At 32.5% G+C, this 288,358-nt stretch overlaps 5 protein-coding genes and 1 pseudogene across 19 annotated transcripts in view; 4 read left to right on the top strand and 2 right to left on the bottom strand.

Moving 5' to 3' along the window:
- Window positions 1–19,172: 19,172 nt before the first annotated feature.
- LOC143258555 (nuclear receptor subfamily 2 group E member 1-like) lies at window positions 19,173–75,441 on the top strand (annotated as a pseudogene). The gene is made up of 7 exons (XR_013032354.1): window positions 19,173–19,409; window positions 20,002–20,088; window positions 31,645–31,725; window positions 35,011–35,172; window positions 50,271–50,912; window positions 65,573–65,834; window positions 70,089–75,441. The product of XR_013032354.1 is annotated as a nuclear receptor subfamily 2 group E member 1-like (transcript).
- Window positions 75,442–86,579: 11,138 nt separating this feature from the next.
- On the bottom strand, window positions 86,580–154,587 carry LOC143258556 (beta-1,4-N-acetylgalactosaminyltransferase bre-4-like). 5 transcript variants are annotated; one of them, XR_013032355.1, is made up of 7 exons: window positions 153,574–154,577; window positions 111,305–111,537; window positions 110,023–110,210; window positions 105,042–105,164; window positions 103,825–103,926; window positions 93,728–93,802; window positions 86,976–87,115 (listed from the first exon to the last, which is right to left on the bottom strand). XR_013032355.1 is itself a non-coding variant. In XM_076517687.1 (6 exons), exons 1-6 carry the CDS (start codon window positions 154,256–154,258, stop codon window positions 86,941–86,943), a joined length of 1,488 nt encoding a protein of 495 aa, XP_076373802.1. In that variant the 5' UTR covers window positions 154,259–154,587; the 3' UTR covers window positions 86,580–86,940. The 5 variants fall into 5 exon arrangements, 3 of the variants coding, with proteins under 3 accessions (XP_076373802.1, XP_076373800.1, XP_076373803.1); XR_013032356.1 differs by lacking the exon at window positions 86,976–87,115 and adding an exon at window positions 87,918–87,933; XM_076517687.1 differs by lacking the exon at window positions 93,728–93,802 and having other exon boundaries at window positions 86,580–87,115; window positions 153,592–154,587.
- A 13,064-nt stretch (window positions 154,588–167,651) lies between these two features.
- LOC143258557 (uncharacterized) lies at window positions 167,652–181,444 on the top strand. The gene is made up of 8 exons (XM_076517689.1): window positions 167,652–167,877; window positions 170,165–170,273; window positions 172,339–172,462; window positions 173,626–173,752; window positions 176,486–176,565; window positions 179,500–179,565; window positions 180,148–180,411; window positions 181,150–181,444. The coding sequence occupies exons 1-8, from the start codon at window positions 167,814–167,816 to the stop codon at window positions 181,285–181,287; spliced, it is 972 nt and encodes a 323-aa protein (XP_076373804.1). The 5' UTR covers window positions 167,652–167,813; the 3' UTR covers window positions 181,288–181,444.
- Window positions 181,445–192,378: 10,934 nt separating this feature from the next.
- Window positions 192,379–240,976, top strand: LOC143258558 (CTP synthase 1-like). Of its 9 annotated transcripts, none has more exons than XM_076517690.1 (15): window positions 192,410–192,497; window positions 194,490–194,538; window positions 203,665–203,851; window positions 204,883–205,052; window positions 206,120–206,221; window positions 220,862–220,978; window positions 221,901–221,984; window positions 223,034–223,114; window positions 226,050–226,337; window positions 226,889–226,977; window positions 228,167–228,261; window positions 228,769–228,875; window positions 232,501–232,597; window positions 235,319–235,471; window positions 239,938–240,976. In XM_076517690.1, exons 3-15 carry the CDS (start codon window positions 203,686–203,688, stop codon window positions 240,174–240,176), a joined length of 1,788 nt encoding a protein of 595 aa, XP_076373805.1. In that variant the 5' UTR covers window positions 192,410–192,497; window positions 194,490–194,538; window positions 203,665–203,685; the 3' UTR covers window positions 240,177–240,976. The 9 variants fall into 9 exon arrangements, with proteins under 9 accessions (XP_076373808.1, XP_076373812.1, XP_076373805.1 ...); XM_076517695.1 differs by having other exon boundaries at window positions 204,901–205,052; XM_076517692.1 differs by having other exon boundaries at window positions 192,444–192,478.
- Window positions 240,977–258,259: 17,283 nt separating this feature from the next.
- LOC143258560 (uncharacterized) lies at window positions 258,260–270,336 on the bottom strand. Of its 2 annotated transcripts, XM_076517701.1 has the most exons (6): window positions 270,163–270,336; window positions 268,125–268,210; window positions 263,721–263,882; window positions 263,283–263,443; window positions 262,292–262,448; window positions 258,260–258,679 (listed from the first exon to the last, which is right to left on the bottom strand). In XM_076517701.1, exons 1-6 carry the CDS (start codon window positions 270,270–270,272, stop codon window positions 258,615–258,617), a joined length of 741 nt encoding a protein of 246 aa, XP_076373816.1. In that variant the 5' UTR covers window positions 270,273–270,336; the 3' UTR covers window positions 258,260–258,614. The 2 variants fall into 2 exon arrangements, with proteins under 2 accessions (XP_076373816.1, XP_076373817.1); XM_076517702.1 differs by lacking the exon at window positions 262,292–262,448.
- Window positions 270,337–274,117: 3,781 nt separating this feature from the next.
- LOC143258561 (uncharacterized) overlaps window positions 274,118–288,358 on the top strand; it is a 278,942-nt gene continuing 264,701 nt past the window's right edge. The window contains exon 1 of the mRNA XM_076517703.1: window positions 274,118–274,564. Within this exon, the coding sequence (XP_076373818.1) occupies window positions 274,337–274,564 (228 nt within the window). The 5' untranslated portion in view covers window positions 274,118–274,336. The remainder of the gene's footprint in view (window positions 274,565–288,358) is intronic.

Below are 288,358 nucleotides of genomic sequence, written 5' to 3' on the forward strand. Positions count from 1 at the left end.
ATTGGCCCTGTTAGTCAAAATCACTTTTAACTCATTGGCTTTCTCATGTAAACGCTTAATAATATACCTCTCTTGATTCTTGAAACAAGAAATTGTGTTCCCCCAGAGATTAAAAGCGAAATATTTCATATAAACGATAAATAATTCCTCTAATTCAGTAACGTATCAAGTATGGGAGTGTGATAGGCTGAGCTGTTAAAACAGCTTTACTATCAATACCTAAAAAGTTAAAACTTTAGCTCAGTTGGAGAATTGCTATCCTGGTGTGTAGGAGAATTAATTTACCAGCATCACAAAATTGAATTACCACAGAAAACCGTCATTCCAATGGTCGACTTAAGACTCTAATGGGCTTTGTTTAGGTTATTAAAATCAGTTTCTTACAAGCAGTAACTAAATTATTAACTCAGTTGGTAGAACGTTTGCTCGATACGCATTCAATTCCATGATTGTTCTTACACCATACTCAAATATTACCTTACCACACAGAAACTAATGTTTCTACGTATAAAAGTGATATCCATTACTTTAACCTTATAATCCTATTCTTAAGAAGGACAACGGAAGAAGGGCTCATCATTAATTAATGAGAATATAACTCCTCATCTTCACCAGAACTACAATATGAAATGTCATACATATAGCTATTGAAGATTCAACACCTCAAATTTAATATAAATGTAGGCTCACTGTTTTTCTTTTACAAAATTTAGTAAAAACTGTTATTTAAGCAAAGATCTAGAAACAATTAACTATAAGACTAGAAATAACCAGAAACAAGCTACTGCAATAAAGTCTTACTTTTTTGTACAAAAAAATCTCTTATTTGATGAAATAAGTTTAATATTCACACTGACAGAATCTATCTTGTCATTAGATAATATTGTTCGTCCTTTCCTGTTTTTCTTTCTTTGCTGAAAGGTTTCAAGCATTTGCCACTATGATAGTCAATTATAAAATGTTTATCGTGTAACACCTATACAATAACAAACAGTTATGCCTCCTAAAGGGGGTATTGTTACCCATTATGTAATAATCCCTATGATGTAAAATGCTATTTCTTCTAAAGGGATAGTTAGATACAATTACCCCTGAAAAAGGAGTTTCGAGAGTAAAAATAAGTGACAATGGCTTTTATGTCACAACAGGAGGTTAATGAGGATCTATGTTCTTAATAATGTTTAGAAGTTATTGTTAGTGAAAGAAAGAAAAACATTAGTTTTATTATTATATAAAGTTTAAAATTCAGAAAAAATACATTATATTTTATAGGGTAAAAACAAACATTATTTTAAATTTTATGTAACAAAGTGCAATAAAAAAGCTCAGAAAATAAACTATATTATAAAGCTTTATACAGTGAAAACAAATCTAATCAAACTTTGAATAAAAAATATAACAAAACAAAATATATTCTTTAATCAAGTAAATGATAAAAATACTGAAAGTTTGTTTTACCAAAATCTTGGTTCAAAGTTAATAGAGTTTCTATACTTTTGACTCCGAAGAAAAGTTGACCAAATAAATTCATGTTTTGAATCCACAATGGAAACAAGCTGCCCCGTACAAAATTATGTTTAATACTATCTCCGTGAATGAATATTATTTCTAGTTAAATACTATGGAACAAAAAGTACATTTATTTTATAATAAAAGCATTGCTCTATGATACACTGTATATAAAATACATTCTCAGAAATATTTATTCCATTCTTAAAAGCATAATTTAAGAAGCCAGGATAACTTAAATAATTTAGTCCTTTGAATTGTAATTTCTATAAATAATTTTGTCACCTTTCGGCCTCTATGTCTTCTGCTTAAATAACGTTATTTTAAAAACGTCTTTTTTATATTTAGATGTGTTATCTGTAAAAGAAAAACATGCTTTACCTTTTCATAATTTTAATTAATAAATAATATGAGGAATTCCGTGTAAACTCCTCATTTTAAGCAAATTATATTCAACTTTGTAGATAATTTATTATTCGATATTTCTTAAAACCAGTTAATATATATTAGTATCAAATAAAGCACAATGATTTTTCAAAACTCGTCTACAAGTTTTAAATCAGAAAGAATAATTATGTGAAATGCAGTTATTTAATGTTATTACCCATGTTATGCTTTAAATGACCACTAAAACCCCTTGCTAATCAATCACCTAGCATAAAAAATATCTCTAATACATATCATCCAAATAATCTTAACAGCATAATCACAAAAACTGTAATAATCTCAGGGTATCGTTTGCATCAAAAATAAGCTTAACTATATGTCTGACAAACTTTAAGGAATTTTTAAAATGCCGTTTATACAGTACATTAACAATCAATAAAAATACAATTAGAAAAGTTTCATTGCAGAATTGCGATAAACAAGAGGATTGTCCTAAAAGTCTATTAAAAGTTTAGAGCATAACGAGCTTTTGAATACTAACGAAGTAATAATTACCATATCAATTATTTTTTATCACGAAAAGGAAAGCCTATAGCCTTTCGAGTTATCTCTCTCTCTCTTTGAAGATACATACGCGTGTATGTGTATATATCTATAATATTCTACTTATCCTTATATGCATTTGATGTCCAATGTTTTCATTAATCAAATATTTGAAATCGTTTACGCAGTTCTTCTCCATAATTTATATTTCATATTTTTAAAATCCTGCTATTAAATACTGGTATCAATACTATATATCACATTAACCAAAAAAGTGAAAGTGTTTCACATAAACATTTCAAAAACTTCGATAATTAATCTAATTGTGCACTCTTGTGCATATATTAGCAGAGGTAAACGTATATTCAAGCATGGTTCATCTTCTGATGAACTAAACTTGAAAACAATTACTTCTATTTTATACATTCTAATTGCTTATATTTAATTATGAGTTATGCTTTGAAGGCCTGACCATTTCTCCACATTACCCTCCTTTCTCTTAAAGCAATAATAAATTAGTAACGATATATATACATATATAAGGGATCATAACCTCCTTACAAACTATGATAAACATCTGTAAAAATTGATCGAGCTTTGTAGTTGTCCAACATTACAATATTTATAAGGAATCATAACTTCGTTACAAATGCAAACCATGGTAAATTTCTGTAACTCTTGATCGAGATATGTAGATATCCAACAGTATAATGTTTATAAGGGATCATAACCTCGTTACAATTACAAACTATAGTAAATTTCTGTAACTCTTAATTGAAATCTGGCACTGAGAGATTCAAAATTAATTATGAATTTCCTATAAAAAGTTTACTTTCATACAGATATAAATGCTTGTTTTAAATTCTGTCCAATTAATAAAAAGAAAATAATATATTCAACAGTTATTTTTCATGCTGGTAAAAATATATGTCTCTAGAAGAAATGGCGTATTATTTTTTTAATGATTTTTTTACTACCGTAAAACTTTTCTGAAAAGCCGAATGGTTCAATTGCTAGTTTCGCTTGGTGGAGGTGGTTCAAAAGATATCGTTTCAACAGTTTCGTTCTGTGTACACAATATTGGTTAGTACTTAGAGTCCCCGATAAAGTACGAGCGAAAGCTTTTTTGTTGAATCACAGGAACTTCGATAAATCATTGTGTCTCCCATTGTTTTACCTTTCTTTTGTATTACATATAGACTTTGTTCTGTTTCTTTCCTTTTTATTATATAGACTCATTCTCTAGTTTGAGGTTTATATACATATAGGCGTGTGTAAGTGTTTTGGCCCTCAAGTATTTTGTCTGACCTGAGTATTTTTGATTGACATTTCCGGGACCATCTGCCACGTCGTCCGGAGCCATAGATGAGCGGTTTCCGTGCGGCTAGCTGCCTTAGGAAGGATGCTCTCACCTCCGTGGTCAGTAAAACTTCGGTTTGCGTGCATTGGAAAGTTAGGCTTTAATGGTTGGAGCCGAACGAACAGATAACTTTTGGTCTGGCTCAGTTTACTTCATATTTTCCACCAAACTGCCTATCTACCACAGGAAAATAGTCTCCCCGCCCTTGCTTCGATTTGGCCACTAACTGTAAAACGGCGCTTGATCTATTGATGGGTGACGTACAAGCTGCTGTCTCGAGATCGTGAACCACAAGTACATCGTGTCTGTACCAGGTCCCGTTGTCATCCTTTTAGCAAGCATTGGCTGAGACGTTTCGGCCCCCTGTCATTTGCCCGACGTTTAATTTCGCGGTGGGAGGGACCGGGCGGCCACATACTAGATGGTTTCTACTGATGATCGATTTCGTTTCTAGAATCGTGACCGTTTTCCTAAAAGTTCAGCAGCTTTCGATAGAGTTCAAAAATTGGATTGCGATTAACTAGCACTTTGATTGGCAGGCTGTGCATGTCATGTTCTGTGCATGTCATGTTTATTGCGTTTAGAAAGGGATCTTGATTGTAGACAAAAGTTTCTGCTTTTTTTCTTCGAATAAAATAGTTTTGTTTAACTCTACCGTTTGACTCTTTCCAAGCTGCTGAAAATGACGATTTTAAAGTTGCATGAAAGCAAGATAATGTCATCATATCGGTTATATTAACGTCTCTTTCAACGTTATTTGAAACTGACTGGAACTGTGTTACCGATTAAATTATAACCCAGACCTTATCACTAGACCTCATCATTGCACGGAAAAGACAAGAAAGCGGCAAATGTAATGAGGTTACGTGACGAACAGCTATATACCTGTATATACGAGCAATTTAATATTTAAACTCCAAAGCTTGACGTCCATAACTGGCACAACGTGTCACTAGCAATCATGTGGCATAAAATAAAGAAATACCTTGCAAAAGTAGCTACTTTGAAATTTTTAATATTACTAATAGAAAGTGTAATGGAAATCGTGCAAGTTGGCATCGTTTTTTTTCCTTTTAAAGACTTAAATCATGTTATGTGTTGTATTTAGTTTACCCTATACAAATTGAAATTTTGTTGTGTTACAAACTTGATATAGCTAAAAATTTTTACTCTTTTCAATAAATAAAAAATTGAGTAAATTCACTAGTCTCATTACTAAAGCTAATGGTTTTACGCCAACTTATACTTTAAAGTTAACACGACATTAGCAACTGGGAGAACCTGCAACAAGAGCTATGATAATGAATACAAATACACTACTTGTTTCTAAAAAATAGTTGTTTGTATCTGGCATCCTTAATAACTCTTACTGTTTGTAAGGCTTTCTTAATACTTGGAAGGTCAATGTATTTTATTTAAAATAAAACTTTATTTCATAGAATGCAATATTTTTCACATATTTACTAAGAATCATTATATGATAGTAGTCAGATAACAGATGTTATTATAGTAGTCAGATAACAGATGTTATTATAGTAGTCACATAACAGATGTAAACTTGTTTATTTATTACTAGTTTGTATATTGATTATATTTTTAATTGTTTTTATGTTAATTTCTTTCTGTCAACTACTCATATAACTAGATATAGTTAGATAAAGTGAAGTAATGGAGTAAAGAAGCACTCTTTAAGTGAAACAAGTGTATAAAGGGTTTAATACTATTAGCATGGGGTAGTATACCCCTTATGATAACATGTTTTTAAGTGTATATGTGTATGTAGTTGTTCGCTTGCGTATATGTGTCTTTGTAATACCTTTTCAATGCATGTTTTCTTTTTAAGAGCGATAAACTCTGCTGTGTTACAATGAGTTAATCTATAGTTTTAAAGTTGTCTTATTCAATTTAAGCTGTATGTTACTATTACAGTTTTGTTTTTAAAAAAAATCTCTTACGTATAAATATAGAATAACATATACGCATAATTCACGATTAACTTTATGAAAAGTGATGGGTTTAAAATTATATTTTACCAAGGTATTACGTTATTCACCGTATGAAATCAAATAACAAGTTTATTACCAAGGAATGACTACATATGATGTAACAGATGGTGAGGTCATATGTTAAACGAATAATGAAAAAGACTTATCGCACACGGTTAGCGATTAACATCAAAGTAGATGTTTGAACATTTTTCGCATATGTAACAGGAACTCACTGTAAAAAGTAACAAACTAAGGCCGAAAGTCTTGTGAGAATTTGCAATATAAAATCTCATTTGGCCATAGAAACCTTTTAGTAGTTGTATACTTGAACAAAGCTATTTACAGTTATCAAAAAAAAGAGCAAAAATATCCGCTCTACTCTAAAAGTTGTTACAGCAAGTGAGATTGGAAACAATAATATTACTTCTGATTAGAATAAGCCGTTTGATAATGGCATTGGTTCTTTGTTGTGTGTTGTTTTCAGAAAATCCAAGTTCTGTCTGTTTACTACGAACGATCTTTTCTCACACGAAAATATTCGTGTTAGCTTTTAATCGCTTGGAACCGTGAATGTATACGCTTATCAAAAAGTTGACCAAGTTATGAAGGAGAATTCTCTTATTTTGGGTCACTTATGAGAATGTAATCAAGGTTGCTGTTTTTTCTTTCAGATCATAAAACTATTAGTAAAACTATCTGTCTTATACTAATTATCAGAATATATATGTCCCTCACAAGCAGTGAAATCACTTTTTATTGGAGCCAGTTGTAAAATATTTGTACAGTCTCTCTTACTGCATATATGCAACATAAATTTTAGTTTCTTTTAACGGTACTGTATAACGAGAAATTTAAGAACAATAATTTAAATAAAAATTGTATTGACACATTCAGGTAAGATATTGGCGTAAACCGCTTTGATAGGTATACCTTTTCAAGACGTGTTGAATTCAGTTTTAATTCTTTTTAAAGGACCGCTGAGGGTAAGGGGTAATCATACTTTGTGACCGGGAGTCGGATGTACTTTCTGTCTTATATTTTACCAAACGTGACACGCATTCCCGACCATGTTTTAACTACGTATAGAGCTTCTGAATCGGCACTACAACAGAAATTATTGATAGTTTAGGTTTTGTCATGATCAACCCTGTGTACCTAGACGTGTTGTTAGGTTATTATACCTATGGAGAAGAAACACCTACATTTACACCCTATATTAGTTAGGAGCTTCTTGATCTAGAAATTCAACAGAGCTGTCTTTAGCAGTCTTCAATACCCACATTGCTACAACCTGTCGATCTACAAGTTTATTAACCAAACTGATAAATCTTCAACTGGAAGTCTCAAGTAAACCAACTCCTTTCGACCCACCAAGACCACATACGTTATTATACCTACATCATACAAACATAGTTAAACCCTTTCGCGTCAATAAGAATAATTATATTGCTAGAGTTCTTTAAGCTGTGTATCTGTTACTTCAAAACTAGGATCATGTCAAAGTCTGAAAAGTTTGCTGAGCGTGTTGTCATAAGATTCATTTAGGAACTCAATTTAAACATCAATAAGTACTGTAGTTAGAAGATGACTCTTGCTCTCATGTGTCTAAGCTACAAACACTTTTAGACGGTAGTGCTGCTATAAATGGGTTGCTTCACCGGCTCTACATCTAAAACGGAATAAAGCACAGCCTAAAATTGTTAGTTCTTATATAAAACAGGAAAGAGATAAAATGTATTGTGTTACAAATGGATCGAAAATCAAAATGTTTTATAAAGGCTGTAACACGCTCGTGTTTTCTTGATTTATGACAACAAAACTTCTTATATAATTTTATAACTCATGACAAGTCGAAGTAACTGGGAGGTTTTAATACTTATCGGGTCAGAACAAACGGTCATACAAGTTGATATTCGTATTTTCTTATCTAGCTTACTTTTGCGTTGTTCTTCTATTTGGAAAACAGAAACAAACCATCATAAGACACACAAAGTTTTCATTCTATTCAGTTCAATAAATGGTTTTCAGTTGCAGAATAAAATAAAATGAAACCACATACATGATTGTACTAACTATAATAGTTTTACATACAAATAAGTTAAGTGTTACCTGAAAAAATAATCACTGACGCTTTACAGCAAAGAGACATTACAAAAGTCACTGACACACAGCACTGTATTCACGCGTTTAAACCTGTCAAAAAGCTACGGTCAATCAAGGTTAATTATTGATTGAACTAAACCTATTTATAGTTTTGCTAATGTCTTTATTGATCTGGCAGGGCCTGGTAGTTAGTACACTCGGCTCGCAATCTGCGAGTCGCGGGTTCGAATCATCTTCGCCGAAAATACTTGCCGTATCAACAGTAAGAGGAGTTATAATGTTACAGTCAATCCTATTATTCATTGGGAAAAGAGTAGTTAAAGAGTTTGCAGTAGATTTTGACCAGGAAGTTGACTATAGGAAGTTTTTTGGCTTTCAGTGGTTGTTTGGATCACTTAATCAGTCAAAGTACCATTACTTTCTTATTTTGGACAATTTACAAATGTGTTTTCGATTTCATCACAATTTCTCAAGATATGCTGTACATGATGAAAGGTCGTAAATTTTAAGAGGTTGTTTTCCTGGGCGATTTTCTCTTGACTAGTAACTCTTACAAAACTGTCTTCATGGGCCAGAAACATTCATTACCCTTTTTGCTTCTTAGGGTTCACCGTGAACTGGTCGAAAACTATTTGTCCCATACAGAAAATAAAGTATTTGGATATCATTCTAGATTATCTTAATCGTAATCCGAGGGTCGCGGGTTCGCGCCCGCGTCGCGCTAAACATGCTTGCCCTCCCAGCCGTGGGGGCGTTATAATGTGACGGTCAATCCCACTATTCGTTGGTAAAAGAGTAGCCCAAGAGTTGACGGTGGGTGGTGATGACTAGCTGCCTTCCCTCTAGTCTTACACTGCTAAATTAGGGACGGCTAGCACAGATAGCCCTCAAGTAGCTTTGTGCGAAATTCCAAAACAAACAAACAAAAATTATCTTAACATACAAGCTTCTCTACCTAACAATAATAAAGTTCTTACTTAATCCAATTATATAGTTACTTCAGCTCAGCCACAAAGATAGAACTACAGTATATTGAAAGCATTTTCAAGAAAATAGTTAACAGTGGCAGAACTTTTATCAGAAGATTAATAGATACTATTAACACGCTCAAACGTTCGAAAGCACATATATCGGTCAAAACTATACTTTGAGTTGTTAGATGTGGCATGTGTCGCTAAATGGTGTGGTTCTTTGTTGACTAACCAGCAAGATATGGTAAAAAAAACAACATCATGCTCCAGCATGGTTTAACAAAAAGTCTTGTTGCTATTTCAGTATTATGTCCTAGCTGAAAAATTTATTTTGGCGGTTGAAAACATTTGTCTTTGATTTAATTGTGTCTTCGATGTCTTTTCCTACTGTATGAGAAATGCACTCTACAACGCTTATCAATAACCTATGATCATTCCTTGGTCGTCTTTAACCTAACAACTTTCCTAATCTTCCAAAGTTGCTGTTATTGTCAATGTTACACTAGACAATCCTGTTGACCCGACTTATTATTTTAGCTACTCGCATTGGAACCATACAAAGTCGTCACTTGCGATGTAGGGCCCGGCATGGCCAAGCGTGTTAAGGCGTGCGACTCGTAATCTGAGGGTCGCGAGTTCGCGTCCCCGTCGCGCCAAACATGCTCGACCTTTCAATCGTGGGGGCGTTATAATGTGCGGTCAATCCCACTATTCGTTGGTAAAAGAGTAGCCCAAATGTTGGCGGTGGGTGGTGATGACTAACTGCCTTCCCTCTAGTCTTACACTACTAAATTAGGGATGGCTAGCACAGATAGCCCTCGAGTAGCTTTGTGCAAAATTCAAAAACAAACAAACATTGCGATGTTTTAAATTTTAACCTTTTGTCTCTGGGGTAGAGTTTAACCTCTGTTTACCTCGTCATCTGTTCCGTGTCGAAACTTAGCATCCCTGAATAACTTGTGAATAACCTGTGTATTGAACAGATTTGATATAAATTTCTCGATGTTCCACCGATCGATTTTTTGGTCATCGTGATATAAAACATACACTTAAAGTTTTGAAAATACTTATCTTTCACTCAATCTTTGAAATTTTCATGTAGATTAACTATTTTATTCTCCATTCGACAAGTGTTACACGTTAACAACAATTCAGTTTGTGCAGGTTATATATAGGGCGTGTTTCTAGATAGCCTACTTCAGTTACCTACGTATGACAAAGTTCTGATTGTAGTTTATTACGGTATCTAGTTTACTCACTCAAGAATGAATTCGTTAATTAAACGAGCGTGGTTTATTCCTGTGCATTTCCCTATTCCACTTTCATTTATTTCTACCTCTCAAACTCTTATATAAAACTGTTTTTGATCGTTTCCTACTGAGCCGTCTTCTTCTTCCGCCTTTGCTATTCTTTTATCAGCTTCCAAAAACAGTGCTTAGAAAATGGTAATACGGAGTTTTTTTCATTTTATTCTGGATATTTTTTTCGTCCTTACAATGTTGCTCTCACTGCTGTTTCAGGTGTAGGAGAACATTTGTAATAATTCATGAAAACTGACATAATGAATTTTTCTGGTGTTACATTAACTGCCCTTTAATGCAACGCTATTAAGTGTGGTTGCAACGGCAAAATACTTTCTTTAGATGGATACACTTTTATTTGGCTTAGTGTTTATTTTCAAATGAGCCGTTGCAAAATTTAAATCTGATCGTCTTTGTATAGGATAAAGTTTTCTTTTGATTAGAATTTATATGCCTTATTCACGCCTTGTTTAGATGTAAATATTAGCGATTTCCGCCATATAAAGATAGAGTTTGTGAACTTTCCCCTCTCCATGTTTGTCTCTGAGTGACTTAGCAGTTAGTCCAGGAATAGAGGTGACCGCTGCTATTTGTAAACTGGGACACTACTGGCCACGGATCAGTATATCGCTTTGTCTAAATGTCAGAATGGTTTTGATAGTTATGTAAGGTATCATAGGTACAAGGCAGCTAAAGAAAATTAGTTACAACAAATACTAAAACAAACAGACAGAAGTGTCATGTATTAGAGACATCTAAATTTCCCATATTATTCTTTGACTATGTGATATTAAGACATGATTCTTATATGATAAATTCTAAAAAAATAATCTAAAAGATTCCTGAGTTTTAGTATTTTATTCGATTAAATATAAAAAAAATATTTTGCTGCCAAGAATCACAGATAGAAAAACAAACGTATGTCCTCATACATAGCTCAGCTACATTGCTAGAAAAATGATTTGACAATACAGCCCCAACATTTCTAATGCTCTATAAATAGAAATTTATAATATTTACTCTGAATAGCTACTGTAGTTTAAAGGAATATTTCCTATTTTATATTCGAATGTTCTCATCAAGCCAATATTTGCCCTTTAATGATGTTTACCCTGAATAACAGTACCAATTTCAGAAGCAATTTGTTCCAAAGATTAAAAACAAAAATCTCAGTAAATATAAATTTGAATGAAAAGTTTATTTATATCTTATCGACTAGAAGAAAAGTAACTACAAGGTAAATTATAAAATAACAGTGTATTTGTTCTGTTTATAATTAAGCACAAAATTACATAATGGGCTAGCTGTGCTCTGGCCACCACGGGTATCAAAACCCGGTTTCTAGTGTTGTAAGTCTGCAGACAAATACCAGTGTAAAAATTCGCCATAAATGACGGTAAACCACTGTTGAATGATCAACATTAATTATAGAATTTAACAAAAACAAATTTCTCTCTACCCTGAAAATAGATCTATTCCTCAAGACGGCCCCGGCAAGGGCAGATGCTTAAGGCACTCGATTCGTATTCTGAGGATCGCAGGTTCGAATCCCCGTCACATCAAACATGCTCGTCCTTTCAGCCGTGGAAACATTATAACGTCACGGTCAATCTATTCGTTGGTAAAATAGTGGCCCAAGAGTTGACGATGGGTGGTGATGACTAGCTGCTTTCCCTCTTGTCTTACACTGCTAAATTAGTGATGGCTAGCGCAGACAGCCATCGTGTAGCTTTGCGCAAAATTCAAAACAAACCAAAACAAATCCTCAAGACGGCTAGTACGGGTATTAGCACTTTAATTAAAATAAAGTACAGAACAACGTTTCGACCTTCTTAGGTCATCTTCAGGTTAACAAAGAGAAAGTTTGCAAACGCTGACCTGTCTTTATTTTAATTAAAGTTTTTAATACCCATCTCAGCTGTTTTAAGAATACATTTTTACTTCAAATGGGTTTCTCGTCATCATGAAGATCTGTTCTTCAGTTATTTCATCAGTTTCGAAATAATTCTTTACTCACCGCATTTTTAGTAAAAGTTACACAGAAAAATGAAATGTTATTGTGAACAAAAGTATGTGTGCACTCCAAAAGACACTTAAATAGCATTCGTTAACCTTTTCAGGAAGTAAAAAACACAGAGCGGATTTCAGACACAAATTTTAATTCCTTTGAGTGAAAAAAGAATAAAAGATAATTGTTAGCAACAAAAGATTATTTTCGTGTTTAGTGCCAAGCAAATGATATATTTGTTAGAATACCAAAATAATATTTATTAATTAACATTTATTTAACACTTAAAACTTTTTAAACTCTGACTTTATAACATCACTAGTAATAGGCCTATTTTTATTCTAATTTAAACATTATGCTCAGTACATAAATGTAACTTAAGGCTGAACTGAAATACTGCTTGGTAAATTTTATTTCTCTTTGGCTACATTTCAGTGTCATACACCTTCTGAATTAAACTATTTTGCTGGTATATCACAGAACTTACAAAAATAAAAAATTAAAACAAATCGGACAAATCAACATGAATATTGAATATTCAACATAAACACCAGAGTTGACCTAAAAACAGTAAGGTGATAGTTTTGTTGCTAAGCGATGATGTATATTTTTGAACATTATCAGAAAAGGAGCGTGAAAGCGTTCTCGACAGTATTGTTTATTTGTTTGTTTTTGAACTTCGCTAATCGTCCCTAATTTAGTAGTGTAAGACTAGGAATCATCACCCACCGCCAACTCTTGGACTACTCTTTTACTAATGAATAGTGGGATTGACCGTCACATTATGACGCTCCCACGGCTGAAAGGGTGAGCATGTTTGGTGTGACTGGGATTCGAACCCGTGACCCTCAGGTTACGAGTCGAACTGCCTTAACCCACTTGGCCATGCTGGGCCGTTCTCGACACAGTGACAAAGGTAATAATCTTTTATAATTATTGATATTTTTATAGATATTATATTAACGATAATATTATTTGTACACATTTTTAGTAAGACCTTAAACCTTATGTTTATGCATCTTAAAACAGTGTTGTCCAAACAGGGGATTGTAAACACCTTTGTGATCACAGCAAATGCACAAAATACATAATACTGTTAAGATACTTAGAGTCTATAGATTTATTGGGCTGGGGGAGGTGAGTCATTCAATATGATACAAATTATGTTGGCCTCGTCTTGGAAAAGTTTGGGACACTTATCTTAGGATAAAAAAAATTATTCACAGTAACTTTTATGTGGGTTCATAAAACATTAATATTACTTCATGAAATTTCCAGCTCAAATGTTTTAAATATTTTGACATTTTAATCAGCGCTCTCAAATTAGAACTAAATGCTATGTTATCTGAATAGCAGTTTCTTTTCTGCCAAAACACTCTCAGCCGAAACTAACTTTTGTTCTACCTCAGTATCAAAGCTTCTTGTTAGGGCATTCCTTTAGGCTAAGTTATTCTTTTACTAAAAGATAGTTTGAAAGAAAAAGGAAAAATATTTGATAATATCAAATAAAATGTAACATTTATTTACGGATTTATGTTTTATAATAAATGTCTAGCAGCTCAGCAACCAAAATGGGATAAAAGTTTTATTGTATTACAAATAAGAAGGTTCATATTAGACATTTGTGAGATTAGATCCAGAAAGGAAATATTCTTACCTAATATATTATACACACCACTTCGGTTTTATAAAAATGTCATAGAAAATTAAGAATGTGTTTCATATGTATAGAAAATTTTAGAAATATACATTTTCTCAATAATATTTAGTTTTGGTAGTTGGAACTTCAATACTGCTTGATACTATTAGCCACATAAAATGATTCTGTGTTTAGTTAGCGAAAACTTGTGATGATGTAGGTAACATATCCTACACAGAATCTTGAAAACCATCGTAAACTCATTATTCCGTATATTGTTCTTCCATTCCTACATATACGGACATTTCTTGTTAAAATAATTTTAACAAATGAACAAACTGATAATTTTTATGTTCTCTCATAATGATCAGCACCCGAATCTATTTTAGTTTTCTGCCCTATTAAGATGGCTTACGCTCTGTTTAGTTTCCTTTTGTTTGCCTGCTTCAAATACGAAGCTACACAATGGACTCTCTGCGTTCTGTCCACTGCTGGTATTGGAACCAGATATTTTAGTATTATAAACCCTTATGTTTATTATTGAGCTGTGTTTAGCTTGTAACTTATTGTTTGTTATATTGATTTTGGTGTGTTCCCTTGTCTTAGATTTTATTTCACTGGGTTTTCTACAGTTTCTTTACGTTTAAAATTGAATTTATAGTCAACACCAATGCGTGAGTTATCTTACTTCTAAGGTGACTAAGAAGGTCGTGATTCTCAAAAAGTAGTAATTTCGTAATATATTACAAGTGTACAGACATTATGTGGTCAAAAATAATAATGTCACATACACTTGCTTTAGAAATGTGTGACCACAATAATAGATACTCACTCTTGGAATTCACTTAGAATGCCACTTCTGCTCTCTTCGGAACACATCAGCACATTAACTTTTGTTACATCTAATGATAAAACTGACTTCTTCATCAAATTAAGCCTTTCCAACTTTCTACCCTGTAATGTAAAAATAAGTTAAAATTATACGTAAATGAAGCATCTACTTTCAAGTAAAATGCGCGTATAAAATGTGAAAAAGAACCAATGTAACACAAAAAAATATTTTATTTAAGTCTGCAACAAGAGTATTTTCATAAATATATTTACTTCTTGGAAACAGTATTGCTAAATGTAAGACTAACCAAAAAATGGTACTATTGGTTTATAATATATTTGTGGAGTTGTGGTTCTATTCATGATGGCATAAACATTTTGATTTACATATATATTTAATCAGTAGTGCTACCCAACAAAATAAATTATTATAAGAGTGCATATTATCTTTCATAAGAATTATAATAAAAAAGAGACACGTAGACAGGATTTAAACAAAATAATAAAAGTAGTTGTACAAAAGGTTGAGTAGGGTTTTGAATAACCACGAGCATCCAGGTTAGCACTACTTATCTTTGATACTGAAAAGGAAGGTATTGAAAGATTTCAAGAGAAATAGTTCATCATGTCATATCACTAAAAAGAATAATTACACATAAAGTACTGTCAATTTAATCCTTTAAGAATAACCAGTTCAATAAGATGAGGTAACCTTGAGTAGATGGGTAAAATCTTAATTTTCTAGGTCTCGGTCTATAACAACTCTTGCAGTTTAGATAATTATATCCTTATCTTGTAAGACATTATTACTATCGTCTTAGAGAAAACCTGACCTCCTAAAAGGCTCTTGCACTGACTGGTTGTTATTTCCTATATCTTTTCAATAACTAAATTAAGAAGGTATCAAGGTTGTGCACCCCATTATAAAACTGCCCGCACTGCTTAGAGTTGGAAACAAACCCTTTTAAAGTTCTTAAAAATCCTATTTGAAGAAGAAAAAATAAATGCTGAATCATTTGAGAAAATCTTCTTTCGTTGCATATCCCGAATTTAGGCATGTACAAACGTGCCCTTTCTCTTAAAGTATTTTTATCGTACATGCCATCTTAGTCCCAGTAAACCCGAATTAAGCACCCGCCATATGTGCCTTTCAGACACTATAGGGGTTTATTTTTTAAGATACTATCCCAAGTGATTGAGCTTTTTTTACACAATAGTTGTTGCTGGTGTCCATATAAATGTATTTTACTTTTGATAATCCTTTAAGATTACAGATTATCTTGTGTTCCAGATCCTTCATGAGATGTTCTTTTTTTACTCTGATGTTTTTTGCATTTTAAGTGTTACCAGCAACCTGTATAGGCTTGGTTAAAGATGTATTTGCCAACTATCATATTTATTTTAAAGTCGATAGATCCTAATTAATATCAATTATGTCAGAAGTATAGGAGATACGCCAACACACACAGAATTTGGGGAAAAAATCACAAAAACTGTTGTCCAAACAACTGTAAACTGATGTTGGAAAACCGTGAATTTTTGAATCATCAAATTAGAAAAAGATTACACATTTCGATAATGTTTTATGTGTAGACTTAACTCTTCACAATAAATGTTATTCCCTTTTTTTTTTCTGCCTAACATTGTATCTATTTATGTATAAATTGGTAACGAAAGAGAGATTTTAGTTGCTATAAATCACTATTAACTGGTTTTATTGAGGTTCGGAAAGTTAGTAAAAACAAATAAAGTTAATATGTTATCATTAATTTATTTATGATGGTTTGTTCATATAACAAAAAAGTGTATCAGATAAATATGTCAATAACACTGAACTTTTAAAACTCGAGCTTTCATCTTTCCCTTTACTCAGGTATAAAGGCTTCCACGTAGACTTGATGTTCCCCCAGTTATTCCAAAACCAACTATTTTGGTAGAAGTTTCTTTTTTATTTATATCTGAATTGCAATTCATTATAGAAATATTTTGCTCATGCTTTTTATAAGTGCACTACTAGCTCCACCCTCGTTATTGTCAGAGTCAATATCGTAATACTAGTCAAACATCCATAATTTATATAACTTGTTTTGAGAAAATCGTTGAGCTCTCTTGATTAGCATGGGAAAAGAACTTTAAATTTCGAGTTTCTATATCGTGAACACACGTTATATTTCTTTAGTGGTTAATAAATAATTTAAGAGTTAATTTACCTTAGCGATGCATTCATGTGTGTCTTGCGTTACGGGTCTCTCTCTCTCTCTCTCTCTCTATATATATATATATATATAGATACACACACACAAACACATTAACTGCCTTCACGACTAATAAGTTCATCTTCACTGTTTTAAATTGTCTGTAGTTAGACATATCCACAAATGAAATGGACAAATAGACTGAAATAGTGAAAACTACCTAAATGGCTGCAAATACACGAATCCTTTGGGTCTCTGAAAAAAAAGAAAAATATCGATTATGAAGGAAAAAAACCTACCAAATGTTAAATTTTTTATAAGTTATTCGTGCTTATTTGAAAATATTTAAATTAAACAAATAACAATAGTTTAAATTTCACATTAGAACTTTAAGTACTGAGTGAAACAGATGTAAAAATTAACGTGTTTATTATGAACTCACGAATTCAAAAATATCAAGTTTTTGTTTAAAATCAGCATTGTTAGATAACTGACCAAGTCGCATGTTAGGAAGTTTTAGTTTCTTATTTATAAATAATGTTACAAGTTACCCGCGTAATTGAAACTCTAAGTGACCGGAAGTTTCACAATTAAATAAATAATAATTATTTTTGCGATAAAAACCAAAACTACTGAGCCGAACATTTATCTTACACCCCAACATTTCTACACAATCTTCACAAGGGGTAAGAAGTGCATATTTTTTACATCAAGAGGAGTGAAAGAAATGTCACCTCTACATAGCTGTAACAAGGGATAAAATTAGTATTACTCTTATACTAAAGGGAGTAAAATAAACATCAATTCTGCATGGCTTTCACAAGGTGTAATGCGAGCCATCAAGATGAGATAAAATAAATATTACAAGCTATGTAATAAAGAAAAAATCTCTCTTAATTCACGATAACAAATATCTCCCTACTCTTCTTTCACAGTGTAACTATTTATTTCTTCTAATACACAAGGACAAAGATTTGTTTCGCGTTCACAAGAAATAAGAAAAAACGTATTATCAATGCCTTTAAAGAACACTGTGATTAAAGTAAATTACACTATTACACTTCAATTCTATAATGAACGACTGAAAAGAAACTTAGTCTTGCCGACTTTAAGCTAGGACTAAAAAACAATCGCGTTGTTTTCTGCATATAAAGCGTAAAATAATCATTCATTTTTCACGCACTCAAGGAATGATATAGAAATCATTGTATGGTAGATGCAAAAGAAATAATATAAATCAGTCAATATGTCATGACCACAGAAAGTAATACAAAATCATCTTTGTTTTATATACTCCAGGAAGAATACAAACACTCGTATTGGACATAGCAAGATGTAACCCAGAAACAAGTTTGCAGAACTTACTTAACAAAAAGTAAAAATACTTATCATCTTACGTAAACAACGATTGCAGTTAAAAGACTGTTTTATACAATAAGAAAATTACCTGCTGCCTCTATACACGCAGAAAAAAATATTTTTCAAGAAGTTTAACAACCCGATTCTATTTCATGCACATTAGGAGTACATTAAAATTACACTACTTACCGTACAGAAGAATTAAAGTAATCATTACTTCAAAGAATATAATAGAAGTACTTAAAGCGTGAGTAATGTCCATTATACAACGTTATTTGAATTTCTAAAGTAATTACATTTATAAAAATATTTACTTCAGCCATTTTAAAAAAACCGCGTAAAATACCAATAATTCTCGATGCTCAATATTTATGTTTTTTTTTCTCAATTAATAGGAGTTTATATTTTGCAACCAGTAGATAAAATACTGCAATTTTATTGCTAGCAGTGATAATGTCTTGGGCAATTGATTACCTTCTTTTAAATGTAAGAAGTTTTAATCCAGGATTATCAAAGAATATCGCTTCAAAATTTAATTTCCTCAATTTAGCTTAATTCTATGTTTCGTACACAAACTAAAGGAAGCCTATCATAACCTAGTATTGTATCTATTCATTTTCATGTAATTCACCCAACTAGCTCCATTGCTCGCAAATCTGTCGTTTAGACCTTGCAGTTCTTGCTATTTGCCATTTGTAAATAATACATTATATAAAAGATACTACCCGACACGAGCGCGTACGCCTGCCTGTTATGCCTTTCTCTCTACCCTCCCGCGTGCTGCGAGTTCCACGCACGGGCCACTCGCACTACCTCATCCTCTCGTGTCACGCGCGTAGCTTCCACGCGAGAAGAAAAATTGAACGTCTGATCTCTGTACCGCGCTGCGCATCCCCGAAGCAACACCTGGTAACTTTCCCAAAGTATTTAATTCGTCTGATGACATGCTGGCGCACATAAAAGCAGAGACTGGTTAGCCACCGTTTCCATTTGTATAAAATTTAACTTTTTGGTCAGTTGCGGAAGTCGTCGGTCTATACTGCGACTCGTCTCTTTGAAAAGGTTTCTCTTTTTAGAACTTTCTCCCGAACGGTTACAGTTTTACTTCTTTTTTCCTTCGCAGATCATAGAAACTGATACGATATAATCAGTTACACGCTGTCTGCCTATTTAAGTTATACCATCTTCAAACACCTATCGCCATCTTCCTAATGGGTAAGCCTCTCAATGTCTTATTCTTTGTAAAACCACTACTTTTAAGACCTCTAACATCGTATATTTTTCTATAGCTTTCATATTCTTATGAAACACGAAATAAGAAGTTGTTTATTAAACTATACTAGTTTATATTACACAATAACTCATAACCAACAATTTTGAATTGTTTTACTTATTTCATATCATCTTACAAAACGAATAAATATTTTTTTACCAGAAATATTTTATAGGAAATAAAAAAATGAAATAAATTAAGATCTATTAAAGTATGATAACGAATCGGGTTGAAGTTTTATTAGCATGTTTTTATATAAATTACACAATACAGTACAGGACACCCATACACACAAAAAGGTTTTGTTTTCAATCCTATTATCCACATCGAATATTATGTATTTTCAGAGCATTTCTTTTTTAAGACTCACATGTTTAGATGTATATAAATACAAGGTATTAGCATTGGTAAAATTTGTCATTAAAAAAACTGTTTTTACTGATTCAGTAATTTGCAAAGCCTTCAAAATATATTAACTTTTAATCTGTATGTTACTGCTTGCTGCAAAGTTAACTAATGTACCTTTTGTTACAGAGAATTAAGTCTGAGAGCTCTTGGCATCTCCTTCTTTAGTATCTGAGTTACAGCTGGTTTCAGTCAAACCGAAACATATGGAGAAACGTAAGTATACTTATGGAATACCTAGGATAGCGTATTAACACGACATAGATAACCCTACTGTGTGTAATTTTATGACTCTTTGGTTTGTAGCATTAAATATAATTATATGTATAATATTTTGTGTTGTGTTTTATTCACTACAGTGAACCTATGTTTCTATATTGTTTGGTATTGATACCGCTAACTTATTTTTCTGAATTATTTAGCAAACAAGCTATTTAAAATATCAAATATAAATATTCGTCAATTCCTATAAAAATATAAGTTGTATAAATATAAATATGTTGAGTAAAATATAATTCAAAACATCAAAACATACACATTCTACCACTATAAGAAGTTATGTCTTGTCTTTTTGATTTGCTTCTCTCCAAAGTTACCTAAAAAGGTTGAATTCACCGAAACTGGAATACCTGAGTCACAAGTGCTGAATCGAAATGATAGATTAGACTTCAAACGTACTTTTAGTTTAAACTAGTGTGTTTGTGTTTTCTCTGATATCTCATACCTAACATTGTGACTTTATCACTTATTCATAGTGAGTACTTTTAACGTAATCATACACATGTTATTTGCTTTAAATGTACTTCTAAATTCACACATTCTGTTCACACAAAGTATGTTGCATTGATAGATAGATTAACACTAAATAGCAGTATCTTCAGTTTTACAAGTACAATTGAAATTATTAAAACATAGCTATGTTTTCAAATAATTATTTTCTGTTTACAGTGCTCTTACGATGCTTATTAATAATAACAACTTCCGATCAGAGTAAATTATGTACTTAGAGCGAAAGCAAAAATCAAAGTTGCTATCTGTATAGCTAATTAAATATACTTTTCTCACGTTTATACGTATAAAGATTAAAATGCATCGTTTCCTCAATAAGGTACTTACGCTTTCGACGATACTTTCGGCCATAATCCCAATAGTATCTCACGAGATTCTCTTAGATATAGAGAGGCTAGTAGTTCGTAAAGAGAACGCGTGGATGCTGTCAGCGTAAACAATATAATACGTTTAACCGCCGGGTCTTTTTAATGTTTCCCATTGTTAAAAAAAAACAGCTATTCTATTCAGTTGTTGTTTGTGTGTGTATGTTTTTTCTTTGGAAGTGTGATTTTTTTCTGAGTGGAGTAATATTATTTCCTAAAATAAATTTCTTAGTGGATATACTTCGTTACCAACGTTTTACAGAAATGCATTTAAATATGTGATACTGAAAGGGAACTTTACGACTGTTTACCCAATTACAACAATGTAACGTAACAGTGACCCTCAGATAAAAATTTTTTTTATCTATTGATGTAAGACTATTGTTGTAGGTTAACGTGGGATAGATCACCTCCGTTCTTTCAAGTACGCTACCAGTAGAAGTGGTAAATCCCCGTGCAAATGTCTCTACCGTGTTTCTTAAACTTCAAATTACAACTATATGTTCCCATGCCTAAAAGGGTTTGGCTCAATAATTGTAAAATGGTATTGTTCTTACATTAAAAAATTACAAATATGTTGTGCTTCTCATTGAACCACTTTCAGCGGAAGCTGTAAGAGTTAGCGGACCTTTATTGACATTTAACTGTAAAGAAACTATCCATAGTAAACTATAAAACAAACTAGTTATTCGTTAACATTGTATTTTAGTGTTATTTTCTGAGACTTATTGCATGTATAATGTTAGAATGTCGTATAATTTAACAGTGCAAAGCGCGCACGTACAAAAGCATTAAGTTAGTTTCATTACTACTCACGGAAGGTAATGGAAATGTTATTTTATAAGCGTCCGATAAGAAATCCGAAATCGGTAGGCCAGCTATGTTGATTCGTTATATTATGCGACCATTGTTATATATTACCGCACGTTCGACGAAGATGTTTTTCGATGAGCGTTAAAGAACTTTACTTACTTTCAAACTTTAAATTTCCTGAAAGACCAAAAACAGAATAATGTATGAACGTCTTCTTTATTAGTTTCAGTTGGTTCAATGTTTGATTCCAAATCACTTGAAACTGCTTTAAGTGAAAATTTAAAACAAGCTATTTCATACACTTTAATATACTTTAGGCTTTAATAAAGAGAAATTTAGGTAACAGATACATTAGGTTTAGTATGTACGCCATATCAGTAAACAGAAAGGGGTTTTATCTTAAAAATTCTAAATTTATTTTTTTATTTACGCACACCTTCATATTTTAAAAGTATGTATACGATGTTTATCGTTTATATTATGCAATGTAAAATACATAGACACAAAAATGACAAAATTCCTTGTATAAAAGCATAACATATTTGTTATTTCAATTATTTCATTTTGGGTAATAAATGTACTGGTGGTAAACGGCTTTTTTGTTATATTTGTTCTGTTTTAACACGTATGTTATACAGTACTGTATATACTGAAGTGGAATCCATAGGCAGTACAAACCAAACAAAAATAAAAAAGCAGCTTAGCATTACCACACATCCTTTGTGAACGCTACTATCAAAGCAGTTATGTATTTACTGAAGTCTCATGGTTTTATAGCTAACATTCTGATTTCATTTATACCACATTAAACAAGAAAGTCGAATGCGTTGATTTGTTACACCATGCAGTCTTACTTACATTATAACATGGTGGGTAGAGTTTCTATAGGGGGTGTATTCAGTCAATTTCACTATTAGTCATAACAGTTAATTGAAATGTTAGCTGGACAATTTTCTGACAAATAGAAAAGTCGGTTGCGTTAATTCTTTACATCATATTCTGGTGTAAAAACATCACATACTATGAGGTGTGCGGTGTATAAAATAGCAGGGGAGAGAAGAAATTGTAAAATGACTTGAAATATGTCTATCATGTTTATTTTTTACTGAACACAAAGTTACACAATCTGTGTTCTCCTCACCGCAGATATCAAAACTTTCTTTTTAACATTATAGCTCCTTATACTTCCAGCTGAACCATTAGGTACCTTTTATTTAGTGTTTTTTATATAGTAAAACAAATTTACATAAATTATACGTATATGCTTTCCTTTATTAATAAACTATTATGATATATTTTTATAGTAACTATGAAGTAGTCCTTTTGCTCTTGAAACTAGATTTTGGTTGTGATAACGACTAAACAGATACTGAATAATAAACAAATAAATATTTTTAAACTATATAATTAACACGGGAATAGCGAAAGCTGCCTTATTTGTAACAGACCTGTAAACATTGTTAGGAAAACTCAAGATAAAAAAGAAAGTTTTAGGATGAAAAGTTTACTAACCAAGCAACTTTTATGTTTGATGCAGAAAAATTCATATATTCTAAAAAAAATTAGGAGCTGTATTGAAGGTTTTGGGGAGAAAGTTAGTTTAAAAAGAAATATATATGTATATATATATATATACACATAAATCTGTTGTAATTGTTAGTTTATAAATAAATATGTATTTAACATGGATGTAATACAAATCGCATTGTAAATGGAATTCTGAAATCTAACAGATATTACTGTACAAAGAATAAGAGAATATGATCGATGACCCCTTACTTATTTCTCAGTTAATATGAGCTGAGAATAAAATGTAATGAAGCGTTGTGAAGAACATAGTGTTGTGGTGGGTATGACGTATTTAGTAAAGGCTAATAAAAAGTTAACCTATGTAGCAAGAAAGCATACAATAGGCTGGGCAACGATGAAGAAGGACTAGAGACAGATATCAGCCCGAAATCCATGCTGTCTAACGGACACAGGGATGACGTGCGGGAATGGCGAGTCGTCTAATTAGTGGGAATGATTTTATAATGATTGCAAATTTCTGTCCATTTATGCTACTATTTCCTGATTTTTGTGCTTGAAATAAAACGCTTTCATACTTTCATAGAAAACCTCTGTAAACGCATTTATTTCATTTCACTACACCATCGTTAGGTTAAACGCTACTTATTGGTAGGTGTCCAGACATTTCACAACACCATCGTTAGGTTAAACGCTACTTATTGGTAGGTGTCCAGATTTTTAAAGTTTCATGAATATTCACTATATTAACTATTATGAAATCTGAAGTTATGGCATTCGTGCTGCTTTTCAGTCACATAAAAAGGAAATATGAATAATTATATGCTAATTTTTTTGGTATTCCTCGTCGAATAATGTGTAATGATAACGGTAAAAAAAGCTTAATGTAATTGCTCTTTTAAGAAACTGTTTTGTGAAAGTGGACCCACAGTATAGGCTATATGTAAATGTTTAAAACAGCTTCGTCCAACTAAAGTCGCTTGGTAAAAAAACTGATATAATTTTTTTTTTCACTCAACAACTACTCCTCTTCTTTTTTTTTGCCAAACGTTTATCTTTTAATTATAACAAAAGTTAAATTGAAGTGATTCGTAATAGGTTTTGAAGTACGGTCATTTAAAGAAGATTAAAACTTCTGTTTTCTATAATATTGAAGAGGAAATTAGGATTAATTTAGATTAAAAGAAGCCGCTATAAACTGTTTAAATAAAAATCAGAAGTTAAAAAACGAATAAAAGTTTTATAAGTGTAATTAATGAAATGGAACTGAAATTGTGTCTTAGTACAATCGCACATAAGTATAGTCTTTAACACTGTGAACCAATTTGTTAGTTAAGGTTTCTGTAAATATAATACAACGTTATCATACGTGAATGAACACAAGAAATGCATAGCCTAGTGAAATATAAATCAGCCCCAAATATATTCGGCTTTTCAGCCGTAGGGGCATTATTATGTTATGCTCAATTCCACTATTGGTTTATATAGAGTATACCTACAGTTAACGGTTGGTGCTACTAGTCGGACGTCTTCCTTATTGTCGTAGTTGAAAATTATGTACGGCAACAAGTAGACTTGGTAGTCTACCCAAATCAAATAAATGAATGCAAGAAAATGTTTAGGATTTACATTAAGATTCCAGGCTAAAAGTTAACCCTCAATTTCTTGTCTTTTTCGATCTTTAATGTTCCAGTTTACTAGTAATTTCCTAGAAAATAATTATGTTGAAAAAGTTGAACCTACTTATAGTTCACTTTAAAATATATCTTTGGAGTATTGCAAGCCTCTGAATAGTTACAATTTGTTTGAAATATTTATTTGGAGCATTTTTACCTTTTTTGTTCTATGTTTTTGAAGCCGTAATTTAGGAACTTGAAAATGAAATAGGTTTATTTTTTGTTAAAATGATTCGCCTTATAAGCTAAGTAAGCGCGAAAAGATAAAAACTGATAATGAAGTTTTAATTATTTTAACTAACATCATTCTAGAGTAGTATGTTAATCAAAAACGCCATCTTTCATAAATCAGTTGTTTTCTTCAGTGTTAAGAATGTGCCTTATATTCATTTTTTATCAATTTTAATCAATTTGATATCAATATAAAAATAATTAGAAACTCAAGATTAAAATCAAAAGAATGTTTAGCCCCAGACTGCAACAAAAAGTTTCCTAGCATTTACTCAATCCAACGATGGTTAATCTTACTTTGCTTATTTTCCAAATAACAGCTTAACTCTGCTTCATTCAAATTAGTCCAGTTATAGTCGTCCTACTATTAACCACAAGAGATGATCCCCTCCATTAGAATAAATCAAACTCATCCTTTGATTATACCCTTAACTAAACTAAGAAATATAGTTTTTCAATTAACACAACCGAAACCATTGAATTACATTTGCACTTTTCTATTTTCTTATGATTCCCTTTGTTTTCGATTTTAATCTTTACCTCTTTCCATTTACAGGAATATTCTGCATTTCCATCTCGTTAAGACATGCATGCAATATTACACTTAGTAATAAAAAAAGAGAGCACGTTAATATTGACCACACGTTTTTACACCGAAATCAATACAGAAATCACATGTACAGGTCTAGAGAGAGCAAAAAATAACAGAGATCGCCTGAAGGAAATAAAGATTGGGAAATAATGTACACTAGAAAATATTTGTAACTTGTGAAAGACACGGTTTTAAAGAAATTGGGATGGAGTTTTACATACATCTTTCTAAACTTTAATATTCGACGCTCTTCGTATTGGTGTCTGTAAGCTCAAATGTGTTATTAGATTTTCGTTTCTATTGATACTTTGTGACGTTGTCTTTTTATCCTTCATTCTGTATAATATATAGCAACTGTTTAAGCTCATTTAATTAGTACAATAAAGCTTTTAATAGCTTTTATATATAATACACAAAGTGAAAATTATCCAGGATTTTTGTAAAACTAGTTTTCTATTTTTATGCTGTAGTTCGAAACATAATGCAAAACATTTGTATTAAGCATTCATTGAAAGAAAAAATTGAATTTCTGGTTTTAGTTTAGGAATCTACTTTTATCATAGGAGCAAATATATTTAAGAAATATTTTTAATCAAGGATAGAATTTTTCCGCAAAAAGTAATTAAATGCATGTGATTATCATTTCTAAATAGTTTGATTCGCATGCTTTCTCTCTAAACATTTGTATTTTAGTTGCCAAAAATATTTGTTTTTATAGATTTTTATAGTGCTTTGGAATGTAAGCGGTTCTCAGTTATTGTTCTTTATTTTGCTTACATTATATTTTATTCAGTTGATTTTACTACTTAACCTCATATATTGCAAGGTTTAGTCTAATCTAATATTGAATAACAAAACACGCGCTGTTATCAGAACTGTAGAATTATCTATTATTACTCCAAGTAGGTAGGTAATAAATAATGTCACCGTTTTTTGAACAACAAAACCAAAAACCAGCACAAGAGTGAAATGTAATCTTAGTAAGAGAGAAATCTTGAAACTGGAACACAAAATACAATAAACAGATTAAGAGCACTTTACACCAACAACTTCTCAAATAGAAAACTACTACCATTCACCGTGCTCGTATAGTTGTGGGAAGATAGTTGTTCCTAACGAAATAGAGTAATATATATATATAAAAGTGAGAAAGAAATTCATATACTAACCTAACTAAGACAAAATGCACCTTAAGTTAGAGCTTTTTGTGAGAAAATTCCCAGAAAGACATGTTGTGAGAATAATTAAGAAAGTTGCTTATGTGTATCTTATAAACGTTAGTAAATATATTGACCATTAAATATATCTATTCGTGTAATGAATAAAATTCATACTTATATTATAAAAATATCAACATATCAATATGTAACAAAGTTTATAATTTACTATACGTTTTGCTACAACGAATCAATTTCACGTGTGTAGAAGACAACGCTAAAGGAGTTTATGTTTACGTATCAATACATTTACAGTATAGATAGATTTTATAAGTTTAACTATGTTGTTTGTGAGTTCATACATGCATAAATATAATGTATCAATAAATTCATTCGTTTAACACTATCTTTTTAATGTTACTTTTCCGACTTACAACCAGATTACGGGGAATTAAGATAACGGTTATTAGAAAGAATAATGAAAACTGTAAAGGAAAAAGTTACACACGCAAATACTGTGAGAATGCTAATATTTTATCGTGTATACATATCATGCAGTAAAGTACATTCACCTGTTGATAGCTTGCATTGAGATTGGTTGTCATCCAACCAATCAGAAAATATGAATCCAATAATTAATTAATTTGTGAAAACTTGCTGCCACAAGAATACTTATAACTTTCAGGGAAACAAATGTAATTGATTATTATTGTATGGTAGAAAAATATTATAAAACATCTTTAACTGTATGTTTGGTTTCCCCAACAGTAGATTTTATACACAAAATATCTGATTCTAGCAAATAAGCTAATCACTCACAATTTAATTGGAATCTCTAGCAGAATAAAAATTAATCATCATTTTAAAAGAATGCTAACAGATCCTTCTGCATTTTCTTTTTTGTCAAGAAATACGTTTTTTTTTCCTAATCATAAAAAATAAGCTACAAATAATACAAGAGTTTACCCTATCGCTTGGAACCAGATTCAACAAAACAAGACGAAAAGAAGCATTAAATTTATTTATTAACCATCTTTTTCATTGCCAGGTAAATGAATACAATCACTGAACTTACAGCATATACATACGTACTGTTAAAACAATACATTCGATACTCGGAATCTTTCAAAAAGCCTTTACTTACGTTGTTTTTTTTTAATATTCTAGCAAATATTCAAAAGTGTTGGCGTGGCTACAATGTTAAATCAGTCAATGATCTTACCGCTATGTTTTGTATCGTTGGTTAACGACTTTACTTCACAGTCTCTCTAACACAGTGACTAAGCATTGTGTGCTAAACATGCAAAGTGTAGCTCTGTAATTCTGGTATGTGTGTGCGTAAATGTACCACCTCGAACGGAAGAGTAGAGTACCCCTTCTGTTGTGAAAGTAAAATAATGTATGTGGTTCATACAAATTATATCCGTTTGCTATAATATTATTATTTATGTGATCTACATATATAAAACAAATCCCCATAAATGATAGTAAAAATTATAATAATACGTGCTTTATTCCTGTCTCTTCATGTATTTTTCTAGATTTTGAAAGAGATAGTTATTAATACATACCTATTTAAGTGCAAAACTTTTATACCTTAGTTCCGAGGCTCTAAAGCATTACATTCCTACGTACATAAATAGGCAGTTTTCAATCTATAACATGTCTCAATTTGTGTTTCAAGTAAAGTCTTATATTACGCAAGTTTTATCCATTTCGTTATAAATATGTACGTTTTTGTTTTGTTTTTCCATGATCAGATACAGAAGAAAATTATTCGTGATAAAATGAAGATTTTAGCCAAAGATATAAATACCCTGATATCTATATAAATAGAGTAGCACTGTTTATTGCTTGTTGTATATTCATGCATATTTCGGAGGATATGGATAAATTTTAATCAAAATTGGTATGTGTGTTTATTGTATCCATTGGAAGCTACGTACAAATTTCAGTTTTTCCATTTTGTGTTTTCGCGTTTTTGCCATTACTTCGTCCATTCTCAATGAATATTCATCAAATTTAGCAGTAAGGTTTGTTAGGTCCATAGAAAAATACATACACATTTTCAGATCTCCTTTTTGCGTTTCAAGGTTTTTATGGGCGTTTTTATCTTTTTTTACCAATAATTCGCCCCCTTTTGACGAATCTTCACCAAACTTGTCGTGAAAGTTTGTTAGGTTTCACATTTTGTGTTCTGCCGTTTTTATGGGCGTTTTTATGGATTTTCTGTATTTTGTTTTACAGTTACGTACAAAGGAAGCAAATTTTCATGTTCTAAGATAATTTTTCATTAATCTTTTATCTACATAACTTCCGTCCAGAAACGAGTACTCCAACAGTTTATGACAATATACAATTAATTACGTGACGATTAAAACATATAAGATCAAAAATCACATAAAGAAACTTAATGAAACCCTAACATTGCGGCTTGAAGCATTGATTTAATGTTACGTGATGATTACAATGTATATGAAGTTTAACGTTTTGTACGTTTTTCGCTCTAGTTACATTTTCTGATCCAGTTTCAAATCACTTAGTTCATCTTTGCTACATTAAAAAAGAACAAATGTTTGATGTGTAAGAGTCCACCCAGAGCAGTGAGTCTCCATTAACTACAAATTTGTTGTTTTCTTTGCAATTAATGAAGTAAATGCCCACATTCTCTCAGTTCAGCGATAATACTTTACAGGTAGATCACTCACTGAGATATTCGCCAATATTTAAACAATTCTGAAGTATTAAAAATATTTAAACAGTGGAAAATACTTCTGACGAAGATTCAAATGCCAAGCCAGCTATGTTAAACTAGACAGTCTGGTAGGCCTAACTAGATTAAATTAGGTTCAAGACACTAATAGCTCTACGGTGTCAAATTAGATTCAAAACAGTTTAATAGGCTGAACTATTAAAAATTGTAGATTGAAACCATATAGCATGAACCACGTCTGCAATTTGAATTTAAAATATTTCGTAACATATTTTTGTACTTACAGACAGTATAGAATATATCATAAAAATTTTCACTTACGTCACCTTACTAGAGTAAGTTTTATATTTTGAGTTTCATTAATTCACATTCTTAAATTATATAATTAACTAAGAGTATTTATAACATTTCTTAGAAAAATATTATCTTTATTATTATTATCTTCTTCTACTTATTCTTATTTTAGATCCAGTAAATGTATTTAACTCGAATTTAAACTCATATTGTTGTTTTTAATACAAATATAATATTTCTATTATTTTTATAAACAATAGTGCTTTTCACAATCGGATGGCGCTGAGTTACAAGCTTTAGCGTGAATACTTTTCTTTATAACACATTTTATCAGGTGTGATCATTATAAGAACGTCTGAATGAATGTAAATAATAATACATTAACCAAACCATATTCTGTAACCATTGTCGACGAGTCATTTCACCCAACACCAGAGTCGTCTGAAAAACAACAGATATAGTACTGATTCAAAAAATATATTATCAAGTTGCATGAAGAATACTTCTTTCGGTGTGAACTGGTGAAGTGTAGTTTTAACAACTTAGGTTTATACATATTATAACTGGGGTAAGAAATTAATTTATAACACTATAACATTTATTTATTGGTACAACAATTATAATTAATCTACTCATCAGTCAAAAGCTCTGGAAAGCCAGCAAATTGACCTTAATGGAGGTTTAATTCTGTCACTGTCTAAAATATCTTTGAAAATTTTACTCGCCTTGTGTAGTTTTATTCTAAGTTGCTCTGTTTATCCTTGCTGCACTCACATCATACAATTAGTTTACATAATTACAATTATAACAAAAACAAGAACAAGAACATATTTAGAGAAAGGATTGAGTAATTTGTGACCAAATTTTGTTGCAAATTGCAGTAGGAAATTTGAGAAGATTTAAATATTAAAGTCGCAGAGAGACCATAGGTAAAACCAATACATTAATAATTGACTATTATTAACAGTACTTTCAAAATAAGCCGCATCCTACTATTCATTCACTGAGTTTTCACTTTTTGCATCAATTATTTTCTTGTTATTATTTTCATTGTCTACTTGTTATTATTTTCCCGATTGCAAAATTCCTAATTCACTGAATTGAAATTATTTGTTTAATTTGTAAACTTTGTGAATATAGCAACAAGTTCATAATAAACGTTATGTTATTATTTTGCTTTTAATTTTTGAAATAATCTCAATTTATTTCTAAGAGGAAGAAGTTTAAGTAAAATACTTGATATGTTCATGAAAAACAAAACAAATATAGGTAGAGTCTCTTCTCTTAATATCTTGAACGTTTGAGTCAATAAGGTAAAGAGATAAGAAATGCCTCTTTGTTCTTAAATTTTGTAAAACTGAACTTTTCCAAAACCGTTAAAAAGGGATATCTTTAAAAATGGACATATAATCTAATGCACTAAATTAATATTTTTCTTGTAAGAGTTTTTTGACCTCTGTTACACGATAAGACATATTTTCCTGAAACTTTCATACAAGCCGAAGAGGTTTTCATTTCATTTTCTTTCTTTTTTTTTTACACATTGAATTATGTGTATGGTGATCTCTACCATGATTGGCTTTTATTCAGTCCCTACAATCCAATAACGTTTCAGGAGACCGCCTTCTGGACATCCCTTGCCGAGTGTGTGGGGACCGAAGCTCAGGAAAACATTATGGTATCTACAGTTGTGACGGTAAGTAAACACTTATCTGTGTAATATATACATATACTTACTATACAAGATAGATACGGTCTTTTAAAAAGTAAAATTTTCATGAAAACATTAATGTTAGTAAAGTTCTTGTTTGACGCTTAACTAAAAGGAAATACTATAATACCGTCTGCTTCTTCATAAGGTTTGTTTATACTCTTGTTTCTGACTTAACTATATTTTGTTTAATTTTAATTATATATAAATAATTTGTGTTTGTTCTTGCTACATAACTTGTTAAAACTAGGATTAACTATCATGGTTTTCAACAATACTCTGTAGTAGAGATAGAAAAAATGCATAAATAAATTATAAATATCTTAAAATACCAACTTAATATTCCGTCCATGATGAAGAAAGAACTACTTCCCCAAAGTCCTCGGATAAGCTTAAATCTTTTACTTTTTGTTTCTATTCTTGCACACTCTCCAAGTACCATGCGCTTTCTTATAATAATATTGAATACGTAATAATATTTATTTTTCAATAAAATTACATATAGTGATGGAAATGTAGTCAGATGTGCTTGTATAACAAAACCATCGTTACCAAAGATATATTGATTGTAATAACTGTGTCATCCTTTCAATTGTCACATTTAATTTGATGGATTAGCAGTGACTGTTGGAAGCTGGGCCTATGTGAAAAACCACACCTGGCTGTTTGTTTTTCTCTCATTCGATAGATGAGATTTATGATGAAATCAAAACGTTTGATTGTATAACACTGATTGTTTTATATTGTAAGAAACTAACATTCAAATCACTTTATCAAGAGAAGTAGCCTTTGATAAATTGTAAAACATACATATACAGAAACAAAATAAGAATTCTTTCTATACTTTCGGTCATATAATCGTAATATTAACACGTAATTGCTCAAAGCTACTTATTCAGTAGAACTCTTTAGGCTGAGTTAATTCATATATCTGCCCCAGAAGGAGAAAAAAAAAAACTATCTTTTTACAAAGGAATTATTTTTCTACCCGTAGGAGAAAAACTAATAACTTTCTTATAGTTAGCAATTTAGGAAATGTGTGGAGATATAAAGTAGTATTCTATCATGAATTACTTTCTCATTCTGTTTCGTTTTTTCTAAGTACCCAGAACAGTCTAAATTTTATTTATTTAAGACTCAGTATTAAAAATCATCAGGACATCAACGTCTTATTTTTAAAATATTTGGAATTTAAGTTTTCCTATAGTAATGAAGTTTATTAATGTACGTCAGTTAGCAATAATGTTCGCAGATTTGATTGTTGTCTATTTTCACATCTCATATTATCATAAACATATGTATAAAATCTGTTCAGCAGTTGCTTTACTTTTTCTTTAACACTTACTAGTCATTCTGTAACTTTATCTTGTTCTTTTATAGAACATGTAATTGCAGTCTTATAAAAAATAAAAAAACAAAACAATATATTAATGAAATTTGGGGTTCTGTTATAACGCATTATTTGAACAGCGTTATGCAAACGACATTACATATTTTAACGAACACAAGTATAATTTAAATGTTATGTTTTTGTAAATGATGTAGCCAGAGCTTTTCTATGTGAATTTCTACTATTTCAGATCAACAATTGGTTATTAAAAATAATATTGCGCCAATACGGTAATAAAACAGTAAAATACCAAAATAACTAAACAAACGTTGTATTTCAAAGCTTCAATATTATGTTTTCTACATGAATTCAGTAGGATGCAATGCTTCACTTACTGGTGAACGAAAATATGTTTTGGCAAAAGTATTTTAAAGAATAGGAAGCAAAACAAACTAAAATGTGACTTTTTAATAAGAATTTTTCTTCTGAGATGTAAAATTAATTACACTTAAACACGTATTAATTCTTTAGTTCACTATGGCTTCAAAGTCTTCTTGACTTGAATATTACACAAGTGACTATTCATCCACGTAAGTAGTTCGTGCCCTTGAACCACACGAGAACTAAATGTAATTCCCTTTCTCTTGTGTTAAAATGAAATGGGCGTGGTATGAGAAATTTGTGTTTTCCCTTATCTTATCGGTCGCTTTAAAAGCTTTAATTTAGTAAATAATTCTTTAAGAAACACTATCCACGTTAAAACCACTTTTTATAAATTATTAAGTAGTTAATTAGCAACTATATCTCATTCTTTAACATTCATAATCCCTAAATAACGTCAACGTCTTAGGAGTGTTGTAATTCTCCTTTAAGCTTATAGGTTTAATTTTTTCCCATTTTATTTGAAGGATGTTCACATCTTTAAGCCAAGAACATACAGATTAATAACTAGTTATACCACATAAGTATCTGGTGATTTTAAAGGAGCTTCAGCCATTCAAAGTTTAGATATTTTATTAAACATTTATTTTTACATTACACAGTGCTTTCTTTGTAGCAAATACTTTTCGAATAAATGGTGTACTTAATGTAAATCTAAATTCAATCTAAAGAAATTGAAACAGCAAGTGACTGATAATCAAAACAGCATTTCATTGCCCATTATTTTTAGTTTCACCTCTCAAGTTCTTAAGAATATGTGAATATTGTAAAAGCACATAGAACTCAGATACGTCTACAGATATGAATTCAGATGTATCAATTTAAGTTTCATCTTTACTTTGATAAATATTATAACTGATTAGACAGTATAAAGTCTATATTACCTACATAGGAAAGTTGCATTTTCTATTCAAAGCCTAAGAAGATTATTTTCTATATATAAACATAATTGTTGTCCCAAACCTTGTTGTTTATTTGTTTGAAAAGTAAAATCAAAATCTAGTGCAATCATATTCTCAAGTTATCGTAACTATAAACAAACACGTTCAAAACTTTCAGACTCTAATAATCAGTAACAATAAATGTGATATGTTCAAAAAAGAAATGTAATAAAACTTACTCTTTACTTTCTATAATTATCAGTCAGTTTCTTGTAGTTACATTGTAGACATTATTAAAGACTGAAACAGCTACCAGTTATGGTAAAAGTTATACTTAAAATGCTATCTATTGTGTCTATCAATGACACAATGGTTTCTTCTTCAACCTCGAAAACGAGTGTGTGAATAAATACAACAACAGTATAAACAAACATTTTAATAAAATAATTTTAAAGCAAAACATCAAATACATAAAATAATTTACACTAGGTTTCACTACAAAACTAAATATTAGACGATTTCATGACATCCACAAATATCGCATCAGAAACTCAGTTACATCGAACTTAATATCTAATTTTGAATATCTTTTTGGTCCTTATTAATCACTATTTTTAGGGTGTTCGGGTTTTTTCAAGCGGAGTATCCATCGTAATCGAGTTTACACTTGTAAAGCTCAAGGAGATTTGAAAGGAAAATGCCCCATTGACAAGACTCACAGAAACCAATGCCGAGCTTGCAGGCTCAAGAAGTGTTTTGAGGCCTGTATGAATAAGGACGGTAAGTTTCCCAAATTTTACAGTGCATTATGGTGTGCGCTTGGTTTAGAAAACAAAACCGCGTAGAAGGACGAGAAAATGGATGGATGTTACAGGTTTTAGGTATTACTGTCATAACAAACGAAGACTATAAAAACAAAAACATAAAAAAATGAATACATTTATTTAATTCATATTATTATGCCTATTGAAAAGCCACATTAAAGCATCTTTGCATATGATTGACTTTGTGTTGTATTTTTCTTGGATGTATTTCTTGGTTGTATACATTTGTATACAATATAGTTGTAGAAACGAAATTTTTTGGCTCTGTAATAACCTCATCTACCTATTTATTTTTTACTTTTTCTCGACACAAATCAATTATAACTTGGTAACTTTCTTTAAGTGTACCTATTGATAATAAGTGGTATAATTTAGCCTACTTCAATTTGTTTACACATGCGTGTGGAAACTTTTGTTTGTCAATGTATTTATTTTGTGTCATTGTTCTTCTGTCTGGTGTTTCATGCATGTGTATGTAAATTTTCATAGGGATTTCTATCTGTTTATCAAACCAAAATATAGATAGATGGATGAGTAGTAACTATGGCAGACTACTATGATTCGGTTTTTATTTTTTTATGTGTTATTTGTAGACAAAACCTGAGGATTTCCCAGCAATTAAGTGTGCAGTGGATGAATGAATATATGAATAAAACTATGATGGACTGTTTTGGTTATAGGTGATGACAGGGGTACTGCAGGGGTACTGCAGGGGTACTTCCAAGACCAGATGTTCGAATAATGAGATTGTAAAGTTAATAGACCCAATATTTCGAAGTCTGTTTTCCGTGGGAACGAAAAAGCTCCCATTACAGAACATTTAACGTAGCATTGAGCTAAAATATTATGCCCTAAGTCAATCCATAAAAAATATTTCCTCTGCAAAGAAATCCCCAAAAGTTATTATGATGAACGTGACCGTATCTTGTGGTACTGTTAACGAAATAATAAATAAGAATTTGAGTCTTATGCAGACTCATAAGATGAAAGTTCACAAACTTCTAGTCACAATTCAAATTCAACAGCTACTTTCATGAGAAAACTGAACAAACATTACTTGGAGTCATGGTGACCTTATTCAACCATTTACCACTCAAGTGAGTCTGTACGAATATTTTTTTTTACTTTCGGTCTGCTCAAATATCATCGTAGAAGCTGAAGCTCACGTACAGTGGAGCGTCTAATTGGCTTGTTACCAAGGGAATTGGGGCCAAACGTTAACTATAAAAACTCGAAATGACAAGTTATTTTATTTGTTTTCAAGTGTTCATGCAAAACTACTCAAGAGTTGTATGATCTATAACTGATAAACAAGAGGAAAACTGATAGTCAACAGCATCCATCGCCAACTCTTTGGCTACTTTTGTGAAAAAAGAACTATAGAATTCATAGCCTGGGCCACTTTAACAACTAGACCATACCTAACAAAATATTTAGATAGCGGTAATGAAATATTTTAGCTCCTTTATGAGGAATTATTTAGATAGCGGTAATGAAATATTTCAGCTCCTTTATGAGGAATTATCTAGATAGCGGTAATGATATATTTTAGCTCCTTTATGAGGAGTGATATAGATAGTGATAGTGATAATGAGATATTTTCAGTCCGTTTATGAGGAAAATGTTTAGAAAATTTGAAAGAAGTAATTAAGGATTCAATCTAAAAAAAATGAAATCACTTTGAAGTATGCCTAAGATATCTCAGTCAAATATAATGTTACGAGAATTTTAATAAAAGGTGAAAACAAGTAAAATTAAATATATCATCTTTTGGAGAGGTTAAAGAAGCAATTTTCTGAAATTACATAAAAGTAATATGCGAATAAAGCTATAAAGTTTATTATTGCATTACAGCTGTTGTTTAAAAATAGTGATAGCCCATTTTTTCTTTATTGTTTTTTGATATTGTTCCACCAGTCTACAGTAAAAATAGCTGTGATTATTATAGTAAAGCCTGGGTATTATTACTAAACGCATCATTGTACATTGTGTAGGGTAGTATTTAATTTGTTTTTACTACCTAACAAGTAATAGCGGTGTATAAACATTGACACGCAGTCATTTTTAATGTAATCTGTGGTTTATAAAAGGCTCATAATCTAATACACATGCATAAATTTATAGCTACATACAGGCCGTGGATGAAATTTAATTTTTATATGGCAGGCGTGACACGTGTACTACAACGATTATTAACTTATTTTTGCAACCTCGTTGATGTCGAGTGTATTTGTTTATATATATAATGTTCCTGTTCTTTCTGACACTACGCTGCCGACAACATAACAGTTTGTCTTTTTTAACAACAGCATAATCGATTTCGGCCATGTTACACAAACGTCTATGCTGTCTCCCACAACAGAAATCTTTACACCGTAATTTAAAAGATAACACTAAACTCAGTTTTGAGCATAGGATCGGCAATCACATTGATGGCTGATAGAATTATAGTCAACAATGTGTGAATACAAATTTTGTAGATACTGCAGATAAAGTAGACATCCTTGAAGCTGACTATAAAGAGTGACAAGAATCATGCAAGTAGGAGATAGCGAAAATGATGGCAATTCTATATATTTTACTTAGAAAATATTTAGTTTCAGATAAAGCGTGTAGCAACGACAGCTCACCAGAATTTAAGGTTGTCATAGTGGAAGAGATTCTTAAAAGTGTCACGATCCAAACTCCATCAGAATTTGAAGTGGGAAAGGTATATTAATAAAATCAATTCATAATTGTTAATTAACACATTTTCGATTTTCTAGAGTGTGCAGAATGTCGCTCTAAAAGGAAATCTGGTCAGTTTCAGCAAAAGTGTAACCAGCCTTAATATAACAAGGGAAGAAAAGGAATGAGCAAAGGAAAATATTAAAAATGTTTATTAATGTGCAATTATATTATGACACATTGTCTTATATTTGCATTGAATATATATTTATCTATTAATTCAACTTTAAAAATTCATATGGCTATCTACATATATGCTTTAAAGAACTATAAAGTCTTTATGCACATAAATAGTTATAAATACAAGCCAACATTAATTGTATTTGCATGCATGTATAAAACACATGCAGTTACAAAATCCAACCCATGTACTATTCAAGTATAGTTCAGTTCGTTCTTCAAGCCAAAGTTTAACAGACTTCTCATATAGCTAAAAGATATAAATATAGTAGCTATATATATTTTACAAACATATACATAAAGTATGGGATGTTAATCACCATGGATCATAGTGATCATAATGCAGTACTTCTATTAATGATAACATTTTGGCAATTCTGTTAAGTTAATAGCCATCCAATATGCATGAAGCCAATCCAAAGGCTGTCATTGTTTCCTGAAAGAGAATCATACACCAACTACTTGTTTCCTCAAATCAACTGTTTCAAATAGGAAATTTTTGCTTTTATACAGACTTATGTCCATGTAGAACATAAAAAAGTAAAGAAATAGATTATTAAAAATTGTCAATTTAAAAAGTGGGAATAAGGATATTCAAAAATTACAGAAACGAAATATGTAGTTTAAAGTGAAAATGCAGTCGTCAAAAACGTAAACAAATAACTGCAATCTAGGCTCATCTGAAGTATATATCCCTGTTAAATCTATAATGATGAAAGGGCGTGCCTGTAAGTCTGGGTCTGTTTATGACCGCCCTAACTCTAAGAGACACGCCCTTTTATTATTATAGGCTAAACACGGATAAAAGAGAGATCTGGTTCAGATGAACCTAGATTGCAGTTGTTTGTTTACTTTTTTGACAGTTGCATTTTCACATTAAACTACATATTTTGTTTCTGTAATTTTTAAGATTTTTATTAAATGCACCCTGAGGGTATATACTTGGGCATTATTATTATTTATCCATGTGGGTGCGCGTGTGTGCATCATTTTCTAAGGTAAGTAACTGAAATATCACATAGAAAAGAATGTGACCGCCATAGATCCAAGAAAAAAATAACTTAAAACCTGACATTTTGCACCCACACTAAGTAAACCCTAAGTGTTTGCACCTGTGTGTTATTACTTATCTGCGTGCATGTATGTGCGTGCACATCTTTTTATGCAGAAAAAAACACATAGGAAAGAAACGTGACTGCCGTTGCTCCAAAAGGAAAGAACCTAGAAACATAAAATTTTGCACCCATACTAAGTGCATTCTGATTGTCTGCACCTGGGTATTATTACTTATCTTACCCACGCGCACGCATGCGCGCATGTAAGTGCGCAAGCTAGCGAAATACCACAAGGAAAATAAGTGTTTTCTTATATTACAAATTATAGATATAAATCACAGACAGACAGACACGCAAGTGCGAGAGTTTGCATCTTTTTTTGTTAGGCAATCTAGTGAAAAACACACAGAAAACTATATTTGAAAGTGTTACTTTTTAATTTAGAGGCTCTTTTAATTAAATAAACTTGTGTATTATTATTTGTTTCTATTAGTTAAGTTTAAAATTGAAGAAAAAGTGAGGGAGAAAGTTACTTTACAAACAGACCACATTCTGTAAAAGAGAAACAAAAGTATGCAGGTTATACTTTTGTATGCTAAAATGAGTTTATAATACACACATTGACATTATCATCCAAAATAAAACAAGTAAAACCGGATACTTTCGCCAGTGTAACATAAAAGTTTCTATAAAATATGCGCAAGATAAGTTTGCTCTTAAGAAAGATACTCATTAAGAAACTGTTTGGCATCACAGGCTAAAGTGCCAGTAAACGTAGAGTTGCTGACAAGTACTGTTATATTTAAGGTATGTCTTTGAAACTATAAAACATCTTGTAATAGAAGTGGTTTATGTTATCCAACCAAGATTATCTGAAACAATATATTATTTAATTACGAAACTAGGAACTGAAATGGCTTCTTGATTTAAATGGTAGATGCAATAATAAGCTACCAGAAGAAAATATATCTTATGTTATTCATTGTCACAGGCTTCAATACAAAATTATTAAAAATTGTTAACTTAAAAAGACGAGCGCATGCACATGGATAAGTAATAATACCCAAGTGCACACCTTGTATTTGTGCAAAGATTCAGGTTTCTAAGTTATTGAAAAACGGTCACACATAGACCCACAGCCACACCTTTTTATTATTATAGATTTAAATTGGATTAAAGATAGATCTATTTCAGATGAAACTAGATTGCAGTTAACTAATTTTTTTTTATGGAAATGCGGTGTATTTGATGTATTTACACATTTTTATCCTGACAATACATATATATAGTAAAAACGAAAGACGAATAGAAATACGGAACTTTTGAAACCTCATATTTTTTTAAGTATTATTATGTGCTAATTTATCAACCAGCCTGTTTTATTCAACGTTTGTAACTATAATTTAAAGGTTATGTCAAAGCTTCCAGTCAGTGAAATGAAATATACTTGAGGCTATCATTACTGACATTTTTATATAGCTTTTCCTTTCGTTTCTAAGTTTGTTAAGAAATGTTAATGAACACTTTAGTTTCCTTGTTTATTGAAAAGTTACCAAAGTTTCCCAACAGCCAAACTGCATCTATCTACATTGAGATGAATGTTATATTTGTTTATTTGTGTATATTCGTGCAAAGCAAGAATGAGTTAGTTGCACAAACCCTACTTAATTTAAAACTAACAGACTACAAGCTGATCGACACCACTTACATCTAACTCTTGGTTCACAAAATAGTGGGATTTTACCAACAACATTATAACCCATATATAGTCCTAAAGTGCAGAATGCAAGTTATTTTGGGGTAAATAGGTGCAAATATAGAATCTGCAGGTCCACATTCCGGTACGTTAGCCACTGGACTACTCTCTGCCCAGAAATAAAAATGTTAACAAGCTAAAAGACAAATTGTGTCACTTTCAAATTGGTTTTCGGAGCCTTAAGGGTTAGTTTGACAGTTTATATTTTAAAAATTAGGGGTTAAATCTTCACATTATGTACAGCCCTTTTTTGTTAATTTGCTCTTAACAGCAACACAATAAGATCCATTCCAAATTACAATCAATAATACACAATATGAACCCACTTTAAAAGGATTACAAAGAAACGGTGTTAAAAAAATGAAAAATAACTCATCTGGGACATATAGTCCTCAGCAGATAGCCCGATGTGGCTTTGCTATAAGAAAACACACACACACATATATAGTCCTACATTTCGTTTCTTTTGTTTAGATGAAAAATCAAGTGGTTAAAAACACACGCTAAATAGAGATATATTGCTTGTGTACAAACTAAAGTTAATAAAATATTTGTGGGGTTTTATGTCAAACTGGAATGAACTATTTCCGTAAGTTTTTATTTCGTAATTTATTAAATTTATCTATGATTCTAAAATTTCTACTTAGAAAAATAAATGTAGATGGATTTGTCCGTTTCCTGAATTTTGCACAAAGCTGCACAAGGATCATCTGGCTATCCGTTCATAATTCAGCAGTATAATAGTAGGGCGAACGCAGCTAGTCATCACATCCCCCCACCATCAACTCTTGAGCTACTGTTTTACCAATGACTTGTGGGATTATAATACCCTCACCACTAAAAGGGCTAGCATTTTTGGTGTGACGGGGATTCGGATCCGCGACACTCAGATTAGGAGTTGAGCACTCTAACTACCTGCCTATGCCGAGCCAATAGAAATGGAATAAACGAAGCTTTTAATCTTATAAAATAAATAGCAAAACATTATCTTTTGTTGAATTATCCATCCTTTTATTAGCTCCAAACTATTGAAAGTTTATTACTGATTGCATTTCTATTAAAATACCTACAAATATATAAAATATAACTTGTTGAATAAATACCAAATAGGGATTTAATTAAAATTTATAACTGAAAATCTAATTTCTTTGATTTTGTCAAGGGTTTAGTTGGCTGCATTTGAGAAGTAACTTGCATGATTGTTCCTGAAAACTAGACGTATGCTATGTCTGGTCAAAATGTATCTGACAACATTCATTGACTTGTATTTAATTGTATGTTGAATATAGAAACAACAAAAAATAAAGAAACATATCCGTTATGACATTACTTGTTTCAAGCTAAACACAAAATTATATGTGCTCTACCTACTACGGACGTGGAAACCCGCTTGGTTGTGTCGTAAGCCCCTCAGATATACCGCTGTACCACTAGAGGGCTATAAGTGTATACTTTGGAAAATCCTTTGATTGTAATCAATCACGATCATGTAAAAACGTGTTAAGGCTTCACATCAAAAATTGTGGAGTTTTTGTTTAAACCGAAACCTTGGACATTGTACGTGTCTCGTCTTTAACCTATAATATCACTTGTAAACGAGGAATAGAGCAAGGTCCACAATTAATAATTTTATTATCGTTGTTTCATTTTCCTTTCGCTAGGAACCTTTTTTTTTTCTTTGCCTTTGAAAACCAATATTATCTTTATGGCATCTTTTGCATTATTCTAAAGATTAACAACTACTACCTTTAGCAGGTGAAATAAATATATTTGTAAAGCATGAAAGTGAGCTGAATATAATTAATGCTGAAATAATTTCTTTATAGATGTTTCTGACTTTAAATCAAAATAAACCCAGTGGTTTATAGATAGGATGCATTCTTAATAAGGAACTTTTTGTCTTTGACTTTAAGCAGGATTAATTATGAATGTGAACTTCTGAGAACTGACCCTCGTGTATACACACACAAATTAGATGGAACTGAAACTAAAATTAAATAACAACAACTTACCATTTCATACTCATCTCTACATAGAACATCTGTTGCTGCCAATATGGTATAGTATATACTTGAAATTTAGAGTCAATCTCAAATTTTTCATCAGCGAGTCATGCATGACAGTTTGGTTCATTATGTTTATAATATTGTCGACTTGCAAAGATCAGATTTTCATTACTTCCTACCAGTGGGTTAAGCCTTGCATATTTGAAGAAGGAAATTTTCAGATTTAGTGTTCATTAAAATCAACTGCGAGTGATTTCAGATTTTTTGTCTAATCTTCTCGTAGTGAAGTTAATATTTTTAGATAAAGTAAGCCTGAGGGTTAAACGCTAAGAAATAAGGTTTTGATGTTCGTAGTGGGAACAACATAGATAGTTTACTGTATAGCTTCGTGCTTAATAGGAAATAAATAAATCCTTCTTAATGATTTGTTTGATATACTTTTATTAAATTCAACGGATTTTTTTATCTGGTCACGATATCTCGATTTTCTGCAAACACTGTAGTATATTTCAAGTTGACAGGGCCCGGCTTTGCCAGGTGGTTAAGGCACCCGACTCGTAATTTGAGGGTCGCGGGTTCGAATCCCCTCGCAACAAACACACTCGCTCTTTCAGCCGTGGGAGAGTAATAAAGTAACACTCAATCCCACTATTCGTTGGCGGTGAATGGTGATAACTAGTTGCCTTCTCTCTAATCTTACATTACTAAATTAAGATGACCCTCGTATATCTTTGCGCAAAATTAAAAAAAACAACAAAAAACGAATGAAGTTGATAATGCCTGATAATGCACCACTCGTTACGATGCGAATACTTTAATTTTCAAACTCAATATTGAAATGCTAATGCCTCCAGAAACCTTTTTTGCCTTCTAAGAATTTTGATAAAGTAAGATTGTTAATAATACCATCCCTTCATACGAAGAATCTTTCTTTATTGCAGTCTTCTATAACCACTTACACACTTAAAACGTTTGGGAAATCATTCCACACGTAGTGTATGCAACATTTTTGATCAATACAAATAGGGACGAAAATATCTATACAACAAGTTTGAGTAATGCGAATAGTTATGGAAGTATATAACATATTTAAACAATTTGGTAGTAATATACTTTGATTAATATAAACAGTTATAGTTATATCTACATAACATGTTTAATTAATACAGATAGTCTTGGTGAAATCTATGCAATATGTTTGACTAAAGATTTACAAGTTATTTTCTATCTTTAATAACCGAGATTAAGTTTAAATTACTTACCATTACGTGGTGGAGTTACAGAACATATTTGAATAGGATAAATAGTTATAATGTACCCATACAACACTTTTTTCTTAATCCAAGTAGCACTCATACATCTTTGTTAATACAAATAGTGATAGACATATCTATAGTGTTTTTATATTTGGGATATACCTTGTGTTTTTCTTATAAGTTCAATACTTTCAAAACATAACATAAAAACAACTTATGATGTTTTTCAAGTGAAACGTAATTGTAAGTAATTTAAACTTAATCTCGGTTGTTAAAGATAGAAAGTAACTTGTAAATCTTCAGTTAATGACCACGATGCTGACCTTCAATGGAGATTAATTAAAATTCTTGATTTTGGCTTAAAACAAACTACTTTTATAAATATTGAACAACTGTCGCTATCACAAATAGCCAATCTACTTTCGTGTTCAGTAAGTGAATTTTTAATTGATCAAATCTATACAGTTATTTCATCATGTCCTGTTACAGATAAACAATATTGATATCTTTTTAATGCGAAGTAAAACGATACTCAGACATGTTTATGTAACCTTTTTCTTATCATAAAGCTTCTATATAAATACTGGAGTGAATGGAAAGTTTTAGATATTCACAAGCATACTGCAGAAAGACAAAAACCTTATTCAGTGTTAATTTACTCCAATAATAATCACCGAACAAAATTAGTTCATAAATTACACCTCCGGAATAGTTTTCTTAATACAAGGAAACCTGAATATTCATCAAAAAATATTCATCAAAAGAGTTTCTTGTTTTCTAATAATCAGATCTATTCGTTAACTACTCATGTTTTTTTTGGAATGTAATTTTGGAAAGTTGTGTTATTGTCTGATTGTTTTAAATGTTTACCAAAAGGTTAAAGAAGTTATGTTTCAACCTATAGTATTGCTGAGACGTAATTTTGGGCCAAACTGTCTATTTAATTGATTATTAAAATGATTTTTTCAATTATACACTAAATGCTTTTAAAACCTTGTCCTTAAATATAAGGTGTTTCACAATTTTAATCTCATTCTCAGCTGTGTGTTTGCTTTATTAAACACAACTAAACACATCTCCCTTTATCTACTCATTTAGCCGGCTATCCGTAAATTCATTAAACAATCTGTCGTTGTTTACCTATCTATTTATATTAGTATGCTGTTTTCAATTGTATCTGTCTCTATATACATATTTGTTTCTTTATCATTTTGCTTGCCAATATATATTTCTATCTCGACTAATATGTATTAAAATGCTTAATGTATATTATCTTACTGTAATAAACGAAAAATCTAAATGCTACTACTATAGCTACAACTATTGAATTATAAATCAAAATATAGACAAAGCATTGCATATACATGAATAGAAATTCGAATTTATACCTTTTGATAGTAGATGAACTGTTGCAGTTTGCCAAATTAAAATCTAGCTTTCCTACCCCAAACACATGTTTCATTTTTTAGTTGTTACAATGGCTGATAATATGCAATAAACGTTATTAAAATGTTGTTACGATCCACTATTTCTTTTTTGATCATTACATAGACTTTGTACCATATTTTATGTACTGAACGGGTTTTTGTTTTCATACTCATACATTTTCAGTTACTACCACTGAACAGATATATATATATATCCAACACAATAACAATGTTTCATTGATACTTGCATTTTCATACCATTCTGTTTCATCGTGTAGTAGCTTTCACTTTATTTTCACAAGGAAATAAACAAGAACGTGACACGTTCATTTGTAATACTTCTCATCTCACTTAAATGTTACTCGGTGGGACAGATGTAAGTCTTTGGATTTACAATGATATAATTAGGGGTTCGTTGGGCACAGTCGATAGCCCTATGGGGCTTTGGTGTACGACAAAGTACACACTCACTTAAATTTCATTCAGCACTTATTGATAAACTCATATATTTATAGCATGAGTAAAAAAACAGTGTTTATATAAACTTCTACAATAATAAGTATTAAATCAGTTTTTGTCTTGTTATTTATATTAATATCTGTTGATACTTTGGAAGGTATCAACATATGATTTACACTGTTGTTTCCCAAGCATATGAATGATGAATTTATTCTTTTCTTATTATTTGCTCATAAAAGTAGCGTCATATTTTTTACCATGGTTTATATGTTTATCTTTTCATTCATTCAAGTTGTTTATCCAAGCACAGTTTGCTCGTGGTATCTTTCGTTTGAAGACTGAGTTAAATTGGAAATAAATATTAATTAACTTTCAGTTTATTCATTTATCTATACATCCAACGATTTTCAAATGTTTAACTTAATTTATTGCTCATTATATTTTGTGTTTATTTATTATGTAAATATTTGAATTATCTTAATTTAATTTGACTTTATAATTTCGATTACATCCAAAATTCTTGTATAATATTTGCATTTAATATACGGGTGTTTTGACTGATGTGAGTACCAGAATTTTTATATTGCACTTACTTGTTTGTAAATGATTGTTCACACGCGCTTATGTAGTTTTGTATTATTTCATGAACGAGCTACACTTTTTGCGAAATATCATTTTCAAGCAAGAGAACGAACTTATGTTTTTTACACCCGCTTGTTTACAGGATACTCGATAATATCTGTTATGCGATTTCGTTTGACAGATCGACGAGAAAGTAAAAAAGAAAGTCTTAAATGAAGAAAAAATTTTCGGTGCAACATTTATCTATCAAACCACCTGGTTTGTACTCTATTAAATAACAGTAATTGGTTTCTGGATTGAACGAACAACGTACTAACGTATGTGCTTTTTCGAAGCAGATTTCCTTTAGGGGAGAAGTTCAAATCGAATCTAAAATTAAGTTACATTGTAAGGTCAAGTTAGCATTTATCTGGAAGCCTGCCAAGTCTTTATCCCCCATGTAATCTCCTTAACTAACTAGGCTAACGAGACATTACGCTGTGCAGCCAACCTTCTGGGGCGTGTAACAACCACCGTTACACGGGCAGCTTACACGCTCTGACCCTCTGGAAGTGTTCCCACAGCCTGGAAGTTTCGTGAGCAAACGTAAAGATTTCCGATAACTCGCCTCTCCTTCTGACTATTGTTACCAGTTTAAGTAGCACTTGGGCTCTGTGTTTGTTTAAGTAAAAGCTTGCTCAGCCTGATCTTGCCGTCGCTAAGCCGCCAGAATTATTGCCACCCTTGTCAGCCTACGTGCTGACGTTAGCAAGTAATCCTTCCCCTTTCCTCTATTGACCATGCCAGCATCCCTGGTACAGCGCGCGGTGTCACGTCTCGTGCGTCTTGTGTTCACTGTGCAAATCATCACACGAAGTTCGACTTCTCTCAATACGTGACCATGCAGCTGTAACTCCATTATCCTCTATGACGTTTCAACTTAGTCGTCTTCTCCTCTTACTTTACTTCTCAATCCACGGGTTTTTCTTTTACTTAAGAAAGTAACGCATTATATGATCCTAGTCTCTGGTAATCTTGACCATCATCACAATAGCAGTGAGGGAAGCTGTTAGTAAACACCTGCATTAGACCAGGTATTGAAAATCCGATATGTTTGGATACGAAAAGAAACAGCAACCATTTTGCAACAGAGTAAACCTTTAAAATAACTAGCTTTATCATAGCATATTAATTCTAAGTCACATAAAAGTAAATTTAGCATATAACAAACAATGCTGAGTTTCCACATATTACAAGTCGCAAATCTTACATAATAAAGTAGACATAATAAATATCTAGATTGGGGGGGTCAAGTTATTCGTATTTATGTACTCTTTAAAAGAGTTAAATGTGGTAGGATTTAAAGTCTTTCTAGCCTTAATAATTTTGAGATAACAGTTTCTAAGTAACTTTTCGAAAATTTAATAAATAAAATAGTAATGGCACACGTTTAACAATATTCTAGAAATATCTATTATAGCGACCCCTAGGAAAGGATTCAACTGTATTAACTACACAATGGATCTGTCTGACATTAAGAGACATTATCTATCTACGCCCTACTAAACAATTAAATTAAAATTATGAATCATAAAATTTTATCATGAAAAGTCAAAATCACTGTTATAAAAGAATGTAAAGAACCACTCTTAGGTAAATTGCTGGTCTTAAATACAAATGGTTGTTTAGTTCAAGTCAGAAATGAATTTCTGGTGGAGGTGGTTTTACGTCTTTAGACATCTTGCATTTCACTTCAGTATGGAGGGTGGCTAACAAAAGCAACTTGATGAAAACTAGTGTCGATAAGGCCTGAGGTACTAGTCTTCTGACACGGCTTTTTCCCAGGATGTTCTTATTAAATAGATGCGAGGGGTATCTAAAACCAGCACTTGATATAAGCGGAAGTGTAGTCAGGGTGATTGTACGGTGATGTTCCTGTTATGTGTGACATTAATGGTGGCATTCCTCAACACATAGTTATCAGTAACTACGTGAATGTTTATTTCAGCGCACTCAAGATTTCCATCGCTATCTTATCTATTATCTGGCTGCGTAACGAACATGATTAATTTGTATATGAGCATTATTCCGTGTGTCTTTGATCCACTAAATGTATTTTTGACACCCTTTCTTGTGAGCTACAGATTTTTGCCTTGACGTGAGCACGATCCTGTGTAATATATCGCTTCCAACACGTTATTAAAATACGGCTACGAACAGTTTATTCAATCTCAAAGCAAACACCTCATTAATATCTTGAGCTACCAAGATAATTATATTCAATCTTGTCTACAAGTATAAATAACTTTAATTTTTGTTAGAATGCAGCTCCATATCATTCTAATGACACTTTGAGACACCATTAGCCACGCCATAATTATGATTCGCTGTCTCCCATTCTTCCAATGTCTCTTCATGGGTGAAATAGTTATATCTTTTCTGTCTAGTCTAATTGTGCACGGTTCATGAACAATGTGGAACACTTTATACTCTATTGCAATTGAAACAAGACTGTGTGACTATATTGACTGATTACCCTTGCATATCAAATCGCCAACTGATCATCAAGGCACTTGATTTATATAACAATGATGTAGTGATGAACATTACTTAGTGACCTTACCTTGCATGAGTTAACATGTTGAAAATTCTAATTATACATCAGTTATTCTTTGTTTGTTGTCTGATATATATATATGACTGCATATTTATTCGTAACAATAAACTTTTCCATCGGATTTACCTAATTTGATCTAGTAAATAGGTATTTTCAAAGGTAAATACACGGCCATTATGTAAAATATTCTGATATTTATTAATTGTTTTCTTGTTTCTGTATTGACTACTCCAGTGGATTTTCCACGTTGGCTGTATTATTGACATGACAGCATGTTAACTATTGTCGAGAATTTTACCAATATCAAACTAAGTATTGGGTTTTACGCATTTGTCCTTTGATAATATATACAGGTATTGATTATGGATATTATTACACCTGATAGTAATATTTTTATGTTAATAATTTTAGCTTACATTACCATATTACTAAACATTCCTGTATTGATCCTAATTATACATTTACAAATGTTTTCCTCATTAAGACATTCTAGAAGACTTATTAGAAATATGCTAAGTTTAGTCTAAAAAACCTAACTATTGTTACAACAATACCTAGTCAATAATGATGTTTCAAGACAGCTAGTGTGATGTAGCGAACAGATTTTCTTCTTTGTTTGTTTGTTTGTTTTGAATTTCGCACAAAGCTACCAAAGAGCTATCTGTGTTAGCCGTCCCTAATTTAGTAGTGTAAGACTAGAGGGAAGGCAGCTAGTCATCACCACCCACCGCCAACCCTTGGGCTACTTTTTTACCAACGAATAGTGGGATTGACCGTCACATTATAACACCCCCACGGCTGAAAAGGCGAGCATGTTTGGCGCGACGGGGATGCGAACCCGCAACCCTCAGATTACGAGTCGCACGCCTTAACACGCTTGGCCATGATTTTATTCTAGTAAAAACATTTTATTGCATTTTGTTTAATAGAGTGTATAACATGTATTTATGTAACCTTTTACCGCTTGGTTAAACAACTATCCTAGACTAATGTTTATTAGCACCTTTCAGCTGTTCAACACGAGAGAGGTCCCAGAAAACCTCGGTTTAAAGATCACCGACACCGACCTGATCCCACCAAAGGACTAACCAGTAGTGGAACTACGACCTTTGGATCAAAACTACGTCATCCTTTCGAAATGAGTAAGCTTCCGACTTCCCTAGCGGCCTCTGTAGGAGTTCCAAGCTCTCAACCTTCTATGATGTTTAGCTCAGGAGAAGATATCCCCGCGGCCCCGTCGTCAGCCTTTCTCGGGGCTGCTTCGCCAAGCTTACTGCAGATGTTGCTCAACGCCGAGAAGTCCCAGGAGTTCATGTGGAATACGGTCCGACTGAACTCGGCTCTTGCTTGTACTAACTCGAGTTTCAACCTGGGTTCCATACTAGCTACTACTCGAGCTGACGGCCTCCCATCGCTTCCAGCCCCACCTCCTTTTTTTCTACCCAACCTCATGTTCCGCCTCCTGCGCCAGCGGAGAAAACCACTTCCGCAGCACTCTTGGGGTCCTTCCTGCACTCCTGCCTGCCACCTCCACTGTCACGTCCGCCGGTCAAATAGAGTCTGTACAAGAAGTGACAGCTCGATTACTCTTCATGGTAATCCGCTGGGTCAAGTGTCTCCCTACTTTTCAGACGCTCAGCAAAAGCGACCAGGTAGGCTAATGATGTGGTAGAATATTTCAAACCAGGAAATAAACTGAATGAAAAAAAAAATGAAAGGAAATAACATTTCAAAATTATTGAAAATTATAAACAATATTGTCATAACTGGGCCATGTTTTAATATTTTTGAAATATCAAAACTTATAACCAAAATGATAAGAACTATAAACAATTTTCACGGTCTAAAGTTCAACGTAAAAAAGTGAAAACAAAATGCAAGTAACTCTTGCATGACGTGCTTTAATGGATCAGAGCTACGTTTATTGACTTGAATCAAAATATGAAGTTCGAATTCTCATGGTAAGCAAAGTTTTGCGCTAAAACTACGACAGTCCTAGCCTTTAGCGTATTGCAAGAAAGTAGCATTCTTTGAAGGGCAAAAGCACGGACACATAGATATATATCACACAGAATTACGATGTATGCTGTCATACAGATCAATTTTACATTATTTTATCTCAGGCTATAATACTGCTGTAGGCCTCGCATGGCCAAGCGCGTAAGGCGTGCGACTCGCAATTTGAGGGTCGCGGGTTCGCGCCCACGTCGCGCCAAACATGTTCGCCCTCCCAGCCGTGGTTACGTTATAATGTGACAATCAATGTAGGTGATTTCTAAGCATTTCTTTTAGACGTAAAATGGTCGTGAGATAATTAATAAAAGCTATTTATTGGTTTGCAAATAATTTTATATTTATGAAACTCTTAATAATTTTACTTTTTTATAATTTCATTAAATATAGTTCTACTATATACAGAAATTATAGACACAGCGACAAATAAAATTATTTGTTAATTTTTTTGTAAATATTATTATTCTCTAAACTGTACTTTATGTTAGGACATCATTCTTTGTTGCAATTATATTCTGATCCTTCGGTAAGAGAACGGTAAATCAACGCATTTCTAAAGCTAAAGGCTAGGGTTCAAATCTCCGGGCGGGAAGGGGCAGAGACAGCCTACCGGGGTTTTTCTATAAAACAAGTAAAGAAAACTATTTATGTAATTTTTCAGATAAAATATAATAATTCTTGTATTTGTGATAGATCAATGTAGTTATTAAAAATACTGGTTTTTAATTTTTAAGCTAGAAAATAAGTTAACAGTAAGGAAAGTATGAGAACTATGTATGAAGTAATAGTTATAAGTATTTATTTAAAAACATAACTACTGACAAGTTACCTGATCCGAAAGAAAATCTTTCTTGACAAAAAATTGATGTATTTCTTTTTTTTTAACTTTTTTAACTGTATAGCTGTACCTATAGATAATTAAATTATTATTTTCGTGCACCAAAATATATTCATTTTATAAGCTTTTTCTTTCCGTAAATAGGCTCGGTATGGGCAAGTGTGTTAAGTCGTTCGACTCGTAATCCGAGGGTCACGGGTTTGAAACCCGGTCGCACCAAACATGCTCACCCTTTCAGCCGTGGGGGCGTTATAATGTGAGGTCAATCCCACTATTCGTTGGTAAAAGAGTAGCCCAAGAGTTGACGGTGGGTGGTGATGACTAGCTGCCTTATCTCTTGTCTTACACTGCTAAATTAGGGACGGCTCGGTGCAGTGGGCTAACAACCTACTCACTTAAATGCTTGTTGAAGTATTCACAAGCGATTGCGGCCCTATGTTCTTAGATGGAATCTAATGGTGATAACTAACTAAACTAACTATGATGCTGTAAGGATACATATCTGCTGACAAAATTAAAATCCAACAATACTTCACATAACGAAACTGAAAATGATAGTATATCCGTAGCTATTACTATAATGATACGAATCGTTATTACCTTAGATATAACATATGACACGACAAATCACCATATTTAAATAACAAATAACTTTATATCCACATTTTCAACTCCTTCTGTTTATTGGACATTTTATACCAGTTCCGAAGCTCGTGAAAGTTGGTCTAATAATTCTAAGAGCATACGAATGAGGAAAAGAAGACTTTAACTTGATAATATTAATTAATTAATCCTTACAAAGTTTAGAAAGATATTTTCGTTCAGGTATGATCTTCGTGTCTTAAAGGATTTAGATATAAAATAAATGTTTAGTTATTAAAAATTAAAAGTCACAACACAACTGCTATAAAAACAAAGAATAATAAGTGCTAAATATCACCACTGTGGCTCAGTGGTATGCCTGCGGACTTACAACGCTAAAATCCGGGTTTCGATACCCGTGGTGGGCAGAGCACAGATAGCCCATTGTGTAGCTTTGTGCCTTATTCCAAACAACAATAAGTGCTAAATATCTTACACTCTTAGATTATACTATACATTTCCTATCCTTTAAAAAAATATAAACAAATTAAGGCTTCTTCAAAAGTTAATGGAAGCGGAAAAGTGGCTTAGAACGGAATTGAAAATTTCCTACCTTCTATTCTCTCAAAAGGTTATGAAATATGTAAATAAATTGTTTTATTTGATGCACTTCGTGATACAAGTCAAGTACATAAAAATAACTTAAATGTGTTCAATTAACACGAAGCCAACCATTATTTAAAATCTGAGTAACAAATTGTTGTATTATAATAAAATTCATAACGACTATTTAAAAATAGTTATTTTTATCATTACAATTGACGAAGAACGTATGCTCATAATTTCTTATAATAATTGCTCATAAGTTGTTTTTAACTCTAAACTTAATAAATTATTCTTAATAATGTTCTATTCATGTTCGTTATACACTTAAAACCAGCTCTTACAGGTTTCATATTTGATTTAGTTTTCTTGTCTTATAACTAATGAAAATTCTTTCAGGTTTTCTATTTCAATACTTAGAATTGCAACAAAAAACAACTTTTGTAAGTGTTCCGTTTGAGTTCTTTCTCTAAGTCAGCAATTAATAGACAAGTCTTACAATAATTCTGTTCGACTTTTTGTCGAATTACAATTAATAAACAATTTTTTTTCAGGATTTTTTTTTAAGTTCGTTTTTCTTAACATTACATTAAAAAACTACTGTAGATTTTTTTCCTTGACGTCTTTTTTTCTTATAGTTACAATTAAAAAATAATTATTTCCGGTTTATCAGCTATAATTCTATTCACTAACATTTTACTTCATAAAACTTTCTGTTCGGTTTATTTTTCACAGCATTGCTATCAAGAAACTGATCTTATTCGTCTGTCACAATTCATTTTTTAGCTATACCATTAATAAACAACTACTGCAGGTTTCCTGTTACAGTTATTTCTCTTAGGAATGTGATATATGAATATAACATGCGTTTCTGCTTTTTCACAGGCCCGGCATGGCCAGGTGGTTAAGACGCTCAACTTGTAATCCGAGGGTCGCGGACTCAAATACCCGTCACACCAAACATGCTCGCCCTATTGGTCTTGGGGGTGTTATAATGTTACGATCAATCCACTATTTGTTGGTAAAATAATAGCCCAAGAGTGGTGGGTGGCGATTAATAGGTGCCTTTTCTTTAGTCTTAAACTGCTAAATTAAAGATGGCTAACGCAGATAGTCCTCATGTAGCTTAGCACAAAAGTCACAAACAAAACTGTTTTCTTACAATATTATAGTAATTATTCTGATTTTTTCTTTGTTTTGAAAATGTGAAGGTTTCACATAGAGCGGGTAAAAAACGTTCACTTCAGTTCTTTCTAGCTACCTTTGATTTCAAGTGTTTAATACCTACTTTACTAAGGGGAGGAGGGTGATATTGTTGCAACATTGCGAGTTGTGTAAGGTCATCGACAAAAATCTCGTTCACGGTCATTCAAATAATTCTTGAAGTTACTGGTGTACTTATTTTTCAATGAAAATTACAGTACCACTAATCGCTCTGGGGAAAACATAAACTAAGGAACGTTAGAGTTGAAACAGTCTGAAAAGAGTTTTGCAGAAGAAGCAGTTGCAAAAATCCAAAAACAGTGCAAGGAAAAGAAACTGTACATACTGTGTTTCTGTTTAGGGTGATAATAAAGACTGGCCATTGTGTATTTCTTTTATTTTTTTTTTGGTAAATCTTATAATTTTACTTGAAATACTAAGTCAATTAGTAAGACAATTAGAATTACTTAATGGCTTATATCTTGATCAATTACCCAATTATTAAATGGTCCTATCCAGCAGCTCAAATATTAACTCAGTTTACCTGAATATACTAAACAGTGAATAGATAGGAGAATAATAACTGCAGTATATCATTATTGTGGCGTTTATTATATCTGTTAAGTTGTGTATTGTTCTATACTTTAGTTAAAAGAAATGCAGTTTTCCGCAACTAGAAGGAATTATGACCAAGAGGGAGAGTTGGTCATTTAAGAAAGATGGTTGATTGAATGAGTTATTTGGTCTAGGAAATGTGGGACTTTTGACAATACTACATCGTCCATGACGTCTAACTAACTACATCTGATAACTCAGAAAGAAGAATGTCTTGTCCACCCAGAATAGCAGCTTAAGGTATTCTCTGTGGTGTAGCATCCAGCAAACTTGAGACTAGATTGAGTGGCGCGTATAGAGCCTCCAGATTTACACCATCCACAGTATTATAACCTAGTTCTAGCTGAAACCACCAAGAATATTGCAGAGAAACGTAAGGTGTCATTGGAGAACGACATCTGCTAACCAGAGATATCTCACCAGTAGCTGAGATAGCTGGTACTCAATGGCGAAATGAGGGTTACATAGAGAAATGTTGAGTCCCCTAAGCTGGAAGAATATACTGCCAAGATAGCTGTGAACTATAGAGAAATTTGGGGTCGAGCTGCTTATCAAAGTGTTGGTGTCCTTCAGAATCCCTACCACACCGTACCGAAAACTTTGAGGACATTTTAATAAGACGACAGTCAGGTAGTTAGGAAAGAAAGTATATTGCCATGATCATTGTTCCTATGAGTGAGAGGTAACGAAACACTACAAACATTTAAAGAAACAGTAAAGGTGACTTTGAACAATTTTCCAAAGTATTGCAGGCAGATAATTGTCTCTAGAAGAGATATTAGAACTCTTGGTTTTTAGTTGAGGCTCTGTAGCTTTGAGAATTTAAGTGAGAAACAATTTTAAAACTGCAAGACGGTCATTTCTGAGTTCTACTGGAAGCTTAACCTAGAGAAATTTTGAACAATCAGTTAGATCAAATTCATTGCTAGAAAGAGGGGAACCATAGAAATTACACTCATACATTTGTGTTTCTTTCACACGGAGACTTGGTATAGCACAGATATTCCAGTACTCTCATGGTTTATATTCAGTAATGTATAATAGTGATTCTTTCATCGTGGATTTTCCAAGATAGGAAAAGTACATGTTTTACCTATGTAGCAGTGGGTTACTTTCAAGTGAGCTTCCACTTATATTGTCGAGCAGCGAGGTAGAAGAGGTTGTCGATTTGATCAATGATGATAAAGATATAGGAAACCAACAGCTGTCAGTAAATACTGCTATTACAGCTATAGGAAGCTAGAAGAGCCGAGGTCAATCCTAGCTACATAGAGGAGTGCAACAAACAAATTTCAGTGAAAAGTATGGTTGTCAACCCAACTTAATCAGGGCAGTATGGCTCTTGTTATGTGACTGTGCCAGTAGAAGGGCAAGAGGTCAATTTCCTGGATGATACTGAATGCTAGTATATCTCACAGTATATCAGCCACTCTGAGCAAAACAAGCACTCAGGTCAGTTGACAGAAACTTTTTTTCTAGCAAATGGAAATAAACTACAATATTATTCTCTGCATAAAAAATTGAAACAACCTGGAAAATTTGTGTTATTGTGCAAAACAGTAGAATTTCTCAGTCATATTCTGAGTAGTGAGGAAATCTCCACAGATTAAGCTAAAACAATAGTAATGCGAGTAATCAAGAAGTCAACAATTTTCATGATTTCTCTTCATATTACTTACAGCGCTTACTACTCACAGACAGATATCAGGCGGAATTAAAGATGCGAGCACTCACATCAATTTCTGAAGAGTGTTTTAGTAGAAACACTGGTTTTAACATATCCATAATGGAATTGTAAATTCTGCTAGACACTGGCACCCGTGTTAATGAAATCATGTCCCAGCCGTGGGGGCGTTATAATGTGACGGTCAATCCCACTTTTCTTTGGTAAAAGAGTAGCCCAAGAGTTGGCGGTGGGTGATGATGACTAGCTGCCTTCCCTCTAGTCTTACACTGCTAAATTAGAGACGGCTAGCACAGATAGCCCTCGAGTAGCTTTGTGCGAAATTCCAAAACAAACAAACAAACAAATGAAATCATGATAGTGTTGTTTCAACTGTAGGATGGAGTAGAACCTATAATTACATATGCTAGTCAGTTTCTCAGAGCTTTGAAATGCATATACTATCTGATGAAAAAATAACTGCTTGCAATTATTTTTTGGCGCTACCTTTATAGTAGAAAGTTCACCATTTGAATGTACTATGCATTATTTAAAGGGCTGACAAACTACAAACACACTGAAGGAATGATATACTAGATAAGACATTGCGTGGAAGTGATCTAATCATACATTATCACCTGGCCCCACAACAAGAAAACCAGGCAGTTTGTATTGCTCAATGTAGAGACCATACCCATTCTTTGAATACCCCGATTCTCGGCGCCTTATAGGAACGAATATATTTCTGCTATAAGCAAAAACAATCCATACAGTGGGGTTTTTACTAGTGGTGGACGAGACAGTTAACTCTGTGGGAATAAAAACTGAAATACTTTATTATTGGTACTCCTTTCCAAGTAACAAAAAAGTATGATAAGCTCAGACCGAGGAGCTTAGCATATATCATTTGTGTGGTCATTTGGGAGTAAGTTTTCTCGTCAACTGATGAAAGGAGTGAATGTCTTACGTATACTTGTACTAATATTCAACAGCAGCTCTTTTAGCCTCATGTGAATCAATGTTCACGTCATTGTGTTCATTGACATGAACATTGTAGTAGGTGTGTGTGTGTGCCTCTCAGAGGAAAAAACACGATTTTAGCAGATTTAAGTCCAACAAATAGTCTTGGTTATCACTGATCTACTCCCAGAAATGGTAAGAGGTCACCCACACGTACTCATGATCATTGATTGCTTCAGTGATTTGAGATTTATCAAAAAGTTAGCACTTTTCCACAATCGATGATTGATACACTGCAGAGCACCAAATAGCCTGGTTCACTACACCTGAAGTGATCCATCTGGATCAGAGAACTATCTTTAACAGTTAATTGTCCTCTGAGTTGGGTGAAGTGTTTGGTGTTGTGAAGACATGAAAATCATTTTACGAATCACAGTGTGATTGTTTAGTAAAATTAGAGATAGAGACTAAAAAACATATGATTAATAAGAATGTAACTTAAACCAAAATGACTTGGAGAAACACCTACACTTAGTTATTATGGCATACTATACACTTGAACAGAGATCAATAGGGTATTTGTCAATTATGCTGCTATTCAACTAAGAAATATTACTCTCTGTGGACATGATATATGGTACTCCACCTAGAGCAGACACCCCACATTGTCTACAACAATATGTTGCATGGTTAATATGCACAGCAACATATAGGAAAGGCTGCCATATAACAGAAAAGGTGATGTGAGAACATAATGAAGAATAAATATACAAAACTGAGGCTAAGTGTTGTTTTGTTATGTACCCACAGAATAGCAGTATTTTTACTGTGGTTGGAAAGTACTTCATCTTGTGTTCCAATGAGTTGGTCCCTTAACATGTAAGCTACTTCAGTTAAGGAAATGCACTAAAATACGTAATACACAATGATCAGCAACATCTTTACATGACCAATAAATCTCTGATGAACTGGTTTGCCTGAAAGGCGCAAGAAGACGCAGCCGAGACAGATAAGATTAAAGCTACTGTTTTACCTCGCCATGGCCCTAAAGATAAGAAGGGGAGAATTGAGAGAATCTGGCTGGTTGTCACTTGAAGAAGTACTGGATCAGTAAGTGAGGCTCAACTCTGATAGTTCAGAAACTACCAATGAGGACCACTAATTGATATGGTTGGGATTAAACCCAGTCATTGACAGCTAGGAGAGCAACTGACTGTAGGATCACTGTGTGACAGAAAATGGTCCTTGCTTACCAATGTATTAGGTGGTACTTGTCTTAAAGTGTATATGCTACATTGTATGATTTAAACTTGATTTGTATGATTTTTCTATTGCAAGATTACCAGACCAACAAGGCTTTGTGACCCTTACTTTCAGAGCTATTAAGTAAAGTTAAGCGATACATGTAGGATACCAGATGACAACTTCTTGATTAATTTTAGTATGGCTGATACCAGCAGATGTAATACCTTGTGCATCAATAGCTAGAAGATCGAAAAATCAGCTGAAAGGGCTTTGTGACTTTTGTGTTCTAAGTTATCAAGTGATTGCATTCCAAGGCAAAAGAGTTTCATGAAAATCATTCATCTCATTTAGCTGAGTGGCAAGTAGCACTCTATAGAATAATACATAGTTTTCAATAAATCTTTTCTGTCACATCTGAATGGCATATAACTTCTCCATATCCATTAAGAGGTTTTTATTTCATTAGTGTGTCTGATAATATAAACCATAGTAATAGCATGATTGTTAATCCTGTCTTAGCATACTTTTAGTTTACAAAATTTGACTTAGATAAATGTTCTCAGTTTATTTATCTTATAAAGCCTGAATAAAAACAGCACATACATGAATTTTATGAATTACAGGTAGTAGTACCTTTACTTGACTGTAGGCACCACACATTAACTATAGAAAATAACATTTCGAGAAGAAACTGATGACAGCCTATTGAAAGTTGTTAACAAATGTAATGATGTATAACGGAGATATGTGTGTATAATAATATATTTACCTTAATAAATACATATGCATGATCCCATATATATGCAAGAATATTACCTGAAGTCATTCATGAATGCTGTGTAGCATGAATAGGTCAACTACATAATGAGTTCAACTATTAAATAACATATGAATGGAAATAAAAAGTTTCATTTGTTTGTTAAGGCTGTAATATTAAGTTAACAGTGATTACTGATCTGTCAGATATTATTTGAAGATATATACATGTATTGTTTATTATTTGTGAAATAATATTTCAATTCTGATATTGAAATATTTGGCAGGAAGTGAATTTTCATGGAAGTATAAGAGCAACAACGAACATCACACTTTGTCTGAAATTTATCTTTTTTTCTCTGTAAAAGAGATATAAGACATTTTGATTACATCAAACTGAAATATTTCAGAAGGTGGCAAAGGTTAGTAGTGGTAACTTTTATGTCACAAATATAAGTTTTGTTTTATTTGTCTATGATATTATTTGTCTTATTTGGCTATAATATAATACTTCCAATCACTTAAACTAAATATGTATAAAATGTGCATAAAAGCGTGCAATTTTCTGAACGTTTTCTAAATTGTTTTATTACCATATGAAGTATAAAATGCACTAATGTGCAGGCTGTATAAGTAACACGAAAAGTATGAACCAACACCCTAACAAAGAAGATATCTAAGTAAATGCAATGCACGCGTTATTGAGTACTAAAGATAAAAAGGATGACTAGCTTTACTGTCTGTGCGTATGATCCAGTTTTTAAGGATTGTTTCCAGTTCTTTCCTATACGAATTTAATATCTTTATGTAACAACCAGATGGAAGGGAAGGCAATGGATCCTGATCAAAGAATCACGTAACCAAAATAATTAATTAATTACTCAGCCTATAAGTTTTAAGAGGATAAATAATGGTTGTAACTGGATGGTACTAACCTTTTATCATCCTGTCCTCCAAGATTACCTTTAGACAAGTTGAAATTCATCAACCTTGTATTTTCAGCTTCGACTATTTAAGTTCCACTCCTGGGGTAACTTGGAACTTGACTATTTTGTCTTCAGCTAGTCAGTGGTATTTAATACACAGTGTGCTAAAATCTCTATTAATCTAAACTACTATAAAAGGGCAAAATTATGATGACCAAACTTACACTCAGCACCTCCTGTTTGGCAAAAATCTCAACTTCTATGATTACCCAAAGATACTTGTGACCGGTCTTATCTTCCACCCAATAGAACTTGCATGAAAATACATTGCCGGCTGATGCATTAGACATTCAATATTGTGATGAGTTGGTTGTTTAACTGCCTCTGAGGTCTCCTGAATAGCCCACAGGACCCAATACTCACCAGATGAAAAAAAATTAGAATCTCCGAAAACCATGCCATGTGTCTTCAGCTCTATGCCCACTACCTAATACACCGTTCCCAGTTAAGAAAGATATATGTTGGATGTCACTAGAGTTTCTATTGAGGTGACTCATTGGAGGGTATCTGCTGATAGTAAAGCATAGGCATTATTTCTGCACTCACATTCAGCAGAACATTCTGAAACCCAAGAATACTTTTCCAAAGTTAAAGCCACCTGAACCATCGACCAAATGTCCATAAAGCAGAGCAAGGTGTCCTTTGAAGCTTGACAGGCATTATAGCTAATAGTGATGGTGATTTCAGTAACCAACACAGTAAATGCCGTGATTTTGATGCTTGCATCAGTTTTTCCATCACAAAGGAAGATGGTGACTTTGACAGTCAGCAATGAACATCACTGGAATCAAGTGACTACATTTACACTGAAGTTTGAGATACCAAACACCAAAGAGCTTTCACTGAAAAAGTCAAGAGAACTGCCTTAACTGCAACTAATGTTCGACCTGCTAATGACTCTGCCCATCAGCATAACTGTAATTATGACTGTGATACAAATCCATATCACGAAACAGCAGTGATTAAAGGTATAGAGATATGAGACTTGTATAACCAGAAAGTTGATAATTTCTGATGATGGTTAATACTACTTTCACAGTTATGGGAAGAATATTAGGAGCCGTGAATGAAGTTAGCAAGGATCAGTCAGACCTAACTCCAAACCAAAGCTATCATCAGAGATAAGATGACAGCCAGTCAGAAATAAAGAGCTACTTTATAAGACCTAAAACTGGAGATAAAATAATGATAACGAGAGTTAGGCTTATCCTGTTTAGTTTATTCTGTATGTTGAATTTCATGGTGTTATTTTTTCGAGGTAAGAGTAATGTTTCTAGCTCTTTTACTCTATTCTTTAGCCTCATTTTTTGTGTTTGCTATATTTTGTAAAATTATTTTATTTAGTATGATTATTTGCTTCTCTTATGAAAGGTTTCTGTGACATATATGATTGTATTTGTGATTGTGCAGCAGTATATTATGTTAATTATTGTTAATGTACCTGTACTGATTTGATCTTGTATCTTCATCATGAGTTATATTACCACATTCTCAATGTGAGGAGCTGATTAGTGTTAAAGGATTTGAACTGCAGATTTTTTATTTTTAAACTGAAAAATTTTATGTTTTTTAAAGGTTTATAACGCATTCATTATTTAGTAGTCGTTCTGAATTTGTTATTTATTTTGTATATATGCAAATTTTACATTGCACGTTACCGAAAAAGCTGTTTAGCTTATTTCATTCTGAATGCCTTTGTTTCTTTGTTCTTGAGTTAATAAACCTTTTCTGTCCAGTGTGTTTTTTTCTTGCAGTACTGCACCTTGTTCATAATTAATGGTTATGGTTTTGCCTTGGTCTTAATAAGTATCATCAGTCACGTGCGTAGTGCTAGTTGCACTATTTCCTTAAACTAAAGAAACATTGAATTTAGAGAATCTTGAAAAGGTCCCTAGTCAAGAAAAGAAAGCACACACGCACTGTTTTTATGTTTAGAGTGATTGTTCATTTTATATTTACATTTATATCACCTCAATATTCAATTTAAAATCACGATTTAGTTAGTACGAGAGATTTAACACTATTTCACGATTGAATTCTTGACCGAATTTCCAGTTATTAAACGTATCTATCCAACAGCTCGAAGGTTAAGCTAGTTTATCTAAATTATAAATATACTAGAGCATTACCATTAATAAATAATAACTGTAGGTCTTCTGTTTGAGCTCATTTTCACTGTCACACAATTCATATACAATTGTCAGACTTTTATATTCTTGTACATTTTCTGTTTGAATAATTTTCCTCAGCGTTATATGCAAATAACATTTCTTCTATGTTTTCTCTTAAGTTAATTGTTCTTATTATCGCAATTAATAAACAGCTCTTACAATTTCCTACTCCAATTCTCATACCAAAGTTTGTTTGAATTAAGAAACATCTCTTGCAGATTTTTAATGTTAGTTCTTTTCCTTAGCATTATAATTAATTAATTGTTATTAATAGTAATACACAAACCAAACATAAACATTTATAATGGATATTCTTTTACATTTATTGAACATCCTCCATCTTTTTTCCTGTTCTTTTTTTAATTAATAATTAACACAAACGACATACAAAGATGTTCTGTCTCTTTTTCTTTTCCCTTAGTTTTACAATTATTAGAGAACTGTTTCACATTTTCTCTTCCAATGTTTCTCTAAGCATTACAATTAATAAACAACTATTGTAGGTTTGGTGTTTGAATTCTTTGTCTAATCCTTACATATAACAAATTTCCCTTGGAGGATTTCTGTTCGAATTTTTTTTTAGCTTCACAATTAATTTTAAATTCTTTATGTAAGGTATTTTGTTATTACTCACTCTCTAAATTTCTATTTTTGTATGATAATACAAAACTACGCTTTAACAGCTTATGCATATTGTTGTTTTCTCCACAACATTTTTGTTTATTTGCCTTTCTAATTTGTGTAGTTGCCAATGATGTTGAGTTTTCTCCATCTAATAAGAATGGAAGAATAGTAGATCCAGCTGAAGCAATAAAAATGATTTCATTCTCCAACTTTTAAGTTGTTAAGTATAAACTGATGTGTTAAAAAGATTGTCATAGAAGTGGAAGATACTCAATGAAAAAAAGAATATATTATGATTAGCTTACTTTTTCAAAGTTTAAATAACGTTTGCTAATATTGACAATAGCTTAACATGTAACGTATAAAAGCATGCATATAAAAATTTTACTTTCACATTGCAGGGCTTAATCTATGCAGCTGGGTTCCACAACGCATAAAAACAACCAATTTAATACATCCTAATATATATCTTATCAAAACATTGTCTAGTAATTCCTTGGGGATATGTTATGTATGTATACACTACGTATTCGTAATTTTGGATGTTTCTTCTTCTTCATGAATGTATTTCAGAAAATATATTTGCATATGTCGACCCTAAAACAAAACAAAAACATAACATATATATATGTACATACATAAATTACCATGCCAAGTATAAACCAAGATTTCTCTTATAAGCGGACTAAAACATTTGAATCGGCTTTAAGGTAGATAGAAAATTCTATTAAACTCGTCATATTTAGGTAAGTAGTGAGTTTAAACGTTCTTTATATTAGCACATAGTAGCAAAACAGCGTCAAATTGTTTGTCATTGTTTTGTTCTTGTAACCATGTTTCTTTTCCAGTATCACATGATATCTCATGATTTGTGGACACTTGCAAGAGTGAAAAGAGCTGTGGTGTAGCAAACAAAACAAGTTCCAGCATTTTAAGTATGATTTCTCCTGCATAATTAAGATAAATAAAAATAAAATTAAGCTTTATTAGGCTATCTGTAGCTATAAACCCTTACTACCTAATTTTAGTTTATAGACTGAAAAGTGTGGAAAATAGTAATAAACCTGATTAGCCACTGCGTTATCTATCACTTTATCCTAATGTCTTATCACACAGAAGCTCCTCACATAGAATTGTGCTAATAGAGGTACAAACAATTTTAGTAGGGACGAGGGAGGAGCACTAGTTAATATAACGGACTATAAATCTGTGGGTCTTCAGCTCGTATCCCATTACTTCAAAATACAAGTCGCGATCCGCACTTTGTGGTTGTGGGTACAATATAAGAGAGGCAGTCAGGTTCTTCTATTTTGTAAAACAAGGGTAATCCATCAGTTTGCAGTGGGCGCTCTAAACTAATTCTCTCCTATTTAGTCTATTAATTTAAAATTAGAGAAGACTAAAATAGTTTTATGCGAATATCCGAAAACAAACAAATCATTGGCAGCTCAAACCAGTTTCTGATTCGAAACTCTCGACGATCTCCTGAAATAAATCCTTCATTGTACGACACAAACATATTACTTCCGATGACTTCTTGACATCAATCTCTCTCATTAGAAGAGAAAAAGCCAAAATCTGTGACACACATATTGCTGTTGATGAATTCCTGGCATCAGGTTTTCACCGAGAGAATAAGTTGTTTATTTATAATTCAGAAATCTTTTTTCTGTTTTAGAGGAAAGATAAAGGTGGCTTAAAGGTCAGCATATCGATAATTCATGGTTTGTATCCTGTTACTTCAAAATGGCACTCCTCGCCTTGAGAATGCGAGAGTGTTATAAGAGTTACAGTCAAATAAATCTACTTGATAACCATTGCACACGAAGTGAGTGCTGTTTATTAGTTGCATTCAGTCTAATTTATCAGCTCAAACTAAAGGGTGATTAATGCAGAAATCTTTTGTTGTTTGCGCAAGTATCGGAAATAAGCCAGACCTTTCTTTATCTTACTCCATTTTTTGGTAGTTCCACTCAATATCTTAAAAAATCAAATAGATCGACAGTTTAGAGTAAAGGGATGTCCTTTAATAAATATGTTTGTTGATCTTTAGGTTATATTACTGGAAGAGTCATGGAAGGATCTGTTTTTATTGAATATGGCGCAGTGGTCAGTTACATCGGATATTTTATCCACTTTGCCTGGCCCTAAATTGACCGCACTTCGGACAAGTTCTGATCCAAAACCTGGTGACCTTCAATCACAACATGCCTCTGACGTACACTACATCCAAGATGTCATGAGACGATACCGCCAGTTGTCGCCAGATTTTACTGAATGTAGCTGTTTGAAAGCAATTGTGTTGTTTAAACCAGGTATTAAGCTTTTATTTCAATTCTTAATATACATTAAATTTCGTATCTGAGCTAAACTTACAGATTGTTAGTACCACAGTAGTCCATGTCTGCTCGTTCACTAAAACAGAACAAAAGTTGTTAGGTTTTGTTTGCAACCAGTTTGTTTTTAATCCTGTTATTAACTTTTTATTTCTGTACTTGCTATAGATGAACGTATAATTCATAAAAACTAACCTGTTGTCACTATTGAAACCAAATATTCATTTTACTCTGACCAAATGCCAATTTAATAATGTTGCTTTCACCTTATGTTCACTTTTTCTAAATAAATCCAAGCTTGCTATTGTTATATTACCATTAGTGTGTTTACTCTTGGCAGTTACAAAGTTGTTATGAAAGTTATTACCAATCTATCTGTTCAATATCACTAGAACGTCAATTTGTTTTTAACAGATGTGCCCCCCAGTGGCACAGCGATATATCTGCGAACTCACACCTCTGAAAAACAGATTTCAATACCCGTGTTAAGCAGAGCACAGATAGCCCATTGCGTAGCTTTGTGCTTAATTCTAAAGAAACAAACAATTAACAGATGTAAAAATATTATGTTTTTTATAACATTATTCCAGTTTGTCCCTTATTTCTAAGATGTATGTGTGTTTTGTAGTAAAGGTAATGTGTTGTTATGTGTTGTTATGTGTTGTTGTGTGTATTTACTGCATATCAACTTATTTTTTGCAAATATTAAGTTGTTATGGTTCTTATACCGCATGCCAATTTAATATTAATGGATACTAGGTTCTCTATTTCTAAACTGTTGTTTTTTCTTTGTAGCACGTGTGTATATTTCTTACACAACATCAGAGACAGGTTATTCGCTGAGAGGAATCGAACCCCCTCTCATTTTAGCATCGTAACTCTGAATACTTACCGCTGTCCCGGAGGAAAACATCCCGCATTGAAAGCAAAGAATCTAAATTATTATTTGTCATTAAATTTGCACACATTTATTTATTCCTGATTATGTTAAACTGTTAAGTTTATTGGTACGTTATCTCAAAATAATGCTAACAGATACTAAGTTCGTTAATTCTTAACTATACGTATATTTTGTAGTATTTACCGTATGTCGACTTATTGTTAACAGCAACTATGTAATTATGATTATTTTTCAGAGTAAATAAATATTGTTAATAGATACCAGTTTGGTTATTGTTATAAATTATAAAGTTATAATACGTCCATACCATGGTTGAGACGGTAAAAGGCTTATTTTTATACATATCAAACGTATATTGTTTAGTCACACGTACACGAGAAAATTTACAGTACGTCCATTGTTTAATTAAAAACTGCTGGTTTTCTTACGTGGATTCGCTTGCCTTAAATGTTCTTAATGCAAATAGCTACAAGATGTTATGGTTTTTATCGTCGCAAATGTATTTATTGTTAAAAGGTATCTAGCCTTATGATTATTGTTTCTGTTAACTCTTTTTTATTCTTTATAAAGGTATTAGATATTGTTAGACGCTGTGGTCATTCTTGGCGTCAGTTTTATTGTTGAAATATTCTAGTTCAATATTAGTATTAGTTTCAACGTATTTACTGCAGTACATTGTAATATGTATCCTACGTTTATCTTATTACTCATGATTACTGAGCTGTAATACTTAAAATATGATAACAAATCCTAAGTTTTATTTCTATGTTTTCATGTATTCATTTGATATTAATATATTTTAAAGTTGATATATACATACTATCTTGTATGATCACCGTGTTAATAATATTAGTTATTCCTCTTATGCTTAACATATTACAGTTTTTAGGTCAATTGATTTAGGGTTTTTATTACCATAATTTAGTGTATGCTCTCTTGTTATTAAAATCTACTGTTTATTATTTTTTTATTTATCATACCCCAACTCTAGCAGTGACAGATTATTGGTTGCTCTTATTATATGTGACGAACATCGCTTTAATATAAATAAATGATAGTTGCTGATTGTGTCTGTATCTTGACGCCTTTACTTTCCATGTATTTTGCTGTTAACAGTTACTATTTTGATATTTTTATTGGTTTCACTATAGTGTCATTGACCGATTTTAAGATGTAATTTTTAATAACTATTGTCACTTACTTTGTAATAAATGTATATTGTATACTCCATTGTTTATTAATGTTAAACGTGTCATTCATTCTCTTTATCGTCACTTTAAATAATTATAGCTTTACTGTCATGCTACCGTACACTTATTTTGTTGCAAACACAGTGCATGCTGCTAGTGTTAAACATATTGTTCGTTTATTTTAATTCGTGATGACGAGAAAACCCACTTGTAGAGAAAATTATATATGTAAAAAACTGTTGGTATGTGTATAGAAAGCACTAACCCGAGGACCGAACAACGTTTCAACCTTCTTCGGTCATCGTCAGGTTCGCAAAGAAAGAAAGAGTTAACTGACCGATAGCTGACCTTTATACCTATATTAATAAATATATCCAACATTTAAGCACGCCCTCTACATTCCTACACTCAATTACACAACCGCTTTCAAACATGTGGTCAGCTATCGGTCAGTTACCTCCTTCTTTCTTTATGAACCCGACGAAGACCGAAGAAGGTCGAAAAGTTGTTCGCTCCTCCACATAGTGCATTCTATATTCATACCACCCGTTTTTACAAACATAATTTTTCGATTGTTTTGTTAACTTGTTCTAAATAGTTATTGTTATGCTTAATCTGCGATTTTCTGAAATTGGTAAAATGTGTTTAGGTCCTTATTTGTACATTTTCCTTACAAATAGTTTTGTTTTATGTTGATAGTTGTTGCCTGTTTTGTACGCTGAGTGGTAAGCTGTTTTCATTACATGTCCGCCTATTTAATTATGTTTTTGAAAAATAGTGTTCTTACAGTGTAGAATTTCCCTGGCGGTGGCGATGATCTATAATTTAGCCGTCACATAAAGAACTGCAGTAACAGACTCTTCTCAGAAATATCAATCTAGAAAAGCATTTATATTATTTGTGTTTAACATCGATGAAGTAAAAATCATTTAAGCTTCATACTTATTGTCTTTCCTTTAAAAAAAAAAGACGGTTTTTATTCTAGTTTAATCGGCTAGTACAGCGGTATGTCTACGGATTTACAACGCTAAAATCAGAGGTTCGATTCCCCGCGGTGGGCTCAGCAGGTAGCCCAATGTGGCTTTGCTATACGAAAACACACACACTCTAATTCAATTGTATGTCTTAATTTATTATTATATAAGCAGTGTTCCCTCTTCATGGCAGCAACAAAGAAAACAGTAAATTGAAACTCTTTCCCCCCTCCGTTTAACCGGTGACGAATAATCCATTAAACCATGGATTTTTTATAAAGGTTATGAAAGATAAATAACCATGAATGCTTTCAGATATCATTTGTAAGCTTAAACTCTTTTCGGTGACGCTGAGGCAAGTGCAAGGGCTAAAAATCGGGGTTTGATACAAACGGTGGATAGAGCGCAGTCAGCCTACTGTGTAGTTTTGGGCTTAACAACAGCCACGCTAGCTAAGTAAAAACTAATTTTGTTTTTCTTTTGCATATTAGAATTTTAACCTCAGTTCTTTTGAATGACCTGCGGAAGTCATAAAGTTATTTCTAAAATTCATTATATTCCATGCATTTTAAAGTGTCAAGAGCTACATATCGGTCGTTAACCAATTTTAAAAATCGTTTTTGTTATACTGGTTCCAGCTACAGACAAGCATAATTCGTCTAATGTTGAATAAAGAGGCAATGTCCTAAAACAGTGTTGCTGTCTTCAGTAGGGATATACACTAGATAACTCATTTTAGTTACTGTTTTAAGAATCTAGGTATTTGGAGATTTAATTAAATTAGTACCATTCTAATTACATGGTATCCGAAAAGTCTGGAACCTTAGGTGATTTGAAGCTTTTCTTAATTTCAGATACGTGACTGATCATGCTGCTGTCAAAACGTAGTATGGTATTCTTAACGCTGTTGTTATTCCAAACTTGTTTCGAATTTCAAGGATAGCATGTGCAAAACATTCTGTAACATTTGTCGAAGTGTGTTATAGTTCCAGACTTTTTGGATATTCTGTATATTGACATCACCGGATCAAGTTTATTCAGTTTATTCCTTCTACTAAATTTAATAGTCTGTAGTCAATTGTTTTTTGCTGTGTTGTTTTTTTTTATATTTCTTCCGAAATAGTTGACATTTTATACATTTCCATGTTATCTGATTTTATTTTTTTAGAAACTGTAGGCTTGTGTGATATTCATCCAGTTGAGATGTTACAAGACCAGGCCCAATGCATTTTGGGAGATTATGTCAGACACAAATACCCTCGGCAGCCAACAAGATTCGGACGGCTTCTTCTGTTGGTTCCTTGTCTTCGTGCTGTTAGCGCAGGGATGGTCGAACGGCTCTTCTTCAGAGACACAGTTGGAGATATTCCCATCGAGAGACTTCTAGGAGACATGTATCACATGGAAAAAACAGATTGACTTTAAGAGTACAATATAAGTGGTTTTTGAGTTGTTGTTTTTTTGTAGCTAAATTTCATTCGAAGAATTCTCGGTAAAAAAAACAACTATTAAAACAACATTAAAAGGTGGCTTTAACGGTAAAGAGAAGAGAACAAATTCTTGTTGGGAAGTGGTATAATAAAATATTTGTAAACAAAATCTTAAATGATAAATTTAAAAACGTTTCACTTGCGCATGTTAATTGTTACTGAATTAGATAACGCGCCAAGTCTCTACCTTTAATTACTTGACAGGATACAAAATGTTGAAGGGAAGAAAGTGATGAAATAATATTTTTTTATCCACTTAGAATCCTGACAAACATGTATATTAAAAGTAAAATTTTCATCTTTATCTGTAAAGGCAGGATATTTCTTCATTAGGACAAACAATTTACGTCTTCATGATAAAATAAATAATAAACCTTCACCGAGTATAAAAAAAGCTTACGACTTATGACTTGATCATGTTTCTAGGAATGTATATTCATAAAGATGGAACTTAAATCTTGGAAAAGTGAAATTTAGTGACTTTGTCAGAATTCGTGTTATATTAAGAAGTATAAACTATTTCTTTCTTCGAAGTCAAGGAAGTCAAGGTCTACATTTTCATTAAGAGTTGTGGTATATTTCTAGACCGCAATAAATGGCTTATACAAGTCTTTAGAGAGTCCTGTTTATAGGTAACATTGGAATGATGGAATGTGAGTCATTGAAACTTATGGTATTAGATTTACCCAAAGTCAGCTTTGTTTCCGAATAAAGCCAACTCTGTAAAAGAAAACTATAACTTAAAAAGTGTCCAGCATTATTATACGCTACTTTCAGATATCACAACGATTACGCTTATTAGAATAATAGTCCTTAGGCTTCTAGTGAGAAATCGAAACCAGCCTAATATCCTCTCACTTCGGACAAACATAAATAAAATACAATGGAAGATTAATTACTTTAAATTTCATATCTGTAAATAATTCTGTTTCATGTTAAAAACTTCTGTCTTTGTACATACGTATATTTTTGTCTCGAGCACTTTGAGTTTTAGATCTTTAAACTCTTTTTAAGACTTTGTTTCATTGTATAGTGAAATAATTCTACCAAACACACTTCTGCTGTATATAAACACAGAATAGTTTACGATGTAATATATATTGTCACTTTCACAGCTCCTAGATTCTTTAGCGAGTTAAATATGACTCATTTTAGTAAAGTGGTGAAGTTACATTCATTCAAGCTCACCAGTGTATCAACGGTAGTTCTAAGAACTTACAACGCTAAAAACCGGTTTTCGATAACCGTGGTGGGAAAAGCACAGATAGCCCATTGTGTAGCTTTGTGCTTTATTAACAACAACATTCATTCGATTGTTTTATTTTCGACCTTTCGATATTATAGTCACGGAAATTTACCCAAAGGATTACATATTTATCATAATAAAGGAAAGGGTTAATTTCAATCAAAACCGCTGAAGGTTCTGATTTTGGAAACAATTTTTTAAAATAATCTCACCACTTAGTTTTAAAGCATTGTTACTTTCTTGGTTGATCACCAATATTTTAAAAGTTTGTTATAATACAAAATTATCCCAAAGCTTAGATGATGAAGAACATTTTTCACTACATTAGACTTACGTAACAACGCAGTAATCACTTATTCTTTCTTTAGGAAATCTAATACCTTACATAGAACTTATGCTTAAAAATGGGCCTGGCATGGCCAAGCGTGTTAAGGCGTGCGACTCGTAATCTGAGGGTCGCGGGTTCGCATCCCCGTCGCGCCAAACATGCTCGCCATTTCAGCCGTGGAGGCGTTATAATATGACGGTCAATCCGACTATTCGTTGGTAAAAGAGTAGACCAAGAGTTGGCGGTGGGTGGTGATGACTAGCTGCCTTCCCTCTAGTCTTACACTGCTAAATTAGGGACGGCTAGCACAGATAGCCCTCGAGTAGCTTTGTGCGAAATTCAAAAACAAACAAACAAAAGCTTTAAAATGGAAGTTCTGTCAGGAAGAAATAGTGCATAATCAAATAATGCAGGGCGCAGAATAAATAATAAAATCTTATCCAGACATAATCATAAAACAAATTTAAAAGCTGCTATATCCGTAAATTAAACTAATGTTGAGAAAAAGTTTCTAGATAAAATATGAGTCTAGGCAAAAAAAGAACCATACAAAAAATTAAGAAAAATGGATTTATGATTTCTTAGGTAAAATGAGACTAGATAATGATAAGAAAATTAAAAGACTATGCACTCTCAATAATTTATATTTAATATTTTTCAATAAGATAAATGATTTTTTGTGTGATTACTTTTGTCAGGCAAGAATAGCGAAAACGATTACTTTAATTAGAATAAAAAATTCAATATTCACTTAAATATTTTATTGGCTATACGTTACGTTTCGAATAATGTATTTAGTAAGAAAAATGTCAATATCAAAGATTCTGTAAATATATAGTGTATTAGATTTCATTATAAAGCCTACTTGTGAAATGCTCATAAAGTAGTCCAATTATTTCAAAAATCGTGAAACAACCAAAAAACCTAATAGAAAATCTGTTTATATAATAATTTACACAGAGTTGAAATGTTTAAGTTAAAATTTCGGTTTATGTGCTGGACAAAGTACTAATATAACGTTAAACTAGAAAGGAATGAAGAAAATAAAATCATACAAATAAAAGAAAATATGTCAAATATATCTCAATAATCATACCTCAAGCTCTATATCTACCCTAACTAGCAATACGTTACTTAAGAACATGTTTTTGTACGTTTCACAAACTCTACTAATACTTTAACTTTAACTTAACATTACAGCGATTTACAATTATCTTAACACCTTCAAAAATTTAAAATAAGGGCGTAAGTCGAAGTAAAAATGTATGCGTTTTGAATTTATGTTCTTCGTAAAGTTACGTTGAGATGAATTATGGGAAAAAACGTGAATTAATGTTTTGTACTCAGTGTAACAAGTTCATTTGAATTGAGCTACATATCTCTGAAAGAAGGATAGATATTTATTTTCTGTTATACTGCTCAATAATCGGAAAGTTTTGCATCTTCCGTTTGTGAAAATTTTGAAAGTTTTTTCTAGTAATGGCGGCCAATGTGTATTTCTTGCAGAACGCCATCAAGGGGCTATTTTTCAGATTTATAACACGTTACTTCAACTTAGTGTTCTCATATCTGTTGCTTGTCAAACTACCTATAATCAACTTTTTAAGCAAACTATAAAAAAAATGTAATTGGTATATGGATTGATTAAATTATGTCAACAGGTACTATAACGAAGAGCCTGACCTCACATGACTAGTACTATTTAGTTGGTATGCTGGCCCTCATTCATCTGAGTGGAATAATCGTCTTCCTCTTTGTGCCAAGTTTAGGTTTTACAGAATGTACTGTCTTTTATGTCTTTAGAAAAGATATGTGGAACTAAGTGTGAACAGAGGGAGCCACGTAGTTGTTATATTCCTGGTGCATCTAATAATGGTACAGCTTTCCGATTATCCTGAAAATATCTAGATCGTATCTGTTAAACTAAAATATTTTCACTTAAAAGACATAATTTTAATAAATAATTTTTTCATTTTAGAATAGATTATGAAAATAAAAATATAAAAAGCTATTAAAATTTACAAAATAAGCAACACATCCTACAAAGCTTCTACTTATTACTAATACTAGCATTACTTAATGGTAATGGAAGTCGTAGATAGCACTATATGTGTGTGTGTACTTAGACAGAGAAATAAATAAATATGCTACAGTAAAAGGTAATTCCCATTTCAAGTGAAAAGATTCAGATGTTTCATTTCATCTGCACTCTTTAATCCAACTTTAATTATTTTAATTTGTGCAAATCTATATTTTATTTTGTCTTTAAAATATCTTGATTATGACACATTAACAAATCACAAAATTTTAACCAACTAAAATTATATTTGAAAAAACATTTCAATTACTAACAAATTTCAATGTTTCTGATGAGATTTATTTCTCAAGTATGGACTTTTTAGTTCCAACTAATTCAATGTTAGCTGTTTTAACTTCAGCTTTACAAAATGCACATCTTATAAAAGTTAGTTGATTAGTAATATATAAATATATATTGTAGGTATATCAAACAACTTCTTATTCTTCATGAGTTTACCACCGTTTTCAGGTTGTTCTCTATTGTTTTAAACAATTAAGTAAAATAGGCTTAGGTGAGAGGAAGAATGGTTTAAAACATACCAAAGAGGTACAGCATGTTTTATATCTATCAATGTTTATTTTTGGTAAATTCGGTGTTCGAATTGATTGGATTTGTTTACATGGAAAGGAAGTGTGAATGTGGTACAAAAGTATAGGAGAATGAATCATTTACAAATACATCGGTGAAAAAAATGTGCCAATCTGATTTTTCTTTCGTGACTCACTTATATTTCATGCAATTTTTCAGAGACTCGTATAATTCACGATTATATGTTATGTAATTAATTAAAACAAATACTATCAATAAATAAATAGAATAATTTTTTTTCTTGTTTATCAGTTGGTATTTTTAAATGTTTATTAAAAGTTGAAATTGGTTGAGTCTGAGTTTTAATTTATATATTTATTTTTTTCATATGATAATGACAGTTTTAAATATATTTATATAATTGGCAGTTTTGAACTAATAACTTTATGCGATGTTGAAATATAAAGTCAAATTATATTGTACTAAATAACAAACACACTAGCCATGCTGTTGTTGTCTATTTCAGTAATAATAGAGGTAATACTTTGTTTTATTTTGTTTATTTTTTAAGTAAATGAGCAACAACTCTTTCAAAAATTTGAACATAACGCTGTAGTTTCCATATGTAATCTATGCTGTAAATACAAAGCTTTCTATGTGTTCACCGAGAAAATGGATGATAATCCTCTCAAAAGCTTGAAAGTTGCTAATCGTCTAAGACATTTAACTTTTCTTATCTTGGCATTTTACTTCGACAATCACGGTCTGAGTAACTGTATCGTCTGGTGTAATAATAATTTTTTTGTTAGCCAAAGAATAAATTTTGTGCTGTTACGTTGTCGTCCTAGATCTGTGTTTTGTTATAACAATTTAAAACAGTGTACTAATAAAAGTAATTGCAAAAATATACAATATATAACGGAAAATATTAACACACAGGCGAACTAATGTAAGGTTGTTTAATAATTGAAATTACAAACTTGTTTTATTCTAGTTTATACATATATATTACTGTTTAATTTGAATAAAAATACATTAATTGTAAACCCACAGTTGAAATATACTTTCTAATAATTCTTTCTACTTGATGCCAGTTACTTTAGATCATATTTAAAGTAATACCTTTTATACCTTTTATAACTTATATTTAACGAGAACAATTCTCTGACAATTTCATGGAACTTTAACCTGTTGACTGTCAAGTATTTCAGCTGCTACAATACAACTCTAATGCTTCTCCATTTTGTAACTTTTTCGTGACGCCATTTTGGATCGAAAGTGAAACAATTTGTAAGTAGGTCAAATGCATGTATAGTGCAGACATCTAGCGTTGAAGTTAGGTATTATTGAGAACGAATTAACTCGTCCGTGGCACTGTGTTACCGATCGGCTTGGACGAGTTATCTCGTCTACGGTACTGAACAGGTTAAAGGAGGGTTGTTCTAATTTTTGAAGTTAAATTTTCAGTACTTCCAGACTGCAGTAGTAAAACTGTAAAACGAGAGCTCAACATTTTTGTGAATTAGGGACGTATTAAAGCATTCATACAAAATGTAATTGCAGCATTTTTAAGACTCAGTACTCGAAAATCAAATATAAACCTTCTCATCTCACTATTTCAATATCTTTCATTTCCGCATACATACCGCTATGTCACTTGAGGGGGGATTAAAGACGTTTTTCTTAATTTTACGGAACTAAACCTTGCATATAAACAATAAGTTAGTTGCAGTTGATCCTTCCTATGACTTCAATGTGAGAAACTTTAGCAATGTGTAACGTAACTGACCGCAACTATACAACGGTGCAGTATAACAATGTGATTTAAAAGTAATGACATTTAGGTTTCAAACGGAAGCGAGAAATTCACAAAAGTTGATTAATTTCTGACGGAATCTTTATAAGCATCATATATGTAACGCTTTCGTTTTATGGATAGAATGTTTTGTTCTTATTAACTTCGTAAAAAAAAGAAGAGTTACAATTTCATTTCACAATGTCGGAACAACGATTTTTACATCTAAACAAAGAATGAGATATTAACATGTGTGTGTTTTCTTATAGCAAAACCACATTGGGCTATCTGCTGAGCCCCCCAAAACAATCGAACCCCTTATTTTAGCGGGGCAAATCCGTAGACATACCGTTGTACTAGCAGGGGGATATTAACATGTGCTTTGACGTGACAAATAATTACTTTTGAGAAATTATACCCATCTTCCCAACGGATTTAGTAATAACAAGACAGCGTCAATGAGAATGTTAAACTTACAAACAATAAAACTGGACAGATTAAAATGCTTCTAGTCATTTTTGTTGTGTGAGCTTGCAAATATTGTTTTAAGTTCTTTATGTTCGAAATCCTTAATTACCATTTAATCATGTTCAAAGTTCTTTCTGTTCATTTTTATCTGTTTTCCCTGCGTATCTTTAGAGGTAGAGTCTATGAGTATTGAAATAATTTTGTTAACAGCGTAATTTTCTCCATGTCTTCTTCTTTAAACATTCATTACAGTAAAGTTTGCATGTTGAATCTCTTGAATCTTCTCTTTTGTGAGTCAAGCCACCTGTAAAATAATTATTTCAATAATTCGACATAACAAAATAAATAAGCTATAGACATATTTTCTTCTGGCAATTTGTTTCAAAAAGAAACCACACACAGAAAAGAGGTCCAAGTGTGAAACAGTTGATTTAAAGCAGCAAGCGAGGATATTTGGTTCCTTGAAAGTTAATAGAAATACAATGAGTTAAAAATTAAAGTTTTTAAAGTTTAAAGTTTTTGATACAACATACTCAGTAAATTTAAGTAAACTGGCAGGTAGAGTTGAGTGAGTGGCTTGTTATTGATAACACAGAATGGACTTACAGTGAGTTTTTAGGTTAAGGGGCCTTGATACTATCAGCAAGTTGAAACAGATTAATGTGTTGGATTCCAAGAAATTATATTCATAACATATATGCTAAAACGGCTCGTTTGGGTTGAGAAAATATTTTACATAGAAGAGCGAACAACGTTTCGACCTTTTTCGGTCATCGTCAGGCTCACTTTGTAAACTATATTGTTTATTATGTTACACAACCCCTTCCAAACATGTGGTCAGCTTCCGGTCAGTTATCTCTTTCTTTGTGAACCTGACGATGACCGAAGAAGGTCGAAACGTTGTTCGCTCTTCTATGTAAAATATTTTCTCAACCCAAACGAGCCGTTGTTGCATATATATTTCTCTACAAGTGGGTTTTCTCGACATCACTGATTATATTCATAACACTTGTTGTTAAAGACCAGATTTGCTGCTAAACAAATCTGAGACAAAGGTTCAGCTTTTCTGTGAACTGTACAATCCAGAGGTCCAAGTCTGATAACCTGGCTATCTATGGAGATGACTATCACTGTCTACATCAAAAGCTTATTTCAAGTGATAATAGCAGCCTACAAAAATATATTGATAGATAGGTTCGCGGAAGGTCTACTAATAAGCAGATAAGACATCATTTGGGAGTTCGAAACATAATAGCTCTGACTGAAGATGTTTCTAAAATAATTAGAGTTATGGTGAGATTCAGGAATAGTTGAGGTCCCTGAATGTTTACCCACAAAGCTTAAAACAAATTAATTTCTTTCAACCAGTAAAGCAACAAAATACTTTCAGTTCAGTGACAATGAATAAAACCTAGTGGTGAAAGCTATAGAGATGCTGTCTCACCAGTTGAGACAAGAATATGTGGCTGCTGGTACATTTGAGACAACTGACTTAATACTGGGGAATATCCGTGAAACATAGTGTATGTAACTCGGTATGCAGTTAACTAAACTTGTTAACGTATTTGTTAGAATAGCCATCTGGGAAGAAACAATCTGACTCATCTCTATAAAGTTTTATTTACCTTGATAATTTCATTAGGTCCTTAGAGATATAATCAGTGTAAAACTAACCAAACAGTTACGAGTGTTAGGTCTTTGTCATTTATATCTGAAACAAAAAAGAAATGGATTCTGAGGTTTTGCGTTAATTTCAGATAATAAGCATCGATACGTAACTGTTTCCTCACACATAAAAATGTTTTGGTGTTTTAAATGGGTCCTACTAGTTCGAGATATTACACATAGCTTACAACTACTAACAGTGATGAAAGCAAACCAGAAACTCTTTTCAACATTCACGCTGTATTTCACATGTTTCAAATCGTTATATTTGAATTTCTAATGTCCTTATCAGTTTCATATGGCTGATAGAACTAGTCTTATGCGTTCACACTGGGAATAATGCTAATCAATGGATGACATTTTGGTTCAAATATCTAATATCTGCTGATATTTCAGTGTATAATCACAGCAGACAGAACACTGAAGTCAGGAAATGTGCACTTATGCATATACAAATGTTATAAAATATAATGAATACACAGGAGTGGCCAAAGATGACAGCGAAAGACTAGTTCTAGCCCCTAGGTAAGGAGAAAATCTCCCCTTTCTCAGTTGTGGTGTATTATAACTGATATGTATTTGATCGAATTTCTGTCGTCAACATTAATTCACACTGTGTACAAGCTGAAGAATATGAGAGAGCTTTTTCAGTGTGCTCCAGCAACTAAAAATCTCTCTCACATTCTTCACTAAAATTAATACTGATGTATGAATTTATCTATAGCCAAGCTGTAGTTGTGTGATGGATCTAGTTATGGTAAAACACATTAAATTCACCATATCATCCACACCCACTTAATTCAGCTAAGAGAACTGCACAAAATATTAATAATTTACAAATTTATAAACTGACTTGCTTGAGTTATGATGATGTATGGGAAACTAAAAACTGTCAACTGGCTTTTAATTTAACTTAATTTCTGATGTTTGAGAGAGAGAGAAATTATAATGTCTATCAAAGTGATATTTAGTTCACATTCCAGCGAAAACACTTTACAGTGTTTATAGGGTTATATGTTGAATGACTGAGAAATATGATATATATGTATAAGAATGAGTTTGTTTCTTTGGAATTAAGCCCAAAGCTACATAATGGGCTATCTGTGCTCTGCTCAACACGGGTTTAGAAACTCGATTTCTAGCGTTGTCAAGCTGTAGACATGTCGCTGTGCCACTGGGTAGCGTATAAGAATGAAAAATGATAGGTAAAAATTGTCACATAACACAGAAATGAGATATGACCAAATACTAACACGTTTTAATACCTATAGTGTATCAGTTCCTTTGACTCAATTGAATGTCTTCTCATTATATACCTCAACAGCGGGAACCAAGCAAGTTCCAATAAGTGCGTGGCAAGCTCACCTGTATCAGATATATATAATGATAAACTAAACAACTGGAACACTGGTTAGTCTAGGAACCAGAAGTACATGAAATTGAAAGGACAGACAATAATGGAAACACAGTTATGAATTGTCTACATATATCAGATGAAGAGGATGGTAATGCTGGTAAGATAATGGTAAAATAGTGAAGACATAAGCAGTTAGAATGGTCATGAGATCCTCCTGAAATTAAATGGTCACTTGGTCTCATGAGAAAATAATAATCATTCACTTAGCACGGTGTAAGACCTATCGTACAGTATTTGAACAAGGAGTTGTTTCCCTTAGTTTCGAAAATCAGTGACCAACATAAACAACCAAAAGTGTAAAAACAACCGAAAATAGTTAGCAATAAAAGATCACATGTTTAAATTTACATAATGAATACACATGGTTAATTTAATAGCAATCTTCTTCACGTTATTTTATTATTCTGGAGTGACATAAGATACTTCCAGTTAATTTTATATATACGTAAATCAATTACACAAGGTACTAACCTTTCATGCACAAGTTTTACCAACTTATCTTTTAATTTTACGTTAAAAATAAACTGCTAATGTGTATTTTGTTTGTTTTTGAATTCCGCGCATTCCCCACGAGGGCTATTTGCGCTAGCTGTCCCTAATTTAACAGTGTAAGACAAGAGATAAGGCAGCTAGTCATCACCACCCACAGCCAACTCTTGGGCTACTCTTTAACCAACGAATAGGGGGATTGACCATCACATTATAACTCCCCCACGGCTGAAAGGGCAAGCATGTTTGGTGCGACGGGGATTCGAAAACGCGACCCTCAGATTAAGAGTCGAACGCCTTAACCCACTTGGCCATGCCGGGAACTGATGTGTATTAACTTAGATAAATGTGGCTGCAATGTTAGGTTTAACTGCTCATAATAGCAGTAATTTATTACAGTCGCTGTAGTTGTACTGATGGTGATTTGTTGTGAATTACTGTAATATTCTAACCGTATAAATATTTTCACTATTAATGGTACACTGAACTCAGTAGAGATAACATCAAATGTCGATGACTACAGCTGCTTGATTTGAAATAAATTCATGTTCAAAGCAGTTTTCTGAATTTTGAGTGAAAAGAAACCTCAATTACTGTCTAGTAGTTTATTTTAATAAGTTGGCTAGTTCTCTAACATAAATTGATCAAGTAACATGCATTGAATTGTTTAATGTTAGCATTTATTACTGGCGTTTTTTGATTTGTTTTATGTTTTTAATAATGATATTTTCGTTAATTATATAAATTTCTGTATACACCTTCTTCATTAAACCACTAAATTTTTAAATTCTTTTTTCTTGCGGAAAAACAATTATTCCAGTAATTCAGAGTGTCTTTAATTTAAAATTTGTAATAAAACATTAAACAGAAACCTTATATGATATAGAGCAGAAAATATATATTTTTTTTCAATTACTTATGAAATATATTTTGTTATTATACTAAGTAGTACTGATAATCCTGTGTATTGCTATACGAGTTTGTAATATTTTAATCTTTTTTAGAACTTTGTGGTAGTGTTTATATGTTCACCCAGATGGTGCCACTTTCAAAGCTTTTGAAAAGTTATACCAACCATCCATATCAATATCATTAGCTTGTATGTTAATCTTAATTAACTTGTTCAAAAGGATTGATTCGGAGGAAAGAAAGTATCTTCCTGAGTATAAATATATATAAAGCTTTAGTTTTTTTATTTATTCAATAAAAAAGTATTTGTTTCCATACTTTATCCACTTATATTCCTTGACTAAAACTAGTTCCTTATCTATAATGTGTGTGTGTTTTTCTTATAGCAAAGCCACAAAGGGCTATCTGCCCAGCCCACCGAGGGGAATCGAACCCCTGCTTTTAGCGTTGTAAATCCGGAGACATACCGCTCCTTATCTATAAGATAATCTAAACAATAACGAGTGAAATACACGAGATCTAAACTGGTTTTGGGATAGTTAACAGATTGATTCGGCCTCTATTTTACTGTAACAAAGCAATACTGCTTGTACAAATGGAAGCATAGCAAAAATCTACTTGTAATTTTATGTAAATCAAATACACTCATTTCTTCAGATTATATGAGACAATTTTGGAATTTCAGTTTTCTACTCCATAATTAAAAATTATTCTTGTGACTTATGAGAAAGGAAAAACCTCATGTTAACTGGTTAAGCGTTTTAATTATGTTTAGTTTCATTGTAAATGTTTCTGTTTTCGTTTTTACTATCGTTTGTAAAAGTAGAAATGATGATTGTTGACCTTGGATTTAGAATTATTCAATAAAAGAGAAATCGGCCATAAATCCATAAAATGACATTCTTTTTTCTTAATATTCGTTCATTTGAAGGTGGTATTAAACACAAACTCAACTGATTTTGTTAAACCTTGTGTAGTTAATTAACAAAAATACCACTTAAAACGTTTCATATTGTATATATTTAAAAATAATAATTATTGAAAGAATTTCCATAGAAAGCTCAAATTTTACGTAGCAGAAAGTAATCAATATGATAGGGATAGTTCAATCTTTGGTTGCCAGTTGGTAGCAGCACCTAAAATATACGTAGAAAACTCTGATTTTAGGTTATAAACTGGTGGCTTCACATAAACAAAAGGACAGTAAAAGTTCTATTATGTATCACAGCTTTTGTACTTAGTGGCGAATCTGTGTAGAAAGTGAACTCAAATTTATTAGGTTATTGTTTTAATATTCTTTTTAATATCAATTACACAGCAGAAGTCGACATAAGAGTACATCATCAAATACTAAAATAAGTTCTTTCGAATTCAAAAGAAATTTAGTCTGTAGAATACTGTTGATGTAGTAAGATTATAGCATTAATTCTTCATACATTTTAGTAATACCTCAGGTTCCTTTGTTACAGAACATGATACTCAATTTAAGCCTACATGTATAATACTATTTTCTGCGATTCCATAGAAGGTGTTTTTCTAATAACCCTCTATTTTCTTAATTTAACAAATTATTTCAACAACTTCATTTAAATCCTTGGAAAGAAAGATAATAAAAGTTTGTTGTTTTTATGGTACATTAAAATATTTGCTGTTCTTTTTACGCGCATTGTCAAAATAAAATACTTTTTTTTACAAATGTTGTAGTAAAATTATATTAAGCAATACGTTGCTATTACCAAGAAAACACAACAAATAAACTTAAAATTTACTATATGTTTACGAGCACGTAATCACCAGAGTTTATGTTAGTTTAATATTTCGGTGAGAATGCTTTTTCTGCTTGGTTGTTGTTAACCATAAAGCTACACAATGTGCTACTATCTGCCCAATATGGATATTAAAACCCAAATTTTAGCATTTTAATTCTTCATACTTGTCACTAAGCTACTGTGAGCGAGAATATAACAAAATTTAACATTTTCTTAAGAATTGTGAAAAACTAGGTATAAGAACTTTTCTTATGCACTGCTCAGAAAAATATGTAAAGTTGTGACAAATTCAAACTTGGCATATTTAACACACATTATTCTCAGCTATTAGTTCCCAGCTGAGACTGCTGTAAGTCTACGGATTTACAACGCAAAAACCAGGGTTCCGATTCCTTTCGGTGGACACACCAAATAGCCTGTTGTGGCTTTGCTTTAAGAAAAACACACATGCATTCTCAACTATTAATATCAAAACCATACATTTTATGTACCTGTTGAAATCATTAGATAATCATAAAATTTATTTTCGTTCAGCTCACGAGTTTATGTTTTTTGATAACTGTTTTATTCCAATTGCACAAAACTAAATACACTGAACATTCTATTATTTTCAAAATTGTAAAATATGTTGACAGCTGTTTTTAGTATTCTTGAAATCTCATCATCCATAATATTCATTGTTAAAGGACAAGTTGCTTATAATATAGTAATAGCAAAAACGAATACACTTTAAAAAATAAATTATGAGAGTCGCTAGTTTATTCTCGATTTACTATTTTTATACGTCAAGTGAAGTTCTTAAACAATGTAAAATAATCGTCGATTTTGATATCACCAGTTCTTACTTTTACAAATTCGTGTAAGTAGCTTTGTTAACAAAATCGTTCAAGCAGAACCTTTTGTACAACCAAATACAAAAAAACATATTTTATCAAATAATAACGACGTAGTATATCTCAAGTAAAATAGGATAATTCGAAATGTAGGAATAGTTTGTTATGTAAATCAGCTTCTAGATATAGAATTTCAATTTTAAAATTCTTATAAATATTTTGGATTTTTAGTAAGTTAATTAGGTGTTTAATAAATTGCTCGCTATATTAGTGTTCATATACGCATATGAACCTTGAATATTTCATACCTTTGTTTTCAAATAAGGCGCACTTCACTCTTTTTTGACAATGTCCTGTGAACATGATCTTTCTCTAGGCTTAATCGAATGTGATATAGTTATTCTCTCAACTTTCTGTGTAGGAGCTACGACTGACTTGGAAACAAAATTAAAATGGTAGAAACACAGATTTGTAGTTACAAAAGTTTATTCTCTATCAAAATAATCGTTAACGTTTATTTAACCAAGCTTTAGTATTTGGTGTTAAGCGAAATATCTTGGACGTTGCTATGACACGGAAAATAGTATTACAGATAGTATTAAAATATATTGAGATGTGTAATAATGTGAGGTAACCTATCTTGAAATTTGTCTTTACAAGTTTTTGAAAGAGTAAGTTGCCTAAAATAATACGCCACTGTATAATTCTTACATTTCAAAGCAATACACGGTGTTGTTCTGTTTAATTCGTTTTATCTTAATGCATTTGGTAGGCTTGATGCTTTATCTTGGGCTTGAGCTGTTTATTTCTTACTCTAAGACAGTGGTAACTAAATATGAAAACTTTTGCTAGAAGTTTTATAGTTATATACATAAAAACTTTAGTCAGATTCATCAGAATTACCATAATCTTCATTCTCAGCAGACGATAAGTTATATGGCTTCGAAAGGGTAACACATTCAGCAGTCTTGGACAAATCAAAGGCGTTTTTCTTTTCTTATTGACTAGTTTTGGTGTGACTTCATTGTCAAGAAGTCTAACAATATCATCACTACCGCTCCAAGATGCTGGATGAAGCGTGATGTCTCCTAGTTTATTCTGAACATTGATTTGTACAGAACCTCTTGCACACAGTCTTCATGCCCACCAGCTTTATCTAACCCATTCGTTGAAACTGTATTAGTAAAACAATCCAGAAGAAACTAAGATTTTCACGTTTGGCAGCTTCATGCAGAGATGTGAAACTTCTTCTGTATTATCTTCGACATCTTTAATTTTGCTAGATTTCAATATATCGATAACTCAGGCCATGAGAAAAAATATAAGCCTCCTTAATCTAAGATTTTACAGCAGTTTACAAGTCTAAAAGTACACCTACATAAACCCTTATTCTAACAACTGGTATAAGGAGAGAAATTGCTCTAACATAGCTCAATTCAATAGTAACTAGAGGATATAACACATACATATTAGTTTTGATCATTATGGAAAAAGAAAACATATATGAGAAAGAAAGATTATTATATCCTCTACTTCGAACTTCCAAGATCAGAGTTTTCAGCAGCAAAATTAATAAATGTAAATGTTTGGGTGTAATCGTGTATACAAAACAACAACAATTAGGTTTTATTTCCTTTCTTGCATAATGGAAAAAACATGTGAAATACCACTGAAAAAGTAAGACACACTTATTAAAGAGACTTTTATTCAAAATGTAAATTATAGACTAACATATTTTATGTTAACTTCTGCTTTTTTCTAGCGTTCCTTCTTGTAGATAGTATTGGTTTAGAAAACAACTAAAATACATATAAAGTGAAAAAAAAAAATTAGAAACCAAAGCAAGATACACCTCTGCAAATAGCTGAACTCGCAATTACGTTTTCTGTGCGATTTAAAGACCTAAATAAAACGAGTTCATTTCACATAGTTAGTTTCATGATTGCAAAGCAGAACAATTTATGACAAGAACTGTTGTTTAAGCGCACAGAATAAAGGTTAACCATTAAAAAAAAAGCGATCATGGGAGTACAAGTTTTTAAAAATAAAGAGCAGCGTATTTAGAATGTGAAACTATTACTTTGATTGTATATGACAATTAATCTTTCCTCGTGAAATAACTAGATTTTTTCTACACTAGATTCAGGTTGGTGACGTCATAAAAAATAATTGAAAATAAATGCACGAAACTTGAAGTTTTATTTGAAAAACTAACATATGTTCATGTTATTGGATTTTTTTTTACTTGATAATATAACATTATATAACGATGACGCACAAAGAATTTTAAATGTACAAAAATGAAATTTGACAGTCGCTAGCCACATGCTTTACGGGTAATGTAACTTAAATCTAAAGTTTTAGAAAAATCTTCTTTGAATATTTATTGCTTTTAAACAGTTTTAGCAAACAACGTTATATTTTGTGAACTTTGTGAATGTGGAAAGTAAACTACGGAATATTTTAATGTGTTTAATTCGTAGTTTTTTAAGGTTGAAAATACTGTTAATTGTTTTATGAAAATAATGATGTCACTAAAGATTTATCAAGTAATGATTAAATATGAGTTCACTAGATGTCACTAGTATAGTAGAAAGGTAAGTTGCAGAAGTTATTTTTGGAACAGAAAAAGCAACCACAGATTCGAGTTAATAAGAAATTATTTTTTATTCGACCTACGTGAGCTTTCTCAAAGTGAGCGTGTTCTGCAAAATTATGTCCCTTTCCAGTTCTTAGTTTATTTTAACATTATTATTCAAATGAATTTTTCTATAAGTCTTCAACTGAAAATATAATATGAATTTCGACTTCAGCAAAGAAGATGAACATTTTGATTTGTTCGACATTTATTTAGTGGCGTCCAAAACTAAGACGCAGTCCAAGTAAAAAGATTAAAGGTCAATAAATATACTGAAGACCAGCACCTGAGTTTGGAAATGGAAGTATAAAATAATAAAGCTATCATTTATTTTATAATCATCATGGATTCCACGGTTTCTTATCTTAGAATGATATTATAACACGTCTTCCTCCTTCAAAACGCCACTTATGATTTTGTCCAATGTCAACCATAATATGAGTGTAGAGAGGTAACTTATTTATATACACCACACTGTATTTAACACTGTTCAACCCATCTTTTGTCAGTCTTCTCTGGGCCATGCGCAAAAGCGCCCTCCTATAAAGTCAAAAAACAAATGAAATTAAACTGGATATTCCTACATCTAGCAGATGCTTGTACTTAGATGTACTAGAATTAATCATTCTAATTCTGCATTTAATGAGGTTAATGAAATGTAGAATACCAAACGGTTTTACAAACTTAAGTAACTTCATTTGAAACTCAGCTTCAAATAAATAATAATTTAGATATATTAAAGATTTTATAACAATTAATGTTTAGTTTTGTACCATAGCCTTTAAATACATCTTTTAACAACTAAACAGGTACAAGTGGAAATAAGACAGCTTTTTTTTATACAAGTCAACAATTTAAAAATAATTTAAAGTACAAAATCATATAATATTGATATAAACTCATTTTTTTTCTCAAAAATACACACTCTTTTCGAACGCGCAAACTACACAATGAATTAATGTGCTATACCCGCTGCGGTTATCGAAAACAGACTTTTAGCATTATAAATTCACTGTGTTACGAATGAGTAAGAAGATATGGCTTAAGATTACCATGGATCATAATTTCCTAGGTGTTCAACGTGCTGAAGTGTCAGCATTAAGACAGTTTACAATCTTTTATGTTTAAAGTGAGAAATCAAAGACACGATTAAAACCTTTTGTAATTTGAAACTCTTGAAAGAAGATTACCAATTACCAATGCAGTTTCTTCTCGTTTTTATTTCTTGTTTGTTTGCTTTATCGCAAAGCTACACAATAGGCTATTTGAACTCTATCCACCACAGTAACCGAACCACAGACCCCATATTTTAGCGTTGTAAATATGTAAGCACACCGTTGATCCACTTCTAATTTTTACTGAAATTACAACAGGATATGAATCAGAAATTGACTAGTTGCTTACGTTATTTCAAGTTGTTAGATGTTCTAAAAGAACTTTAAAAACCGTTATGATGTTCTTAGCTTAATCTTCACAATAGTACATAGATCGGTATTTCGTTTTAAGAGCGAGAAATAGACGATAATTTTCTGTAAAACAGTTTATAGAGGAACGGTCATTAAATTACGTATTTTTGGCAAATTCTCAGACAAAGATAAGACTATAAGTGAACAAAAAAGAGCTTAAGATATTATTGTGCTGAAATTTGTCTTAAACAACGTTTAAATTGAATATTACAGCAACGTTTAAGCACACACAAACTGAAGAAAGCAAATGAAACTAGGAAAATAAATGTTATAACCTGGAACATATTAACCAACAGACTTTCAAGGAAACAATTTGAGAGATGTATTTGAAAGAAAAAATTTAAAAATTCGAAATAAATTCAATTTAGGTTTTTTTTCAATGATTAAACAAAGTTTGATATATTACTCTTCTCGTAGTGATAGGTAATCTTTTGGTGAGTGATTTGATAAAGGGATTCATTTGAAATTGTAGTCAATGACTAGATTTAATAATATTCTAGACATTTGTTACGTATAAAATACTTCACTAATTCATTAGTCCTACATTTAATCGTATTTTTTTATACTTCCTGACGTTTTATGCGTAAATTACTTATCAACGTGAGAAAGATGCTTATTTGACATGCAAACTTACGACAATCTTATTGTTTCACTGGTTTATCTTTATCCATGTAATTACGCTATTAACAAAATATCGTATCTTGCAAGAAAATAAATAGTCAATTTTCATTTAACATACTGATTATAGTTTTAGTTTATATATATATAAGTACTTTATACAATTTTTGTCCTGAAAAGGACGCAGAAACATTTATTTGAACTAGCAACGCATGTAATGAGGTAGTTACTGTAATTGGTAAGTTACCTTACATACTTGTCCATCCTGAAATTGAAATTAAAAGGTTGTTTCAGTATATGTGTGTGCGCATAATACGTGTTATAATGTTCTATGAATAATTTCATTTTGCTACAACTAACAATAATAAATGAATAACTTACTGTTTGTTTTGCATCCATTTTCTATAGAGCATTCCTTTATGACTAAAAATTCGTAAAGCTTTGAGACTGTCTAATGTTAATACACTGTTTATTAGAATATATTAAACACAGCGTAGAACTGACGACAAGACAATTGTTTATTACAAGGTCGTCACGTGGTCATAATGTAGTGCTGCGAGATAATTCAACATACCAGTTGATGACAAGTTTTGACCGATTGTTCACTACTATCATTTATAAACTATATTAAATCTTAGATACTGAGTTGGAATGAGCATAATTTGCATGAAAGCTAATTCAATAAAATTATAAACTATGATCATTATAGTACTTAAGTTTTTGCTAAGTATGTACGATACTTGTTAATTTTACTTACATGATGGCAACTTATGATATTTCTATAAAGTGAAATAAACGAAGAGTTATAGTTAAAAGTTGTTATGGTCATTTGCGTATTTGGAAATCTACTCAGTTTAAATGTACATAAGGTTTTGAAAGATAGAGAAAAGAATATGTTGTGTTTTTTTTTTTTTTTAAAGCTATTCGAGGGCTACCTGCACTAGCTATCCCTAATTTAGTAGTGTAAGACTAGAGGGAAGGCAGTTAGTCATCACCACCCACCGCCCACCGCATTTTGGTGTGAAGGGGATTCGAACTGCGACCCTTGGATTACGAGTCTTCAAGTCAGTGTGTGTGTAGGTGCTGACGTTATATATCCTGGTGGATTGTGGAAAAGGTGTTGTGATTGGTTGGATTATCACTGTTTCTGATTGGAGGAGAGATTTCCCGTACATTCACCAATGGTAGCCACAGGTTACTCACCTCCAATCCGGAATCTCTGTTTAGTGAAGGTTTAATAGTGTTAATATAAAACGATTCTTTGATTTTTCTTGTCTTCCAGGTCTTTTTTTTTTTTTTTTTGCCAGAGCTAGTCACTGAGCAAGTCAGACGTGCTGATATCTCTGCCAACATGCTTTTTAAGACGAAACGTTCATCCACGCTAGTCAGGCCGTTAATACCGCCGGTAATCGTTGACGGTCTACCATCGAACCTCACGCCGCTTCAAGTCGCCACGTTGATCGCACAAGCCAAGCCAGGGGCAACCATTGAACCGTCCAGGACCCGAATCTTACACCGGGGCGGAATTCTCATCCAACCCGCCACTACAGCAGACCAAATTTATCTGTGCCAGCCATGGAACACCGAATTTAATGTAAGTTGTTCCCCTACTAATAGTCCAGTCAGTCTTTACTCAGTATTCCTCAGGGGCGTTGGCCCATCAATTCAACCAGAAGAAATCAAACAAGCCATATAATCTCAAATTCAGGCCAATGTATATGCTGTTCATCGAATTTTTTCTAAGAACACTAACCTTCCTACGTACTTCATGAAGATAGTGACAACGTCGAAGTACAGTGCTGACTGTATTTTACGTGACGGCAGCTATTATCACATATTTCACTTTAGAGCCGAACGCCCACATCGACGACCATTCAACACTTGGTCAAACAAAGCACCCAGACATCATAAACAACCAACGGACAACTTCCAACGAGAAACCACCGTTTTCCGCCGAGTCCAGATCTAACCAGAAGAAACACGAAGACAGATACAGATAACTCGACCTAGAAGACGTCAACTCCCTCTGTTAGCAACACGCCAAGACTCAGCAGTCCAAGAAAAAAAAGTGACAGATCATGCCAGATTTCAGTCCCAGTTCCACAGAATTCAACAACCAACCAGACTCAAACCATTACCAAGATAACCATCGACGCGACAGTTCAAACTGAAAAACAAACTACCTCCACGCAGAAAACTCAAACCAAAATCACAAGAAGAAACAAAGCATCACAGACCAGCGAAGAACAACTCACCGAAGAACAGCCAGTTGTTCCACCACCTAGACCACGTTTTTCACTTGCACCAATGGGCTTCAAGTGTGAAAACAAGTTCATGACGAGGCTACTACCTGATCTACAAGACCAGAGCTAGCAGTTTCCATGTATACCACCGTTACAGTTCATCAGTTTTTCTTTCTTTCTTTTTTCTTCCTATGTTTCTTCCCAGCTACTTCCGGGCACGGTCTGGGTAGATTTTTCGGCCCCAGCAAAATCTCTGACATCGGATCTGTAGGTCCCAGCCACATTCTGAAAAGGGCCGTTTATTCAGTGATAGGTTATCCAGCTACAGTAAATTTTAAATCAATTCGCCAGCCGCCAATGTACTCCGTCCTCGTGCCAAGGTCTGGCTCACTTCACTTATGCTGCTTTCGTCCAGTTCTCCTGTCTTTCCTCTCACTCACAAATACCCCACTCCACCTTAAAAATATCAAAATAAGAGTAAAGGAAAAAAACCCATGGAAATTTAAACAATTTCTCACGTGAGGGGACGAAGAGGAACTACAACGTTCCTGAACACCCCAGTTGGAGAGAGAATTCTTCTGATTTCTCTCTCTCTAAACTAAACCCTTACCACGTTAGTTTGCGTTTTGCGTTCTTGTCTTCCAGGTCGGTTCCACGCTAGTCACAGAGCAAACAAGACGTGCTGATATCTCTGCCATTATGCTGTTCAAGACGCAAGGATCAACTACGCCAGTTATTCCGCCGGTATCGCCGGTAATTGTTGACTGTCTACCGTCACACCTTACGCTGCTACAAGTTCATCGCCCAGACCAAGCCAGGGGCAACCATCGAACCTTCCAGGACCCGAATCCTACGCCGGGGCGGAATTTTCATCCAGCCCGCTACTCTCGCTGATCAACTTTATCTATGTCAACCATGGAACACTGAAATTAAAGTAAGTTGTTCCCCAACTAAAAGTCCTGTCAGCCTTTTCTCAGTATTCCTCAGGGGCGTTGACCCAACTATACAACCAGAAGAAATCAAACAAGCCATAAAATCTCAAATCCAGGCCAAGTTACACGCTGTACATCGAAGTGACGGGTGTTACTATCACATATTTCACTTTAGAGCCGAACGCTAGCATCGCCGACCCTTCAACTCGCTATCAAACAAAGTGCTCAAACAACATAGACAATCAACGGACAACTTTCAACGAAAAACTACAGAAATACCGCAGAGTCCAGAACCACCCAGAAGAACACGAATACAGATTCAGGCAACTCAACTCCGAAGACGACAACTCCCACTGTTAACAACACGCTAAGACTTAACAATCCAAAGAAGACAAGTGATAGTTCCTACCAGACCTCAGTTCCAGTTTCACGGAATACAACCACCAAACAGAGAAACAGACCACAATCACTCAGAAGACACAAACGAAAATTACAAGAAGAAACAAAGCATCCCAGACCGATGTTTTTCTCTATCACCACTGGGCATCAGGTGTGAACGCAAGTTCAACCTGAAGTTCCTACCTGTTTGTAGTTTTCCTAGTTACCAGACAACCAGCCACATTTATACCATTGCTACAATCTATCAGTTTTCTTTTTATTCCAAAATGTTTCAAAGCCATGATTTTCTTCCCAGTCTTCTACAGTCTGGATAGATTTTTCGGCGCCCAGGCTGTGAAAGAGGGTTTGTTCGGGGTACTCCCGTTTCCCCTCACAGCTAAATCTCTGACACTGGATTTGTAGATCCCAGCCAAGGCAACATTCTTGCCTAGTCCCGAAAAGAGCCGTTTAAGTCAATCTTAAACGAATTTTTAGTAATCGCCAGTTTCATAAGAAACGATAATTTGTCAAGAACGTAATTATTTGGGCAAAGATAAACTAGTGAAACAGTAAGATTTTCGTAAGTTTGTATGTTAAATAAGCATCTTTTCAAGACAATAAGTGATTTACATACAAAATGATCAGGAAGTGAAAAAAGAACTTTGTTTAAATGTAGATCTAATGAATTAGTGAAGTATTTTATGCATAAACCGACTGTAAAACATAATTAAATCTAACCATTGATTACATGTTGAGACGCGTATGCTGATTCCAGCATATGACGTGGCTACCTCTGGTGGCATCATCGTTTCTACTCCTTCCCTCCTGATTGCTTGAGGTCAACACGCGTGTTTCGCCCTCTAGCGGTATGTAGCCCTATCCATGTGGTAGTGATCGTGTTGTCTATCAACTCAGAAACAGTTATTTGTAGATATCCCTTTGTGTGGTATTACGCGAAAATTGACAAACAAATAATCTAACATGAATATTAAAACATTTTCGCATTCCTGCAAACCAAATTACTGATTTTAACGTTTAAAATAAGATAATTAATTAAGTCCCAAGGGCTAGAATAATCGACAGGAGTGGAAAACAAGGTAGCCCTTTCAGATGCTCGTGACTTGACGATTTACTTACGAGAATCACCAATGACAGTTGAAATCATGTTAAGTTATACATTTAAATTACGAATTATAATGTGATCAAAACAAAGTAAAATTAAATTATAGGTACTAGATACGTTAATTTATCAGTTCAATATTTTCATTGTTAACAGTGTTCTAGGCCAAATCTCAATTTATGGATTTTACTTGTTATAATTATTTAACTTATTTTTCATGATTTTTATAATAAAAGTTTTAGACATTTTTTTAAGCTATACATTTTTATGAAAAGGGCTGAAAACAAAAGTTTCCATGAATTCCTTCTTCGTAAAAAAGATTGATTAGTATATAATAGCCTTCTTTGGATTAGTGGTAAGACTTACAACTCTAATAATCTGATTCCAATACTCACTTCTCTAAGAACCTGATTTCAATACTCACGCTGGACACAGTACAGGTTGCCCCTTGTGTAGCTTCACTTTAATAACTAACAAACATTTAATAATTGTACATAATCTGTTTTATAAAATTTTACACACATTTTTAAAGTTATACCATCTGGAAAGTGTTTTTGTTAAGCTTATGGAAATATCCTTTAAAAATTATGCTATATGCTGGCTAGACCTCAGCACAGATTAAACAAAAACAAACAATCTAATCTATCAGGTCTTAGAGTTTGTTAATTTAGATTAGAAATTAGAAAAAATTTCTCCTGGTAATAATTTAATACATTAATAAATATATTAAAATATAATGCAAAAAACATATTGTCTGACTTTTAAATGTACCCTTTACCAACAACAAAGACACATATTATTATGGAACGTACAAAACACTCGGCACTATTTTGTGAGAAACTATAATTCAGCTTTTCTTTTAACTCGTAAATTATAACAGATTTTACTGGCTTACATATAATAAGAAAGGTTTCTGTGCCACACGTCTATTTATTTCATTAGCTTCACGATCATTGTTCCATGGAATGCTATGCAGGACTACTGAACATTAACATAAAAAATTCCCTTCTACTGGCCAGCTTCTTTCTACTAGGATAAATAATTTAATATATTATCTAAATGGTATTTCTAGGTGTCCTAGAGATCTGGACTATTTTCCCAAATCCCTAAAACTTTCATAGCAATTGGAGTTCTGGAAGTAAAGGCATTAAGGCTACGAGGATAATAGTAAAGGTTGTACAGGGGTTTTATAATTTATCTGTGGCATACCATAAAACTTCTAAAAGTTATTTGGTGATAAGAAGTCAGTAAATTGGGAAAGCATCGTCATGGGCATACAAACACAAGCCATTTACTAGTGGGTTGCCAACAGCATAGGAATAGATTGAGTAAGTGCCCAGAGGTCAAATATTCAAATAATCTACTGAAAACAAATGTAAGTTTTATTCTAAGATTAATATTCAGCAAAACAGTAAAGCGAACTTTGACAATGAAGTTTTGTATTCAGGTTCTGTATACTTTAGCTTGCATTCATCATCTCTCTTAGATCTATCTTCAGGTTAAATGAGAAGTAATACTCATAACACTTACTTTTAATTTTTGTATCGAATATATGTTGACAACAGTAGTGTACAATATCTTACCTATATGCATCTATTATATGCAGGCATATCGTTCATTTTCTACCTTCTCATTTTAACGTAGAAATACTCAATTTGTTTTCATTTATTCTAAGTCTTTTTAGCTTTCTCATTATGCATGACCCAGAAAACCTTAAAACTAATTTATTTCTAGCTACCGTTTTCCCTTTGGTCTTCTCTAAAGATATTACATACTAGAAACCGAGTTTCGATAGCTGTTGTGGACAGAACACAGATAGCCCATTGTATAATTTTGTGCTCAAATTCAAGCAAAGAAATTCTAAAGATAATATCTGCTCCACTCATGTATATGTTGTTGGAGCACTGTATGTTTAGTAAGAAGGTTAACAACAGCAGTGGTCTCAACTGGTAGAGCAAATGTCTGGAGTTTACAGCCTGTCTATGTTCAATGAGAATAACCAGCCATGTGGTTACTACTAACTGCTCTGTGTAAAGCCAACATTTCCCATTAAGTAAAGAATGTTAGATTTAAACAGCCTACATAGAATCTTAAGTAAGTTTATCGACGGAAAGATATCTAGAAGGTAGAATGTTACTGTACAATATTACTGTACAATGTTACTGTCTGTGTTTTGTGTCTTTCATATAAATAGGCATTACAGCATTTAGTTAGTTCGTTTGCTTGTATCCACCACAGGGAATCGAACCCTGGATTTTAAAGTTGTGGGTCTTTAAACTGGTTTTTGTCCCGCCAGCGAACATTTAACATTCAGTATTACATATTGTGCCCAGTGTATTTGTTTGTTAGTTCAAAGCTTAGTCAGTTTATTTAAACTTATACCAAATTTATGATTTATACCGATGATCATCTCATTATAAAGAGAACTTATTCTAACACTTTTTAAGGAAATTAGTTAAACTGTAAACACTATAGAGTAGGTAGGAATAAAATAGTGTGATGTTGTGACCAAATTTTATTGTGAAGTTTTTGTTTTGTTAATCTAAAAATTTCTGTTACTAACTCTTGAGTTAAAAGAAGTTAAAAGCCTGCATATTTCCAAAAGAATGATATTTCCTGTACGTAAAAGTACTCAGAAGAGAGAGGGAGAGTTTGCTGCTGCAGAATGGTAAATGTAAGTAAGAGTTGTTGAAACTAGAAGACCTATCTTGAACATGGGTCTTTTGTCAATGTTGTGAAGCATTGATCTCTCTTCAATCACAGTCAGGAAGATCACAAAATATCTGGTGAACCAAAGATGGCAGAATATGAATTGCGCCCTGAGGAACTATTTCAGTGCAAGAAAAGCGAAGATAACTAAGTGTCAACAGAGTAGAATGGAACCCGGTGAGTGTGATATTACAAGAGATGGTTTCTAGATGACTCTCAGGCTATAACCAGCCAAAATAGAATGGCGCCAGCTCTGTTCATAACCACCTCAGACTAATCAGGAAGGGTTGGGCATGCTTCTGATGAAGGGTCCATGTCAATAAAATAAGTCAATAGGAAATGACTGTAAACCATCTTTCAGTTGTGATTGTCTACAAGCTGGGAAATATCCGACCAGTACGGCCATGGGTCACGCAGAGCTTTAGGATGAGCTGCCAGAAGCAATTAGTCACTCTGCTGCCCTGGACCAAGGACCACAAATTTTCCAAAATCAGAAGCCCTGAGTACATCAATTTCCAATAGCATCATCTATAGCATGATGACATGTAAGCCAAGGACTTCCCAAAAACCCACATCTTTGTAACGCAATTTTCAGATTTCGCTGATGAAGGAATAAGTTATTCCAAAACGTTCACACTTGTAAATAAAATGTTCTATGTTCTGTCAATCGTTTTTACGTTTATTATTAAATTTCGGATTCCCCATCATGAATCCATCGCCAGTGTAGCAGACTGTTAGGATATATTCATGGATAAGATAATCGTGGGACTTCCTAGCAAAATCACGAGGCATCACCTAAGTGCAAGGTATATACTCGAAATTAATGAGGCACTTTATGTTATGAAAGGTATAAAGTTGTAACTTCGAGCTTGTCATTAGAGAAGAAGAAATTTACATTGGCAGCTGTTGCGACTACACCTCAGAGGGATCAACCTACTCAGACACTTCCACCACATTAAGCTGGAATCATGTTGTAGGTTAACCGATCAACCGCACATCCTAATGCCATAATGTGACTACAGATTTTTCTAGCAAATGGTCAGAGCTATTCAGGTCTACTCATGGTTTATATGTCTTAACCTCTGCCTCTGTGCCATTCAAGATGAAAGAAGCAAAGCAGCTGTTTTGTTTGTGTTCTGTTGGTGCACTTGTAAATGAACCGCTTCTACTTTTCTGAGCAGCAAAAGTTGGTAGGCTTTTGGTTTGAACTGATTGCTTAATAAACTCAGGTTAACCAACATAAAATGGTAACCACTGCTATAACAGTTCCTAAAAACTAAGAGAACCTAATTCATCCTTAAGGGAGCATAGCATAGTTTGTGGTGGTCAATACAACTCTTATAGGACTAAATGAAGTTTGATACATTCCTGTGAGTGCAAAAGGCTAAGAAATTGAATTTTTGGTTGACACAAACTCAGTCAGTGTTGTTAGATCTGAAAAACGTAGTTCCTCAGATAAGATTTTAACTCCAACAAAGAGATAGTGATTTGCTTTCTCATGAACAAAATTGAAGAGAGTTATTTCTGGCTGTGACTATAAAATGTCATACACAGAATACAGGTAATCTTCTCTGATGTTGATTCTGGCATTGACATCCTTGGGGATGAACATACTGTGAAAGTATTAATCAGTTTTGCCTGTGTAACACGTGAACTGAAGTCCTTGAGAACATTATAACATTTTCAGATGGACCAAGCCCAGTAACAGTGGACTTTGTAAGTGTATATGGTGAAAGATATAACAGTATCACCATATGCACGAGTAGCATACTATGGATTAAGCCTAGTGCAATAGTGTCAGATAAAATAGTTACAGAAACCAAAATGCATGAACTATTAGCTCATATAGTTATCTGTCCAAAGAGAGATGAAGTCCTGTAAGCTAGAATTATTATAGGTTCAGAAACTGAAAATTAAAGAAACAAAGCTAGTGGTAACAGTAGAGTTGCATCCATCACGCCACAGCCACAAGCAAATATATGGCTACCAGTAAATATTACATCAGTGTTTGAATATTGTACAAATAAACAAGATCCAGAGCAGTAAAAGCAACTCAGTGATTTAGTTGAACATGTTAGTGTATTTGTGGGAATAGATGACTGACTCTATTAGACAACAGTAATTTGCAATATACGGGTGCTGCATGTCCAATAAAGTAATCAATGTTGCATGGGCTTGCCTGGAGCATTACAGTTGTAGTCAGTAAGAAAATACAGTGAATGTTAAAAATGCATATATTGAATGGTGTTTGTTCAAGAATAATTTTTTACCGATTCATATGCATGAACGCAGTAACAAACGTTGATACATTTTCGTTATCTTGAACAGATTATTGTCTGAATTTGCTAGGATATTTACATTGATTCAACATTCTACATCTAATATTCTGATACTGACGAGTTTAGCTGGACAACAAGACCAGGTCTAAGAATGTTTATAGGAAGAGAGAAGGTTTGTATGAATTCCACGTCATGTTATGAGGTACTCACCCCTTTGTAGATACTAATGGAGCTACACTGAAGTAGGTGTAATGAGCGATGAGGTTTTGGTATTTGATCACATATTAAAATATTTGCATGAGAACCTAATATTGATATTCCAGAAGACAAATTGAGCATGGTTGAAACTGAAACCAAGAAATTGCAAACTTATAGATATATAAAAGGAGTTTTGTCACGTTATGGGTGGAGCTAGAGTCTTCAAATATTTTGCTTAAAAAACAGTGGTATGAAACTAGCCTCAAATGTCACCAGATGAAAAGTGTGCAGTTACCTTTCATAATGCTGACAGTTTGTGACTAGCTGTTCTAAGATAGCTGCATCATTGTATGCTCTCACTAAAATTGAGATGCACTTTGAATTAATCAAAGAAGTATGATTGAGCATTCCAGTACCTGAATTTCGCTTTAAATAATGTTCCAGTAATGATATATCCATGACAAGAGAGGATGTTCTTACTGGAAACAACTGTTAATGACAAAGAAATAAGGGTGGTATTATCACAGTAGCTGGATAGATTATAATGTGTAATCATAAGTTCATGGCTCTCGAACACAGATATATGATGAGAAATTAACTGCTTGCAAATGTGACCATCGAAATACACTATCACCACTAGTTGTATAGTAGGAGGTTTACTGGAGGACTAGGCTTCACTAAAATAATTAATAGACTTTACAGTCCGAAGGAAATAATATGTTGGAAACAATGATATAAAAATATATCTATGTCATAGTATACTGACTAAGGCTGCAACATAGAAATGTATAGTGACACCTTGCTAGTTTGGGTAATTTCCTGATTATGAACATCATATGGGAGTTAAAATTATTCCCCCCACGACAATATTAACCAAGCAGTAGAAGATTCTATTGGTAGATGGTTGTAATACGAGGGCTGTTCAAAGAATACGCGGACTGACGTCATAAAACAAAATGTACTTTATTTAGAAGTTACAGGTCTGGGACTCCTTCAAAGTACTCTCCTCCCCAACGCACACACTTATCCCAATGGTGTTTCCACTTGTTGAAACAGTCCTGGTACGCTTCTTTTGTAATGTCCTCCAGCTCCTTCATCGCATTTGCCTTAATCTCGGAAATCGTCTCAAATCTTCTTCCTTTCAAGGATCTATTGAGTTTGGGAAACAAGAAAAAATCGTCAGGAGCAAGGTCAAGTGAGTAGGGTAGATGGGGAAGAACAGTGATCGAGTGTTTGGCCAAAAACTCATGAGTTCTGAGGGCTGAATTTCGCAGCAACGCAGTGCATCTTCAATTTTTTCGGTCAAAATCTCGTAACAAGATCCAACTGATATCCCACACTCTTCAGCAAGCTCCCTGACAGTCAGACGTCGATTTGCCCGCACCAGGGTGTTGATTTTGTCGACTTGTGGGTCGTCAGTTGACGTGGAAGGACGTCCAGGACGCTCATCATCTTCAATGGACTGTCGACCATCCTTAAAACGTTCACGTTACTTGAAACATGCCGTACGCTTCAAAGCAACATCACCGTAAGCCGTGTTAAGCATAGCAAAAGTTTCAGTCGCAGATTTTCCAAGTTTAACACAAAATTTCACAGCAAGTCGTTGCTCCTTCAGGTCATTCATTCTGAAATCCGCCAAACGAAAAAATCGCACTTCACTTAAAACCGCGTAGCTAATACACAAATGAAGATATCTGCAATCGGGAAATGGCGTCGTAATCAGCTGATCTGTGCAAACCTAGCGACATTAAGCGGATTCCCCCTGGAACCAACTGGAGCCGCGCAATTCAAACAGTCCGCGTATTTTTTGAACAGCCCTCGTAATTAAAGCCTTAATAATTCAAAAAAGAGTATGTGAGATCTCCATGTCTAGCATTAGTGCTCTTTCTTATACAGTAAAGTAAAACCTAATAAGCACAAATAAAAACAATAGTAGCCTGCAACACTATTTAATAGCGATTCTTATAGTGCATCTGAGTCAAGAAGTTTCGAGTTGATTTCAAAAGTGTACCTTTTATGCCACCCAGGAAATAAATAGATGAGAAATGATAAACTTCAACACAGAACTTCTTGATCTCTGATGAAGTGTAATGTTGTGAATGTTGCTGATTCATTCCCAGAAAGAAAGAGGACTCATCATCAGTGCTTACTTATTACTAGTGATTACTTCATAAAGTGGGCCAAGGCTTATCCATTGATTGATACATTAGCACATTTCATATCAGAAATGTATAGTATTATATGGAATACCAAACGAGATCAAGGAGATAATTTAACATTCATTTATCCTCTATCTAAAATTGTGTAAAGTATTAGTTGTAGAGGAGACGCACATGTCACTTTATTACCTCAGGCATACCATTTAGTAAATGTATAAAACAAACTACTAAGTATATATTTGCTATGTATGTTAGTCCTAATCCAATTAGCTGTAATAAACATTTACATTATATTGTGATGGTGTACAGAGCAAGTGAACTGAAATCTACGCTGTTTATAAAATGTGATCATTTTGTTTGACTATTGTCCTAGTTATCGTGATTTATGTTTCTCCCCCACTAGCAGATGTCCTACAGTGTACATATGTAAAGTTTGTCTTAGTCAGTTGGTATGAATACATCATAAGTAAATTGTAATATTGTTGAATGATAAAGGAAATGCTATTACAAGATGGTAAAATATCTGATGTATTAAGATAAAGGATAAGTCCTGTTTGTGGTATGTGCCAGCAGAATAGAAAGAAACCTGGAACCGGCTTTACCACTTCAAATCTTGTACTTCACTATTTACTTGTGTGATTTTTGGCAGACAAGAAGCATGTAAAAGCTATAATAAGTTGTATCCATATATTAAACATGAACTTCTCATACTCATACAAGAGTCTAAGACTGAGACCACTGAGCCTGAGGAGGATGAGGATGATTTCTCAAGTCAATAGAACTCACTTATCAAGGAAGAAAGAACTGTCCATGGCAAGCCAGGAGAAAGAATGCTGCAGCTAGAGATAGAAGATACCAGGCCATTGACATCAACCTACTCATCAATATGTGTTCGGAAAGACAATTGCCAAAAGTGAAGACAACTGGAGGTAGTAGATTTAATGTCTAGTCTATCAACAATTTGCATAGCTGAAGATGTTGCAGTCCTAGCCCTCGGCACTATTGTGTAGTGTAGTAAAGTGAAATGTATCTATAGACTGTATGATTACTATTCGTTTATCCAGAGTTTGACAGTATCAACCATTCTTTCCACTTGATTATGGAACAGTTAGGATGGTTTGTTGATTAAACGATTAATGGGACTGAAAATACTTAACCACCTTTGCATCCTTGAGATATCAAGCAAAGTTTCAACAAAAGAGATATCCATAAAATATATAATAACACTAGCTTGATTTATTTTATACGACTGGACTGTCATTTGTTTAAAAAAATTATCAAACGAGGAGCATTTTAACTATTACTTTCAAGAACCCCAAGGTATTTTTCTGATATTCTGAGAGAATCACTTCCTTGTTCTATCTGAGTGACAAGAAATAAATGGCTCGGCATGGCCAGGTGGTTAAGGCACTCAACTCATAATGCGAGGGTCCTGTTACACCAAACATACTCGCCCTTTCAGCCGTAGGGGCGTTATAATGTTACGGTCAATCCCACTATTCGTTGGTAAAAGAGTAGCCCAAGAGTTGGCGGTGGGTGGTGATAACTAGCTGCCTTCCCTCTAGCCTTAAACGCTAAATTAGGGACGGCTGGTGCATATAACCCTTGTGTAGCTTTGCGCGAAATTCAAAACAAGCCAAAACCAAAAACCAAGAGATAAATGTAGCACACCACCTGGTGCTCATTAGATTCTCCCCATACACCTAGAATGTATGCCAACTCCACATGCAGTGAGGAAGTTGTTTCCTTTGAGAGTATGTTGAAATATAATTGTAACAGTATGAAAATTAATCATGAATTTTAGCTTAAAAAGTCTTATTTCAGGCGAATTCTGACAATTATTATTTATGCTGTGATACTTGAAGTGAAAAATCAGTTGAATGTTTGTGTTGGTTCCTAGAGGGCAACACCATTGCTATCAAGAAGTAGCTTTGTAATTTAGTCCAAGATTAACAAAATAATTGACACAAGAACCAAAAGCGGTGTCATAAGCTACTACAGTATGTAATAATATACATGATCTGCATAGATAACTATGCACATCTAGTCTTTCACATATATGTAAACATTACATAAGTTATTCATAAGTGTTGTACAACATAAATGAATCAATAACATAAAGAATACAAAAAAAGCACATGAACCCTAGTCGCACATACGCTCTGAAAACTACCTCTAAACCACCAGGAAACCAAAAATAATGAAATACAAGTATAATATATAATTCTAAACAGTGATAACAAGGACACACACAGGAATTCACTTTGGCCAAAATTTTGATTGGCATTGTCTGTACTTTAAAAACAATATTTTAGAACTAATTTGATATTCATATCGATATTTTAAACAAAGTTGTGTTGTTACACTCCTGCGTATGTCTGTGTTTGATAAATATTTATAATACTTCTTTCAAATTCTATTGTGCATTGAGAGAGGTAACGAGGTTTTGAAGAAAAAGAGCGGAAAGAGTGCTTATTAAATATCGAATTGAAGATAAAAGTCCAACTGAGTTGTTATTATTATTTACCCACGTTATGAATTAAAACTAGAAGGTTTAGTTATATTGTGATAGGGTTCTTAGATGATACTACATATGTACGAACTAAAAGAAATAATTATAATTCTCAACCAGTCAACCCTCGTTGGTCTTTGCTTCTGAGTGTCAAAATCTACATAGCGAGCACCTTGCACCCTAGTGCAGAAATTGTTTAGAAGTACTATTTCTAAATCAGTTAACATGTGTAACATTACTCAACATAGTTTTCATTACCTTTATTTCCGTAAGTTAAGGGCGTTAAATAATATAATTTGTCTTTGTTAATTGTAGTTAAGTACTGAATGTCTTAGCAGTCGAGTATGATTTCGTTGTGAATGTGTTTCTACAAGGATGTATTATTTTACGTTTAATGGTTGTTTGGAATTTCGCGCAAAGCTATCTGCACTAGCGGTCCCTAATTCAACAGTGTAAAACTAGAAGGAAGGCAGCTAGTCATCACTACCCACCGCCAACTCTTGGGCTACTCTTTTACTAACGAATAGTGGAATTGACCGTCACATATAACGTCCTCACAGCTGAAAGGGCGAGCATGTTTGGTGTGACGGGGAACGTTTAATGTACATCTTCCTACTAAGCTAAGAAGTTCTTACCTGATTACATTTGGTGATTCAGGCCTATGAGTGTGTTTTATCATGGTATATCTTCCTACTGATTCAGGAGGTCGAATAATTTCCAGTTTTTGTTTCTTTAAGCTAATACAAAATGAAATTCATCCAAGAGTAAAATGTATCCAATAAGCTGTTTTGCTTTAAATGCTATAAACGTTAGTTTAAGATTTTAATAACAAGGGAGGTTATTGCAATGTTAATATTACTGATAAAGAAAAGGCATTCAACCTGATCTTTAAGGATTATTTATTCTAATATAAACTCCTATAAATAAAGTATAGAAGTTATTCTTAAGTAAAAACATAACTAAAACACAACTGTTCTCTTAAGATTGTTACCAAACTTAGAAACAAATCTCTTGTAAATTCTAGAAAACTCAAACAGTTGGCAATAGAAGTTAAACACTAGAAACTAACTAAGAAATGAACCAAACATAGCTGATCTCTGTGATAAAAATCATGTTCTTCTACGGGTGCCATTCTTATCTTTAAATGTAAAAATATAATTCATCTGCCACATGTGTCTACAAAGGATTCGCCATCTACTTTGGACCACAATGACAGCCAAATGTTTATTTAAAATGTTATTTTATATGCAGTATGTAAACTGTATTGTTTCAATGATAAACACCTCAATACGGTGCTGCACACAGTTCCCTTGAAATCTCTGATAAAACAATTAAGATAACTAAATAAAATCATCAGTCTAGCTTAACTTTCTTCGGGAATGAGGACTTTTGAAAACGTACGGTTTATAGCGTTACTTTGTATCAAAGCTTATTCAACAAATTCTTCAACCATACAAGAACCCTTCAATTGATAATATAATAGAACAAAATTGTAAAAGCATTATCAAAAAGCTTTTGTATGTTATACATCATAACATTTTAATAATATAAAATAAGTTTGGAATTCATTCTATAAATAGATATGCTTTACGAAAGAAGACATTTTCGAAGTATTGTTTCAGTATCAACCGGTAGATGGTGCGACATATCGCAAAAAGTTAAAAGAACACCATTTATTAATTACTAGCTTTGACATTTTTAATGTGTCACAGATATACCTTCATTGAGAAAATTACGTTAAACATCGATGTTGTGGTTTAAACAACAACTTGCACTCAGTGTTGTATACATTTTTAAAATACTGAAACGATTCTCAAGATTTTCCCTTCTATTTCCTAATAAATCTACTTACCGATGTGCTATGTCGTCATCTTCACCACCCCATCCCCAGTAAAGGTTGGAATAACCGTTCACTTCTATAAAATGATTTGTTTTTATAGCAAACACTCCGCCAACAAGATAAGAATAAGGTAACCTGCAAAGCGTATTAAAGATGTAGTAATATAATATGGTGTGATTCAATATGATAACAAATAATTTGATAAAATATTTAAATGGGAAAAGTAATGTTTTGAAAGGTTCCCCTATCTATAAAGTTCTTTTTAAGACTTTACATACTTAAAATGATTTTTATTCATTTTTGTTACTAAAAACGTTTGCACGCAAGCTTCAACAGGGGAAAGGTGACATAAGCCGTACAATACTGTCAGTATCTATTTTCAAGAGTAGTGTTATTATATATTAAAAACACAATATATTATTGATTAAATTCAGCTATTAAATTTTAATAAAATTATGCATAAATTATAATTAAAGATGAGACATTTCATTAAATTAATTATGTTACTTTTTGTTCACTTCAAATACATTTCTCTATTACAAGCTCATCACAAGCTTTTTGCTGTTTTTACATAAGTTGTCTGTCACTTACAAGTTCTGTGAGAAATGTGCAAAAGCCAAGTGGATGCGAAATTATGTTGATCAGCATACAATGGTACAAGTACTAGCCACAAAATTAAAAATCTATAACTTCAGTTGAACGTCTACCTCTACAATCGCTCATGTTATGGAGATTTCTTTTTTGTAACTTACCTATTTTTTAACTAATATGACGTATTACTATTTTAAGAATATTATACGTCGATACGACTTATAAATAAATCTCATGATTTGGGTTTAAATACCAATCTCATATAGTACGGCTTAAAATTCTGACAGCTGTGATAGATACGGCACAGATAGCTTCTTGTATAGTAATGTGCTTGAAAAATATAAATAAAAAGAGGGAATCCTCAATACCCGTGCCATATAAAATTCTTGAAGGCAGGATTTGAGTAAATTAATCTATGAGAGCTTCGTTTCCCTTTCTATTAGTTACATTTTTGTGCACCAACAATACAAAGCTCGTAGCGTGCAAACACTATTTTCAGTTTTATTACTCATCAGTATCTCTACCAGCTTACTTCAAGTTCAAAGTACTTTAGGCAGAATTACAATAAATTAATTTATGAGACCTTGGACGTGGTAAAATATATCAATCAAAAAAATTTAACCTGATGGATCGAAAACTAATTGGATTTCAAACCCGTCAAGACATGACGGAGATATGGGGTAAAAGTTTTTACTTGAAAAAAACCAACAACAAATCGGAGCTGTTCTATAAACAGTTCACTCACGGATAAAAAAAAACAAAAAACAAGAAAGTAAAATAAGCTTATGTTAAATCTAATTATCATAGATATATGTAATTTCTTTCTTTTGCGCAACTGGGTAACAGCAAAGTACACCGTCATGATAAACTATTACATATTATTCGGTGAAAAATGAGACTTCTGTGTTCTACAACAATATATTTTACTTATAGGCTTCTGTACTTGGTACAATTTATAGAACTTTAGGAAAAAATACATGCATAGCGAATTTTAAAATATAACAATATTATTTGTTTGTTTTTGAATTTTGCGCAAAGTCACACGAGGGTTATCTGCACGACCCGTCCCTAATTTAGTAATGTAAGACTAGAGGGAAGGCAGCTAGTTATCACCACTCACCGCCAACTCGTGCTTGGGCTACTCGTTTATCAACGAATAGTGGGATTGACCGCACATTATAACGCCCCCACGGCTGAAAGGGCGAGCATGTTTGGTGCTACCGGGATTCGGACCCACGACCCTCGGATTGCGTGTCGAACGCTTTAACACACTATATATTTAATAGTAATGTTTTACTTTTGTTTGTTATTAAAAATGTAAAGCGCCTTAACCACCTGCCCATGCCGGACCTTTATATAATAATATAATATTCATCAATACAATAACAAATAAAATGGTGAAATACTCAGACAGAAAAAAAATTATAAGATTTTTTTTTTTTCTTAAATGAATTACTTTCAGAAAAGCACTTGGTTTTTATTTATTTCGATTATTCCTAATTCAAACATGTACCAACTGAAGAGGGTCTAAAACAACAAACTTTTTTTATTTTGTCCGATTATTAACAATTCTTTAAACATTTTGGGTGTAAACATATAGAATAGGAAAATGTGTAGAAATGGTAAGATGAGATTTGTGGAAGAATGGAGAAATATAGAACGAGATAATATACATATACATATATTAAATTGGGATTTTGCTTCCATATTTCCATATTAAAAAAAAAAAACATTATGCTGCTATTTCAAAATGCATGTTCATATTACTAACCAGTTACACACACGTGGTAAATTTGCCTATACGGATTTAGAAATGAGCTTCTTGCCTTAAAACTGATTTTGTTTTTAAACAACTACTTTATATGAAAGGTTTGCATGCGCTAAATAGTGACGTGTCACCACAGTTAAGAGTTATAAGCTATAAACACGAGTGACGTGTTTTGTAATTATGTAAACTGTTTACAGCAAATTTTCAACAGTGCAGTGCTATTACAGATAGCCTTATGACAAAAGAAATCATTACATACTTTGGAATCAGAGAAACTTGTACAGTGAAACTTTAAGATGATAATAAGCTCCAGAAGCACACCCTACCTCACTCAAAAAGCTGTAGTGCCATTTTCAAAGTAAAGGCCATCATTATGAAAGAGGATCATTTGAGCCAAAAAAGTCATTTGTAATAAAGTTTGACGTGTTTTCTGATATCGTTAAAATATAGTAAATAATGGTTTGAAGATGAAGAAAGCTCATAAGCATTTTAACCATATAATAAAATCAGCTTCTATTGCCTCTAAAAAGAAAACACGACTGAAGAAACTGGAATTATAGCAGTTTCATCGCCCCCAGCGGCACAGTGGTAAGTGTGCAGAATTATACTACTGAAACCTGGTTTCGATACTCGTGGTGGGCAGAGCACAGATAGCCCTTTGTGTAGTTTTGTACTTAATAACAACAAAACAGTTATAGCAGTCCCATCCATCGACATACTTGGTAAGTTCAGTATCGCATCTAGGTTGGACTTTTAGGCTTACGATGCATTTAGACATTATGTTGGAAACAGACGTCTACGTTTAGTGGAGGTATTCTGTGGCAAGTATATCGAGGTATGTGTTCTAAAAACTTAACCTTGTTGTCCTTTGCAGAAACATGTTAGAATGGAAATTATGACATCGAACAATAACGAACAATTATGGACAAAAGAATAAGTATAGCCTACGACTCAAAAAACGCTTCTAAAGACAGTACGAGAACTCGAGCTCTGTTCTTAATATAGTACAATTAACTCTTAATCAGTTGGCATCGGCATTTTCTAACCCTACAAATTCAGTGACAACATATAAGTGTATTCAGTTTATTTAAATAAAATGCAACTTTGGATTTATTTTAATTCTACACATTCACAGAAATAAAAAAATGGGTATTACTCATCATACTGAAGACACAGATTACAATGACAACGATTGGCTTTTCAGCTGGAAGTAAAATACTAATCCACTTAAAAATTGAAATATGTGATTGTTCTGTTAGATCAATCTTTCCCAACCTTTTTCGCTGCAGCGTTCCCTTTAGCAAACAATGAGCGACCGTGACTCTTCTAATAAATGTTTAGGCCATTATGTTATTTTACCAAAATGAAAATTAAAGGAATAATGATAATTTTTCTTGTTTAATTTTAACACATATAACTTTGAAAATTTGTGTTAACTTAGATGTTACAATTTCGTAAAAAGCAGTAATTAGTAAAAGATTGGAGGAGCTACTCATAGTCTTAAAACAGTAAGCTATAAGAACAGATTTTGCATAAGTGTTATAATTAGTCTTGTTGGTTCGAGTGATAAGTGAATACTCAGAAGCTTTGCCAATATATTTCCCTATCCTCTCCCCATTTTATAGAGTGGAAATAGGGAACCAACATAATATATAGCTTAAACCTTTTAACACCCCTTTTCTTAAAAAAAAAATTGAAGCATTTAAAACACATACTTAATTCTGAAGATTATCGGAAATTAAACTGGCAGTAGTTTTTTAACCCTGTTGAACCCATATTGTACAGTGTAACATCAAAAGGTGAGAAAATACTTTGAAAACATGATTTTCACAAACCTAAGACTATTTTATTTCATGTGTTTTATTACACTTTCACAGACATAATTAGCTTCTCTTCATTGTAATAATTCTAAGGAATTAAATAAAAAATGCACTATTTTGAAACTTGATTTTCCTCAATGTTTGTAACAATAACATGAATTGTTTTACTAGGTGGCGATCTGACGTTAGTATTTGCAAATATCACGTGATAAGTTTACAACTTTGTATTGACGTTTCGTTGGTTATTCTAACGTTAGTTTCAGAAAAAAAACGTTGTGGGAGAAGTCAATGTGCTTTAAAGATGTTTTAAATAAAATAAGTAAAAATTTTATAAAATTAAACCTTGTTATCAGTTCGTCAAAGTTTACTGTGTAATTTTTACTTTTTTATTTGTATATTTGATTAGTAATCAATACAGTTTTTAACAGATATGAAAATATCTACTATTCATTCAGCAATATCAAACCTATTTATCTATCTCTATAGTTTCTTAGTAGCTCAACGATAAAGTATGAGGGGCTTATAACTCTGAAAACCGGGTTTCAATACCTGCCGTGGGCTGAACATAAATACTTCATTGTATAGCTTTGTGCTCTAAAACAAATAAACTACACAAGTCAGTTTCCTGAAGACTTTTGACGTGAAACGTCATCTTCAGTCTAGCAATAGGGTGAACAAAACCATCTTATGTGCTCAAAACGAAACTATAATACTTCAATTCCATTAAAAGAACTACATTTAAGTATTAGACACTCAGGTATACGAACAGTTGCTGATGCGTTTGTTAATAAGTGATTACAAAATATGTACTTACGTATAATTAAATTTATCAACAGCAACAGACAAGTGCCGCGGAAACTGCGGACAAGAGTACATGTTCCGGTCGTCCTCTGGGATCATGTCTACGTCATGGAAGACATAACAGTGATAAGCGGCTTCCTTCAGTGATTCTCGAACTCCTGCGTTCATTAGGACGCCCTTATTAAAGGTTCCATTTCCGTACTAGAATTAAGTATTGATATATTTATATACGAGTTAATGAATAAGAAATTAATCTACACGAGAAAAAGATTTATACGAGACAAAAATAATCCGTAACTCACTCACACACACATATGTACGCATTTGATGCAAACTAATATAAGATGAGTATTGTATAAACTAATATAAGATGAGTATTGTATATACATGCATACACACATTAGATTACCTCGCAGAAACAAATTACTTGCAATTCAAATTTAGCTGTAGCACATAAAATCGATAAGGTACATTTGTAGCTGTAGAATTTACAAGGCCTTCTCCCTTATTTGATAATCACTGTCTTTTATATTAATAGCGTCATGATAACTATCCAAATAAGTTGTTTGTTTAGTTAACCGTATTTACAACTTCAGGAGACGACTATTGGTTAAACACTTTTACCGTGAAGAAGGACCAAAAAGGTCGATTCTAAGCGAAATGTAATTATTTAGAAAAACTATATTTAATTTGAAAACTACTGGATCTTGTGATGTTCTCCACGCTTTTTGTAGTCTATTTTAGCAATTAAACGGTACACATTCTCATGATAAAATCAATCAATTCATATTTCCATCAACTTCTGTTCTCTAAATTATAAACTACAGGAATTAAACAGCATCTGAAAGGATAATGACAAAGTTGTATATTATACAAGTTGGAAAATTTCATTGTTCTTCGTAGCCCTGAAGTTGTTTAAGAAATATAATTCTTATTTTTAAAATAAATTCTAAAAAATTTTTTTCTTTTCAAAATTCTCACCGAAACATAATTCAACATTAAAAACAACGAAACTAACACATAGATTAATATTTTCTTCGTTAGTTTGAGATAATGCTTACCAGTTATTATTGTTTGTTTTGTTTTTGGGGGGCAAGGGAGCAACGCTTGTCTTAAACATACAATAGCTTTCCAGTTAATTTTAACTACAATCCTAGAAGTATTCGCAAATATTAAAAAATTGTAGATAGATAAAATTGAGAACGGCTAAGGTCATACAACACTTGAAAACCAATATACATTTGTGTTTTAAAAGTCATTTTTTAGGAACTGGACAACATTTACAACATACTTACTTGTTCAACAACATAAATCTTATAATTTATTAGCTGCTGTTGAAGAAGAGGATGGAGATGGTAAAGCAGAATCATTAAATGCTCATGTCTGTCTCTGAAAGGAATGATGATGGCTACACGATGACGTGATTTGCAAGAATACGGAGACCAAGAACCACCTGGTTGAAGCTGAGAAACAGTTCTAAATATGTCTTCTTTTGTTGGAGCTGCAAGTGTTAAGTTCATTCTTCCAACTGTGAATATAAAAAAAAAGAGAAACTTTCAAGGTCTGTCCAATATAGTTCTTCAAAATTTGTCAACACTGCAAGATATACTTCGAAAATAATAACAGCGTAGTTTCTTTGTCTGTCTTGATGTTTATTTTTTAAATATTTCAGAGAAGTTAGCAAAACACCTTGATTGAAATAAAATGGCTTGAGTTTCTATTGTTATCAAAGGTGGTAAGTCAAAACAATTATTCCATTCAAAGCATATGTTTAAAAAAATTATGATACTCACCCTTCATAATAGATGCTTTTATCACATTTCTTGTAATTAGTATATTATACATCTGAAATGAGCGATGTGTAAAAAAATAAAATTTCAGACAAGCCCTTTTTTCCTGCCTCAAGTCAGTGCCCTCAAGACTTTTCACCATTTTGACTCAGTGGATAAAAGTGTCTCAAAAGTGATATTTGTATAAAGTACACGAAATTCAATGTTTTAGCGCACAAACCTGTTAATATATATATATATATATATGGCTCTTGAAGGGCGTTCTTAATAACAAATTGGACCTAACATCCCCTGTGCATTCCTCTCACACTAGAAAAGTACATCTTTTTGTATAAAATTCGGGCATCCCCTCATTTAGTAGTCTAATCCTAGAAATGCTTGAGATGTTTGTTGACAACTAGACACACTTGATTTTTTGGGGGAAGTTGGTTTTTTAGATTCGTAGTTTCTAGTCTTAATTTCTTTATAAACTTCTTTATTGTTTCTAAATTAGAGTGTGAGGAGATTATTGATATCACTTGATTTGTTCCTTCTCGCATTGGAAATACTTAACCAAACTTGAAGAAACTAAGAACAAGCTAACTAAATAGCTGTTATTTCAGGGATAAAATTTCGTTTACTTTAATGTAGTTTTCTAAACAAATTTGTATTGAAATACGCTGCTTAGAATTTTCTATTTTATATATCCAATAATTTTTGTCTTTATTGGTATGCAATAACATATGTACTTTAATACCTTATTTTTTCCATTGCAATTTTTAGCACATCAGACTACAAAAGTTGAAAAAAACACTACAAAAGCTAACAACGATTAATAGATGACCTAAGGCCTGACCTTTCAAAATGGCGAGAGATCAGACTGGATAACAATATTATTGCTAAAGATATTATTGATCAAAATCCATTTATATCCAACAAACATATTTTCGTTTCAATGAATTTTATTTTATTTTCTGCTTTTATGGGTATTGTTTGAAAGCTAACTATAATACTCGATAAATAAATATTTTAGCTAACAAAATATTTTGCTGTCCTCTACTGTACACTCTAAACGTATTAAAGCTTATTTAATGTTTTGTCATAGAAACAACTTTCAGTACCTGTCAAAAACGTATAATTTGACCCAAAATATTTTCCAGAACAAACGGAATCTTTAAAAAACTATAAAGCTCTCGTTCATAAGTTATATAAAGAACGTACTTGTTCTTATCCACGCGAGCAATATCTTCTCACTTTCCCACGAAACTACAAATTACTTTTCAAAGTATTTAATTCCCTCTACATTGAGTAAATACTTCATAACTTGTTCTATCTAAGAGTATTTGAGCTTTACCTGTAGCTGTTTTGAAAAATGAGTTTCATTAATATTGATTCAATCATCTGCTTTGTGTCCATAAAAAGATGGGAACATAAAGACCTTACTAGGAAAATTTAGAGAAAGAAAAAAGAATGACGTGAGAATCAATATACTACTAGTTATGCTCTCAAGGTATGATAATTTCTTACGTATTTTAAATTTATTGCTTTGCGATAAAAGAAGAATACTTAAAGTTTATAAATTTATTGTTTACAGAACAATACTCTCGGGCAGAAATGTAAGTTTAAATATTTGTCTCATTTTTAAATTAAATTAAATAAATGTTCAAATTATTTATTCTGAAACGTTTGAAGCAGTACTAAAATATACTTATAATTGTTAATGTTTCTTAAAATTTGAAGATTAATATGTAAGTGTGCACTTGACATCTGAAAGATGAAGATTAATATGTAAGTGTGTACTTGATATCTGAAAGATGAAGATTAATATGTAGGTGTGCAATTGACACCTTAAAGGTGCTTTTTAGCCCAGAAATGATTAAGGGTTAGCAAAATGCATTCTGCTTTTAAGATGAGATGGTTTTGCTGGGCATATATGGAACATCCCTTCATCAGAGAATGGACTTCTGTCTTCTTATACAGTAATCATTTCTCAATAGTGTGGTTTTATAAGTGTCAAGAATGTAGCAGCCTGAGGTTTTATAAGTGATAATGTGGTCATTGTGGTTGATAGTGAGGGCTTCGATGGACTCTTAGTGAAATCTGGTTTAAATTGCTGAAGGTCACTTCAGTTGTATCTATGAAATATTTTTCCAGAGACGTTGGAATTAATTCCGAGTCTTCATTGTATATTAGATAATCCTATATTATAATGCCACACATGAAAAGTAGACAAAACTGCCCTTCATAGTAACTGTCGATATTCATCAGTGGTCCAGAATTATGACAGTTATGAGTTTTTATAGCAAAATTACGATCAAAAATTCCAAATCAACTGAACTTTTATATAAAAGTTGAGTTGGGAGTGTAGGGTCAGATAATGCTTACAGTTAGTTTAACCTTTTCTAAGAAAAAAGTCACTAATTTGAATATAGTTTCCACACTTTTCCTAAAAACTAATATTCATAAGTACACTAACACAAGAATGTGTATCTCCAAGCACTTGCGAATATCCAATCCATCAAGCTTTTATTGGAATCTAACATGCAGATATTAATTGAATCTTTGACCACGCAGCGTTTTTAATAATGGTTTCACAGGTCAATGAGTATCGTCATTTTACATCTATTACTCTTTTCACCATTATCAGGTTGTTACGTAGCAGTTCCAGTTTCAGCGAGGAAGAAGCAAGTTAGAACTGTAAACTGCTTTACTCCATATTAATTCAAGAAATAAAGTGAACTATTTTACAACCGCTATTAGTGTTTCCAGCCTTGAATGTTTTGTAGCCTGTTTATCCTCAACATTAATTTACCTTCTGAGATAACTTAGATGTCATATGTTTAAAATATAAGATCCATCTTGTTCAGAAATAATATTGAGATATTACATTCAGCAATATCCTTATTTCTCAAAAGCTCAGTTCTATACGTTAAACGTTTTTCTAGTTCAAAACTTATAAAAACAATAAACAGATTGTTTTCTTTCTTTTTCAATGAAACAATAATTTTTGCTTTCTTTTAATAAGCGAAAATCATTCTATGAATATTCCAATTGCCACAACAGAAAAATATTCTTTCATCAACATTAATAAAAACGTATGTGTCCATAATGTTTCTCCTTTGCTGTACTGTAGACTAGCACGGAGATTTTTCTCTCTCTCTCTCTCTGCACATATATATATATATATCTTAGTAACTATATATCTTATTATGCAACCACATAATAATAAATATTTCAGTTTAGGATTAAGCTAAACACAGTTTTTTTATAATAGGTAAATATGAGTCATGTAAAGTTTCTTGCTCATGTAAGCTAATTGTTGTGGTCTTTATTAAACTTACATGTCTTAATATTAAGGATAATTTATTTATATGTCTCAGATATTATGCTTTGATACGCATTATTAAATATTATATTTGTTTATTATTAAGAACAGTGCTGCACAATGTGCTGTTTATCATGCCTATTCCAGGGTTTAAACTCCAACGTTTAGTATCATAAGCACTCTAGTTTACCGTTAAACCATTGTGTTGGGAGGGAAGTACATATACAACCCAGTTCCATATATAATGTTAAACACTTGTGTAGATTAACATACAAATATACTTATCTTAGTGTTACATCTAATAATATACAATTGAAATACATGATGTAACTTTCCAAAAGTAATTCTGATAACCCTATAAACAATGGCAGCATCAGTCCCTCTTATCATGAACTAGAATGTGTACATACATTGTAGGTGCAATCTATCGAGTCAGTGCAACGACAATCCAAAGGATATCATTGAAGTAAAAGTTATCATAAATATAAATCACCCGTGGTCCGTGTAATAGTTTATAACAGTTGTCCTCCACGGATATTTATCTTATCTTGAAAATATTACAGAACTAAACACAAAGCCTCTCTCATTGATGAGTTCAGATTATTAATACAGATGTTAGGTTTTCAGATTAAGTTCAACTGTAGCAATATGGTTAGTTAGCATCACTTCTATTGACTATTACCACTGCAACTGGAAGTTAAATTTTAAATTATCCATAGATACATAAAAGTATCTATGTTTCTTTCACCAGTTCTATCACCGCAACACACAAAGGCAACAAATTAGACTGCATCCGTAGCACACCATATGACACAACCTCTTTCTCAACATGCACGTTTACAGTTCACTGTTCTTGCACTATATTTTACTAGAACCAGATTATTTTTCTACACAGCTGAAACCCATTTATTACATAGGAAAATCGACTGTTCACAGTAAAACAATAAAATATGAAGCAGATACCATTTAATCAGGTACGGTGCTAAAACAAAGTTGGAAACATGCCTCTCTACCCGCATCAATTTTATCATCATTTACCCAATCAATATTTATGTTAAATGGCCACCATTGTGACTTCATTTAAAGTGTCTGACACATAGTAAGATCAAGTTATCTCTCTGAAACTATGGAAGACTATGTCAAGATGATTAGCAACGAATGAATTTATAGACCACCTAGAGCCCGGCCACTCAAATACAAAAGAAATATAGTTCGTAAAAATAGCAAAATTGAGTTATTATTATCATTATTTATCTTTATTCCTATTATTTTAAAATATTACCTGGGTCTCTAATGAACTGTAACCCCACCTGAAAATGATCCTTTATTGACTCTTTAACCCTCAACTTATCAACTTAAATTTATGTTTTTCACTAGTCGTGAGATTCCCATATTGCATCATATTGAATAATTTCATGTTTTTATTTGTTACAAAATTTACTTCAAAGGGTCAAACAAATAAAATGTGTGACATCAGTCATTTTCTTTGTGGGAAAAATAGCGGACCCTAGCAGTATAATCGGGTTATCGGGTTATATCTTTGGTTAATGTTTTCTACGGCTTGTTTGTCAGAATTCTGCAACTAATAAAGTGACGGTCACGGGCAACTTCGTGCACAGATAATTTGGAAAATATGCTTAAACAGTTTATGTAATCCAAGGGCAACATCACTAATGCTAAAATTAAACACTGTTTGGTTAGTCTTCTTTACGTCATAATTTTCTAAAAGAGCAGTGTACATGGGTACCTACTGCCAGTCTCTCTACTGCTGTGTGACAGAAACTTGATAGAGTTTAATAGAGGATCTTCTCTTCCACTTGTTTTAACAGATATGGTTTTCTTGGGTACGGTTAGAAGCAACCACACAAAAACGAATATGAACACATATTAAAGTTACATAATGTGGTTTCAGGAAGTTAGTAGTGTGTCTTGTTGATTTCAATAGCTTCTGACTGCAGAATCATAATGAAATGTTGACTGTTACAGCTAGTGGTGTTCTGGTCCTTTGTGAAATTCATCCATCATATTCTGCTTACTTTGTTGTCACAAGTGACCTTAGTCAGTGTTTGGTGGTGTCTGGGGTATTCAGTGAAAGTTTAATAAATCTGAAAATGAGTGTCACGCGTCCTTAGGACTCATGTGGTACCAATAAGTCACTCAGTAGCCCCTTATGAACTTGTTGTGGAGGATTTTCTTCTGATTCATGAGTTACATACTTAGTTAACTAAGATTGTTCACACAGTACAACTAACCCATGACTATAATCTAATTACCAAGTACATTGTACAAGATCTCTAATAATTCGAAAGCTAAGCCATAAAAATCAATATCATAGTTGCACTGAAACATATCATTTTTAGAATGTTGAAAAAAAGTAGTCCTCATACACTAGATTAAATATGGAAAGCTGCAGACAGAAGTGGCGAACTATTGGCATGACAATTTACGACTGAGTCTTATGTAATGGAAACTAAGCTGCAGGAATATTATAAGAATACACTGTCGTCATATAAAGCATTACATGACAGAGCAACACAGACTGCAACAGTGCAATGAATCTCCAAATATTTTTATAAAATATTTTTATAACTTATGGATCCCCCTATACAAGAAACATATAAACTATTAGGCTGTCAAAATTACAAAAAATTACCACGGACAAACAAATAAAATCAAATAATATGGAATTTGTTTGGCTGTAAAAATAATTTAGATTTCTACCACTTAAAAGTTATTAATAACGAATCACTTGAAGTGTTTGACAAGACGCTTACAAAAGAAAAATGAGTGAAATAAAAATATATCAAGAGTGTTTGATTATGAAAACAACAATACACTTACCATGGAGAAATGCATAAATTATTTTAAAATCATAAAATACTTACCACGAAAAAAGTGAGATAAAAACCGACATGTGAATTTTTAGATATCAAAATACGTAACACTTAACATTAATAAATTTACGTTGAAGTCTAGAAGGTATGGAATGAAAATCCTCAGAAATAGAACTTTATTAAAACGTTTTATCATGTTCATGATATTGGCAACAGTCTCTACAAAAGACGTGGGAAAAATTTTGCTCTTACCACAGAGTGGTAAAAATTTTATAAAGTATGCTAATGATGTTTGAGATAATTCACTATTAAGGATAATGATAAACACATTAAGACAATGGAAAGGAAAACACTATCCTACCGCTTCAATATAAGAAAATATCGTGATCAGTAAAAGAACCTGAGCTCAGCATAGCTTCTCCTGCTATAGTAATCGATAAAAGTAAAAGGAAGAGAAGTGTTAGGGAATCTTTAGATTAATCTTTTATCATGTTATACCGCATCCCTTGTAGCTCTTGATCACGCCGCAGTCTTCCTGTCGCCTCTAGTGATGAAGACATAAACTGATACTGTGGCGAGTAAGAACAAAGGTTTGCCAAAAATCTCTTAGGGTTCGTTTTTTAAGACCTTACTCAACCTATTTACGGTGAAGAAAAGAATAAAAACTCTTTTTACATCAGTCGCAAATTCTTAGCCAAGGCTTACCGCTGGGAAAGTAATAAACAATATGGGCGAAACTCTAATGCCTCCTATAAGCAAAGCGGTAAGTCTGCGAGCTTATAACACTAGAAACTAGGTTTCGATACCCATGTTAGGTACAGCTCATATATCTCTCTGTGCCTAAATACAAACAAACAAACGAAGTTTTGACGTCAAAAATATACAATGAATAAAAATTAAGCAAAAGCAGCCTTTACCTTCAATTTTTAAGTTGTTCGCTATAGCTTTAGAAATACATAGGAACACGAAATCAGTATGATGATAAATAAGAAAATACTAAACACTTTCTGAATATGGATTTTCGTTTTTCAGAAGTATTGGTCTTTGAATAAGAAAAGTGTATCTTCTGATAATTAATATTCATAACTACATTCTTTGTTTCTCTACAACTTACTTCTCTCCATCCTCTTACACCAACAAAGAACTCCTGCTCCTCCTCTCCAACTGAATGAAAAAGAGTTTCTCACTCAATCTAAAAATTCGATCATTGATTTAGGGTGTAAATTGGCATAATATTTCGTGTCCAGATGGATATTTCTACCCCTTGTGTTTTAACATGTTCACAGTCTTATGATAACATTAAAGACAGAAGAAAAAAGGTCAGCATATTATTTGACTCTACTCCATATAAATTATATACAAAGTCAAGAATTAAGCAGCAACATGGCAACTTCTCATGTACTTCTATGTTTCTGGAATTTGGAGAACCTGAAAACTATTTGTAATATTCATACATAACGGTAAACGTGGTTTTATTTTACTTTAATAAGTTTAAAAACTTTTAAAAGACACTGGTCTTTTTGTTTAATGAGTTTCTTTATTATTTCACAAAAGTATTTTAAAGATCCAAACAAACAATACCTCTTACTTTTAATTATTAGTTTTTATATATAACACTCAAGTAAATAGAACAAAATTCTAGTTAAAGCAACCACATTAGACACCTATATACAGCTAGTGTGTTATTTTTGTTGTGAATGACCAAGAGAAAAAATAACGCAATAAAAAACACTGTTCCAGATTTCATAGAAAATAGAACAAAAACAGGCTAAAGTTCATGTTCCTGCATAATGTAAAATATACAGGTACATTAACACATAAACGTACTTATCATAGTATTATATCTAACCAATTTAGATATAAACTAAAATAGGCTAAAATTCTAGGCTTCAGAATGTGAGTTAATCTCCTCTAAAAAAAGTAACCGTAAAAAGGTGTTACCTAAATACGTTATTTGTTTATTTTGTTGTGGTTAAGCGTAAAACTATTTGTGCTCTGCCTATCATAGATATCCAAACCAGATGTTTATAGTATTATAAGCCTTCAGACTTACCGCTGAGCCACCGCGGGAGTAGTGGCTTTTACTCTTAATTAAATATTAGAATTTGTATTGTAATTAACCTTCAAATATAATAGCTAAATTCGTACCAAATAAATGTAAAGTTCAGTAAATATGTTAAGAAATGCAAATACGGTGTGATTATATAATACAGTATTAAAATCAACTTTTTAAGAAGCGAACTGAGTCTACGTTAAATTTCACATTTAACTATGTTTATAAATACATGTATATGAATAAATTATGTTTCTGAATTAATATAACTTTATACAGCTGTCGTCAATAAATTGGACAGAGAAAATATGAAAGGTGCATGTACTCCTAATGTGAAAGAGTACAAAGTTGATCGAAAATGTTATTAGTTGTAGGGAACTTCTGAGGATATTCGTATTCAAGATTTCTCTGGAATTAATTGATTCTATGCGTGTGTTCATTGGATTTTTTAATTCCAGAGAAATCTTAGGCTAGAATGAAGAAAGGTTAATAAAACATACCACTGGATGGGTAGAAAGGAAATTAAGTTTAATTTAGTCAACAAGTAAAGTTAAGTAGTTGATCAGAAAGGTAAACTTCATCGATAATACTTTCTAAAATTATTTTGTGGAAAATAATCGTAAATATTTGTGTTAAGTTTGGTTTATTTTAATTTATAGCAACTGATCAAGGAGATATCCAGGCTTAATATCTTTAAATTCGCATTTAAAAAGAGTATGTAAGGTTTCCTTGATGCCGAGAGACCCATTTGAAACAAAAATGTATTCTAAAGACGGCTGGTATGAGTATTAAAATGTTAATTAAAATAAAGTATAGAACAACGTTTCGACCTTCTTAAGATTATTTTAGCTCTTTGTTCTGTACTTTATGCAATCATTCATTTAAATCATTTATGCGACATGTGGTTAGTTTTATGTCTTAGATCTGGAGCAGTTGAAGTAATATAATAGTTATTACATACAACCAAGATTTTTGTGTCGTACCGTCATTTCTCTTTAAGTGTTTGAAATATTTTGACAAAATAAGACATAATTGTTTATTTATTTTACAATGAACACATTCCTGTTTTCAGTATTTTTCAAGCTCGTACAAGTTCACAAAGAAACACAAAACCCAAATCTCAGTTAGTTGGTGAAGAAACCTTAATTTTAAATTTAGCTCGGAAAAATATAAAGGTTTATATATACACACACAAGCTAAACAGAAGTTGTTCTATGTTTATTTAGTTACAACTTTAACATATACTAATTATATAGGTACTTCAAACTTCCGTTCCGTATGAAATGTATTCACAAGAAGATTTTTTATATAAACGAAAATATTGTTTTGTATATATAATATTATTTTTGGTCTAAACGCTTACTCAGAGACATAAAAATTCTGGCTGGTATAGCCAGGTGGTTAAGGCACACGACTCGTAATCCGAGGGTTGTGGGTTTGAATCCTCATCACACTAAATATACTCGCCCTTTCAGCCCTGGGAGCGTTATAATGTGACGGTCAATCCCACTATTTGTTGGGAAAAGGGGGTAATCCAAGAGTTGGCGGTGATGAGTAACTGCTTTCCCTCTGGTCTTACACTGTCACATTAGGGACAGCTAGCACAGAGAGCCCGCGTATAGCTTTGTGCGAAATTCAAACAAACCATAAAAAGTTTAAATAAATTTGTTTTAAAGTCTTTATCGTGTTTTTCATGTATTTCTACTAAACATGATCCCAAGTAGGGAAAATGTAATTCATATATTGATCACTAGTCATTATGGGAGTTTTCAGAACTTCATTCGCATCCTAATTTTTTAAGACATTAAATCAATGCATTTAGCATAATTATATTAATGGCTCAAACTGTACGCTGTAATTTAGTATGCAAGCACACACTCTTAAACAACAAAATATCTTATACAATTACAGAAACTTTGTGTTATTTTAAAATAAACAAAAACTCTATTCAGCAAATACATATTTGTGAAAATTGTAACATAATTGGTTGTTGTAGCTATAAAAACGCACAAATTTGCCTGTTTTCTAACAAATCAAACTACCTGCGGTTTCCATTTAAAAAATTGCTTATTTAAGTACCTTATTGTGTTATGAAGTTACACTGTTATTACGTTTATGTAAATTGTAAAACATTCAATACAACAATTTCGCATGAGGCAATGCATTTGTGTTTGGTTTTGTTAACCTACAATCATTGAGTTTCTTTTAGCATTAACTTTTGTTGTTGACATTCAAATGTTAGATTCAGAACGCAATTCAATGTGCTCTTAAAAATTTTTTAGTAAACTAAAGGTATAAACCTGCATATCTTTCACATTTTACAATTATTTCTGTCTATGTAGAACTAGCTGAAAATTGATTGTGTAGTGTGTGAGCAGACATATATCGAAGAAGCAAAATTACTTTGATTTTTTTTCTTATTCTCTGACATATTCGTGAAGGAATAAAAGTAAATGTCATTTTATGATTATACAACGCCTATTATAACACTAGCATTGTATAATATGCAAAATAAAAATATTAACTCAAAAACAACCTAGATAATATTTTTTAAATCTTCAGAAATACTTATTTTAATGGAACAGCTCATAAAAAATATATGACAACCATAACGGAAGAAGATTATGTCAAAAAGTAAGTCTAAGTGCTTCAATTAAAGAATAAAAACTTATTATATGATGACGTTGTTCATGAGATTAAATCCTCAACGAACTACAGCTTGAAATTACATACCATATTTCATCATAGAAGTGAATAGCCGAAGAGATGCTTTTTCCACCTTGATTATTAAAAAAGGTGAATGAAAAACTTCACTAAAAATGAAAATGTTTCAATTAAACCAAAATTAATTGTTAAATAAATAAGTTTTTTCTTGGAAGGTTTACTTTGAATAAGTTCAATCCACCACATGCAATTCTACAATATTAATGACAAACATCTTTTAAGCCAGTAAAGAATCACTTACTGTTAAATCCCACATTAAAAACTCGCTGAAAAGAAAATGCTATTTCATTAATCAGCTGTGACATTATATCACAATGAGAATGATAACATTTTTTTACAGTTTTTTCTATAATCTTCTATACAATAGGTTTCCAATAAAAGGAATGCAATAATATCTTCTCTGCTCTTTATATAAGGCATTTGAAAATATTAATTATCATAACATACAACGCATTATGCCAATGACATGTTTCAATCGCATTACATTCCCTACCGACCTGATGAGCTTTAGGATTAAACAAAAGATCTCGTCGACAGATGTGTGCAGTGCTCGAGGTAAATGGTTGAGACGATACTGTGTTCTAATACTGAGAAACCGTACTTTAAGACGTAAAGAAATTTGTAAAGAAAAATTATTATCACCTTTATTGTAATATAATATCATACGAACTACAGATCAGTTGGTCTCGCTTCTTCTGCATACGGTATTAGATTACATAATAATTGATAAAATGTTATATCTCTTGATTAACTTATAAATCTAAAGTTACGAATGTAATAACAATCATTTTTGTAGAAAAAGACTATTTATTTTAAAATGAACTATGTAGTCGGTCCCGAAAATCGATTTTGCTACGAAGTTTCCTCTATATTTTTCCTCAAGTATTCACTTTGATGTGACATGAAAGTAGCTCTGACTAAAAAAAAAACTTTGGAGAATACAAAATGCGGGGAACAACATTAAAATAACTTACAAGTCATACAGTTTTTCAAATAAAAATAAATTTTAATAATAATTTTATTGATAATGAAAAATATATTTTCCAATTGCTTGAATGCCCATGGGTGGCTCAGCAGCAACTTTGAGGATTTATAACATAAAAGCTCGAGGTCCGATTCCTGCAATGGACATAGAACAGATAGAACATTTAAGAAAAAAACAATTTCTTGAAGATGATTATTAAAATGTTTTATAAACTCATGGTGATAAAAATCTTTTTCTATGTCCACACTGTTGCATATACTAAAGCATATAATTTCCTTGCATCGAATGCGTACGTGTATTTTATGTCGATGTTCAATTTTATAAACAGAAATAAGCATTTCATTTTTATATGGAACATATTTAATGGCATTACTTTTGTCAAATGTCATAAATATAAATACATAACACGATAGTTAAAGAAAACTAATATTGAAATTACATCCAGTTTTATTTTACATGTAAAAATATTTCACAAACACTTATTTGTATGTTGGTAACTACCAAGATACACAATGGATCTTTTGTGTTGTTCCCACCACGTGTGGGTAATTCAAGTTTTGGTGTTATAATCTTTCAGACTCGGCGCTGAGCAACTAACTGGAGATCTTCAAAAATAAAGAAATTTTTTTTTAAAAAAAAGCTCGTTATTTGGTTGAAAATAAATAAGTAAGTGTTTAAATAGTTCAAAATGTTATGTTGAAAATAGTTAAATATATTTAAATGATTCTTATTTTTAAAATTTTCTTTCCCCTAGAAGTAGGAAAGTATTAACTAAAACATCGTCGTAGCAACGGTTTCAGTCTTGTCTTCTTCCACATGAGAAAAACATTTAAAAGTGAGACCACTACATAAACATATGCAAAAAAGCCTGATGACACACCCTTTACACTCAGACTAACTGTATTAATTGTAATGCTTGTAATTCCATATTAATTAGACACCTTCATCACTCCTACATCCGGTTGTTAAGGCAACTAAATTCAACACCCATTCATTGTCAATTAAGAATTACATCAGAGTAAGTTACAAGTTGATTTACTAATTAAAATTTCATCTTTCTTCGCTCCCAATAACGTCATGTAGTCTTAGTATTCCTTTTATAATAAATTAAACTTTGTAAAATATACATTCTACTTTTCGTTTGTTTTCTAATGAAAAGTAAATAAATGCAATAAATAGGTTAAAACGTTTCCTTGTTATGATATAGCACTGTATACGAAAACGTTGTTTATTTTTGACATATTGTCATTTTCTCATCGCTAATATACTAATATAATTTAAATGTTTGTATACATTATATTTTTATCTTTTATGAAATACACGTTTTGCTGAGAAAGATAAATTCACAAATAAATACGAAAAACTTATCAGGTCAGAAATACATATTTTTCGGATTTTTGGACCGAATAAATATCAGTAATGTATGCCCTACACATATACAACATTCACAATGCTTACTAAGTCACTTGTTAGAAGTTATGATATTGATGAACGGTTTCTCATATGTTTTTTTACTCCAACTACTTTTTATGTCTTCTTTACTCTCTCTTTCATTTTAATATTTCTTAATTATTGTGATTATACTGTTTTGCTTTATTGGGTTAAATTTTAGAGCTATTTTTTATTTCATTTTCATAGTATATTTATCAATATTTCTTTTCAATATGACTAATTTATTAAGCACCAGGCCCGGCATAGCCAAGAGTGTTAAGGCGTGCGACTCGTAATCTGAGGGTCGCGGGTTCGCATACCGGTGGCGCCAAACATGCTCACCCTTTCAGCCGTGGGGGCGTTATAATGTGACGGTCAATCCCACTATTCGTTGGTAAAAGAGTAGCCCAAGAGTTGGCGGTGGGTGGTGATGACTAGCTGCCTTCCCTCTAGTCTTACACTGCTAAATTAGGGACGGCTAGCACAGATAACCCTCAAGTAGCTTTGTGCGAAATTCCAAAACAAACAAACAAAACAAATTAAGTACCATCATAATTTTTATGTTTTTCTTCAATTGCCCCTTTCTCTTATGCTATCACTCTTTGCTTCATTCTTTCTTCTTCGATATTTGTTCCTCTTATCTACTACGTCTGACCACTATTTTTCATTTCTCACATTTTTTCCTAAATTACTTCACGCTTCTTCTCATTTTATAACAGTTTATTCATTTACAATGTCTCTGTAGTTTATCACAAGATAATTTTTCTTTAAATAATTTTATTCAAGTTTTGTTTTTACCCTACAATAAATTGTAGCCCGTTTCTGATTTTCTTTTCTAAAATATTATCTTATCTTATAAATTTATATGCATGTATATCACTTCTACATGCTAATTACCTAAGCTGTCGGTAAACACATGACTGAAATGACTGATGTTACATAATTAATCACTTCGCACAACTAAAAATTCCGATGTCTGAAAGGAAGTTCGTTTTGTTATCTACCAGCAACCAAACACATGAACCAATAACAAATTAACGCCTAAATGTCCGCTCACTCGGTTTAGCGATAAGTCTGCGAGTTTATAAGAGTAAATAATCAGGTTTCGATACATAAGTTGGACAGAGCACAGAGAACCCATTGTGTAGCTTTGTCCTTAAAACACAAGAACAGACAAACCCCTAGTTTTACAACCTGGTTTAAGATATATAACGCAAAATTAATAAAAAAATTCTCTAATGTTATTTACTTAAATCAATTCTTCATATATAATGAAATTATAGTTAGGAAAAAATATTTTTCTTCCACAAGGTATACATCGATAGAATATTTCAGATAATTTTCTTGATATTTTATTCACGATAATATTTACTTCTGCTTTTATGTCGTTGCTCTTTTGTTTTGTTTTTAGAGCAGTTATTTCAGTTTATAATAAATCTTACGAACGTTTCAATAATTTAATAACGTTTCAAAAAATTTAGATATCTCTTGAATTTATTGATTAAATTACCACTGATCCTTAAAAAGCACCCCAATATTTCAAAAATATTAAGTTTCAAATTTAGTCTAAATCGAAGGTTTTAACCTCTACACAAATAACTAATTTTTATCTTAAAATATTTACTACTTAACCTGCAGTAAGTGATTAATAAAAATAAGTCTCGTTTATTTTTACTTCTTTGCTAGAGACATAAAAAGTTCAATCCTGGTATGGGAAAGTTCTTATATTTCTTATAAATAACAAAGGAGATATGCAGTGGACGAAAGATGGTATTTGGGCGATATACTGTGAAAAGATCTGTTCTAGTGTAACCCACAGCATCACCTTTGTACAAAGGGATTGGACAGTTGGTTGAATTATCCTAAAGCAGAAGCAAAGGGAGAACTTGAAAATTTCCATCATAAGCATACAGTAGCAACAGCTGTAAAGACCAGCATCAAACTTATATTTGACAGACTCTCTAAATCAACTTTGCTTCAAAAATACTTGGAATGCATTGCCTAAAATCCTAACGAGTCATTGAATCACATGATCTAGAAAAAATTCTCCAAGTCTTCGTTTGCTGGTAACAAAGCCGTTTTGTGGTTGCTGCTGATGCTGTGTGCATCTTTAATGAAGGTGATTCATCCAAAATAAGAGTCCTTCAAGCAACGAAAACGATTGCATGATCAAAAACAAAAAATGCTTGGAGAAACGTTATGTGGAAAGGATGAAAGGAGCAGAAGGGGTTTCATTGAAAGAAGAAAAGTAGGAACGTGTATTTTGCAAAAATATCAAGAATGGCTTTGAAAAAGCTGCTACCAAGAGAGAAGGAGATGTTTATGCTTCGGGGGGATATTAGATACGAAAATGAAGTTAGGATGGCTCTTGGCGCCTACAGTTCGATTGAAACATTTTAAAATGTGGCAAATGCTCACATTTTCTGAAAGCTTACTGACATTTAATTGTAAAAAAACTTTAACGGCTGTTTTCTCAAAACGTAGTTTTCACTGGGGTTACCAATTTATTAGCATGATAACCTTACCACTGAAGCCAACATAAGCATGAAATTTAGAACACTGGGCGATATTACACTCTTCCATAGCTTGAATGTTTTTTAAAAACTATAACAAAGACCTTTTGCATTGTTTTATTTTACGTAAAATCAACTGTATGATATTAGATCATAAACAGTGCGTATAATCTGATTGAAGCTTTGAAGTTTTAATGACTTAAATATGATTTTAATTTATTTAAACAGATCCAAAAATGATGTTATAGAAACTTCTAATGTATCTAACATTTTCACATAGAGAACAATGAGTATACACATTAACAAATATGTTTTTTTTCTTTTATAAAAATTAAATTGATCAAAAATTACCAAGTATGTAAAGAGTATTGGTGAAAATAATAACTTGTTCTGGTGTCTTCCAGACTGACTAGCCAATTATGCTGAAATTTAATTAAAATTACAATTAAAAATCGATTTATGTGTTTAAATTTTTCAGCACTATTCAGCAGTAAAACATAAACTGTGGTCACTTAAAACATTTTTAAATATAAATATTTGAAATGCTTTTTTCTCTTATTTCTCCCTGATATTACTAGAGGGCGCTAAGAAAGCTTTTAGGCATTTAACATGTAGATAAAATCACGCTGACAATGTTACAGTAGAAACTTAAATTTAATACAAAAACAACATATCTTTAGCATTAATAAAACTAAATATCTATAAAAGACATATTACTTTATGTCTATAACAAAGGATTAGTCTTGCGAGTTTTGCCCAAAATAAAATATTTTAAAGACTTATTTCCTATAAAATAGTCACTAACACTATTTATGTAAAAACACTTGAAGTTTTGTACGTAATTCCAGAAATTTGATTTATCCTTAAACTTTGTACTACATCATCATGCCGTCCTTACTGAATGAAACCAATGTCATAAATCAAGTTTTGGACTAGAGTCAATCATCACGGATCTTCTGCATCACTTGCTGAGTAAAGGGTTATTTTCGGAATACTTCAGTTCGTTGCTTGAGCTCTCTTTAGGCGTCACCATTGACGTCAACATAGCTAGTGCGTATAAAATATTCACACACAGTCTTAATTTGTTTTAATTCAATAATTTCATAAAGGATGCGAAACTCGTGATACTCGCTACCAATAAAAATGGTCAATGATCTAATAACTGTTAAGTATTAGGTCGTCCTTCATTCGTATTTTTCCTTATTGCTCATATGTTTTTCAGATCAACTGTTGCTCTTTAGTTTTTAGTTAACCTCCTCTTTTACGCAAGTTTATCTTCTGTTGTGATTCACAAAACATATCCACCACAAAAACAAAACACCCTTACCGCTCCACACAAGTAGAATAGAATGAACAATTAAACTATACACAACCCTAGAAATTGAACGTGACGTTCAATGATTAACATGAAAAGTCTTGTTTATGATGATACAAAACAAAGGGTAGTATCCTCTCCAAGTCCATTTAGTTAATGAAACCTCCATTGCCTCTGTTGTCACAGTTTACCACTCCCACTGTTCTGACATTACATAAAGTGTTCGTTATAAGTGAGCAGCTCTTTCGAACAGAACTGCTCAAAACAGAATTTGCTTATATTAGATACACAGTAGTTTTGATTTTATAAATTGAAACATTAGCACTGTTACTTTTCATCTCTGACTATGAACAACAAATTTCTAAAACTAATTCCAGAAACCTAGCCTAATAAATATTAACATAACGGAATAGTCGCATTACTTACTAGACAAACTAAGAAAATCGTGTTGTTATATTATTAAATTTTGGCAGATAAATGTATGTACGATTCTGTTCCAGTACAATTTTAGCTTATTAAACTGTAAAGTGAGACTATAATATAATGTATCCAAAATTCTGTTTTGCACGTGAATGCCATGAAAATTAAACCAACTTGAGTACCCTATTTAAACTATGAAATTGCATCAAGCTCTATATATAAAAAAACGCAATATTCTCTGTAAACAAATGCACTTGTAGAATTGTACCTAATAATATTTTTTTACAAATAGAATAAGTAATAAGACAATAGATTACTTGAAGCTTCCATTTTCCAGTTGAAACCGTTGTTATTATAATTTTAATTAGAGTGTGTTAAGAATTATTTCTTCTAAGTTAGTGAAAAGTATTATGAGCACAGTATTGGATTAGCTATAGGATTCCTTTTTTCTCCACTTCTGTGTGACCTTTATATGAATAGGTTTGAACGTATTACTCTTAATAAAGCTTCTTTTTTTTTTTTCAAAACCTGATTGTTGGATTAGATTTGTTGACATGTTCTTAGTTTGACGACATGGGTATATTGAGTTAAAAACATTTCCAAATTATCTAAACATGGTTGATCGTTCTAAATATATTCATTTTGGTATAAGATTGTACAACATAATTGTTTATTATTTTGAAACATGCTTATTAAAAACATAATAATGGAACTCTTTCCACAACTGTTTATCGGAAATCAGTCTTAATGCTGCCCCATCAAAGTTCATGTCACAAATTTTCTCAAAAACAAGCAGTTTTTCTTACTTATATAGAAAGTGCATTTAAGTTTTATTCTTATTCTAATAACTTGAAACAAATTGAATTATACAGAAAAGAACTGCTAACGATAGGCATTATAATGTGCATATATTTGAACGTATAACAGAAAAAAATAGTTAAATTTTCATTAAGCAATGTACAAGATTAAACAGTGTCTGTGATAATAGAATTATTAGTACAGTAATATTATCACATATACAAGGTATAACTAACCAAATCACCAGTTTATTCAGAAAACATAATGTTATTCCTATTTTTAAACAAGTTAACAAAATTAAAGGAGTTTATGTATGCTTTTTTTTATAGCAAAGTCACATCTGGCTATCTGCTAAGTCCACCGAGGTGAATCAAACCCCTAATTTTAGCGCTGTAAATCCGTAAACGCATGGCTGTGCTAATGGGGGACAAATTAAAGACAATAGCTTCCGGTCTACACTAATTCGTATGCATTGAGAATAGCTGCTTTGACCTTATAATTATTTATAGTCTTCTAGTGAGGAAGCGACATAAGCTTCTTATTCTTCATTGGTTAAAATACTTTATAATAATAATGACCATTTTTAAAGACCATTTTATGGTTCGGGCAAACTTTTCAGAATATTAGAAATATTTATCAACTTCATCTTCATTAAATGGTGGTATCTTAATACATCAATTGAGTTCAAAGTTATCATTTTATCTTGATCGATTGAAGTTGAGTTTGATTTCCATTTCTCTCAGCTTAATTTCTTTATCAGCTTCAATGAGAACGTTTTAGGTATTGAGACGATTATTATTTTTTTGAGCTTCGATACGAATTTGTTTACTTCTCTGCTTTGATACAAGCTTGTTCAAGCTCGATTTCTTCGAGTTTTATCTGGATTTCTGGCTAATCATTACCATTCAACCCCGATTGGCTAGTGGAAACACTGGAGTAATATGTTTTTAGTTCACTTTTTCCTCATTGATTTCTTAACATATAGTTCTAAAACATTGGCATTTTGTGTAATTCACTTTTGTTTTACCTTTCTAGTCGTTCGAGAGAGAAAAGAAGAAAATGATAAAAAAATCTTCATAATCAGACATGATCAGATCTTTTTTGCATTGATAAATATAAATTGAATTATAACTTGAATTGGAATTTACATTAAACTTTGTCTCTGATTCAAATCTTGGACGATCCCCAATTCATTATGTTACGTATAACAATTTCAAATATTCCAAAACTGAGTTTAATTGTAATTTAGATTTAAAAGTTAAATAAATGTTGATATGTATCCAATTTTTGATATTTGCCAACAAATTGGCAAACATTGTTTCTTTCTTTTTAATACAAGTTTATGTTAATATACAAACAATAATACAATTTACTATAACAGTTATTACAAGTAATGACCCATGCACAAAAATTTTACAAACTTACAAACAATATAGAGTCTTCTATCTAATCTCGAGCTTTGTTGATATCCTATGGAGGGTTCACGAGGAACAAATTAGTTTTGAGTTGATATGGGGCAATTCGCTTCACTGGAAGCTTGTTTATTTTGTTTGTTTTTGAACTTCGCGCAAAGCTATACTACGGTTATCTTTGCTATCTCTCCCAAATTTAGCAGTGAAAGACCTGAGAGAAAGCAGCTAGTTATCACCGCCCACTGCTAACTCTTGGGATACTCTTTTATCAACAAATAGTGGTATTGACCAGGAGCAAACTAGCTCCGTATTTTTCTTTCTTCGGCGGTCACACATCGAGTTTTTCCAACAATGAAGTTATGTAGTGTTTTCGTAAAATTATTAATGTCCAATATAAACCCGCTGAAGTTAAATGGTTTGAATGTTCGAAATTTATAAGAGTTCCTGGTCAAATATCTGAAGTTCCGATTAGTATGTATTTATCGCTTCTAGAAGCACGAAACAAAAACTCTCATAAAATTATGTTTTTAGGAAATTCACTTTTTTTTAACAACATAAAAACACACAGACAAACATACACACTCGAAAATTATTAGTGGGAAACACACTTCTTTCTTGCAGGAATCACAGTCTTTACTGTGATTAAATAAAAAAAATATTTCATGAGAAATTAAGCCAATGAAAACACTTATTTAGGGTGAACCAAAAAGTTATTACTGAAACGTCAATGAAACGTCTTTATTTTAATTTAAACAATTAATTAAAGACATCCTCAGAATTAATACAAAAGACTTTTGTACTTTAACCTAACATTTGAATACATACGTAGATATACACTTACAAAATACTCCTTTAATGTTACCAAATAACTAAATGAACTCTTGAATAAAGATGAGAAAAACACATATATACATTAATTAACACACTAAACACGTTACCCACTATCAAGATATAATACACACGTAAAACTTTGCTTTGGAAAGACATTAATTTACTGTAACCAAACAAATACATCTCATAAGACAATATTAGGATGCAAACCTATTTACTACTAACAGTAATTTAATACATTCAATTCTAGAAATATACATATGAATAACAAGTATTTTTTATCATAAGCAGGCAATTATATTTATTTTATAAAGTTCCACATGAAGCATACTGTTTTACTAAAACCAAACAAATAAATCTGTCTATAGGACTAATCCTAAAAAAATATTCCTTTAAATAATAAATAAATATATATGTATGTACGTGCAGTTTATAAACTGTTCTGAAAAATAATGCATTTTCTTATTCTAAACAAATTAAATAAATGCATATTTAGAACTATATATATAGGAAACTATATTTTCTGATGAAACCCTACAAATAATTATATATGTCTAATTACTACCTATGAAATATGGTTCTCTAATTTGGCCACGCTATTTGATGCATCTGTAAAAATTGTTACTTGAGAAGCAAATTATTCTATATTAAGCTAACACTTATATGTGTAGGATTATATTTAAGATATACACTCGTTACTCCAGCAAAACAAATTACATGAATTATTAGAACTGTATCAAAGAAATGGGAATACACTTCATTACTCTAATCTAAGCAATACAAAAACCTATAAAACTACACCTTTTTTGTTGTTGTTGTAAACCTACCAGTAAATACGAAAGTAGAATTACACCTAAGAATTGTTTGCTTGATTGTTGTGCTTGAATGCAACAATAGTTATAGAATAAATATGAATTTTTGTTTGTTTGATTTCTCGAGCACAAAACAACACAATGGGCTATCTACGCTGTGCCTATCACAGATATCAAAAATCGGTTTTTAACGCTGTAAGTACTCAAACGTACCGCTGAGCCGTTGTTTGGTTAATATAATTCTAAATGAACTCATATTCTCTATTTTACATTTCAACATCTTTATACTGCTTTATTCCATTTAGTTAAATAATATCTAATCGATTTCACTCATTATTAAGCCTGAGATTTGTTGTGGAAAATACAAGTATTGAAATCTGTTAATTAATCTACTAAGTCGAAAAACATAACAAGTGACGGGTTTCTGAAAACGTAACAAATATCACGGCTTATGGTAATGTTTGGAACGTTTGCAAGTATAGCAACCGATCAGATCAATAAATAACGGTGTACAGTATCGATACACTAAATGGTGTGAGGGTTGAACTTGGAAGCTTTTTATGTTCTAGTCCCTTCTTTTCTCTGTACATTGAAAATTTTCTCTTAGTTACTTTAATTTCATGTAATATATCTATGTTTGTACAATGTGAAAAAAATGTATTTATTTATTTATCAGTTGAAAGGTTACCTTGTCTTCCCATATCAAATAAAACAAACAAGCGATAAATCTAAAGAAATGAAAACTGAGCATTAGTGAAAGCAACTCAAATTTATAGCTTCTTCACTCCTGTGTTGGAGGCTTCAGGCAGCTAACCAGATATACCTGGTCTTCTTAGCTAGGCTTCAAGAATCGCGCATACATACCCCATCCGCGTCTTACTTTTAAATTTTCAGATCAATTGATATTAGTTCTTTACAGAGTATCACTATTAAAGATTTCTAAAGCATAAACAACGATTCCTGAACACTAGTCGTTTAACGCGTTTTCTGGAATATTTACTGTACGATATGTGTCATTCTGTACTTCATTTAAGCCCCCCAATGGCTCAGCGGTATGTCTGCGGACTTACAACGCTAAAATCCTGGTTTCGATACCTGTGCTGAGCAGAGCACAGATAGCCTATTGTGTAGCTTTTTGCTTAATTCCAAAGAAACAAAACCTCATTATTTATTCTATTATTTATTGTCGCATTCAATCAAAACATTTTTAGGTTTAAAAATGTTTAAGTAAAAGTAAAAAACAAAAAAGAACACGAAAAGTACAACTATATTTGACATTTTTATTTATAGTTGTGGGATTTCTAAAAATTTATACAGCCTCCATATAATAGAATCGTGTATAGCTTTTCATCAATTAGAATTTTATGATTAAAGTCTCAGACCTTTATATTTAGAATATTCATCTGAACTCACGCACAATAAGTTGGACGTGAGATTCTTTTACCACTTAACATTACGTAAACCCATCCAAATAGAGAATAAACTGGAACTTCTTTCAATATCGAATAAGTAAAATATACTTGTTAGTATCCGTTTATTCTCAACACTTCATGCTGTAAGTTGTTCTTAATATTAATATTTCGGCCAAGCATTAGGTGGTTAAGGTAATCCCCGTCACACCAAACACGCAAGCCCTTTCAGCCGTGTGGGCGATAATGTGACGGTCAATCCCACTTTTCATTAGTAAAAGAGAAGCTCAAGAGTTGGCGGTGGATGGTGATGACTAGCTGCCTTCCCTTTAGTCTGACACTGCTAAATTAGGGACGGCTACCGCATATAGTCCTCGTATAATTTTGCGCGAAATTCAAAACAAATTAAATTTTCTTACATGTAAATTTATATTTTACATCCGATTTTGAACGCTGAAGGTTGGCATTTTCATGTAACCAGCGAACATAAACATTGGTATGTTTTTGTTGGTGTTTTTATTTACATTTTCATTGCTCCAGTTAAGGTTATTACAAAGGCTAATATGCAGAGCACTGTCTGATAAAACTACCGTGCGGGGGTTTGGATTACATGCCGACTCAATTCACGTAACTATCGCGCTTTATTCCTACGTGCCATACTTATACGAAATCATTAACAGTCCTATTTTCAGACTTGGTTATGTGGGCAGGTAGATAGAACTCATGGGAAAGGGGTGGTTAGTGGTGGAGCATTTGACTAAACAAAAATAGAACTTTTAATTAAGAAAAGAGTTGGCATTGTTTCCACTTATTTGTTTTTAATTGTAAAAAAATATTTATTTTTTTAATTTTGATAAGAATGTAATTGCACGAGCTCGTCTACTATTTATGTGAATATTCACAGTGAAGAAACTTTAAGTATACATGTTCATATATTACCTTAATCTTAAAACATTGCTTTTCATTTGTTTCATGCTTTTTTAAATACAGATAGATCAAACGTTTAGTTCAAGCTTTACATTGCTTATTCGTGTTTTCAACCAAAGAAAAACAACCATGTTATAAAACGATATCTATTTACTTTTTAGATAATTTAAGTCCTTTAATGTCCTAACAACCCAAATAATGTCAACAGTAACAACACATAAGAAAAATAATTTAAGGAAATAACCGCAATTGGGAGCAGAATATATTAAGCTTTAAACCCTTAAAATATAAAGGATTTAAGCTACAAAAATACAATATTTCGGACAAAATTCTGAAGATAACAAATTTGAAAGGAAAATATTGAAAATAATAACGTTTCGAAATATATGTTGCTCATGATTGATCTTTTTTATTCAAAGGACGAGGTATATGATATATTATTTTAATTAAGGGTATAAATCTTTTAAAATAAAGTAACTAAGAGTCTCACACTAAACTAACGCCATCAGGTTATTGGCAATCATGGAGTTGAAATGAAAGAATTTCATGTTAGAAAGCTGTCTTAGCTTCTGAAAGAATAGCTGCAATTATATTATTTCAGATTAGAGTGTTGAGACAGAAAACCTCAGAGCGGATAGCTAAGGCTAAATCACTTCATATTAGGAAACTAAAAAGATTTCTGATCAGCAAGCTAAGACTAAAGTAAAACGTTTTAGGTCAAATTATCTAATACTAACCATTTCAACGACTGGTTTGTGTTGACTTTCGCTTAAAGCTACACGAAAACTATCTGCGCTATCCGTCCCTAATTTATGAGTGAAAGACTAGAAGGAAAGCAACTAGTCATCACCACCCACCGTAAACTCTTGAGCTACTCTTTTACCAACGAATAGTTGGACTGATCGTTACATTATAACTCCCCAAAGGCTGAAAAGACGATCATGTTTGGTGTGACGGGAATTCGATCCCGCAACCCTGAGATTGCGAGTCGAGCGCCCTGCCCACCTGGCCATGCCTGTCGCTACCGAGGTTATTTAATTATTTTGGAAGTATAATATATAACTTATACGATACGTTTTTCCGAGACTTGAGTTGTTAATTTCGAAACAATGCTGCAACTAGTGTTGTGCATCTGGAAAACACTGAAAACTCCTAACTGACAAGCTACTTCCAAAATAATAACGCAGTTTGTTATAGCCACCCATCGTGAACTGTTGGGCTAGTCTTTTACCAATGATGAGTGGGATTGACCCATATATTATAATGCTCACACAGATAAAAGGGCGAGAATATATGGTGGGATTGGGATTCGAGCCCACGACCCTAAGGTTGCGAGTCAAGCACCATAACATCTAGTCATACCAGGCACATTTAAACAACGTCACGAAAAGTAACGTGTATTGGATCGAGGAGCTAAGGAAAGAGCGTTATAGATTAAATATCAAAGATTAAAACATTCCGCACCAGATATTTAAAAGCAAAACGCTCTTTATCAAGTACCTAAAGACAAAATGTTTTATTTCTAAGTAAATGAAAGGAGTGTACGTTTCAAATTAATATCTAACTGCGAATAAGCCTTTCTTCTGCTTAGAACAAAAAAAAATGTTGTTGTAAAACTATAGAGAAAAAAAAACGTTTTAAACTTGGTTGATAAAAATGGAAAGTTGCAATTAGGTGCTATTGAAATATATTATCTGGGACAATGAATGAAAAACAAAAATGCCTTGAATAAGTTAGCTGGCCATAAAACTTTCCACACCAAAACACTGAGCTTGAAATACTTGTTAAGAATTGATGTTTCAAGTCACAGATTTAGGTAAAGACTGAGCGAAAAAAAGACAGTATAAAAACCATTCTGTGTCTAAAACAGCAATATTACTTCAAAACGTGTTTCAATAATTATAATTGAAAAGAAAAATTCGTCAAGTGTCAGTGTTTTATGTGTATTATTGTATCAACCTTAATAATGCAATCTGAAATACAGGAAATGAAAATGTGTCATTTTTAACGTATCCTGAGTATTATTTTCATGATAATACAGAGATTACCTACTTTCTATTGAAATAATTTTTGAGATTCACCACATCGATACCGTGTATGTCGCCATAGCTAGTTATGCTGTGTATCTCCAGCACAGCTTCCATCACAAAGATCTCTGTCACAAGATTGTTATGTTGAATGAAAGTGTATCCTCGTAACTGTAGCTTTCCATAATTTGTTTATTGTATGAAGACAAAAGTTTCCCAGTGCTCATTTCAGTATTTCGATCCCATAGAAATCCACAGGTCACTTAGTGTCTTTGTATGGAATAATACATGTACCTATTTCATGATCCACTTACGTGAGGCATAGACGGTTTAAATGATATACTGGTGCCACTTTTCCAGGCAGAAATTCTTTTTTATTGTTGTCTGGGGCGCTTGGATGGCTTTTGCTAGTGACGTTTGTGTTCGAAGATTGTCACTTGTACAGCTCGCTGCACTTTGCTTATCAGAGTTGAAATAGTACTTGTTTCAGATCTTTTTCTTGATGGATCTGGTGCCCCAAATTAATTCGTGTTCCTTTTGTTTCTAATGTCATTTAGCTCAAAGGATACCTCTGTCTCGAAAATTTTAACCCTGTAATCTAAATACATCTTTATAACCTATTTGTTTGTAATTAAGCACAAAGCTACACAATGGGCTATCTGTGCTCTGCTCACCACGGGTATTGAAACCCGGATTCTAGCATTGTAAGTCAGCAGACATATCGGTATGCCACTGGGGACATTTATTACCTAATGTATGAACGTTTTGGGTCGGAAGAGATTGTTAGATAACCTTTACAAAGACGACCACGTTTTGATATAATGTGAAAATATAATTCTGATACGTTCTCTTCCATCAGAACTGTATATCAGCCGTGGTTGTCACACGACTTATCGATTTGCATATCTCAATATCTTTTTAATATAAGCAGCAATTTTAACAACCTGTAGTGTAATATTTTTACAAATTAGATAAAACATAATGTTCTCATAAATATTATATACATATGTATACATGAATGTATTGTTGTTTTCATTTTCATTTAAAGAATTATTCATAACATAACAGCAATTAATACGTGTATTACGTGAAAATATATGGCATAGTGGATCTATAAAAGTATAAACAAATGTAGTATTGGTTAAGAAAAAAACACAAATATATTTTGAAATATATATTATTGTTCAGAGTTGTTAATTTTTTATCATAGAAAGACATTGTCTGCGAGTTAAATTTGTGATGTAAAGTATAATACAATAGATATTGCAAAATGCATCCTTTTCTTGTTCAAAAAGGCTATATCACCAAACAAAAATACCCTCTTTCATTTTCTTGCTCAGTTCAAAATTATTCCTGTCAAACTAAAATGTTTCATAGATAAATAAATGAAAATATAAAAAACAGATGACTGAAAATATATCAAACATACAGCAAAAATTAAGTTATTAGGTTTAAAGGAAAATAAATAAAGCTTCAAAACTTAGATTACATAGGTCCACGTTGTTTTTTATTGTCTTGAATTTTTACTTGTTCTACAGTAAATCCTGTATGCTGAATCCGAAAATGATATCCATTTTTCACCATCAGGTATAGATTTTTTTTTACGAAACGCCTGTGTGCTTTTACATAAGTGAATAATTTTCATTGAAATCAGGTCCTATTTTGTCATGATTTAAAATTTAAAACCAGTAGCTATAGATTTTTTGGACCATTCGCAACGTGAGAGTCTTGTCCATTGTTCTAGAACTCACGAAAAATATACCCTTACTATATAAACGGTTAACAGGATGCATGGCGCGTCATTTTTGGGTAGTATTTGTTTGTGCATACACACTGATATTAGTTTTCTCTTTTCAACATTGTTTATTCATCATAATAACAGCAAGAGGTTGTGTAAACAACCCAAACATATTCTGTTATATTTGTAGTAAAATCTGTTCAATGAAACAGAAACAAAACATTAGAGAATTCGTCAGAAAAGCGTATTGTGCGTATTTTAAAATAAAACTCGGGGACAAAGACAAATCGTGGACTTTGCACAAACTTTGCACCACTTGAGTTGAACAGTTGAGACGATGGACTAAAAACAAGAAAAAATCTTTGCCTTTTGGAATTCCAACGGTTTAGCGTAAGCCTAGAAATAACCAAAATGACTGCTATCTTTGCTCATGTAACGTGCAAGATTACAACACTTGAAATAAAAATGAAATTTCTTATTCGAACCTTCAATCTGCTATAATACTTATTACTCATGGACATGATGTACTTGTATCTACCCCACTAAAAACTTTTGATACAATTTCATTTGATTCTGAATCTGTTGTCAATATGATGATATAGATTGTTTCAACGTGAGACGTCTGGTGCACTATAACTTTTCACACAAGATGAACTTAATGATTTGGTAAGAGATCTGTGCCTTCTAGAGGATTTTACAGAGAATTTAGAGTCCATACTTTGGACTAAGAACTTACTTTCTCTGGGGACGTTATTTTACTGATACAGAAATCGTAAGAAAGAGCTTATACCATATTTTTCGCAAATAGGTTCACAGGTTTATTGCAACAATATTACTGAATGAATACCAATGCTAGGAGCTGCTGTCTATGAACCAAGTGAGTGGCAATTGTTCATTGAGTCCTCCAAAAGAAGCCTGAAAGGTGCTCTCCTTCACAATGGTAACATATATGCAGTTGTTTCTATTGCTCATTCAGTTAACTTGTAGGTAACGTACGAAATCCTCAAATATCGGAATACGATCAAGTACAAAGAACATGGTTGGCTACTTTGTGGATTCTTAAAAGTCCTTTTATGTTGTTGAACCAACAATCTGGTTATATAAAGTTTACATGTTTTCGTGTAAATAGGACAGAAGAGCACGAAATTAGCACTCGATAAAGTAGTAATGGCCACAAAGAGTCAACCTGATATCAGGATCATCAAACATTGAACGTAAAAGTAAGGTTGACACAAACAGTCATTACTTCCGCTTCACGTAAAACTGGGCTTGATCACGCAGTTTTTAAAGACCATAGAAAAAGATGGCAACTGTTTAAAATATCTATGTGGGCAATTTCCGGTTTTTTCAGAAGCAAAACTTAAAAGGAAGGATTTTTGTTGGAAGTGGACTTCGGATGCACAGTTCGACAATGGGAAAAACTGAAAAAGCGTGAATTGCCTTTAAAGATGTTATTAAAACATTTTAGGAAACAAAAAGGATCCAAATTACGAAACTATTTTTAAATGCATGATCGATAAATTCAAATAGTTAACTTGTAATATGAAATTGAAAGTCCATTTTTTACAATCATATATTGACTATTTTCCTGAAAAGCTCGGTGACATCAGCTAAGAACAAGGAAGAATGTTTCATCAAAACATGACGGAAATGGAGAGGATGTAGCAGAGAAGATGGAACATCAGCATGACGGCTGATTACTGCTGGTCATTGGAACGAGATGCTCCATACGCAGTGCACAAAAGAAAGACCACAATTCGTAGCTTTGAAATTAAAAGACGTAGATTTCACACACAAAAAAAGAAATGGATGAGGATATATATATTTGTTTGGCATCAAGGTTTTTTTCCTTTTCTTCAGCTGGTTTGTATTTTTGTTTGTTGTTTTTAATTTCGCGCAAAACTACATGAGGGCTATCTGCGCTAGCCGTTCCTAATTTAGCAGTGTACGACTGAAGGGAAGGCATTTAGTCATCACTACCCACCGCCAGCTCTTGGGCTACTCTTTTACAAACAAATAGTGGGATTGATCATCAAATTATAACGTCCCCATTTAGCCATGCCAGGCCTATGCATTTTTGTTAACAATCATTATAATAATAAATGTTCATTGAGATATACGAAATAATAATTTGATCTAAGGAACAGTTTTTCTCTTCACGATTTGTAAAAAGTTCTTACATAATAGAAAAAAAATATTATTTTCAAAACTTGAGTAATTTGATTATTGAAAATTTGTTATTAACACCAAAGTAGCTTTTATGAAGTTTAAGTCCGCATGCCTGTGTTAACCGATAGTTACACTGAAAGAAAATAATAAATAAAATATAATCAAAATTCTAAATTGCATATTTATGAAAAAGCCAGCCATTGTTATAAGATAATGTCAATCCCATACAGTTTATTTTTATACAGATCAGGCATCTCATTTAATTTAAAATGCAAAATATTGCTTATTCAAGGTATGCTACATATAGTGGTCTCACACTTATCTCACTTGTCGTTTTGAAGTGAATAACAGAATTAATATGATCCAATTTGTTTATAAAATACGGCTAGGTCTAAAATATTATACTTTTATGTTCCTTTCATGTGGAGAGTCACAACATGAATAGTACCGGACCAATAAGGAAAGGTTGTTGCAAATTGGTTGGGATATCATTAACAGAATGCGTGATAATCATCTGAATGGGATATAATTAACAGAATGTGTGATAGTTATCGGAAAAACATAGAAAGTATATCATTATCCTCAATACAAGCAGGTAAATAAAATTTGTCGATTCTGGCGTGTTAGAATGGAAAAGCACCTCTGCACCAAGATTAAATCAGATTTATACAGTTGCAGATATGTACCTAGTCAATATAGGCCCGGCATGGCCAAGCGTGTTAAGGCGTGCGACTCATAATCTGAGGGTCGTGGGTTCGCATCCCCGTCGCGCCAAACATACTTGCTCTTTCAGCCGTGGGGGCGTATAATGTGACGGTCAATCCCACTATTTGTTGGTAAAAGAGTAGCCCAAGAGTTGGCGGTGGGTGGTGATGACTAGCTGCCTTCCTACTAGTCTTGCACTGTTAAATTAGGGACGGCTAGCACAGATAGCCCTCGAGTATTTTTGTGCGAAATTCAAAAAAGAAAAAAAAAAGAAGAAGCCTAGTCAATAATATTTGGCAATTACTCAATTATACACCTTCTCTTAGCAACAAAACAAAAAAAAAATATCTCGCCTGCATTGGTGCCAAGAACATGTATAATGGACCAACTATAAGTGGGGCAATTCTTTCTACGAATGAGTTCACTTCATTTTGCAGTTAGTGAACAAGCATTGACTAATTTGCAGAAAAACTTGAATGAATTTCGATTCCAAATTTTGTGCAAGAATGTAATGCATATAACACTGACAGAAGTATGGTGTAGATAGAACAAAAGTATTGGTAGACATAAACACATTGGTACATTCTAAATAACGATACTATTAATTTTGCATATTCTAAAGACATCGTTCTGAGACTCTTTATGCTGACGTACGCTTGAACAATTTGTTCTAATTTCAACTCAATTAACAGTTTGTTCCCTTATATGTCACTAAACAATTGAACACATTTTTTTAAAGAGGAGTGAACCGATAGAGTGGAGCAGTTTGTGTAGAAATGCTTTTGAGAAGCTCATCACATTTGTTCCTGGTTCTTCAGATTCTAATGATGCCCTAAAGCTAGTTCTTTCAAATTACTGGTAAAACACAAATCAGGACATCATCAGCGCTCTTATTTTAAATAAACATGCAAGGTCCATATAAGACTATCCTCATTTGTTTGTAATAATCATGTTGCAAATTAAAATAAAATGTAAGAACTTAGCACCTTCCCTTCCTCTACAAATCGATCAATCGTTTGCATTTAAGGTCATACGACGAACAATCAGATGCTTGATTTATACAATAATAAGCTGATTAGACATGCTCGACGTTACTTCATAATACAAAGATTGTCCTGTACAAGATAAAACATTCAAAAATACAATTATCTATTCATTATTTCATGCAGTGTTTGCTTAAACAGCAATGTTAGATTAAATAGACAGATAGCAGTCAAATAAAAAAACATATAGGCGTCACGCATACTGACCTATAAACATTAAGCAACATCTGCAACGTAACAGGAAACTTACGAAACAGATACATTTTTAGGGAAACACGTACACGTAAACAGCTGCGTATGCGGTAACTTTGAAGTACAGTGGAAAAAGAACACGTCTAAACTTGGCTCACAGCTGACGTTCAGATGAAAATAGGAGCTAGAAAAAATACTATTCCCACCCCCCCAGACGTCCAGGTAGTGTACAAGTTCAATGAGTGAAATAATAATGATTAATACCAAGTTCTTCTGGGTAATGTAAATAACACAAATATATTGCACGATTGTCTGCAAATATTTATTTGATGTTTTTACATAAAATATTATTCATAGAGATTTGTTCATGTTATTCTCTTGTTATTCTAATATAGGGGGAATGTTATTAATTGAAGAAGTAAAGTATTAACTGATATTCCGAGCAAGGATACCATTGATTATATCCGAGACCGAATATCACAACAGAAACCTCCATAGATAAATACAGAAATTTTTTTTTTTAATTTGGAAATTATCTTGATAAATGTTTATAATAGTGATGAAAAACGATACTGAAAATCAGTATATCATTGGAAGTAAAAATCATAAAAATAACAAGAGAGAAACAAATAAACAATTTCGTAAGTGTAAATAACACAGTTATATTTAAATAACTTTATTGTAACAAACGTTATTAATGAAGATAAAACCTCTATTAAGCTGATAAATAAAATACAAAAATGAGCTTAGGGAACTCTTGAAATAACTGAAAACTTTTGTTTATTTTATAATGAAATACTAAATGATGTATAAACTAAATATGTAACTTAAGAAAAACATAAAATAATAGAGATACATTAAGAAACTCAGTTTCCAACTTGTAATTCTGTAGTGTATTGTCCTCCAAATCCCAAAATACAATTTTTGTCTAAATGAAAACTTTAACATTGAATAACACACTATAATAATTCAAATCAGGAAATGTAAACATCTTGTAATATTTCTTTCTATTTAAAAAAAGTAAGTACATCGTGCATGTCATTTTTCAAAAGTCTAGGAGCAGTACAGACTATTCAGTTGTGGTAGTTTATTAGCTTCATGGTGACTACAACTACACTTGGGTAACTTAGAAATAACGTATCCGGTACAATCAATTTTCGGAATCTTATCCGCAAAATAGTGATGCGTTTTTCAACAGTTATGTTTCAGTAGCGTAAAAACACTGTGTGTTTAATCATGTTCCGGTAGCATATGAACTACATCCTTGAATTTTTGTACACTAAAACATTTGTACATTAATATCTAGGCAGGCTAAAAGATGTGTATTTTTATTTTGGTCTGTACAGGTTTGTTTATTTTGTATTTGTTTGGATGCCAAAACTGAAAGGAAAATAAAGTGTTTTAGCTTTTAACCGCATCTCTTTCATCAACAACTGAGCTCTGATCCATCTACAGACATTTGCTGTAAGTTTTTGGCTGCAGCTAATGAAGAAAAAAGTATTGTCAACTCATCAACACCTGAGCTTTACTCCACTTGCAGACATATACTATAAATTTCTGACTCCGGCTAATAAAAAAAAAATCATCATCAACATAAAACTCATCAACAGCTGAATTCTGTTCCACCTGCAAACATTTACGATAAGTTTCTGACTCCGGCTGATGAAGAAATAAAAGTGTAATCAATTCATCAACGACTGAAGCCTCTATTCAGAACTGGATAAATATATTAAAGCACGAGTTAGAGTAGTAATAATGTCACGCACAGATCATAAACCGTATGATTGTCTAAGCCTACTATAAATTTAAACTTTCAGTTGATGCAAAGAAAACTATTTTAGCGTAATTAACCCTTAAATGTTAGAAATCTTTCAGAAAGTTCAAACTTCATTCGATTAAAGAGTATGAATTCGTTTCAAAGATTTCCAGGTAGCAATAAAAAAACAGGACGTATAATTTTACCTTCTTTTAAAGCTAAAAAATAAACACACAAAATATTATGAAACAATAACACCTTTTGTTACTTTTGATATTGATGCAGCTATTTTAGACACAGCATTATATGATATTTGTGTTTTACCTTAAGTAGTCTTATTCTATACTATTAACTTAACGCTGCAACATTCATTTGAACTTTCTCATAAACTGACTTCAGGGACACATGAAGGATTTAAATCATGTTCGTTTATCAAACACAAAGCTGAAAGGAATATTTTAGGTATCTAAAAAATTAATAAGAAGCTGCTTATTTTTAAAGAACTACGTTTATTACGTTGCAAGAATTGAGAAGGAAAATGATATAACGTGAAATCGAAACTGTCTGTACAATATAGAGTTCTGACAAATAACGTATGAGCAAACTGACATATAATTGTTTCAGTGTAAACATATTTTTCTAAACTGTCGAAGTATGATCATAATATATTACACTTATCATCAGACATTAACATGAGGCCTATTAAATTTTAGCACCACATCTTTTTTCCAATTCTTTAGAGGTTTTTTTTTTTTAAACAAAAAGTGTATAATAGTACTTCAACAACTTTACGTCTGTCATACCCATACAAACAACTCATTTCGTTCAGTACAAGTCTGTCAGGGAGGCTGGGACACAACAAACACAATAGCGGTCGGAACACTATGTGTATAAGCCATTTATTACAATAATTTTTATGGTGTGAACACTTTTCTTCCAAGCTAGACATAGCACGGTTATAAATAATCAAACTTATCAAAAAATCGTTAGTATTAGGTCTAGTATATCTTTTACACAACATGCTCCAAAATCAGTGGCGGATAGTGACCAATTTTCCTCCAGTAGTTTTGCGTGAAATTTAACTTATGTTTCTTTTGTTATTGTTTTTCTTACAGTTAAGAATTATCATATTATGAATTTAAACATTTTTATTATGCTAACCTTGTTCTTTCTATGTTTATAAAAATGTAAAGAAATCACATTGTCTATTTTACGAAAATAACAATACTTAATTGCATTTCTTTATTAAGTCATGTTTCAAGTTTAATCAAAAGATTCAAGCTGTTTCTCAATAAGACTAAGGAATAGTGAAAAATATTCTCTCATTACTTATAACTTATTGGTCATCTACAGCGAGATTAAGGTTGATTTTGATTTAATTATTTGGAATTAACCACAAAGCTGCACAGTGGACTATCTGTATTCTGCCAACCAAGGGTATCGAAACTCAGTTTTTGGTAGAGTTAGTCCATAGACATGCCGCTGTGCCACTGGTGGTCTCGTAAGATTAAGGATTTAATTTAACACTTTTAGCCAATCAAATCGTGAAAAATAAGTATATTTCAATACGAGTTGTAGGTTTAAACATATTCTACATATTCTGTATCAAAAATGTTTCGCTTACTATTTATTCAAATATTGTTTTTAAAAACGCAAACTACTTATCAAAATTCATAATTAATGCGATATTTTTAATGTATATCACACTATAATGCACCTACTGTCATTTGAAGGGACTATTTTATAGCTGTTAAATGGTAATACTCTTGATGACATTTGACGAAACTACTTATATTCATTCAATAAACCTTTCCTGAAAACAAAATGACCTTAACTTTTTCATAAATTTTTACCTGTTACAACTAGTTTAGTCATTTAGTAAACATTCTAGACTGACTTCGTTACAGATAATAATAGTATAGAATAGTATAGAAATAAATCACTAAGTTAACGAAAAAAAGACCGCCTGAGAAGTTTCGTAATTTCTTACTTCACGAAAGCTTGGTTACCCGGTAGAACAACGGTAAACATACGGACTTACGATGCTAAAATCTGGGATTTGATTTCTCGCAGCATACACAAGAGATAATACACAAGAGGCCTTTTATCTAAAACAACCAAACAATCTAGAAATCTGGCAATTTCTGTAGCAATACAAAATATCTTTATCTTGTACACCTCTTACAATGAACTGAATTTTCAATAATTTTTCTTTGCTAACTCAAATTAATTTTTTCACTAGAAATGAACCCTGGGTTATAGGAAATGCAGTTGTGTTTTATTACTTACAGTTTTTTAACGTGAAATATATGTTGTTCTTGTTTTTTTAATTAAGCACAAAACTACTCATTGGGCTATCTGTGCTTTGCCCACCACGGGTATCGAAAGGCGGTTTTTAACGTTGTAAGTTCGCAGACATACCGCTGAGCCACTGGGAGCGTGTTAAATATATGCTTATAACATTTCAGCTTATTGAATAGTTTTTGCTCGTATTAAACAAAATTATATAGAGGAAAAGTAGATAATTCCATGTTGCTTATCTCCTCTAAACCATAACTTTCAATTGTAGTTGCAACGTCTAAAAACTTTTTAATGTTTACATTGCTGGTCAAGTGTGGAAGTATTGCGAAGAAAAATCAATGAAATCTACTAGATACCACGGGTATCGAAACCCGGTTGTTAGCGTTGTAAATCTGCAAACCTCCCACTGTTCCACTGGGGAACATGAGAAAAGAAGAGGAGGTCTTGCTTTTCGCGAAAACATACAGCTTTCAAGAAATGGGAGAATCGCCTCAGGAAGACTAAAAAACAAGAGAAATGAATCGCAAAATTTTACAGAAATATTTATAATGTATTTGACATTGTTGTATTTCAAATTCTCCCACAAGTCTTTACAAGTATATTTGTATATAACCAACACTAATTTGGAGCTAATAGACACGAGGGAAGGTAATCAGTTAATAGCACCCATCATCAATGTTTGGTCTCCTATTATATGACTGAATAGACGGATATAACAGATACTTTGTGCACATCCACAGCTTCAATGTGTGAAGTGTGTTTTTCTGCGTAATGTATAACTCTCTGGCAAGTAGATCTTGCTCATCCCATTTGCGCATAAAAAATTATAAAATTTAAATAATAATATTTGAAGTTAATTGAGAGATCACCAAATATTAATTCTAAATACACCACATTATTAACAAACTCTGGATAAAAACGAGGAGGGAACAAAGAGGAATTAGACAAACATTAAATCAATTAAAAACTGACTGAAGAATTTTTTTCGAAAAAGTTTGAGAAAGCAGTCGTGTGACAAGAACAAGATCTTTAACTGTTACAGAATGAAAATAAAGATTAAAAGATATCTCAATTTTATATTGTTTTTTCAAGCACAGCCAACTGTCAGAATCGCATATAACGAGATTTATACTACAAGTTGATACGTCAGTTTAAGAATCACTTAATCGAAAAATGGCATAGCGAATTTTCTACGAAGCTCAATATGTAACGATTATATGAAAACTGTGATGTCACTTTCATAAACAGCAATGAACAAAGTGAAATATAAAATAAAAATAATATTATAATTGTTTTGCAAAACACATTAATATGAAGGAACTCGAGATCATCAGAATTTAAAAACATGTTGAAAAGAAAGAAACGAGTAACACACAACGTTTCTCTGAAGTTAACTCATTAGTTTTCAGCCAAACGTTGTGTGTGTTCTTTCATTTTTTCAATAAACTGGATGTTACATACAATTTAAAATTGTACCTATTTTTCAAAAAGTACTCTCAAAAATTAACAAACTTAACAAAAATGAAGATTTTTTAAAAGAAATATACTTTAAATTTATTGCCGATTCTTTAGATTTAGGCCTATTGTTGTTATGTGATTATAAGGACAAATTAAATTACCATCATTGCAACCGAATAAGTTGGATTTAACTAGTTACAGTGGACATAACTAAAAGAATGGTAACGACTGTAATAATTAAAATGTTTTGTTTTTTTTCTGAAAAGAAGTATATTTAGTTGTATATATATTTTTCTATGCATGTTACTTGTTGTTTAGAATAATAATAATATATTATATATTTTTGTATTTTCAGAATTATGATAGGCATTGTCATGAAACAGAGCACATAATAACAATACGATAAAGGAAACATCGCATGTACTAAATATGAAAGAACACTGTTTAGTTGCATTATGTATATGTCACAAGCTATTTCCAAGATAACCAAATTTTTTGGCACTTGGTCGTTGATCATTGGCCTTCGAATGTTTGAATGATGAACAGGTACCAAACTGGCTGGATTTTCAGTAGTATATTGACAGACGTAATTCATCGCCTGCCTTTTATTTCGTTGTAATATAATTTCCAAACATCATTTAGGAAAACTGAAATTTATAATGAATATTTACAACACAACAAAATGTTCTAAAATGTGGGCTTGAGGTTTTTATAGAAAGCAGCTGTAATAAAACTATACCTAAAAACCACTTTAACTTGTAGAAAGTTTTTGTAAAGAAACAAAGCTGTAGATAAAACACTGTAAAGTACTTTAAAAGTTAACACCTCACATATTTTTTTTAGTTTACGTGTCAAGTTAAGAAACGTTTCCTTATTCATAATTTCTTAATTATTTCTCTTAAGATATATGTATTAAGTTGAGAAACTGACCACCTTTTATTCCGAGGTTATTGCTTTAAATGTCTGCTTCAAGTAAAGTAACATTTGCTTTAAATGTATACATTACGCTTAAAAACGTATTACTTATTAACTGGTTGGCTATCGTTTGTTTGTTTTTAGTTAAGCACAAAGCTACACAATGCGCTATTTGTACTCTGCCCACCATGGGTATCGAAACCTGTCTTCTTGTAATATATATGTAAAAAACTTAGAATTTATCAAACTTAAATTATATCCTATTCCATGGGCACGTGTCCAATTTGGAAACTTTTTTCCGATAACTCCTTACTTATCACTTGAACTTTATTACCCTATCAATGTCTTAACTGTTGATTCCAACACTTGTGTCTGATGTGAAACTTATCCACTAACAGTATATTATTCGTTGCTCTTTATTTTTCGTTTCAAACTAATATATCTATCTTTCTCTTAATAAACCATCTACATTCGTGAAAATAACTTTCTTATAACTTGTCAGGTCCTCTGTCTGTCTATAAAATATTCTATCTCTCATGTTTAACACCACACTGTTATCAAGCAGCTATTGGTTTTACTTTCGAAATGTCTTTATAAATCGTAGGCTTGTCTCTGTCCCAGCGGTTGACTTTCAATTTATGTAGCTGTATATTTATAAGTAAACACCTACCTAAATATTTTTGTCACCCTGGCATGGCCAGGTGGTTAGGGCATTCGACTCGTAATCTGAGGGCCGCGGGTTCGAATCCCTGTCCCGCCGATCATGCCCGCCCTTTCAGCCGTTGGGGCGTTATAATACAACGGTCCATCCCCTTATTCATTATTAAAAAAGTAGCCCAAAAGTTAGCAGTGGGTAGTGATGACTAGCTGTCTTACACTGCTAAATTAGGGACGGTTAGCGCAGAGAGCGCGAAATTCAAAACAAACCAAATATTTTGTAACTTTCTATTTATCTCTTTTTTTTTTTCATTACCAACCTATTTAATAATCTTCCTATTCAAACATGTACCTCTTTTCCTGACTCCGTAATAAACTAGATTTTTGTCTTTTAGGAATGTATCAATTGTCACTATATAGTAAGTAACATCGGATGTACCTATTTTTGTTTCAGTATAGTTTATTTGATCATTGCATCATTCCATATGTAAAATGATTATCACCCAAGTGACCTTCGTAGAAAATTCAAAGTCATAAACATTGAGCACTGACATAAAAGTTGCTTGTATTTCACAATAGTTATGCCAACTTTCGATTAAGTGACTCTTAAACTGACGTATCAACTTGTATTATAAATCTCGTTATATGCGATTCTGACAGTTGGCTGTGCTTGAAAAAACAATATAAAATTGAGATATCTTTTAATCTTTATTTTCATTCTGTAACAGTTAAAGATCTTGTTCTTGTCACACAACTGCTTTCTCAAACTTTTTCGAAAAAATTCTTCAGTCAGTTTTTAATTGATTTAATGTTTCTCTAATTCCTCTTTGTTCCCTCCTCGTTTTTATCCAGAGTTTGTTAATAATGTGGTGTATTTAGAATTAATATTTGGTGATCTCTCAATTAACTTCAAATATTATTATTTGAATTTCTATGCACAAATGGGTTGAGCGAGATCTAGTTGTCAGAGAGTTAATGGTTCGCGTCTCCTGGCAGAAAGAAACACATTCCACACATTGAAGCTGTGGGTATGCACAAAGTATCTTTCATATCCGTCTATTCAGTCATATAATAGCAAACCAAACATTGGTGACGGGTGCTATTAACTGATTGCCTTCCTTCATGTCTATTAGCTCTAAATTAGTGTGGGTTATATACAAATATACTTGTAAAGATTTGATTGAGAATTTGAAATACAACAATGTCAAAAAACATAATAAATATTCCTGTAAATTTTTCTGATTCATTTCTCTTGTTTTTCCGTCTTCCTGAGGCGATTCTCCCATTTCTAAAAAGCTGTATGTTTTTGCGAAAAGCAAGACCTTTTCCCCTTTTTTCATGTTCCTTAGTGGCACAGTGGGTGGTTTGCAGACTTACAACACTATAAACCGGCTTTCGATACCCGTGGTTGGCAGATCAAAGATAGCCCACTGTGAAGCTTTCTCTTTAGCTTAAAACAAACCTTTTTTATGTTTTTTTAAAAAACATAATTCAGTAATCTAGTAGATCCCATTCATTTTTTCGCATTAATTCAACGCTCTTTTCCTACGTGCAAAAGTTATACAATAAATTGGAATGTTATATGTAAAAAAGTAAAGAGGAAAAAACAACCACGTTTCATATAACTGAAAATTCAGTTCCTTGTAAGAGGTGTACAAGATTAAGATATTTTGAATTGTTACAGAAATTAGAAGATTTCTAGCTTGTTTGGCTGTTTTAAAAAAAAGCCGCATATGGCTATCCTTGTGTATGCTGCGGGAAATCAAACCTCGGATTTTAGCATTGTAAGTCCGTATATTTACAGTTGTCCTACCAGCGAACCAAGATTTCAAGAAGTAAGAAAATACGAAACTAACTGCTTAGGCCTTTTTTTCATTAACTTAGTGATTTATTTACATATTATTATTCAAGTAGACTGCTATCTGTAAGAGAGTCAAGCTAGAATGTTTACTAAATGACACAGTAGTTGTGACAAGTAAAAATTTATGAAAAAGTTAAAGTAATTTCGTTTTTCAGGAAAGGTTTATTAAATGAATGGAAAAGTTTCGTTAAATGTCATCAAGAGCATTACCATTTAACAGCTATAAAATAGTTCTTTTAAGTGACAATTGGTGTATTATAGTTTAACGTTTAACAGATATAAAAATAATTTAAATACGCCTTTGACGTGTATGTTTTATAACAAAGCTTCATCAGGCTATCGATTGTATTCCCCAAGAAGGATCGAATCGCTAATTTTCGCCTTGCGAGTTCATGGATTTACTTCCGTTCCACCGAGGGAATTTAAATATGAGTTTGTATAAGTATCCTTTGTTTTCATTTGCCTGAAAAGACAACAACGTATTTCTAGCCGTTTATTTTACTAGTTAGTAAATAGGTTATTGTTCAAAACCTTTATAACTTTTTTATGTGGATTATTGTTCAGATTACTCTATGCGTCAGCCAGTGACAACTTATAGTTTAATAATATATTTTTCTTCCACAAAAACTCCCCTTTATTTACGTATTTAGCTTAATCAAAATATTTAATTTACTTAGCTAAAATTTAAACAGGTTTTCATTGATAGTTAGTTTCCTTAAAACTATCTTAAAATCTTTGAGTGAACGTTGCCTTAGCAGCTCAACCGTAAGTTGAAATCTGACATTTTATACAACTATATGTAGAGGGAAGAAAAAGTTAGGTTAACGTTAATTAATTTACTGAGTTATATCATATTTTTTATTATATGTAACTTTTTTTTTCTCCACACCCTAATTTTTCTTCATTCTTTAGAAAAATCCTGAACCAATTAGTAAAACATAAACTGACGTCTGATTGTTATCATTACTTTAAGTTTAAGCCAATAACAAACAAATATTGAGCAATCTTAAAAACTCTAAATTAACTTTTTTTAATCCACGTAAAATATCTATTTCCCATGCATTTTAGTGGTTTTTATTCACTGTTGTACTCATTGTTCAAGACTTTTATACATGAATCATTGTTTAAATTAATGTTATCAAATGAAAAAATTGCTTAGGATAGTCTATAATAAATAAACTTACATAGATTCAACTTCTTACCTAAACCAGAAGGCACAGCAGAACACAATATAGTTGCAGATTTTGTACCAAAGGGACCTTCTTTGGAAGTTACGTTGAAAGTTGTTTGCTTTCTTGAGTTGCCCAACACGTTTATATATTTTAATGAACTGCCAAGGTGAGACATTTTTTTTTTCTTGTTTGTAACTTTATTATCTTCAAATATCAGTTTACCAAACTTAGTTTTCTTTTCGAAACTTCTTTTTTTTGTTTTTGGTATCCTCATTTGATGGTTTCTCTTAGATGATATTAAGTCTACGATCTGTCGTAACCGGGCCATATTTGTATATATTTGAAGAATCAGCTTATTATTACTGATGGACGGAGCTTTGTTGTCCAAGACAGCGGCTATCCTCAGTGATTCTTGCCGCTTCCGAGAGTGGAGAGTTGGCTTAGGTATTCTAACAAATGTTGTAGGTTTCACTTTGTTCTGAACAGGAGAAAGTGTATTTACAGGAACACTCTGCTCTTTTGGTACGTATTGTGCGCGTCTGTGCACATGAATAACAGCAATCTGAAGAAGAGTTACAACAATCAGACAGAAGACGAAGAGAAGAAGTAACATTGAAGGCATCAGTCGCAGTGCACGCTTTAAAGATCGTCTCATAAGCGGCCGCACCTTTGGAACATGTACTCTTTTGAACTTCATGAAAGTTAGTTTATATTCTGACTTAAAATTATTTCATAACCACAATTCACCAGTTAATAAAGTCTAATAAAGGCACGATGATATATATCTCAATAAAAAAAGAATAACGACTTTCTGTCTTCATGACCACACAACCGAACTGTCACAACTGGAAGTTCTCGAACATCAAGGAGCCACTTATCGACCATGAGGTTGCCATGGTAACCCACATCCTCAACTTGCAGAGCGCAGTAAAAGGATATTGAACAAGCATTGCTATTCGTGAACAATGCGTGGAGTTTACGAGAGCGTCTCCCTCCTAGCCTGAGAGCTTCTCGTAATTCCATTTATATCTAACCAACCTTCAAATAGCAAATCACGGGACTTTAACGACGCCCTCTGATGGCCTAAAAAGAAATATAGTATTTATATTTTCACATGGAATATATTATAGACACACTGAATTCACATAAATTTAATGATATAATTTCATGTTATACACAACAATCTTTAAATAGCTATTGATGATATTAATTCAAAAACTAAGCTCAGATTACGCTTTTATTTATGTTTATTACACACCGTGCGATGTAGATGCAAACTATTTTCAATAAGATACCAACCAAATTTTAACTGTATCTTGTTTTACTTAACTTTATACGTATATTTCGATAAAATACCTACAATATAAATTTGAGTAAAAACCTGAAGATTGCGTAAAAATGAATATACGAGTGTTGCCTTATTAGAGAAGTTTCTTTTTTTGTTTAGTTTTTTTAATTTCGCACAAAGCTAGTCGAGGGCTATCTGCGCTAGCCGTCCCTAATTTAGCAGTGTAAGACTAGAGGGAAAGCAGCTAGTCATCATCACCCACCGCCAACTCTTGGGCTACTCTTTTACCAACGAATAGTGGGATTGATCGTAACATTATCACGCCTCCACGGCTGAGAGGACTTGCATGTTTGGTGCGAGGAGGATTCGATCCCGTGACCCTCAGATTACGAGTCGAACACTTTAGCCCACCTGGCCATGCTGGGCCGTATTAGAAAAGTATTTAATATTTACAGTAACTTCATGTTTAGCTGTAAGTTACGTATGTAAATTGCACTAATGGTCGTTGTATGCAGAATTTTCATTGAAATTTAGAAGTACTAATTATTTACCTTGTACAAGTTTGAATAACAATGAAGTGTTAGACAATCTTCGAAAAATACTTTTTTGAAAAATAATAATTTGATCAAAATATAAAACCAAAAAAACTCTTCAAGATATCTGTCTTATTTATGCTTTTCTTTGTGAGACAAACTATTTAAAAGCCGAAGTTAAGCAAAATTATCAAGCTACCTTTTTTGTTTCTGAAAAAAAACTGAAGTTGAAAACCACAACTTAAGTTAGCTGTAATCTCTTTTGTGACTCAAATTATCAATAAAAATATAAACTAATCAAACTAGTTTTTTTTTCAAAATATAAACCGTTATTTGACAAAAGTATGTGTATGCGAGTGTGTACATTCACTTATTAATAGGAACCGCTGGAAAAATTATCAAGCTTCCACTTCTAAATTATGGAATTGTATCACAATCTATTTTTCACAACCTTAAAAATCATCGCACGTTATCTTCTTACTTCATCTGTAAACTTCGGTCCATAAGACCAGGATAAAAACTTCCGTTCGTCTCTCAGGCTTTACCACATCATGGCAATATATACCTTCGCCATTTCTTCGCCCGATAACTGGTACAATCAGAATACTTAACTAATCAGCCTAAGCCCCACTCACACGTAATCAGAACATAATTATCTTGCGTGAGGAATAAAGAGTTTGTTTCTCTTTGTTTGTTCTTTTGAATTTCGCGCAAAGCTACACCAGGTCTATCTGAGCTAGCATTCCCTAATTTAGCAGTGTAAGACTAGAGGGAAGGCAGCTAGTCGTCGCCACCCATTGTCAACTCTTTGGCTACTCTGTTACCAACGAATAGCGGGATTGACCATCACATTATAACGCCCCACGGCTGAAAGGGTGAACGTTTGATGTGACAGGGATTCGAACTCGCGATTCTCAGATTACGAGTCGAGTGCCTCAAACATCTGACTATGCCAAGCATGGGATAAAGAGAAGCCGAAGCTATTTAGCATTCTTAACAGTTTCGTAGCTGTCTGCTGAGATACTTTAAGAGAAAATTCCTATCAAGTATAAACAAAAACTGTGAAAGTTGGGTAGACCTCACGATTCTATGACGAGTGACACAGCTTGATCAACGTTCAGATCTAAGCATCTGTGTCACCTTCAGGGCTTTATATGCTCCCCATATTATTTTATTGATCCTAACCACCCTACGTCAACTCGGGAGGTCTCTGTATCCTCCAGGTGCATTGAATAGGTACGCGAACTAATTATAAAGGATAAAATTTGTACATGCTTAATTAAACATTTAGGATTTAATAACGCATTATCCAAAGCTAATTATCTTTTCATGAAAGACATCAAGCTAGGCCTGACATGGTCATTTGATTATAGCCCTCGAATCGCAATTTGTGGGGCGTGGGCTTGAATCCCTTTCCCACCAAACATGTCTGCTCTTTTAGCCGTGGCCAAGTAATATTTTAAGTGGAATGAATAAAGTTCAAACACACTAAACTTCAGTTATTTACTTAGAATTTGTGAAATATTTCCTTACTTTTTGTTATTTTTTCCTTCAAATTGAAATTTTAGTCCATAAGTCAAAGAAAAAACATATTTATATATTCTTAAATAAACATTTCAAATCTGAAAAATACTAGAAGTAAAATAATCATTGATCTACCACTACAACTAACTTGCTTCTCAATGGATTTCACTTGATGATCATTAAATGATTTTTCAAGAGAAAGCTTAAAAACCACGTCAAACTTATTAGTCTAGTTTCAAGACACTAAGTTTCAAATTGTTATTACGTTTTAAATTCTGACTTTTCAAATAAACAGTACTTATTTCCAATTATTTTTTATTTAAAAACTTTTGTCAGATAATAATTTATACTTTTAAAGTTGAATATGTAGTTTTGTTTGTTTACGTAATCGAGTCTCGATCAGATATAGCTTAAAAGATATCATTTGTCAATGTACAAGGTATTTTAAGTTGCTATTTGTGCCTTCCAAAATAAACTGTTACTAAGAAAGTATTAATCACGATCAAGTTATTTTTTAGTGTTTATATTTTAATATTTACCGTAACAATACAATTTCATGGAAAACATGTTTACCGCCTTCTTTGACCTTAAGCACTTCCAACATAATCTTGTAATTTATATGCAAAAACAGCTCGTTTGGGTTGAGAAAATATTTTACATAGAAGAGCGAACAACGTTTCGACCTTCTTCGGTCATCGTCAGGTTCACAAAGAAAGAGGTAACTGACCCGAAGCTGACCACATGTTTGAAAGGGGTTGTGTAACTATGTGTCGAAATGTAGAAAGCGGTATTAGATGTTTGAATGTATAATTTTATTTATTTTATTATATTAATATAGGTATAAAGGCGTTCCTTTATATTCGTTTATTTTGGGTTTAAGTTGTTGTATAAGTAAGGCTTCTTTAATTTTGCGTTTGTTTATGTTTGTTTCTTTATTTAGTATTTGAGTGTTTTCTATGGTTATGTTGTGTTTATTTGACTTGCAGTGTTCGAAAACGTGTGAAGGTGACTTTTTATGTTCTTTGAATCTGGTTTCCATTTTTCTACTTGTTTCTCCAATATAGAAGTCGTGGCAGTTATTACATTGTATTTTATAAATAATGTTGGTGTGGTGTTTGTCAGTGTAGTTTTTACATAGTATATACCTCAGTTTTGTGCCTGATTTTTGAATAAATTTGGTATTAACTGGAATGTCGTATTTTGTTGCTAGATTTTGCCAAATGTTGGTTATTTTTCTGCTGATGTCAGGAATATATGGTATACAGCAGTATATGGTTTCGTGATTTTTTGATTCGTGAGATATATTTACTTTTGTTGGTTGATTTTGCTTTCTGTCTAGGTATGTGCGTATAATGTTTTCTACGGTTTGTGGAGGAAACTTATTGATGTTGATGAAGTATTGTTTTATTTTGTCTAATTCATCGTTAATTTTATCTGGTGAGCATAATTTTATGGCTGTGTTTATTTGGTTTCTTAGTATATTGAATTTTTGTTTTGTTTCATGTGCTGAGACCCAAGGAATGTATGGTCCAGTATGGGTGAGTTTTTGGTGGATTTCCGTTTTAAATTGTGTATCGATTCTTGTAATTTTGAAGTTAAGAAATGATATTTGATTGCTTTCTTCCTGTTCACATTTGAAGTTAATGTTGGGATGTATAGAGTTAATGTGATTGAAAAAAATTAAGTATGTGTTCTGTAGATCTGAATCCCGCAATCGTGTCATTTACATATCTGTACCAGTATAGTGGCGGATGTAATGCTCTATAAATTGCTTGTGTTTCAATTTGTGTCATAAAAATATTGGCTAGAACTGGTGATACTGGGTTGCCCATGCTTAGGCCATTTGTTTGTATATAGTTATGGTTGTTGAACATGAAGTTTGTCTTCATCGTAGTGAATTCTATGAGGGTTGCTAATTGGTTGCTGGGAATGTCTATTGATGGGTTAGGGTCTCAGATATAGAGTTCTAAGGCTATCTTGCAGGCTTCAGTGGTTGGAACTTCTCTAAGGGATTTAACATAGAAACTGTCCATTAAGGCTTTGTGATTAAGTTGATTTAGATTATACTTGAAATTAAGAGAGTCTTTGATGAATGAGCTAGCTGATGTTACGTATTTGGAGAAAGCCCAAGCTATGTATTTACCAAGATTGTAATTAAACGATTCATATGTGGACATTATTGTTGGTAATGGACAATCTGGTTTATGAAATTTGGGGATGCCGTATATTTGTGGTGTGTGCGAGTCAGTTTTGCGTAGGTAGGAATAAAGTGTTTGTGAAATTGTGTTGGCTTTTTTAATTTTTAGTAGTATTTTGTTTAGTTGCGATTCATGTGTCTTTGTTAGATTTGTGTGTATTGGTTTAAATTTGTTAGTGTCTGATAGGATGTTCTTCATTCTTTGGATGAATTCATTCGTGTTCATTATGACTATAGCGTTACCTTTATCTGCTTTTAGAATTTTTATGTTTTTGTCTTGTTTTGGGTTTTTAATGGAATTAATGTCTCTTTTTGTAAGATTGTTTTTTAGTTTTCTGTTTTGTGAAATTATGTTGATGGTTTTGTGAGAAAATTCTTTAAAAAAATCGTTTAAGATGTTGTTTTTAGGTGTTTCTGGAAAATATAAATTTGTAATTTTACCTGGGAAGTTTGGCTGTTGGATGTCAATAAAATTATCTAAGTTGTCTTCTTTCTGTTGGTTGTTTCCTTGCTTTTCTTCTCTGTAGAAAGTATCAGAAGTCTCCTGGCCAGGTCTTCTAAACATGTTTTGATTTCTATGGTTGGAATGTACCTAGGTGCTATTGCGAAGTTGAGTCCTTTGTTAAGTAGATGTATCTCGTCTGTGTTTAATTGACGGTCGGATCTGATAATTATGAGGTTAGTCAACGGTTTGTTGTTTTGGTGTCTTTTCTGTTGTTTGCATCTTAGTTTTTCTAGTTTTTTGTTGTGGCAGATCTTTTTGTCTCTGTCGTTCTTAGTATTGATTTGGTTTATATTTCGTTGTATAAGTCCGTAAATCTCTGGTTTAATGCAGTATGCTAGTTGATGGTCTAGGTTCATTTTTTGTTTTTGTAAGTCATGTAGTTCTTTGTATTTTGTGTTCAACATGGCTTTAAGTAGTTTTTTCTGTAAATTTTGGATAATGTTTGTGTATGTATTAAAATTTTTTGAAAGTTTTACCTTTACAAAATTAGGGGTTAGTTGTTCTTTTCTGCATTGTTGAATAAAATAAATGTCATTTCTTCTATTAATATTTTTAATTTCACTAGAAATTTCTTTGTTTCTTAACGATCGTGTAAGCGTGTACTGTTAATAGTGGTGTACGGTATGTTAGTTCAGACATAATGATAACAGGTAAGTACAAATACACTGAGAAAAACACAAAGACTTACACTTCTCGTACAATCGCCGTGATGAAATAATAATCAATGATGTCGAGAAACCCACTTGTTGAGAAATTTATATGCAAAAACGGCTCGTTTGGGTTGAGAAAATGTTTTACATAGAAGAGCGAACAACGTTTCGACCTTGTTCGGTCATCGTCAGGTTCACAAAGAAAGAGGTGACTGACCGGAAGCTGACCACATGTTTGAAAGGGGTTGTGTAACTGTGTGTCGAGATGTAGAGGGCGGTATTAGATGTTTGAATATATAATTTTATTTATTTTATTATATTAATATAGGTATAAAGGCGTTCCTTTATATTGGTTTATTTTGGGTTTAAGTTGTTGTATAAGTAAGGCTTCTTTAATTTTGCGTTTGTTTATGTTTGTTTCTTTATTTAGTATTTGAGTGTTTTCTATGGTTATGTTGTGTTTATTTGACTTGCAGTGTTCGAAAACGTGTGAAGGTGACTTTTTATGTTCTTTGAATCTGGTTTCCATTTTTCTACTTGTTTCTCCAGTATAGAAGTCGTGGTAGTTATTACATTGTATTTTATAAATAATGTTGGTGTGGTGTTTGTCATTGTAGTTTTTACATAGTATAGACCTCAGTTTTGTGCCTGGTTTTTGAATAAATTTGGTATTAACTGGAATGTCATATTTTGTTACTAATTTTTGCCAAATATTGGTTATTTGTTTGCTGATGTCAGGAATATATGGTATACAGCAGAATATGGTTTCGTGATTTTTTTATTCGTGAGCTGTATTTACTTTAGTTGGTTGATTTTGCTTTCTGTCTAGGTGTGTGCGTATAATGTTTTCTACGGTTTGTGGAGGAAACTTATTGATGTTGATGAAGTATTGTTTTATTTTGTCTAATTCATCGTTAATTTTATCTGGTGAGCATAGTTTTATGGCTGTGTTTATTTGGTTTCTTAGTATGTTGAGTTTTTGTTTTGTTTCATGTGCTGAGTCTCAAGGAATGTATAGTCCAGTATGGGTGATTTTTCGGTGGATTTCTGTTTTGAATTGTGTGTCAGTTCTCGTAATTTTGAGGTTAAGAAATGATATTTGATTGCTTTCTTCCTGTTCACATGTGAAGTTAATGTTGGGATGTATAGAGTTAATGCGATTGAAAAAATTAAGTATGTGTTCTGTAGATTTGAATCCCGCAACCGTGTCATCCACATATCTGTACCAGTATAGTGGTGGATGCAATGCTGTGTTAATTGCTTGTGTTTCAACTTGTGTCATAAAAATATTGGCTAGAACTGGTGATACTGGGTTGCCCACGCTTAGGCCATTTGTTTGTATATAGTTGTGGTTGTTGAACATGAAGTTTGTCTTTATCGTGGTGAATTCTATGAGGGTTGCTAATTGGTTGCTGGGAATGTCTATTGATGCGTTAGGGTCTCGGATATAGAGTTCTAAGGCTATCTTGCAGGCTTCAGTGGTTGGAACTTCTGTAAAGAGGGATATAACATCGAAACTGGCCATTAAGGCTTTATGATTAAGTTGACTTAGATTAGACTTGAAATTAAAATGGTCTTTGATGAATGAGCTGACTGATGTTACATATTTGGAGAATGTTCATGTTATGTATTTACCAAGATTGTAATTAAACGATTCATATGTGGACATTATTGGTCGTAATGGAGAATCTGGTTTATGAGGTTTTGGGGATGCCGTATATTTGCGGTGTGCGTGAGTCGGTTTTACGTAGGTAGGAATAAAGTGTTTGTGAAATTGTGTTGGCTTTTTTCATTTGTAGTAGTAATTTGTTCAGTTGCGTCTCGTGTGTCTTTGTTGGATTTGTGCGTATTGGTTTAAATTTGTTCGTGTCTGATAAGATGTTATTCATTTTATGGATGTATTCATTCGTGTTCATTATGACTATAGCGTTACCTTTATCTGCTTTTAGAATTTTTATGTTTTTGTCTTGTTTTAGGTTTTTAATGGAATTAATGTCTCTTTTTGTAGGATTGTTTTTTAGTTTTCTGTTTTGTGAAATTATGTTGATGGTTTTGAGAAAATTCTTTAAAAAAATCGTTTAAAATGTTGTTTTTAGGTGTTTCTGGAAAATATAAAAATTTGATTTTTCCTGGGAAGTTTGGTTGTTGAATGCCAATAAAATTGTCTAAGTTGTCTTCTTTCTGTTGGTTGTTTTTGGTTGTTTTCTTGTTTTTGTTTTCTATAGAAAGTATCACAAGTCTCCTGGCTAGATCTTCTAAACATGTTTTGATTTCTGAGGTTGGAATGTACCTTGGTGCTATTGCAAAGTGAGTCCATGGTTAAGTAGATGTATCTCGTCTGTGTTCAGTTGTCGGTTGGATCTGTTAATTATGAGGTTAGTCAAGGGTTTGTCATGTTGTCGTTTTTGTTGTTTGCATCTTAGTTTTTCTAGTTTTTTGTTGTGGCAGATCTCTTTGTCTCTGTCATTTTTAGTGTTGATTTGGTTTATGTTTCATTGTATAAGTTCGTAAATCTTTGGTTTAATGCAGCATGCCAGTTGATGGTGTAGGTTCTTTTTTTTTTTTTTGTAAGTCATGTAGTTCTTTGTATTTCGTGTTCAACATGGCTTTAAGTAGTTTTTTCTGTAAATTTTAGATAGTGTTTGTGTATTTATTAAAATTTTTTGAAAGTTTTACCTTTACAAAATTAGGGGTTAGTTGTTCTTTAATGCATTGTTGAATAAAATAAATGTCATTTCTTCTATTAATATTTTTAATTTCACTAGAAATTTCTTAGTTTCTTAACGATCGTGTGAGCGTGTACTGTTAATAGTGGTGTACGGTGTGCTAGTTCAGACATAATGGTAACAGGTAAGTACAAATACACTGAGAAAAACACAAAAACTTACACTTCTCGTACAATCGCCGTGATGAAATAATAATCAGTGATGTCGAGAAACCCACTTGTTGAGAAATTTAAACCAACGAATTATTAATAGAAGAAATGTTGCATGATGAATATCATACTGGAAATCCGTCCGTTGTCTTCATGCCTGCACTAGACATGAATCCAAGTGGCATGTCCTGTATCTACTCTACACTGAAGATCACTACCTTTGATCAGACGATCTGGTGGAAGGCCCAGATGATTATAGAAGGTGAACCACAAGATAGCGATTTTCAAAATCTTGTGTTCTTACTAGGTTGTTTTTGTTGAGATGAGCTCCCTTGGTTGCATTAACTATATTATCGCCGAATCAGGAATTGGGAAGATGCTGAAAGTCGTATATGTTACAAATTCTGCAGGAGATATAACGGATAGTAAGGCATTAGCACCTACCGTAAGACACCACACTTATTACATAAATTTTGTCAGAGCTGTTCAACACCATCCCTTTCTAAACATCTCTAAATAATGTGTATGAGAATGAAGAGGATTAAAGGACAAACTTCATGGTTTGGGATTTGCCAGAGAGAGTGGAATTAAAAACCGATTTAGTGGTAAGCCTCAAGTAGGTCTAGTAAAGTAAAATCTGCAGTTTTTACTGAGGATACCTATGTAGCAAATGATGATTTGCAATAGGTTGAAGACGTTAACCAGGCCTCTGTTTTAAAGAACACAAAGAAAAACTCGCAGAAAAAAAAAGTATCAACGAAAGTTTGAGGACAGCAAGACTGTGGTTTTGGGACATGGATTTCTCAACATATTACAACAACATATTAAAGTTTAGTATAAAGGAAGCAAAGGATATTGGAAACTTCACCTACAGCATTTGTATGAGATTTGTTATAGTTTGTAGCTTCTGGTTACAACTTCTATGCAAAGTACTTCTGCTTGTATTTGTTGTCAATGTCATCATTTGCAGAAGTCAATAATACATTGCAAAAATCTAGTAAAGTGTCATACACCACACGTAAGCAGCACAAAGACAACACACATATTGAAATGGATAGGTAAAGCGTAAAGAAGCTCCTTGTCTTTTTCCAATAAAGGAATCCCTTTAGTGCTGATCTAGCTCTTCATAGTAATAGAATATGTTGTTCTTAATGTGTAGTGGCCCAAATAAACTTTGCTTAAAATCTTAGAATTAATGACAAAATATGATGTAACTGAGTGCAGACAAATTATCAGTCAGAGACTCTAATCACCAGAATTTCCTTGAAGATGAATAGAGAAACAGAAATTGATCCTTGGCTTTTGTTTCAGTGTTATATTGTTTCTGCACAGTACAAGAAAGAGGAAGAGAGAGGCTATTTTGAGATAGAAATTGTGTATTTATCCTCCAACTCTATTTTTGACAAAAAAACTCAACACGCTATCATTATCAGATACAATGTGGTTTGTTAACACCACAGAAACAGATGAATCATCACCGAATGTTCAATGCATTATGGATGAGACTCATTTTCGCAGCAGTTTCTTTGACGATGTGCAATAATTTAAGGTGCCATTAGCAGGTTTTATACTAACTATCAGTATAAATTATTAGACAGCAATTATTGTGTTCGATAAATAAGAGAAAGGTTCATCCACCAAAGATACTACATATAAATGGTACTCATTGAACTCACAGTAAATTTTACAGGAGATACAATATTCAAATAAAAAAGGATACAGTTCCTGTTGAACGTAAAAACAAGCAAAGGTTTATCAATTTTTCAATGCAAAGCTATGAATGCAAGATGTATCATGTAAAGCAGGACGCTGATCTTATAATAATTCAGAAGGCAGTAAAGTAAATATCCTCAGTCAGCACAATGCTTGTTAGTGAAAGTAAGAATCTCGCGATGTTGTTCTGTCACTGTGCACATCTCAAGAGATGTGAACTATTCTTCAGCTCAGAGTAAAAGCAAAATGCTAAGAACAAGATCAGAATTTTGGAAAATTAAAGCAGTCAAAGAAAAACTTGATAGAGAGATGTGCAAGTACATTCTCTTCACTCATATACTCTTGGAATATAATACTACATCACTAATGTATGATCTTGGATAAGGCATAGAACTAAACAAGTATAAGAGTGATGAACATTTTAGGCAACTTGCAGATGTGTTCCTGTTGAGACGGTAAACCAAGATATGAAATAAGGTATCTTTGGCTCCAGAGGTTTTGCTAAAACTACAAACACCACTGTCGTCTATCCTCAGAACCTACCTCCAACTGAAATAGCCACATGCTACTACAGCTTCCACGTATATTATCAAGTGCAGCAATGAATGGGAAGGAAGATGAATCGAGCCCATTAAGCTGATTATGGAATCTTGTATATGGAAGTCTAGTCTAGTACCCACAGAGCCAAACTTTCTTCCCACATCACCTGCCCTCCTTAAGTACAAAATCTGCTGTGTTTCAGTGAGATGTAGTTGTAGGAAACATGGCTGGAATGTTTCCTGGCACGTGAAGAATGTAGAAATATAAGTTGTGCCAATGACACACAGTTTGAAATTAGCAGTATATTGAATGAAGCGTGGTCTTCAGACGACGATTGTAACAATTAATGTGTGTAAATCTAGCATCGAACTATACACTAGTTAATCAATGACCTGCATTTATGTAAAACACAAATGAGAATATGCCATTGAATGTTTCTGAAAATAATCCATTTTGCTTTGTGAATATAATTTTGAAGTCCTTGATTTTACTTGACATAATATAGAGATGTCAAACTTGTAGTTTATCATGAACATAATATTAGCTCCATTTTCGCTTCACTATCTGAGTCGTATCGTGAGAGATGGAATAGATAACGGGGGGAAATAAATTATGATTATTTCAAGTATACCTGTATCAATGCGGATATTAAAACAATTTTCATCTTTAAAAGAGTGATTTAATGACAGTGATTTTTTTACATATATGTACATTGATAAATATTTAAAATTCACTAATAAAAATGTATTATTAATCATGTTCTGCCACTTAGATTTCTCAAATTTTTCATATTTTCTAAGGTACGTGTAAGAATATAAAACAGCATAATTAATTTCTGTTGCAATTAGTTATTGGATTGGACTATATTTCCGATCGATCTTTAATTACAGGGCACCATTGTCAGCAACGAGGTTAATAAGTCTTACTTAATTACTTCATTAGTTGTTATATCTGTTATAACTAATTTTAAATTATGTTACTATTATTATCCTTTATTATATTTTTAACTCACTTTATGGATTTAGGACAAGCCTAACATTATTAACCTTCTCGCTACAAATAGGATAAAGTACGCATGTTAGTACCTCTTATAGAGTTACGGCCGACCCATGTATAATTTTTACCAAAGTGGGGTACGTCTTATTTGAAAGAAAACCTCTCCTCAGTGGCCTAGCAGTATATCTGCAGACTTACAACGCTAGAAATCGGGTTTCGATACTTGTAGCAGGTAGAGCACAGATAGCCCATTGTGTAGCTTTGTGCTTATCTTCAATCAGCCAACTTACTTGAAAGTGATAATTCTACCAAAGTCCGAAAAACTTAATACCGATTTTATTATCTTAATCTGCCCGAGCCAAGTATACCATTATCTCTTTTTAGTAGTTTGTATTTGTAGATTGCCCTAACCATATGAAACTTTTAACGAGTGCGGACACACACTCGTTAAATAGAAGATTTAATAATCTAATTTAATTTTATGTCTATAACTTTTCCTCATTAATTCTTCTGCATTTAGCTTGAATATGAATTTAGGATGACTAAATCTCCTAAACTGGCCGAACATCGTAAAATATTATTGGTTTACGGCTGAAAATGTCGTTAATCCTTACGTATTACCTAATTTGTTTATTATTCGTATTAGGAATATAGTTTGAATGTTTTTTTAAATGCTGTAGTTTGAACATTATATTTAAATAACTATACATGTGTCCCTCAAAGTGGACTTAAGGCTGCCTGGAGGGCTCGCTTGTTTTAACCACTCGCTCCACTATACACGTGTGTGTTATCTGCAAGTTAATGAGTTAACACTAGATTGACGTCACATAAGGTACGCATAACGTTGCAATTTGTAGAACATGGGAATGCCATGAATCACGAGAAGAATTACACACTCTGTGTGTTACAACACAGCAATAAATAAAAATATTTGTCACACTTAATATTGATTTTATTTATCTTGAAATAGAACACTTTCGAGAACCCTGTGGAAATACAACTAGTTAATAAGTATACATGTGTAGTTGCGATATTTGTACATAGGTTACTCTGGTTTGAAATTAACATTAATATCACAAAGGTTTCCGGATGTCATTATGCTCAAGTACTTAAGGAAGGAAATATACATTGTCGTACAACGTAAACGATAAAAAAAAATGTATATGCCTTTTAAATTCCAATTACTACTTTCGTTACATCTTTATACTGGATTACACAATTCCGGTTGGCGTAATAAACCATGATGATAATGTTCGTATATCATCTGTCAGAAAAAAATGTTTTTCTCATACTAACAGATAAAAGTCTTATTGAAGGTCTTTTATCAGTTGTTCACTGAGAATTAAACAGGTGTATGGAGATGAAGAAAAGTAACTCCAGCGAGGCTTACCAGCTATATTTGTTTCAACCATTTCTCATTACAGAAACATTATGAAAATAGTTCCTTTGATAGCGATTCTTTTTGTTGGTCTGGCTTCGGCTGATCTTGTTAATGGTAAGTGTTTCAGTGAAGTTGTTTTTGTAATATTTGAATTTTACTCTTAAAAGTTGTTTTTTAATTTTTAAGTGGAATAATATTATTTAATATTTTGAAACTTAACTCCATAATATTATGATAATTTATATATGTAAATCGTTAAATTTCATGTTCTTTAGATATGATATCAACATATATATATATCTACCACAAGGAAATATGTATTTCATACCTTTCTTTAAGTTTTCAATCATGATATAAGTGAAAAAGGCTAGGCATGGCCAGGTGGTTAAGGCGCTTGACTCGTAATCCGCGGATTCACACCAAACATGCTCGCCCTTTCACCAGTGGGAGCGTTATAATGTGATGGTTGGTCCCACTATTCGTTGGTAAAAGAGTAGCCCAAGAGTTGGCGGTGGTTGGTGATGACCAGCTGCCTTCCCTCTTGTCTTACACTGCTAAATTAGAGAAGGCTTGCGCAGATAACACTAGTATAGCTTTGCGCGAAATTCAAAACAAACACAAGTTAAGAAAATAAGTTTTTAACAGGTTATCAAGCAGAATAGTCAATATCTGTCTAATTCTAATATTAACTTGTGAACGTTTTAGTTTTTAATATAAATCCCTTTGTAAGAACTTTATATCCATTTTCAACACTTTATTTTCTGTGCTGAAAACTTTTAAATACCTTTTATCTCTAGCCTTCAGTCAAGAAGCCCTTTTAAAGATGTATTTCATTTATAATCGTAAATTTTAAATGTTCTATCCCTTTAAAGAAATATTTTACACTTAAATTTGATTTGTGATTTAGATTGTTAAACTATTCAAAGTCAGAGAACGCGATATTTTGAATAAGGTTACTTTTTTATATGGCCGAGCATAGCCAGGTGATTAGGGAGCTGAACTTGCAATCTGGGGTTCGAACCCCCGACCCGTCAAATGTGCTTGCTTTTTCAACCGTTGGCACATTATAACGTTACTGTCAATCTCATTATTCTTTGAGAAAAGAGTAGCCCAAGAGTTAGCAGTGAATGGCGATGACTAGCTGGCTTCCATTACGTAGTTTCGCGTGTAATTTTAAACAAACCAAACCTTCTATATTTTCCATAGAATTGAAAAACTCGCTCAGCAGAACATAACGTAGACGATAGCTCACAAGCTACAAGACACACGTTAAAATCACTGAAAGCTTTACCGTAAGACAACCGAAAGGACTAGAGACACAAAACAAACTCATTGGAACACAAATACGTCAGGGATCCTGATACAGCTGTAGTAGATGTATGTGTCTGTGCATGTGTACTTAAACGTTATCTTGAAAGCCGACGTTGTATGTAGTGGAAGGTTTATAGAAAAAAAATGTCAATGGTCTAACGTCTTGTCGACCTTCGAAGCAAATTGTTACAATAAAATTCAAGCCATGTTCTTCAGACTGACCATAATGAACGGACCTGAACAACCTTCTTATGAAGTGCAATTAATCATGAATACAGTAAGTAGTCCCATTTTTGTGCATTTTATGCCCACTTTACTCGTTTAAGTATACAAAATGCATTTAACGTAGATGATGTATTTGCATTCATTATCGACCTATCCTTATATGTAACGGTCTGTCTATCAGCCTAAATCTACCTGTTTGATTTTTACCAACCTTGTAGTTTTGTTTGTTGAACTAAACTGAATCTTTAATTTTTTTTATGAATCCTGAAGCCTCTAATGATCGTTAAGACACTTTAAATGCTTATACATCATCGGTGATTTTTGGATGGCGACCAACTCCTCTCCAGACAGCCGTCCCTAATTTAGCAGTGAAATACTAATGAGAAAACATATAGTCAACACACCGACTATTAACTCTATGGTTACTCTGGTACTAATGAATAATGTGATTGACCCTCATATTATAAAACCCTTACGGCTATAAGGGCGACGGAGATTCAAACCCTCAACCAGCATATTGCGAGTCGAGTGCCTAAACCACTTATGATAATTTATGTCCCATTTGGGTGATGCGCGTGTATACAGAAAATTCCAGTTTAAGTCTAAAATTTTGTCAGTGAGAGAAGGATATTATATTTATCAATAAGATCTTTAAATGGATCATTGCTAAGCCTTCTTTAATTTATAGTGAACTGTATGATTTTCTGGTTTCTATTTATATGTATACATCTTTCTATTTAATAGCTTATGTGTTCGTCTGTTCATGTTCTGTATAGCTATCTTTGATCAGTAGTTTTATTTTATTCTATTATATTCAGCCTTGAGATGTCTGTTTATTTTATTTAACATATTTCTGTTGTTCAAGATATTGATAAAAATGTGGAATCAACGATTCAAATGTTACAAAAAGGCATGGCTAGAGCAGGCAAGTTGCAACAAATAATGACGATGCCAAACTCACAAGAACTTAAAAAGTAAGTATGAGTCTTAATTAGTACAAACAAAAACGAGCACATAGGTATATATTATTCATGATTCTAAAACATTACAAGATATAACTTGTTAGTCAAGATTTACAATAATTTAATTTACAGGCTAATGGCTTTATCTTTATGAACAAATTACGGTTTATAATTGTTAAAAGGCAAAGACGTTGGTGTAGTCGTAACAGAAAAAAGCTCACTCATATGTCATGTCAGTGTATATAAATATCCGGTAGATATTAGGGGCGGATCCAGGATTTCGGAAACGGAAAGCCAGATTCGAGAAATTTAGAATTTGCAATCTACTTCCTTGAAATTGTTTAACGTTCGATAAATTAATTTGTAAATTTTCTACCTTTATTACGTCAGTGATAATTTTGTTGAATATTCCTTATGTGTCGATGATTTTCTCGTATTCAGTGATAAAAACTGTGCTCCAGCTTTCACCATAAATTATTGTAGAACATGTCTAGAACTATGCTAATGTTACAAAGGAGTCCTTGTATTGCAGTAATGTTCCACTGCATTTTTTACGACAATTTCTTGTCCAATTTCTATGATGCATGTGTATATAGAAAATCTCAGTTTTAGTGTAAAATTTTATCAGTGAGAGATGGATATTATATCTACCCGTAAGATCTTTTAGTGGGTTAGCGATAAACCACGGATTTATAAGGTCAAAATCCTGGTTTCAATTTCTCGTGGTGGACAGAGTGCAAACAAAAACAAACAAAACTCTGTTAGGTTTTGTACACTCTTTAATAAGAAAGTGACTTAAATTATTTGAATAAAGCATATAGTTCTGTAAGTATTTCCAGCATATGAAAAACATTCTAATTTTTCCACGTATTAATGATTAACTTTGATACCAAATATACGTCATTCCTGATCGCTAGAATTATGACAACTTAATCAAATTTGTGACTACCCCTCCCTGTGAAACATTTGATATCAAAATTAATAACTAATGCGTGGAAAACTTGAAATACTTTTCATATACTGGAAATACTTAAAAAAACTGTATTGAACATGCTGTCATATATTTGTCCATTAAACCTACAACTACAACGTGTGGACGAAATTTTACACTTCGTAAGCTCATTTTAAACACTACTTTTTACCATTTTTATCAAAAACGTCATGCGGTACTACTTGTAACATTTCTAAAATTGCTTTGTGTTTAAATATTAAAACTTACGAAGATTTGTCTGTTTTTGAATTTCGCACAAAGCTACACGAGGGTTATCTATGCTAGCCGTCCCTAATTTTGCAGTGTAACACTAGAGAGAAGGCAGCTAGTCACCACAACCTACCGCCAACGCTTAGGCTACTCTTTTACCAACGAATAGTGAGATTGACCGTCACATCATAACGTCCCCACGGCTGAAAGGGCAAGAATGTTTGGTGTGTAGTAGATTTGAACATGCGAGCCTCAGATTACGAGTCGAGTGTCTTAACCACCTGGCCATGCCGGGCCATTTACGAAGAGGCACTCGTTCTTGAAGGTTTGGCATGGTTAGGTGATTAGGTCGTTCGACACGTAATTTGAGGGTCGCAGGTTCAAATTTACTACACACCAAACATTCTTGCTCCTATAACCGTAGGGGTGTTATAATGGTCGGTCAATTCTACTATTCTTTGATAAAATAGTAGCCCAATAGCTGGCGGTGGGTGACGATTACCAGCTATCTTTCCTCTAGCCTTGCACTGCTAAATTAGGGACGGCTAGCACAAATGGCTCTCACGTATCTTTTTGTTAAATTCGAAAACAAAATCGTTTTCAAATGTCAAATAAAAGAAAATATTATTTTCTTATACTAGAAATTTTGATACTAGTAAATAATTACCGAATTCGAGTTCATTTGAATGTGATTGAGAAGAGTTGATAATCTTTTAGTTAGTAAAACGGATAGATCAAGATTTTATTGAGCAACCGCATGCTAACACACCACCAGGTGGAGTGGAAAATTACGCACTGGGTTATTTTCAAAACAGTTTACTTCAAAAGATAGATATAAAAATCAGTATAATTTTGTGTTTTTTGTCGTTTCTTTAGTGTAGATAAAAAAGTGAGGAAAGTGCTTATCACAGCTTTTAAGGAGACACTACAGAAAGTGGTCAAGCGGATCAAAAGTGAAACTGACCATGCAAGAGCCATGGTCAAAACCATACATGAAAAAGTACGATATATTTGGTTTATGTGTGAACATCTTTAATATATTAATATAAAGTTTAAAACATGAATATATTTACCATTTATTGAGCATGAATTTTCCACTTTAGTGTCTTTCAACCGAATTTACTTCTGTTAAATAAAACAAGCGAAAAGGCTGCCCTACAAGCGACTGTTTGTGCTAGTACTTATTAATCTTAGTATTAAAGTGTAATGTTTTTTTATATATTTGAAGTCATACCGTTTCTTGAAAATATAATTATTTTTAAGAACTCCAGTTTCTTAATCCTACATTTAAAAACTTACATCAGTGAAATACAACCAAATCTATCCTAATGTGTACTTCTCTCGAAAGTCATGTTCCTGTTAAGAAGACAGTATTTTTATTTGGAATCGTGTTCTTTTACATAGAAATAATTGTTGCTCATACAACAGTTAGTTTTCTAATTGTCTGAATTTTGAATACCTAAAGTTTGAAATTTTTATGGATTTCTGTTTTCGTTATTATTCAATAGATGGTACAGGAGTTTTGGTTATATACGTAGATACTAACATATACGCTATGAATATTAGTTGGTAAGTCTTAGGATTGAAATCACGTAACATATTAGATTCGGAAAAGCACTGCTTCCTAGTTGCTCAGTGGTTATTTTGGACTTATAACACTAAATATCGAGGTTATATCCCTGTGGCGGATATAGGACAGATAGCTCATAATACTGTTTTGTGCTCAATAACAAACATATAAACAAATTAAAGACATACTTCCTGTTTTCAAAAGGTGACGTAAGTGTATATCATTTAGTAAACTAAATTCATCCCACGATAATATATTAAGGAAATAAAAAATTATATTTTACAACATTTTATTTTTTAAAACAAAATTATTGTGAATGTACAACAACTTCTGTGATTTATCAGCCGACGTAATATAGAACAAAATATTAATATGTCTAATTTCCGTGGAAGTTAAATCCAAAGAACCTAATTATAAATTTCCATTTATCTATGTTTACAGACTGGATACGCCAATCTATGTTCGCATTTATCTATCTGATAATTTTATAGTTTATATAAGATTTTATCTGTAGATTTAATAGCAATTGTTCAGATATGTGTTTTTTCTACGAAGTTCTACTTTGATTTTTCTCTTTTTATAATTTCTGATAGGTGGAGAAGCTGAAACTAAAAATTACCGAGCTTCAAGAACAAGGAAAGTCTAAAGAAGAAATAGTTAATCTGGTGAAACAAAAAGCAAAAAACTATTCAAGACAAATGCTATATGATGCTAAAACTGGTAAGATAACAAATTTAAGATTTAAACTGCACTGTAAAAAACAGTTTTATAAGTAGAGACAATAAAACTAATAACAAGAATTAATATGATACGTGTTCTGAAAGAATTCTTATTTATTTATAAAGATATTGCAATCCAAATGGAATATTTGATATAAACTAGGCTATTTTTGAGATCCAATGATAAATAAGAGGCGGGATTTTTTTCTTTTTAAGAAATTAAAAGTAGAAACTTATCTTACGACTTGAAAGATAAACTATCTTAGAGCGACCCCTGTTGTTTTTTTTGTAAGAGTGATATTAAATGATAAGCTTATAATCTTGTTAATAGCATAATTAGTTGTTCTGTTTTCTTGACAGCGCCCTATTAGCACACAGTAAGTCTGCGAACTTATAACGCTAGCCATGGTTGGCATAGCTTAAATAGTCTCCAGTGTAATTTTGTGCTTAACTTCAAAATAAACAATCGAAAATTAATTTAAATGTTTTTTAATATGTAAACGAGAAGATATGTTAGTCATTTTTCTGTAAAGTTGCCAATATTTAATAAGGTACCACCAAAAATTAATGATATATTCACAGTACTCTTCGATAGCTCTATAAGCCACCTTATTTTTTAAGCAGAAGAAAATACGAGTACTAAAATTTATGAAATTTGATTGTTTATAAAATTTGACGAAATTTAGGAAAATGACCTAATATTTATCATTCAAAACAATAATACTATTAAAAATACATTGAGGCTTTTAAAAGCAGGAAAACGTAAAGTATAAATGAAAGAACCAAATGTTTGAAGGTTGCGCAAAGTTACATAAAGGCTAGCTTCACTAGCCATCCCTAGTTGACCAATGATAAACTAGAGAAAAGGCAGCTAGTCAACACCATCCACCACCTGTGTTCCCTTTAAGCTGCGCAGATGCACAACAACCAGTTAAGTGAGACGCATACCCTCAGTAGTGGTGAGGAGTCTCAACACATGTACTGACTTTCTGTAGGCTTAAAACCAAAATAACCAACTGGTAGTATTACAAAATTGCATAGTATTACAATACGGTCAATTGTCTAAAAATACCCTTCCTTTTAATAAATAACAAGAAAACATTGATAGCGCACATCCACTCATTGCCTTGGTGCACATGAAAAATTCATTCCGAGCAGGCCCGGCATGGCCAGATGGGTTAAGACGTTCGAGGGTTGCGGGTTTGAATCATGCTCGCCCTTTCAGCCGTGGGGTGTTATAATGTGACAGTCAATCCCACTATTCGTTGGTAAAAGAGTAGCCCAAGAGTTGGCGGTGGGTAGTGATGACTTGCTGCTTTCCCTCTAGTCTTAGACTGCAAAATTAGGGACGGCTAGCGCAGATAGCCCTCGAGTAGCTTTGCGCGAAATTCAAAAACAAACAAACATTCCGAGCATGGATTGAAAAAATTTAGAGGGAAAATTACCCACCGTCAATTCTTAGGCTGCTCTTTAACTTATCAAAAGTTTGATTCAGCTTCACATTATAACGATCTCATAGCTAAAGAGGTTAGCGAGTGTGTGACAGGGATTCGAACCAATAACCACTACACCAATATATAACATAAGAACGGTAAAGTGTTCAGAAAATAAGTAACTTAAACTGTAAGAAGTCAGAAAATGTTTTAAAAGGAAAATGAAAGCAATGGTATTTGTATTACGCAGTGAGAAAAATTACCTTAATTATAAATAATTAATCATTTTTACTTCTGCAGTTTAAACAACAAAATGTAGCCTTATCCTCGTTTTATTATATTATCGATTCTGTTCATTTTAATATGATATAAAAAAGACTTTCAAACACTGAAAACAAAAAATAATACATGGTATTAGAGGCGTGTGTGTGTTTTTCGTATAGCAAAGCCACAAAGGGCTATCTGCTCAGCCCACCGAGGGGAATCGAACCCATGATTTTAGCGTTGTAAATCCGGAGACATACCGCTCTACTGTATTGGAGACAAATATCATATTTGTTAGTTTTACTGAAGTACTTTTGTAACGTATAATATGATATTTAATAAGACAGATTGTCAGTTTATTAATGCTATAAAATTATTTTTTACGTAAAATGTGTATTTGAAAGTTAACATATGAGATCATAGGGATCATTTTTAACTGCTGATATGTGCTATAGAAATGCATATACAAGACTGATTTTTGTTAGATAATGAACAACAATGGATAATAATAACACAACTGATCCGTACATTTGGAACAAATTAGCAAAATAAAGAAAAATATTTCGAAAACGTTTTAAAAATTAAAAACAAATGAACAAATAAATAAAAGATTAATGTATTTTGTAAGAATACTTGCAACACTAACAGAGTTATTTGATCTCAGTAATGTGGTGGGATGTCATGACTGCTAATTACTGAATGTTGTTTTTTCAATTTGTGCAAACAATTACGAACGCTTTAGGTAGGCATTTGTCAAAACTTGTAGAAAGAGCAAGGCAATGCATATATAATCCAATAATTTTTAGCCTGCACATAAAAGAGAATAACAGTGTGGTGATCAAGATGTTTTCTAAACAAAAGGTAAAGTTCACAATGAAATGATATTAAACTATATTAAAATATAATCTAATCACGTTTACATGAATCATATAACGTGTTCATTTTTTATTATAGATTAATATAGTAGTATCTATACAATTAGAAATGTTATTCAGCCATATATTTTTGTCCTAAACAAGAATGTTGCCTCCTTTCAGGTGGACCCAGTCTTCTAAAGCTAATGGATTATGTCGGACGGTTTCAACTGAAGACTCTAGTAAATATGATAAAGAAACAGGCGAGTTTTAAGCTGATGATAAAGTGCAACAAATAAATACATTATGATGATGGATTGGAATTAACTTTTTGACTAATTGAGCAGTTAACTCTAGTAACACACGTTTATTACATACATAGTTACGACAAAGTTGTCGTATATATCAAATATTTTGAAATATATTTTCATTCTACGAGAACGCTCACTGTTATGTTTTATAAACCCTAACTCTAACTCTAAGCATGCCTCGTTAAAATGTAAATCATTTTTTTAAATCAGTAAATGTTTAATTAACTAAATGTAATGAGTTAACTCGTGAAATTTCAGAAATCTATACATTGAATTTAAATTTATTTAAACGTTGTTGATAGCCTAATGGTACATTTTCTAAATCAACCAAAATATCTCCATTTTGCAATGTTACAATTGGGTAATATTTTAGTAATTTACCTAAGGGTTATATTTAATGTCGGACGTAGAGATATAGCTTAAGGGGAAAAATCAAATATTACAAAAGTGCTTTTAACTAATATTTGATTAAGCGGTAATGAAACCTAAACACCGAAAAAATGGATATTGTTGCCATCCATTTGGTAATATTTATAAATTAACGTATGTAAATATGTAAACTTTCTTCAAACTATTTTTGTACAATTATGTTTTTATTTAAAATTTTTGGTGTGAATATATGTAAATGAGTATGTTTTCTCAGTGATGTTGCGTTTATTTGATTTGCAGTGTTCGAAAACGTGTGAAGGTGACTTTTTGTGTTTTTTGATTCTGGTTTCCATTTTTCTATTTGTTTCTCCAATATAAAAGTCGTGGCAGTTTTCTCATTCAAATTAAAATAATGTTGGTGTGGTGTTTATCAGTGTAGTTTTTACACAGTATAGACCTTAGTTTTGTGCCTGGTTTTGTGTGTGTGTGTGTGTTTTTTCTTATAGCAAAGCCACAAAGGGCTATCTACTCAGCCCACCGAGGGGAATCAAAGCCCTGATTATAGCGTTGTAAATCCGGAGACATATCACTGTACTAGCGGGGGGCTTTAAAGAAAACGTCATCACCACCCGGTATTCCCAGGTGGTCACCCTCCCAAGTACTAACCGGGCATGCCTGGTTCTTGAATAAATTTGGTATTAACTAGAATGTCATATTTTGTTACTAGTTTTTGCTAAATGTTTGTTATTCTTCTGCTGATGTCGGGAATATGTGGTATACAGCAGTAAATGGTTTCGTGATTTTTTAATTCGTGGTATATATTTACTTTTGTTAGTTGATTTTGCTTTCTGTCTAGGTGTGTGCGTATAATGTTTTCTACGGTTTGTGGAGGAAACTTATTGATGTTGATGAAGTATTGTTTTATTTTCTCTAATTCGTCGTTAATTTATTTTGTTGAACATAGTTTTATGGCTGTGTTTATTTGGTTTCTTAGTATGTTGAGTTTTTGTTTTGTTTCATGTGCTGAGTCCCAAGGAATGTATGGTCCAGTATGGGTGATTTTTTGGTGGATTTCCGTTTTAAATTGTGTTGGTTCTTGTAATTTTGAGGTTAAGAAATGATATTTGATTGCTTTTTTCTTCTTCACATATGAAGTTGATGTTGGGATGTATAGAGTTAATGTGATTGAAAAAATTAAGTGTGTGTACTGTAGATGTGAATCCCACAACCGTGTCGTCTACATATCTGTACCAATATAGTGGTGGGTGTAATGCTGTGTTAATTGTTTGTGTTTTAAATTGTGTCATAAAAATATTGGCTGAAACTGGTGATACTGGGTTGCCCACACTTAGGCCATTTGTTTGTATATAGTTGTGGTTGTTGAACATGAAGTTTGTCTTTATCGTGGTGAATTCTATGAGGGTTGCTAATTGGTTGCTGGGAATGTCTATTGATGCGTTAGGGTCTCGGATATAGAGTTCTAAGGCTATCTTGCAGGCTTCAGTGGTTGGAACGTCTGTAAAGAGGGATATAACATCGAAACTGGTCATTAAGGCTTTATAATTAAGTTGATTAAGATTAGACTTGAGATTAAAAGGGTCTTTGATGAATGAGCTGACTGATGTTACATATTTGGAGAATGTTCATGTTATGTATTTACCAAGACTGTAATTAAGCGAAAAACTAACCAACATTTGGGAAAACTTATAAAAAAACAATATTCTGGTAAAAACCAAATTAATTCAAAAACCAGGTACAAAACGAAAGCCCATACTGTGTTAAAACTATACTGACAAACACCACACCAACATTATTTATAAAATACAATGTGATAACTGCCACGACTTCTATGTTGGATAAACAAGTAGAAAAATGGAAACCAAATTCAAAGAACACAAAAAGTCACCTTCACACGTTTTCGAACACTGCAAATCAAATAAACGCAACATAACCATATAAAACACCCAAATACTAAATAAAGAAACGAACATAAAATTAAAAAAGCCTTACTTATACAACAACTCATGCCCAAAATAAACCCATACAAAGGAACACCTTTATACCTATATTAATAAATATAATCAAACATCTAAGCACGCCCTCTACATTCCTACACTAGTTACACAACCCCCTTCAAACATGTAGTTAGCTATCGATCAGTTACCTCTTTCGTTTTTTGTGAAGCTGGCGATGACCGAAGAAGGTCGAAACGTTGTTCGCTCCTTTACATAAAAATTTTCTCAATCCAAACCAGCCGTTTTTGCATATATATTTGGGTATGTTTTCTACTTTCTAATATCAGAAAACTGGTGCCAAAAATTGTTTTAATAATGAAATACAAGATATAATGCCAAAAAATTTATATCTCGCATGAAATTTGATTGGATCAAATCTATTTTTTTTCAAATGCAAAAAATATTATATAACTTCGAAAGTAAACATTAATACTAATAGTGCTCGTTTATATTATTTTTATTTGTTTGTTAGCTACTTGCTTTCTAACTTTACTAATTACAGATTATAACTGACAACAATATTGAAAGACTTGAGAAGTATATTGAAAATATAGACACGAAAAATGAGGTAATACTTTTAAATCCTGATTTATTTTTACGTGTTCTAAATAAAACATTTATTTTTATTTTTGTAGAAATTACACCACTATTTATAATATAATATTACTTTTTGTTTGTAATAAATTTGTCATTCTTACATGAAGTTTATCACTCGCTTATTCGACCCTGCGTAGCATGATGGTTAGAATTCTTGAATCACAATACGTGAGTCCCTATGTCGAATCTCGTCACCAAACATGATCGCCCTTTCCGTCATGGGGCATTATAATGTGTTAGTCCATCGTTGCTGAAACGTGGTCCTAGAGGTGATGATGAATGGTATTGATTGGCCTACCTTTATTTTTTATCACTTTAAAACTAAGGGCAGCTAAATTAGATAGCCTTCAAATAGTTTTACATGAAATTCAACAACAAGTAATTTAGGTTTATTGTGCTATCTGGAAGCAAAGACTTGTATATCCTAAACTGATATTATAATTCTTCAGTTCATACTTTTTCTCCTCATACCAGTTTATTGTTGTATTAACCAAAGAAACTGCTAACTCGGAAGTTAACTCGAAATGATTTTACTAATGTCTCTTTCTTCAAGGTTCTACATGTTATAAAAGAAATGACGAAAATGATATCAAATGAGGATATTAAAGTAGTCCTTGATAAAATACTAAATTTTGTCGGGCATAGTCCAAAGGACCTTAATGAAGCATGGCACAAACTCCGAAATCACTTAAACCAACTGAATCCCAAGGTTAAGGAAAGTTTCTTGGTCCTCACAGATTGGATGAAAAGCACGTGGACAGATGGATTGAAAGCAGTCCAAGATAATTTTATCTGGATTAAATCAAAATTAAGTGAGGTAGGTTCAAGAAAAATTATTCATTCTTAAACCATACATAAAAATGGTCTCTTATGGTTGCAGTTTCCATATGACAACAATATTTGCTGCTATGGAATACGCTCGTAAATCGTTATTTCACAACAATGCCCAAAGATTTGTTGATTCTACTAATGTCTCAAGAAGTCTTTGAAACATTTTTTGCCAGATACCTCTTTCTTTACAAAATTCTTTTATTTGTTTGTTTCTTGGAGGGCTTACTGAGTTATTGTCAAGTAAAACTGCTTCTATGAAACACAACATTGAAAAATACAACAAAGTTCACAAAATTATGGGAACAAAGATAAAAGCTATTTGATTACTTAAAATTGTATCACGGGAATAAGCTCGAAGTTTTTAATGATTTCAGAAAGCAACTGAAACTTTACACATTTACAGTTTAACATCATATCAACAAAGTATTCAGAATAAAAACTACAATATAAAAGTATAAATAGTTCAAGAAATACATATCGTGTTGTAGCGTATCCAACAGTTAATTTAGTCTTAAAAATGCAACATTTTTTTAGCTTGATGTAGCAAAGAGAAACATAATCATAATTATATCTTTATATGGTGTAATATACATCCACTATCGTATTGTTTGTACTTTGTATTTCAAAATAAAATTCACAAGGGGCTGAACTCAGCTTTTTAGACAATATTCTTGCAATTTTGTATTTTCATTACGTTTTTTATTTTTGTTTTTTACTTTTGCAGTACGTCGTGGAAGCCAAAGAGGATAGTGTGAAACTTGGACGTGAGATTTTGGCATTTTTCCAGCCTTACAATAAAGAAATCGGAAGTGTTTGGGAACAGCTTAAAATTTTACTAAAAGAGTTAATTGGGCATGAATGAATTATGTTTGTTAATTATTTATCTAACAACAGGAAATAAAATAATGGAAAATGTTAAAGAAACTGCTAAATGATGGTTGTATTTTTAAGAAAAAAGTAATTTCGTTAAAAAACATGTAGTAATAGATAATTCAGGGCATAAACTTTGAAAAACATCATATTATTGCTGTAAGTTATTCATTCAGTCTTCGAATTAGAAAATGCCAACAAAAAAACTGTTGATTTACATATTACAAATTATTCATTAGTAACTGAAAAGTTTAATCCTTAATCAATAAGCTTCACAATGAGCCTTTCATTTTTATACATTAAAAATGTATTTATTATTTGAAATTTAAATGAGAAAATTATGTTTTTAAGAACAAAGATATCCATACTTACTACATGGTCCTACAAAATTAATTTTTTATTTATTTATCTGCGAAATAGCATTTCCACATAATCGGTCGCACGCTGGGACAACGGTAAGTCTTCGGTTTTACAACGCTAAAACCAGGGGTTCGATTCGCTTTGGTAGACACAACATATGGCCTGATATGGCTTTGCTATGAGAAAAGCACAAATAGAAACACTCCTTATAACTGATAAAGCAGTTATTCACGCTATAAAAGATGACTTCATAATTACATGAAAACAGAAATATGTTAATTGAAAACTGAGATGAATGAAGAAAACATATGTTAAAAACTGAGAGAGAATTAGAAATATTAGCCACAAGAACAGTGGGTCTTCAATACTGACTATTTATTTACAGAACATAAATTTTAACCAATAAACTTAAAGCTTAACTGATGTAGTCTGTATCTTTGTTTTAAATTTTGTGCAAAGCCACAGGACGACTATCTGTTTGTTTGTTTTTGTTTTAAATTTCGCGCAAAGCTACTCGAGAACTATCTGCGCTAGCCGTCCCTAATTTAGCAGTGTAAGACTAGAGAGAAGGCAGCTAGTCATCACCACCCACCGCCAATTCTTGGGCTACTCTTTTACCAACGAATAGTGGGATTGACCGTCACATTATAACACCCCCACGGCCGAAAGGGTAAGCATGTTTGGTGCGACCGGGATTCGAAGCCGCAATCCTCAAATTATGAGTTGAACGCCTTAACACGCTTGGCCATGCCGGGCCTACGACTATCTGTTAGCTTCCCTAATTTAACAGCTAGTCACCACCATCCACCATCAACTCTTGAACATTACACTTCTACCAATTAATAGTGGGATTGACCGTAACATTATAACACTCCTAGGATCAAAACAGTAGTCATGTTTGGTATGACGGGGATTCCAACCATCGACCCTTAGATTAAAAGTCGAACACCCTAACAACCTGATTTAGCGAAGTAGTTGTTTTATCTTTTCTTTGTTTAATAAAGTGAGCAATTAAACTTCACCTTGCATTTCTTTCCCAAAAGTTTAGTTTCGGCACTAATATGTTTGTTAACGAATACAGCTACATTAATTTTAAATAGCCTTCTCAGATATTTGTCACGTTTTGCTGTTACGTTTTAGCCTCCGCTAGTACAGCGGTAAGTCTACGGATTTACAACGCTAAAATCAGGGGGTCGATTCCTCTCCATGGGCTCAGCAGATAGCCCGATGTGACTTTGTCATAAGAAAAAATACACACGTTATCACGTTTTGTTCACTAGAATAACAATACGACATATAATATATATTGTGTAAAGATAGAAGTTTTTTCGCTTTCTTTTATAACAACACAATATAGTTCATCAAGATAATACGATTCAACATTGATTTATAGATTTTGTTTTTATATAGCAAAATCTACATTCCATTTAAAATAAATTTTTACTTACGAAATATATTGTATATAAACTTGCACACATACTAATTTATTCTATAATGTTTTCACGTGACATGACAAATTATTGATATAATAGGAGTAGTTATCTCAATTGAAATCAAGCTTTTAAAAAGTTTATAATATACTGCTTTAGTCAAGAAAAACGTTTTCATGTTATTTCCATCTGGTGGATGCTATTGGGAAAAAAAAAATTAAAAAGTTACTTTCTCCATTGAATCAATTTCCACCGTAACAAGCTTCAACGAAGAATAATGATGATGTCAATCTTAGACCACACATCTTAGCAAGTTTTCCACATAGCCTCCAGTGTGTGTGGTGTCAGCTTTTCCGATCATGTTTAGGTAAACCTAAAGCACAAAAGTCCATTAGAGCTGCACCCTACAGTATGACAGGTAAATTACTGAGGGAAATAACTGTCATTTCAGTGATTTCGACCGACTTATAACAACGGCTGTTATTTTCTAAGTGTGGTTGTATGCTTGTAAAATGTCGTCGTCCTATTGTCTTATTCATGGTACCACGAGATTTATCTCTAGTTTCATTGCAGTGACTTGTTTTTTGTTTGTTTGTTTGTTTGTTTTGGATTAGAGGAATCTCTTTCGTTATCAGAGTCTTCATTCTGTGGATAAAAAAAAAGTTGCTGAGATTGCGTTCAGACGTTGTTCAGAAAACTACTACTGTCTTAATCGCTCTTTTGTGTGAATTTCTTCAAATCGTTTAACAATGCTGTTATATTAAACATACATTTGGTGTGAAAGTGTTTTGTAGTTACTATGAGGAAAACCAATATACCGAACAAATGAAGTGAAGTAAAGAAACAGTGCCATTGGCCACTATTCAGTTCTTCACATTATATAGCCACACAATTGCGGATATAATAAATAAACTTATTATTCCGAAATTGTTTAATATCGGAATTCTAAGTTCAGAGGGGTCCAGTTCAATCTGCACGTTAATTAAATAATTTTTAGAATACTACGTTTAGTTAGGTATAGCCCTCTTCAGCTTCTGACTTTCATCCATCCATGCATTTACCTGTAGCGGTATGCAATTGTTGAATAACCTAGAATTTAATGTGAATTAAACATACTCTGACGATGTCACCTGTGAAACTATAACTTGCAACTGTAGTGGCACGTCACCGTATTAGCATATGCAAATTGTTCTTACATGTGATTAACCGTCTGTAACAAACTTCAAGAATATTTTGTGTCGATATATATATTATTATTTAACAAATGTCGAAAAAAGAACATTTAAATATCAATGGTGAATAAGAAGCCAACATTATCCCACACATCACTTGAAAAGATGATCATCCTTACGTGCTGTTTTGTAGCGGAGACGATCTTGTCTGCCCACCTTTCCCGGTTCCAGACACTTGTGGTTCCAGTCGCCCTTCTTTTACGTAACCATACTATTAAACTGTCCAAGATCTTCTCTCGCTGCCTACATCTACTTCTTTTCCTGATAAATTTCCCAGTTGTTACCAAATATTCCATTTCCTTTCTCCTCACTACGTAACCAAGAAATTCTGCTTGTCTTCTTCGCACTTTTGTTATCAATCTTCTTTTTGTTTCTGATGGTTGTAGTACCTTTCATTTGTTTTCCGGTCTGTGTAAAAAATTCTAAGCATTATGCGCAGAAACCATATTTCAGTTGCATTAAGTTATTTATCCATTCGTTTTTGTTATTGTTCATGATTCGAAATCGTACATAAGATTGGTGTGATGTAGCAGCTAAGAACTATTTTGCGATCTTCCATTGGTATACCTTTGTTAGTCAATATACTTTTCATCTTTCAGTGTCTTAATCTGTGCAATTCTGTTTTTGACTTCATTTTGACATCTGACATCTGATATATCCATGGCTCTAAATGTTTGAACTTCTAGATTAGATTAAAAAGGGTCCCATTTAATGATAAAGTGCGTTTTGGAGACTTATTTTCCTTTGATATAATTATGGTTTCTGTTTTCTTGGTTTAGACTGGGACCTATATTTTCGTCTTCTTTATTTACAATGTAAAGTAAGGACTGCAGGTCTTTTTCCGTTCCTGCTATTAACACTGTGTCATCAGCATATCTGATATTTTTTTACATTGGTACCTCCAATACTTATGCTTGGCATATTTTCTACCTCTCTCATGATTATTTCACTCTACAAGGAAAAGAGATTAGGGAATAACACTTATCCTTGACGGAATGCTCTTTTTATCTTTTGAAACTGACCATGCACATTCTCAACTCGGTTGGCTGCTGTTTGTTTCCAATGATTATCACATCTTTACCATCGAACTGATATTTTCAAGAATTTTCATTATGATTTCATGACTCACTTCCTCAAATATATTTAAATAATCTATGAAACAAAGATACAAATATTGCTGTACTTTGATTGCATAGTCTATACTGGTCCTCAGGATGTAAATTGCATTAGATGTGCCTTTACCTTCAACAAATCCATATTGTTCATCTACTATTTAAGGTTTTATTCTGTTTCTTTCCCTCTTAACTATTCTCAATAATATTTTTGTCAGGTGACTCATAAGACTTGTTTGATGTAGTTCATATTCAGTTACACTTGGTTTCTTTGGTAATGCTATGTAAATTGATTATGATAAATATGTTAGGATATGGTCTCTTTCATGCGGCCCGGCATGACCAAGTGGTTAATGCGTGCGACTCGTAATCTGAGGGTCGCGGGTTCGCATCCCCGTCGCTCCAAACATGCTCGTCCTTTCAGCCGTGGGGAGCGTTATAATATTACGGTCAATCCCACTATTCGTTGGTAAAAGAGTAGCCCAAGAGTTTGCGGTGGGTGGTGATGACTAGCTGCCTTCCCTCTAGTCTTACACTGCTAAATTAGGGACGGCTACCACAGATAGCCCTCGAGTAGCTTTGTGAGAAATTCAAATAACAAACAAATTGTTTCATGCATGTTATTTGTAACGGATTGAATATTATATTTTAATATCAATAGTTGTTTCAGTTTATTATATATTTGGAAATGCATATAACTTGTATTATTAAATGTGTATTGCGAAAGTCCCGCCTGTTTTCTAAATTTGTTGAATATTATCGAGTGTAGGAATCAAAAATATATGTTTTACAGAGTTGCCAACAGAACATTTGAGAACCTCATCTAAAGTTTATAAATCGACGCATCAAGAGCTAGTTTTCATAATATTATTGTTGGTTTGCTACAGTTAGTATACTATAAACTTCGGAAGCTATAACTGTGATAAATGCTTATCAATCGGAACGCTACAGATAATTGAACAGGAATGTTTATAGATTTCGAACATTATAAACCTTTTAACTTCAGTGAATTAAGAGGGCATTAGAGGATATTAGATATCTTTGTCGGAGACAAGTGAGCTTGTAAACGATGTGAGACCAGCCAAGAATAGAGAGCAGCCGGTTTATCAACCTAGAATTAATTCGCATATCGTGAACTGTCGATACAATATTCAGTTCCAGACCAGATAGAAGTCTCAGTATAATATGTAAGTTTGTAAAACTCTTGCATATAAACCAATATTTGTAATAATTGTTATTGTAAACTGTATTGTTGTTGGTATATTAAAATATATTTGTGTTAAGAAAGAAAAGTCTGTGTATAATTTTGTTGGCAAATATTATAAATTTGATACATTACGGCCTGGCATGGTCAAGCGCGTAAGGCGTGTGACTCGTAATCCGAGGGTCGCGGGTTCGCGCCCGCGTCGCGCTAAACATGCTCGCCCTCCCAGCCGTGGGGGCGTATAATGTGACGACCAATCCCACTATTCGTTGGTGAAAGAGTAGCCCAAGAGTTGGCGGTGGGTGGCGATGACTAGCTGCCTTCCCTCTAGTCTTACACTGCTAAATTAGGGACGGCTAGCACAGATAGCCCTCGAGTAGCTTTGTGCGAAATTCCAAAACAAACAAACAAACAAATGATACATTACATATCAACATTCAATTAATCTCTAAACTAAACTTAAATTTTCCGGCTATTTAAAGTCGTAATAAGCAACATAATAAGTCGGAAGTTCGTCAGAGATAAAGTATAATATGTAACATATTTAAAAAACACGTGACCGAGTCAACACCAAACCCATTGAATACCTCAGTCATTTCGATTGTAATATTATCTTGTCCAGCTTTAATTTTGTTGTTGTGCTCTTTACTTCTTCTTGCAAAATAAGAAGACTCTCAAAATTATTCCTGAATATAAATATAAAGTTTTCAATTATTTTACCATTATTAAACTCTTTGACCACCTCTCTAAAGTCTTGCTTTTATGGACAACATTAATAAACATGTCCTTCTTCCACATAATTTGTCAATTCTCTTGTACATTTTTTGTGTCTTGAATTAAAAGCTCTTCTGTTTTTAGGCTCAGGTAATGTGATAATTTCACCTTTGATTGAATGCATTTTTCTGATATTTCCCTATTCAATCGATTGCATTCCTACCTATTATTCTTGATTTCTCTACTTTTGTTCATTAGATTCAAAATATCATCTGTCATCCATTTTTTCTTCATCTTTGAACTGCTGATATTGTCTCTGTGTCTGCTTGGTTCATAGATTCTTTCAAGAATTACCATTGTTTCTCAACATTCTCTAATCCTTCTAACATCTTGAATTTGTTTTTTACTACTACTCCAAAATATACCTTGGTTGTTGGATTCAGTTTAACAAGTGCCAGGATGAACTTGACCTTTTTTTTTACCGTCTTACTGTATTTCTCATTTTCTTTAACTTTATTCTTGTCTTAGTGAGCACTGGGTAATGATTGATGTTACGATCAGACCTTGTTAAATATTTAAATGCCAACATTACATTTCTAGATTTTTTCTTTATAAAGATAAAGTCGATCTGATTTTGAGCATTGCCTCAAGGGCCCTTTCAATTCCATGATCTCCATTTGTGCTGTCTGAACTAAGTGCTACCAAACACATTTTTGCCCATTCTATTACACTATCGCCTTTCTCATTCCTTATTCCCATGACATATGGACCTACAATGTCTTCCACTATTTATTCTTCAACTTTACCATTAAAGTTTTTTTGGAAGGTAACAATACCCTGAAACTTGCATTGTTACATGGCAGTTAAAAAATCATTGTTGAAATGGTCGATTTGAACTTCTCTGCTGTTTGATGTTTGCACCAGTCCCGGTAAGTTGATTTTTTATCTTTCCACTTCTATCTTGATACTGTCCAATTTTCCACAGCTATACATTATTTTTACATTCCACGAGGCCAAATTCATGGTATTTTTCTTTAAAGGACAATATATGATTTCTAATGAGAGAAGTATGGAATACGTGTAAACCTCTAACTCGTATTCAATGTCGCTATTTTCGTAGCTTAATTTGGTGAAAACTTTATATAAATCCTTTATAAAATTGTTCATTGACTTAATAATAAATTCTAAGAATATTAAAAAATTAATAAAAAAGTTCCACTCAGTCTTCACTGAAGTGAAAAACAACAGTTTACGAATAAAATAAGATTTAATTAACAAATGTAGTTAAGCTTCAAAATTTTCATAAAATAAAAAATAGAATTTCAATTTTTGTAAACATGAAAAAAGGATAATTAATAACATCAATAACACTGATTTAAATTTACAATTTTTTAAAGGGCGCAGTATGTCCAGGTGGTAAAGGCACTCGACTTGTAATCTGAGGGTTGTGAATTCGAATCCCCGTCACTCCAAACGTATGGGTGTTATAATGTGATGGTTAATCTCACTATTCGTTGTTTAAAAAGTAGCTTAAAAGTTGGCGGTGAGTGATGATGACTAGCTTTCTTCCCTCTAGTCTTACACTACTAAATTAGGAACGACCGCAAATAGCCCTAGTGTAGCTTTGCGCGAAATTTAAAACAAACCAATTTATAAATTATTTTTGTAAGCATAAGATACATAAGTTTGTTTATTTAAGTTTCGTGCAAAACTGCTTACTAGATGGTTATTGATACTGTCCGTCCATAACTTGGAAACAAGTATTGTTAAAACTGTAATGGGTCTAATAGCAACCTTTTGTGACAAGTAGAATTGATTATAATCATACTTAGCTAGCTGAGAAAATGCATTCACACCATAACAATTGCTGGTGGAACAATGGTTTAAATGTATAATGTTTTGATTACTACTAAGTTTGTTGTGTTCCTGCCGCTCTCATGAACTTTGTATTGAGCGAAACGAGTCACCAATGGATATAAAGGACAGAGTAAGGTTGAAATATTGTTATACATTCTTCTCTCCTTAATAAAAAACAAACAAAAGGTTTGAATAAATAACGCAGTTTTAAAAATATAATAGGCCTAATACTAAAGCCTTATGACGTAATTTCAATTATAAACATATATTAATGTCGATCGCGTCTTAAAGTAAAGAATTATATAGTGATATAAATACAGAATTGTGTTTGAATATATTTTATTACGAACGTATAAGACAGAAACATAAAATGAGGGTATATGCTGCAAAATAGGAACTGTAAATTTTGTTGTTGACAGTTGCTGTTACAATAAGAGGTTTCTGCAGAATTGTATTTACAAAATGGTTATGATACTCCAATAGCAAATCTCAAATATGAAGTACAATTACCAATTAAAAATATGAAACAGACACTTGGTTAAGCCTGAACTAACCAGAATCTAAACCAACAACCACTATAAGCATCTAGCCACAAAGAGGTAGGTAGTCGCTCTCATTGAAACAGAATATAAACTTAAAGTCAGCAAAGATAAATAAAACATCGTAAAATCACGACAATTCCTAAAATTCATTACCTTATCACAATCTATTGAATACACTTTTCAGAAAACAAAAACTATTTTTATTTGTTAGGTTAAGATTGTTTGTCAAACTTAAAAAATATTATTATTTAAAAGTGACACTTTTCTTATAACTGATCCACAATACAGATTTTATATGATTTATACGACGCATAAGCTTAAGTTGTTTCGTAATAAGTCTGTATAAAACAGTTTCCATGGATCTAATACTCTCAGAAGTAAATAAAAGTTACTGCTACCACAGCAGTAATGCACCAGACCTTTTTCATTAGTTTTTCACAAACGTTTTTGGTGAGGTCGTCGATCTCTTTATCAACTTCAGGTGGATTATTTTTTATCATATAACTTATATATCATATTTTATTTATCAACGTACAAAGGTTTATTTATAGGTTATGGGAACGCAAGTGAATTAACCACTAGTCGGTGTGATTCATTCTTATTTTTCTCTTTCTCCGAGCCTCAAATAAAAAACAAACTACAACCAAAATCAGCAGGCGAAAGATCAATACATGTTCAAGGGAAACCCGAGCAACTTTGTTTGTTAGTGGTTTGTTTTTCATTTCAGACTCGGATAAAGAGAGAATAGGTAAAAAGATATCGCCTCAAACGTTCAGAGAAGCCGTGGAGAAGGCCAGAGAAGCCCCAAAAACCATCCGAGATGGAAACAAGAAAAGCAAAAGAGGAAAAAAGACAGCTTCAGCATATACATTTACAAGGTTCTCAAGCAGGCCCAGCCAGAGCTATTGTCACGTGATAGACAAGCATCTGCTCTTCACATAAATGCAAGTCACGGGACCAGATATCTAAAATAGTCTGCAATAGTTTGTTTAAACACCTACATTTCACCGACGTGAATGTGTTTAAACATCTACATTTCACCTGTATAGATATAAATATGTACACATGGTCTTCTATATACGTTTTTTGTCAACTGAATTTCACGTTTAAAATTTTACGTCTCTCTCGTCATACCGTTTTTATGTCTCTAATAGAGATCTTAATGTTATATTTACGTATCTCTGTTTTGTTATCTACCATTTGAATTCTGCTTCATATAAAATTACTATTGGTGGTTTTGCTTCATGACGGTCATGTGACAGATTTTCTGAAACTACTTGTTATATTCTTCTTGAATGTCCGAATTATGACACCTCTCAACAAATCTTGTTTCAACCCTTATCAACTTATGCTATTTCCTTTTTGCTGAAAGTTATCTTGAGTGTGCAGATCTTATCATCATAACATTGGTTTCCTTTATCCCAGCAAGGCTTCAGTTTTTAAGAGGATTTTCTTCATTAACTCATCGTAATTTTTATTATTTTCTCAAAAACCTCTTATTGGTCTAAGTTATTTAACTCTTTTTAATTAGTAATTTTACTTAACTTCCACTACATTTACCTTGAAAGGATTAAGATATCTGGTGTAAATAGGTCTGGTAAACAACAACAAAAGATTTCTAAAATTTCTCTAAAACATCAGCGGTGGCTGGTAGATTGTGTAAATGCTGTTTCCAAAGAAATACATTTATACCCATATTCGTCAAAATGGATACAGTTCATATGGCCCGTTGTAGAACTGTACACTACAAGAAAAATAAATGTAAATATAGTGAGAATGTTAAATGATGTAGAACGGGAATATGAGTCTTCAGTATTCTACAAGAGACAAAAAATATCGTGATAACTTAAAACAGAAATAAGCTCTCAAACTACTCTCAAATCAAATTTGTTTAACGTATTTATCAGAAAAGTAAGCTACGGTTAAAGAAGAGAACCCTCTGACACTAAAGCTAAAGTGATTAATCGTTAACAAGGTAGTAAGCAAAGATACGAGGTAAGCCTTTTACCCAATCCTTATTTTAACAACTGTTTGAATCAAAAAATGTATAAAAAATTTGGCAGCATAACACTCTTGCTCAATGATATTCCGTCAATACTTCCATTGCAGCTTCATTGAACTTTTGTGTCTTTATTCTCCTTACGTACACTTAGAAGTTATGGACTTAAAATATTAGCATATTTAAAGAAATCTGCAAAACAGAAATAAAACAATATCATTGCAGATCTATTTTTAAATATCTCTAAAACCAAGTTAGAGTGCGATATCTGGGAAAATTAGACGCTTCAGAATGAGTACGGCGAATTTGGTAATCGTTTTCTTTCCTTCATTGGACCAGGTGTTCGCTCTTTCAGCCGTGGGGGTTATAATGTTTTGGTCAATTTCACTATTCGTTGGTAAAAGAGTAGCCCAAGAGTTGGCGGTAGGTGTGATGACTAGCTACCTTCCCTCTAGACTTACACTACTAAATTAGGGGCGGGGTTCGATTCCTCTCAGCGGACTCAGCAGATAGCCCAATGCGGCTTTGCTATATATGTGAAAACATACATATACACACACATTGTTTTGTACCATTAAGTTAATATTTTTCACATAAAGAGATGTTTTGTTACGCTGGTGATTGATAATTTTGTTTCAATATTTATAGTAATTTTTAGTTAGTTAATATAAAGAGAGCGCCATATCTAATAGCGAGCTGGAAGAACCGCGAAAAAATTTTACTAAGATGGCTGGTGAGTGACAGTTTAATGGGTATGTAATATTACTAATTCTTGCGAAATAGTGGTAGAAATACGATGTTACTTTATTGTAACAGTTTTTTGGGTTATGACGAAAATGCAAAGACGTTTGATGTGGTATTTATAATTATGGCTTGTGATTGTCGTAAAACGATAAATTATATCTTATGTTTGATAAAAATAATATTTAGTTTCTACCCACTCGAAGTCGTCTTCAATATGTCCCAATCTCTTTGTAAATTGTTTTTAAAGTTTTATGAAGTGTGTGTACTCACCGTATTTGCTAGTTAAAAGTAGTTGTATTATTAATGACTAATACATACAGAAAGTGTTAACAGACTATAAGTTTTATAATTTTGTAGAGAGATGTATGAATGGAATTAGAATTTAGTATGAAAATTAAAATAACAAAGGCAGCTGTGATATAATTTAAGAAATGAGAAGCAAGTTTTCAATAATAAAGTGTTGAATATTAAAATATCAAATAATAAAATAACTACTTAAATTATGATAGGTCATGACATATTGTAGAGAGAGAGAATAGAACTGTTTCATGATTTATTGAATCATGACAAAGTTGCATCATTGTGTGATAGTATACAAGTTTTCACACAGTTGTAGTAACATTTGGACAATTACTTGATTTGCAGAATTGCTTGAAATGTGTCCTGATATTTTAACTACAAGGAAGAATTGTAGCACAAACTCTCCTGATCTAAGTGTCATGTACTCAAAATTGAGAGGTTTATTAAATGTTAAATGTGTGAAACAAATAGTGGGACTTTTCACTGTCATATCAGAAATAGAAAATGATTATTAGGTGTTATATCTCAGTAAGGATTGGAAAAAAATTAACATTGTTTTAATAAAGATAGAGGAAGTAAAGGTTTTGTAAACCTTACATAATGCTCATTAAATATCAGTTATCCAAACCTTTATATTAATAAATCCATTATCTTCCTAACAAAAATTAATAACAGATTTAAAGTGTATGGGCCTTGTTCATTTATTTTAAAGGCAGTATAATCTTCTTGTCATTGGGATTTGTTCTTATTCTAAAGTATTGATAATAAAGCCTTCACTAATTCAGTTTTATTTTTAAGATATTTCATGGAAAAACTTCTGTAAAAATTGAATGAGTGATTAACCAGGAAATGTCTGAATGAAATTGGTAATTTTTTCATGCCCTCACTAAAGTGAATAGGAAACTTGAGGGAGTTGTTTGATTGTGGAAGATAGTTTTTTGAATTTTATAAGATTTAGAGCTAAAACAGACTTTGGTTTTGAACTCGGTGACTACAAGCATAGAATATTTAGTTTTAATACTGGAAATGTTTTGATTTAATTAAAATTTGTGTTTTGGTTGGTGTTAAATGTTGTATTATAAAGTTTTGGCAAGTAGGTTTGAATTATTTCTAAGTGGTGATATTAAAAGTTGTCTTAGAAATTTAAATATGTAGTTAAGATTTTAAAGAAAAACAAGGAAAATATGTTTAATGATATTTTTGACAGCATTTATCTTTTGGTCATCAGCACTGATGGGAATATGTACACTGAAATTAGTTAGGAACAAGCTTATGCCTGTCAAAATTCCTTCAGGTGTGGGAAATTGGGAAAGACTTATTCATGAAAAAAAAATTGTTAATTTCATGTGAATTAGTGATGCTTCTGGGAAATGGATGACAGATATCACCAAAAAATCATCTAGAGGATAATTTTGACACTGTTAAACACATCATTATACATATTTTATTCATAAATGGTATTTTTGCCTACTGTTAACTGTTAGAGAATGAAGGTAGCTGTAATACGTTGTGTAAGCTATAGTTAGGTCCCTGCCTAAACTCTCAACAATGCTTTGTTTCATTTTCCTAAACATTATAGAGGATCATTTATTACACCTTCAAAACCTTTTAATAAATATTTATAGACAGGCAATTTTTTTAATTAAATTATTTTAATCTTGCAAATTTTATTGTATTAATAAAACAATCCCCATTAACAGAAATTTTAGAAGGAGTACATTACACAAAGCCTGGCAGTTTGGAAATAGAGTAAGTCAGCATTATTAGTGAGTTGTTTTTTATTTAATGTCTGTAATTAGTTAATTATTAAAAATCAGTTTTTTAAAATAACTATAAATACTATGATACAGTATCACTGTCAATGAAAAGTGTGTTTGCATGCAGTAACGCTTATGTTTATGCCAGTTATAATAAACTTTGAGTACAGTTGTAGAATGTGGTGTAGGATTATAATGCAACTGTAAATGTTGATATTTTATCAGCAGTTCTGTTTCTGTATTAGGTGTTCTGTGCATGTAATTGGAATTTGTAAGTATAATGTGGATAACTTGTACATGAAAAAAAAAAGACAAATCTGAGAATATTTTTAGTCAGGTCATCAATCAATAAATTTAACATTTTTACAAATGTAATTATTATATAAATGAATTTTATGTACAATTTCCAAACATGTACAAAAATAATACAATGTGCTCTGAATCAGTGGATGATTTTGTTAATATGTGCTATTGCTATACAGATAACAGAAATACTCTAATAATTGTGCATACGTATCAGCTAGGAGTTTTGTACAATTTTGTGCATATATACACACCAGAAAATATTGCTTTATAAAGACATTGGATATTATGTTCAAATTAATGTTATTTATCACAATATACACAACAAAAGCAGTTTATATATTTGTTTATAATAGTGCATCCTAGTCATGTTTCAATTACAAAAATATTAATGCATAAACAACAGTAAGAATTTATATTTACACTTTTAATATAATATATGCATTTGTTTCAATTTAATGCATTTACACACATTGTTGAATGTGTATTGTGCAAGTTCTGCCTGTTCTCTAAATTCATGGAAGATTCTTGAGAGTAAGAATAAACAATGTGTTTTACAAAAATAGTAGCGAATCATTGAATATTGTTGAACGTTTGAGGATCTCAATTTGTATTAAAGCTAGCCAAAACAGTAATAGAATATTGTTTTGTTGCTACACTCAGTAAACTATAAGCTTCGAAAGCTATAATTGTGATTATAACTTATTAATCAGAAGACTACAGAATTTGTACAGGAATATTTATAGATTTCAAACATTACAAACTGTTCAATTTCAGTGAATTAACTTTGGACATTAATGTTTCTACAAGGGCATTAAATATCTTCATTGATAAAAGGTCAGCTTGTAAGCAATGTGAGGTCAGCCAAGAAAAGACAGCTAGCTAGCTTAAGCAAGGTGTAACAATATCAACTCATTCAGTTGCTCGTCATGGATCTTGATTGTTGGTAAAATATTCAATTTTATACCAGATGAGAGACTGTATAGTTTGCAAGCTTATAAAACTTGTATACAAACCATTATTTGTAATAACTGTTTTTATAAGTTGTATTGTTATTTGTATATTAAAATATATTTGTGTTAAAAAAGAAAATTGTGTGAATCAGTCTTGTTGGTAAATATTGAAAATTTGATACATGTTAACATATGATATTTATTACATTTCATCTTAATACATGGAAGGAACATGTTTACTTTTGTAAGGTGGAAAGCTCTTTAATTAAGTACATTTTTTTTATATGTTAAATGTTTATTAAGTCTATGCATGGATTGGAGTCTAAGTGGGCATACCATAATGTTTTGTAGAGTATGGTTCAATATAGTATTTGATATCAAAGTTATCAATTATTCATTTGGCCCTACATTGCTGAGTTGGCAACATTTTATGCTAAAGGAGAGTAAATGCCAGATATTGAAAAACTGTCAATGTGCCTTTTCGAGATTCTGGGTGCTGTTCATATTCAATGAGAAAACTAACTAAGATGGACAAATGTATTTTTAATCTTTACCTGAATAACAACTTGAACTCAAACTATTCAGTCTCAATTTGACTGATGTCATTTCACAGATAATACTTAGAGGTCTGGACATTTTGAGTGCAAAATACTTTTTAACACATCTGATTTACTATGTACAACAGACTATAAAGAACAAGTCTGTCATGAATACTTACATATTTTCAAGTTTGATCAGCTTCAGTTAATTAAGTTGTTCAATTCACAGCAGGCAGTTTTTGTGACATCCCTTTGACATTTTTAAACAAAATTTCATTATTCCTGATTTTCATAGAAAAATTATTCAATCCTAGATTTTCCCTAATCTCAATTCTATCAACCATTTCTGTTAATAAGTCTAAAATATCATTGTTCTTAGTATGTTCCTTAACCAGTTGGTGAATAAAACTGCCCTGAACTGTTTCTAAAAGTCTGTCTCCCTCATGTTTTGATTTTAACATTTAAAATCTTAATATCACTGTAATTTCTCAATTTCATCTGTTTCATCTGGTGGTCTGTTATAAAATCCAAAACCTCCCTAGTTATCCACTAATATCCACATTTTAGGTATTAAGTCATATACCTCCTCTACAGCTCTGTGTATTTGTTAAATAATTCATAATCCTCTACTTCAAATTACTAAATTTATTTATTAGATTGATTAAAATTATGTTTTTGAAGTTTCATCTATTTCCTTTGTATCAAAAACTTTTCTGACAAGTGTTCTAAAGTAGTCTGTTTTCTTGTAATTCTAACATCACAGTAACAACAATTTAGCCTATCCTTAGGACTGCTTCTTTACAATACTGTTACTCTACACTATATACTGCATTTTTTCTGCATTTTGTTTATCCTTCTCTTTAACACTGACTATTCCTAGTCTAAAGGACTAACATAAGGATTAAGAAATTGACTGGTTGGACTTGTGCAATAATTGTAACCATTCAATTTGTTAATCCTTATGTAATAATTTAAGCCTAGCATTCTAGAGTAGTTGAGTTTTATAAAACTACAAAATAGCCTTAACTCTGCAAAATAAAACTAAGAAAGAAAATGTCATCAAGATACATATTTTAAGATATTAATTTTCTTTTTTAGCATTGCATATTTCATAAAGAGGCAATTTCAAAACTTTTATTTTAATACTGAAGAGAATGTGATTGGAAGAAGTCTAAAATGTTAGTCTTAAAATATTATGGCATAGATGTGAAAATTTTATTAAGTTTAATGACATTAGCTTAGAATATTGTAATTCTTTTGAAGTGTTCAAACCAAATCCTACATGGATAGAGTAATTTAACTGTTTTTAATAAACAATATTACTGATCTTTAAAAATTAAATTTACTATTAAACAGACAAAAATATTAATCTAAAGAAAGGCAGTGGTGTTTTTAAGAAATGTGATAGTCATGACTACAAATAGTTTGTTGAAGGGCTTTAGGCCCAGGTAAATTGTAAAATACAAGAAATTAATTTGTCAACTTTCAGTGATGGAAAAAGAGTATGCCTAAAGTTCTCTTCAGGTTTTTTTATGTTAATGTTAAAGTGGAAATTTTCTTTCTTAATATTTGTTTATTTTTTAGCCAAAGAACTGAATTCTTCATTTTTTATCGAAGAATATTGTGTTTGGTAAAGCTTGAACAAAGAGGTGACAGGATTTATTCTGAAACCTTCATTTTAATTTAGCAAAAATCTTTAGTTTTACTATTGCATTTCAAAAGTTCACCACTGAGAAAAACCTTAGTTCTTAAAAGTCAGTTATTGTGACCTTTACTTTTAGAATGGTGTCAATAAAAGATTGGTAAATTTGTCTTGGCATTATTTTGAAATGCATTGTTAAAAAACCTCAGGATGTTTTCTGATTTAATTAAAGGAGAATGTTACAACCTGTCAGTAATTTTCACAAATTACACTAGTGAGGCATATGAATCATCTTTTCTTTTTGAAGATAATCTTCTAATTCATGTTCTCTAACTTCACTTTGACAAGCTGCTGCACAAGAGGTTATTTTAAGGGTGAGAAGTTATTGCTTATTGCAACTCTGCAGGCACTTTTCTGGACTCAGAATGAAAGGAAAGGTTATTACAGGGGTAAGAGGAGGGATGATGTGAATTAATATGACAAGTCATCTATGTTTCTTTTTTTATTGAATAAAATAAATGTGAATTTAGTGGGTGCTTTCTGTTGTTTCTTTGAATAAATAAGTTGGAAGTTTTTTTGCAATTTTTACATAAAATTAAAAACTAGTTAAATTAAGGCTAATTTGTGTTTTATAAAATATTTTTAACTGATTTTTCTCATTGTCATTAATAATTGTTTTTTATAGGACAAAGTTTTAAGTAGTGGTCTTAGAGTTATAGTTGCAATGATGTTTTTATTACAATGAATGGCCAGGTGGTTAAGGCACTTGACTCGTAATCCGAGGGTCACAGGTTCAAATCCCTGTCACACCAAACGTGCTCACCCTTTCAGTCGTGGAGGCATTACAGTGTGATGGTTAATCCCACTATTCATTGGTAAAAGAATAGCCCAAGAGTTGGCAGTGGGTGGTGATGACTAGCTGCCTTCCCTCTAGTTTTACACTGCAAAATTAGGGATGGCTAGTGTAGATGGTGCTCGTGAACCTTTGTGTGAAATTCAAGACAAACCAAGATTGTGATGAACTTTAGGGAAAGTATTTTGTGTTTGATTCATGATAAATCAAATTGTGTTATTCATTTCACTTTCATCAGTTGACTTCTTTTTACAAATATTGTATTGTTTTATCATTCTGTAACTGCCTTTGATGTGCTTTGGTGTTACTTTATTTTGTTAGTATAATAGTTTTTATTAGGTGTTTTCAAACTCAAAAATTAATGTTTTATAAATGATTATTCAAAGAAATGTGGGACCTAGGAAATTTTCATTAATGTACCAATGCCAACAAAACTGGATAACAGATTTGCTACTGAAAAAAGTTAAGTGATTTGGAGTAATTTGACGGTGCTGATTTAAAAAACGTAGTCAGAATTTGCCCATTGCTTCTAGAATTGGGGTTATTGTTATATCTCAACATTTTATTAGCACTATGTAAAATACCTTGCTCATCTCAGTACATTAGATTTATGCTGTGAAATTAAGTTTATTTGGGCACATTAATAGGCAAAAAGCATACAGTTTTGATAACTTCAAACATTGTCTGTGTTGGTGTAAAATTTTAAGTGTATTGTTTATATATGGCATTTAATAAATAAACTTAGTATTCCAAAAATTGTTTATTACATTTGCTTTTTTTTTTGTAGCTATTTGAGATGTAGAACTGAATAGTGGCCATTGTTGCTTTCTTCTCATCACATGTTCAATGTATAGGTTTTTCTCATAGTGATTACAAAGCACATTTGCACCAGAAGTATGTTTGATATGTCATTTGTTCTCATTTTAATTTTAGCAAATTGCACCAATTTTGTCTCATTCCCATACTCACCTTCGATTAAGCATGATAGGGTTACTTCACCTTGCTCTGTACATGGTTGAAACAAAGTCTTATCTTCTCCCTTGCATCATACCTGTGATATAACCAAATTCTGCAGAACTTTGTTTTTAACATCTTTTGAACTCTTGTTCTTTGAACATAAGGTCTCTTATGTAGTTTAGAAAATAATTTGAAATTCTGACTGCTTCTAGTTTGAGTAAAGTACAAAAGTCACACAAACAATTTCTGACACATTTGTGGAAGATACAATTTCATGAAGGAAAAATATCACACAGGGTAAGGGTAGTTGACTACCATTATTTTGGATGTAAAATTGGGTACCCAGGAAAACACTTGGGCTCCAGATGTCTGTTTGCATAGTTAGCTTGCTAGAGAGGCTGAATATGAAGAAAACAAGTATACCATTTGCAGTTCCAATGATATGACATGAGCCCAAATATCATCTGTCTGATATTTTTGTATATTGAAGCAAAACTAAATAATTATTAAATATCTAGATATTGTATAAGCAATGAAACCAGTACCTCATGGGGATGGTTTTTCAGTGCCACATTTACCATTGAAGTGAGAAACAGGGGAATTATCCTGAATCACCTTCATCTAGTAATTCTGTTTCTGTGGTACCTTAACATTAACTACTTCATCTGATCACAGAAGAGCCAAATGATCTGATTCATGATGTGTGTCTGTCAAAGTAGCCTGAGTAGTTCTTAGTTCTCCTTTATTGCAGTGGAATTTATTAGCTCCAGGAACAAGTTGTAATTTGCCATAATTGTCATCAAAGCCTTGCTGTGCACTACAGCATGCAATGTACCTTTTTTTTCTGTAGAACTGTTGATGTGCCTAATGGGGAAAAGTAGTATAGGTAATTTTTGTTAACTCATCTAAAGTTAGTCTGGAAGCTGTACTTTTGCATGATGGAAATACAAAGCTTTTGGCTCCTGTTGTTCATATGAACATGAAAAAAACTTATCAAGTCATGCAGATCATACTGGAGGCCATATAAAAGTTATTGACTCCTGCTAGGCCTGCAGAGTGCAGTGAGTATACCAAACACTTATTTTTTGTGTCTGGGACAGACTAGGTGATAAAAATAAGTTTCAAAGAAAGGAATGACTGGTGAGAGAATTACATATCAGGGAAACAGAATGTTGAGTAACAACTTTTTGTGAATCTTTGTAATGTTTTTCTACTTCCACTTTGTACTGAGATGGGACTCATGAAGACTTTTTTTAAAAGGAATGAACAAAGATGGTAATGGTTTCGGATATCTGTCTGACAAGTTTCCAAACACCAGTGAAGCAAAAATGAAAGAATACATCATTGTTGGTTCACAGATTAGGGAAATGTTGATGGATGATAAATTTAAAACATTACTCAATCAGAAAAAAACTTGCTGCATGGAAATCATTCAAAGTAGTTGTCAAAATTTTCTTAGTAAATCACAGAGATGAAAATTATGCTGTGATGATGATATGCTTGAGAACTACATAAGAACATCTTCAGTAACATTCTAGGCTCCCATTTAGATTTTTTTCCAGTTGATCATGGTAAGTGCTTCTGTGAATGTATTCTTTAGAAAGAAATGGCAGTATCAAGATTGATGGAATCCTGCATTTATGGGAGATTACCATTGGTTCTTACATTGTGAAACTGAGAGTATACATAACAGGTGAATCACATATTTGTAACAAAAAAAAATGTACCATGATGAAAGTTTTTAACATAGCCTGAATGTGTTTTCAGTAAATAGTCATATATATATACACTTATTGTTTTTTTAAAAACTGGTATTGCTATCATGTTTTTAACATTCTTAAAACAATTTTCAGTGAATAAACTTGTTAAATAAAGTTTATATATATAAGAATAACTTGAATAAATCTGTCATAAGTCAAAAACTAGTGGTGATCAGTAATTTTCAACATTAATTTTAGAAGTAGCATTATCAAGTTACTCATGCACAGTTACTTTTTTTTGTGTTAGCAGAGAAAAAATATTTTGTTGCTTTGTGTAATCATAAACCACAAGTCAATCACATGCACAAAAATGTATGATTGATACAAATTTTTGTACTTGTTTGATACATATTAGGCACTGGGAACAATAATAATAATATATGAATTAGAAATGTGAATATTTCATATTTAAATGTGTTTTATAATGGATTAAATACTTGTAACCTGATTCTTATCATAGGAATGTTACGAGTGGTGGTTTCCCAAGAAATCGGTTTAATTCAAATAAAATCTGCAATGCCCATAACGATTGTTCAAAAATTAAACTTATGTCCTGTCATATATTTACAAGGCAAAGGTTATTTGCTTTCATCAAATTGTAGGGTGATAGTTTGAAGGTATTTTGTCACTATGTTCTTCCTTGTATTGATTCTGTGTTAGTTACTTGGAGAAGGGTTACTTGAAATGTGATACTCAGTTTACAAATTTGAGCAGTGAAGAAGAGCTTAACATAGCTGCACTAGTATTTTCTAAACTATAAAAGAAAGTAGATTTGATTCTAAAGTTTGAAAGTACTTGTCATGTGTGCTTGGGTTATCTGTTTTAGTGGTATAATGAAATGTTTAGAAATATGGGTGGGAGAGTGCCATTTTTAGTACGTAAATTGTTAGTGGTGGTTATGGCTGTGAGTTTAAAGTTGAAATTAATTTTTTTGTAATTTGTTCATCTGTTTTGCCATTTTACACTCAAGTAACTTTTAAAACTTAATGTGCTTGTATATTTGCATAATGAGTTATACAAGCTTTGTTCTGGTGATTACTGTGCTTGTTTTGGCAAAGTCAAAGATTTTTCGTGATGCTTGGAAGTTTTCAGTACCAGCAAACATTTTTCCTACTACCCATGTTTAAATACAAGGAGTATTGTATGCAAGTGTAATTAGTATAGATTCACTTAGTTCTTTAGTAAAATTTAGTATTAACTAAAATTGTGTGATTTTATATGTATTATGTAAAAGTTGGTGTGTGCTTTGCTTTTGATTCTTTGGTTGTTTTGTTATTCATGATACTTTGTTGTTACTAGTGCTTTACATCTGTCATTAATGCTGAGTTTTAAATATTTATAAACTGGTAAGTTAACCAATTTAGATTGTGATTATTATATTAAAACAATTTTTTCAAATGTAATAGGACCAAAGGTATTGTCATAAAGAGATTTAAGATATTGAAAATGTAATTGTGATTCAAAGGTCTTCTCTTGAAAATAATTACTTTTAATATAAAATTTTGAAAGTAAAAAAAAAATAGCAAGCTAAATACAATTTTATTAATAATAAGCAAGTAATCTTTTATTTTTCTATCAGTTATTAGTTTTAATTACAACTGTAAGAGCTAAATGATAGTGTATTAATGAACAAATTTTTAAAACAGTGGAATAAGTACATCTGTGGACTAAGAAAAATTAAAGTGTATGAGTTGAGTTATCAGATATGGTGAAGTTCTTATGTTTTGAGGATTTAAAAGCATGTAAAAATTGATAACAATCTATGATCAAACTTTTAATAAGTTAAATAGATAAACGTAAAACTTTTAAAGGCTTACTCAGCTCATATCAGGTTATCAGTTTTTTCTCATTTTGTTTATTTGGAAATGATTTGATTTAGAATGATAAACATTGAGAATTTACATTCTTTTCTGCCATTTTGTTGAAAAATATAGTGTACATGACTTAAGTAATATTAATCTTTATAGGAATCTTTGAATACATTTCCTTTCGTTTTCATAACATTAACTTTTGTACGAGTTAAATGGTTTTCAAGTATTAACTGATGTTAAGGTGGTGTTATATGAACCATAATTTTTTTTGTTCTTGGTTGTTGTTTTTTTTTGTTATAGCTTATTCATTGGAAATAAAAGATGAAATACATTCTTGTTACTGGAGGAGTCATTAGTGGCATTGGTAAAGGTGTGATAGCTAGCAGTGTTGGAACACTCTTGAAAGCATGTGGTCTCCACGTAACTTCTATAAAAATTGACCCTTACATCAACATTGATGCAGGAACATTTTCACCTTATGAACATGGTAAAATTATTTTACTTTAGTATTATTGACAAAGAGTGGTTAAAATTTTGTTTCAAATGTGTAAAAGTGAATTGCAAATTAAATCTTCCAGTCCTTTATGTTTCATGGGTCTTTTGTCCTGACATTTGAAAGAACCCATAAAATGAGTTTTTTAATGGTTTATTAGGGCCCCTGTCAAATCTGTTTTGGGGCCTCTGGCTAAGCAATCAGCTGGTTGTTTATACAGACAATCTAAGATAACTGTGTAATCCTGTTGGTTCCTGTGACTGCAATAATTTTAATTGACTAGATATTTACACAAAGACTGACACACCATTTTCAAACTATTGTTTTATATAGATATCTAATATTTTTAACTTAGAAACTAAGTTATTGTTTTAATTTATCAAACTAGTTATTATTTATTAGCACATTCAGGCTAACAATACCATTTTTATCAAATTGCATGAAATGAGTTTCTGTATTGATGAAATGTCATTAATTCAGTGACACATTGTACACACTTCAATTTAGTCAGTAAACTGTTTGGTTAATAAAAAAACTGTACAATTTAGTCAGGACAAATTAACTTTTATTATTCAGTTTTTTAATATCATCCAGTGGGACAGCAGTAAATTTACAGACTTACAATGCTAAAATCTGGGGTTCAAATCCTCAGTGGACAGAGCAGACAACTTAATATGGCTTTGCCCTAAAATAACCAATTTGTAAACAAAAAATCAAGATATAACATCAATCACTAACAGCCTTTCATGGACTGTTCAGTGAAAGTTGTGTAGTGCTTCCATGCATTTTGTTTAAGATGAAATACTATCTTATGAAGCATAAGTTGGACTTGAATAAATGGAAAGTAGTAGTGTAAATAATGATGTAATTGCGAATGAGTTGATTTTACCAAAAACAGAATCTACTTCCCAATTATTTTTAGTTATCACTGCATTTTGATTTCTGCATGTGTATAAACCATTACTGCTTTTTCTTGTCTTATTCATGAGCAGTATTCTGGAGAATATTTTTATATTTTTTGACAGGTGAGGTGTTTGTTTTAGATGATGGTGGAGAAGTCGACTTGGATCTTGGAAATTATGAGCGCTTTCTTGACATAACCTTACATAAGGAAAACAACATAACTACTGGAAAGATATACCAACATGTGATAAATAAAGAAAGAAAGGGTGACTATCTTGGGAAAACTGTTCAGGTAACATCACTTTTTTTTTTATTCACTTTGAATAAGATGCAGTATTTTCTGTAGTCTTAAACTCCGTAAATATTATATTTTAGTATGTGTATGAAGATAGCTTTTAATCATTTTTGCAAAGAATGTGTGTAACCATTTGAAAGTTGCATTGGTATAATCACAAGGTTTTCTAAAAGTTTTAATTTTATGAAAGTAGTGTGGAAATTAAAATATTAATTAACTGAACATAGAAAATGAATTGTAATATTCACAGTATACAGGAAAGAAGTTTTCTTTTTGCAGTATTGTCTCATTACTCTGAACATTTCAGAAAAACTTGACATTGCTGTTAATTTCAGGAACAGTAATTTTTTCGGTATTGCCCCATTTACTGACAAAATCTTGCAATGTTACTTGAGTGGTGTGGAGAGCTGTTTTAATTTACAGAGTATTTTATTGTGTTCATGATGCTTGCTATGTGTTGACACATGGTAATGTTTTATAATAGCTTGATATGTACCTGTTGAACCTACTATAATGAAAAATGTATGTTTTAAGTTGCTGTCAACTTATTTCTTGTGTTTTGCTTCTCATTTCTTTTGGGAAGTTCTACTACAAATTGTGCATTTGCTTGTTACATACATGGTTATAGTTGCTGCAAACATTCTTTGAAAATGGCCAAAAACAAAATGCTGTTGATATACTGATGCATTTTTCACATATCTTCAGATATAAAAACAGTTGTTAGTTATGTTACTAACAACAATAGATTGTTTGAATCAACTTACTTGCAAGAGTTTACACCTAATTTGTTGTAAAGTTTGCACTCACACAGTTTGTGATAATGCAGGTGAAATCATACATTGTTTAACCCTATCATGACCAGTAGAATAAAGATTTCTAAGTTCAAACAACTATGAATTTTCATTTAAACGTAAATGTTCTATTCATTTTTCATAACATATTTGTTTGTATTTCTTTAAAAGTTTGGATAAAGTTTTAAGCATCAAAAACAGAAGCTGTGGAAATGAAAAACACATTAAAGTTTGCAAAATATTACTTATAATTTTTGGCATACTCACCAATAGGTTGTCCCTCACATTACGGATGCTATCCAAGAATGGGTAGAGAGAGTTGCCCAAGTAGCAGTGACACCAGATGGCCAAACACCAGATGTTTGTATCATAGAAGTAAGTTATATGATGTTTCATTTTAGCATTAGAACCTTTTGTTTCTATTGTATAAGCAGGTTTTAATTTTAAATTTATTGGTTCAGTGTATCTGTAATCTGAATACAAGATGTCAGTTAGAGGTCCAGGGGTAAACCTATCGGTTAAATGTTCTTAAGATTGAACAACTATAAATTTTTTTAATATACATCAGTGATGGGTTTTATTATTTTACCTAAAATTTGACATTTAATTTGATAAAATAACAAGTTGCTGGTCACACTTACTTTATTATAAGAACCAGGCCAGCATGACGAGATGGTTAAGGTGCTCGACTCGTAATCTGAGGGTTTGAATCCCTGTCACACCAATCATGCTTGCTTTTTCAGCTGTGGGGAAATTATAATGTGACAGTCAATCCCACTATTTGTTGGTAAAAGAATTGCCCAACAGTTGGTAGTTGGTGATGACTAGCTGCCTTCCCTCTGGTCTTACACTGATAAATTAGGGATGGCTATTGCAGATAGCTATCATGTAGCTTTGCACAAAATTCAAAAACAAACGATACTACAAGAACCTTTTACTCTGTGGTTTAACTCTTCTATGCTGAGGTACTTCAGTGCAGTTATTGTATGATTTGTTTCATTTTGAGAAAAAATAAAACTGGAAGAAATAATTTGAAACTTAAAAGCATTTTACAGTGTACATAACTTCTGGTAACAAAATCTTTCATAATATTTGTTTGAATTTGCAACTTTGTAATATTGTAACAGGTTTTATTATAATGTTTTAAGAAACAGTGGGAAATGCTTTTCTCCATTTTTGATTTTAAATGATGTTTTGTTTTCACTTTCTGTATTATATTAAAACATTTCGTTATAGTTTTGTTACACTATAAAATTTATTTCAAAAACTGCAAACACTTTCACTGTATAATAACTTGTGTACTATAAAAATAACTTTACAATTCCATTTTTTTATTTTTTGTAAGTATATAATATAACATAATCAGTTCATTAAGTGTTTTAATTCAATGGTGCAACTTTCTCTGAATGTAAGATGTACCCATCCAGAGGTGATGGTTAAAAAAATGCGCTATTTGCTTTTTTACAAGAATTTGTTACTTCTGAACAAATTTCATATGTGATATGCACAATTACACCAAATTTCAAAACTTGAAAAATATATTGCAACATAAGCAATTATTTTGGATGTTTCATCATTGATTATTTCATGACATTTTAGTGTAATTCACAGAAAAAAATGTTAACCTTCATTTCTGTTTAGCTCAGAGTACTGCATATAAAGAACATGATTTATCTTTCCACCCATTCAGAATAAGATTAAACATATTCTGTTTTTCATGATTTTTTTATCTTTCACTGATTTCATTATATTCATATTATTGTTCCTACTTATTAAAATCCAAGCTGCTAATAAAGCTTGGATTTGAAAGTAGCTATATGAAATGTTTGAATACTATTGGATAGAGCAAATAATGAACTACAGGGTGTTTGGAAAGTCACTGTGCAGTTTTGTAATCATATGTGTATTCAGTCTGTTTCAAGCCAGCAACTGAGAGCAGTGTTTAGAAACAAAATAAGAAGGATCCAAGCCTGTATTGATGCCAACGGGGGTCACTTTCAATATTGTTTACAATTGTCATTCATATTTACCTCCTGTATTCTATATTGAAACATGTCTGTTAATAAATATATAAGTGCACAGTGACTTTCAGAACACCCTGTATTTATGTTAATGTAGAGTGAATGAGGTGATTTGAGGAATTTATTATTTTATTGGAAAACTTTACTTTCACTGACTTTTATCAATTACAAATGTGGATGCATGTATATTTATGAATTTCTAAGACATTGATTTTTCATCTCATTCATCTTCAATTTGACAGATTAACTTATTTAATTATAAGGTTTTTTCTTTAGTTCTTTTAATGTGTACTTAGTGCTCAACAAAGAGTTCAGTCAAGTTTAGACCTGGGTAATTGGTAGAGTTTCTTAATTGATTAACATAATTCATTATTCTCATGAGTTGATGACGAACATTATTTCCATGAGTCAGGAAAACTGGGAAGAGTGTGAATTTCATAGTTAAGTTATTCCTCCAGGACAAATGACAGCAAAAATGTTACTAATGCCAAGAAATTACATACAAATTAATTCTGATAACAGTCATACTCTTTTTCATAAACAGTTTTATTTACATTCACCTTCTTGTTTACTATTAATGTTTATGAAGTAACAAAGCAGTATTAAACGATTTATGTAAACAGTAACTAGGTGAAATAAAATGTAAGCATTTGCTATAGCATGTGATATTATAATGTGTATAACAGCTTAGATTTGGGCCATTTGCATGTTGTATCTCCTACAGGCAGGTAGAATATCACTAGTGACAGTTCAGGAAAAAATGCATTGTGTATATCTGAGTAACATATTGAAAAAATTCATTTTTTACATAGCTACCATTCCTCATCTATCGAGTATAAGACTAGCATACCTGGATCCATTCTCAAGTTCACTTACATTAGCAAAAATGTTTTGCATTTTGATCAAGCAAGTGGGTTTCTGTACTGCATTCTGATTGTTCAGTCATATCCAGATTAAACGTAGCATCATGTTGATTTATCAAATGCATTATTTTTCTTCATTAAATATCTTTTTAATGGAAAGTATGCTCCAGTCCCACACACTAAGAAGTTAAGCCTTTACAAAAGTAAAATTTTTTTTAAGTTTTACTACTTCAAAATCTCACTCAAATACATTTCTAAACAGTGACTACCTTGTGTTTTTGTCAAGCAACAAATAAGGTGCTGAAAAAGAAAAACTGGAAGCAAAAGTGAGTACAGAAAGCTTAAAAGAACTGGATTAATGGTTTTGATGTTGATTAAAACTGTGGACTTTCAGACTGTTGTATGATCTTAAGGTCAAGATATAGAAAATGTGTAGAGGGAGGACACGTCCATGTTTTTCGTTGTCTAAAACCAAGAGCCAATCCAGAATAAAGATATATATAACATGAGTAATTTAAGGAAACATGTTACTCAGTGGTAGTTTTTAGTTAATATAATAAGTGACATTATTGCAATAATGAAGTAAATGTAACATGTAATTCATCTAATACCATTATTTTGTCAATGACAGTTACATTTTATGTTTGCACACAGTAACATTCATGTCCATGAGAGTTATTGTAGTCTTTAAAGAGTACTATTGTACATAAAAATAGTGTACCCTTTGGTGTGGATTCATATACGTGGTGATAGGGACCTCCCAGGGAAGGTTCTGTTCTTTCACTTAACCTTCTCTGGGATCTAAACATCCACCCATGTGGTTGCCGTGCATGACGACCTGTGAAGGGGAGGAGAGGACCCTGGTGGTTGAGGGATCCAACCCTAACACACCACTTTGGCCTTGCATTCCTGTTGGTGGGTGGCCTTAGGGTGGCCCCACTTTGGCTAGGGTCAACCAAGTACCAGTGTTGGATGTTTTCAACAGGTGTTGTGGACATTGTATTTGATGCTGGTGTTTGGGTATAGTGTTCACAAAACCTTGAGATTGCTGCAGTGTCTTTGTTTGACATTGTAGTGCATCCCCTTGTAGGGCTCCATGATGGCTGGGATCAGTGGGCACCGATATTTCCATCTTTTTTTTTTATTATGGATCCTCCAAATAAACACTTAAATAGTGAAAAAACAGTCCATAGGTAAATGACCACATCTTGAAGATTCTGAGCAGCAATCTTCAACATCTATAACATCTGTTGAACCTCATTTTCTTATCCTACATTCTCTTTCAGATAAATCTTTAGGCCAAATGTCTCCCTTTTTTATTCAGAAGGGACTAGAGGGACTTGCTGGCTCTCCAAAGTCAGTAAAGAAGCTTTGATCTGGTGACCTATTGGCGGAAACATCCACATCTCAACACAGTGAACTCCTCTTGCGTTCAAAGGCAATTGGGGATATACCTATTGAGGTTACATCTCTAGCTACTTTGAATTCATCACGAGGAGTTATTGTTGAAAGGGATTTGAAGAAAATCTCCGAGCCAGAGATTCTTGCTGGTTTCTCCACCCAGAGAGTTTTTTGCAGTGAGGTATATCTCCACTCGCAAAGATGGAATTACAATGCTGACCAGTATCCTCATTCTGACATACACATCACTACATCCACGTGCTACCATCAAGGCAGGTTACGGCCATACATTTCAAAACTTCTTCATTGTTTCCAGTGTCAGAGGTTCGGTCACTCCAAGAAATTGTCTTAGTTCCCTGATGTGTGCTTACTGTGGTGGCAAATACCATGATGCCTATGAGTATGAAATGGATTTTCGTTGCATAAATTGCAATGGCTCTCACCCATTCTACTTTTGTTCTTGCTCTAAATGCTTGGAAGAAAAAGAGGTGCAGCGTGTGAAAACGATTCGTAACATTACTTATCCTGTGATGTCGAGAAAACCCACTTCTGGAGTAAAATGTATATGTAAAAAATGGCTTGTTTGGGTTGACAAAATATTTTACGTAGAGGAGTGAACAAAGTTTTGACCTTCTTCGGTCATCATCAGGTTTACAAAGAAAGAAAGAGGTAACTGACCGGAAGCTGACCACATGTTTGATCGGGGTTGTGTTACTGAGTGTCGGAATGTAGAGGGCAGTGTTAGATGTTTGAACATATAATTTTATATTATTTATTATATTATTTTTAATATAGGTGTTCCTTTGTATTGGCTTATTTTGGGTTTAAGTTGTTGTAAAAGTAAGGCTTCTTTAATTTTGCGTTTGTTTATGTTTGTTTCTTTATTTAGTATTTGAGTGTTTTCTATGGTTATGTTGTGTTTATTTGACTAGCAGTGTTCGAAAATGTTTGAAGGTGACCTTTTATGTTCCTTGAATCTGGTTTCCATTTTTCTACCTGTTTCTCCAATATAGAAGTGGCAATTATCACATTGTATTTTATAAATAATGTTGGTGTGGTGTTTGTTAGTGTAGTTTTTACATAGTATATACCTCAGTTTTTTGCCTGATTTTTTGAATAAATTTGGTATTAACTGGAATGTCGTATTTTGTTGCTAGATTTTGCCAAATGTTGGTTATTTTTCTGCTGATGTCAGGAATATATGGTATATAGCAGTATATGGTTTCGTGATTTTTTGATTCGTGAGATATATTTACTTTTGTTGGTTGATTTTGCTTTCTGTCTAGGTATGTGCGTATAATGTTTTCTACGGTTTGTGGAGGAAACTTATTGATGTTGATGAAGTATTGTTTTATTTTGTCTAATTCATCGTTAATTTTATCTGGTGAGCATAATTTTATGGCTGTGTTTATTTGGTTTCTTAGTATGTTGAATTTTTGTTTTGTTTCATGTGCTGAGACCCAAGGAATGTATGGTCCAGTATGGGTGAGTTTTTGGTGGATTTCCGTTTTAAATTGTGTATCGATTCTTGTAATTTTGAAGTTAAGAAATGATATTTGATTGCTTTCTTCCTGTTCACATTTGAAGTTAATGTTGGGATGTATAGAGTTAATGTGATTGAAAAAGTTAAGTATGTGTTCTGTAGATTTGAATCCCGCAATCGTGTCGTTTACATATCTGTACCAGTATAGTGGCGGATGTAATGCTCTATTAATTGCTTGTGTTTCAACTTGTGTCATAAAAATATTGGCTAGAACTGGTGATACTGGGTTGCCCATGCTTAGGCCATTTGTTTGTATATAGTTATGGTTGTTGAACATGAAGTTTGTCTTCATCGTAGTGAATTCTATGAGGGTTGCTAATTGGTTGCTGGGAATGTCTATTGATGGGTTAGGGTCTCAGATATAGAGTTCTAAGGCTATCTTGCAGGCTTCAGTGGTTGGAATATCTTTAAGGGATTTAACTTCGAAACTGTCCATTAAGGCTTTGTGATTAAGTTGATTTAGATTATACTTGAAATTAAGAGAGTCTTTGATGAATGAGCTAGCTGATGTTACGTATTTGGAGAATGCCCAAGCTATGTATTTACCAAGATTGTAATTAAACGATTCATATGTGGACATTATTGGTGGTAATGGACAATCTGGTTTATGAGATTTGGGGATGCCGTATATTTGTGGTGTGTGCGAGTCAGTTTTGCGTAGGTAGGAATAAAGTGTTTGTGAAATTGTGTTGGCTTTTTTAATTTTTAGTAGTATTTTGTTTAGTTGCGATTCATGTGTCTTTGTTAGATTTGTGTGTATTGGTTTAAATTTGTTAGTGTCTGATAGGATGTTCTTCATTTTTTGGATGAATTCATTCGTGTTCATTATGATTATAGCGTACCTTTATCTGCTTTTAGAATTTTTATGTTTTTGTCTTGTTTTAGGTTTTTAATGGAATTGATGTCTCTTTTTGTAAGATTGTTTTTTAGCTTTATGTTTTGTGAAATTATGTTGATGGTTTTGTGAGAAAATTCTTTGAAAAAATCATTTAAGATGTTGTTTTTAGGTGTTTCTGGAAAATATAAAGTTTTGATTTTTCCTGGGAAGTTTGGCTGTTGGATGCCAGTAAAATTATCTAAGTTGTCTTCTTTCTGTTGGTTGTTTTTGGTTGTTTTCTTGTTTTTGTTTTCTATAGAAAGTATCACAAGTCTCCTGGCTAGATCTTCTAAACATGTTTTGTTTTCTAAGGTTGGAATGTACCTTGGTGCTATTGCAAAGTGAGTCCTTGGTTAAGTAGATGTATCTCGTCTGTGTTCAGTTGTCGGTTGGATCTGTTAATTATGAGGTTAGTCAAGGGTTTGTCATGTTGTTGTTTTTGTTGTTTGCATCTTAGTTTTTCTAGTTTTTTGTTGTGGCAGATCTTTTTGTCTCTGTCATTTTTAGTGTTGATTTGGTTTATGTTTCATTGTATAAGTTCGTAAATCGCTGGTTTAATGCAGCATGCGAGTTGATGGTGTAGGTTCATTTTTTGTTTTTGTAAGTCATGTAGTTCTTTGTATTTCGTGTTCAACATGGCTTTAAGTAGTTTTTTCTGTAAATTTTAGATAGTGTTTGTGTATTTATTAAAATTTTTTGAAAGTTTTACCTTTACAAAATTAGGGGTTAGTTGTTCCTTTCTACATTGTTGGATGAAATAGATGTCATTTCATCTATTAATAATTCTTGGATTTAAATTTCTTAGTTTGTTAATGATCGTATGAGCATGTACTATTAATAGTGGTGTAAGGTATGCTAGTTTAGACATAATTGTAACAGATAAGTACAAATACACAAAGACTTACACTTCTTGTACAATCGCCATGATGAAACAGTAATCAGTGATGTTAAGAAAATATTTTATGTAGAGGAGCGAACAATGTTTCAACCTTCTTTGGTCATCGTCAGGTTCACAAAGAAAGAAAGAGGTAACTGACCAAAAGCTGACAACATGTTTGAAAGGTCATATACAACAACTTAAACCCAAAATAAGCCAATACAAAGTAACACCTATATTAAATAATATAAAATTATATATTCAAACATCTAACACCGCCCTCTACGTTCTGACACTCAGTTACACAACCCCTTTCAAACATGTGATCAGCTTCCGGTTAGTTACCTCTATCTTTCTTTGTGAATCTGACGATGACCGAAGAAGCTTGAAACGTTATTCGCTCCTCTACGTAAAATATTTTCTCAACCCAAACGAGCCGTTTTTACATATATATTACTTATTCTGAGGCTCAAAAGTTGCTGTCCACCAATACATCTCGGATGTATGCTGCTCCACTTTGTTCCACAACTACAGTGGGAGTGCAGACAGATCTCTCTGTGCCTCCAAAAGAATTATTCTCAAAACAAATAAGTCTTTTGACCTCCATGTTTAAAAAAGTTGATGAATCAATTTCAACACCCATCTCTGTCCCTTACATACATTCCAACAAATCCCAACATCCATATCCTTTGGTTCCTGGTACAGGCATTTCCTCGGATACATCTTCTTCTCCCACCTCAAGATGCAAAACAATCATTTGTTCATGTTTTCAGTCACTGGAATCCCCTTCAAACAGCAAAGGCCCACTTGACTCAGGGCAGGATCCATGGAGGTCGATAGACCTCCTCAGAATAAAGACAGTAAGGAAAAATGATGTGGTCATAAACAGAAGGGTTCTCCAGCCACTTTGCTTGTGCATCATTAAAAAATAGCCACCTTGATTCAATGGAACTGTCGAGGTTTACGTTCTAATCTGGATGACATCAAAACACCTCTCTGCAGTATTCTTTGTAAAGAAATGACAGGCTGTATGATGGATGAGTGCATGGAGGGGAGTCATTGTTGGTTGATCAGTATGTGCCCACCTTGTCTTTGCCTGCCACTCGACACACCCTTGGAGGCCATAGCCATTTGTAATTCGTTGGTCCTCTCGTTGAACAGTTGCCGTCTCCCTTTTTAATCCTGGGGTACTTTAATGAACATCATCCCCTCTGGGGAAGTGCTGATATTGATAGCAGGGGTCTCTTTGTAGAGCATATGGTTTCTGATCACAACCTTTTCATTGCTGGTTCTTCTACATATTTTCATGCACCTCGTCAGTCCTTTACTGCTATTAATTTCTCAGTTTGCTCCCCTTCATCATTCCCCCATTTTTCATGGAAAGTTGACAATAATCCACAAGGCAGTGATCATTTCCCTATAATTTTGAGAAATACTGGTTGTGGTCAGTGTCACCCGACCCACATGCTCCAGTGGATGCTGGATAATGCAATGTGGCTTTTTTCACTGCTCTCACAGAACTTGATCCTGCCATTGTCTGAAAGCCATCAATAGACAACTGTGTTGCAGCAGTAACTGACTGTATTATACAAGCAGCTGCTCAATGTATTCCTTAAACCAGCATATTTTCTACCACCAGTTCCAAAGTCATATCGGCCTCCTTTTGGCCTTCATATACAGGTGCAGTTGGATAAATCGGGTCTATTTAGAATAATGTTGCTGTATCCACTGGTCAGCCAATCCCACTATGGCTTCTTACAGTCCCCAATTGTGACCTGTCTTTAAGTTATCTGAGAAAAGCAGATACTCCCGATTGGAAATACTGCCTGCTATTTGCTGAACATTTTTCAAACCATTCTACCATTCCTGTTTATACAGATGGATCGAAATTAGGTGACTGTGTGGGCTCTGCCATGGTTTGTTGTGGTTCGGTGGTTGCGAGCAGGATCCCCTCTACAGTTTCTGTGGTCACTGCTGAACTGTACACCACTTCTCTTGCCCTGGATCACATAGAAGCTAAGAAGTACTCAAACTGCACTCGACATCACTGATCAAACTACACTATTTGTTCTGACTCGCTTCATTCTCTACTGGCTCTGGAATTGCTTCACGTTGGTTCACACCCTGTTCTCGTCAATATTCAAAACTTACTGGCCCATTTTTCTTTAACCTCTACTTCTATCCAGTTTTTCTGGATATCGGGCTACGTTGGTATTTGAGGGAACAAGCTCACTGACACCGCAGCTAAATCTATCTGTTCTGGCACTATCACTGCTGTGCTTGTTCCATACATGAACTATGGTCCTGTATTCAAGGCTTGGCTCTGTGCCAGTTGGCAGTTGACTTTGGAGTGAGCAACATGAAAATACACTTTTCCAAATAAAACAGTATATTGAGCTTTGGCCATCTTGCTTCTGTAAGGATTGGAAAGAGGAAGTTGTTCTCACTAGACTACACATTGATCACAGTTTTTTAACTCATCTTTTTTTTTTTTTTTCTGGAACTGATGTACCAGTGTGTAGTCTGTGTAACACTCAGATCACTATAAGCCACGTTTTATTTTCTTGTCATCGTTACAACTCTCAATGACAGCACCATTTTAGACATGTTCTGTCTCAAGGTTTGTCCATAACGTTATACAGTGTTATTAGTGATGGTGACACTGTCCATCTTGGTAATGTTATTAGTTTTTAAAGACCATTAATTTTTTTAATGCCATTTTGAAGTTTTTTAATTTATACATTACACCTTTTTAATGTGGCTCCCTTTTAAACACCACGGTTCATCTAGTTCAATTTGAAATTAGAAAATGGCCTTAACATTAAATAACTCCAAACCAGGACTGAAAAAGCCAACTTCATGTGACTAACGCTGCTGTTTGAACTACCTGTTAGTCATCCTGGTGAGTTATTATTAAAATTTTGGTACATGTCTTTTAAAAATTTTTTATTACTTTTTTGAAAACAGCCATAATGTCAGATAACTCGGTACCAGGACTGAAAAGGCCAACTTCAAGTGACTGATGGTGTTTTTTGTATTTACCTGTTTGTCTTCCTGACGAGTTACACAACAGAAAGTCCTTTACAACTTGAATTACTGTAGTTTTTCTCTTAACGTTGTAGACTAGATGTAAACATTGGTTTTATGCTCTTTATGTGTGTTTTTGTAAACTTTATTTTATTTTACCTTAATTTCCTTTTATGAATTTTACTAAATTTACCTTAATTTTAAATTGTTGCCAGATGTTTGGTGCAGATAGCCTAGCTGCTTTGTGCCATAGAACACTAAGTCAACTCACCAACCACAACAGTGTTGGAATAATGCAACTATAAATGTTTTGGATGTTTATTGGCAGGATTGATTTTGTGTGTGTACATTTAAAATATAACTTCATTATTACTTTCTATAATCTCTCAGCCTCTTAACAAAGAGCATACACTTGAAAATGTTTTCAGTAACATGATAAGAAGTTTACTGCAGTTTCAGGGTAACAACTTGGAGTTCTATACATTTTTCACATTTTTGCATATCAAATTACTGCTTTTATGCATTACTGACATGTGAGAAGCATACTTGTTAAAGAGTACTCCATTTTATAACAATGAATATGGTACTTACATGTTTAAAAACAATGTAATAATGGTTGTTAAGAGTGTTGTTTAAGCTGCAGTGAAGTTTGAATGAAAAAGTGTGCTATGATAATGTATCGTTAATTAAAGAACAATGTTGCCAACTGTGCTGAAAGTTTACAAGATGACATTTAAACAAACTATGACTCTTAACATTTTTCATTAAATAACATATGAGTGATGTTTTGATTTCACATTTTATTGTAAGTAAGAGTTCAGTGATGCATTACAAGCTTAACTTTGGAAAATTTAAGATTACTTAAATTATCAGATAATTGTGTGATTTATACTTGTACAATTTACAAATAAATCTTAAAAATATATAAGTTGCAATTCTAGTCTGGGTTAGGATTAATTCTTTCAGTGTTAACAAATGTATTTTATCAGTCAGAAAAGATAGTTACAGTACCACTTACAAAAACATCTGATAACTGGGGTTTTAGTTTTACTGGTATAATGTCAAAACTAAACAGTGATTAGTAAATATTGTTGAATGCTAAATGGGAAAGGGAGTAAAAATGATTTGTACATCAATTTCTTAATCTTGTGGATATAGATGGGTCAAAGTGTGCAAGTCAGTTACATTAAAAATTTAAATAAACTACTTTTTTAAAGAAATTAAATTCTCAAACAGTACATCCAAGTCTTGTAATACGGTGGTGATGTGATATCTCATTGATATATTTCATCTTTTCTGTTATAAGGGCTTCTGGTTAAAGAGTATAAACATATTTTACAGATCCTGACAAAATATAAAATTTCAATCTCTTTTTGTTTTACTGAAATATCACTGTATTTGTTCAATCAGTATTGACATACCCTTTCTATTTCCTTTGTCTTTGAAGAAATATCTATAATCCTACCTGAAATTGCCATTGGACATATTTATAATAAATAAGAGTATATTCAAAACTACATAAGTCAGAGTTGCTGTTTTGTTTTAGCAGTCAAAGCAGATATTTTGACAGAAAAGAGAAAACTGATGGCTGGAGAACACCAATGTTTTTTAAATTTGCTAGCTCATCTGTGCAGTGGGTGTGCATAAAAACCCACAACCTAGTCATATGACAGTGTTTATGAAACTGATTATTCCCATCTCTTCATCCTCAAAGCAGTCTTTTCTTCAATTACTAAAACAGTTGGATCATTTTTTAACAAATTCACTGTTGATAAGCTATGTTGCTTTTTATAACTGCCTGTGTCTTTTGGTCTTGTCAAAGAATTGTTGGGAAAATATCACTTCAGAATGACTAGAAAATGCAACTGGGCCACAACATGTCTCAAGCTTTGATTTGGTAAGACTTTAAAGGAACCTATCAAAATTGATACTGATTTTGATACAAGGAAAGTCCTTAATGTTTTAAAGTGATAAAGACTTACTCAGCTTTAAGCTTGAATGTAGGTCATTGTGAAAATTAAGTCCATCTTAACTTGTATCCTAGTAAGAAACATGAGCTGCTTAAATCTAGTAGTGATGTTCTTAAATACACCATCCAGTGCTGTTATATTTCTTTGTTTTGTCTAAAAAGTCTGGTAAGTGATAGCAGAGCAGAATAAAGGTATTGTGATGTTATTTTCAGACAGTACAAAAAATTCCTCATTAAATCCCTGAAATCATCTAATTCAAGAGTTTGTAAATTTCAGAGAGAGATTAGGACAGACAAAGTACTCTATATTTTTATCTGCTGTTAGGCTGGGTATAACCAGGTGGTTATAGTGCTTGTCCTGTATGGTTGTCAACTGGGCCAGCAACATAATTTTAAAGATTCTTGGCTTATAAACATAGTAGCTGACCCCAAAACATTTGGGTGTGTTGTAAAAAGAAAGACATGAAAAATTTCCAGATTATTTGGAGAAATTGTAAAATTTCTTTCCAGGTGTTGAAGGGGTTTTTCTGTAAATACAGAAGCTACTTCAGAAAACAATGGAGCATGACTGTTAATGCAATAAGATCATAATTTGCAACATCAGACATGCTGAGATGTTCTAAATGTAATTTTAACTACAGAAATACTTATCTTTGGAGATGCAAGACAAAGAACATACCTTGAAAAAGGAGAAGTTCAGAAAAGTGACAAATAAGGTTGAAAAAACTGAATTGGAACTGGAATATCTCAAACATAAGATCAGGCTTGAATTTGACGGTCAAGCACTTTGTATGTCAGAAAAGCTGGTATGGGTATTAACACTTTTATTGAGAAGCAGAGAACAACGATTTGGCCTTTTTAGGTCATCTTCAGGTTAACAAAGATTACCTAGGAAGGTTGAAACATTGTTCTCTGCTTATCAATAAAAATGTTAATACCAATACCAGTCATTTTGAGATGCATTTTTATTTCAAGTGGGTTTCTTGTCATTGAGAATTAAGCACTTTCTTTCATCTGCTAATAAAAACTATGATAAAACCATAAAGGAAAGAAATTTTGCTTTTAAGAAAGAATAGTGAAAATTTAAATTATCAAGTAAGAGAAGTCAAAACATTTGATTTTATTTTAAAATAATTCAGTTACTTTTGACACTGGTAGAGTAATAATAAAAGTATTACTGCCTTTTCACCATATAAAACATTATATACCATTATGTAAAGTGCAATTTTTTGCATAATACACAGTGGTCCTAGAAAACTCAAAAATATATTTATTTAGATGCAAGAACCTTGGCTTGAGGTATTTATGCTGCTTTATGCTGTCATGGATGTTTTTAAATATATTTATACATTTAACTAGAAAACCAGATGAACTTATTTGTGTATTTGTGATGATAGATGATGTATTTGTGCTTGATATTTTTTTTTTGTTGTTTTCTAAAATGCTTACTTGAAAGCTGTGTGAATATTTTTTGATAACTAACATGTAATAAAAAATGTCTTACTAAACTGCACACCAGAACATGAAAGTCCTAAAGGCTAAAGTAATAAATCTCTTAGTTTTTATGTATATATTGTTTATATATTTTTTCACATAAGTGACTAAAACAAACAAAATTAGAAACTTGTTAGACTATATTAGAGGACTTAAGTTCATCTTCTGAAATGCATGCAGGCTGTAATCAGTTTATGCAACTTGAAAATTTGTTTAAGCTCTTATGGATTGAATTATTCTTTGTTACAGTAGACACTATTCAAGGAACAATAAAATTAAATGAAAGCTGATATATAACTGTTAAGAGCCTACAGATGTTAGGTTGAACAATTATATGTTACAATCTAGAGAAAACAATGTATTTTTAATTTTATTTCATACTTTTCACATTTTACTGCAGTTAATGTTTGGGTAGAGAAAATGAGAGAGTATAAAATTCTACCAAAACAGTTTTCATTTAGGAAGTTCTAGAAGCTATGCTAACAAACTAAGGAAGTTGTGAAACAAAACATACTTTTGTTATCAGCATAAAAAATCATCTTTTACAAAAAGTTGATTGTAAAACTTTGAAAATTTTGGATTTTTTTGTGTGTAATACACTTTTAATCTACTAAAAGCATACCAATTTTGTATAGAAATTTAGTAAATTTAATTTATAGTATGTATCGTTTTAGTAGTTATATGATTGTGCAAAATGGTTGAACCTATATACAGAGTCGAGGTTTAAAGTAACAAATATGTTTTCATTTTGTTTTTGAACAGTAGAGCTGGTTAAAAGAATTAACCTACATTTATAGTATATTTTCCTTACCTTTGAAGAAAGTGTTTGTGTGTGTGTGTATTGTAGAAATTCATACAATTTGTTTATTTGTTTTTTACAGAAAGGCTATTTAATTGAAAGTGTTTTTGTAACTGTGATCTGGATTTATTTTTTGTTTTCCAGCTTGGGGGCACTATTGGAGACATTGAGGGCATGGCTTTTGTTGAAGCCTTTAGACAGTTTCAGTTTCGAGTTAAACGAGAAAATTTCTGTTGTGTTCATGTCAGCTTGGTCCCTCAGGTTTGTTATTTTGAAGTTAGACTTTAAATTGATTATAGGAACATTGTTTTAACATTTCTTGTTGGAAATGTACAGTGTGACATTAATTCTGAAAGAGTATGCATTGGCTTTTATTATAATTGTGAACATCCTGAAAATATAATGCTTTTCAGCAAGTTTCAAACATATAATTGTTTCAAGTAAATGAATTGTTCATGAATAAAAGGAAAAAAATAATTTCATTTTTCAAGTACATTACACCTATATGCACACACACAAGACCTCACAATTAATGTTTACAAAGACTCTATCCTAAGAATATGTAAATAAAAATTTGTCTTAAAAGTTCATTAAAGAGGTTTGTTCAATAACAAGAAACATTTAGTTATAGTATGTTTAAGTGCAACAAAGAAATAAAATTTAAGGTTAGTCCATGATAAAATCATATTGATGTTAGAAAACCCAGTGGTTAAGTCACTTGCAATCTGTATGTTGTGATTGAAGACTATTACTGAATGTGCTCAACCTTTCAACTATGGGGTCATTACACTATAATGGTCAATCTTATTATTAATTTCTAAAGAATTGTACAAAAGCTGGTGGTAGATTGTGTATACCTGACTGCTTTCTCTCTAGTTTCTCATTCTGTAATTAGGAATGGTTAGTGCAAATAGCCCTTAAGTAACTATGCATGGAATTCAACAAACAAATTAATGTTTAAATGCTATAATGTAGAAAAAAAGTGAATAGTTTACCTTTTGATCCTATTAAATCTAATACATAAGAATGCTAAAAGTATCATCTGATGCTTCATGAAAATTGACCATAAAACTGCATAGATTATCACTATTTAAACTTACTATTTCACTTTATGAAAATATTCTATTAATAATGTACTATTAGTTATTAAAAAAGTTAAAAGCAAACATTGGGGTTTTTATAGCCAAGGTCAACAGGAGAGCACAAGACAAAACCAACACAAGCTAGTGTTCGTGAGCTTCGAGGGTTAGGCTTATCCCCTGACTTGGTAAGGTTTATTGAACTTTGTATCATGGTTCTATTTTGCAAGTTACTGTTGACATAATTTTATTGTATGAGCGTAATTTGTAAAACTATAACTTGCATTAGTAAAATCACTTTGTGGAATCCAAAAATGACTAAATGAAAAAAATGAATTTTTTTTTATTTACATTAAATCATTTTAATAGTAATATGTCAAATTATGGATATTCAATTTTTCATTTTGTATCTATTTTTAAAACAATTATATATTGCAACCACAGTAAAATAGGACAGTTTTTATTAATACACCTCAACCCTGTGAATTTTTTTTTTTTTCAGTTACAAGAATGTTTAGTTAGAATAATGAAAATGGATATAGTGATCTTAGTACAAGCAATACTTTATATGGGAAATGAAATTAGTGTTCATAAGTCATAAAATAACCTCTTAAGCTGTCATGTTAGCACTACATCATATTTCCTTTATCAAATAGTTTGTAAAGTTTGTAATCAAATTTTAATCTTTGACATTTAGACCTAATGTTTACAAACAGTTTGGTGCTAAAATATTAGTTTCTCCTCATCAAATTGTAGTTACAGATAAATGTATAGTAAATAGTGGCATTGCAGAACTGAGAAGTGATAATGACCAGTAGGAATTTTTGTGGGGGTAAATCTTGTATGTTGTTCTTGCAGTATGAGCCTCATGCTTACCTTTTCCAAGGTTACTTTTTGATGAATTTTATTCATTTAGTGCTTGTTTAGTGTGTCATTCATTGAATGTAGAAGATGAAAAAAAAATTATTTAACTGGTGCTGCAGTGTAGGTGTTGCAGGTTTGAGAAGTCTAGCACAATGTCCAGATTAAGTTTAATATTTCAAGCCTTGTCCTTTGACACTTGATTATAGTAAATGATTTAGTTAAAACATGAATTTGCTATGCAAACAACCTTTTATTTGTTTATATTGGAGCTCAACTGATTCTTAGAGTTTGGTGTTTTATACAGTAATAGAAATTTGTGTATTTTGTTTAGAATGTTTTGTTCTTAAGGTTGACTATTATCATTTCTTAATAGATTGTTTGTAGAAGTGAACAACCTGTGACTAATGGAGTAAGAGAAAAGATTTCAAATTTTTGTCATGTTGGACCCAACCAGGTAATATTAGTGATCAAAATATTCTTAAAGTATTTTTCAAACATGAAAGCTTCTTAATTCTTTGTGTTCCAATGTGTAGTTATTAAATAGCCCATTGTAAAAGATTCAATAGAATTCAATTTGGTAATTTTTTATTACTGAAGATACAGTATGAAAGAAAAAGAATATGAATTTCCAATGTGAGAAATGTTTGTATTTTATTAACTGGAATAATTGATTAATCAGGGGCTTGTATAATGCTCAGAAATATTGAGTACACTTTTTTCTTTCTTTTTTTTATAACCGTAAGACATTAAATGTTAAATTTGTAATAACACAAAGTTTTTAAACAGCTCACCATCCATGCATTGATAATTTTGTGCTGATCAGTTTTCAGGATTAAGAAAGATCAGTATTACGTAATATGGAAGTTGAGGTATTTCATTAATCATTGGCAGCTGCTAATGTGAAAGTAGACTGTATAATAGAATTAAAATAAAAGTTAGCTCTTTGAATTTCTTTGCTAGAAATGATTTTGTAAAAGTTAATGTGTTGATACACAAAGAAATGATATTGGGAATTCAATAAATAATTTAACTTGGTCTGGAAATGTCATCTCTTATTTCACTGTGCATAACCAAGTTCACATTTTGTTTTCCCCAGAAGCAGTCCGTAGCTCTTATAACTTCTGAACAGTAAGCTTGAGTTTGAATGACTGATAAACATACCTTAATAAATGAGAGAGACAGCTATATCCATTTTTACTACTAAACATAAAAAGAGATTATACAGTGAGGTATATAAATCTATTAACCCTATCATGTTAGGTCAAGAGTCAAAGGTCATTTCATCATGTTTATTGACTTGGATTCAAAATCTTATTGAACTACTATTTTATGACTATGTTTAGAGTTTAGAATCAAATTGTAGATTATAATTCAAACTTTAATGTTATATATCAGTTAATTTCTTAATTTAAAAATATATATTAAAAGAACAATCTAAGTATAGATTTTAATCAGTCATGGTATGTTGAATGCAGCACTGTTTACAGTTAGATGTTTGTGATGTCAGAATACTAAGCCTGTAGTTTTGTACAAATTAAGAACTCAAACTACTAATATTATCAAGCTAGAATATAAAAGAACCTCATATATTTTTATTTTGCTGAGATGCAGCTTAGGTACTGAATCAAATACAGTGGTCCTTTTAACTTTAAATTTTTGGAAATGTTTCCTTATATACACTTATTTTAATATATTGCAGGTGAATAACCAAGCAACAGCTTAGAATGTCCTCAGAGTGGTTTTCATCTGTTGTTCTATATTTAAAGAAAAATATGTTTAATCATTTCTTTCTAAATAACAATAATCTATATACATATATAATGTATAATAATTGAAATGTGACTATATATTACAAAATACACGATGGTTACAGGTTAGCCAAGTAACAGACCCCTACATAGTTAGAAATTAAAAAATAACTTACAATATAAAGTCTTACTGAGAACAAATATTTCAAATGTATTTAGGAGATTCTAGAGGTTATGCAAGTATTTGAGATTTTGAGGATGAAGATTTTTTTAAAATCATAACATGAAATCACTTAGATGAGTACTAAAATTCTTATTTTTATAAACAAATCTTTAGTAAAGATATTCCATTGTAATCTTTACTAAACGGCTATCAAATTTTGTGAAGATACATATGCTGTATCAAAATTTATAGTGCAAATACTTAACATACAAATATATGGACAAGCTTGTGTATTTTATACTGAGCCCATAGTGAAAGGGTTAATTGAGGAATATCTTGTGCAGCAACAAACAACACAGCACATTGTACAGCTTTGTTTTAAAGTAAAGAAGTGAATAGATGTAGTTTATATTTTTTACCTTCAGGTTATCATTTACTGTTGTATATTATTACTAGTCATGCTGTTGGTGCATTCAAAATTAGTATTGTACTATCCATTAATATCCCAATCATCTTAATTTATTGAAATCTTACTGTTATTTTAAAGGTTTGGAAAGCTCTTGAATTTCTTGTGTTTAAATTTTTACAAGGTCTATAACCTATTTTCTCTTTTGCTATTTAGAATTGTGTTTACAATCATAGTATTTTATTTTGATCTCTTATACATTACAAACTATGGTGTCTGTCTCCTGTTTGAAAAGTTGCATACACAGGCAAACCTCAACATTTGCTTATGAAATGATGGGTGAACAGAATAATGTTGATACTAAACTTTTATCATTGTACCTGGTATTTTCTCCCATTTTATTTATGCTTACAGTTGTGCTAAATAGAACTGGAATCTAGTGCACTTCTAGACTCCTGGAAGTTTGGAACTATATTGTTCTTTGAGTCCTAAATCTAAGTTTCTTTCCAAGATTTTAATGGCAGGTTCAGCACTTTTTTGTTTTTTCAGAACATTATTAATTTTGAGCCATTTTATTTTTCAACTGATCAGTGCACATATTTAGACTCAGGTGGGCAGTATACTGTCAAGTGATCGTTAATATCATGCGATCATTAGCATGCACTCATTGCTTTGAACATAAATATTCATCTTCTGGTACAAACAGTTATGAAATTAAGCACATCTGGCTCCTGAATTTTGGAGCTGACTGCTAGATTTGAAAATATTTGTCTAGGCATGACTTAAAGAATAAAAGTATAGATTTATCATATGTTGTCGTTGAATGGCACTTAGCATGACTGAAATGCCCAACGTTTACAGTGGGCAGTATAAGTAGCTCAGAGCTTTGGCTCTTTATAAAACCAACAGTGCAATGCAGTTAACATTTTTAAAATCCAAAATAACTTAAATTGATAAACTTTTCTTGTGAGGAAAAGTACTTTTGCTTGTATCAGATATTTCATTTTTTGAATTTTACAGTGATATAATAAGGTGATTAAGAAAACTTAATTCCTCATACTTACTTTACCAGGTAATATGTATGCATGATGTTCCATCAATCTACCATGTTCCATTGCTTATGCATGATCAGGGGATCACAGAGCTCTTCATTGAAAGGTTACAACTGAATCTCCCTTCCAAGCGACCTCGGAGGTTCCTGTCTAAGTGGCAGGATTTAGTAGACAGGTTTGATCATTTAGTGAAAGAGGTAACCATAGCACTTGTTGGCAAGTACACTCAACTTGAAGATTCCTATGCTTCAGTAACCAAAGCACTTCAGCATGCTTCACTAGCATGCAACTATAAGTTAAACATTAAGGTAAGAGTAGCATGAAACTTTTCATGCATTATGCCTCACTACTATGTAGCTTGGTTAAACAGTAATGAAAGTACCATCAAGACTTTTATGTCAGTGCATCATATGAAATAACATGAGTTATGATTGAAGGAGTATCAAACCAAACATTAGTTCTGAAAATTAAGAAAAATTGTGTGAAAGATAATTTTGTTAGTTTTTATTTAAAAAATCCATATTATTATTGTATATAAGGTTAACTTTGGATGCTAAAGAGAGTTTTATGATTCCATGAAGTAGTGAAACATTCTTAACTAGTCATATTTAGAATTTTCTGTTGAAACAGGATCCAGCTTTCTTAGTATTAATTATATTTACTATTGAAAATTTGACAGTGACCAAGTAAAGTTCTCAAAGGATTCTTTAATGTTTTGGAAGGATTAATTAAGAATGTTTTCACTTCAATGAGTAGTTCCATGACACTAGTTAGTGGAAGAGGGGAGGGATTTATAAAATTATTCAAAGATATGCTAATCATAGTAACACTTGATTGAGCTATTTTATTTGTTTTATAGTACATTGAAGCTGCTGATTTAGAATTTCAAAGAAGGGATGAAAATCCAGTACAATTTCATGAGGCTTGGCAGCACCTGTGCAAGTCTGAGTAAGTATAATGTTCTTTACATATAAACTTTAGTTGATTCTGATTAAGTGTTACACTTGTTACTTACAAACATGACTGACCCAAAGTATCAGATTTATTACATACAAAGTTATGAGTAAGTATGAAACTGTAAAAGCTTTTAAATATTGGGCTTGATACACAGTTCAACTTTAAGTATTATATTCACCAAATATAATACTAAAATTCAAAGTTTGGTCAATTCAGTGAATGATGCAGATGGCTCATTGTACATCTTTACAGTAAAATAACTAAATATAATTACTGGAAGTTGTTAATCAAGAGTTAGAGAAGTGTTTTTAATGATAAGTGCTGTATACAATTTGATCTCAGATATAGTTTAAAACATTGAACACTGACTTAGTTATTTTCAGTAATTTTTTTAAACTTGTGATCATAAAGATTGGTAAAGATATGAGACCATTAGATGTGTTTTTCTTTAAGTTATGATTTCAGTAGATATTAGATCCAAATCACCAACTGACTCAACTCTCGATTAATACTCAGTTTACTTACAGGCTTAGTAAGTCAAGCAAAATAACAGTTGAATTATGGACAAGTGCAGTAAACGTATAGGAACAATCAAATGTATCGTAAAAGTGTAGGTGTTAAAAATTTATTTTTTTATTTTTGTGAAACCAGTTTTCAAACACAAGCAAACATACTTAAAATAAATGACATCTTTTTGTTGAATTTGAAAAAAAAATTTTTTAGTTTATTTCATGTTCATGTGGAATTTGTTTTTGCCAAAATTGTTCAAATAAATCACTGTTTTCAAATTAGGGTACCATTATCAAAAAATTACAAATAATCCCCTCGTTCACATGACCTACGTTTGCTGACAGTACATAATATGTAAGTGTGAAATAATACTTTGGTTTATACATACACAATCATACAAGACCTAAAGTACGTGATTATTAACTTGTGTAAGTTTATAAGAAAAAGTTAATAACAGTAGAATTAATTGCTTATATCTTAAATATCAAGTTAAAGTCCAAAACATCATATGTGTTTTTTTGTTGTTTTTTTTATACAGATACCACCTTTTAACACTTAGGTAATAGCTAAATTTCACCCTTTCTCTTTTGTAATTTCTGTTCTAATTTTACTTTGACTGTCTTTTCTTCATTATGTATACATGGTACAAGATAGTATTTTTTTTTTCTAGTGGTTTGTTGGTACCAGGAGGATTTGGAAATCGGGGAATTGAGGGGAAAATAACTGCAATTGAATGGGCAAGAAAGAACAAAAAACCTTTCTTAGGTATAGTCAAATTACAATGTGCTGTATCTGTAAATATATAAAGAACAAAAAGACTTTCTTAGGTATAGTCAAATTACAATATGCTGTATGTGTAAGTATATGAAGAAAAAACATTTGGGTTTGTAAAATTTTATCCATTTTAAAGGCAATTTTCCTATTTTAAAGTTGTAAAAATGATAGCAGTGTTAATGTAATAACTGTTTAGATTCATCTTTTAATGAGACTTCAACTACTGCTTTTTATGATTGTCCGTTCTGGAACAGACAAACAACTAATTTGTGTGTTTGTTGACACTTTTTAGGACAGACTTATAGTATTTGAGTTAAAACTCAAGGTATGGTATATAATTTTCTTATTTTACAATTTGTTAATAATGTCATTACAAATTTTATATAAAGTTAGTACTACAGTTCAAGCTAAATTAACAATTATGTGACCTTTTTAAAGAGTGGATTTTAAGTGTTTTTTTTCATGGCTTATGCACACTTTTTTATGTGTAATTCTCAGGTGTGTGTCTTGGTCTTCAGTGTGCTGTGATAGAGTTTGCTCGAAATACACTTTGCTGGAAAAATGCTAACTCAACTGAGGTTGATCCTGACACTCCTTACCCTGTGGTAGGCTATTACCTAATCTCTACCACACATTTGAAATAAAGATAAAAATAATCAGTTAATCCTATAACTCTCAGTGGAAATTTCTATTCAAAATAAGATTGCTTTAAAACATGTTGTTTAGTAGTTGTGTTTTTAACGTTATGTTATCCAGAAAGAAGAAAAATAAGTGTGGCTCAGATTTATAGTTTATCTTATTTTTTATGTTATATATAAATATATATGAACTTGTAAGGCTATTTGAAACCTGAATAATTTGTATGGATTTTAAACTGTTTAATTACAAGTAGTTGGGTAGAATCCATCCAGCTCGCAACCACGAAGGTATCCATGAGAATAATTATACTATGGTTTTTGATAATATGTGCATATGTATATAAAATTTTGCAGGATATTAGTAAATATTACAAGGCTTTCATACACAAAATGTCAGGTTTTAAATTGAGTATTAAAATATTCTAATTTTTTTTCTTTCAGAATGGTGACTTGGCAACATGTAGAGTAATTTTCATTTTAAGATTAAATATACCTCTTTGCATAAGAAAATTTTCAAATTTCATATTTGAAATCTACCTTCCAAGTAATTATCAAATGTTTTTTGAGGAAAAAACTATCAAATTGGAATCTCTGTACATGTCATGAAATGTAAATCATGCTATTTTCTCTCTAAAATGACTTCAAAGTATAACTCAAGCACAAATGTTTAAATAGCTTAAACATCCAAATATTATAGATTTATGTATGTTTATTATTTTTATTGTATTAATCTTTCAGCCATTGGTAGCTAAGATAGTAGTTATTGTGATGTAACCCCCATGCAGTCATATTACTATATCTAAGAATATAAAATTAACCTTTAGTCTTTACAAAGTGAATTGTCTTAGCTGTGTACTAGTGTTTATTAAAATAGAATCACATTTCAATTATAATATGTTATATATGTATGTGTGTGTTTGTGTGTGTGTGTGTGTGTATATATATATGTACCTTACTATTTAGGAATAAGATTTTAAACTTATTTTTCTTAAAATCCAGAACAGTAAATAAAAAAGTAAAGCAAACAGTTATATTTTCTGGTTATTGTTTGTCAAAGATTGCTAAGCCTTAAAACGTTTTGCACATGGAGAATGTGAAATGAAATATTTCAGGTTTTATATAAACATTTGAATAATCAAAAAATAATAAATCACCATGTCAATACCATAGGAATCCATTATAATATATTAAGTTTAGTACAAGAGCTGTATGTAGGGGAGAAGAAAAAATTTATAACAGGCTAAAGCCTCAACTTATCAGCACAAAGGCTTGTCTTGAAAGAAAGAAATGTTGCTGTTATTTTTAAGAATGACTGGGAAAATCACTTGTGGGACATTGAACTTTTGAACGGATATTCATATCATATATATAATTAAGTATATCAAAAGAACTGTTACCAAAGAAATCAAAGTAGGTAAGCATATAGAAAAGATTAGAGGTTTTTATTTTCTAGCTGTCGAATATCAGCAATTTGAGTTCCTAATTTGTACAAAAATCAGTGTTTAGGTATATATTTTTTTTTAATATTTCCTTATAAATTAAGAAACTAAATAATGTACAATATGAAAATAACATGACATAAATTCATAAAATAGTGATTAAATAAAATTTTGAATGAGTCAATAAATGAAACATGACTTTTGACCTGTGACATGTAACAATATCATTAAGCTCCTTTCCTTGCAAGTGAGAGGGTTTTACTGAGTTACATTCAAAATTTAATTAAGTAACTTTACTACTAACATATTCTGATGAAACTAGCATTATTATCTGCAGAATATTTCAGTTATATATTATATACAGGGTGTTCAGAAAGTCACTGTGCACTTGTATATTTATTAACAGACATGTTTCAATATAGAATACAGGAGGTAAATATGAATGACAGTTATAAACAATGTTGAAAGTGATCCCCATTGGTATCAATACAGGCTTGGATTCTTCTTATTTTGTTTCTAAACACAGCTATCAGTTGCTGGCTTGAAATAGACTGAATGAATGCTGTTATAAAACTGCGCAGTGACTTTTCGAACACCCTGTAGTTTTAAATTTCATTTAAAAATAAACCTTTAAATAAAATTACTTAAACCTCAGTTTTGTTGTCACTTGATGCATGAACAGCTTCAAATCTTAAAGTTTTGTCTGTGTTAGTTCAGTATTATTTGATGAACAGGGTACATTTGTACCAAGACTGGATCTACTTTTGTAGCACTTTCTGTCCATTTTTTAGCTCAAATTTCATCAGGTCAACTGGTCATCATTAAAAAAATCACTTGTTAATAATAGCTGTGCCCACCTCTTTATTTGGGCATGTTAATTCAAACATGTATTTATTTGATTGACATGTTTACAACCAATAAAGCTCATTTTAAACTATAATTTCCAAATTTTTTAATTAAAACTGGCACACTATTTATTACTAAGTATGTCAAACAGTCAAAGCATTGTTTGTTGGTTTTGCTTTTGCTAGCATTTAGTGTAGAGACAGTTAAGTTGTATTTAGATTTTACCTTTTTATTTTAGTCAATTGTATTATTTATTGTTTAAAAATTATATTTAAAGGATTTAATTTTTTAATATAATTCAAACTTCACTTTGGTTTTTGAAGTTAAATTTACTGAGCAACTAAAAAAAAAACATTTTCTGAAGGCTTCAATATTTACCAAAACTACTGTAATATGCTCTGAAGACACCCATTGGATTATTTTGTAAAGAACCAAAAAGAAAGGAAAACATTAAATATATCTAAATTACAAAGGTAAAAGCCTGAAATTACAAAAGAAATAACTCTATGTAACACAAATTTTGTTCCTGTATAGTATGTGTTATTTCTTAATTGCTTATGATGTAAAAGTGCTTTTGTGACCTGGATAATGAAATTTAGAAATTAACCTATTTTCTATGTAAAAATGGCAAACTTGCACATTTTCATTTACATAAGGTCTGAATAAAACAAAATATGAATCAAGATTTACATGTATTTATACTAAAGTTATACAAAAATGTTTAGAAGTGAGTAGTTTTTCGAGATTTGTGATTGTAATTTAAATCACTTTCATGTATCAGCCCCCAAATATAGTCTCCCATCATGTTTTTGTTATATGCTCCCAGGTCACAAAAGCAAAGATTGAAGAGAAAAGTGGGTCTTTTCCATTCATTTTAGACATAAACAATTGGGAAATAACACTTTCTGCCCACGAACAAGAAAAAGTACAAATTGTGTTACACAGTGTAATCAAAAAAAGGATATTTTAAAATTTTATCATGAATAGTTAAAAGGAGTATACATATTTGTATTTCTTAATTTTAAACATTTTATTTTATTGTATTTTCATGATAATAGTTATTGATATGATAGAGAAAAATATAAATACTGTAAAAAATGGATAATTTATGAAGTTCTAAAGGTTGTGCATATAAATTGCGAAAACTCTGATAAAAAAATATTTTTGTACTGAACATGAAAATCACCTTAATGAGTATTATTTACCTGCTGCATTTATTGTATTAAATATCATACTAGTAAAACAATGTTCTCAAAAAGTTTGTTGTTTTTGAGACATATTTTCCATCAGTGGTATTTATTAATTAGGTTATTGACATGCCAGAACACAATCCAGGTCATATGGGAGGAACCATGCGTCTTGGTAAACGTCAGACAGTTTTTAAGAGTGAAAACAGTATATTGTGTAAGTTTCAATTTGCTACTACATTTCAACTTAACTCTTTCAGTACAGGGTTGGTTCTTGAGACCAACCTCATTACCATTTTATACTTGCTGTAGTTTTCATTCTATTACTTTTGAATTAGGAGGCACATGTTCACAAAATTTGGCAGATTATCAGCAAACATTGCATTGTTTTCATGGCTAAATATCAGATTATTTTATTATTAAGTCTTAAGGTTTGTTAAATAATGTTTTTCTCATGCCTTTTTTTTTATTTTTGTATGTTGCCCATCCAACAAGCAAAGTAGTTTTCAAATTCACATGCTAAATTCTTATTATGTTTGAATATTTTTATCAAACGCTTCTTAAGAAAAAACTGTTTTGTTGTTTTCCTTACCAAATCTCTGTATGGGTTCAGTCTATTTGACTGATTTCATAACCACCATATAAAATTAGGGAAACAATATAAATTATGCCTGTTTTGTTTTTGAATTACTACAGATAATAAAACAAAAGCAGATGTTTAGACTAAATAGGTTAAATTGCATACCATTATACACTTGTATATATTTATTAATTTTATAACATTGACCTTTCAGTCGTGGTTGGGTAACAGTACAGAAATTACAATGGCATTGTGCACGTGCACTCATGTTACTCTATCCAATAATATAAAAGTAACTTTTTTTACAAATTGGCTTATCTTGGCTGTGTTTAGTGGACAAGTACTTGGTAAAATATGGTTACATTTCAATTATTATAAATTGTATATGTATAGCTAGTATGTGGGCCAGTATTTGGTAAAATATGGTTACGTTTCAATTATAAATTGTATATGTATATAGATTATTTACAAACTGGTTCTTAAACTTATTTTTCTTAGGACAAAGAACAGTAAATAAACAGATAAAACACAATTATCTCTTCTGGTTGTTACCTTTGTACTTGTTGCTGCTTGCTAAGACTAGAGAAATTGAGCATGTAGAGAATCTGAAACAAAACTTCTTTTTTAGGTTTTATGTACACAAACAAGTAACCAAACAATCATTAATAATTTCATTTATACCATAGAATTCCATTATAATTTATCAAATTTCATAACTAATCTGTATTTGAATCTAAAAAATTACAAAATTATTAAGAGATTAAAACCCCAATTAACCAGCTTAAAAGTTTGTCTCAAAAGAAAGCCATTATATTTGAAAATGGTTGGAAAAAAATCACCAAAAAGGCATTCTGAGCTTCCAGTTGGTTATCCACATGTTTTATATAGAAGTAGGGACTGTTTTTAAAAATGGAAAGAGGGGAATTGGAGCCACTGTGTTTGTTTTACTAAATATAATGATTGCTCAAGAAATAGAAAAGATGAACAATTTCTATTTTATATTCTAGCTTGTAAATGTTGATAATTTACGTTTTTAATTCATACAAAATTATAGACTTCATTTGACATTCCAAACATATAATATGAATCAGTGCTGCATTCAGTGTACCATACGAGTCACTAAAGTCTATATTTAGATGTTTTCTTTTAATATTTACTTTTAAATAAAGAAATTAAATATATAACATGAAAATTTGAATTATAATCTACATTTTGATATGAAACTTAGGGAGATAAATTCATAAAATAGTACTTCAATAAAATTTTGAATACAAGTCTACAAATGCAATGACATGTCTGGAAAGAGTTAAGAAGAAAGTGAAATAAGTTGATTTATTACCTTTCATATAAATACAAACTACATATAATAGAAGGTTGTGCCTCCTAAGTTGTGAAATTTATGATTTTCACAACCCCAATAAAAGAAATTTTGAAATCACATTTCAACTATAATTAAAAATGAGACAACCTGACTGGAAATGGCTAATGTGTAATCCCACAACTATAAATTACAGGTTTGTTATATATTTAGTTTTTGTGCTCTTGACACAAAGTTTTGTTTCTTTTGAGTAAAATATCTTGTAGACTTGTGTAACAATACAATTATAAAACTTTTTTAACACACTTAAAAGATATTTAACCCCAATATATTTAGTAATTTGAAATAAAAAGAAGGGAAAGAAACATGTTTTTCATCATGTCTTTGTATTGAGTTTCTTCTGTATCGTATAAGCTTTAGTACGTTACTAACTTTTAATAGAAGTAGTACACTGAATTTGTACATTTCAGATACCTTTGTTGCTTGAGTTAAAACTGATTGTAATTGCAGTAACAGACAGTGCATTGAATTTAGAAAGAAACAAAAGAGTAATATTAGATTACAGGTCTTCGCAACGTGGTAATTATATATTTTAAAAAATCTTCAACTGTGCTAAATCATATTAAGTTTAAACATATGATTTGTGTAACTTTAAAATGTTTCTTAAAAATAAATTTTAATTTATAACAGCATTACTTTTAAAGTACTTCATAAAATAATGTCTTATTTGAACATTTTGATAATTTTATTTTCGTTAAGAATCATGGTAGTAAGAAACTTACATTTTTAAAACTCATAAATTCAGTCTCAAATTCCTTGTTCTTTTCCCTTCCAGACTATAACATTATCTTTGTCTTGGCTTATGTGATGACACAGAACCTTAATAGCTGCTGGGGACTCATTGAGTGGTAATATTACCCTCCAAATGATTAAAGGGAAAAATATCTTGTTTATTTAATCAGTAACTGAGTTTTTAAGAACTGAAGAGTTATTCAAGAGATCGTAATTTCTAAAAGGTTTTTCATGATTTTGTTGCATAGACCGGTTATATAAAGATGAACAATACATTGATGAGAGACACCGTCATCGTTATGAAGTGAACCCTGCTTTTGTGCCGGATTTAGAAGCATCGGGAATGAAATTCGTTGGTCAAGATCTAAATGGAGAGAGAATGGAAATTATGGAGCTACAAGGTAAAGATGGAAAGCCAATCTCTGGTGTGCAAATTTAGTTCTTAGTTGCACATTCAACAATTTAATGTAACCTAGATTATTCTTTTTTCCATGTAAATCATTACATTTCTGCAAAGTATTACACTGCCATTAGCTAAACTCGCACAAAATTATGGTTTTGCTACAACATTTATGGATAAATTTAACAAATAATTATTGATAAAATGTATCAATATCCATCGCTTTTTTGATTTGGCAAAGTTCATTTAAATAGGTGGTTTGTACATTACTTTTGTATGTTGTAAAAGCATTATATTGAAAACTTATTGGTAAATGATTTTTCATGTAGATTTATCTCCACAATGAGATAATTTATGGTAATTTATGTATCGGCTTTTTAAGTTAAAGTAGCTATTTCTTGTATCAAAAGAAAATGCATATTTATTATAAGATTGGATAGCTGAACATGAATCCACAAGTGTGAAGTAGAGGTTGATCAGAACAGGAAGCATGATTATAATTAATTACCACAAAAATCTTCTTTTGCAGTGTGTACCAGTTTACAATAATTTTTCTAGTGATAATCTTCACATTGGGGTCCTGTGTATAAACTATTACAATCAAGAGAACATCAGTGTTTAAACTACAGTCATGTTAAGTTAGTGCTCCAAAACAGAGATGCATAGTAGTGTCATAATAATTAAAATTTGATGTTTGTTTGTAGAAGATTGCAATGAATGTTCTATTTATTTTGTGATCTATCGGTAAGTTGTTAGTTTAAACAAAATAATGATTTTTGTGAAGCAAATTACAATATGGCTATTTGTATAATGGTTGATGGCTTATAAAATTATAAAATATATTTATTGTACATGCAGTTGCTTGTCATTATTTAGTTGCATATCAATACTAGTTTATCCCTATGTCATGGGCTCAGCTAACCCTGTATTGGGGAGAAAATGTTGACAGTAATTTCAAATTTACAAAGTATATCTCTACCAAATGTGGCAAGCATTTAGTAAAATATACAGATTTGTTATACCTGAAAAGTTTGAACTTCAAAGGTTTTTATACTCAAAATGTGTCTTTAAACTGACATCAGTCTGACTCAAAATCTGAATGCAAGGTGATGTTTATCTGACAAATTAAGATATTTTTGTATACCATATTTTCATATCTGAAATTCATATCTACATTGTTTTTCTGATACTTGTTAACTATAAATAGTTGTTAACTTAGTAACATATGGTAAAATTAATAGTTTAACAATAAATACATAATACCATGATGAATAGCACTTTGTAAAAGGTCATGACATGTATACTTTTATTCCATCTGTGCACATAGAGATGTGCATGGCCACTCATATGCCCATTATATTCAAGTGACTGAATTGACTATTTGGATATCTTGGTAAACCAGAATCACTGCTTTGTTACGAGCATAGTTTGGGTAAAAAAGAATTTCACTCTATGTATGTGACAGTAAAAATAATAAATTACAGTAATTTATAATAATTAGGTTAAATCATAAAGTGAATAATTTGTATTTTTTAGAATGTTGTTAAAGGATTGTTTTTCACCTTATGTACATTCAACATTCAGTATACTATTGTCATTGTGGTCAAGTGCATCCCTGATTATTTTTGCCACCTGAATGTAAATCATGTTACTGCAAACTACTAATTTCTTTTAGAAAATATTCTATTAATTGGAAACTTTGATTTTTAGCATAATTTTCAAAAGTTGATTACCTTATTTCCATGCACCTCAATATAATAAAAAAAAGTCACTTTATTTTTTTATTAAGCTTTTTTATAAACTCACTAAAATTTGCTGCCTCCACAACATCCAAAGATCAAATGTCATGTTAGAGAAACAAAACTGTCTTAGCTAAAGATTGCTCCAACTCTGCCAAAAGTTATATTTTGTGTCTTTTTGTCCTACTGTTTTCACTGTTACATATGAAAAGAGATAATGCATTGAGACTCAATTCTCTTTACAATTTGAAACACCTTAATCAGAGTTAGGGAAATCTGAAAAAGGTTTACTAGAGTGATGCCTAGGATTGTCATATGGGAAGAGGTTGAAATTTTTCAAGTTTTATCTGAATCCTTTCCAACAATTCAGTGTTCCTCATAAGATAAAGAAGCTCTCAAGACTGAACACATTTCTTCAAATGTGACCTAACTAGCAATCTGTACAGTGAAATTATAACCTCATTTAGACTTGTGTTGAATATTTCTGTAGATACAACCTAAAATCTTGTTTGTCCTACCACTACCAACAGTGGAGTGTTTTTGGATAGCTTAAGATACTGATCTTGGGATTTATTGTTGTTGGTATAAGTATGTGTCTATAATTTTTTCTTCAGTTTTTTTTAGGAAATTTGTTGATGTTGATGAAGTGTTGTTTTATTTGGTTGATTTTATTGTTAATTTTATCGGGTGGGCATAGTTTTGTGGCTATGTTATTTGGTTTCTTAATATGTTAGTTTTTATTTCGTGTGCCAAGATACAACAAACTACCAAAACCTTATACTGCTGCATACCATATATTCCCAACATCAGCGAAAAATTAACCAACATTTGTAAAATCTTTATAAAAAAAATACAACATTCCAGTAAACACCAAATTTATTCAAAAACTATGTACAAAACTAATATCCATACCATGTAAAAACAACACTGACAAACACAACACCAACATAATTTATAAACTACAATGCAACAACTGTCCTGACTTCTGTATTGCAGAAACAAGCAGAAAAATGGAAACTAGATTCAAAGAACACAAAAAAACACCATGTTTTTTAACATTGCATAACAAAGAAACACAACATAACCACAGAAAACACCCAAATATTAAGTAGGGAAACAAATATAAAATAAAAGCAAAATCAAATAAGCTCTACTTATACAGCAACTAAAACCAAAATTAAACCAGTACAAAGTAACACTTTTATACCTATACTAATTAATAACTTAACATCCATCTGCAACGTCCCCTACAATCAGGTACCCATTTATACTCTCGTCCCTAAGACATGACTGGTAACGGTCACATTGAAACTCTCTTTTTCTTAACCTGAAGGTGACCTAGGAAGGTTGAAATGTTTTCTCCTTTTTGATAAAAATGTTAATACCCATACCAGCCATTCTGAGATACATTTTTGTTTCAAGTGGGTTTCTTGTCATCAAGAACTCTCTGCTTTCTTCAATCATGCCACTTTTCTATCCAATTAGTTAACTTATCCCCTGCAACAATAGAGAATTTTTTTAACAAGCCTTTTATGTTGCAACTTGTCAAATGCTTTCTTAAAATCCAGATTCACTAAATCTGCACTCTTACTCTCATCTACATAAGCATTTACATTTTCAAAGAACGTTAAAAGATTTGTATGGCAAGATTTTTTTTTTAATGAAACCATATTGTCTATCCAATAAAATTCTAAACTTTGTAACAATGATGTTGCAAAGCATCTTTTTTCATACTTTTCCAAACTTTTCACACAACTGATGTTAGAATAATGTGTTTATAATTACCAAGAAAAGGGGAGTTATATTAGTTGACTTCCATTCCTCTAGTACCTGCCCACTATTCAAGAACTGACAAAAAAAAAAGTAGAAAGTGGCTCTTTAATTTCCTTCAAAACCTTTGGAAAAAAATATCTGGCCCAAGTGCTTCATCTTTTTTTTTAAACTTTCCAATTTTATTGTTAACCAGCTCAAAATTAACATAGTCATCTTATTTCTGTCTAGCAATTGTTCAATATTTGGAATACTGCTAAAAATATTCTAATACAAGTCAGGCATGTTCACTTTTATTTCATGTACTGTTTCTAACTAAAGAAAATTTAGAATAATGAATAGTTTTATATCAGGTGGTCGGAAACCATTCACAACTCTTCTCATAGAGTAATGAATAGAAGGGAAGTATTTCTAAAGCTCCCTCATGAAAAAACAAAACACTTTCTGTTGCATTGGGTTCACTTTTTAATATATGTATATATGAATGTTCAAATATTGTCAAGTTATTTACATTTTTTTCCAAGTGTATATGTAAATACAAAGACTTAAGTTTGATAATTAAAGCTTTTTTTTTAACTTAAAATTAGTCTGAGATTGTCATGCACATGTTTAATTTCCAAAGAAGTGCCAGGTAAACTGAGAATATATTTCTCATCATGCAGTATTGTTTATTTGAATTTCTGTATTTGTCATTTGTGAATATTAAAGAAAGAGGAAATTGGATGGAAAATAGGACAGAATTAAAATTACTTTTTTTTTTTCTTAAAATGATGATGTGGAAGCACATAATGTAACTAACCTGAGAAAGAAGTATTAGTATTTGTGGATTCTTTTCAATAAATCAGTAACATTGATGCTTGTTATTTAACAGGTTTCAATGTTAATGGTGAGCAAGATCTACGATAAATCCCTCTGCTTTTGAGCTAGCTTGAAATGTCTCCATTTGATTATTTTCTAGGTCATCCTTATTTTGTTGGTGTTCAGTTCCATCCTGAGTATATCTCAAATCCACTACGACCATCCCCACCATACTTAGGTCTCGTTCTTGCTTCTTGTGGTAAGTTAAATAATTACCTATCCAAGGGGTGTTGTCTTTCACCAAGACAAAATAGTGACGATGAGAGCTCTGATGAGGAGATCTCCACTGTCTCAAAGAAGATTTCTCAGACAACTCTTCAAGTACCTAAGGAACAGTAATAAATATTAGTGTTATTCTGATAGAATTCTTTAATCTATGAAGCCTTGCATTATTTGGTAAAGAGTTATTGGCATGTTTCTCTTATCTAGTGTTTTACAATATATTTACCTTATTTATGTTCTAAAATGTTTTTTACAACGTTTATTATTTAAATTTATATCATTTAAGGTATCTGTTTTTAAATTTAGCATTGTGAAAAAACATCATAGTACTTAATACCTATTTTCACACTCTTTATGCTGTATTTGATTTGAAAGGTTGGAGACTTAAAATTTAAAAATACATTTTGTAGTTTATAGCTGAATATTTTTGTTTACAAATAAGCAAACTATAATAATTTATTGTTCCCTTCTAAGTAATGCTGAACTGTAAGATATTAGGAAACGTTACATAAAATTTGATGTTTTATGTAGAAATTGAAATTTACAAAGTGTGATTTTTTAAAAAACAATTAGTGGAAACTTTTTCAAGCTTGACAGGCTATTGTTAATTGTTCTCCTTTTGAATGTGAAAGAATCAGTCTAGGGTTATATCATTAAAAACATAAATATATTTGCTAAAAAAAAAACTCCAGTTGGTAAATGAAACTGAGTTTTATTAGCAAATTGAGAGTAAACCTAACATGAACCTCACTTGTTGTTGAAGAATTGACTTGTTCCTGTGTTTTATTATTTTGAAAAATTATACTGTGGCAAATAATGTATCGATAATTAAGAAACCTTGTAAATGGTGCGTTGGTTCTATTTCTGTGTGTTGAATGTACTGAAACGAACATGGATTAAATGATTAGTTGTTTTGATATTGTGTTTTCAGTGAATATAATTCCTATGCAAAAGAATATTCTGGAAGCAACTTTCTTTGGGCGTTAAATCGTGTATTATCTTGTATAAAGTTTTTAAACTAATGTTATCTCATATTTAAAATATGTACTCGTTAAATAAACAGTTTGTCAGGTCAATGTATTTGTTTCCATAAATACAGTCGCCCTGACATTTGTTACTATAATAGTATTTTGATTTTAAAATTCATAGTAAAGGAAACAATCGTTTTAGGAACTTTTAAAGAAAACCTAACTCTATAATAATATATTTCATACATAAAGGTTTCTTAACAATTTGCTTCAAAAAACCGCATTTTTTTCTTATCTTTTGTTTTTCCCGAATACGTTTCATGAATTTATTATTTTACTTCTTCAGTACTTTGTCGTAACTGTTTTTATCTTATTAAATTGTATGGTGGGAAAATTTGAAAATCTTGCTATCTAATCAAAAACACCCTAGATGTGAAAAAAAAAGGTGCGACTTAAAGGAATGAAATCAAAATTGTCGACCAAAAGTGGTAGCTACACTTCTAACATTGATAAGAATGCTACAACAAATATCCATTCATTAGTTAGGTAAGCCGCGTATTTTGTTTTATGTACCATCATGCTCTAATTTAACTATGTAACCTAAGAACGAAGACGTTTATTTGAGAATGTGCAGGTATGGATCAAGATAGTTAAAAATGATGACCCGGGTGGAGTAATTGGTCCCTCAGGTTTCATGAAATTATTTATTTAAATACCTTCTAAAAACATAATTGCGCATACAGTATGCATATTTTAAAGTTAACAGGGTATTTAATGGAGTTTTCTAAAATGCCACGCACTCCATTGGCACAGCTGTGTCTTTGGACTTGTACTGCTAGAAACTGCGTTTCGAAATCAGTAGTAGGCATAGTACAGATAGCTTTTTGTGCATAAAAACAAATCTTAAAGACGGTAACTTGCGTCTGGCTTGACTTAGTGATACCTAATATTAGATTCAACTAAAAAAAGGTGTAGGTACTGTCCTAAAAATAGTGTTGAATTTTATTTTTGACTTATAGCTGGTTAAATTAATTTTTTATGATGACCTTTTTTATATCAGAATTTGTTCCTTATTGTTCTATATTTACCTGCCTTTCCAGTTACAGAATAAAATTCACAAGTGATTAAATTATGTGCGTCTTTGACTGGTAATTTAAAATTTGTTGTGCTTCTCGTCATATGCTACATATTTTTAACTTTTTTTTGTTATAAACTTCAACACCGTTTCTGTTGAGTATAATACGTTTTAATAATTTTAACTATCTAACGACATTGTAGTATAACCTTTTTTATGTCAGAATATATACCAATAAATACAGGAAATAAAATAAGATTTAACATTCATCGATTTTGCTAAGCATAACGAACCAAAAAAGTTTTTACTGGATATTGCAGTAATGCATGATCGATAACTAACAGCCATTCTATCATGTCAGTACAATTGTAATTAGTATGGACAGGAAATTATGAATTCAATGTGTATGTGTAACGATGCGCGGTAAGTTTACAGGGAAAAAAAATTGATTTTTGAACCATCGTATTATTCTAATGTGAAGAAAGATATGTTAGTACGTCTACTTGTACTACTAACGCTGAGGCAATACTTATTCACATAAGATTTTATATGATTAACTTAATTTTAAGTTTAATATGTACTTGAAGCTCAATTATGTGTATATTATTTATCCTTTTATGGTCATATGCATAAATGGATTTTTAAATGGATGTAAACCGTTTGTGTTCCAAAGTTATCAGTATATAGTTGCTCTTGAATCTAATCACAATGAAATGGAACATATAATTTAATTGTATCTCAGAACGGTTGGTGATGACCTAGGAAGGTCGAAACGTTGTTTTCCGCTTTATTAGTAAAAGTGTTAATACCCATACCAGCCATTCTGAGATACATTTTTGCTTCAAGCGAGTTTATTGTCATGAAGAAATATAATTTAATTTTAGGGTGAATCAAAGCTTAAATTTAACCATTTTAGTTGTTTCGTGCTAGAAGTTATAGTTTTGTATCTTTGGTTTTTTTTATTTCCTACGAGTTTTGTAACCTCAAATGATATTACATCCCAGGACGCTATATGAACACTGAAATTATCTTAACCACAAAATAAAAAAAGTTAATTTAGGATCAGTTAATGTGAAGTAAAACTGCAAGAAAAACCATATTCACAGGCCCTTCTTTTTTCTGCCTTAAGTTTGATGACTGAACATTTTAGTTTTCTTGATTTCCTTTTCAGTCTTTCTTAATAATGACATCGATTTCTATGTGAGTAAATACTGTGTTGACTTTATATAAAACATGATGTTCTGTCCAATTAACAGTGGGTATTGGTACTCGGTGTAAATAAATAAAGATTCGCGAAAAGGAGCATAAAAATACCGCTATAGTCAGGACAACTAGAGCACTCAGAATAAAATAATTATTTTAGTTCATATTTACCAGGGATGCTGATGGAGTTGGATGAATGTCTCTTTAGCCTAGTTTCTTTGGATCACTGACATTTCCCACAATACGTTATGGCGACAGTAGCTTTATAAATAACACATTTCACGAGACTAGAATTCTTTAGAAATAACTTTATCATTGGCAGATTACAACTGGTCCAAACAACATGAAACTAGGGGTCACTGTAAGTGTTAACTTACAATTTATCAAGTTTAGTGGCATATCAGTAATTTGTTTAACACTGACAGTTTGTAATATTACTATTTTAGAATCCGGAAAATTCCTGCAGACTTTTTGTTTCTAAAAGTTTGTATTCGATGTTTCAGTAGTCTTTGGTTTTGTTTTCTTCTTTAGCTTAACAACCCACTAACATGCTATATCGCTAATTTATGGTATTAAATGATATTTCAGAATGTTTGGTGGGTAATGTGTAAGTCAAGGCATACGGAAATATATAGTAAATTATATTTAAATTATTTCCAATATTAAGTCTTAAGAACTAATAAAAATGTGTGTGATTTTCAACAACCATGAGATAGCCATCATTCGTAGTGATGATAATGAAAGATGGGATTACTTGAAACGTCGTGAGTAGTAAAAAATGTAATTCTAATCTATATTTTAATGTTTGTTTGTTTCTTTCTTTCATCAATTTTGCGCAAAGTTAGAAGAGGGCTATCTGTGTTAGCCATCCCTAATTGTAAGACTAGAGGGAAGGCAGCTAGTCATCATCACCTATTGCTAATTCTTGGCCGACTCTTATCAACGAATGGTAGGATTGACTATCATATAAAAAAGTCCCCAATGCTGAAAGGGAGCATGTTTGGTGTAACCGAGATTAGAGTGTGTGCGCGTTTTTTTATTTATAGTAAAACCACATCGGACTGTCTGTTGTGTCCACCGAGGGGAATCGAATCCTTGATTTTACGGTTGTAAATCCGTAGTCTTACTGCTGCCTCAGCGGGGACCCGAGGTTCTACCCCGCGACCATTAGATTACGAGTCAAGCACTCCTAATCATCTGCCCATGCCAGGCCCTATATTTTAAATCATTTTCTAGAATATAATCTGAGGAATTGACAATACATTAATATGTTGTAAAACTGTTGTGTACATTCTTAAGTTGATATGAACATGCCTACCTAATGCATGAAAACTATGTCCACAAAAATTTTAAATTCCAATATTAAATGTGAAACTAAAGTAATTTTACATTTCTATTAATATGTAGATTTTTGTTAAATAAAAAAACAGGTATGTCATAAATATGTTACAAATTTAGCGAAGCGAATGAAAACATTTCTACGCAGTAAAATTGTTGAAGGGAAACGATATGCAAGGAAATCTAATGTATGCCACTCCTTTGTGTAGAGTTACAACTTACAGAACTTCCTTTCAGGAAATCCACAAGAACAACTCGAGTTTATCCAAATTTACTAGCTCTGTATACAAAACTTGGTAAATCCTACTCCAGGAGTACATAATTCCAACGTTGCTTTAGTGCTTATTAATATAATATAATAGGCTTGGGTACTAGATGGACCAAATTTTGTTACTTCTACAGAAGTGCTAATTATTTTTGATTTGTTTCGTATTATCATACAAGTAGATTTAAACAATATCTAAGTAACAGATTTTGGTATCGTATATCAAATATTATTTGCACGGTAGAAATTTAACAGCGAAGCAACAAACTTTTATACTTTTGAGAGTACATAAAAAGGACGGTTTACGTACGGCAACTCGTAATACGTAGCGTTCTATTCCACATAATTTGCGCTGAGGTGGCTTACAACTTCCAAGAATATCCGTTTCAACAAGATATCTTGAGTTTTCCCCAACCAATATTTTGGCAGTCCTACCAAATCATGCTGGCTTTCGTAACTTAAAAGTTATTAATGCTTGCTTTCATGCAATTGTGATAAGAGAAATAAGTGGTTATGATTACGAATCAGCGTTAGACCAGTACCAAATGTATTGTCACGTAACTATAAATCGTTTAGCATATGTAGTAAATAAACATATAATTTAATAAGTTGTCATATACAATTAGTATATATATTGTATATATATTAAGTATGTATTAGTGGGTAACGGGACTATGAACTGAAGAATATGTAAACTACATTACAGTTTAACTTAAATTGTAAACCATTTACCTTAAATTACAGTCTCATAGTAGCGAGTTAATTGTCGATAAAAATGTTTCCACAGAGCAATACATAAACCAGTCAGCGAATTGCAACTCGTCTTTTGTTTTTTGTCGAATGTCATCTGATAAGCTGAATAAAAAGTGAGGCTTATATTTTCTGATATACAACTTTGTTTGGTAAAACGTTAAAAAGAGTTAAAGGTAAGATTAACTTAAATAAGAGAATAAAACACACATAACAGACTAGTTCTCCCTCCCCGGTGGCTCAGTGGTAAATCTGAGGTATTGCAGTATTAGAAACGGAATTTTAATACCCGTGGTTAACACATCACAGATGGCCCATTTTGTAGCTTTGTGCTTCATAACAAACAAACATAATAGACCATAATTTTACGGTTTTTACTTCTTTCAGAAAAATGCAATATTGGAAACCTGTATTTTTGCCTTATCATACCTGCATGTACTCAATGCTCACTAAATGTGAATATTTGTTTAGGTGTTTATCTTCCCTCTGGCATTGAGCTTGATAGTGGCGGCCCCTGTCGACGATGACGAAGGGGGAGACAAAGAAGCAGTGTTCTTACTGCCTATCGAATTGGTAAAAAAAACTGTGATAAGTGTGCTTCCAGAAGGTAATAATGAACATGTACAAACCAGCCGCTACGCACGAGATAGTATCCGACTTAAAATCTGCTTCGTCCGTCTATCTACGGTGGTGGCTATGATGTATCTGGATATCTAGATAAGGGTACCTACACTGGCGGCCACGGAGCTTTTGTGTCGTACGCGAAATACCCAGTGGGTAGAAGTTACCACTAAATGTGTGTCGAACGACTTTATAACAGTACAACTACACAAGCGCAGAATTAAGTCTAAAGATATACTTTCATGAAGTAGCAGCAATCTTCAAGATCTGTAACACCTGTTGTACCTCATTTTCTTATCCTACATTCTCTTTCAGATAAACCTTTAGGGCAAATGTCTCCCTTTTTTATTCAGAAGGGACTTGCTGGCTCTCCAATGTCAATAAAGAAGCTTCGATCTGGTGACATATTGGTAGAAATCCACATCTCAACACAGTGAACTCCTCTTGCGTTTAAAGGCGATTGGGGATATACCTATTAAGGTTACATCTCATGCTACTTTGAATTCTTCACGAGGAGTTATTGTTGAAAGGGATCTGAAGAACATATCCGAGCCAGAGATTCTCGCTGGTTTCTCCACCTAAGGAGTTTCTGCAGTGAGGTGTATCTCCACTCGCAAAGATGGAATTATGATGCTCACCAATATCCTCATTCTAACATTTACGTCATCACGTTCCCCTGCCACCATCAAGGCAGGTTATCTTAATTGCAGAGTATGGCCATACATTTCAAACCCTCTCTGATGTTTCCAGTATCAGCGGTTCTGTCACTCAAAGACTTCATGTTGTTGTTCCCTGATGTGTGCTTGTTGCAGTTGTGAGGCTTAAGATGCCTATGAGTGTGAAATGGACCCTTATTGTGTCAATTGCAATGGCTCTAACCCATCCTACATTCATTCTTGCCCTAAATGTTTGAAAAAAAGAGGTGCAGCGTTTTAAAACGATTCATAACATTACTTATCCTGAGGCTCGAAAATTGCTGTCGACCACTTCATCTTGGACGTATGCTGCTGCACTTCATTCCACTACTACAGTGGGAATGCAGACTAATCTTTCTGTGCCTCCAATCGTTCTCAAACCAATTGAAAAGTCTTTGACCTCCATGGTTAAGAAAGTTGAGGAATCAACTTTAACACATATATCTGTCCCTTACATACGTTCCAACAAATCCCAAGATCCACTTCCTTTGGTTTCGGGTACAGGCATTTCCTCAGATACGTCTTCTTCTCCCTCCCCAAGATGCAAAACTATTGTTCGTTCATGTCCTCAGTCGTTGGAATCCTCTTCCAACAGCAAAGACGTGCCCAATATACCAAGGGCAGGATCCATGGAGGCCGATAGACCTCCCTTAAATAAAGACAGTAAAGAAAAAAGATTGATCGTAAACAGAAAGGTTCTCCACCCAATTCGCTTACACATAAATAAAAATGACCACTTTGATGCAATGGAACTGTTGAGGTTTACGTTCTAATCTGGATGATATCAATACACTTATTGCTTTTTACCATCCTGTATGTCTTTCCTTACAGGAAACATTTCTGAAACCTACCGATACAGTCACCTTTCGCTGGTTTTTTTCGTACAGAAATGACAGGCTGTGTGATGGACAGTGCATTGATAGGTGGCACTGTTGTTTGATCAGCATGTGCCCACCCTGTCTTTGCCACTCGAAACACCCTTGGAGGCCACAGCCATCCGTGTTTCCTTGGGTTGTACTCTCATGGTTTGTTCTCTCTACCTGTTGCCTGGAGAGACCTATGATCAATTAGACCTGGATGCTCTCATTGAACAGTTGCCGTCTCCCTTTTTAATTCTGGGGGACTTTAATGGACATCATCCTCTCTGTGGAAATGCCGATATTAATAGAAGGGATCGCTCCATAAAGCATATGCCCTCTGATCACAACCTTTCTCTTTTCAATACTGGTTCTTCTACTTATTTTCATGCACCTAGTCAGCCCTTTACTGCTATTGATCTTTCAGTTTGCTCTCTTTCACTATTTTATGGTTGTTCATGGAGGGTTGACAATAATCCACGAGGCAGTGATCATTTTCCTATAATTGTCAGAGAGACTGGCCATGGTCGATGCCACCTGACCCACTGGATCAAGTAAACTGGCCCTCTTTCACTGGTCTCGCAAAACTTGATCCTGCCTGTAAGCAGGATCGTCTGTAAGCCATCAATAGACGACTGTGTGGCAGCAGTAAGTGACTGTATAAAACAAGCAGCTTCTCAATGTATTCCTAAAACCTCGACACGTTTTCCATAATATTTTCGTCCGTTGTGGAAACCTGCCTACTGCATGGCACGGAAGGCTCAAAAATGGGCCGGGATACTTTTTGTAGGTATCTCACACTTCATCACTTTTCAGCAGGCCCGTGCACATGCTTGGTAGGTAAGACGTCAAAGCCAGAAGAAATCTTGGATTAAGTTCACAACCAGCGTATTTTCTACCACCAGTTCCAAAGTCATATGGGACAAGATTCGAAAGGTCAGTGGGCAATATAATTCTGTCCCCCTCTCGATCTTGCTTTCTAATGGCCAGGAACTCGCTGATACCCAGAACATCGTCGATACTCTAGGAGATTGTCTCTGTGACTATAATCGTCCATTTACACTAGTGGAACTCAAACTGGCCCTTCATCTGTCTGGCAGTACATTAGTTGGACCTGATGATGTACACTATGAAATGCTACGTTATCTATCTCCTGCTTCACTTGCTATTCTTCTGATTTTTTTAACTGGAACTGGCAGGAAAATGTTTTTCCTGATGCCTGGTGCCAGGCTATTGTCCTACCTTTCTCTAAGACTCGGAATGATCCCAACATTCCTTCAAACTACCATCCAATTGCTTTGACAGCTGTCTTTGTAAGATCTTAGAGAGGATGTTTAATGCTCATTTTATTTGGTTCCTCGAATCAAACAACCTCCTCTCGCCCACCCAGTGTGGGTTCCAACGACAGAACTCCACTGTGGACCACCTGATTCGACTTGAAACGTCAATCAGAGAAGCCTCTCTCAAACAACATCTTGTATCCGTATTCTTTGACATTGAGAACGCTTATGATACAACATGGAGGTATGGCATTTTGCGAGACCTCCACATATATTGGTTACGTGGCCATTTGCCCATTTTTATTAAAAAAAATTAATGGACAGGAGATTCCAAGTTCATGTGGATTCGACACTTTCCCGTTCTTTTCTAGAGGAACTTAGCGTCCCTCAGGGCTGTGTTTTGAGTTTCACACTTTTCAGTATAAAGAGTAATGTCATAACTGAGCAACTCCCTCTTAGTGTTGCAAACGGGCTCTATGTTGACGACTTTTACATCTCATGTCTGTCGTCGAACATGAAGTATATTGAGCGGCAGCTACAGACTGTCCTCAATCTTTTACTGAAATGGACCACAACAAACGGCTTTAACTTCTTTCTCTCTCTAAAACCTTTTGCATGCACTTTTGCCGCTAACAGGGTATTCATCCTGATCCTGAACTCCGTATTGGTGAAGTTATGCTGCCTGTGATCCCTGAGACAAAGTTCTTAGGGGTTATCTTTGACCATAAGCTGATATTTATACCACACATCAAGCAGTTATGGGTCAAATGTACAAGAGCACTGAACATCCTCCGTGTTCTCTCTTCCACCGCTTGGGGAGCAGATCGATGTTCTATGCTAAAGATCTATCGTGCTCTTATTCGATCAAAACTCGACTGTGGATTACTGGTCTATGGCTCTGCCAGACCCTCAGCCTTAAAGATGCTGGATCTCATTCATCATCAACGACTTTGGCTCTGCACTGGGGCTTTCTGCACTTCATAGAGTCTCATGAACCTTTTTTGCACCTCCATCGTTTGCAACTATCTTTACAATATGCTTCGAAACTTCGTTCTTTACCAAAGCATCCCACCTGGGGTTGTATTTTCCTTCCTCGGTGGGACATACTTTTTCAGAATAGACGATTTGCCATTGCTTCTTTTGGCCTTCGTATCCAGATTCAGTTGGATAAATTGGGTCTGTCCTTGGATAACATTGCTGTATCCACTGGTCAGCCCATCCCGACATGGCTTCTTACAGTCCCCAAATGTGACCTGTCTAAGTCATCTGAGAAAGGCACACTCCTGATTGGAAATACTGTCTGATATTTGCTGAACATTTTTCGAACCATCCTTCTATTCCTATTTATACAGGTGGTTCGAAATCAGGTGACTGTGTGGGCTCTGCCATGGTTTGTTATGGTTTGGTCGTTGCGCGCAGAATCCCCTCTACAGCTTCTCTGTTCACAGTACGCCATTTCTCTTGCTCTGGATCACGTAGAAACTAAGCAGTACTCAATCTGCAGTACTTATACTGACTCGCTTAGTTCTCTTCTGGTCCTGAAAACGCTTCACGTTAGTTCACACCCTGTTCTCGCCGATATTCAAAACCGACTGGCGCATTTCTCTTTAACATCTACTTCTATCCAGTTTTTCTGGATACCGAGCCACGTTGGTATTCGCGGGAACGAGCTCGCCGACGCCGCAGTTAAGTCTATCTGCTTTGGCACTATCACCGCTGTGCCTGTTCCATGCATGGACTATGGTTCTGTATTCAAGGCTCTGCTCCATACCTGCTGGCACTCGACTTGGAGTGAGCAACACGAAAATAAGCTTTTCTAAATAAAACCGTATATTGGATTTTGGCCGTCTTGCTTCCGTAAGGATCGGAAAGGGGGAGTTGTTCTAACTAGGCCATGCATTGGTCACAGTTTTTTATAACTCATCGTTTTCTTTTATCTGGAACTGATGCACTAATGTTTAGTTTGTGTAACACTCAGGTTACAATAAGTCACATTTTACTTTCTTGCTGTCGTTATGACTCTCAACGTCGGCACCATTTTAAACATGTTCTATCCATAACGGCAGACAGTGTTATTGGTGATGGTGAAACTGTCCGCCTTGGAAATGTTTTTAGTTTTTTAAAGGCCATTAATCTTTTTAATGCCATTTAAGTTTTTAATTGATACATTAGACATTTTATTGTGATTTCCTCTTAAGAATCACATTCCATTTAGTTCTATTTGAAATTAGAAAATGGCCTAACATCAAATAACTCGAAACCAGGACTGAAAAGGACAACTTCAGGTGACTGATGCAACTGTTTGAACTACCCATTAGTCATCCTGGTGAGTTATTATTAAAATTTTGTTACAAGTCTTTTAAAACTTTTCTTACTTTACTTTCTGAAAACGTCAAGTAACTCTGAACCAGGACCGGAAAGACCAAATTCAGGTGACTGACGGTAGTTTTTGACTTTCCCGTTAGTCTGCCTGACGAGTTATGATAATTACAATTATGCTAGAGAAAGTTCTTTACAACCTGTATTACTGTGGTTTTTCTTTTAACTTTGTGGACTAGTTGTAAACATTGGTTTTATGCTCTTTATATTTTTTAAAACTTGTTTTGTTTTACCTTAATTTCCTTTTATGAAGTTTACTAAATTTACTTTAATTTTAACTTTTTACCGGATGTTTGGCGCAGGTAGTCTCGCTGCTTTGTGTCATAAAACACCAAATCAATCAGACAACTGTTCAGTAAAAAAAAAGTATATGTTATGACGATTAAATGTATCATTATATTATTTTATTGTGTATCAAAGTGTAATAGATATAAAGTTACACTATAATAGATTTTTATTTGTTTGTTGCAATTGATCACGTCTGAAGAAACGAAAAGCAACAAAGTAATTAAATTATATCATACAATATTGGTAGTCGAAGAACTAAAATGTTTGAATGTGATATTTGGATATATTTGTGCTATAACCACTACTTCCGGGACATTAAAAGTAGTAACTAGTTAAGAAAACAAATATATTTAACCTAATAATGTTTACTCAAATATTCTTCTTTCCAAAAATACTGTACCTTTTAACACGTGTCTTTTCCAGGCTTTCCAACTCACACCCACTTGGGTAGCAAATACATTTTCTGAAAGGGGTGGGTGGAGGTATTGTTAAGAATTCTTCAATAAGGTTTAGTATTCCCCTTGTATTTTGTTTAAATTATTTCAGGATTATTATTTTAGGAATAATTTCGGAATCAAAGTATATTTACGTTTTACTGTGTCTTAACTGCAACTTACTCTGATAAAAGTGGCATAAATTAAGCGTAAATTTCAATGGATATGTCTGTGGTAACATTAAAATAGAACGCATCCCTTAAAGAATCGTTCCTCCCCTTTACATATGTGTCCAAGAATCAATATGTGGTTTCTTGAGCTTTTTTCTACACATGTACATATTCGTTTGATTAGAGAAAGATCGAAGTTAACTCATTTGATCAGATCACCTTTCAACAATATTCCTTTGTTCAAGGTTTTGGACGTTTTGACACAAGTACGTTTCTATAAGTAGTTAATGGCTTTGTACTGACTCTGTAGCATCCCAAACTTTTTCAATATAATTCACGCCTGTAGGTGTTTCATAACGTTTCACTCACTTCTGCTCGAAAACAGAAAAAAAAAAAGCTAAATTTAAAAGCAGAAATGTTTATTACAACTTAAACACACTCCAAACTACAAATAGAATGAATATAACATAAACAAAAACCCTTGGTGATCAATTCATCAAGTTAAAGAGCAATGCTCCAGAGTCCTAAGGTATTTTGTTAATTTCAATATCTTCTGAGAGATCGAAATCACACAGACGATTAATGATATTTGTGTATGTCGGTTTATGCGATGGATCATTTACCAGTTTTATTTTTTGTTCAAGTATTTTCCACGTATAATTTTCATGAAAAACTGTACCCCGATGAGCCAGCAATAATACTTTTACATACTTACAAAGTTAAAATCTGGGGTTCGATTTCTCACGGTAAGTAGAGCACAGATAGCCTACACGGCTTTTTACTAACAACAAACAAAAACTATATGAAATATTTTTTCGTGTTGTATTTTAGTGATTTGTACTCATTTATTTGTCCAATACTAATATCTCTGACATACTTTTATATTCGACCGGCACAGTTTCCACAATCACTTCTTTTGAGTGCAAAATATTTCTCAAAAGTAAATTAATTTTGCTGTTCATAAGTATAATAAAAGTAATTATGACAATTATATTTTAATATATTTTCACTTAATCTTCTGTTCAGGGGAGAACAAACAAAATCTTATGAGACAAAACTTTGAAGTAAGAACCTGTAAAAATTTAAGTGATTTCGTATTTATGACTTTTGAGTAAAAATGTTTCCTCATTCTTATTGGTCAGAAAATTGATTTCATTATACACCTCTTTATTGAACTGGATCTTAATATTATTTATTGATAGAATAGATCTCTGAAAATAAAACGAACGTGTTAATAAAAATTAAACAACTAAAGTGTTAGCGTGAGATTCAAGATTTCACGGTTTAGAAATACTTTAAGTGGTATTCACAGAGACTACTTAGTTTTTACTTTGTAGTCTTAGTTCAAGACGATACATTATTCAAAGAGTTAAAGCTTAATTTATTGTATAGGAAATTAGAATAATATATAATGAGTATTAATCACCAATTGTTTTGCAAATTGTCAGGTAAAATTTCTGTAGTTATGTTTTACGTTATACATACACTGCTGGCCAAAATCTGAAGGCTAATGAACATAAAGAAAAAATATGCATTTTGCGTTGTTAGACTCAACCACTTATTTGAGTAGAGCTTCGAAAGATGACAATAAGAAAAGGGAAAATAAAAATAAAAAATGTGTTTAGCATTTAATATGGAAAATGTGAACACTATGAAATTAGCTTAAATACTACCTGGTCAAAAGTTTAAGACCATACTGAAACGAAGCGTTAATCGGGAAACACGTAACGAAATTTAGTTATTTGTGTTCAAGCATTAACGTTGTCAACATCTCCTACTGACATATCCTATGTTACATTGGGTAAAATTATGGCAAAGGCTAAAATGTTGACAGAGTTTGAACGTGGCAGAATTGTCGAGCTGCAAAAGGAAGGTCTCTTTCAACGTGCCATCGCTGGTGAGATTGGGCGTTGTAAAATTACTGTTGCAAATTTCTTAAAAACCCTGAGGGATACGGAACAAGAATTTCAAATGGTCGGACCAAGAAAATTTCGCCGGCGTTAAGTAAGAGGATTCGACGGGTTGTCTGGCAAGACACCAGCCGATCGTCGAACCAAATTAAGGCTCTTACAGACGCAGAATGCAGCTCAAGAATAGTAAGACGGTATCTACGAGAGAAAGGCTTTGAAAACCGTAAACATCTTCAAAGGCCACACCACGAAACAGCTCGGTTAAACATTGCTGAGAAGCACCAAACATGGGACGTAGAAAAGTGGAAGGAGGTTTTGTTCTCTGATTAGAAAAAAAATTAACCTGGATGGTCCAGAGAGCTTCCAACGTTATGGCACAATAAGGATATCCCACCAGAGACATTTTCTACACGACACAGTGGAGGAGGTTCCATCATGATCTGGAGTGCTTTCTCCTTCCATGGAACAATGGAGCTTCAGGTTATGCAGGGGCGTCAAACAGCAGCTGGCTACATTGGCATGTTGGAGAGAGCATCCTTATTGACTGAAGGCCCTCACTTGTATGGAAATGACTGATCTTTCAGCAGGACAACGCTGCAATTCACAATGCCCACAAATGACTTTTTCATGGCAAATAACTTGATTCTTTTGGACCATCCACCGTGTTCGCCCGAACTGAACCCCATTAAAAATGTTTGGGGGTGGATGGCAAGGGAAGTCTATAGAAATGGACGTTAATTCCAAACAGTGCATGATCTTCGTGAAGCCATCTTCACCACTTTGAATATCATTCTTTCCAGCCTTCTGCAAATGCTTATATCGACCATGCCAAAGCGAATGTTTGAAATTATTCGCAATGATGGCCATGCTCTTGTTGGGCATTACCTACCCTGTTCAGGACTTCTTTTTGGTATGGTCTTAAACTTTTGACCAGCTAGTATTTAGGCTAATTTCATAGTGTTTTTTATTTTTATTTTCCGTTTTCTTATTGTCATCTTTCGAAGCTCTACCCAAATAAATGGTTGAGTCTAACAACCCAAAATGCATATTTTTTTCTTTATGTTTATTGGCCTTAAGATTTTGGCTAGCAGTGTATAACAGTACATGTGAGCAATTTTAAAATATTGCTACAAAAAAATGTGTGGCTCTTAAAATAGCCTTATAGAGGGCACAGTCGTAAATCTGTTGTGTCAAAAGTACACCATTCCTCCCTTTATTCTTTTCATAATCCATTGGTATTTGAGAACTACAGTTTTCTAGGGCATGTTTCACCAGTCTGGTTTGTAGAAGTCCATGGGTTATGCGCTCGACGACTTCAATAGCATGTCTTCGTGTGAAATGACATGGAAACCCGTTTCATTTTCTGTCTGTATGAGGTATGCGAAGATTTAATGAAAGTTATGGCTGCAAACCTCCTGTTAGCCTTCTTTTCATCAGAGATCTTTTTTGCTTACGTTACGTACTGTATGTCCCCTGCAATACGTGCACTGCTTTTGCCACGGACATTTGTGTTCGTCGATTCTGTCAGTTGGTTATCATAATGGGAGGTACGACTTTTGCAACTATTTTTTAGATGTGAAATGGACTTACTGTTATACATTCATTTTGATAACTGCGTTTGTTTCATGTAGATGCATGTGACGTATATTGTTCGATGGGTATTGCCTGTTCTTTAAATTTGTAGATTTATATGGTTTACATATGGTTTAAAAAAACACTAACGTGTCTTCGAACATTGTTGAACATTCGAGATTCTCCCTTAAAGTATACAAACCGACGCGCCGAAAGACAAAACAGAATATTTTTTGGTAGTTTTAGTGAGTATACTATAAACCTCGAAAGGTATAATTGTGATAAATGTTTACTAGTAGGAAAACTACAGATATCTGACCATGAACGTTTATAGATTTCGAATATTACAAAGTTCAGTGAATTAAATTTAAATGTTAGAATTTCTAGAAGGATATTAAATATCTTCTTCACTAAAAAAGTCAGCTTATAAGCATTCATCCAAGAGGTCATCCAAGAAAAGACAGCTAGCTAGCTTAAGCGAGGTGTAACTGTATCAACTCAGAATTAGTTTGTTCGTCATGGATCTAGACCATCGCTAAAATATTCAATTCTAGACGAGATGGAAGACTTGGTATAGTTTGTAAGTTGGTAAAAACTCTTGTATATAAGCCCATACTTGTAAGAACTATTTGTAATAACCGTTATTATAAATTGTATTATTGTTTGTGTAGTAAAATGTACTTGTATTAAGAAAAAACTTGTATGTATCAATCTTGTTGACAAATATCGTAAATTTAATACATATTGACATTAAATTAACTTCTAAATTAAAATTAAAATGTCCGACTATTTGGAATCGTAATACGTAACGTCCATAACATAATAAATTGGAGACTCCTCCGAGATAGATTATAATACGTAACAATGTATATATGTATCATATCTTAATTATAAAATTGTCTAACACCAATTTTTAATTCTCTAAGGAGGGAGGTATAACGGATTTATTAATATATATTTATTTTAGTATCGATGTAACATAAGTAACATAATAAATCGGAGACTAGTCCAAGATATATCATATTATGTACTTAACAGATGGCCCTAGGTTCCCAAATTTTTCTATATTCGGTTGCTTTTTTGCCCCCTGTGGTACAGCGGTATGTCTGCAGACTCACACCGCTTGAAACGAGGTTTCGTTACCTGTGGTAAGGAGAGCACAGGTGGGCCATTGTGTAGCTTTGAGCTTAATTAAAAACAAATAAATCCTTTTTATTCTGATGTTTTTAAACACAAAGGATATCTCCGTCTTGGAAATTCTAAATTTCCGATTGTAATACATCTAAGCTAATGGACATTTTATGTCGTAAAGCACTGTTATATAACTTTCTCAAAAGGGCTCAATTTTCAGTGACTAAACACTGCCTATGTGACGGAAAACAATTTAGTGCTAAATAGCGCCGCAAATTTATAAAGGTATGGCCATCACGTGATTCGTTTATTTCTACGATCAAAATCGTTTTAGTATAATGTACTAAACTCTGTATTATCTAAAAGAAAAGCCAACTAGTTTTTAGAAGTAGGAAATAATTACAGAAAATTAATTGAGATAATACTGCCTAATATTATAATAAGGCTATCAAAGAACAGTCAAACTTGAAAAATAGTAATTAACTTGAAAAAGAAATAAGAAATATATATGCGATATGAAAAAAATCTCTTTGATTTTAATGTGGTTTAAGTATTATTCACAAATAATTTAAGCCTTGAATTAAAAAGAATAATAACTGTAACAAGTGAAATCTACGAAGTTCTACCCTTCTAAAATGTAGGGAAAAGATTATATTTATTCAGGTAACTTATTCTAAATAATCGAGCATGTATTCTCTGTGTAACTGATGTCCTTGTAAATACTTGTCTAATTATTGGCTAAGTCCAAGCATACATATTACAGTGGACATTCGTGAAACCTTGAACTTGTCTGGTTAGGTTTCTGCATTGCACCTTCCCTGTGATCTGAACTATACTCTGTTTAAGGAGAGGTAACTTATGTTTTAATCTTCCGTGAATATTATGATAATGACCATAGATTAGGATTTTGGAATACCACAATAAGATTTTAGACTGACGAAAATATGCAGTTGTTCTCTACAAAGTATTAGCAGCCTTAGAGTATTTGCCATTATTGAGAGTGACCACATATTAAAAACGAAAACTATTACTGTGATGAAACGACTGTCTTTATTTGAAAAGAATGTTGAGTTTTTTCTTAGCCATCCATGATCAAATTATTTTTTCGCAAACATTTCTTTCTAATCTCCCATGTCGCAAACTTTTAACTCGCCTGTTGATCATCACAAAATTCGCGAGAATTTTATATTATGCTTAATTATAGTGTAAGAGTCAACAATTCACCAAATTCCATGTTGATATTCAATTATCTGTTGAACAATAATTTACCAAACGTCATGTTTATTTTCTACCTATGAGTGTCAACAATGCACCAAAATTTAACTTCATCCTGTATAATCTGAGAGCCAACAATACACCAAACTTCATGTTAATATTCTGTAGTCTACAAGTTTAAACAAAATACAAAGTCTTATTTTGTAATATACATTTGTACTGTAAGTGCTTTAACAGCAGAAACTGACAATTATGTTTACCAAGAAGCGGTGTTTTAACTTATCATTCACTTGTTATTAAAAAAGTCAGAAACTATCCTATGAGAGTTTAAGGCTTACTGAAAAGGGTATTCTTTTAGCTTGTTATCTGTCTTCATTTCGCTAGTCATGTTGGCCAACTATCTTTTAACAGTGCTCCAACCATATTTCGTATCTATCTTCCAGGTCATTAATGGCTTTCTTGTAAATCGCTAAAGGAAACAAAACAGTGAGAAAATAAAATTATATGTACTTTTCTCAAACTAGAATATTTTTACTATGAGTATATATCGTTAATGATTCAACTGCATTGGTTGTAGAAGTCAAATGACTTGTTTTATGTTTACTCGAATGTAAACAACTATATGAAAACAAATTCAGCGCTCCTAATTACATCGTGTTCTATAACAAACTTAATAGTCATTTTCTCACTCTCTCCCGGTGAAACAGCGGTAAGTCTATAAAATTACAACCCTAAAATTTGGAGTTTGGTTTCCCACAGTGGACAGAGCAGGTAGCTCAGTGGTGGCTTTTTTATTCTAGAACAAATAAACGTATTCACAAGTATTAAATACAGGTGTATATTTTGCTTTTAACTGGCATGGCCTAACGTGGCCAGGTAGATAGGGCACTTGCTTCCCAATCTGAGGAGCACGAATATGAATCCCTATTACACCAAACATTCTCGCTCTTTCAACCATGTGGTTGTTATAATATTACGGTCAATTGCACTATTTGCTATTTGAAGAGTAGCCCAAGAGTTGGCAGTGGGTAGTGATGACTAGCTACCTTTCCTCTAGTCTTGCACTGCTAAATTAGGGACGGCTAGCGGAGATAGCCTTCATGCAGTTATGCGCAAAATTTAAAACAAACAAGCGTTTAATTGAAAATTAAAATACTTTAGTGTACCAGAAATAGTATGTACCTTTGATGACATACGTATATATTTTTTATTTATTTATTTAAGTACTCGTCACAATAAAAGAGGAGAAATGTGTTTACTAGTAAAGTAAAAATTAACTAGTCTGCATAATGTATTAATCTCGTAGTTTCTAGGCCTTCTTATATTAGAAGTTCCTATCATGCAAATGAACTACAACACCAATAATTCTATTTCATCAAGTTATTATTAATCGTTATTACTGTTTAAATAATTTATTTATCAAAAGCTTTAATATTTACCATATGAAACATTTTGACATACGTAAGATGAATCGTTACTTACCCTGCAACCACATAATATATGTATATCCCTTTAGGACAGAATATAAACTGCTAAAAAGTTATATTATGTTAGTGTTCCAAATGTGATAATATTTTTATTTTCTAGGTAATTTGCCTCATTTAAATTCCAACTGTATCAATTTCTTAATGTATGATGAATGGTAAAACATGGAGAAATATTTTTTTTTTTAAATGACCAATATCACCAAAATTGATATCTCATATTAAACAATACTTTAAACATTTTACATGCATTTATTCAAGAAATATTTGAAATCTTCAATATCTAGTGTGACCTCCACGGGCTGTGACACACTCCTGACACCGATTTGGCACACTTCGAATCAGTCTACCAATGCTATCTTGGGGTATGGCAGCCCACTCATCTACCAGGCTTGTCGGAGTTCCTGTACATTCTGAGGAGCGTACTGTCGTTCACTAACACGCTTCGATAACATATCCCAACAATGTTCAATCGTATTTAAATCTGGAGATCTGGCGAGCCGCTCAAAAGTCTATTTCTTCATCGTCAAGGAAGTCTGTACACAGTTTGGCGACGTGGGCTCGCGCGTTAACCTACATGAGAATGAACCCATCGCAGACAGCACCGGCAAAAGGTTTCACAATGGGTTCCTGAATTTCGTGTCTATATCGTCGTGCGTTCAGAGTACCCCTGTCGAGTATGAGTAAGTCCGTGTGGCCACCCAAGCATATGGCTGCACAGACCATTACAAAACCTCTTCCATAAGCGTCGACTTGCACAATGTTAAGGCGGAAAATCGCTCTCCTCGGCGTCTCCACACTCTCGCACGTCCATCATCACGAGACACAGTAAACCTGCTCTCATCTGTCCACAGCATGGTGGCTCATTGATGAAGTTCCCAGTCCAGGTGCTGACGAGAAAACTCCAACCTGGCTGCACGGTTTCGTGCTGTCAGAATAACGGCTTTCACAGGCCGTCTGACTCTAATGTGTCCTTCGTCCAGACGACTGCGAACTGTTTGGGTCGACACACTGGTTCCAATGGAATGCCGTTGCTAACCTGTCCTGCAGAGCGGTAGTCACAATGTTCTCTCTAGCTGTTGTGCAGCGATGACTTCCTTGACCTGGTCTCCTGCCATAAGAGTTCGTCTCCTGGTAACGTCGCCAAAGTCGATTGATGACGCTTGGTGACACAACGACGCGCTGTGCCACCTTCCTTTGGGTCTGGCCATCCTATAGCATCTGAACTGCCCTGGCCCCCTCGTTCTTTGTCAGATGGTGCCTGACTGCTCAGGTACACAAGATGAAGGTATAAATTGACAAAATGAGCCGCAAAAGATCCATGTTGGTGTTTATTTCGAGAATTAATAAGGAATGCATAGTTTCACGTAACAGCCTTATATAGGGTACCTTGAGTTGTATTCTCCTTGAGTAAGGTGAGTTTCGTTTGAGTTACTTCAAACTTTACTCACAAGCTCAAAATATACACTTGAAGACGAACGTATATGTTTTTCATGCATAAATTTAGTTATGGCAAAAATATACTGGAATATGTACTTGTTCCTTTAATTTTTTGAGCAGTATACTTTCATTCAATAGCTTGGCGCATTTGGTGATGATGAGAGTATGATATAGGCAGAAATAAACATAGATGGATGTACTACCCTCTAGATACTTGATAATGTCAATATTACAGGGGATAAATGTTAAGACCCTTATCCAAGTAAAGTCTGTTCCTGACTTAAACCTAAACTAGTCTACATTGATGAAGAGAGAATAGACCGAACGAAATGACTGGCTCTGTCATAGGTGTTTAGTTCTATCAAGTATATATAAAATGCTCTTGGGAGACAAGTCATATCTTTTTAAGGACTCTAGACATTACAAATGCCTGCAAACATGTCTTTTAGGTTCTTGGTGACCATGTTCTATACTGAAGTGAGACGTTATGAACTATAAGGTAGTAATACCGTTTCAATAAATGTATACTTAATGCACAATAATTTGCACTTCAAATCATACAAAAAAAAACGGCCCGGTATGGCCAGGTGGGTTAAGGCGTGCGACTCGTAATCTGAGGGTCGCGGGTTCGCATCCCCGTCGCACCAAACATGCTCGCCTTTTCAGCCGTGGAGGCGTTATAATGTACGGTCAATCCCACTATTCGTTGGTAAGAGAATAGCCAAAGAGTTGACGGTGGGTGGTGATGACTAGCTGTCTTACACTGCTAAATTAGGGACGGCTAGCGCAGATAGCCCTGGAGTAGCTTTGCGCGAAATTCAAAAATAAACAAACACAAAAAATCATAAATACCTCATTTGCATAAAAATTACGTTAGATATGTGGCTAACGTTATTTTCATAAGACTTTCTTTTTCCTTTTTTGTTTTTGCCTTGCAGCTAAAATATTACTAATTACGATTATAATTTAATTGTTCTGTGCAGCGTAAATGTTTTGTCTAACATGTTACTAGTAGATGAAAATTAGACATAAAAACAGATGAAACTAATTTAGCACTGGAACTGATATATATTTCAACCAAACAATTACATTAGCTCCGGATAATTGTTTTTGATCATATATTTTCTATGTACCTAAACAATATACAGAAATCTTACCTAAATAAAACCGTTCTTGGTTATAGCAGAACATTAGGTTGTCTAAAGAACTGCGGAAAACTTCCAGTTCCATCAACATCCGGGACTTTAGGTACCCGGTAAAAGTATGAACATACACGTGGAAGGCATCCGGTAAACTTCCGAATGAAAGTGATTTCTGTAATATTTTTCTTATTTGTATACAAACGGAAATCCCGAAAACTTTTAAATAGTTTTCACTAAAACTTTACATGTTTGAGAAACAAACAAGCTACTTGTACACGGATGTATATAAAAAATATTCTTACGTTAACTAAGGAATAAGTTCATTACCGCCAGTAAAGCAAAGCCTTATTAAATATGAAACTTATTAAGAGTAAACAACCTTCTCAATAAATTAGAACTCACAATTTCGTTTTACTTTGTAAATTATATCATTATCTGTGGTAAGTATTAATGTGAAAAATATAACATTTTATTATTTGACAAAGACTTAATTTATTCTTTTAAATAAGAATGGATAGAATTACTAAAGTTATGATTTGTATATACATTATACATCTAAAAAGTATAATTTAATATATGTCGGACTGAAATTTAACTAATCATTCTTGGGATAAGAGACAGACTATTTATTTCATTTCGTTTGCTCACATTTCTAACAGTCTAATTTGTACAGGATCGCTAACTTTAAAATGGACAGTTTTAAATCGTGGAGTTTTATTGTATTTTCTTATAAAGATATTTTAATATTAAGTTATTATCACATATTTTAGAATGAACTATTTTTTAGCTGCTGTTAAAAAATACAAAGTAACACCAGATACATATTTATATTATTTTACCTTGCCTTCACAATATATTTAGTTGTTTCTCAAATTTCAGAACGCAATATGCGATCGTGTCATTGAATTTCGATGTGTAGTTTTAAAGGGTGAATGATATTTTACTTATTATAAGCTCTACCAAGTAAAATCACTCACGATTTGGGAAATTAATAGAGCTTTCTTACGTTAATAGGTGTTGGAGGAATTCCTAAGTACTGCGGCACATACATCTTCACAGCAAATGCCATCTTACACCATGGATCATGTGACTTGATAAGAGGGGAATGATTAATTTGTATCAGAAGAGGTGCAACAGAATAGAATTTTCTGTTTCTTTCGTTCCATCCTAAGAAAATGTAACATTTAGACAATAATATACTATTTAACTTTTCAGCGAACTATAACTTTCAGTCAAATGTTTTTCCACCTAATATGTTTGATCTTATACATTCTGTTTTGGCTGTTCTTTAACGTTTAATTCATTAAGTAAAATTTACATTACTTAAAATATATATGTTATTTTGATTATGGGATTCAAGTTAGGTAATAAAGAACGTATTATTCATGAGAATTTTACGCAATAATTCCCACGATACTTTATAAAATAATATTTAAATCTTTACCTTTTCGATATTCCTCAAGAGATTCGTTTGCTGTTCTAATGGTTCCAATAAAATCACATGATTTCTGAAGAGGTACGGTTAAAAGCTTGGTTTTCCTATATATCCTTTCTTGGATGAAGTTGTTGTAGTCATTTATTACATGAAATTCTGGACAATCTTTACCTATTTATGACATTTAAAAAAATGATACAATACTGTTTCAACTCTTTACAATGAGGCATTTTGGAACGTAATTCTAAGATATTTAAATAAAAGAAGTATTCTAGCTATTTCTAAACATAAAACTGAGTACAATTATTACATTTGCAAAATTTATCACTTACTGCTCTAGTCTTTTTCACAAAAGATTATTTACAATCTTTTTAAAATTAATTTTTAAAGTTTTTCTTTCTCAATATACATAATTTTGTAGAATAAACAGTATGTTTCTTTATGAAATCTTAGCATTATGGCACTTTAAGAGTTAAGCTAACAGTACAGGGTTTCAGAAAGAAAAAGTTAGGGAAAGAACGTTTTTAAATACCATTAAAAACAAAAAATATTATCCTTAAAGCTTCGTTGGCCATGTCCTCCTGTGGCTCAATGATAAGTCTAAAGGGTTATAAAGCTAAAATTCTGGATGCTATCCATGAGGTGAACACAAGACAGATATCCCATCATACAACTTTGTGCTTACTTAAATAATTTGTAAATCGTATATTGCAGCTTATCCAAATAATTTGTTAAAAACGCTATAATTTTCCTTATGTTTGTTTGTTTGTTTTTGAATTTCGCCCAAAGCTACACGAGGGCTATCTGCGCTAGTCGTCCCTAATTTAGCAGTGTAAGACTAGAGGGAAGGCAGCTAGTTATCACCACCCACCGCCAACTCTTTTACCAACGAATAGTGGGATTGATTATAACTTTCCCACGGCTGAAAGGGCGAGCATGTTTGGTGCGACGGAGATTCGAACCCGTGACACTCAGATTACGAGTCGAACGTCTTAACCCACCTGGCCATGCCGGCTCTTTTCATTGTGAAATAACTATCTGACGATTCATTACAAATGGTATGCTTAAACTATGTATCCAGCATCTACGTGTTTGTGGTTTCAGAGTTTTGTGTACTACAAGTCATGAGGTTTATATCTGTATTATATCATTATGATACATATTTTGAAAATGAAACAGAAAGTAGGTGAAGAGGGGAAAGAAATTGAAACTAATTGCTTTAGAAAGGTCATCTTCTCACTTTATACAGGGCAAAATGTGTATTTTCATTAGTTATATTACAATGAATCTTATCCTTACAAAGCACATTAAACATCGTATGAGTTCAGTTTCTTATATTAGATGAACTTCCCATAACGGAAGCTTCTAGTTGTAGAGGTAAAGTCGCGTTGACAGACATCTTAGACAGATATACAATAGAAATGCTATATCCATGGGTGCCATTGGGTTGGAGCAGTGGCTCCACACTCTCGATACACCCCAACATTAAGTTGACTTGTGAAAAAGAGAAAACTAACCAAATAGCATTTCTTAACCTCAAAATCACTAGAACTGATACACAATTAAAAACAGAAATCCACAGAAAAATCACCCATACTGATTTGTACATTCCCTGGAACTCAGCACATGAAACAAAACAAAAACTCAACATATTAAGAAACCAAATCAACACAGCCACAAAACTATGTTCACCTGATAAAATTAATGATGAAATAAACAAAATAAAACAACACTTCATCAACATCAACATATTTACTCAAAAACCGTAAAAAAAATATATGCACACACCTAAACCAATAACAAACAAACAACAATAAATTCAAACATACAACAAACTAAAAAACCTTATACTGTTGCGTACAATATGTCTTCGACATCAGCAAAAAATAACCAACATTTGGAAAAAAAGTATAACAAAACACAGCATTCCAGCAAAAACCAGGTACAAAATTAAAGTCCACACTATGTAAAAACAACACTTCAACACCAACATAATTTACAAAATACAATGCAACAACTGCCACGACTTCTATATTGGAGAAACAAGCTGAAATATGGAAACTAGATTCGAAGAACACCAAAACACCTTCACACGTTTTTGAACACTGTAAATCAAATAAACACAACATAACTATAGAAAACATGTATATTAAGTAGGGGAAACAAATATAAACAAATGCAAAATTAAAGAAGCCCTACTTATATAGCAACTAAAACCAAAATTAAACCAGTATAAAGAAATACCTTTATACCTATACCAATTAATAATGTAACATCCACCTGCAACGCCCCCTACAATCATGTACCAATTTATACTCTTGTTCCTAAGACATGTGCCCCGCAACGCTCAGTTGTAAACTCTCTCTTTGTTAATCTGAAGATGACCTAGGAAGGTCGAAACGTTGTTCTCTCCTTACCATTAAAAGTGTTAATACCCATACCAGCCGTTCTGAGATACACTCTCGTATTTCATAACACCTACTACGTTCACACCTAAAATATACACTTTTTGCCACCGCTTTCATTTAACGATTTTCATGCCTGTATCTATATACTTGGCTAAATTATTAAGGAACTGTTCTATATTAATATTATTGTTTATATGAATGTAGTAGTTATTGAGTAAGTTCCCTAATAGTAACAGAGGAGGTAATGTATGATCAACAAACACGTACGAAGTGTTATCCTGCTCTATATGAGCTTTTTGAGCAACTGTTTGTCAAAACACTCATACACAACTGCTTTTGGTATCATTGCTTTTGAAACAGATCAACGTTTAGTTCAGACAATTTCTCTGTACTTGGCGTAGAGTTATTCCTCGTCACGTGCCAGATGTTACATGGCTTCAAATTGTTTAATTGTCCTGAAATGGTATGAAGCAAACGGACATTGTCAAAACAATAGGGCACCCACAGTGTACTGTATCCAGAAATATGAAACATAATTGGACTACAGAAAAAAATTGTTCCAGAAAAGTCTACTGGTAGACGCCAAAGAACTGCTGCCCTAAATGACTGTCCTTTGATCAGGTTAGTACGGGAAGATTGAAATAAGTCTTATAACCTTATAACAGAAATGAAGACATTCATTACAGAGTATCCAAATGAACAATGAATAGGTGACAAACCAAATAAAGTTATTATGAAAGAATGGTTATCTGCAAGCTGATTTTAAACACAATTCACGACCGTCACCGTATAACTTGGGCATTACAGCATGCCAACTTACAGTAAGAACACCAGCATCATGTCATATTTACAGATGAGTTCTGTATCCGTCTTGTTAAATCTGATGGTAAAATTCGTGTTCGTCGTTTCATGAAGAAACGATGAGGAAAGACGGTCTTTCTTACAGAGAACACACGGGAGGTGGTGCAGTATATGTTTTAGTAACTATTTAGCATGGTGGAAAATTTCTCATTATGTTTTGCAGGGAATCGTCAATGGCACTTAATACAGGCATCACATAGAAACGATATTTCTGCCATATGCTAGGGGAAGGTTTGGCAACAACTATATGTTACAGGATCACAATGCCGCTGCCCGCAGGAAGTATATTGTGCAAAATTATCTTGACAAGCTTGCCATGGCCAACCAAGTCTTCAGATTGTTATCTTACTGAGAAGTGTTGGGCAGAACTGAGCCGGAACCGTGCTAACCATGACCGTAAACAATCTGAATTGCAGCACATCCTAATGACAAATTAGAATGAAATCTTAGTGGATTACATCAACAAATTTCGTCAACAGAACCCATGTCACCATGACCAAAAAAGTAATGAACGTTTAATACGAATTGATAAAAAATTTACATACAATATTTATTATTATTTGTTGTTGTTTTGAATTAAGCTCAAAGCTACACAATGGGCTATCTGTGGTTTGCCCACCACGGGTATCGAAACCCGGTTTCTAGCGTTGTAAGTCCGCAGACATACCGCTGAGCCACTGGGGGGCATTGTTATTTGATAGCATATTTCGTAATTATAGATCTTTTGGTAAGGTTTTGTTGTGATAGGGGACTGCTAAAATCGTTTGTTGTTCTAATAAATCTTTCATAGAACCTGTTTCTTTGTAATTACGTTGTTGTTATTTAATATAACATGCATTTCTCAGTTTGATAGTATATTTGTATGTCATCTTAATATTCATAATATTATTTGTGCACAATATGCAAACATTTTGGTCAAGATTTTACAACTTTCATAACATCTGCTATTTTGGGACTCTGCATCGGTAGCAAGCACTTTTCTGTTGTGTTAATTTTTATAAAAAGATAATGTATACAAAACAAATATAGAAAATAATCACACCAAATTCTCCTACAATAAACTGAGTTTTAATTTTTTTATCTTCTCCCTATATAAAACTGATTGTCTTCAATAGACACAACTATTTAAAATGTTAATTATTACCTTCGCATAAAACGTCACTGACCACTTTTCTCTCTTGTGAGGCCGTGAGGAAGAAAGTTCTTGGGCGTAAGTGTTGTTCTGTAGGGCTATGGAAAATAATAAAAGACAATTAATTACTGTTTCAGAATGGTATTTTCACAATATATGACTTACTCTCACAAAACTAAAATATTGCACTAATTCATAGTATAGTTTTGATTGGTTAGAATTTCGCGTAAAGCTCAAAAATGGTTTTGCGATATCCGTCCCTAATGAGACAGTGAAATACAAGAGGGAAGGCTACTAGTCATCACCACCAACAACCAACTTTTGGGCTAGTCTTCTACTGAAAAAACAAACAAACGAATATTAGGATTTACCACCATATTATATTGTTCCCACGGCTGAGACGGTGAGTGTGTTTAGTAGGACGCTGATTCAAATTCGCAAAATGTTTTTAACTACTTGGCCTTGCCAGGTACTCAAAGTAAAGCCGACGACACTCTGTACCAAACAAGTGAAAAAGAAGTTCCTTAACATATCTTCTCTCATCAAAGTCCTCCATTGTGACAGAAGTAAGTCTACGGATTTATAACGCTAAAATCAGGTTTTAAATTCCTTTTGGTGGACACAATAGATAGTCTGACGTGGCTTTGCTGTAACTACAACACACATCCCATTATATTTCTAATCTCATATAAACTTTTTTTTTTCCCACTATGAAACAGCTATTACAAACGGGAAATTGTTCGAATGACATATCCAAGGGCCCGGCATGGCCAAGCGTGTTAAGGTGTGCGATTCGTAATCTGAGGGTCGCGGGTTCGCATCCCCGTCACGCCAAACATGCTTGCCCTCCCAGCCGTGGGGGCGTTATAATTTTACGATCAATCCCACTATTTCTTGGTAAAAGAGTAGCCCAAGAGTTGGCGGTGGGTGGTGACGACTAGCTGCCTTCCCTCTAGTCTTACACTGCTAAATTATGGACGGCAAGCGCAGATAGCCCTCAAGTAGCTTTGCGCGAAATAAAAAAACACAAACAAACAGACATATCCAAAAAATGTCATTTTATTTTATAAACTATGAAACGTTCAACTTATTTCGATTTACTTTTAAATAAATAATCACATTTCCTATATAAATGTATCTATATAAACATTTTAAGCTAGACACTGTTTCCGTCTATAATTTATAAAATTTGTCATTTAAATAAAACTAAGATTTTTACGTGAAATTCTATAGAAAATTTTTTAAGTATTTAGAAAAAATAATTAAACTCGTAATCGTTTATGTATGAAAAATTGTTTGTAGAAATTAAAATATTGAACTTTATTACTAATTTACGATGTCGATTTCGTAAGTAAAGAGTTTTTTGGTTACGTGAAAAAACAATGTTAATAGTCTATATAGATCTGTTTAGCCAACATGAAGACATTGAAATAGTATCAGAAATATCATTAAGACTTAAGAAAACCTTAAACAATACATTTACTACAGGAGAAATAGAAGTTGTGATAGTAATATCGACATCTGCTTAACATCTTTCACTGTTGTTGAATAATAAATTTGATTAATCTACTTAAAGCGCTTCAGTATCCCAGTTGCCCCCAAGTGGCTCAGCAGTAAGCATATAGACTTACGACGCTAAAAATCCGTTTCCGATACTCGTGGTTTGCAGAAAACAGATAGATTCTTTGTAACTTTGCATTTAACAACAAACGAACTAGTCCATAAATAACTTGGGATGAAACTGTGTTTTTTGTTTTGTTGTGTTTTATTAAGCACGAAGCTACACAATGAGTTATTTGCGTTCTACCTACTAAGACTATCGAAATCCGATTGTAACGTCATAAGTCACAGATTTACAGCTTAGTTTTGAACTACAAATTTAGCCGAAAATAGAGAGTTTTCAAACAATTTTCTCTTGTACCAACAGTTCTACAAGTTACTGATATGTTTAACGAAAGCGTATTGAAGTTTAACTATTATATAACACTACAAGTTGTTATTAAAAGAATTCAGCTGGTCAGAAGTATCTTTCTAAATTTGTGAATCTCACCTATCATACAGCAAATCAAACTTCGATAACTTGGCACCCACAAGTTGACAAGTAAGCATAAAAGACAGCGTTGTCATGACAACAGCTTTTTCGCTTCTATTCTTATTCATGGTATGTGTCACCGAACTGAGAATGAGAACGCAAGAGTACGGGATGAATGCTGATTTTAAATAAGGATTTCGTAAGTTTTTTCCTGTGCGCAAATATCACTGAGCAGAAAAAAAAAATCTCAACCATTGCTTCACATCCGGTAAAATTTGTTTTTATTTTATACTGCTTCAACGTTACAGTCGTGTGAGAGTTACAATACTCTGATAGTACAAGTGACGTAATAGAAATGTAAAAAAATAAAAAGAAAGTATAAATGTAGGAAAATTCTCACAACCACCCAGACATTACATAATACATCCGGATTTAAGTAAATTGATGAAACATGTCCAGTGAAATTGTATACTAAAGACAGAAGAAAGAATAACCAAGGTATGCCAACTGAAAAACTGGAAAAATAGATAGGTCTAACGTGATAAGAATAACGTGGATCTTTTTCAGTTTTCAGTTGGTGTTTAAAGCTGGTAATATACAGAAATAAAGTGGTTTGTTAAAAAACTATAAGATATGACTAAATGTTTAAAAATTATTTATATAAACGCAATTAACAAATTAAAATTATTTTAATACAGTATTATATTTTATATTCAGTTATGACGTACTAACAAATGTCCACGATTAATGGCATTTTTTAATGCATCTGCAATGCTTCAACTGAGAAACGGCAGAAGAATGTAAGAGACTAAATGACGACAATTAAAAACTTGTTGAAAACTGAGACTACATTTCTGAATTCACTAACGTCGGCACTCTATTTAACTAGCTAATGGCCAGGTGGTTAAGGCACTCGACTCGTATCTGAGGGTCGCGGGCTTGAATCCCCATTCCACCTAACATGCTCACCTTTTCAGCCGTGGAGCCGTTATATTGTTACGATCAATCCTAGTATTCGTTGCTAAAAGAGTTAGCGGTAGGTGGTGATGACTAGCTGCCTTCCCTCTAGTCTTACACTGCTAAATTAGGGATGGCTAGCGCAGATAGCCCTTGGGTAGCTTTGCGTGAAATTCAAAACAAAACAAGCCAAATGTTTACGTAAAAGAAAAAAAAAACCTTTAAACTCTGTATACAGTAACATTCACTAATAAAAAGAGAACATAACGTAGTTGAGGCTACTTGGTAACTCGGTGATACGTTTGAGAGCTTATAACGCTAAATATCGGGTTTACATACCCGTTTTGGGAAGAATACAGTTAGCCTACTGGGTAACTTTGCTATTAATAACAAATAAAAATGCATTACACATATCATCTGCAAGTCTTGCCATCTGTTGAGCTTCTGGAAAACCTTACAATTTCATAGTATTCCTGCACATTTAATTATTTCTAAGTTTTTTTTCATAAAGAGACTGTATTTGTTAGATTATTGAAAAAAAAAGAAACTTCCATTTTGATAGTTTTCAAGTATTGGCTTAACGTCTGGTGTATAAAACTTTCAAGTATTTTTTTGCTTATTTAAGGACTAGCAAACACACTCTCTCCTTTGTTTAATGTATAATCATGTCGTTTAATAATTAGAGACAGGTTTACATGCTTTGAAAATTCCAGTTATATAGCATTAATTTCTGTTTTCTCCTTACAGCTGACATAGATTAAACAACAATTTCTTGAACTAGAGTTCCTGTGAATAAAAATAATTCTGCCTTGAATTTTCTTAATAAGTTATAGTAACTACTCATACAAGTTATTCAGTGAATAAGTTGTTAATGTTCGAAAATGCGATGTCAATTCCATTTGTAGCCTGTTACTGTTTTACAAAATGTCATAGGCATGTATTCATATACGATTATAAAAATTACACAAGTTCATTGAAGTTATATTTACCATTTTCAAGTTTCACATTTTATGCTATTTTAAATATATGTTTAAAATATCTTAGTATTCAAGTACACAATAATAATTCTAACATTTTGTTCTAACACTAATGTATTCACAACCCTAACGTATTTTATTTTTGTTCCAGTAAACTTGAGAACATACTTGGAAAGTCTATACTTTTACCAGGTATAAATATTTAGACACCAAGTCATAAACGAAATAGTTATATACGCCCATTAAGTATTTTAGATGCACACCCGTATAAAAACAAAAACATCCGCCCTACACTAAGGCTGTTCCGTATTGTTATATAGCTTCAACCAATTCGTCCAGAACACTAAAACATTCTTCCTCCACAGAAACAGCCACATCATTTTATACATTAAATCAATTAACCGAAATGCTACAATATCTGTTCTATACCCAAATTATAGGCCCGGCATGGCTAGATGGTTAAAGCACTCGACTCCTAATCTGATAGTCTCAGGTTTGGATTCTCGTCACACCAAAGATGCTCTCCATTTCAGCCGTGGAAACGCCATAGTGTGACGGTCAATCCCACTATTCGTTGTTGAAAGAGTAGCCCAAGAGTTGGCAGTAGGTGGTGATGACTAGCTGCATTCCCTGTGGCTCGGCATGGCCAGGTGGGTTAAGGCGTTCGACACGTAATTTGAGGGTCGCGAGTTCGGATCCTCGTCCCACCAAACATGCTCGCCCTTTCATCCGTGAGGGCGTTATAATGTGACGGTTAGTCCTACTATTCGTTGGTAAAAGAGTAGTCCAAGAGTTGGTGGTGGGTGCTGATGACTAGCTGCCTTCCCTCTAGTTTTACACTGCTAAATTAGGGACGGCTAGCGCAGATAGTCCTTGTGTAACTTTGCGCGAAATTCAAAACAAACCAAACCATCCCTAAAACCCAATCAATTTGCTCAAAAAACAAAACAAAACGTTTTTACCTGTCTACTTATTAAGTAATAAATATCCTAGTTCTTTACAAAAGAACTTTACTTAACCAATGTAACTTGAAATACAGCATGATATATAACAATATTTAAACTTCTAACAAATAAACTACTTTTACAGACATCTATTAATTTAATAGCTTTTTGTTACCAGTGTCCACTAGTGCGAATGTTTGCTTGAATGCAAATTTATGTGCGAAAACTTCAATCACTTTGAGCTGTAGAACTAAACTCATTTATGAAGAAGCCTTCTTTCTTCTTGTTTCTGTTCAAATATGATAGCAGTACAATTGGACCCAACATTGTCACTTAGTTAGGGCGATCAACTTACAAACTCAGGCTTGCCGGTTCGAGTCCCTGTTGTTGATCATGTTCTTCCTGTATGATTGCCAACTGCGCTCAACCACCAGTGTGTAAAATTTCTTAACTAATGAAAATACCGCCGATCCTAAATGAGGTGGGATTAAGGTGGTGGTCGAAAAAAGAAAAACTCTAAAGGGTCGTAAGTTGGGGAACCTTGATTTATGATATGCGTCTTATCAGATTTGTCCACTCGTTTTCCTGATTGGTTGTACGTTTAATATTGTATTTTTCTTGATCCATTATGTTGTGCAAATGTTTATAATTATTAAGTTGTCTATTAATGTATATAATATTTTCCCTACAAGCTTATATTCAAACCTACTTATTTATGGCCTTGAATATCTTTATAATGTTAAGTGATAATCAGATATGAGCAGGTGATATTTATCATTCTGATGTCACTATTAATTACTGTTTTTGTTTTGTCATGTGACTGTCATAATTAAAACTTAACAAAAACGATATTCTCTATGACATAAAATAATTACTTAAAGAAAAGTTGCTTTTCTGAAAGCTTTAGTGTTTGATTTAAACTGGTATACTCGTGTAATTAAATGCGAATGTCAATTACGTCTGAAATTAAAATAATAGAAACTCCTTTTAAATTAATGACCGACCCACCACTTTTCGGTCTTGTGTCCCTGTGTGTAGGTAGGTACACGTGGGTTTCACGCGACACCCGCGGATATGCTATGAGAACGAGGGTTGTACCTGGTGTTTCAACAATTCTGCGGTAGCAGACAAAGGTAGCATATTGCTGGGAAAGCTTGTGTCTGGAGGGTGAGAGAATAAAAGATAGTTCAAGGGTATGGTTTCCAAATTTGGTCATCTTATGATATTGTGAATGTTTTGCTATGGACCAACATTCAAGGTAATAACAGCTACTCAACTTTTAACAAAGCAATCCTTCCAAGGGAAAAAAACGTGATGTTAAAGTCGGAGCCTTTTCGTTCTCCTCGTCTTTACAAAGTACAAGAGGGAACAGGCACCCAGAAAAGGAAGGCGGGGCCCTTTCGAAGATCGTTTCCAAAATCTACAAAGGGACCAGAGTCGACTGGGAATACCCAAACTGACACTCAACGTCAATCTTATCGGCCGCTTGAATCGAAACCTATTGAAATTCTGGTGAAGCTGCCCAGTGGAAGTACGAAAAAGGTAAGGTGTGTTTATGTTAAATATTTATATTCTAAAGTAAGGCATATTTTTGAAATTTCTTGTTAATAAAATTACCGTTATTAAACAGGATACTTAAAACTGATGAAATTTAATATTTTTGAAGAACTATTTTTTATCTGTTTTATGGTAAATGAAATTTATATTATAATGAGTTTAACTGATGAAGTTATTTTAAGAAACTGTAAAAACTTTAAAACTTTTACGAGATACAAAATCTTTGATCAAAGTACATTTGTAAGTCTCTCTAAATGAGCATTAAATTACGATTTTGGTTGGCCTAAAATAAATTGCTTTTCGTTTCAACTGTATAGTAGTATTTTGCCTGCTGGTATTACTTTACGTGTCGTCATATAAAGTCAACGTTTCTAGCTATTTTTAACATTCTATTTACGTTATATTTTATTTGGGCTTTGTTTTTTATAAAAAAAACCTGCGGTTTTAATTTAAAGAAATGTGTAAAACGTTCTTACACTATACATTTTAATAACAATATGGACTTTGAACATTTTAATATTATTCAAGTTTGAAGTTGGATTATCCGCTAAGCTCTTTGGATAAAGCTTAGATATATGTTAATATCAAGATTAAAACTATATTTACAACATTACAGATACTTGGTTATAAATAATAGGCCTTGGTTGTTTGGCAGACAACATTGGAGAAAGCAATATTCATGATACCTAGTAATTATAATAAACAATTAACTGAAAGTGCTTTCAGAGGTCAAGTCAAAAGATGATGTAGAATCGAGATGCGATTGCAAAATCATTACTTTTAAAATAACTTATATTTGTGTTTGTTTGTGTTTTCTTATAGCATAACCACGTCGGGCTATCTGATGTGTCCATCGAGGGGAATCGAACTCCTGATTTTAGCCTTCAAAATTCGTAGACTTACCGCTGTCCCAGCTGGGGATTTTTAACATAAGTGACTAATACACTGCGTAGATTTTAGCAGTATTACATGTAAATCATTAGAAAAAAAAAAGACATTATTACCAACAGCATGCACAACTTAATATTATTAGTATATTTCAAATTTGTATTCTTTATGCATATAAATTGTTCTTCATTCTGAAGATATTATTTTAAATGAAGAGTTGCGATTCTTTTCTTGAATGAGTAATTGTTATAAATCGACTGACTACTTTATTATGACCTACCACATACTGATGGAGACAGTGAGACGTTACAGTATGTGATATTTCAGCAAATATCGTGATCGAATGCTATTCACTTAACTGTGAGAATATTGTAAAGGCTAGTGAATAGACATATTATGAAGTGCTGCATGCATCAAATGTGTTCTAGTTGAGAGAATATAGTTACTAGGATTCAGTTAACTCTAACTGCTATGCAAAGAACACAAGTAAAGTAATATATGATAATCAATAAACTGCCTGGAAACAGTTTCTCTCAGACACAAATTTAAAAGGCATTGATCGAGTGGTCTCAGAATAAATTGTAAGTAATGAATAACAATAACTGTATTGTAAAATACAGACAAAAATATACCCAAAAATTTGATTCTGCTTCTATTATTTTTTGCTAGAAGTGGCATAACGACGTTGGAAACGGTGTTGGATTTCTTTATAAGGAAAAATAATATCCATAAAAAAAACCTGAACATGGTTGTCAGTTGTACATATCTTACAATGCCGTAATTTTACTATGACATCTAAAGACTATTTGAATAGAATGCCTTCATACAATTATGTGAAATTCGCTTGAATAACATGACACTAACTTCAGTCATTTTCCATGGCTGATACAGTCAGAGAATCTTAGTACGATTGGATGTATTTTGAAAGAACTTTGACCAAACGTCACATTTAACACTTAATTCCCTCTACCAACACCTGTGAACATAACATCAGTTACTCGTTAGTTAAATAGCTACAGTCCAACAAGACTTGGATAGTGAACGATGAGTTGCGGACTTACAACATCCAGGGTTCGTTTCCCCTCAGTGGACACAGCATAAAGCCCAATGCACTAAAACAAACAATTCAAAAAGATCTACCCAAAATGTTGTAGAGTATTCCACATGGATAAAGGTAATACAATTCTCTATCACCTTGGGGAGAGGATCTGAATAAAGTTGCCAGCAAGTGTGATTGTTTGAAGATGTTCAGGAAATGGCATCAGTAATCACTAAAAGTTGGGGTGGGAGGGATGCCATTGCCAATAATGCCATTAATAATAAGACAAACACTGAAAACTTGTTATATAAATATTTTGAATTTGTCTCCTTTTGGGAAGAAAATTTTCCACTTTAAATGTAACATATTTCCAACTGTCTTTTTTTTTTTTTAGTTTAAAATATCAACTGTATAAATGCAGGTAGACTGAATGTTTAATGAATCAGTGCCTTCTAAGGTCTATTATTTTATTTAATGAATCTGTGGAAGTTGTGCAATCTAGTAACAAAGTAAAAAAATCCAACTGTACGAAAGCTTTCAATAATGGGCAATAATATTTAAAAGACCAGCTTTTGCACTCAAGTGAATCCAGTAAAGCAAAATGAACAGCAAGGTATGTCAACGATTCAGTTTAAGTTTTCTGTATACTTAAATGTATGATTAAATAGCTATTAAAATAGAGGTGCTTGATTTCTAAGGCCTCGTTTAGGCTTAAATATCTTGTCGAATCATGCAATAGGTATTAGGAGATTAATACCTTTAGCTTTTAACATCACCCATTATATACGTTTCAGCAAATGCATGTCACGACAGGTAATCTAGTAAGTAGCTGTAGTCATATCTGCTCGGGTAGTTTGAGAAAGTGTTAAGGGCTACAGCAATCGTTCCATAGAGAAATGACAACAGAATAGTACAGTTGTAAATTAAAGGTTAAATGTACATAAGGACTGAAGAGGCTGTATTCCATTGTACTGTATATTATGATGTCTGCACGTGGAATAAGTAATATTCTACTTCATGAGACGTTAATTTGCGTCAAAAGAAACGTACCTTAAATTTTTTTTTGCAGTGGTAATACGCAAATTCAATTTTTGATATATGATAAGATGTACTATTCTTGCAAGTGAACTGGTTATTTTACTTCACGTTTCAATTATCCACACCTACAATTTTCTCAGAATGGCATGAGTACGCTAGAAGATACAGGCGTTATCATCACAGCAAAGTTAATTTTTTTTATATATATAAACTGCTTAAAGTACATACTTGCTTTATTGTTTCTGACAATAAATGGTTCTATCTAATTTGTTTTATGTAAGAGCATTACAAAGCATTATTATTAATATTGTAGGTATTAATAAGATTTGTGATTCACCAGTTATTTATAAGCATATCAGCTGGATAAATGTATTAGGTATGCTTCAAAGGTTGATGATGGTTAATGCTAGTTCAAAGTCAGTTTAAATAACCTGATAGTTGTTTTCTACATCCTTCTGAAACATTTAACATACAGTACTAAGTATATACCTTTAGAAGCTTATTCAACAGTTGAACAATGAAAACATGAGACAAAATAAGTGATGACACCTGACTGAGACACAAATACTTGTATTCTATCATCGGGGCTAAGAAACCCAACTTTTCAGTGCTTCGTTTCCTCATTTTAATTTTTTTCATGAGTGGCTTACCACATCATAAGAAGTTTTACAAGCGGCTTATCTAGTAGGCGTATATTAAAGCGGAGTGTGGCCAGCTCGTGTTTAGGAATCAGCTTTTTCCATCATTTATTTTTTCGTCACAAATTTGATAATCAGCAACTGCACTGCCTCATGTCATCGCTAATGTCGCGCGCTTCATCACTGCCACAGACTCTGCCCATTTTGTAACGTCAGTCTGGTTTAGATGTTTGTTATCAAGTGTGCGTTGTTTTACATGCGCTTGCAAACATATTTTTATTGTGTAACTTTCAAATGTTTAAATATATTTCATTTTTAATCCTATAATATGGATAAGTGGGTAATTCGGAAACGAAAGAATCTAGATGATGGTGAACACTCAGAAAATAAAGACAGTCTAGTTGATTCTGGCATTACTGACGAAAAGAGAATGACGATTGACTGGAAAAACATGAAACAAGAATTTGATGAAAATTGGAAGTTGAAATTTGTAGTGATTGAAGCAAATAACAAGCCAGTGTGTCTTTTATGTAACAAAGTTTTAAGAATAATAAAGTTTACAACCTTAAGCAACACTTTAACAATTTTTACAATGAATTTGATGTAAAATTTCCAGTTAATAGCAAAAATCTCATGAATGAAATTAGTCGTTTGAAAGCACAGCTTCATGAACAAAAGGGAGGCCTAAAAATACTTTTATCATCGATGGAACTAGTTACGTTAGCTAGCTATAAAGCAACTTGGATTCTAGCTCAAAAAGAAATCATTTTCAGATGCTGAAACTCATTGAAACTCTGTTGGAGAATTATATGATTCAAAAATAAAAGATGATTTTCTTCAAAGGGTAAATAATTTGCAACTAAGTCGAAGAACAATTGTCCGCAAAATGCGAAAGTTAGCGAAAGACATAGAAAATCAGTTGCTTGAACAACTAAAATACTGTTTTTATTTTTCTTTAGCACTAGATAAGTCAACAGATGTTATTTACACTGCACAGATATTTTGGGTTCGATATGCAACTTCAGATATTTAAGTGAGAGAAAGAATGCTTGGACTCTGTGGAGTACGAGATCAAACATGTGGAAAACCTCTTTGAAAATTTTATTGAAATGTCAAAAAAATCAATCAGGATTAAAAAAAATGGTTTATGTCACAACAGACTATGCTCCTGCCATGATCGGTGCGAAATTAGGATTTGTTTCTCTTTTGAATTTTAAATTCTCTAATTTAAAATAATGTGAAGTCCACGCTGCCATCTTTCCATTGCATTTTGCATCAGAAAGATTTATGTGCTCAGATGTCTAAGAGTGATGAACTGAAAAAGTTGATGGACATTGTTGTAAAAATTGTGAATTATGGAAGCCTACTCATCCATCAACAGTTTGTTGAGTTTTTGAAGAAAAGCAGTGGCTGTACTCTTGATGATCTTACTGATTTTGCAAATGTAAGATGGTTAAGTAGAGAAAAAGTCTTGGAACGATTTACTTCATTATTTCTTTAAATAAACGAGTATCTTGTTGAAAAAGGTAAATTTGAAAATTTCACTGAAATTGAAACTTTGTCATGGCTATGTAATTTGCACTTTCTGTGCAACATGATGGTTCACTTGAATAATTTTAACACGAAGCTTCAAGGAAGAGGTAAAATAATAAGCGAGCAATCACAATCTATTTATAAATTTCAGTTAAAGCTAAACCTCCTTGTGGAACAATTACAAAAGAATGATTTGACACATTTTGCAAAGTTGAATAGTTTTCTAGAAAATAATAAGGACTATGATTTCTCTGATGCTGAAGATGATCTCTATGTAAACTGGATCAAAAATCTGTCTCAAAATATGAATCACGTTTCTCAGAATTTAAATATTTGAAATTGATATTTGAATTTTTGCATGATCCATTTCAATTTGACTTAGGAAATTTCAGTAAGGAAATTACATCTTTTTTGTCTTTGGATAAGTGTGGATTTGAAGACGAGATGCTTACCCTGCAAAGTGTAGAACACATAAAAGGTAACAAAAATGTTCTGTCAGAGAGATGTGGCTCACTATTCTGATAAATGAAAGTCTTCCAAATTTAAAGATAGCAATTTCAAAATTATTTTCCATGTGTGTGTGAGTCAACATTTTCTCAAGTCTAGATACAGATCTCAGCTTACTGACATAAATTTAGAGGCAGATCTAAGATGTTCTTTGAGCATAGATATTAATCGAAATTTCACGAAACTTGTTGATGAAAACCCTAATCAATTTTCAGATCAAAGGTTAGTTATCAAACGCAATTATTTTGATTAAACTAACATCTTTTTTTTTAAATAGTTTATTTGTTTGTTTTGAATTTCGCGCAAAGCTACACGAGGGCTATCTGCGCTCACCGTCCCTAATTTAGCAGGGTAAGACTAGAGGGAAAGCAGCTAGTCATCACCATTCACCACCAACTCTTGGACTACTCTTTACCAATGAATAGTGGGATTGATCGTCACATTATAATGACCCCACGGCTGAAAGGGCGAGCATGTTGGGTGCGACGGGGTTTCGAACCTGCGACCTTCGGATTATAAGTCGAACGTCTTAACCCACCTGGCCATGGCGGGCCTTTTCAATAGTGTGGCCAACGTTGTTTTCATTAGACATAGTTGTGGCCACTACGAAAAATAAGTATTAAAGAAACTCTACTTCTAGTGTAAAAATAGCCATAAACTTACAATCTGAATCACCTTCACGTTATTTAAATAATTAAACTGATTAAATTCACTTGTGCGTATAAGGGGTTATGGCGTTTGTTTGGTATACTAATTTTGGTGAGTTTCCTTAAATTAAATCTCATTGTATTCACTAGTGAATATATCAAAACTTATTTTAGCTGTTTTATTTGTTTGTCTGTGTATAACATGCACAAGTTTCTTTCAGTCGTGTACTAGAATAACATGTGAGTATATTTATGCAGGAGAGGGCTGGTTTGACCTGCAGTCTACACGCTCTGTTAGACACGAACTAGTCTACCGGTGAAGGTAAACCCCCTTGCATCGTGACATCATCAAACGCACCATGCATTCCATTTTCAAGTTGTATGGGTTTCAAGGTCATATTTAACCTAAAACTGAAACTATAGGGTTCAGTTATAGCGTATTCAAGATCCGTATGGTGCTCGAATTTCTCAACAGGTCATGTTATAGTCAGTTTTCAAAGACAGTCTGGTAACCAGGTTCCACAAAGAAACTGGTTTCATATTACAACGTGTCGGTCTATCTACATATACATAACTATGTGGTATCGATGTATATGTATATAATTACCGTTCATGCATAATAATAACCTATTTAAATCAATACTTTTACACATCAGACTTTTAAAGCAATACAACAAAATGCCTCTTGTTATCGCGGTGTGTCAACTCGTTACGAAAAATTATCAATGAAATTCACGCATGAAGATCTCTGTTTTAAGTAATTAATGTTTTAATACACCAAAATATGTTCTAAGAAATGTAAATTTTTTATTGTACATTTGTGAAGTTGTAACAAAAGTAATTTGGAGAAGAACATGTCTACCACTAAATGGCTATAAAATTTACATTTTGAATATTAAATTCCGAAAGTTCACCGGTGACGTGTATAGAATATATTCAGAACTGAGCTCCACCTACCAAGGGACAATATTTTAATCAGTTCTTCTTTAATTTGTATGGAATATAAAAAAACATGGCACACTGTATTCAAAAATAAGTATTTTAAAATCTATTTTGACCAATATTTATTCTAATAACAGTTATTTGGTCACATCGCAAAAATATTAATATTTAATGTCTTTACAAACGTCAACGTAATGAGAGTAGCCTCAACGTGTACATTTTTTGCACAAATCGCAATGCTTTATTTATTTTTATTTTTATTTTTGAATTTCGCACAAAGCTACTCGAGGGCTATCTGTGCTAGCCGTCCCTAATTTAGCAGTGTAAGACTAGAGGGAAGGCAGCTAGTCATCACCACCCACCGCCAACTCTTGGGCTACTCTTTACCAACGAAAAGTGGAATTGACCGTAACATTATAACGCCCCCACGGCTGAAAGAACGAGCGTGTTTGATGTGACGGGGATTCGAACTTGCGAGCTTTAAATTACAAGTAAAGTGCCATAACCAGCTGACCATGCCGGGCCTGACTGATTTGTTTTAGATACAGCTGTATAATGGTTAACAGCGAGTGTCATCCGCTTGTGAAACAGGAAACCAGAGTTAAGCATCGGCTTTAGGTGTCTTTTGAAGGCGACACAGAGGTTGGGTTACTTACTTTCAAATATGACGATATATAAATATATAAATATACCTGTTACAACAATAAAAGGAGATGACAAGATTTCTCCAACTGTGCCTTGTTTAATTTGGCCATTAGAACGTTGCACTTTTACATATTTGTATATAATTTTCCTCGTTTTTGTAAATTAAATACTTGCGTATATTTGCATATTATATATCGCGCCTTTTTTGTAAATAACACATTTTAGAATGGTTGGTGTATTTATTCTAACTTGTCTGTTTTACATATGTAAAATATTTTGGTGAGATACTATATTTATTTCAATTTTCATAACACAAAGCTTGATTTTAATTAAAATATCTGTAACTTTTTTACAGAAAACTTATTATCACCAAATTATGTCCTTATTTCTTAGTTAATCTGAAGGGTGAAAAGCATTTAATTAATTTTTATTTTTAATTATCTCGATTACAGTGAATTTTATGTGTATATTTAATTCAATCAAAGAATTATAAAAAAATTAAGTTATTGTCAAATAGATAGTGCTGTCATTTTTTCGATTATAACTGTTACGAATATTGCCCACCACAACTCTTAAGGGTGTTGAAGCTAAGAAAACATATTTTATGAGTATGTGACTAACTTTAATACATCTTAGAATGCTAAAACAATCGAACCCGTGTTTCAGACCAACTTCTATCGGAAGATGTAGCCAGATAGTTTTTTCTCATTTCTGTTCTGTATGTTTTGCCTTCTCAACAAGAACGCCAACAATAACACTAACACATTTTGTCTGTTATGTATCGTAGTCTATAACAGATATTAAGTTATGTTTAGTTTTAGACTGTTTAGATCCGTCTTGAAATATAAGAACAAGGTCATTACAGCGATTAGAACAGCCGTTACAATACTTCGTATTTTAATAAAAGTTCGGTTCTATGTCTAGAACCGCAGTAATGCTTTGCTTTGCTTTTCTCTAACTTTACTGGAGTCACTAATGTGAGCTTAAGTATATCTAAATGCTAGATAACTTGAAACGTGAACATAAGTTGGCAAATTAAAAGAACTATCCAGCATTACAGAAATTCATACTCTCCTTTAATTGAGTTTTTTATTGTTCTTTTCTTTTTCCACATTCTTCACTTTTACAATCACACAGTATTTTACAAGCATTGAGACTGATATTTCCTTTATGTAAGCTAAAATAACTTATCAGCCATACCAAGTTATTAGGAAACTTTCAGATTGTTTTATTTAAACACTGAAGTTTTGAACACGCTGATCTCTGAAATGAAAAATAACATTTATTTGATTAAGTTTGTTTCTTTAGAAGAAAGCCACAGTGTCTATTGTGTCTGCCGAGGAGAATCGAACCTCATAATTTAGCAATGGAAAGGCCGTTAGCTTATAGCTGTCCCACCGGGTTACCTACTAAGTTGCTCACGATAAATTGTTTTGTTTATAATGAACCCTTTAAATTTTGCTTTTTTTTTAACTGTTTTCTTTCATTTAATTAGTATGTGGAAAGAATGGGATTGGTCAGTTCATAAATTTAAACAACATAATTTTAGGTTAAGTATTTTAATAAAGACGTTATCAACTTAGGAGTTTACTGAATATTAAAATTGTTTTTTATTTTTGCTCCTGCACCGTTATTTGAAAGTTTTACGTAAACTGTGTAAAAGTAAATAGAGAAGTATTAGTCCTGCAAATTCTCAGTATTCTTTGGTAATTTTACAATGGCTGAAACAAGCAATAAGATAACGTGTTATACTTTTACGTGAGCTGAGGATTCTTTTTCAGTAGGCGTTTGTGACTTGTTGGCAATAAATTCGAACAATAAAAGAACAGCACACAATCCACAAACCGATAGAACGTCAAAGTGAATGCAAAGACAATGACTACGTAGAGCATGCGAATAGAAATATAATTATATGAATAATGAAAAAGAGAAATAAACAGAAAAATAAATAATTAAAAATAGGTGTGTAATTGGCTTAATATACAGATTGATAAACTAGTTTAAATACTGAAACAAGCAGGTAATTTCATTATCAGATTCTGGTAATTAGTTACAGACTTGATTTATTAGATGGATATTAAGTACAAATAAATAAGCACTTGTACAGATGTTTGAAAAAATAAATAATTAGAATAACGGATAAATAAAGACTAATTAATGAACACAAATGGTTTGATGAATAAATAAAAAGACTATTAGATAATTTTGGAAGACAGACAAGTAATACATATTATAGTCATATATATAAATGATAGACATGCACGTAGGTCAACAGATATAGACGCATAATTAAATAGTTGGGCAAACATATAATTAATTAGATAGACATAAAGACGGAAAATAAAATCCTTAGACATATGACTGGATGAATACTTTGTGAACATATAATTAGAGCAATCAATATATTTTTGAATAAGTTTATGCTGTTTAGCTTTAGGCTGAAGGAAGCTCATGCTGTTGGTTCCTCACGTATGTCTTTAATTAACATTTCGTCGCTAAGCGTTTAAATTAATAATATTTATTATATTTGTGTTGCCATACAATTCCCTGAATCTTGACCTGCGTAAAACGCAGTGTCGGTCCCAGTCTACACAGTAGTTTCTTGTCTATAATCTATATGGATGTGTATCCTAAACCGAACCCTAATTGCGCCACAAGGTTTTGTGTAATATACATGAAGCCCCACCTAATTACGTGGGTGAATTAGTCTCGCCCTTTCACTACTGTGGGTGCAGAAAGTTGTCAAGGTCAGTGACACTGAAAATTTAAACCAGATTAACTTAAATCTAGTAGGTGGCAAAGATACCTCTTATCTCGTTTAGGGACCTAACTTATCACAGTATACTTTATTCCTGAAATAAAACATATTGTTATCAGCATTACAAAAGGTTAGCAAAATATGAAGTAAAATAATGAAAAAGTGATAATGAATATCCGGTATGTTTACAAGTGGTAGGGTGAGTTTTCTCGATAGTAAAATATGGACGAAACACACAGGGCCAGTATTGCTGCCTACCCTATAGTTGCAAATTTTCGTAAAAATATTAATCATCATAAACATCACTATTATCATAATGGTTGTGACGAAAAACATCAGTGTTATTACCTTGAACAAAAGATTTTTTGTTGCTCTGCAACAGTGCAACAAGAAAGCAAGAATCTCGTTTGAGACGTATTTACACCGCCAGTTTAGGTAGTTGTCAAAACAATCGCATGACGAGGCTTCAACAGCGTCGCAAGGGCGAGAGATACACCATTTCAGTCTATTTCCATGTCGTCACTATTCATACACCAACTGTTACCAACAGAATCTAAGTGGAAGATGTATGCTAGTATACAGTATAACATTCCGCCATACTGCTGTTTGGGCATTTGCTTACAAGGTATTGTTTTACATTTGCAACTGATATGTTTTTGCATTTCTACATTTACCACATCGTTCCCACCGCTTCCATACTGCAGACACATTGTCCTCTAGCAGTGGTTCCTGTGAAAAAGTCCACAAGCTCCAAGTTATTGTAGAGTCTAACATAACTCAGCTTTTGATTGATTAAATTGTAATGTATTTATGTTGAAAGAATCCCACCCACTAACAGAGTAGTCCTTTGTATGAGCAATACAATGTATTTCCTATCTTTGCAATCAGAGCAGAAATAATGATAAACCTTGTCGTAGCCTTGAATCCCTGAATCAAGAATTATTTGTGGTAGACTTGAATCCTAGAAATATCAGACCAAGGTTTCCATATCAACATCAAATTATTTAATGAAAATTGATTCATGCACATTCTTTTCTGAGTACAAAACATGTAATGACTTCCTTGCGTCTGATTCTTCCTCACTGAGGTGCAGATCTAGGACGTCGCTGACTAGCACATTATCATCCACACAACTGAATTTGTTAATTCAGTAGATTCATTACTTTTATATACAAATCTTGAACCTCTGTTCGGACAGGGTTGTCGCCAACTCGGAAAATATAGGTCCAAATGAAAATTTGCTACTGAACGTGAATTGCTGTTTAGCATTGTATATTAACAACCTGAAATTAGTTAAAGTTCTGCCGCATAGAATTCCATGAATTTTGGAAGTACAATATTGTCTAGAATGCAACGACATGGGATGGAATTCATGATTTTCTTTCAAATTACTTTCACTAAAACATGCAGACAACATGCCAGTACCTGTCACTTGTCTATCCAAAACCAGATGGTTTCTCCATTGTTCTTCCTTCCAATTTCAATGCTCATGGCATCGAGAGAACAATTAGTCAATGAAATCTAGCAGCAATGAACACTTTGCACATAATGTATTGGCCGATAGTCCTGAAGTGATGACTTTTATACTCTTTCACAGCATAACTTATGTAATGATAATCAGATGAATTATGATATTTAGAACTGTCTCTCATTTCATACACATAATCTCCAGAAGTTTGATGATTCCTTGTCTTAATCAGAGCTCTAGCCTGCTTCTTTTTACCTAGTAGAATTCATGAAAATCTACTACTGGCTTGACAACCGTAGTAATGTCTTATTTAAATAGTTTTTATCTAGAGTAGTCACTTTAAAAATTAATCAGTAGTTTATCTTCTATCCACAGTGTTTCCACAGTTAGCGATAACCTCTACCAAGCGAGGCCAGCCAATCAAAAGGTTACAACACGTTGCCGCTCTCTTTATACTCCAAATATATCTTGCAGCAATTTACGTTCAGAAACATACATTCTTAAACGTTTATATATCACAAACTTGCATCTCAAACTTGTCATCGTGTTGTCACCACTTGACATCAGCTCCTCTTAGGTATTGATAATCTTCCATTGTTAGTAGTCGCAATATAATGGCCTTGTTAACCACAAAGATAAGAGCTTTTAGTTTTCCGTGATTTGTGATGACAAAAACCCATTTGAAGTAACAATGTATCTCAAGACGGCTGGTATGGGTATTAAAACTTTTATTATAATGAAATAGAGAACAAGGTTTCGACCTTCTTATATCATCTAAAAAGGTTAACCTGAAGATGACTTAAGAAGGTCGAAACTTTTGGTTTTCATTTAGTTTCATGATATTTTTAAATCAAAAGCTACTGTTTGAATTCTCAACCAAAACTGATCGTATTTTAAAAGTTTAAGTACATTTCACTTGCGATAGGACGATTTTCCAGTGGATACTGCTCTGAATTTGTTGAATTAACCTTTGTACACCGATCTAATCATTTATTCAAGGCGTATAAGGCGGTGACGTTAACTTAATAATTCCATTGTTTCAGATAGCTGTTCTGAGCTATCTTTTCGATACCTGTTATCGATTTCAGGCTCAGAGCAAATTGAGTGATTATCCGTGATGACAGAAAACCCACTTGTAGAGAAAATTATATATTTAAAAACGGCTGGTATGGGTAGAGAAAGCACTAATTAAGGAGCGAACAACGTTTCGAGCTTCTTCGGTCATCGTCAGGTTCCAAAGAAGGTCGAAACGTTGTTCGCTTCTCTATTAGTGCTTTCTCTACCCATACCAGCCGTTTTTAAATATATAATTTATAATTGATTGACTAGTTTAAGGTATTACGCCTGCTTTCATTAGTGTTAATCCAATTTTTTAATCAATAGCTACTTAGACAATGTAATTATAAACTTGTGAAGTAACCAAGATATCGATGATTCTCTGCTTTAATATGATAGGCTAGCTACCTTTAAGCAAACTGGGAGCACAACACAGTAAATAGAAGTGAGCATTCTATGTTACTAAACGGTGTTGTCAACAAAATAATTCCATCTTGGGATTTATCTTTATTTATAGCTAAATGTTGTGAGAAAAAATTTCTTTATACCAGTAAATTAAATCAATATTTTCTATAAATGTTTACAATATTTCATGAAAATACATTGGAGTTTGTTTTTCA

This window comes from Tachypleus tridentatus, chromosome 8 (assembly GCF_004210375.1).
Source record: "Tachypleus tridentatus isolate NWPU-2018 chromosome 8, ASM421037v1, whole genome shotgun sequence".
In the NCBI taxonomy this organism is placed as follows: Eukaryota; Metazoa; Arthropoda; class Merostomata; order Xiphosura; family Limulidae; genus Tachypleus; species Tachypleus tridentatus.

Bases quoted from the DNA above. Each gene is read 5' to 3' on its own strand.
- LOC143258560 (XM_076517701.1), bottom strand. From the start codon at position 270,272: ATGAATAAGAATAGAAGCGAAAAAGCTGTTGTCATGACAACGCTGTCT. The intron at 263,444-263,720 runs GTAAAGATTTAA...ACATTTTCTTAG, and splicing joins TCTTGAGGAATATCGAAAAG to GATGGAACGAAAGAAACAGA. The intron at 262,449-263,282 runs GTAAGAAAGCTC...AAAATATTACAG, and splicing joins TTCCTCCAACACCTATTAAC to AAATCACTTTCATTCGGAAG.
- LOC143258556 (XM_076517685.1), bottom strand. From the start codon at position 154,258: ATGAAGTTCAAAAGAGTACATGTTCCAAAGGTGCGGCCGCTTATGAGA. The intron at 110,211-111,304 runs GTAAGTATGTTG...ACTTAATTCTAG, and splicing joins AGATTTATGTTGTTGAACAA to TACGGAAATGGAACCTTTAA. The intron at 87,116-103,824 runs GTAAGAACTTCT...TTGACTTTATAG, and splicing joins GAATCACCAAATGTAATCAG to GAGGGCGCTTTTGCGCATGG.
- LOC143258558 (XM_076517693.1), top strand. From the start codon at position 203,686: ATGAAATACATTCTTGTTACTGGAGGAGTCATTAGTGGCATTGGTAAA. The intron at 220,979-221,900 runs GTTTGTTATTTT...GGGTTTTTATAG, and splicing joins ATGTCAGCTTGGTCCCTCAG to CCAAGGTCAACAGGAGAGCA. The intron at 228,262-228,768 runs GTATAGTCAAAT...TGTAATTCTCAG, and splicing joins GAACAAAAAACCTTTCTTAG to GTGTGTGTCTTGGTCTTCAG.
- LOC143258557 (XM_076517689.1), top strand. From the start codon at position 167,814: ATGAAAATAGTTCCTTTGATAGCGATTCTTTTTGTTGGTCTGGCTTCG. The intron at 172,463-173,625 runs GTACGATATATT...AATTTCTGATAG, and splicing joins TCAAAACCATACATGAAAAA to GTGGAGAAGCTGAAACTAAA. The intron at 180,412-181,149 runs GTAGGTTCAAGA...TTACTTTTGCAG, and splicing joins TTAAATCAAAATTAAGTGAG to TACGTCGTGGAAGCCAAAGA.